Source organism: Mytilus trossulus, chromosome 6 (assembly GCF_036588685.1).
Source record: "Mytilus trossulus isolate FHL-02 chromosome 6, PNRI_Mtr1.1.1.hap1, whole genome shotgun sequence".
Lineage (NCBI taxonomy): Eukaryota > Metazoa > Mollusca > Bivalvia > Mytilida > Mytilidae > Mytilus > Mytilus trossulus.
Window position 1 is genome coordinate 48,904,337 of NC_086378.1, and position 266,735 is coordinate 49,171,071.

Consider the following 266,735-nt stretch of genomic DNA (forward strand, 5'->3'; position numbering starts at 1 on the left):
AGAGAACAGAAACAGACAGACAAGGGTAAAACCCTATTGAAGTAGAAATAATACCAAAAATTAAAATTTATTAAGTAAATGCTGTTAGATTTATAACGAAAAAACAATTCATAAAATTATACAATACATTTCAACAGGTTAATATTGTTACACAGTCAATATAGAAATAAATATTAAAATTATTAAACTTAAATAAATAACAATTGTTTATCAATCTGTCAATCCAATGCTTATTTTTTTAAACACAATTATTAAAATAGTTAACATTTTTAAATTACATAAATCATGATATTATCCACACAAAAATATAATTTTAAATGCCTTCAAGGAAATATTGCTCGCAATAATGCCAGCATAATTCATTATTGCACTGATCAGAAATTATAGATACTTTCATTTACCTTCCAATATACCTCCTAAACAATTTAAAAAAAAAACCACCAAATGGACTTATGTTTTTTTTAATACCATTACTCAACTCAATTATCTTGGCAAAACCACACATCTTTTTTTGTATACACTGTAGTTCCTATTTTTGACTAAATCTGAGTATGTTGACATGTCTATAAAATTGTAGTGTCAATTATGATCAATTATGTAGATATTGGTACACATTGTATCATCTTCTTTAACATGCAATAAAGCAATTATAAATTTGCCTGAAATTCAGAGCTTAACTAATTTTGATATTTGAGGGGGCAAATAATGAGCTTTATACATTCTGAGCCCTAGCATTTTGATTACTGACAAGCATATACAACAACATTTTCCTTATCTTTAAGGCACATGCATCTTATCTTTTAATTAATTACATAAGTAAATTCATATCACAATATTTGACTTATTATAATGAACATATTATTCTTTGAATTATAGTAAATGCGAATGTGTCCATAGTACAAGGATGCCCTACTCGCATTATCATTTTCTATGTTCAGTGGACCGTGAAATTAGGAAAAATACTTTAACCTGAAGTGGGACGAACGGACGAAGGGATGAATGTACGGACGAACAGACCCATAGACCAGAAAACATAATGCCCCTTTTCTATTGTAGGTGGGGTATAACAACACAAAATACTTCATAAAAAAAACAGTAAAAGCAAAAAAAAGGTGAGAAATCTTCTTCTGTTGTATCAATATATTTAAATGCGACCATACCAACTCTGAGATGTTACTTTATTGAATAAATAATGTTTTTACACATTTGTACACAAGTATCATTAGCATAATTAGGGATTTGCAATTTGCACAAAACCCCATATACTTTACAGAATTTACAAACAATAAGGGATCTTCTATATAAATAGTTAGTTAACATGTTATGAGGTTCTGTGTTATTAACACACAAAAAAGCAATGATAAGAAGACTCATAACAACTACTTTTCACAAGAAAGTAGGTGACACCATTGAATGTTTTTTTCTTTCCAAACAGTGAGAGATTTCTTTTTAATTTTGAATATAAATCTTGTATACAACCTAAACAGACATAACTATATAAGATAAAATATGCAATATATATATTTTGTTATGTAAAGTAAACTACAAAAATTCACTTACTAAAATGATTAATTCAGATTATGACAAATTCAAACTTGCTGAATGAATAAATAACTGTCAGATTAATGTCCAGTTGCAAATTATGTGCATATTCAGGGAGAAAATATATTCATTTGATAAGATTATTTATCCTGCTTTTGATTTAATTGACACGTGAGCCAGCTTTAAATAATTTAATTCAAACGGTAACTGAATCCACAGGAATACAATGTTTCTGCACCCAGACATTTTATTCTGTATCTGTGCTGAATAGCAATCCCTCTTTTACTTCTTCAAATGCATTTACACAAACAGAGAAACAGCAAATTCTATTTGAAAATCATTGAAAAAACAAAGGTATTTACAATGAGGAACTGGTTATTAAATTCTGCTTAAAAATAATAAAGAATGGCTATATTATATTTACAAAATACATGACAGAACAAAAGACTGATGAGCTTAGTAAAACGATAAGAATAACATTCCAACCTTAATTCTGATGCCAACATAAAAAAATGCTAAAGAAACATGATCACTGAGCAAAAAGTGTAATAATTATGTATTTAAATTGCAGTATGTAAACTTGGACCTAACTTTTTACCTGTACTTTTAAAGTAAAGCATTTCAAACTTGCTTTCTATTCATCTTTTTAAGGAGAACCAAGAGAAACATTTAATTTGTGAAAGGAGATTAATTATATACAGGTACTGCTAAAAAACTTCCAATTATCCTTCATACAGGTATTTAGTTTTAAATATTAATGCATTAATAAGAGAAGTCCATTCATTGTTAAATGTTAAAAGTATAGCTGAAATATTTAGCTAATGAAGTTAGGGATTTTTTTCTGAAATTTAGGGCAACATCAATTTCTCCCTGGAGCTTCTCTAGAGCAAAATGAGTAAATCTAGGGAGACATAGTCACACATTTCGACTAGTGTGGTGAGCCCTGAATTATTTTATAACTAATGACAATTTGATAACTCCACTGCATTTATATAAGTTAACTGCACTGTACTGGGAGAAAACTCTAGGCTATAAGAGCTCAAGTTTTAAATGGAATCCTTCAACATATAAAAATTGTATAATACATATGCTATCATAAATATAGATATAAAAAAAATAAGAAATTAGTATCACGTTTTCACTTTATCCTATATTGAAAAAACATATTAACCTTTTGATTTTGTCTTGTTTATCAACACCTTGATTGATTGGTTGCTGTTTAATACAACTTCTAACACTATTGTGCTAGTTCTTGATGGTTATTTTTAATAATCAGTTCAATAATCAATCAAAATAGTAAATAAACATCATATCATGTCATATCATCATTCCATTTTGTAATAATTACATAACATGTATGTTTCATAGGAATTTGTTTTTTTGACACATATATATTCGATTTCTCAAGAAAAATGCAACATTCATAAATACATGTGCTTCCCACAACAAAATCACAACAATGCATTGGAAAAAAACCAAAAAAACTTGACAATACTAGTTATTTAAAATTGTTAAAGAATTAAAGTGATTATAAGAATCATTTTTCAATTTCATTTTAGGATAATTCAAAAGCATTGATCATGTGCTAACTTTAGTGAGGCACTGCAAACAAAATGTGCTTCAATGCTTTTACAACCCAATAATCCAATAATATAATGAAAAAAAAGCTTTTAATACAATTCAAAAATAAAAATTGTTTTATGTGATTGCTAAGAAATTTAGAAACAAATTGCAAATCATAAGTTATTGGAATTTTTTAATGTCCAATTATGATTATTTTAAACTTGAGTTCTTCCCATTTATGCATTTACAGGGGTTGAACACTTATTTTCAAGAACTCTTTCAAATACATCCAATAAATAATGATTATATTATACATGTTCTATAATGCATATTGCAGAACATTGTTTTTACAGATTTTGTCATCTTTATTTGTAGTCAAATGGTCATCACAAACATTTGAGCTAAAAACTATATTTTTTAAAGACATAATATGTTGAGGCATATAGATATTGGTGTTGATTAGTGCTTCCATAGTAACTTACTTTTTTTTTAAACCAAATGATAGGTTTAACAAATGATCAAGAATATTTTGGCTAAACTTTTTAAAAGATCGGAATTTTCTTTTGCCATATATTTGCCATAATTCAACACACCATAAAAAATATAAAGACATTTCATTAACTATTGTAAATTAACTAATAATTGTTTTTAAATTATTAATAATTTAAATGATTATGTTTCCAAATTTTTTTATCTCAACAACGTTTCCTGTAATTACAAATAAGTAAGCTCAATAGTTTTGATCATTGCTCAACAATCCCAAAAAACAGTGCACCCACAAATCTGAATTTGAAGTATACTTACTATACTATGCATTAATAGATGATTCATGTTTTTTGTTATTGGAATTGAGATTAATAGTTCAAAATAAATTCCAATTTTTTTTCAACAGCTGTTAAAAATTCAAGTGTTAAGATTTTCCCTTTCATCAACCCTTTAAAACATATTGTAAGCTATTTATAAAATCCTGGAAAGATCGTCATTGTGAAGGTATAATAAAAGTTCACTTATTTCTATTTTTTAGCTATGAAAGAATAAAGCACGATCGGAAGAACAACTATAACAAACACTATCCCCCCACCCAATAGATAAATTGGAGGTTTCAAAATGTCCACTTTATTTTCACATAACTCGTTGAGGCCATCAATGGTAGCATCATGTTTTGACTTAATGAAGTCGTAATTTGCACAGATCTTGTTGAGTTTTTCCTCTGATATAACAGGCTTCATGCAAAAATGCAGTAGTATGGCCATAAAAAGCACCTGGATAGTGATCAGAAGCAATAAGCTTGCAAAGCCAAGTCCTGATGATGCTGGTGGTTGACCTCCTATTCCAGGGACTTGTCTAGGACCTGGTTGTCTTTGTGGTGGAACTGGCTTTGCCCCTTCTTTAGATTCACCTGGTATATCTGTTTGTGGAGAGAAATAACCTGGACGGGCTTCAGAGTTTGTAACTTCCAATGCATTACTGAAAACCTGTAATATAAAATTATTGTTATTGTATTCACATGACATGTACTCCTTATCATTATTATCTTTTTTATGATACCTGAATTATCAAAAGTATTAAAGTAATAAATAAAATAAGTAAAATGATGATCAGCATTTACTTTTCATCTATTAAATGAAACATACCTAGAAAATCCAATTGCATGAGTTTGTTATCTATTTATATTTCTGTATTCATGTTTATATTGCTGATATGACCCTTAGCAGTCAACTCGATAGCTTATCAGATGGCGTCAGACTAATATACACACAAAACAAAGATACATATTATCAAGCTTATGACTTTAAATTGTTTGTGTTATACTTTTTTATAATTTGGATATATATATACATTTAAGTGTGTTGTTTTAATTAATAAACATGATTTTGACATGCAACGTTCCTTTAAAAAATCATTATTTCCACAAAACAATATCAGTAAAACAAAGGGGATATCTGTGTTCCAATTGAGTAAATATTGCCTTGTAACTACTAAAGTGTTGCACAGTAAACCAAATTTTACTTGTTTACAGAAGGGGATGGTAAGGGGATGGTGGAAGGGTGGACTGATGTAGATTCTTCTTATATTTTTTATTCAATAAGAGTAAAATGCAAAAAAAAAGATTTAAAGATTTAAAAAAAAAAGTTAGCAGAAACAAATGTTATTTATGAATCATTTCAAAAACATACTTTTTTCTTCTAAAACTGGATTTATTCAACATTAAAATCAAACACTTCTTTGGTTTTAATACATTACTATTCCTAGACTAATCAGGCACCTAACCTTTGTCATCAGTTAAAGAACATTATAAGACCATCAATCTGTGCTATGAATCAAAATATATACTGTAATTCAGAAATTATTGCCATGTTTAAATTATTGTGAAAAATGCGACAGGATTATAAGCGCAATAACAATGAATAATTTTAACTCTTGTTTTGAAACTTTTATATGAATCAAACAGGATTTTTCTCAATATCGTAAAAATTCAAATTGCATTTTAGTCTTGAATGACAATATCACAATAAAAAATGCACGCAATAATGTTAGAATTTACAGTAAACCACTAACCTGTGTCATCAGTTTAAGAGCATGAACATCAATCTGGGGTACGACTGAAAACATATAATCCATTTTCTTATCGATATCTTCACAATAATTCTTCAACCTAGCGAAGCGATTTTTCGGTATTCCAAGATGTTTTCTGAATTCAGTCTCTCTCTTCTCCACTTTTGTATTGGTTCTTCCATTAAACTTGTCAGCTTTTGTCATAACACCAAATATTGGAATACCTAAACATACAATTTTATAAGGTGATTTTACTATTAATATCAGTAATACAATGTACTTTGATCATATGTGTATGTTTTGCAATATTAATGACCTCATTAATGTTTACTTAATATAATTTTCAATAAGATTTATATCAGGTACCTGTTCTCGTCTTCATGTTGAGTGAAATAAATTGTAGAGTAAGTCTTTCAACATTTTGTGAATCACTTAAATTAGGCGAGTGACATTTTTAGAAAAGACGTCTAGTTAACCACTTTAATGCACCCACCTAACACACGGCTGAATTTTTTACAAGTGATAGATGAATATCCGAAATTTCATTTTTTGCCTGGTCGTAAAAAAATCGTACGGTGCAATTTTTGTAAAAATTGATCTAAAATCGAGAAATCTTTTCAAAATTAAAAGTTACCACCTGTATTTCAACGTAAATTAATAGTTTTAAACTTCTCTTTTTTTATAAATGAAATGCATTGATTTTTAGCGCATTGCATATTTAAGTATTATCAAATAGTTTATAAAAAATAATATTGTGTTTTTTTGCATAAAAAAAATCATTTTTGTAACAATTTTGTCATTATTTCAACCAGATGCTCCGCAGGGCGTAGCTTTATACGACCGCAGAGGTTGAACCCTGAACGGTTAGGGCAAGTATGGACACAACATTCAAGCTGGATTCAGCTCTAAATTTGGATTGTGATTAAATAGTTGACACAGCATAGGTTTCTGACACAGAATGAATGTGTTCTAATGAACTTAAAATTTTTGTTTTCTCTTAGAGCAATTCACTATGCTGTTGAATATTAATCCTATGAAAACGGGACCAAAAGTTAAGAATCTACATACACAGTTAGAATCGGCATATCAAAGAACCCCAATTATTCAATTTTGATGAAATAAACATGATAAAACAAAGTTGAATTTTGGACCCTTTGGGCCCCTTATTCCTAACCTGTTGGGACCAAAACTCCCAAAATCAATACCAACCTTCCTTTTATGGTCATAAACCTTGTGTTTAAATATTATAGATTTCTATTTACTCATACTAACGAATTATGGTGCGAAAACCAAGAAAAATGCTTATTTGGGTCCCTTTTTGGCCCCTAATTCCTAAACTGTTCGAACCTAAACTCCCAAAATCAATACCAACCTTCCTTTTGTGGTCATAAACATTGTGTTTAAATTTCATTGATTTCTATTTACTTTAACTAAAGTTATTGTGCGAAAACCAAGAATAATGCTTATTTGGACTCTTTTTTGGCCCTTTATTCCTAAACTGTTGAAACCAAAACTCCCAAAATCAATCCCAACCTTTCTTTTGTGGTCATAAACCTTGTGTCAGAATTTCATAGATTTCTATTAACATAAACTAAAGTTATAGTGCGAAAACCAAGAAAATGCTTATTTGGGCCCTTTTTGGCCCCTAATTCCTAAAATATTGGGACCAAAACTCCCAAAATCAATACCAACCTTCCTTTTGTGGTCATAAACCTTGTGTTAAAATTTCATAGATTTCTATTCACTTTTACTAAAGTTAGAGTGCGAAAACTAAAAGTATTCGGACGACGACGACGACAACGACAACGACAACGACGACGCAGACGACGACGCCAACGTGATAGCAATATACGACGAAATTTTTTTCAAATTTTGCGGTCGTATAAAAACCGACCACTTCTTTTCTATTTCTTTCAGTGGTTTTTTTCTTATTTGATCTTATTTTAAAGCTGAATCATATCTAATAATTATTCTTAGTTCATAACTAATTTGATACATATTGTTTTAGCTGTATTTTTCTGTATTTTTTGCATTTTTACGCACTCATCAATATTCCACCGCAATTACGGAATTCATTTTGTCCGTTTTCATTTCTTCACCTGTATATTATAATCATTTATTCGTGAAGAAGGAGCATGTCAATTTGACAAAACTCACGATACCAATTGAAATATAAATTTCTTAAATTGATTGAATAAAGGATGTAAAATTAATGAATTTATTACATTAAAAAAAATAGTGTTTTATAGAGGTATTTGATAAGTATTAGTTAAATATACCTCAGTTATTGTGACACAGTAATAGAAAAATAATTAACGGGAACAACTCTAGTATTTTTCCGGACAATGTCAAACTTGACGTGTATTCCTGTTAAACTAACCCCTCCTGCTGCTAAAAAGGCAGACTGTCCATTGACTGGCAACGATGTATCGTTTGTCAAGTATTTACGACAGAGCGGCTATGTTTTCCAGCTGCAAAGGGAAAAACAACTTTCTTTCTGCCGTAAATAAAAGGAAGGACACCGTTTATAGGAGACTTGTTGATGAATACAAAACGGTCGAGGAAGCACCACTTGATGGAATAAAATATCATAAAAGCTGTTATAAAGCATTTACAAGTAAACAAAATTTGACCACATTTGCAGACAAAAATTCAACAGGACAATCTACATCTTCCTGTACAAAAATACCCTAAGGCTTGTGCAAAGATGATACTCAGTCTACCATATTGACACGATCTAGATTGCCTGAGATAGATCGGATGGTTTGCATATTTTGTAAATACAAATCGTTTAGGCAAGATAAAAAAATTACGCAAGATATCATCGGCCGAAAGAATCCAATGCATTATGCGTACTGCAAAAATATATCCGACAGTGAAATGGTTTTGAAAATAAAATCAGAGATGTTTGCTCTAAATGCTTTATACCACTCAGCTTGCATCACAAAATATTTGTTGAGAAATCCAATTAAATTTGAAATTGAAGAACCTTTAAAGTCAGAGCATGAAAGTGCCTTTGTTGAATTTGAATAGAAGCTTCTATGGGCCCATTCAACGCTCTAATATAAAGACGTTTTCAGATATGAACAAAAAAACAAAGTTAAAATGCAGATCAGGTGAGACAGTTCAAGGTAACATCAACCCAGAGCTCATAGTACTAGCACTGACGAAATGCAGAGATGATGTTACCGTTGAAAAATTGCTCTCTTTCCCTATTGGACCCATACCCACTTCTCTTTTTCATGTCGATGGAACGATGCGAAAATGTGTTAAATCTGATCTTGCACATGAGCTTGAACGCGAAATATGTCCATCTTTTAATCTTCCAGCATTTGACCCATCACTCACGGTTGTGATTAGGGATGGCATGGCTATTCGTTAGATGTGAAAATGTTTTCTAGTTTTGGTGATTTGCTTGATTTCTATTTGAAGCAGCTGTCAACTCTCTTTCAGTCGGCATCAACAATTGTAGATGTGTTTGATAGGTATGACATACCAGACTCTATCAAATCGACTGAAAGGGAACGTCGGTCTCAAGCAGCTGGTGGACACAGGGTCTATCATGTAAATGAAGGAAGCAGTATCCCCGACTGGAAAAAAATTCTGGCAAACAAAAGAAATAAACAAGCTTTGGTCTGCTTCATCAGGGAATTTATTTCAAAATCTTATTGTGCAAGTTAAACACACTGCCTGTCGGACAAACATTATTTCTGGCAGGCACTTTCCCAAATCCAGAAATCGTAAAAAAATAACTAACGATCAAATAACTGACTGTACCAGCTTATTTAGCACACAAGAGGAAGCCGACACAAGACTAGTTTTACATGCCCTTCATGCTGACGAACACTTTAAGATGTGTAATGTAAGAGGGAGAACGATTGTTAAATGTTCTGACACTGATGTTTTAGTTCTCGCTGTGCATTACTTCCCTCGGATGCTTAACACGGATATTTTTTTTTTTTTATTTGTTTTTCAGTAGTCAGGCTTTTACAATCCCTTTACATCACCACCTGACCATGGTGTTAAGAGGTTTGATATATATATATACAACAAAAAATTGACTACATTTTTTTCTTCTAATGTGAATATATATTATTTAAATATTAACATTATAATAAAAAGTGGAAAAGAGACAATCACGCACACATACACACACTCTCGCACTTAACACGGATATGGCTATACATGGGTGCTGTCACTAGTGGTAAGGATGGTAGGCGATACATCCCAGTGCATGAGCTGTGTAGTTCCCTTACAAACATTACCCGTGAAATACTACCAGCAGCTCATGCTCTTACTGGTTGTGACACCACATCAAGTCTTTTTGGCATTGGGAAAAAGTCTGTGTTTAAGCTTTTAAAGTCGTCATCTGCCGAACTGGCGGGTCTATCACAGCTAGGTAACTCAGATATTGATACCTCCATCTGTGTTGCCAGAAAACTTGTATCTAAGTTGTATGATACAAAAGGCAAATATAAGTCAAGTCACCATGATTTGAACAAGTTACGTGTTAGACTTGCAACTAGCAAATAAAATTGAGAATGGAAATGGGGAATGTGTCAAAGAGACAACAACCCGACCAAATAAAAAATCAACAGCAGAAGGTCACCAACAGGTCTTCAATGTAGCGAGAAATTACCGCACCCGGAGGTGTCCTTCAGCTGGCACCTAAACAAATATATACTAGTTCAGTGATAATGAACACCATACCAATTTTCAAATTGTACACAAGAAAATGCGGCGGGTTTAAACATGTTTGTGAGATCTCAACCCTCCCCCTATACCTCTAACCAATGTAGAAAAGTAAAAGCATATCAATACGCACATTAAAATTCAGTTCAAGAGAAGTTCGAGTCTGATGTCAAAAGATGTAACCAAAGAAAATAAACAAAATGACAATAATATATAAATAACAACAGACTACTAGCAGTTAACTGACATGCCAGCTCCAGACTTCAATTAAACTGACTGAAAGATTATGATTTCATCATATATATGAATATCAGGCACAAGACTGCTCTCTTGTTCGCCTTCCACCAAGCGAATCTTCATTTAAACAACATGTTCTAAGAGCCAGCATTCAAACAAAGATATGGATGACATCACATCAGGCAAAGCCGCCAATAGGTTCACCCTATGAATACGGTTGGAAAAAAAGTTGCAATGGTCCAACCCCAGTTCTATTCACTGGACTTATGTCATCAGACTTTCTTTAGGATTTAATTTGTTCTTGCAAAGGAAAAAAAAATTGCAGTAGAGAATGTGTTTGTGTTGAACAAAACCTTTGTTGTTTAGAACTATGTCCTTGCCAGGGAAGCGATCTCTGTTGTAATATATTGACAAGCCAACAGAGCCCTGACGATGACGAAGAAGAGGAAGTTCTTAAGATTTGATTTAAATTCTAAAAAATGAGTTTTAATGTAAATAAATCGCGAGATGAAATGTCGCATTTTGTAATTATTTTTTTTACATTGTGTTCCAAGAGATGGACATGAACACTTTTAAGATTAAAACACAACTTTGGTGTACCCTAAAATTATTTTACAAATAGAAAAATATAAACAGAAATTAAAAAAATATCCTGCCAGACGGTCTCCGACCTTGACGTGGTTGGTAGGCTTTACACAAACAGGAGGCCCTCTTTATAGTTGAAGCGACAAAAACGTCTACTTTTGACACCATTGTATTTAGATAATTATCTCACTTTTACACTTGTATCTTTGAACAAACATCATTATTGCGCACGCTAGAACAAACATTGCAACATAAAATAGTATTTTTAATGCCAAATTCATTCGTATTTGTTCATATCTTGCCAAAAGAATCGTATTCTGATATCAGAGTAGAAACGTCAAAATGACGTCAATAACCGTTCTTGCATACAGCGTATGTCATGTATGTAATTTTTAATCGGACAAACAACATTATTATGTTGTATGAAGTAAAATAAAATATATTTTGTAACCCTGCTGATTCAAATTAATTCATAAATCTAAAATGATGTGATTTTCGATAATTTTCGCGTCTGACCTTTGACCCGGATTTAAAAAAATGTGCACCATATTTCACTTTTATGACCGGGTGAAATGCATTCTACACATTTTCCCCTTTCCAAAGATATATAATTTAGCCGTGTGTTAGATAGGTGCATTAAAAATATTTTTTAGGTCTGAATGTCACTCGCCTAAATCATTTAGCTTATTTTACCACTTTGTACTTTGTTTTTGGCATTTAAATTAGACATGTTAGATATAACTAGCTATAGAGATTTTTAAACAAATTTTTCATGATACATTTGCTAAATTACTAAATGTAAATTATCTTATATTTTTGTCAAAATTGTTGTTTTCTAAATAATGGTAATTATAGGCTTATTCATAAATCACATTTTTTTTAATGATTTGAATATAGGGGAGAGAATTTTTTTCTTAATCATTGTTCAACTAAGGGTATATACTTTGACAAAGGGGGATAATATTTGCTTAACTATTGTTTTACTTGGAATTAATAATTGGACTTGGTGAGATAATTTTTCCTAAAATTTGATAATTTAATTCGCCCTTTCTGAATCCAAACAACTATGGGTAATCCCATTGTCCGTACACTAAAATGAAAATAACATTAGGTCATAGGATGGATTTCCATTGTTTAGAAGGTTTTAACCAGAACCACAAAATGTTTTGGTGTATGCTTTTTATATTAATTTTTCGATAGATATTCTAGAATTAATGACATAATTAGATTATTTAGAAGATAACTGTATTGTATTTTAAACTCGGACGGCATCAATTGGGGATTTGATGGTCGCAAATTAAGTTTACTAGCGACCCGTTAGCGTAGACAGTAAACGGGTATTAAATTGCGACCATCAAATCCCCAATTGATGCCGTCGGAGCTTAAAAGACAATATTGTTATCTCCATTCTAATGAAACTGTCAGAAAACAACGTTAAAACATGTATTTAAAATCTGTCATATGCCGTCTGCGATTGCACGTTAGTCCCATAGCATTAATTGTCAATTGATGCCATGTAAATAAGTGACGCTATCCAATCAAAATGAACATTACAAACGTTGTTGCATTAGAATGCCAGTTTACATAATTAGCAAATAAATTATAAATGGTCTATTAAATGGTATAAAATTCCTTAAACTATATATTCATGATATTGTTTAGTCCTATAGGTAATTATTTTGAGGGTTTATCATTCATAAGATAACTACCCACGATACATCAAATAGAATTTTGTGTTTCAAATTTGTAATGTTTTACAGAGCGATTACTCAAGTATCGCTCTGTAAATCCATTGAGTACTTGATTATTAAATCTTCACCAAGTTGACATCACTAATATAAAAAATATAAAGTTTAATATTGCCTGTCAAAAACTAGGTCAATTTATCTTTGCCCTATACAAAAATCTGTCATATCATTATCAATTACTGTATTTTAGACTTTCATGATCTTTTGGACAACTCAATGCAAGCAAATCTTTATATCCTGACATCAGAATAATTTCCTGAGACCAGAACCCGATGAATCCTGATCACAAGATTATAAAAGGATTCTTAACAATGATATTTATGGTCTGGATGTCTCTGGATATCCCTGGAATATCCTTATTCCAATACCATTCCATGTTTTTTTCCTATCTCACGATAAGGATATCTCAATATTGCTCTGGTATTTTCTCAAGATTATCCTGTGATATCCGGAAATCATTTTCGCAATGCTGAGTGACTAAATCATCCCTTGTGTCATACAGCTTTCAAGATTAATGTTGCAAGTTGAACAAACTTGCATATTTCAATAAAATATTTGACTTATAAATAAACATCATAATTGTAGCTACATACCTCTTACACCATGAGCAATCTCAGTCACACATGCCATTAACTGGGTTGGAAGGGGAGTATCAGGGTCTCCAGAACACACAAATATAATTCGATCTACCACTAAATATTCCTCTCGCTGACCATATTTCTCTTTTAAACCATATAAGCCATAGTCTTTGTAGTGTTGTAAAACATTTGATAATTTTTCACCTTCCTCCATTTTTCCAAAGAAGACAATTTTCAATATCTCTTTGGTAAACTCATCATTCTGGTCTTCAAAGCCTTTCATATCAATAAATGTTGGCATTAAGACATCATCTAAATCATCATCCTCCTCGTTTTCTCCCTTCCTGACGTAGTATTTCTTTTTTTTATAACTGAAAAAAAAATCAACCTTATTACATTAACAGCTGTCAACTTATTTTTATTTTTTTATTTTATAATCTTGACTTATCAAAAAAAAGAAAATAAGAAAATTTACTGAGAAAGCTAACAATTATTACCCATTCCTCAAAACACTAGTTTATATGTAATTTTTATCTTTTAAATAGCAAGAAATACTATCTTGAGAGTTTTTCAGTCAAAAACAAAATAGGACAAGGATGATGTCACTGTTTGCATATATATAACTTTATAAAGGGACATAATTCATGAACAGTAAACATGATGCTACCCAAATTTAAACTTGATTTGCGTTTTGTGGTAATAAGCATACTGTATAAGTTTCATAACATTTGGTTTAAGATATATAATTAAGTAGGAGAATGGAAACATCATATTCAGCAATTTTTCAAATTCTAAGGGGGTATAACACTAGTCTAAGAACAGAATAAAATGCTTAGCAGGGGGTAGCTTGATATGACCACAGAAGTCTAACTCTGAACACTTGGGGCAACTATGGACACAAGATTCATTAAGCTTGATACAGCTCTGAATTTAAATTGTGATTAAATATTTGGCACAGCATAGGTTTCTGACACAGAATGAATGTGGTCTAATGGAATTTAAGAAATATTAAATTTACATATTATGGTCCAATATCCCAAATCTAAATAAATGGTTATAATAGATTTAGCATATCAAAGAACCCCATATGTTCAATTTTTGTTGAAATCAAACAAAGGTTATTTTTGGAGCCTAATCTAGACCAACTTGAAAACTGGGTCCATAATTAAAAATCTAATGCATGTTTAGATTCAGCATATCGAACCCCTAGAATTCATTTTTTGTTAAATTCAAACTAAATTAAATTTTGAACCCTTCATTGTGCCCTTTGGACCTAAATGTAGATCAATTTGAAACAGGACCCTAAATTAAAAATTTAAATACAAAGTTAGCTTCAGCATATCAAAGAACTCCAATAATTTAAATTTTTGATATATCAAAGAACTCCAATAATTCAATTTGATGACCCATAACCCCCAAAATCAATCCCAATCTTCCTTTAGTAGTTATAAACCCTTTGGACCTAAATGTAGATCAATTTGAAACAGGACCCTAAATTAAAAATCTAAATACAAAGTTAGATTCAGCATATCAAAGAACTCCAATAATTTAAATTTTTAAAATATATCAAAGAACTCCAATAATTCAATTTGATGACCCATAACCCCCAAAATCAATCCCAATCTTCCTTTAGTAGTTATAAACCTTGTATTAAAATTTTATTGATTTATATACATGTTTTTGTATACTTATACTTAAGTTATCATTGGAAACCATCTGTCTTTGGATGACACTGACGAAGGAAGACGACGACGCTACCAGGATACCAATATACATCCAATATTTTTTTAAATTTTTGCAGTCGTATAAAAATTATCAACACCGAAATTCATACTTGACCTTTGTTTTGTGTTAATAAGAATAACATATAAAATTCATAACATTGGGTTGAGGCAAACTTAAGTTAGAGAATGGAAAATTTTCAAGGGCTATAACTCTAGAAAGGTAAAAGTGAAACCACCAAAATTCAAAAATGATCTGTGTTTTGTAGTATATGTAATTAGAATTGTGTATAAGATTTAAAACATTTAGTTGAGGCAGACTTAGGTTTAAGAAGGAAAACCAATAGACCACTCTCAAGTTCATCCGTCACCGGCAAAAACTCATCAATTATGCACGCCTTTATGACGTCATTTACCAGATAGAGGGGGTCGCCTGTATCCCTGCACTATTTATGTTCATCAAGCGTCTTAGTGATTGTCATTGTGCAGGATAAACTAGAAATAATAGTTGCTCTGTAGGTACTTACTGACAATTCCCTAATGACAGCAGTTTTGACTGTCAATTTTGAGAATTCAATTTGCCGAATAATTTATACAATATAGAATTATAGTTTTCCAACCACTCGCTCAACATTTGAAGGGAAGTGACGACGCCCCTAAACACACAAAGGACGTTTACTAAAACCAGAGTTTTTGACAAAAGTGCATAGAACTTGAAAGTTGTCTATTTTGGGTGTATTGATATAGGGTTGCACTAACAGACAAACATACAGAAAGACATCCATGGAGTAAACTTTGCCCCCTCCATTAACATGATTAAATATTTACCATGTTTACTTTCATTTGCACTTAGAAACTGCTTTGTGAAGGACTATATAATACCTGATCAATTCTTGTGAAACCTGTTTACCCAATCCACCAAAGCTTCCACTCTCAGCTATTTCTTTCCATTTTTCATCATTAAAGCTGGCATATATAGTATTAAGAAGAGAAGATTTTCCACATCCATGTGAACCAATGATTGCAATATTCAATGGTCTTTTTCCACTCGATATGGTACCGACCTCTTTTTGACAAATCTTAATCAGCTTCTGTTTGTTATCCCAGCCTTTTCTCTTTGTAGAATCTATCCCTAGGAGGCTACCTATATCTATATCACTGTCTGAATCTTCTGTCTTCCCTCTTGAACCCTCATAGGTATCTTCACTGAGTGATGCCATCTAGAAATATATATATACATATTATAGACAAATCAGATATACAAATGAGTAGATGTGGTATGATTGCCAATGAAACAACTGTCCACCAGAATTAAAATGAAGTGCTAATAAACAATTATAGACACTGTACATCCTTCAACAATGAGAACAACCCATACCTTAGTCAGTTATAAAATGCCCTGGAAAAACTATCAGTCCAATTTATAACAAAACAATGTATAAAAACAAATGTGACAGACATATTAAAAACTGTACTACAGACTCTAGACTATAGTTACACATAGTCCAGGCACATATAGAAGTTGGTGGAGTTATACATGTTTGGGAGTCAGTGGCGGATCCAGAACTTTTCCAAAAGAAGGGTCCGCTCCAGTCATGCTTCAGTGATTCCCTAAATAATCAACCAAACCCCCCCCCCCCCCCCCCCCTGGATCCCCCTATGGGAGTGCTCAACAAACCCCAACCTGAATCAGTGGCTCAAACAACACATTAGAACAAACTGTAAAATTCAGTTGCAAATGCTCCAACTCAATTGATATAGGCAGACAGATACAAAGCCCTGAGAACTCACAGTTACTGAAGTTAGTTTTATTAGGGTCTAAGACTGACATGGGATGGCGGATTTTTAGTAAGCGTGACATGTGAAAGTCAAATTATGGTGCCTGGAAAATGGAAAATGAAGTCTAGTGGGAAGCAGGAAATTAGAAAAAAATGAGAATTGCTTAGGCCATAAAAAAGAATAGGTTTGTTTGCCCAAATGCTACCTACCCAGAAAAAGCCTGCCTACTCAAATTCTTTTATTGTCCTGATTTGAAGAAGTTTTTCTTAATCAGATAGGCATGAAGACTAATAATCACACGATACTTCAATTTCTCTTTTTGAAAGAAAAAAAAAAGCCTAATACCTACCTACCCACTGTCTCAACCTTTGAGTAGGGTTTGGGCAAACCAAAATTATTTTAATTGCGGCCTTACTTACATAGTGCAAGTACATGTGGGATACAGGAAAACTGACAAAACAATAAGTCGGATCCAGGATCAGAAACCCCCCCCCCCTTATACTAAAGTTATGGTGTGAAAACCAAGAAAAATGCTTATTTGGATCCCTTTTTGGCCCTTTATTTCTAAACTGTTAAGACCAAAACTCCCAAAATCAATACCAACCTTCCTTTTGTGGTCATAAACCTTGTGTTTAAATTTCATAGATTTCTATTTCCTTAAACTAAAGTTATGGTGCAAAAAAACAAGAAAAATGCTTATTTGGGCCCTTTTTGGCCCTCAATTCCAAAATGTTAGGGTAAAAACTCTCAAAATCAATACCTACCTTCCTTTTGTGGTTATAAACCTTGTGTTAAAATTTCATAGATTTCTCTTTACTTATACTAAAGCTATGGTGTGAAAACCAAGAAAAATGCTTATTTAGATCCCTTTTTGGCCCCTAATTTCTAAACTGTTAGGACCAAAACTCCCAAAATCAATACCAACCTTCCTTTTGTGGTCATATATAAAACCTTGTGTTTAAATTTCATAGATTTCTATTTCCTTATACTAAAGTTTTTGTGCGAAAACCAAGAAAAATGCTTATTTGGTCCCTTTTTGGCCCCTAATTCCTAAAATGTTAGGGTAAAAACTCCCCAAATCAATACCAACCTTCCTTTTGTGGTTATAAACCTTTTGTTAAAATTTCATAGATTTCTATTCACTTTTACTAAAGTTAGAGTGCGCAAACTAAAAGTATTCGGACGAAGACGACAGCAATATACGACGAAAAAAATTTAAAATTTTGCGGTCGTATAAAAACTGTTAAATTTCCTTAAAACCAGATTTATTTGCTAATTGAAAATTAAGCGGAATAAAATAATTTAAGACAGCAGCGAAGATAATTCTGTTTAATTGGTTATTACTAACCGACTTAAATAAAAGAGTGAGCTATTATTACTGTAAATGTAAAATGTCTCTAGTCTGGTCAAAGGGTCAGTCAGTGTCCTACTTAATTAAACGATAAATTGTTGAAATTAGATAACTTGTTTTCACGTGCAGAGAAATTTCTTTTATGACCCATGCATGACCAGATATCATCTTTCTTATTGGTCAATGGCATTGCGGGTCAGCACAAGTTCACATGTAAGTGCATTGTGGTCACTTCCTTTTATCATCAGCATTTGATGTGTTAACTTGTGATTCTTATCAAACAATTTGTTCAAAATTTAAAATATAGTTTCAGATAATCAAAGTACTATTTGTCTGTACTAAAATATATAAAGGATTCTATATTTAAATGTCTGGATGTAAGAAGAAATATGAATTCTGAATCATACTTACATTGTAACTGAGATTCTATTGTAATTTAATTGCTGTGATCCTGGTCGGAATAAGATTTACAGCTTTAATCATTTTTACCAGTAAGAGATAATTTAAAAGTAATATCTTGGTATACGAAAATAGGAACTTTTAATATATTTGCTAAATGTGGAAACGTTTAACATAATAAAGTGATATGTGTTTGATATATGTTTTTAGAGTGGATTTCAGATCCACTCTTTCAGCCAAAGAGTGGATTTGTGGCAGGTTTTTCTCCCCACCTTTGCTATTCTTTGTCATTTATTCAATTGACATGATATTAGTTAATGTAATTTTGTAGTAATTATGTATTATTATTTCATATTAAATATGAACTTTTATGTCAAATGTTTTATTTGCAAAAGGTATTTTTTGCATTTTATGATTTTGAATAAATGACCTTTTTTCGTCAGTTTAGTTTTTATATCATATAGCAAATCAAGCTCAGACTCTGGCTTGTGTATACGTAGTATGTTTATGGTATCTAGCTGTCTGTCTTAAAAATAATTCTGGGGCAGCAACCCAACAACAGGTTGTCTGTTTTGTCTGCAAATTCATGGAAGATTGATTTTAAATAGTTTAAACCCGTCAGATTTGCTCTATAGTGCTTTGGTTTCAGAGATATGAGCCAAAATTTACATTTCTCCCTCATGTACTATTTTTTGCCATGGCGGCCATCTTTGGTTGGCAGGGTCACCGCACATATTTTTCAAACTAGATACCTCAATGATGATTATGGCCAAGTATGTTTAAATTTGGATCAGTAGTTTTAGAGAAGGTTTTTGTAAAAGATTAGAAAAAAATACAGAAAATTGATAAAAAATGACTATAAAGGGCAATAACTCTTTACTTTGCTGAACATTATTGCTGTTTACAGTTTATCTCAATCTATAATAATATTCAAGATAATAGCCAAAAAACTGTATAATTTCCTTAAAATTGAAAATTCAGGGGCAGCAACCCAACAATCGGTTGTCTGATTTGTCTGAAAATTTCAGGGCAGATAGATCTTTACCTGACTAATAATTATATCCATTGTCAGATTTGCTCTTTATGCTTTGGTTTCAGAGTTATCAGCCAAAATCTACATTTTACACCTATGTTCTATTTTTAGCCATGGCGGCCATCTTGGATGGTTAGTTTGTCACGCCACACATTTTTTCAGCTAGATACCCCAATGATGAAAATATAGTATATATCAATACACATAATTAACAGCGCCTGGTGATGTTTTATAGCCTATTGCTTTGATTACGATGATTGTGGCCAAGTTTGGTTTAATTTGGCCAAGTAGTAATTCAGTGGAGAAGATTTTTGTAAAAGCTAACCACGATGGACAACGTCAACGAGAGAAGTTAGACAACGCCCGACACAAAGTGATGAGAAAAGCTCACTTGGCCCTTTGGTTTAGGTGAGCTAAAAATTGATTATGATAGATAGATCTTTACCTGTTGTCTGATTTGTCTGAAAATTTATGCTTTGGTTTCATGCAGAGTTATATAAGCCAAAATCTACATTTTACCCCCTCTGTTCTATTTTTAGCCATTGCAGCCATCTTGGTTGGTTGGCCGGGTCACATCACATGATTTTTTAAATAGATACCCTAATGATGATTGTGGCAAAGTTTGGATAAATTTAGCCCAGTAGTTTCAGAGGAGAAGATTTTTGTAAAAGCTAATTACGACAGACGACCACGGATGACGGTGAGGAGGGACGACGAAGGAAACCGGACACAAAGTGATAAGAAAAGCTCACATGGCCCTTTGGGCCAGGTGTGCTAAAAATAGAACATATGGGTAAAATGCAGTTTTTGGCTCATAACTTAAAAACCAAAGCATTTAGAGCATATATATCTGATTGCAGGAAAATTGTTTATTAGGTCAAGTTCTATCTGCCCTGAAATTTTCAGATGAATCCAACAATTTGTTGTTAGGTTGCTGCCCCTGAATTGGTAATTTTAAGGAAATTTTCCTTTTTTTGGTTATTATCTTGAATAATATGAGGCAGGCATTACCTGTAAGTGGGGACGAAATCTGTATGAATATTTTTTTTGTAACTTTAATATTTGTTAAAAAAAAGAAACGGAAATACCGTATAGTTCCGATATTGGGTCGAACTATTGTTAGGGATTTTAGTTGTGACGTTATTTGAATTATGATGCCATATGCAATGTAAACAAAGAAACGCTATCGTCAAGTAGTGTTTTTTCATATCAAGGAATTATTAAAAATGAAAAATGAAATTGGTATTGCGTTCCTTCCTATATTATACTAGACTGATAAATATATGTTTTACTCAAAGTTTCATACAAACGAGACCGGAAAAAGGAGGTACATTGTATATTTCGGCACAGATGCGGGAATTCAAAACATGACATCAAAAAATTGAACGATTTTGAGTTCATTAGTCATGTTAGTACAATGTTGTTGTTTTTTTTTTTTTTTTTTATTGATTTTTCTACTGTTATTGGGGACTTCGTCCCCATATTATTATAGATAGAGATAGACTGTTAACAGCAATAATGTTCAGCAAAGTAAGATAAAATGATCAGTTGACCTGATTAGGAGTTATTGCCCTTTATATTAAATTTTTAACCATTTCTCGTAAATTAGTAATCTTTTAGAAAAATCTTCTCCTCTGAAACTACTGGGTCAAATTAAACCAAGCTTGGCCATAATCATCCTTGGGGTATCTAGTTAAAAAAAATGTGTCCGGCAACTTGTGCAACCAACCAAGATGGCCGCCATGGCTAAAAATTGAACGTATGGGTAAAATGCATTTATTGCTTATAACTCAAAAACTAAAGCATTTAGAGCAAATCTAAAAGGAGGTGAAATCGTTAATCCAGTCAAGATCTATCTGTTCTGGAAATTTCAAATGAATCGGAACACAGGTTGTTAGGTTGCTGGCCTTTAATTGGTAATTTTAAGGAAATTTGGTCATTTTTTGTTATTATCTTGAATATTATTATAGATAGAGATAAACTGTGAACAGCACTAATGTACTGCAAAGTAAGACCTAAAAATAAGTCATCATGACCAAAATGGTCAATTGACCCCCTAAGGAGTTTTATGCTCTTTATAGTCAAAATTTGTAAATTTTCACTTAAACCTTATTTTCCAATGAAACTACTCGGCCACGTTCATTATAGATAGAGATGATTGTAAGCAGCAAGAATGTTTAGTAAAGTAAGACACATCACCCTCATCAAAACACAATTTTGTCATGAATCCATCTGTGTCCTTTTTTTAATATTCACATAGACCAAGGTGAGCGACACAGGCTCTTTAGAGCCTCTAGTTTAAACTAGATACCCCAATGATGCAGTCTGCATGGTTAGCCACCAGTCCGATGCCCCAGACTAGTAAAATTTTATTCAGACTAGTAAGTTTTTGTAAACTTTGTTTGGACTAATAAGAAAAATGTCAGAATATTGGTCTTCGGACTAGTAGTTGAAAAAGTTTTTGGTGCAGACTGATGATGATTATGGCCAAGTTTGGTTAAATTTGGCCCCTTAGTTTGTAGTTTCAGAGGAGAAGATTTTTTTTAAAGTTTACATACAACAAAAGACGGACAACAGACGTTTTAGGTCAGATGAACTTAAAGGGGATATTGCAGAGCAATTGATTGTTTAGTCTTCACATTACTGCATCACATGATGTGAAGCATACAAAGACTGGTTTCACCCAAAATGTGTATACCTATAGAACATGAATTTCATTGTGTAGATCATTGTAAATTAAGAGATGGCCTTAATTGTAAATAAAATTAAAAATATAATTTATAAAAAAATGTATGCAACGCATGTTTTACATGTTTTAGTCAATCATCATTTAACATTGTAGCATTACAGTGTTTACAAGTTTTCAAGTAGTATTTCAATACATATAACTAGTCTCAACATATTTTGAAGTGCATTAATGTAACAATAAACATGATAAAACACTGTAAGAATGAACCACAGTGTAGATACTATTCTGTACGCTTTCCGGAAGTCGCGATTTTCGAAGCGATAACTTTTTGGATCACATTTAAATTTGTCGGATATACTATATTAAACGGTAAGATGTTCATCTGTACATTGCTTAATGATTAATTCAGCTGACATCGATACTCACAAATGGTTTATAATTAAATTTAGCACATTCATTATTCGTATATTTGCCTTAATTAAGAGATTTTCAAGTGCATCACTAAGGAAAATCAGTTGGTGAACCTAAAAACAATCTTTTTGCACTCTTACTGTACAAATTAACGTAAAATCCAGACTTAGTTTACTAGATAAAGTGTATTTTAAGTGGTGGTAAAAGTTTCAGCCAGATCTTTGAAGCCAGAAATAAGAAAATTACACTTGTTTGAATTTCTAACTGTACGATCAGTCTCGCTTGTATATTTTGAAACTGTATGATCAGTCGTTATTTCACTGTATTCTAGTAGTGATTCAAAGTTATTTACGATACATTAGAAGATGGCATTTTTCTAAATAACACAAATATATTTTAATAAATACACATCCTGTAAACTTTTCAAACATGTTTTAGCTTGATAGGGTGTACTCGACTTACTACATTAAGTATAAGGATGTTTGCATGTGGCTGAAATAAGAAGAAGGTTTGTTTGTTTATTGAAGTTTCAGAAATGTCCTCCGTTATACTTAAAATTGTACAAACACACAGATTTAATTGTTACTATATAAAAATGCATGAATTTACAAACATTCGAGGCCGTACTGTAGCCTATAATTGATCACAGTTCCTTCACTTTGTTTTGGATGTAGATCTGTCTCTTTCACACTCAATTGTACACCCCTTTGTAAAGCGATGGTTTATAGTGATAATGAAGTCCGTCTTTCCGTTCGTCCGTTGGACCGGTACAACATGCCAGTTTCGCCGGTTTTGCAAGCGCATCTCCTCACAAACCACTTAATATACATTGGGGTTTCCAGACATTTTTAAATGGAGAGGGGGTTAAATCCAGGAGAAAAGAGGATTCCAAATATATGTTCCCATACAAATGCATTGAAAGTTAAAAAAAAAAAAAAAAAAAGAGTTTCAAACCGCCGGATCCCAATTTTCTTGAATCCGTCACAGGTATAACTATTAATCATTTTTTTCTCGGATTCCGTATCATAAATATAAAAAAAAAAAAAAAAAAGATGCGGTATGATTGCCAATGAGACAACCGTTCACAAGAGATCAAAATGACACAGATATTAACAAATATAGGTCACCGTATGGCCTTCAACAATAAGCAAAGCCAATACCACAGAGTCGGCTATAAAAAGCCCCGAAATTACAATGTAAAACAATTCAAATGAGAAAATTCACGGCCTTATTTATATTAAAAAAGGAATGTATTTCTTATTTTATTAAAAATATTTTATGGGGTCTCTTTATATAAGATACTCTTTATATAAGATACGGACTTAAACATTGCATTATATGGGGGCACCCATCAGAAATTTCAAACCGTGACCTCCAAAACCAATTGTTAAACTTTTCTAAAATTGCTCCATTTGTAATCTATTAATGTACTATGGACCTTCTATTTCGAATATTTTGTAAAAATATTTTTGATGTTTCTCTATCGTAAATACGGACTTTGTCATAACCTTATATTGGGCGTACCTATTTTATATCCACAACTTCCTTCAGACACTTGTCATAACTTAATGAATCTTTTTTTTCAGATTCCTTATCATTTAATTCAATTGTGTACCTCTTATTTTGTTTTTTTCGAAAAATCATCAGTTTTTTATTTCCATGATATGGACTTTTCCATTACCTTATTGGGTGGTACCCGCTTACTATACGCAACTTTCAAAAACTACCATATACTAGTATTAATAAAACTTTCTCATATTCGTTATTAAATGATGTCCCTGTGCACCTATAATTTAGTTTTTCTGGTGGTTTATTTTTTTCCAAAACATGGACTATAGAAGTGGCGGGGTATAATTTCGTTAATTCTTTCCTCAATACCTAAAGTTTTTTAACAAAGCTTTCTCTATTTATTTTTTGTCATTTTAAAAGAGACAGGCTTGATGTATGTAATCACCAATTGATCAACGGTAGACGGTGTAAATAGTCTTTAAAAATGTAAAAGTTAAACAGATAACTGCATTGCTTTTTAGGCATTTGATTTTAAGTAAGACTGACGGAACAAAAATTCATTTGCCGTCTACAAAAATCATCAGAAATATATTTGTATTGTCTGATGAAAGAAATTACACGTTATATATAGTTCCATGGACACAATCATAATATCACATAGACACGTATAAACCTTCAAATTGCCGTTGTTTTTCAGTCAAGGTCGTTAAAAACTTCCATTTGTTGTTGTTTTTTTCTTCAAAATCACGACTGGTCATACAGACAAAAAATCTGAAATCGCTACTAGAATACAGTCAGTTTTAGACTGATCGTACAGTAATTTATTTTGGGATCCTCAAGGAAAGCATATTTTTTTATTTGAAATACGAACATTCTACTTAAATACGGTAGGAATATTGAAACAGTATATATTTTACTGTAAACTGATGCAAATATTCGCAATAAAAGATTATTTGCTTTGTACTACGAGAGCAAAATTGTCAATCGATTTCACTTTTTTCTATGAAGTTGGTGTGATGCACGCGAATATTTTATATTCTACTGCATGTTTTTGTTACAGTTACTCATATTTATGATGTTATACATACATTTAAGATGTGCAAAGCACTGTATAGATATAGGAGTAAAAAAATGATGAGAAAAAGCACCAAAACAAAACCGTTCTGTTAGCCAGTTTGAAATCCTCGCTTCGAAAATCGCGACTTCCGGATAGCGTACAGAATAGTATCTACACTGTGTGAACGGTAGACCCAAATATCATGAATATATTATTGTTACTTTCGTTATTCATTGGTTCCTAACCCAAGTTGAAAACCCATCTTTCTGGCAATTAGTGTTCTATAATGTAAAGATAACTATTTAATTATTGTTACATTTCAACTTAATTGTAGCCAGTGCCTTATGAGAATTACTTCCAAATGACTCTGGTAAATTCTGGTATCTACTTTCGTTTTCACAAAAATACAGGCAAATATATAATGTATCTGATTGGAATGTAAAGATGAGACTACATATATGTCGCCTACAAAATATAACTCGAATTTCTTCTTATGACCCCGCTTAGTCAGTTTTATAAAGATTACTTCTATCAGCTGTTTGTGCAAATTTCCTTAAACTTTAAAACTTTTTCAAATCGGCAGTTCGAAGATCTCATAAAATGAAGACACGGTATGTATCTTAAGTTTTTTACCATAAAAACTTATTTTTACAGCAAGATATACTCTGTTTATGAAAATGACTTCCAGACACAGAAACGATTCGGGTGGTATGTACTTTCGTTTTCAACAAAAATACAGGGAGATTTTGATTGGACAGGACATATCGTATAGCCTCGGCCCAAGTCTATTCGTACTTTTGTTTCGCCCTAAAGCTAATAACTCGCCTTAAACTGCGACGACTAAAATAAATTGGCAGAGGCTATTTGACCGGCACCGGCAAAATAGTAAATGATATTTGACCGGCATCGTCTAAAAAGCAAATTTGCTATTTGACCGGCACCTGCTAAATAGCAAATTTGCACTTATTAATAAAACTGTGCATTGATGTGACTCAGTAGAGAATAAAAAAGCTCAATAATAATTTAAAATCATTTTATCACAATATCAAGTATTAAAAATACCAGAGACATATATATATATATATGTGTGTATATATGTCTCTGAAAATACAGTACAATAACAAATAAAAGATTTTCATAAAAAAAATAATTTATAACTTTATAATATTAATTAAAAGCATGAAAACACATTTGTAAATACATTTATTTATTAAATATATTTTTTCTAAAATATTTATAACAAAATGTTGATTTTCAAATTTAAATCTGTGTAAAATCTATGGTTTAAATATTCTGCCAGTGATAAAAATAGTTTTATGCAAAACTACATTATAAAACAGATATGAAAGACAATATTAATAGTTGTTTGCTATGAATTTCAAATGGATGCAATTGTTACAAAACCAATTTTTTGCCTTTGGATATTGTTTAGTCTAGCACAAGATAATGTTGCCACTCAAAACAGGAACTACACATTACACTGGCTTCCTTTGAATCTACATCTTGTGTGCTTATGTTGCACATGTAGTAGTCCAGTCATTCTACCTAAAAAATAGCTCAACCTTAAACAAATTGCAACAGAAAGAAATTTGTTCTCATTTTAAAGGTTAATATGGCCTCTATCACATATCAAAAGTCTTGCAAAATCTGACGTGCGGAAAAACGATATTTTTGGGGTAAAATACAGGTTTTTAGAGAAAAATCGCTGAAAACTGGAAATAGACCAGAACAAGTTTATTTTGCAGTAAAATCATTCAAAACAGTGTGTGATTCAGTTGACAATGATACAAAAAGAAATTAGTTATAGAAAGAAAGGACATATTTATGTCAAAAACGTTATTTGGAGGTAAAAATAGAGGAGTTTTTACGGAAAAATCCAGGAAAACTGGAAATATGCTTTAAATAATTAATTTGGCAGTACATCAATGAAACTTTTTGTGTTTTGGATTTGTATTGTTCCTTTTTAATTGAGTTATAAATATAAAAGGCATTATATGATAAACTATAAAATTGTGGTCCATAATTTGAGTTCAAAATGCAAATTTCATTGAACATTACAAATTTTTCATCGAAAATAACAATTTTTTTCAATGAAAACTACAATTCACTGGAATGCTTAAATTAAGTACTAGTCAATAAAAAATAATGCTGCTATTTGTTATCTGTTAATTAAATTGCCTGCCTATAACAAAAATTTTAAATAGTGAAGAGATGACATAAAATTATAACACATGTCAAAATTAGATGTTCATAAAAAAAAATCATGAAAAAATGTTAAATTATAACTTTTAATTCTAGTTGCAAAAAAAAACAAACATTTGCAATATTTTTTAACAGCCAGTTATTCTAACTTTATAGATATATTGAAAAGAAGTTGGAGAGAAAAAAACAATATCAGCCACACATTCATGAGACAATGTCCATACTATAGTTCATATTAAAAGTGACATGTCTAGTTCTTTAACCTGTTTATATAACACTTTCTTTGTTGTTTAAAATCTTAGTCAAAGCCATTTCCCATACGCAACAAAAGAAATTCTAAACATCATCCAAATCACTTTGTGTTACTATGCTGGAATTTGAACAGTTAATGCCACGACACTCGCCGCAACTAGCAGAACAGTCGATTCCGTGTTTTCGACACGAACATCTTCTTGAATCACAGTTCTGTTTGCAGTTACATCGTATTACTTTCAGCAGTTTTTGGGGAGCCGGTGGTAATAAACATCTAACAGGCATAAGTTTATTCTCTGATGTATACCAACCCCATTGGTTAGGATCTAAATCATGTCCTTCTCCAATCCAAATTTGTGTCTGATAGAAAGTTCTCATGCTATGTAGTTTAGCTGCATCCGATGTTGGCGGCAGAGTGTGAACTTGAACAAAAACGTTCCCTACAACGACCTTTGACGCAAATTTCCTGTATCGAAGTAAATCTAAGCCTTCTACTGACTGAACACCGCCGTACAAATCAACTAAAACCTCTTCTCCAGCTTTGACAACCTGATCTTTACTTGATTTCTGAAGGAAAAGCTGTGATTGATCTTGTAAGTATGCAGATGATTTAACTTTTTTGAATAGTGCTCCTTTTCCTAACCCAAACACTCGTGATGTCGTGTCGCAACCACTAAATGCATGTATAAACGGCAACAACCGACATATAGTTTCACCCAAATGTTTCTTTGTCTTTTTGATACCCCATATTTGGATCTTTTGAATACTTTGCTTCGGTTCTGACTTGAAATAAACGTTTTTGTTGTGCATCATGGCATGATAGCAAAGTAAAACAAGCAAATCTGTGTCTTCACCTATAACTACAACATGTTGTACTTCCGAAATTGAGACTGCTGTCTGAACGATATTCAAGTCGGCATCGTCAAAGGCATGGACTACTGCATAATTACTTGCCTCAAATTTTGCACTTAGCAGGTTGATAAATCGTTGTTTGTTCTCTTCATTTGACAAGAATGCATCCTTTTTTGTTTTACAGGGCATTTCAGCCGAGAAATTTATTTTGGGAGTAATATCTTTGACAGTAGGTACATCTGGATAACCATCAAATATAAGAGTTGCTTCAGAGTAGTGGCTCTTAACGTAATCAATATATGCTTGACAAATACTATTGAATGAGTTTCCCTTTGTCCAAGGTATGCGATGTATGAGAGACCCACCATCTAACACATGGTGAACATTTATGCCAGTTTCCAAACATCCGCATCCATCAAAGTCCCAAATTGAGTCTGCTAGAATCGATTTATTTGCCTGTCTTGGTAAGCCATTATTGTCAAATAACGAAGATGGAACACTACAGAGTTCATATTTGAATATTTCTGATATGTCTTCAAATAGTCCATTAGCTATGGTGGTGCATCTTTGAAACAGAAGCTGTGGGTCGACTTGTATTAATTCCCCGTCTACTTTGATACTAGTTTTGCTATTTAAAGTTATTACTAGATTTTTTTTCTTGAAAGTATAGTCAATGACATTTTGCCCAACGAGAGATTCTATTATCGCTGTCCCCACATCTTTTGAGTTGTCTACATTAACAGAGCTATCAGCTGTTACTCCAGTTTCAATATTTCGCAGTGAACTGTCTCCAGTGAATGGACTGCGTTCTTTCATAAATGTTAGAATTGACATAATGTCTTCTCTGTCTCGTTTTTGACGTGCAATTGATTCTTCCTTGTGCTGATCACTTGTGTAGTAACCTACTCCTGTGAGCTCTTGAATAGCTTTATTCATGTCTGCACAAGCGGGCATGGACAAAAGCCACTGTGATCTCTGACTTTCACCCATTCCACGGCCACGTGTCAGTCCTTCTGCTGTTTTTACACTCCTCATGAGCACTTGCTCAATCATTAGATCTGATGACAATCCTGCCCAATATCTGTCGCTACGTCTCATAACATGATGGCCATCTTTGAAAGCAGCAAAAACTTCCGGATGATCTATTTCAAGTTGTTGCATCATCATTAGATACACATACGCAGATTTAGTATACAAGTTGTGACCAGAGGCAGCCAAATAAGGCAGCATATCTTTAACACTTTTTAAATGCAATTCCCAATCGCCAGTCCGTTCTGCTTTGATAAACTGTCTAAGGATCTGCATCATTTCTGTATACTGAAGCCATAATTTAGATGTTCGATTTTTCTTCATTTCTTCAAGTGGTCTGTGAATTGTTTCTTTTATGCTCTGAAGTACAGCACTATCTCATGCAGAAGATATGGACAGTGTTCCTTCCAACAATTCTGTATATACGTCGGCTGCCTTAGATAAGATGTCGTCAACACTAACATTTATGTTTCCTTCTTCATTTTCGTCTGCTGGGAAATCAAAGTTGAAAATTTGAGATACAAGAAGGCTGTGTATGGCAGTGTCAACTAGCATATTGGCACGAGCTACAGCTTTACCACTTAGCATGTGCGTAACTGCATTTGATGCGAACTCCTCATAATGTGACCAATGCAACCTAAGAAACTCATTTCTGTATGAAATGCTCCTAAACGCAATACTACAGACTTCAACTGACTATTTGGATGTTCATTTTGAATTATTGTCAAGGCTTTCCAATACAAGGGCTGATCGAATGTCAATACTGGTGTTCTGTTGTAACGATGTGCTTGATTTGAAACAAAGTTGAGTATATGCATGACATATCGCTTGAATTCATATCTATCATAGGTAGAAATACAACTGTTGACTTGCCTGTGTATTCTCCCTTATGTATCATCTGCATTATACCTGACCAACCTGGTGTTGGATTCGTTAAGGGCCATACCACCAGTGACAGTAAATCCAGACATGCAGTCTTGTCCATTCCCATTAATTCCCGAAGCTCTGAAAAATTTAGCTTTGTCATAAAGTCGTTTTGAGGTTTGTAATACTGAATATTAACCTTTGCTATTGAGTTGATATCATCAGATTAAACAGATATTCTAGGTATAGGGGCTGTTCGCTTAGTGCCTGGTGTAATGCCGGCTATGATTCCCATTCCATGAAATGTGTTATTGCCATCGAGTGTTCTCACATTAAGGTCTACGTTGTCAGCTACAAATTGAATAAAACTATTACATATTTCGCCAGGGATGTCAACTCCTTGTGTTAAAGCGGCACTTGATTCAAATTTTTGAATTTCTTGATAAGATGAGCAAAATCCTAAACTGTTCAAAGTAGAAACCAGAAAACGTGATGCAAAGTTGTGATGAAGTTGGATGCCAAGACCAATTTGCAAAGAAGCAATAAGCACACGGGGTTTTGATGCCTGAACTATTGCCTGTCCAATAGAAGCAATTTTCATTTTGGAGTCCTTTTCAGCAAACATTGTTTCTAGTAGATAGCTTAAGCTCTCGGGTACATATTGCAAATTTGATTTCAGTGATGATACATCTGATGCCAATGGATAATTTTCCTTGTCCCCTTTCAAAGATCTGATGTCACTTTTGATTAGTTTTGCAGCAGCATCTATTATGGCTTTTTTTTCATCGTCTGGATTTTGATATGTTGGTCTGTGGTAAAACTCTTGCAAAACACAGGATGCTGTATCTCTCAACGTAGCAACGCTAATTTTCCCACAAATATCTGTTATGATAACATTTTCTCCAAAATGGTTTCTCAGTTTTTTCTTCATATAAACTGAGCTGTATGCCTGTTCTCCACATAACTCGTTCATTTTATTAACCAGCTCTGCAATAGTTATCTGTTCATCCTCGTGCTGTTTGAGATAATCTACAATTTTTAGGAATTGTTCACCATAAGCTGCTGGTCTTCCCTGGTAGTTATTTTCCTTTCCTTTGCTGTCTGGTGAAAATGCTTTTGGAATCTTCTTACTGGTTCTGAAGTTAGCACTGCAGGTTTGATGGTATAATGCATCTGCAGCATGAAGATCGCCAACACATTCTAATCTTCCCCGTACTGCAACTGCCCACTCATCGTCTCTGTCATTGCATACTTGTTCAATCCTCTTCTGGAAATCATCCGTTCGGACAGGAAAAACATCGTTTCCTTTTAATTTGCTTTTTAGCTGTGAGTTTTTCTCACAGAATAAGCAATGATCTTTATGACTGAAATTTGATTTTGATCGTAGAGTCGGTATATTAGATTCCTGTAGTATATTTTGCTGCCTTTTTGTTTTTGTGATTTCTGTTGGGTTTGTATATGATTTTCTACATTCCTGGTGGACAAACTGTCCTGCAGAAGCTAGTATCTGACCCTCTCTTTCTCTACTCGCTTTATTTATTCCTGTAAATATGTGTATTTCATATAAAAAAAAGTTATGATTAGTTCCTTGAAAAAAGACCGAAAATAACATGTAAAAAACCTGCGTTGTGACGTCACTAGGGAATGTTTACTTTTGCTGGAAGGTCTGGTGTTAATAGTGAATAATTCTGCATTCTCGCAATTTCCTGGAACTTAACCATGTTAACATGACCTCATAAAAATTATATAATAATTTGAAGAAGAAAAATAATTAGAGAAAAACACTCACACCACATCTATTCTTAGACTAATGTGTGTTGCGTTAAGCTAGATTGGATACTAAGAAGCAGCGTCTGTGCAACTTACATGCTATTCTCAAAATGAGAAAATATATAAATAAATACAATTACATTTCTCTTTGTTTTAGTCTTTTTTTTTCACCTTTTCATTCTTAAATATAACTAGAGCACACCCGTGATATCGCGGGTCCGTGACGTACAGATAAGGTAGGTAACAGGTGAATATACTATTGGTATCGGTATCGGACTCTACCCGGAACTTCGTAATTATTGGCAATATTTATAGTTACGTGGAAAACAAATGGACCTGGAGTGATGTAATTTTTAATCTACACCTTTGTACTATATTAGTTGTATATAAAGTTGAATTCTTTGATTCGTCGATTTTACGTGATGACGGCTGACAAATTGGACCTCGTCTTTTTAGTATTATAGATTCTAAAAATTAAGGAACATTTCCTTCTTATACTGAAAAAAAATGTGTCTGATGAAATTTTTATTTTTTCACGGTTTTTGTTTAAAAGACCAAGCCAGATAATCGCTTATTATATCATTGTATTTCTCAAGTCTTCTCATGGTACTGTAAGACCATTCAGCGATTGCATCGGCAACACAATCACAATGCTGGTTCCGTAAATGAAAGAGTATACTAGTTTCCGGAATGTAGTATAGCTACAAAGTGACTATTATCATATTTGTATTTCAATTTTAAATTTATCTTATTACTTCACTTCTATTCCTAATAGATTCATCATATTTGTATTTCAATTTTAAATTTATCTTATTACTTCACTTCTATTCATAATATATTCATCATATTTTTATTTTTGTCAAATTTTCGATGTGTATATTATGAGTGGCCGTTCATGTCATTTGCGCGATTATATACGCGTATTTAATTTTCAACGCGTATATATACGCGTATATTGTGGTTTTCAACGCGTATATTGTGGTTTTCAACGCGTATATTATCGTTTTATACGCGTATATTGTTAAAATAAACACGTTTATACTTTATTCCAATTTATTTATCATATACGCGTTAATATACGCGTTATTTGCATAAATATACGCGTTAATATACGCGTTAATATACGCGTTATTTGTGTTAATATACGCGTATGAAATCATTATATACGCGTTAATAAACATTCGTTTGTCTTATTGTTTTAACCAATGAAAGCTGCGTTCTTAAACTGGTTTGCATGTGACAATTGTATAACGGTCCGAGTAACACTTATCAAATCAAAGTTTTAAAAAGTTTTGAAATTTTAGATTTTTGGAATTTTGATCCAAGTTTTAAAATATCACAATTTCAAATTGTGTTAAAGTTTTGAAATTTTGAAATTTTAACCAAATTATTAAAATATCAAAATTCTTAATATCGTTTATAAATTTGATAGTTTAGAAATTTGATCAAACTTCTAAAATACTAAATCTAACGCGCAATTTTAATTATTTCACTTTTTGAAAGTTTGATTTTTCAAATGTTTGCTTAAAATATCAAAATAGAAAAGGGGCAATAAGAGGGATACCTGTAAAAAGCGAAAGGAAATAAAAGCGGAACGATAAGAAACAATATGAATTAAAAACATACTGATACTTAAAAGTTTATGTATGAAATAAAACGGACAGTTGTAAGCGGTGAAAAAATAATGACAAAATTAATATTTCTTCAAAGAAGATACCAGACGTACGGCTCTGATATTGACCATTTTACCTGCTGGTTTTTCTAGCACCCATATTTTTGGAGAAACAGGAGTAACAGTAAAAACTGAACAACTTGCAGTAGTTCATATAGTATGGTTATGTTGAGCATGTATATATACATTTTCTACTAAACTCTTAAGCAATAAAAAAGCCCAATACACGATGTATTACTTCTTTTGATTTCATTTTTTTTTCTGTTTTGCTTTACGACTTCTTACTTTCTGCAATCATGTTGGCTAAAGAATATGTCATTTCATGTACAGAATGAACGATCATCTTAAACGTTTTTATCTATTCTTTGTAAGTTGTTTGCCCTAAATATTCAGCTTTAAGCGTTCCGTAAGAAGGTTGGTCAAGAAAAGCGCTTCGTGATACTGAATGCACGGTGTCCTAATTAAGGTTGTGCTAGTCCACAACGTGGGAGGTTTTTAATATAATCTTATTTACGCTGAAATTACGACGGTACTAAGATCCAATATCACAAAATTGGAGCCAAGATATTGTTACAAGGTATCTACAACAACTCATCATAGATTGATACCAGGTTATAAATTTTGCCGCTTTTTGCGCCAGACTCGCGTTTCGTCTACAAAAGACTTATCATTGACACTCGAACCAAATTAAGTTAAAAAGGCAAATAAAGTCAAATGAAATTGAAAAGGCCAAATAAAGTAAACTTTTAAATCCAACGTATAGCTCTGGTTTTGTAAAAGTTGAAACCTTTCATATCATATATAAATGTATACCATAAACATTATTTTCACGAGCATTTATATTTATGTAATAGTTACCGCTGTACTACATTTAGCACCCAACTTTCATTCATGTTTATGTAATATTTGCCGCTGTACTACATTAAGCACCCATCTATCCAGTTGTAGGTGTTGGCATTTTGAAAGTTGAAAATTGTTTTCAAAAGTTTATATCAGCGATAAATAGTAATCTTCTGGGAAACCAATATTTAGATAGTCACTATTTTTTTACTTGATACTACCACTAGGGGCTTCGATAATGGTACATTAAAATTATTATGATCCTCAATTTGATGATATAATATTCTGTGCCAGCAGAGGACAAAAGAAAAATTCTCCATGCCTTCAATGTTAGATATGAACCAGATAAGTTGATTAATAGCGATGAAAAACTTTAAAAAAAGTTAGCGCTTCGACAAAACAACCTCACCCCACTTTTAAATTTAAATGGTTGCTCCCTTAAAGACAACGTTTGGACTGGTTATCACACACGTAGCTCCATTATAGGTTCTAAATCAACCACTGTTTTATAATAGTAAACAAAAGCAATATATTTTTTTGTATTAAAGGATATTGTTGTCCCGTATTTGAATTTTGTTATGTGGGTATTTTTAAGTTATCGTACGACAATCGACTTTGAGCAAACTAAAAGTTCACATGTACACCCAGTCATAATGGAGTGTGCAAAGAGAAGCCGCACTGTCAGCTGCATGATGATTTTTTTTCCATTTTTGGCCGTACACCAATGTTGCTCTCGAAAAACCAGTCCAATGTAAAACGCTGAATTTTAAGTAAAGAATTCACCTACGGAACGCTGAAACTGAAATTTGAAATTCAAGAAAAATAAGAACGAAACAATTAAAGAGGTTTTTGACCAAAGTGAAGTTAAAACATATCTACTAGTAGTTTAATTGAGGTATCGAGCTGGCGTATGACAGTAACTGCTAGACTTATATATAGAAGTCCTTTGTTAGTTTATTATCATTGTCATATTGATTAGTTTCTTTTGTTTCCTATTCTGACACATTAAAGTGCGTTTTACTGTTCGTATTACTGTGTGTTTTTCATTCTTTATTGGCTAGAGGTATAGGGGGAGGGTTGTGATCTCACGAAACATATTAAACCCCGCTGCATTTGTGCGCCTGTCCCAATCCAGGAGCCTCTGTCCTTCTAAGTCTTGTATGATTTTGATTTTAGTTCATTGTTATATTTCGGAGTTTAGTATTAGGTCTATAATCACTGAACCAGTACACTTTTTGTCTAGGGGCCAGCTGAAACACGCATAGCACAACTTTCATTGCGACGCTATATATTAAGTATTCCTTCCGTATCATTTCTGGGAACTGAAATAAATCTTAAAAGGCAATATATGTTCATCAGGCAATCGATAAACATGAAGGAAAACGTTTTAAGTTGTATATGCGACCGAAGCGCTTTTTCTGGATCTACCTTCATCAGGAACGTCAAAAAGGCGAATAATGCTATTTGGTTAACTGCATGCGAGTTGGTCATTTTTCACTGGTACTTCTAAATGTTGGGCACTGGGAACACAAGATAGCTTTGAATTATTTATCTCAAACACTAACCTTATACATGTATAAGAGATTTAAATCAACGTAGTTGATTCCGGATTAAATAGGTTTAATTATATTTTTTTTGATAGATGCACAACCTTAAAATTTCAGGATACTGTTATCCCATGTGATGTCTAATATGTTTCATAAAAAAAAACCGACTTCTTCTTTTCATTATTTATTTTGTTATTAAGAATGTTTTGATATATTTCATGCTATTTATTTATAACTAAGAATAGTTCTTATCAGAGCCGTGTTTACATCAGTGTTTACAGGTACCCCTCTTGTCGCCCCTTTATATTTTTGATATTTTAAGCAAACATTTAAAAAATCAAACTTTCAAAAAGTGAAATTATCAAAATTGCACGTTATGTTTAGTATTTTAAAAGTTTGATCAAGTTTCTTAACTATCAAATTTATAAACGATATTTAGAATTTTGATATTTTAATAATTTGGTTAAAATTTCAAAATTTCAAAACTTTAACACAATTTGAAATTTTGATATTTTAAAACTTGGATCAAAATTCCAAAAATCTAAAATTTTAAAACTTTTTAAAACTTTGATTTGATAAGTGTTACACGGACCGTTATACAATTGTCACATGCAAACCAGTTTAAGAACGCAGCTTTCATTGGTTAAAACAATAAGACAAACGAATGTTTATTAACGCGTATATAATGATTTCATACGCGTATATTAACACAAATAACGCGTATATTAACGCGTATATTTATGCAAATAACGCGTATATTAACGCGTATATGATAAATAAATTGGAATAAAGTATAAACGTGTTTATTTTAACAATATACGCGTATAAAACGATAATATACGCGTTGAAAACCACAATATACGCGTTGAAAACCACAATATACGCGTTAAAAACCACAATATACGCGTATATATACGCGTTGAAAATTATATACGCGTATATAATCGCGCAAATGACATGAACGGCCACTCATACTATATATACACAGTTTTTTTGTTTTTTTTAATTTTAGATAAGAAGTTTAAGTGTTTATATGATCAACAGTAACAAAAGTTTTTGAATAGAACATTTTGATATTTTTAAATTGTCATTCTTAAATTTTAATTGCAGTTAGATATAATTTAATCAGAGCCGGCTAAATAGCAAATTTGCTATTTTGCCGGTGCCGGTCAAATAGCCACTGGCAAATAAATTTTACTTACCAGCAATCGTCCGCCACATTTAATTTTGATTTTTATAATATATTTTATAAGAACTTTTTTGTATATGGGCGTTTTTCAATAACAACGGACTTTCTTGTCCTAGCCTCTTTAAAAAACTGTGTTTGATCAGGCTTTGCAAGTAATTTTTTGTGCAGTCAGTACATTGAATTAAATTGAACATTTTAAAGCAAATACATAGTATATGTGTAGAGGGATTGGTATGTTTAGAGCCAACACATTTTAATAAACAGCTTTTAACATAGGATTTTTAATTTCAGAAGGTGTGTCCCTGACAAAATGTCCACTACGAAACGAAGTCATTAAAATTTGCTAATAAACAGTTTTATAAAGTCAATGTAATTTTGGTTTGCAAGAGATATAAACATTAGGGTCTTTCAAAAGAAGTGATGCTTTTATAACGGCAATTAAATTGTTGGTAAGAAAAATTGAGCACATTAAATGGACCAGAGTGATACCGTTTTTTTAAATGTCCACTACGAAACGGGTCAAATCTCCTTCAGTAGTCTGGTTTTAAAATTATGAAAAAAAATATCAGTGTACAGCTTAATACATGCTTTGATGAATACAATCAGTCTTGTTACTATAGCAATTACGGGATTGTGGGGAAAAAATAAAACATGTGAATACGTCCCCTACGAAACAAGTATGGAAGAAAAACGTTTCGTAGTGGACACTACCACTACCATGCAGTCTTTTCCCCCCTCTTTTTTCAATTATATTTGTGCAAAACAAATAACAAGGGTTAGTTTCATGTAATTTTTATTGTGTTTTTATTAACATAGAATAGGGTTGATGTCAACTACAAAACTTTTTTTTCCACTACGAAACGGTTTTGTCAACTACGAAACGCATCAAAATGTCCACTACGTAACACGAGTTGTACCTTCATATGTGAAGTACTGTCAATCTGTATCGATAAAAAATTATAGTTCTCCAATTCAATTTCAAGTAAACAAACTGGAAAGTCTATAGGAAACATTTCAAATTGCAAAAATATGTGTGTTTAGAAGCATTTTCGGAGGAACAAAAGCCCCCTACGAAACAGACACAGATTGTGAAAATAATATCATTTAAAAGAGTATTTAAGATTGCACTTTTTGTTTACAAACAGGTCTTTAATAGAGGTATTTAAAATAACTCTTTTCTAGCATTGAACATTGTAGGCCGTACACATATATATAGTACGTCGGGTGACACTGAAACTCATAAATCGAAAATAAATTGACAACACCTAGGAATGTGAGATATAAAAGAAAAAAATAATGATAAACCCGCCCGACAAACTGGAGATGATCTCAGATGCTCCGGAAAGATATAACCCAACTGGCGGATTAGATCAAGAAATTTTCATAAGTGGGGCCCACTGACTGCCAAAGAGGGGCCCACTTCAGTCACGCTTCAGTGATTCCCTATATAAGCAACCAAATTTTTCCCCAAAAGAGGGGGCCGGGCCCCCTGCCCCCCTAAATACGCCTCTGTTAAAGCAGATCTTGTTTTCATATGTTTTGCTCAACCAACTACGGTGATGACGTTTGTAAAAAAAATACGAATGGACGGACAAATTTGACAACGTCACCTCTCGGAACACATACATGTTTTAAAAAGCTCAAGCCTGGGATCCTGGCTACTGATTAGCTCCGCTACATGTTAGCCTGGGATCCTGGCTACTGATAAGTTCCGCTACATGTTAGCCTGGGATCCTGGCTACTGATTAGCTCCGCTACATGCACTTATGGACGCAGTATGATTGGGCCAGGTTTTCCAGGCTAAAAAAAGCTCTTGTTCATTAGAGAACACTATTTACATAACGGTAGGCGAAGTTAAAAGATGATGGTGATCTCTTTTCTATGTATGAAGAGAGCCTCATACGAATAAAGGAACAAGTTAAAAATTATATTTTATTTGGTCTCTGGTTGAGAGATGTCTCATCATGCTCATTGGCAATCATACTACATTCTGTTTCTTTTTTTTTTAATTTTAATAATGTAGAATTTGTATAGTGACTTACTGTACAAAACCTTGCCAATAAATTTATAAAATAATAACAAATTATTAATCCATTCATTCAAAAAGTCAAGATTTTATCGTTCGTAATTTATAACATAAAAAAAGATGAGACAAATCTTCTCCTCTGAAACTACTGGGTCAAATTAAACCAAACATAACATTTGTGTTTTTTGACCCGGCCAACCAGCCAAGATGGCCGCCATGGCTTAAAATAGAACATAGGGGTAAAATGCAGTTTTAGGCTTATGACTCAAAAACCAAAGCATTTAGAGCAAATCTGACTATGGTTAAATTGTTTATCAGGCCAAGATCTATCTGCTCTGAAAAGTTTAGATGAATCAGACAACCCATTGTTGGGTTCCTGCCCCTGAATTGGTAATTTTAAGGAAATTTTACTGTTTTTGGTTATTATCTTGAATATTATTATAGATGGAGATAAACTGTAAACAGCAATAATGTTCAGAAAAGTATGATTTACAAATAAGTCAACATGACCAAAATGGTCAGTTGACCTCTTTGGGAGTTATTGCCCTTTATAGTCAATTTTTAACCTTTTTTCGTTAATCTCCATGATCTTTTACAAAAATCTTCTCCTCTGAAACTACCGGGCCAAATTAATCCAAACTTGGCCACAATCATCATGAATGTATCTAGTTTAAAAAATGTGTTTTTTGACCCGGCTAACCAACCAAGATGGCCGCAACGGCTAAAAATAGAACAAAGGGGTTAAATGCAGTTTTTGGTTATTACTCAAAAACCAAAGCATTTAGAGCAAATCTGACAATGGGTAAAATTGTTTATCTGGTCAAGATCTATCTGTCCTGTAATTTTAAGATGAATGGGACAACCCGTTGTTGGGTTGCTGCCCCTGAATTGGTAATTTTAAGGAAATTTTGCTATTTTTGGATATAATCTTGAATATTATTATGGATAGAGATAAACTGTAAACAGTAAAAATGTTCAGCAAAGTAAGATTTACAAATAAGTCAACATGACCAAAATGGTCAGTTGACCCCTTTAGGAGTTATTGCCCTTTATAGTCAATTTTTAACCATTTTTCGTAAATCTTAGTCAACTTTTACAAAAATCTTCTCCTCTGAAACTACTGGGCCAAATTTTACCAAACATAGCCAGAATCATTATTAGGCTATCTAGTTTAAAAATAATGTTTCTAGACAGGGCAAACCAACCAAGATGGCCGCTACGGCTAAAAATAGAATATAGGGGTAAAATGCAGTTTTTGGCTTATAACTCAAAAACCAAAGCATTTAGAGCAAATCTGACAAGGGATAAAATTGTCTATCTGCCCTGATATGTTAAGATGAATCGGACAACTCGTTGTTAGGTTGCTGCCCCTAAATTGGTAATTTTAAGGAAATTTTGCTGTTTTGGGTTATTATCTTGAATATTATTATAGATAGAGATAAACTGTAAACAGCAATAATGTACAGCAATTTAAGACTCAAAAATAAGTCAAAATGACCAAAATGGTCAATTGAACCCCTAAGAAGTTATTTAAGAAATAATTCATGGGGGCTTGAATATATCGTGATTTTACCACGGGTTGGCCCTTTATGACAAATATTTTACACTGAGCGATAGCGAGGGGTAAAATATCGGCATAAAGGGACAACCCGTGGTAAAATCTAGATATATTCAAGCCCCCATGAATTATTTCGATTCTAATAGGACAAATACGGCAATTTTTTTGGATCGAAGCGCTCTAGGTGATGGCATTATTTGCCGTTCCAATATATAAACGCACTATTAAATTGACGTAAAATAACGGTGCAAACTGAATAAATGATGATACTTAAACTATTTATAATAACATATTTAGATAATTTTAGATGAATCTAATTATTATTGTACTCATATGTCTCATATATATACAAAAACGGCTAATATAACTCATTTTAGCATCATTTATTAACGTTTCCTTGTTGTGATGATTTTCCGTTTCACAAGCGTGTATTTTCCCGTAAATTGCTTATATTCTGACGTCATTGTTCTATGACGTCGAGTCGCTCATTCATTAAAAAACATATGACGTGGGGGTACAATGGGAACAGCCCATGAAATATATTCATATTTTACCACGGGTGTGTACTCAAAGCGTTTGAAGGACGTCATGTTAGAATGTCCTTTATAATCATTTTTAGCTTACCTCGCCCAAAGGGCCAAGTGAGCTTTTCTCATCACTTGGCGTCCGTCGTCCGTCGTCGTTAACTTTTACAAAAATCTTCTCCTCTGAAACTACTGGGTCAAGTTAAACCAAACTTTGCCACAATCATCATTGGGGTATCTAGTTTAAAAAATGTGTGGCGTGACCCCGCCATCCAACCAAGATGGCCGCCATGGCTAAAAATGGAACATACGGGTTAAATGCAGTTTTTGGCTTATAACTCAAAAACCAAAGCATTTAGAGCAAATCTGTCATGGAATGAATTTGTTAATCAGGTCAAAATCTATCTGCCTTGACATTTTCAGATGAGTCGGACAACCTGTTGTTAGGTTGCTGCCCCTGAATTGTTAATTTTAGGGAAATTTTGCTGTTTTTGGTTATTATCTTGAGTATTATTATAGATAGAGATAAACTTTAAACAGCAATAATGTTCAGAAAAGTAAGATTTACAAATAAGTCAACATGACCAAAATGGTCAGTTGACCGTTTTAGGAGTAATTGCCCTTTATAGTCAATTTTTAGCCATTTTTCGTAAATCTTAGGAATCTTTTACAAAAATCTTCTCCTCTGAAACTATTGGGCCAATTGTCCACAATCATCATTGGGGTATCTAGTTTAAGAAATGTGTGGCGTGACCCCGCCAACCAACCAAGATGGCCGCCATGACCAAAAATAGAACATAGGGGTAAAATGCAGTTTTTGGCTTATAACGCAAAAACCAAAGCATTTAGAGCAAATCTGACATTTGGTAAAATTGTTAATCAGGTCAAGATCTATCTGGCCTGAAATTTTCAGGTGAATCTGAAATCCCGTTGTTGGGTTGCTGACCCTGAATTGGTAATTTTAAGGAAATTTTGCTGTTTTTGGTTATTATCTTGAATATCATTATAGATGGAGATAAACTGTAAACAGTAATAATGTTCAGCAAAGTAAGATTTACAAATAAGTCAACATGACCAAAATGGTCAGTTGTCTCCTTAGGAGTAATTGCCCTTTATAGTCAATTTTTTGCCATTTTTCGTAAACCTTAGGAATCTTTTACAAAAATCTTCTCCTCTGAAACTACTGGGCCAAATTAAACCAAACTTGGCCACAATCAACATTGGGGTATCTAGTTTAAAAAAATGTGTGGCGTGACCCGGTCAATCGCCAAAAATGGCCGCCATGGCTAAAGCAAGAACAGAGGGGTAAAATGTAGTTTTTGGCTTGTTACTCAAAAACCAAAGCAATAAGAGCTAATCTGACATGGGTAAAATTGTTTATCAGGTCAAAATCTATCTGCCCAGAAATTTTCAAATTAATAGGACAGCCCGTTGTTGGGTTGCTGCCCTTGAATTGGTATTTTTTGGGAAATTTTGCTGTTTTTGGTTATTATCTTGAATATTATTATAGATAGAGATAAACTGTAAACAGCAATAATGTTCAGCAAAGTAAGATTTACAAATAAGTCAACATGACCAAAATGGTCAGTTGATCCCTATAGGAGTTATTGACCTTTATAGTCAATTTATAACAATTTTCATAAAATTTGTAAATTTAAACTAACATTTTCCACTGAAACTACTGGGCCAAGTTCATTGTAGATAAAAAAAAATGTAAGCAGCCATAATGTTCAGTAAAGAAAGATGTACAAACACATCACCATCACCAAAACACAATTTTGTGATGAATCCATCTTTGTCCTTGGTTTAATATTCACATAGACCAAGGTGAGCGACACAGGCTCTTTGGAGCCTCTAGTTAACAATTTTCATAAAATTTATAAATTTTTACTAACATTTTCCACTGAAACTACACGGACAAGTTCATTATAGATAGAGATAATTGTAAGCAGCAAGAATGTTCAGTAAAGTAAGATGTACAAACACATCACAATCACCTAAACACAATTTTGTCATGAACTGTCTGATTCCTTTGTTTAATTCACATATACCAAGGTGAGCGACACAGGCTCTTAAGAGCCTCTTGTTTAGAATTTCTGTGAAAAAAACTAAGTTTAAGGCTAATCTAGCCTTTATTTTAATATTAAGTGAGCAGTTTTCGTGCACTATACAACTGACATACTGTAGAACAATGGCTCAGACACAGATGTCTCTAAACCAAGAGCAAACATTCACACAACAAGTTACTTCTTATAATTGAGGTAAAATTAAAGTAAAACGTATGAAACCGGGGGAAATTTGATGAAATTTTGGAACATGTTGTCACTAAGTCACAGAAAGAAGACAAAACAAGCTCTTTTCAATACCTTGTTTGAAAGAAATCTGTTTATTATAGTTTTTCCTGTAATAACTGCAAAACATAAAACCAATTAAATCATTTTTTTCGAATCATATAGAAAAACGGAACATTAGGTTGATTGCTGTCATAAGAAAAGAAAAACACATATGTTAGGTATAAGAAATTGCGTGGATTAGGGACTGTGATCCAGTGGCAAATATTTCATGTATATTAGAGCAGGATCATCTTATTGCTATAAAAATTGATATATAAAAAGCAAATAAGTGTTGTATTATTAATTTGCTGCCTACAACCTAATAATAAAGAAAGACAACATAAAATATAAGTAAGAATTCTTTGTTTTGAACTTACATGTTAATTTATGAATAGGTTATAACCAAGCAAAAATGAAAAAAAAATATTTGTGGCTTTTTCTTGCCTTTTAATCATTAAAACACTAGTTCTAGCTCATTGTGTTTATTTAACAAATATATTTCAAAATCATTAGTGATTATTAGGGAGCTACCATTTGATTTTTAGGGGGGGGGGGGGGGGGGGGGGGGGCTAGGATGAAATTAAAAAAAATAAGCAGGACAGGAGTTTTGAGTAAACAAAAAAGGTAGGATGAGACACTTGCCAAAAAAAAAAGTCAGGACGACAATTTAGGTTAAAAAAAGTCAGGATAAACTAAAAAAAAAAGGCAGGACCGAACAGAGTGAAAAATAAAAAGGCAGGACAGAGATTACAGCTAAAAAAAATTGTAGGACAACATTTTTCATCCTAGCCCCCCATAAAAATAAAATGGTAGCTCCCTTAGTATAAATTATATTAAGAAAAACACATTTCTAATAGTTAGTTGAACTAAATTGTAATCAGGGATTTTACAAAATCCCCAGGTTTATTTTCAGTGATTTTGTAAAATCCCTTACAATTTCAGGGATTTTACAAAACCAATGAAACTTAAAGTGATTTTACCAAAGCGCTGATTAGTCCAGTGATTTTACAAAATCCTTGGTATTATAAATTCCCTGTAACATATATACACATGATACAATTACAAAAACTTCAATGGATAACTAAAACTGAGAAAGTCTAAAACTAATTTCATTCCTTAAATTAAAGATAAATATGTATTGTAATTAAATAAAAAGGAAACCTACAATATTAAGTTTAATAATGGAATCGAAGAGCCCAGTAGGTGAAAACGGATAACAAGTCGGTCCTCCTTTCAACGTACATGCACGAACACCCCAAAATTGTAGGAACATTCTTATGTAAATTATGTAATTGAAAATTAATTTAAAACAGAAAACAAAGAAATATCATGAATATGTCTTTAAACGTTATTTATAAAAAAAAAATTAATTCATTGAATACACATTCGCACACAATCTACACCAGTATTTTGTTTACATAAAGATTAACCTAAGTAATTGATAAAATACTTGTAAATCGTGAAGTATTACCTCGATACACATTGTATCAGTTATGAACTCAAAGTACAACATTTTTACTTAAATTATAATGTAGTTGTGTAACGTGCACGTGAAGCAGTATGAAAATCAATCGGTTTTCTTCGACCAAGCAGACGATATGGCTTTATGTCGCAGGTCCATCTTTAGGAGTGATCGCACTAATCACGTTAGGTTTAATAACTTGGAAATTACGTAAAAAAATCAAGAACTGCTGTAAGGTAAGTGGATTAAAAAATATGACGATTATAAACTTTTTTTAGATGTTTCTTTTTAGAAAAATGAATTATGGTACTCAGGGTAGTAACGAATGATATACTTATAAAGAAATAATTCAATATAAGATATTCAGTATTAAATTCAATCTCTAGCTGCACTTGCTCCTCGTTGCTTTAATATACGCGACAAATAAACAACGAGGACCGAGTGCGGAGATTTAATTTTGATTAGATTGGCAATAATTTAAAGTTATTAGAATAAAGAAGAAGTTATGATAAAAGTACCCCCCCCCCCCAAAAAAAAAATAAAAAATAAATAAATAAAAATAATAAAATAAATAATAAAATAAACAAATAAATAATAAAATAAACAAATAAATAATGACGTAAATTAAGTTGTTCAAGTTGATACTGAACTATGATGAACGAGAGACATAATATATTTTATCAATTGTTCATATTTTGACAAACATAGATAACATTTATCTTGTAAATATGCCGATTGATGACCGACATCTTTTTTAAAGGTGTAATTACACCTCAATTTATTCGGTTTCCTTTGTCAATTTTAAATTATCATAACGACGGATTCATATTAAATTGAGATTGGAAATGGGGAATGTGTCAAAGAGCCAACAACCCGACCAAAAAACAGATAACAGCCGAAGTCCGCGCCGATGGGTCTTCAATACAGCGAGAAAAATACTGCATGAGGAGATGTGGTTCAGCTAGCCTTTATATACAAATGTGATCCCTAGTTCAGTGATAATGGACGTCATACTAAAATGCACAGTGAAAACCTCCAAGCATTCAAACTGTAGGAAGAGTTATCTTGAAACAATTCTCATTGTCATTTGTCGAATATTTACTGCATGAGACTAAGAGGAGCTGCATGAGACTAAGTTCAACTATCTCTCAAAAGAGCAAATATTGATAAAAATCAAAACCCTGACGAAATGTAAAGTTTTATACTATTATGAACAAGAATGTGTCCAAAGTAAACGGATGCCCCACTGGCACTATCATTTTCCATGTTCCATAGACCGTGAAATTGGGGTCAAAAGTCTAATTTGGCTTTAAAATTGGAAATATCATATCATAAGCATCAAGTGTACTAAGTTTCAAGTTGATTTGACTTCAGCTTCATCAAAAACTACCTTGACCAAAAACTTTAACCTGAAAATCCCACTTTCATTTTATATGTTCAGTTGACCGTGAATTTGGGGTCAAAAGTCTAATTTGGCTTAAAAATTAGAAAGATCATATCATAAGCAACAGGTGTAATAAGTTTCAAGTTGATTGGATTTCATCTTCATCAAAAACTACCTTGACCAAAAACTTTAACCTGCGGACGAACGAACGAACGGAGCCACAGACCAGAAAACATAATGCCCCTCTTCTATCGTAGGTTGGACATAAAAATATGTATTGTTAATCACAGTCTGCACTGAAGATTGGTAATGAACATTCTCTGTTTTTTTCCAATTATTAGACTGGTGTAAGACAAGGGGACAGTTTAAGTCCTTAGACTACTTTGTTTAATTGTTATATAAATGATTTACATTCGATTTTTGATGTATCTTGTAACCCTCCAGTTCTTGATACATGTACATACTTCATGTATCCAAACTCTCAGCTATTTAGATGATTTAGTGTTACTGTCTGAGACACATTAGGGCTTCAAAATGCGTTAGACAAATTAATTAAATATTGATTAAATGGCAGTTAAGTGTAAATACTAACAAGACTAAAATTCTAGTTTTTCAGAATATTTATAAACAATCCCCATGCAACCTTCTTGATCAATAATAGATTTTTGATTTAAGTTAAGGACTTTAAATTTCTAGGGAATATCATTAACTACAGTGGAATTTTTTTCGAAAACTACTGAAAAGCTGTCTAATTAATACATATATTAGCTGAGGTATAATTTTTGCTTTTATCAACTTATCTAGTATATTTAATGACTCTACCGTTCAAAACTTTATACCTCCCTATTTAAATAATATAGAACCACCTATAATCCCATACACATACAAAAAAACTAGCAAAAGTTTAATTTTTAATTATACGTCGTTTACATCAGACGTGAATATAGATAGTAACACTCCCTTAACTTGAAACTGTCGTCGAAGTTTAGATATGTTCCCTATGGCCATGTTATTACAGGTCAGAGAGGTTGAAATTTTTTTGAAAAAAGGAACAAAATATCGTCCTCCATCTAAAATAGATTGGAAAGAGTGTCGTCAAGTCACCAAAGATGCTCTTTCCTCGTTTTGTAAAAAATGGTGTAAACGGGAAAAATCTGATAAAAAATCTCTTCATTCTTATTTAAATAAATGTATGAATGTGGTAGATAAGAGAATATCACATTTTTAAAATAATTTAGAAGTAAATAATAGAGTACATAATACACCTATTTCTAGAATAAGAAATTAACTTCAAATACTTTCAAAGCGGTTTGTGTTTGTACCGGCCGACAAAGCAGACCAGTGGCGGATCCAGAGGGGGGGGGGGTTCCGGGGGTGCGCACCCCCCTTTATTTTTGCCGATCAATGCATTTGTATCGGGACATATGTTTTGCACCCCCCCCTTTTTGCCCTGGGTTAGCACCCCCCCTTTCGAAAATTCCTGCATCCGCCCCTGCAGACAACAATGTGGTGGTGGTATGCCGTAAATACAACACGGACGTTCTTAAGAATGAAATTTCAATTTCATCTACATTCAAGTCCATTCGTTCCACAGAGAGTCATAAAGTAAACAAGCATATCACAACCACATCATTGCTTAAGGCTTCTTCTGAACATTTGAAGGTCCCTACTACATGTATGTATTGGCTACCTAAACTACACAAACAAACATTTAAATATCGTTTCATTTCGGCCTCTAGTAAGTGTTCTACAACTAATCTTTCAGTGCTCTTAACTAGTTCATTAACTACTATTAAAGAGATTATCATAAACTATTGTAATAAAATATATGAACATAGTGGTATAAACCATTTTTGGAATGTAAAAAAAATATTTGGATGTGTTAGATAAATTACGTGCTTTTGATGGTCCTTTTGATTCTGTTTTAAAATAGTTTTACACTAATACACTTCCCCACTATCTTATTAAACAAAAGTTTTCCTATTTAATTAAATGGTCGTTTGGTAAAGCTGAATGCAGATAATTATATTTGCTGCAACTCATTTAAAGCCTTCTTCTTTAATGAAAAAGGCAAATATGCTAGGTACACTTACTGGCGGTGTGATGAGATGATTGAAGCTGTTAATTTTCTGCTTTATAATATTTATGTACGTTTCGGCAACAAAGTTTATCGACAGGTTGTAGGTATCTCCATGGGCACTAAGTGTGCCCCTTTAATATCAGACTTGTTTTTGTACTTTTACGAATCACAGTTTATGACTTAAATCAGTAAAGACCCGCCGAAATTGTATTTAATTGACAAGTCCAACAACACTTACCGTTATCTTGATGATATAAAATTCGTTAAATAATCAAGAATTTTCTCAAAATACTGCTGAATTTACCCCAAGGAACTTACTTTAAATAAATCAAATTTATTCGGTAATATCTGTCCTTTCCTGGATTTAGATATTTCGGTTTTAAACGGAAAACTCCACACTAAAATTTACGAAAAAAGAGAATTTTTTTCGGTCCCTATTGTTAATTTTCCATTTTTAGATGTTGATGTTGCTTTGGCACCATCTTAAGGTGTGTTTTTTTTACAACTTGTTCGCTATGCCCGTGTCGGTTGTGTCGTTTTTGATTTTAACGAACGCAATCTATGTATTACTGGTAAATTATTAAACCAGGGATATCGTTACCATAAATTACTTAAAACCTTTATCAAATTTGTCCATAGATATAAAGATTGGGTTTTGAAGTTTGGTTGAACCTGTAGAAAACTTATTTCAAACGGGATAGCACATCTTCATTTTTACGGAAATGTTGTTAACCGTGCCCGAAAATTTAGAAATGATCCATGCAAACTTGTCGCTCCTTTAAATAAACTATTATAAAAGGTTACCTATTCAACACTGTAATAAGATTTCTGAATATTGTTTTCATTGGTATAAAAATTGATTTTGTTATCAGTAAATTAAAGCTAACTAAATATTATTAGTATGTTATATACATATACATATTCATGAATCTTCAGTCTGTCGATACCTGTAACTTGTCATTGCACAATGTCATATTTTTCTCTGGCTGTTTATGACGTCTTTACTCTAACTCCATTGAATGTTGGATGTGCACGGATTGAATTGATAGTTTAGTCTAAGAGGCATGCTTTTTTAATTAGTTGTGAATGGCTTTGAACTAGCTGTTAGATAACTGCGAGTACTCTCAGATCTGTTCATTGTGTCTTTTTGTGTCGGGATGTATAAGTACCCGGCCACGTCCACTTGTATTTTTGTCCATCTGATGAGTTTAGCCTTTTTCAACTGATTTTTATAGTTGGTTGTACTGTTATACATGTACCACTGTCCCAGGTTAGGGGGAGGGTTGGGATCCCGCTAACATGTTTAACCCCACCACACTATTTATGTATGTGCCTGTCCCAAGTCAGGAGCCTATAATTCAGTGGTTGTCGTTTGTTTATGTGTTACATATTTGTCTTTCGTTCATTTTTTTACATAAATAAGGCTGTTAGTTTTCTCGTTTGAATTGTTTTACATTGTCTTATCGGGGCTTTTTATTGCTGACTATGCAGTATGGGCTTTGTTCATTGTTGAAGGCCGTACGGTGACATATAGTTGTTAATGTCTGTGTCATTTTGGTCTTTTGTGGATAGTTGTCTCATTGGCAATGATACCACATCTTCTTTTTTTTTATAAATAAGGCATTAAACTATTACTTTTATTAAGAAAATATATGTCAAATTTTAATTTTATTCCAACTAATTTGTCATGTAAATTATTTGAAACTCTTATAAGACCTATTTTGACATACAACTCTGGAATTTGGAATATAGATAATTTTCGGTCAGCTTTTATGGCATCTAACAGAGCTGTTGTAAATAATATTTTTTAGCATACTCTTGCATTAGCAGTAACATATCCTTTTGAGAAGGTTTATTCTAAATTTTATATAAAAGTATTAGGACAGGAAAACACAGCCACTAACATAGGTGCTAGATCAGAATTAGGTAGATTTACTTTGGACTCTATATAAACATGATAAAAACTCAAACACTCATGCATGTAGTTTTTATAGAATACACTGTAATGATATTAATCCTCTGGTTAAAGAATCTCTACAAACAAACATAAATTGACATTCGGCAGGAATTCATTCTTAATTGGTACTCATTTGCAGATAAATTGTTTAAAGATATGAAAATAAACACAGAAAATTACTCTAATATTAATATACCTTTTAAACAATTAAAAAACGTGTAAAATGTAATATAGAAAAGTGTGTGTCAGAGGAATATGAAAAAAAACTACTTTTAATTAAATACACTTTCAAAAATGGATTCCTCATCCAGACTTTGTCATTATGGGAAATTAAAAAAATAATTGTCAGACTAAGAAATATTTAAAATATATTTTTTTTATACATGGACAGGTACTCTCAAAAAAACACAGAAACATTCCAAGAGCACAAATATTATGAAAAAAATGTGGAGTCCCAGATGACGAATTTCATTTCTTTTTGCATTTTAACATTAAAGTCATAAGAAACCTCAAATTAAAAAAAAATATGCATATGTTTTTGTAACTAAATGGATAGTTTTCATTATACAACTTATGTACATATACTTTTTTTCTAAGAAAAATTATTTAATTTGTCCACATTTAGAAAAAAAGTTTACTTATTTTCAATTGCTTGCTTCCAATATTTACCGTATGCATAGTGACCTTAGCGTGACCCTCCTCGTAAAAATCCGGTGGTCGCAATACGCATGGATCAGTCATTTAAATAAACAATTATCTGATTGTACATGTTAAACACATGCTCGATACCCATGCATTTTGTGCTTGTTTACTATAAGATGACAATGGGTACACTTCGGCTTCAACACACGGAATTTAATGAGCAGCCATATTTGTTAAATCATAACAGGCCGAAGTGAATATCAGTTTTTCAAAAGTCAATAACACCACACATTTAATACCTCAGCAAAAGACAGTAATTGTATAGTATCGACCTCATACAACATGTACAAAGGCTATACTAATTGTAAAATATAACTCGCTGAGCTTTCTGATTTTTTTTATTACCGAAATTAATATAACAATCAATACGTCAGATTTTATGTTTGACAAAGTTTAACGTTTTTAGGGGTCACCAAAAGAAGAATCGACCGAAATATCATCTACACGTTCTGTTGTTGTTGAAGTTAATGATGTAAGTACTTTTCAACTTATTACGATACACAAGTCTGATTTTGTATTGTTCATAATGATAATATTGTTTACATAAATTAAATTATAAGAAATAACAACTGTATTATTTTATAAATCTCTCTAACTAAATAGTAGCCGTGTCAATGCTTATTTTTTTCTACATAGAATACTAACACTTATCAACAAAAACACGACCAAACCTGGTGTGATTTTAGCTATTCTGGTATGATAAGCTGATTCTGTTTCACATGTGACAACTCGTATTGCTTATGAAGAAAGAAATTTGGTGGTACGTCTAATTACGTGATGTCACATTTGAGAAATAGAGGACGGAATTGCATTGCCGACAATTGGTACGAATATGTGGCATTACATTAGGTTCAACACACTCATTGTTTAATCTATAAAATTTAGAAAGGATGTAATAAAATAATGTTTACCTTGTTCTTTAAAATTTCAATTTCGTCACCTTTGCCATATCTATTGGGATTAAAATTTCAGGAACCCAATTTTCGGCTCTCCCTTGACACCATTCGCAAGTATGGTCTTGAGGAAACGATGATAGTCCGTCGGACGGGGACGATAAATGGCTGGCCCGTGTTAAGAGAGAGCCACATCTCTTGCACGTTAAAGACACCCTTGTAGATTTCGAAAAAGAGTAGGCTAATGCCGCTACAAGGCAGCACTCGCACCCGCAAAGTGGAAAGGGATTAATATAAGTTGCAAAACTTGTTTCCCAATCCACTATAAATAAATATGTTTAAATTAAAAATTACGGACCCATACGCATACATTTGGAATCATAGCAAAACTTTTTCATTATTGTTGTTACAAGAAATAAACTGAAAATATCTGTCTTTTGCTCTCTACCCAATTTACAACTGTTACGTATTATGATGTGGACTGGCCATAGTTGTTGAATCTTATGCAGTTTGATTGGATTAAGGTAGGTTCATGGAATACCGCCGTCTTGGATTGTAGTATTGGTTATATTCTTTGCCCAAATCTGTAAAATTGGAGACAGATTTGCAGTTGATTAATGAGACTGCTTATTCATGCAAAGAAAACTGATTGATTTATTTTATTAAAAGAAATGTTTAAAATAAATACCAAAATTTTTTTGCAAAGCAATTTTTCAACTTAGCAATTTAAGGGAAGATAACTATTGTAGTAAAAATGAGACTGAACTGAAAGAGAATTTTAAATTTTTACTTGTAGCAAAAAATAAAAAAAAGTTCGGCGACAACATATTTTTTTCTTTTACTTTTCTTAAAACATGCTTTAAAACCCACCATTTCGAATATTATTTAAATATTCTATCTCATAGATTTTTTTATGCACTAAAATTTGCCTTTTCATGAACAATCTAACAAAGGAGTAGGTCCGGTAAGGACTCATTTTGGCCTCAAATTTCAGTTTCATCTGACGAAAGATTTTGACCACTTTTTAAACACTTTTAAAAAGTGTCTATTACACTTGATTTAATGAGTAAATGTGAAAGATTTTAACTGATTCAGTCATTTAAGACGATCCGATTCAAGCTCAAATATGCAAAATTTCTCAAATATGCCAAAAAACGTCACTATTCAGATGGTTTTTGTCAAAGATGAAAGTGGCCGCATCCGTGTTCATCCACAACCTTTATATATGTTATGTATTATCATAAAATACAACTTATATTTCAATATTAAGGATGAACACGAATGCGGCCACCTTCGTTTTACACGGAAACCGTCTAAAATTTAACTAAAATAATAGAATTTTGAAGATTTCAGTAATTTAGCATGACTTAATGGTGATACAACCCGATATATGTCAATTGTATTGTCAAACACAGCCCATTTTTATGTAGCAGAAGCATTCAGCTGTCCAATAAATAACTTAAAGTTTACATTTTAACAATTTTGTAAAACTGTAATATTTTGGGGCCAAAAAGGGGTCTTACCGGACCTACTCCTTTGGTCAATTTTGAACAAATCGTAACAGTTGCTTAAAAAATATCACGTTCAATCATAATTTTTAAAGAATCGAAGCTTGAAAAATAGCATGGTAACCCATATTTTTTTATTATATTTTTGAAAAAGAATAATAAAAGTTCATTCTTGCAAAGAACGAGGAAAATATATCTGAGGAAATATATATCTACCTTCACGTAATATTAGTTTACCTTCGAACTGCTTATTTTTTTCATACACGTATATTAATTAAATCAGAATTATTGGCCATGACATATTGTCAGTTTTTTATTCAACTTATGACTTTGACTATCCTTTTGGTACTCTTGGGGCATACTAATAATAAATGCAAAATATATATATATATATATTGTTTTTTGTTTGTTGAATTCATGTAGTAACTGATTATCATTAGCTAGATCATCTAGTCGTTGGTGTTAACAAGTTCTTTCAAGGCAAATGATGGATGTGTTTTTGTTTAAGGACTATCAAAGTTCTAAACATGTATTCCAGTTTACAGCTAGTAGTCTGTTGTTATTTATGTATTATTGTCATTTTGTTTATTTTCTTTTGTTACATCTTCAGACATCGGACTCGGACTTGAACTGAATTTTAATGTGCGTATTGTTATGCATTTACTTTTCTACTTTGGCTAGAGGTATAGGGGGAGGGTTGAGATCTTATAAGTTCATGTTTATGATTTGTGTCATTATTGTTTCATTATTGTAACAATTATAAAAAAATCAATGTAATAAATTGCTTTGCTCTTCATGGGCCCTTTAATTGGAATAAAAATATCGTATCTTATAATATCTTATGTTTAACCCCGGCGCAACTTTGTTTGCTCTATGGTCGGGTTGTTGTCGCTTTGACACATTCCCCATTTCCTTTCTCAATTTTTCCGATTTCTAAAATTGGGCCTCTGATACACAGATTGATAGCTAAATGGTAAGTGGCAAATATTTCATGTCAGATATAAAGAACTTAGAGATAGTGTCTTAATAACAAAAAAATAGCTTTGTCTTGTGTTTTATGTTTGAAAAACGTTTTCAGGATTTATCAAATATAGAGGAATCGAATGAAAACTCATCATATCATTCTGTAATAGTTAACGTTGAAGTTCAAGAAGTGAGTACTATATCGTTATCTTATAATCATAGCAAGAAGTTGCGTTAAGTATGTGCATGAGTCAGTAGCCTGTAATACAGTGGTTGTCGCTTTTTATGCGTTACATATTTGTTTTTCGTTCATTTTTTGTACATAAATAAGGCCGTTGTTTTTCTCGTTTGTATTGTTTTACATTGTCATTTCGGGCCTTCTATAGCTGACCATGAGGTATGTGCTTTGCTCATTGGTGAAGGCCGTATAGTGACCTATAGTTGTAAATTTCTGTGTCATTTTGGTCTCTTGTCTCAAAGGCAATCATACCACATGTTCTCTTTTTATAATTAATATATTATACTTTGCTATATTGGTCATAGAGAGAACTGAACAAAAGCTTAATTAGAATTGTTTTTGCAGTTGACGTACACGAAACAACTACATGTAGTCTGAGAACAAAACCTTCACAATTAACTACAAAGGACTAGGTCCGGTAACAGCCGCTTTAGGTCTCAAATTGCAGGTTCATTCGATTTATGCCTCAAATTTCAGGTTCATCAGATGAAAGATTTTGGTCACTTTTTATTTAACACATAAGTGTCTATTTCAGTCGATTCAATTATTTTTTCGTGTGAAAGATTTCAACTGATTTAGTCTTTTCAGAAGCTCATATTCAAGCTGAAATATAAAAAAATCTATCAAACATGCCATAATAAGTTACTTTTCTTTTTTTTGGTTCAAAAATGAAAGTGGCCGTCCGTGTTCACACTTAAGCTTTATATATATATTATGTATTATCATCAAATACAACTTAAATATCAAGAGTGAACACAAATGTCGACACTTCCATTTAAGACGGAAACCGTCTAAAATTATGAAGATTTCAGTAATTTAGCATGTCTTTAGGATGCTAGTATCCGATATGTATATATGTGCATTGCATCAATTGTCAAAAACAGTTCATTTTTGTGTAGCAGAAGTATTCTACTTTCCAATAAATAGTTAAAATTTTACATTTTAACAATTTTGCAAAAGTGTTTATTTTCTGGCCAAACAGGGTCTTACTGAACCTTATCCTTTATTGTTTGTCTGATTCAAAACTTTAAAAAAAACTTTTCGGAAGAATGTAATAAGTCAAAATAAGTGTCAATTTTGTATCCGATAGATATAGGAAGATGTGGTGTGAGTGCCAATGAGACAACTCTCCATCCAAATAACAATTTAAAAATTAAACCATTATAGGTTAAAGTACGGCCTTCAACACGGAGCCTTGGCTCACACCGAACAACAAGCTATAAAGGGCCCCAAAATTACTAGTGTAAAACCATTCAAACGGGAAAACGATGTCTGTTATCTTCCTGGGCTTATAGTAACATCCCCTTAAATATTGAACACTTCAAGTCTACAATTTAATAAAAAAAAATATCAAATGTTGTAGTTTTCATTTAATTTTTCACGTGTTGTACCGAATATTTAGCATGCAAAATTTTGAGATTTAGCCCACTCTCTTCGCACTAGAGACTAAGTTTGAACTAGAGCATAAAAACATTTTGATAAAGATATCGTTGTGTATTCGTGTCTTTAATTTTTGATGGTATGCTTAACTATGCGGTATGGGGTTTGCTCACTGTTGAAGGCCGTACGGTGACCTATAGTTGCTAATTTCTGTGTCATTTTGGTCTCTTGTGGACAGTTGTCTCATTAGCAATCATACCACATCTTCTTTTTTATATTTGTCTACATAACATTTTTAGCTCACCTGGCCCGCAGGGTTACTATGAAAGGCCATTCATGTCAAAAACCCGATAAAGTAACGCGTTAACATTTAACGCGATAAAATCACATTTAACGCGATAAATGTAGTTTAAACGCGTTAAAATTATTTTTAACGCGTTAATTGATAATTTAACGCGTTAGGCAATTCACTACAAAAAAAGACAGAAAAACTTTCTACTTTCGCCTTAACTAAGTTTTAAGACGTCAGGTTTTACTCGAAACCTAATAAATTAAATGGCCGATAGTGTCATATCTTCGTCAATTAGCGGCGATAATGTTGAGATTAGCAGAACACTACGTAAAAGCTTCTTTCACGTGTTATATGCAATTTTTACGCGTTAAAAGCAACTTAAACGCGTTAAAGGCAACTTTAACGCGCTAAAAGCAACGTTAACGCGTTAAATGCAAGTTTAACGCGTTAAATGCAACTTTAATGCGTTGAATGCAAGTTTAACGCGTTAAATGCAACTTTAACGCGTAAAAAGCAACTTTAACGCGTAAAAAGCAACTTTAACGCGTAAAAAGCAACTTTAACGCGTAAAATGCAGTTTTAACGCGTTAAATGCATCTTTAACGCGTTTAATGCAACTTTAACGCGTTGCATGCAACTAACGCGTTAAATGCAACTTTAACGCGTTAAATGTAACTGAAACGCGTTAAAACAACTTTCACTCGTTGAATGCAACTTCAACGCGTCAAAAGCAACTTTAACGCGTTAAAAGCAACTTTTAACGCGTTAAAAGCAACTTTAACGCGTTAAATGCAACTTTAACGCGTTGAATGCAACTTTAACGCGTTAAATGCAACTTTATCGCGTTAAATGTAATTTTAACGCGTTAAATGCAACTTTAACGCTTTTAAAAAATGTTATTTTAACACGTTAAAAACAACTTTAGATTTACATTTGTCAACCTGTCTTTTAAATTACGCTTCGTCTTGATTAAATTTTGTTTATATATCAAGTTTTTCAGATACTTTACTTTTTGCATCATGTGATGTCTGTATCTAACATTATGGTTTACCATAAACTGGTAGTTTGACGTATACTTACTTAAGTCTCTACAGGAGAATTTTGTAAAAGAAATTTTAAAACAAGAGGCCTTTAATAGCGTACATCGAGCATCTAGTAAACCATGCCCAATAATGTAACGAATATGTGCCAAAAGAAAGAAGATGACCATTTGAAATCCATTGGGGAAGGAGGATGTTATTCTTTGTTTTAACTACTTACTAAGTCGGGGTTTTTTTTCTTCGCCGCGCAATCATTCATTTTCTACATTTTGACCTCTAAATACTGCGTTGTTTTGTAATATGGCATGTACGGAGAACAGATTATTTATCCCCCCTCTCTAAAATGGGCGCTATTGTCAATGCCCTACCTGTAAAGCTGAAAGACACTGTCTCTCTGTCCGTCCGAATTTTGTTCAAGGTTATGATTTTCTTTCTGATATTGTTTGACTCCAACCCCATTGTTTTATTTTCTATTAACATTGAGTCATAGATCACATTTATTCGGTCAGTGTTTCATCATTAGATTTTTTAATACTAGTATGTCATTTGATTGAGTAAAACCATTTCAGTTGATATTTCAAAGTGTGTCTTTCTATGTTGTGATTTTACATTATTGTTTCAAGTTGGATAGGTGTTAGTGCCTATCTATACGTTTAAATCCATTGCATTTGTTTGCACCTGTCCGGGTACCTGGTACCGTATCAAAATGTCGTTTTTTGATGTGCTTCATAAGTGTTTCCATTTGTTTTTATAGATTATACCGTTGGCTTTCCTGTTTTTACACTAGTCTTTTTTAAGGCCCTTTGTACCATGCTGTTCAGTGTGATCCAAGACTATACAAACTTTGCGCACGATGTTCCTACGTTACACCACCACGACGTCAAAGAGAGTTTTCTGAAACGTTTGACGTACATTTATTCAATTTGCAAGTTTCATTTGCTTTTTTTATGTAGTTGGTTGATTCTAAATCTGTCTCTATTTACCATGAATTTATTTACCCCAAGTTGTTGAAATCGATTAAATAATTGTTACCCTTAATTCACTTTTAAAATGTTGTATTGTCGTAAGTAATGAACTTGAAGGAAGGAAAAATGGGACAGAAGTATACGGTTTTCTATAAATGAATTACGACAAAATTTTAATCGCAGGCTGCTAAAATTACATGGATGCATAACATCTGTCATTGTAAATTTTTCATATCTTGATTCAACCCTAATACAAATATATCCGACAATCTGCAAGTAAATAAAAACATATTTACCCTTGATTAATTTGAATTGAATTGTATTAAAAATTTACTTGACACATAATCATTGAATGAAATTATTATAACCCGATCTTGAAAATTATTTTCCCAGTCATTTGAAGTTTTGAATTTTCTTGCTTTTAAAATGTACTAATCTTCTCCTGAATCGTCCGTATAATACGGGGATGCATTAATTCAATGAAACTGTTTTTGTCGCCGTTTCCGGTAAGTCACAACATGCACCGTGGGTTGTTTTTTTTGACAACCAGCAACTTTTTTTTTAAATTTCACCACGCGATTTGTTTTAAGTATTGGGAATATACAATGGAACAAATTTTGCACATGTAAGTAACGTCGAAAAAAAAAAAGCGTTTGTTTGGATTTTTCGACGTTTTTCGACGTTTGGACAAAATGGCGACCGTTTTGTAATGTTTCGTAGCATTTTACTTATTTAAGACCCAAAAATGCAGTTAACAAAAAAGAATCTCGACTTTATGTACTTTTCGTGTATCTAACTTTTGTTTTGGTAAATTATAAATTAATTATTGAAATATCTGGTAAAAAAAACGCATTTATTACGTGGACAAATGAAATATCAACTTGGACAAAATGGCGCTACCGCTTGAAAAACGACTGTGTAGAGATGGTTTTATAGAATCTACAATTTTTAAACTCACGAACAATGAGGCAAATGTTTGTTCTTTCGGTAGATGTTATAATTTTCTCACATCTTTTAGGCATTTTTAGCTATGTCTACTTATAAAACTACCTTTCAGCCGTTAAGTCAACAAAAAACGTCTTTGGACATATTTCTTATTCCAGCTTAATATGCAGCCACCGAATCAAACGAAGTTCCACAAAATAACGGCTTTAATTTAATCGAGAACTGACACACTTCGTTGCTTTCGCCAAGTTTCGGGAAGATAAGAGAATTAGAAATAGGATCACTATACATAAGAGATAAAACAGTTGTTTAAAAATGTAACGTTGGACATCCGTTTTTTTTTCACAAAGTTTTGTTGTATTAATCCTCAAATATACTAGATATTACTAAGCATATGACCAAGAACTATAAGAAAGTAAAGGAAAACATGTTTAGACGAGTTGTATATACATTATGTACACAGCCATGTATCACCATCATTGATGGCGATCCGATGGATACATCTGTTGTGGGGTTGTCACTGACTCAGACGTACTTATGAATATAATTATTTTCTGTGACTGTATCTTACATTAATTTGTAGGATCCTTTACTATAGATAATTTAGCTGATCTGTAACAATAACATCTTCATGCCTTATATATCATGTACTGTAGTACGCCGCTAGATTAAAACTGACGTGGAAAGGTAACATATGGCCACCGAAAGCTCTTTTTTTGAGAGCCCAGGTGGTCGTGTGGTCTAGCGGGACGGCTGCAGTGCAGGCGATTTGGTGTCACGATATCACAGTAGCATGGGTTCGAATCCCGGCGAGGGAAGAACCCAAAATTTGCGAAAGCAAATTTACAGATCTAACATTGTTGGGTTGATGTTTAGACGAGTTGTATATACATTATGTACACAGCCATGTATCACCATCATTGATGGCGATCCGATGGATACATCTGTTGTAGGGTTGTCACTGACTCAGACGTTCGTATGTATATATATGGCAGTCAGCAGGGTTAAAGAACATCAGTTGTTCGACCTGTTAGTCAAATGCGTTTTGTTTAAATATACTTTTTCACTCTTTTGGTCTTTTGGAAAATGTTGTTTGTGCTGTTTTTAGACCCTTATACAACGAAATTTGTTTGACATGCACACGTATAAAAATTGCGGTTTTTATCCAACGCAGTCATAGGTTTGAACGTAGTTTTCAATTTAGACTCGTATGTTGTATAGTTATATATATATATATATATATATAACTATACAACTCGTCTAAACATCAACCCAACAATGTTAGATCTGTAAATTTGCTTTCGCAAATTTTTGGTTCTTCCCTCGCCGTGATTCGAACCCATGCTACTGTGATATCGTGACACCAAATCGCCTGCACTGCAGCCGTCCCGCTAGACCACACGACCACCTGGGCTCTCAAAAAAGATCTAACATTGTTGATGTTTAGACGAGTTGTATATACATTATGTACACAGCCATGTATCACCATCATTGATGGCGATCCGATGGACACATCTGTTGTAGGGTTGTCACTGACTCAGACGTACTTATATATATAACTATATATATATACTGAATTAGTTTTTATAATGGTCAGTGTTTGTTAAAATTTTATTTTGTTTTGCGGAGGAAATTTCGAAGATTCTGTTTTAAATCATAGGGGTTGTAGGAACAGCGTGCATGCCGTTACAGTGAAGGCTGTAATTCATTCCCGAGTGTGTTAAAATGTTGTCGTCATCATTGGTGTCATCTTCTTGTGTTTGTGGTGGTATGTTTTCATTTGCAGCACTTGTTTTGGGTAGTATGTTGTTCAAGATACCTGTTACAAATAGGACATTAGAACTTGTATGGTTTTTAGTGAACAAACCGAGTTTCCTATTTTGAAATCTGGTTTGTTAAGGAGAATGGTTTAATCGTGAGAGGAAGACGAAATGTAATATCTTCATTATCCTCCTCGTCTGAAATGTCCTGGGGTTGAAGTCATAAAACTTTGCTCAGTGCTCGGAGCACAAAAATCGTGCTCGTAACATGAAATCCAGCATTTTCATTTGTTGATTTACGAGTACGAGTACAAAAACTGACTCGCAAGGCCAGACCTCACGGTCATTAAACTTTTGAGCATGATTTTTGTTCTCAGACTCGAAAACCAAATGGCTGGATTTCATGTTTCGAGCATGATTTTTGTGCTTGGAGCACTGAGCAAAGTTTTATGCCTTCACAACACGCTACTCCAAAAAATTTGAACAGATCACAGTATTCGTTAGCAAAATTATTCCATTACTCCAACCAACGATGTTTTAACGCGTTAAATTAAGTTTTAACGCGTTAAATGATGTTTAAACGCGTTAAATGATGTTTTAACGCGTTAAAATAATGTATCGTAGCAACGTTTTTGTGTTGAATTTAACACGTTAATGTGATTTTAATGACACATGTGGCCAGTGCGACGGATATTTTATCGCGATAAACGTCAATTTTCACCTACGGGATAAATCCTAAACTTGATAATTGCAAAGTTTAACGCGTTAAATATATTGCTTTCTTATCGCGTTAAAGTCTTGTTTTAACGCGTTAAAACTGTATTTATCGCGTTAAATGTGATTTTATCGCGTTACTTTATCGGGTTTTTGACATGATCGGCCTCTCATAGGTTACTGTCAAGATGAAGAACTGAATTAAATCACTGTGTTTTTGATAATTTGTATCTTGTTTATTTTTGAATTTTTCGAAAAACGAAGGATTTTCGTATTCCAGGCGTGGATTACCTTCTAAAGCCGTATTTGGCACAACATTTTGGAAACTTGGATCCTCAATGGTCTTTAACTTTGTCTTAAAGTTTGTTTGGCTTTTAGTAATTCGATATGGGCGTCACTGATGAGTCTTATGTAGACGAAACGCGCGTCTGGCGTACTAAATTATAATCCTGGTACCTTTGATAACTATTATATGTATTGTGTAAGATTTTGTCATATGCACATTAAGTAGAGAGTCTTTCGCAATTATCTTGATTTTTTGGACAACGGTTGTTTTGCAAGAAGGACCTGCTTACCCTTCTGGAGCACCTTTAGTCTCACCAGTTTTTTAGGACTCCGTGTTTCTAATTTGATTTTAGGTTTCAATGTTGAATGGTTGCTGTTTGTCCTTGTGTGTCTAATTTGTTCTCTGGTTTGTCTTTTGTCCCTTGATCACGATTCTTTTTATTCTACGATAGTAGAAGGGCATTATGTTTTCTGGTCTGTGGCTCCGTTCGTTCGCCCGTCTGTGCGTCCGTCCGTCCGTTGAGGTTAAAGTTTTTGGTCAGTGTAGTTTTTGATGAAGCTGAAGTCCAATCAACTTGAAACTTAGTACACTTGTTGCTTATGATATGATCTTTCTAATTTTAAGGCCAAATTAGACTTTTGACTCCAATTTCATGGTCCACTGAACATAGAAAATGAAAGTAGGAGTTACAGGTTAAAGTTTTTGGTCAATGTAGTTTTTGATGAAGCTGAAGTCCAATCAACTTGAAACTTAGTACATATGTTTCCTATAGTTTGATCTTTCTAATTTTAATGCCAAATTAGATTATTACCCAATTTCATGGTCCATGGAACATGGAAAAGGATAGTGCAAGTGGGGCATCCGTGTACTTTGGACACATTCTTGTTTAAAAATACAATGCAGTTTCTACATAAATTCTACACCATTCATTCCTACAGGTTTTTTTTTCTAAATTATTGTAAAAAAACAATGGAAAGAGTAAATCGACGGTCTCACTAAAACCGCCAACCGGTGAAGTATAGATAAGTGAACTAATAGACCACTTTCGAGTTCATCCGTCACCGGAGAAAACTCGTCAATTATACGCGCATTTGTGACGTCATTTACCAGATAGAGGGGCTCGCCTGTATCCCTGTACTATAAACGTTCATCAAGCGTCTAAGTGGTCGTCATCGAGCAGTGTTAACTAGAAATAATATTTATTCCGTAGGTAACTAATCACAATTCCCTACTGACAGCAGTGCAGATTGTAAATTGTGAGAGTTTGATTTGCCGAAATATTCGTGCAATATAACTTTATAGTTTTTCAACCACTCGCTCAACATTGAAACGGAAGTCATGACGCACCTAAACCAAAGTTTTTGACGGAAATGCATCAAACTCGAAAGTTGTCTATTGGTTTTATGTTCGGGGTTTGTGTTACGGAAGGCACTCAAATAAAGGCGCAGTGCAGAAAGGGGTATGAAGCCAAAGAAGTTTTACGAAGTCCCAAACATAACCAATCCCAACTTTTAATGAACAATTCCGGAGTCCCGATAAAGGTTATATCCTTACATTAATAAAAAAAAAAAAGACACATCTCTGATTTCAACTGACATTAAGCTTGAAATATTTGCAACTGTACGTAAAGAAAATAAACAATCAATCAACTGATTTTGAACTTGACTTGTGGTGTTTTTATTAAAAAAAAACGAGTGAAATAATTACATATATCAGTCGATTACCTGCAAACATAAGGATATGGCATTGTGCAAACAATAATATTACTATTTCCAATTGTTTTGAATGCTATGAGGTTTATATCTACATCATCTGGAATCAAAACTTGCAACAATTAATCAAAAGAAAAACTGTTAGCTTCTTCGACCTTGAAAATGTTTCCAAAATGATGCGTTTAAACTTAAAGAACTAGCAACATCATCTGGAGATTTTCCGAATTAGCTGGCGATTGTTGCTGGCTATAGCATTCTTCAGATTATCCATCAGTTTCAGTTTATTCAGTCTGTGTCAGATTGGCGCATGAACGAATAACAACTCCCAACATTATCCGCAACAGCATCTTAAACAATTCCGATTAATTAACCATAATTTGCTAATCAATAAACTAATTACGATACTGCGGTTACGTACATTGACGTGCTCAGTACCTTAATGTTGAAAGACGTGTTTTTTCTTTATTTCTTTAAAAAAACATGCAGAGGTATATATGTAAAACATTTATTGTATGGAAGTTTGCATACTATTCTAGCATATTATTTTTCAAATTTTGATTTTGTTTGGTACGGTTTTCCGTACCGACAGTACACATTGATACGGTCGGAACCGTACCAACCGTACTGTGTGCTACGCCAGTGCAATAGACATACTCGCATACAACAGTGAAATTGAACTTACTAGATTCGTTCTTTTGATACACTGGTTTTTGTAATATATAAAGACATACGTGTTCATCGAATGTTAAATTCTATATTTTAATGCAATTTAGTCAAATGTAGTCAATACATGTTACATGTAATGGTTGTCAAAAGTCTGGTAAAATAATGATATGTATGGAAAAACTATTTCTTTAAATGTAATTAGTATAATGAGGAAATTGTTGAAAAAAGGGGCATACATTTTACAACAGTGGTGCTAGAGCCAAACATTTTTAGGACAAATATCAGGGAACCAACCAAGTTATCAACTTCATTTTGACTTAACTCCAAAAATTAAGGTGACAACTTTTGCACTCAGCGGAATTGCAAACTTGTCCCGGAGACTGTTATATACTTATTACACACAGTTTTTAATACGTCGAGTTTTGAGATAATTGGTCCATACATATATATTATATTATAAGTGTGCCCAGATTTGACACACGTATATATTTACAAAAAGATTAATTCGGTAATGTATGAAATATAAATTTACAATCTGAGTTCAAATATTGATATCAAGTGTGAATACAAAGTACAATATTGCATTTACAAATATTATGTAAATGTGATCTGCTATGCAATTAAATTTAAGGAAACTGTATTATACTTGTTATGAGTTTATTCTGAAACTATTATATTGTATTTATACTAGTATAATAATCCCGGGTTTGCTGTTTACACTATTATGCGTTGTTGATTGTATTTTGTGCGTGGTTGATTGCATTTTGACAGTCTTTAACTTTTCCAATAGTGGAGTATACCAAACAACCAAACACGTATATAGGGTAGGAATATATATTATATGTTATATACAATTAAATAGCATGTTTTTATTTCTCAAACATGTCACGACACTAGAGCAGTAATAAATGTTCATTAAGCGGAAAGTTATTTATCAAAACGTGTAGACTGAAGTTAATGTCACAATTCCAATTTACTGCTTCACTATCGTTCGGTCAAAATAAACAACATGCAACATGTCTTTTTGTATAGGTTGAGAGTTGCAAGTATCGTGTATATTCCTTTACGATGTGCTGCCTTTGTTTGGTAAACAATTCCATGATAAAATCGCGATGAATGATAACCTAATATTCTTTGCACAAACGCAAATAATACATGTTTACATACGAATCGCTATTACAATTTAACTCTCCCATAAATTAACATGTATTCAAGAGGTTTTTTGTAACCTATGCACAAACACAAAATCCCAATTTTGCTGCATTATAATTGAAACTGAAAAAAACTGCAGAACCAATAATCTTATCCTATAATGCACATCCTTATAATTAATGCAGCAGCGCTTTGGAAAATGTAAAAAATTATAGTAATTGAAATTTTTGCGAAATTCATTAAAAGTTCATGTACATGTAACACCAACGTCCGTAAAACGACCAAAAATTCTCAAACTGAATGTTATGTGATACAACTACGCTTAAAATTGGGATACTATTGCATTAACATGGAATCTGGACAAATGTTTGAGGTAGATGTTGATTTTTTTGGACTCTACTGAATTATTCTTGCATGTATGGATTTTAACTCACTCCATAGTAACGAAATGTCAATTGTTGATATGACGGTAAATAGTAACTGTAGCAAACAAAAACAAGAGGCTCTCAAGAGCCTAAATCGCTCAACTGTAATATATTGCTAAATTCTTTTATCAATGATTATTTTTTGTTTTTTTAATATATAGTATATTAATGAGTAGCTTAATTATGCCATTTAAATTTTCTTTGTATATTTAATATTTTCCTTTAAAAACACGAACAAAAATACATGTTACCCCTATGTTCAATTATAGCCATAGTGGCTTCTATAATATTCAAGATAATAACCAAGACTGCAAAATTTTCTTTAAATAAAGCATTTGACAGTCTTTAACTTTTCCAATAGTGGAGTATACCAAACAACCAAACATGTATATAGGGTAGGTAGGAATATATATTATATGTTTCTGTATATACAATTAAATAGCATGTTTTTATTTCTCAAACATGTCACGACACTAGAGCAGTAATAAATGTTCATTAAGCGGAAAGTTATTTATCAAAACGTGTAGACTGAAGTTAATGTCACAATTCCAATTTACTGCTTCACAATCGTTCGGTCAAAATAAACACCATGCAACATGTCTTTTTGTATAGGTTGAGAGTTGCAAGTATCGTGTATATTCCTTTACGATGTACTGCCTTTGTTTGGTAAACAACACCATGATAAAAATCGCGATGAATGATAACCTATTCTTTGCACAAACGCAAATAATTACATTAGATGTATGTTTCATTATAATACTCTATTGTGATTGGCTGAATGCACATCACATGTTATTCCGTAGGCAATTGCATCACCCAATAAAACTTTTCATTCCCGATAACACGTGGTCCCACAATAAAGTGCACAGGTGAATAAAATACAAAAATTAAAAAAAATAGTATTTTATAATGATCATAGCTAAAAAATGTAATTATAAGTATTGAATGCTTCTTTTTGTAACTTTATAGGGTTGTAAAAGTGTTGACCGTGCGCACATTTTTAGTATGAACTTCATACAAAATGTACTTCGGTCAACACTTTTACACCCCAAATAAATTTACAAAAAGAAGCATTCAATTCTTAAATAATAAATGTTTACATACGAATCGCTGTTACAATTTAACTCTCCTATAAATTAACATGTATTTTAAGAGTTTTTTTGTAACCTATGTACAAACACAAAATCCCAATTTTGCTGCATTAAAATTGAAACTGAAAAAAACTGCAGAACCAATAATCTTATCCTATAATGCACATCATTCTAATTAGACTGCAAAATTTTCTTTAAATTTAGTGGCAGCAACCCAAAAATGGGTTGTTCGGTTCATCTGAATATTATAGGACTGATAGATCTGATAGATTTTGACCTATTGAACATATTAGCTTCATGTTAGATTTGTTCTAAATGCTATAGTTTTTGAGATATAAGCCAACATTTGCATTTGACCCCTACGTTACATTTTTAGCCATGGCGGTCAGTTTAGTTGATGGATCAAAATTTTTGATACAATATATCAACTAAATACCTAAGGAACATTCAGTTGAAGTTACAATGTATTTGGCCTTGTAGTTGCAGAGGAGAAGATGCTCGAAATAGCTTACGATGACAAACGCTTAATGATGGCATAAACTCACATTTGATTTTGATTTTTTTTTGTGATTTTAACGCCACTTTTAAGTTCTGCTTTTGGTCTAGTTCGTGACGGTCAGTTGTTGTTGGTTGAGGAAGCCGGAGTGCCCGACGAAAACCACCGACCTTCGATAAGGTTGGAATTGAGTGCACCTGCACGAGCGGGTTTCGAACTCACAACCTCAATGTTGACTAGTGATTACAATAGTTACTACTTAGACCACTCGGCTACCGAGGCCCGTATAAGCGCATATAAAAAGAATTTTTTCAGTTGAGACTTATTAGAATGATTAACATTTTTCTAGATTTAATCGAATAATTAGTTAACGCAAGTTATATTTTTATGGATTTTCTTTTAACGTTATATGGCAAAGGTATAATAGAACAGCCAGACTTACGGCAAATTTATCTTCCGATGATATTGCATATTTTGAATTATCGTATTTGTATTATTAGAATAAAAAAATAGCCATATATTTGTTATCTTCCGGCCAGGTGAGCTTTTCTCATCACTTGGTGTCCGTCGTCCGTCGTCGTTAACTTTTACAAAAATCCTCTTCTCTGAAACTACTGGGCCAAAATTATCAAAACTTAGCCACAATCATCATTGGGTTATCTTGTTTGAAAAATGTGTCCGTTGACCAGGCCAACCAACCAAGATGGCCGCCATGGCTAAAATAGAATATAGGGGTAAAATGCAGTTTTTGTCTTATAATTCAAAAACCAAAGCATTTAGAGCAAATCTGACATGGTGTAGAATTATCTGCCCAATGATTCGGGCAACCCGTTGTTAGGTTGCTGCCCCTGAATTGGTAATTTTGAGGGAAATTTTGCTGTTATTGGTTAATCATCTTGAACCTTATTATAGATAGAGATAAACTGTAAAACAGCAATAATGTTCAGCAAAGTAAGATTTACAAATAAGTTAACATGACCAAAATGGTCAGTTGACCCCCATAGGAATTATTGCCCTTTATAGTAAATGTTAAACCATTTTTCGTAAATCTTAGTAATCTTTTACACAAATCTTCTCCTCTGAAAAATACTGTGCCACTTTAAACCAAACTTTGCCGCAATCATCATTGGGGTATCGAGTTTAAAAAATATATCCGGTGATCCGGCCAACCAATCAAGATGGCCGCTATAACTAAAAATAGAACATGAGGTAAAATGCATTTTTTGGCTTATAACTCAAAAACCAAAGCATTTAGAGCAAATCTGAAGGGAAATCAATTGTTAAAAAGGTCAAGATCTATCTGCCTTGGAATTTTCAGATGAATCGGATAATTGGTTGTTAGGTTTCTGACCCTGAATTGGTAATTTTAAGGAAACTTTGCCGTTTTTTGTTATTATCTTGAATATTATTATAGATAGAGATAAAGTGTAAACAGCAATAATGTACAGCAAAGTAAGACCTAAAATAAAGTCTACATGACCAAAATGGTCAATTGACCCCCTAAGGAGTCATTGCGTTTCATAGTCAAATTTTTACGATTTTCATAAAATTTGTAAATTTTCACTAACATTTTCCACTGAAACTACTGGGCCAAGTTCATTGTAGATAGAGATAATGTAAGCAGCAAGAATGTTCTGTAAAGTAAGATGTAAAAACACATCACCATCACAAAAACACAATTTTGTCATGAATCCATCTGTGTCCTTTGTTTAATATTCACATTGACCAAGGTGAGCGACACATGCTCTTTAGAGCCTCTAGTCTAAATTTTCTGTGCAATTTTTATCAAATATATGGCTTGCACGGACTATTTTGTATTTCAGTTAAAAAATTATGAAGCAATAGAAATATAAAATATGAATACGAAATATTAAAATGAGAAGCAGGAGCCCGATTACAAATATTTCAAACACATTAAACAGTAAAATAACACAAATATTGAATTCTAAACGGAAATTCCGTAAGAAAATGGTAAAAAAAACAAACATGAGAAGAATGGACACGCATTGTCATATTAGTACAGACATTTTCGTATTTAGAAGATGTTGGATTAAACCTGATTTTATAGCTAGATTAACCTCTCACTTGTACATTCTACTGATGTGTTTGAGCTTTTTTAAGGTCCTGATATCTTCCGATGAAATTGTTAAGAAAACATACGAGGTTTTTATGACATACCCCTGATTCATCAACTTTTTGACGTTGTAAAATGTCTGAGTAGTTACTGCGAGCCATCGAAGACCGAATGTATATCCCATATACAGGTGAAGTGGGTATATTTCTATTAAGGTGGCGGAAATTAATAATTTCAAAAAAAGATGGTCCTGGATTATTGTACAGATATAACCGCTTTTGTCAAATTCGAGGAATGAGTCTAAAAATGAGGCAAAGGGAGCCGTGTCTGTTGTTTCTTTAATTTCTATTACTAATTAATTCAGTGTGAATCTCGAAATAACTGTGTAATATATTGAATATATAAAAAAGAAGGTGGGGTATGATTGCCAATGAGTCAACTGTCCACAAGAGATTAAAAAATGACACAAAAATTAACAGGTCACCGTACAATATGCCTGTTTCATACTGAACTGTGTGTTAATAACAGGTTGATAGAAAATTACATCATTGGGTAATAAATTTCCTGTTTTAGAAATTCAATTTCAATTTTATAAGCAATTTTTAACTGAAATGGCAAAAGTTTGTAAAAATTGCATACGCTCTGAACTGTTATCATGGAAATTTGAATGCCAAAATCAGTTTTATGGAAGTTCTTAAAAGTCCTGTTTCCAGTGTCTGTATGATTTCTTAGCTTTTCTGAATATAGAATTTATTACACAAATAAAGTGTCGTGTTATCCTGATTAATGACACAAGTTCCAATAGATATGAGATTCTCTGGTAATATGTTCTTATTAGTTCTGTATGTACATTACATTTGTAATATATAAGATGTTATCAAACAAAGCAATTTACATGATATATGGTGTTAAAAAACGTTATGAAAGTCTAAATGCCATCTGATGACCATGTTTTGGTAGATGATTATTGAAATTACAATTAAATTTTGCATTAAGGGCATACGATACAGTTACAGGGGAGGTAACTGTGACATATCGGGAAAAGATGCATTTTTCGACTGATTTTTATCATTCAAACTGATTTAATTTGAAAACAAGTTCATGGATCCCTATTATTCAAAACAGCAATTTGTTTCATTTTGCAGGGAGATTATGTGACCCAAATTTCATAAAACTGTAAATAGAGTTTTTTTTTAAATTTTGATAACCATGCAGCAAAAAATTACGTATTTTCCTCAATTCATGAACATTTGATAAATATGAGTTATTTCTGAATAAAAAATGCATAATTTTTAGGATATTTATAAAATACAGAAATTACCGATTATTTAACAAAAAGCAATTTGTGATTATCTATTATAACAAAAAAGTTATGTCTTTCTTTCGAAAAAGAAATTACGGCCACAAATCTGAATTTTGAGCAAATATACAAAATTTCGACCTCATTTTACTCAAAAAGTAGCACATGAAGGTATATTTTTTATTTCATATTTGATTTAATCAGGTAAAAAATAGCCTATATGCAAATTTTCACGAACTTGTAAATACAGGATCAAAACTGTATCGTATGCCCTTAAATGGACATAGAATGAACGGAACACGTACTCTGAATGGACAATAACAGGAAAGGGCATTAACAAAATTTGATACGGAACAAATATTATATATTTGCAAGTGATATTTACATTCTGGCTAATCGCAATTCTTACATTTAACATTAAAATAATATTGAATTAGAAGAAGAATAATTATAGGGACTTGGTTTGAAAAGAAAAATGCATGTAATGAATTCATCAGTACAGAAAGGGCGATTTCAGTATAATACCAAAGTCATATACCAATATTACTATCCGACTGACCTTACAATAACGGAATTATTTTCCTGTATATTAAATGTCAACATAACAAGAACATTATTTGTAGATAAAATATGTAAACGCATGCTTTATACTCGAATACTTAATATGTCCGAGTAACAAGAAAAATATTTTTATTCTTATAGGACATACGGAATAAAGGACCTCAACCAAAAGTAAGTATTATGCATCGATGAAAACCCATTTTAAATAGTAATTGTGTAAACATAATTGTGAGAAAATATTTGAAATCTACCAAACTCAAAGAAATTTCCTTTGAGAAAATACATATTAAAACATATTTTTCGTTTTTTGTCAATCAAAAAGTTAATGCTTCACCTATGATCACCTATGACATAATATATGTCAGACACTTCTATAATGTTCCATCTGTAAATAAAAAAGTTCCAAATATATCGAATACAAAACAAAATTTTAATAATTTGAAAGATGTAATTCGAATCTGAATTAGAAAAGAAGAGTGTGTGTACGCGATTAGCGAATTTGATTCGCTTTCGATACGAATTTAATTACAAAAGTACGTGTGAAAATTTGATAAATATGAGTTATTTCAGAATACAAATTGTATAATTTGTAATGATATTTATAAAATAAAGAAATTACCGATTATTTAACAAAAAACAATTTGTGTTTATCTTTTAAAACAAAAAAGTTATGTCTTTCTTTCGAAAAAGAAAATGTGGACACAAATCTGAATTTTGAGCAAATATACAAAATTTCGACCTCATTTTACTAAAAAAGGAGCACATGAAGGTATATTTTTGATTACATATTTGATTTAATCAGGTAAAAATAGCCTATATGCAAATTTTCATCAACTTGTAAATACAGGTTCAAAACTGTATCGTTTGCTCTTAAGTTTTACCAATTAAGTATGAGCGTATCCACAGGTGAGATCGGAAAAGAATCATGATCATAGTAGATCCTTAAAATGACAGTTATTTGTTCATGCAAGTTAATAGTGCAGTGTTCAATAAATATTCTAACGACGCAAGGTCAAACAATTGTTATGATTGTAAAGAGCAATTTACAATTGTTATGTTCATAAAAACATGTCAATATATGAAAGATCATGTATGAGTCTGTTTGTAGTGAACACAAATTAGAGATAAGCCGGAACATAGACATACTGTTTATGAGAGGTAATTACCTATATATTGATATAAATCAAAAGCATATTTTTTTTGGGGAAAACAGGTTTTTCCAACGACCCCTTTTTCTATTAATTTCAATGTTCTTTTATCCCGGGTCTATACCTTGAATTATAGTATAGAAGAGGGAGAATTGATTTAAAGACATGCGCCGAATAACTTGACACGCTTAATAAAATTGAGAAGGAAATGGGGAATGTATCAAAGGGACAACAACCCGACAAAAGAGCAGACAACAGCCGAAGTCCATCAATGGGTCTTCCATGCAGCGAGAAACTTCCACAGCCGAAGGCGTGTTTCAGTTGGGCCTACACAAAAATATACTAGTGATTATGGACGTCATACTAAACTCCGAAATATACACAAGAAACTAAAATTTAAAAAGTCTAGCAGGGTACATTGAAATTCTGACCACAAAAAAATATTCCTTCCTTCCAAAAAAGTAACTGCCTTAATCGTATCAAGTTTTCTCATTGACAATCAAACCACATATTCTTTGGATGGCCCCGCAACAAAGTTGTCGGTGCCATATAGTTTTACCCTTGTCCGTAATTCTGTCCGCATTCCACAACAAACAATTATACTGACTTTTTCTGACCGTCTTCATATCTTGGGCTGGTTTTTGGTATATGAGCTAACATTAATGAGTAACAGATCAAGTTAAAGTTTCGTTCCGCTCTACTAATTTTGTCCAAAATAACGGGCTTTGGACTTTGATAAGATGTTGAAAATCAGTTATACGGACTTTTTTCTTAACTCCTTCATATATTGTACTGATTTTCCGGTATTTAAGTTAACCATGATGAGTTATAGATCAAGTTTATGTTTAGTTTCGCTCCGCTGATATTTGCAGTAATTAAGGGTTTACAACTTTGAAAATTGTTGAAAATCACTTTTTTCTAAAACGCCTTCAGATTTTAATCTGATTTTTATGCCCCACCTACGATAGTAGAGGGGCATTGTGTTTTCTGGTCCTTGCGTCCGTTCGTTCCACTACAAGTAAAAGTTTTTGGTCAAGGTAGTTTTTGATGAAGTTGCAGTCCAATCAACCTCAAACTTAGTACACATGATATGATCTATCTAATTTAATGCCAAATTAATGTTTTGACCCCAATTTTACGGCCCACTGAACAAAGAAAAAGATTGTGCGAAGCTCAGGTTAAAGTTTTGGTAAAAGTTTTTGGTCAAGGTAGTTTATGATGAAGTTGAAATCCAACCAACATGAAACCTACTACACATGTTCCCTATGATTTGATCTTTCTAATTTTAATGCCAAATCAATGCCCCAATTTTACGCTCCTCTGAACATTTAAAATGATAGTGCGAATGGGGCATCCGTGTAAAATAGACACATTCTTGTTTATATGTGAGACGACCATGATGTTTGTGTTGTTGAGATTTTTCAACTTTTTTAAGACGGTGCAAATCGTGTTGATTCGGCTCATCTGAATTAGTATGGCGTTCATTATCACTGAACTAGTATATATTTGTTTAGGGGCCAGCTGAAGGACGCCTCGGGGGGGGGGGATTTTTTTCGCTACATTGAAGACCTGTTGGTGACCTTCTGCTGTTTTTTTTTTCTACGGTCGGGTTGTTGTCTCGTTGACACATTCGTTGACACATTCCCCATTTCCATTCTCAATTTTATACTATATATATTTATGACAGAAAAATACGAAATTTACGAATATTTTATTCTCATATACATTATGTTACAGACAAATTGTTTAACAATTATAATACAATAACAGTGCATCCGTAATTGTTAAAGATGTGGTTCTATTAGCAATAAAACAGATATCCACCAGAAACAAAATGACATGCATGCTATAAAATAAACGTCAACCTTGTACAGTATTCAACGACGAAAAATCCCCGTTCTTCATGAATAACAAAACCGACGGCATGTCATTGATTTGTCATTTATGTACATCACAATTAAAAAAGCAAATATAATACACAACAAACGACAACATTTAATTGAAATCCCGGGTTATAATTTTGCTACAGCCATACATCCTACATAGTTTGAGAAAATCTTGCATATTCGTGGATATTTAATTTCGTGGTTTTGACAAATTCTGCATACATTCCTGTAGGAAAATTGCAATTCGTTGAACTTTTGAATTCATGTTTCGATTATACCCACGAAATCCACGAAAATTAGTATCCAACGAATATAAATGAATTCACAGTATATAGCAGAATTTAAACCGATCTACTCTATACCCATTCATTGCAGGACCTACGTATCCTTACAATCTAATTGAACCTGCACAAGTAGGATATATAGGGACCATTAGTTCTGGTATGATAAAGATTCAGAGGACCGTCCCATGTTGTTGGTTGATCTATTTTGCGGGATAATTATAAATGACAAATATGTATCACACTTTCCCCCCCCCCCTTAAACTCAAACAAACAAAAAGATAGTGAGTAAATAAAAGTTTACCGAAATTATTGCATGCAAATATGCAAGTGATGTAGAAGTTAGTAGGCACTTTTCAAACTCTAAAAGAAAACTGTAACCCTTTAAACAAATACCTTATTGGCCTCTCCAATGTCCCACTTTTTTCTTTACCCCCGTGCAATTTATCTGGAGAGTAATGCTTTGAATGGATGATACTACAAATTAAAATAACCATTCAATTTTCAACATAATAAGTTTTATAAAGGCCAATCTATTACTTGTAGATAATTGTTTTCAAGTGTAACATAAAAATTCATGAATTGATAAGACCAAGTTTGTCGGATCTATAAACATAAAACAGAAGACCTCAAACATGCAAACAGATGTTCTAAATGTGATTTTAGTTTTTTGTTCTTATTATTTTCAAATGGTGTTATATGTCAATAAGCGTATTGTATATTTTAGATGCTAGAAAACCTTGGAAACACATGTTACATGAACGCTATACTCCAGGTAATTCTAATGATTTACCCTAGGTAACAAGCAGTGCTGGCAGAAACAAACACTACAATAATTATGTATAAATGACGTGAATGATGTAAAGCAATACGAAAATAACTGCCACGCATCTTAATCCAACTAGAACTGTGGTGAGATGATCGAAGGGGTATTTTTTCTTCGTGGCGATAGCCATGTTCTTTTATGAGACAATGTATGTATTTTTTTTATTGGCACTTATTGTGTCCCTTTCATTACAGACCATTTATTAGAAAATTCTTTAAACACTTACCGTTCTGTATAAATCATATATAATGAGAAAAAAAATTCCTTTTCAAGATTTGGATAATACCGTTGGACAAGGGAAATCTCTGTAAAACAAATTACGACAAAAAAACACTCTTTGAGTTCTCTATTTTCGATTTTCGTATTCAGCGGCAAAGTTCCTTGGTCCCTTCTGACAGCGACTTTTGTCTGAGAGTTTATCAATTTTGCACTTGAAGTGCTGAGGATATTTTTCGGTACACACGTTCATTTTTATCTCACCGGGCCCGAAGGGCCAAGTGAGCTTTTCTCATCACTTGGCGTCCGTCGTCCGGCGTTAACCTTTACAAAAATCTTCTCCTCTGAAACTACTGGGCCAAATTTAACCAAACTTGGCCACAATCATCATTGATGTATCTAGTTCAAAATTTTTGTTTTTTGACCCGGCCAACCAACCGAGATGGCCGCCATGGCTACACATAGAACATAGGGGTAAAATGCAGTTTTTGGCTTATTACTCAAAAACCAAAGCATTTAGAGCAAATCTGACATGGGATAACATTGTTTATCAGGTCAAGATCTATCTGCCCTGAAATTTGAAGATGAATCAGACAACCCCTTGTTGGGTTGCCGCCCCTAAATTGGTAATTTTAAGGAAATTTTACTGTTTTTGGTTATTGTCTTGAATATTATTATAGATGGAGATAAACTGTAAACAGCAATAATGCTCAGCAAAGTAAGATTCACAAATAAGTCAACATGACTAAAATGGTCAGTTGACCCCTTTAGAAGTTATTGCCCTTTATAGTCAATTTTTAACCATTTTTCGTAAATCTCCATGATCTTTTACAAAAATCTTCTCCTCTGAAACTACTGAGCCAAATTATTCCAAACTTAGCCACAATCATCATTGATGTATTTAGTTTAAAATTTGTGTTTTTTTTTACCCGGCCAACCAAACAAGATGGCCGCCACGGCTAAAAATAGAACATGAAGGTTAAATGCAGTTTTTGGTTATTACTCAAAAACAAAAGCATTTAGAGCAAATCTGACAAGGGATAAAATTGTTTATCTGGTCAAGATCTATCTGCCCTGAAATTTGAAGATGAATGGGACAACCTGTTGTTGGGTTGCTGCCCCTGAATTGGTAATTTTATGGAAATTTTGCTGTTTTGGGATATTATCTTGAATATTATTATGGATAGAGATAAACTGTAAACAGCAAGAATGTTCAGCAAAGTACGATTTACAAATAAGTCAACAGGACGAAAATGGTCAGTTGACCCCTTTAGGAGTTATTGCCAATTGTAGTCAATTTTTATCCATTTTTCGTAAATCTTAGTTAACTTTTACAAAAATCTTCTCCTCTGAATCTACTGGGCTAAATTTACCAAACATAGCCAGAATCATTATTAGGCTATCTAGTTTAAAAAGTGTGTTTTCTGAGCGGGCAAACCAACCAAGATGGCCGCTACGGCTAAAAATAGAACAAAGGGTTAAAATGCAGTTTTTGGCTTATAACTCAATAACCAAAGCATTTAGAGCAAATCTGACAGGGATAAAATTGTTTATGTGGTCAAGATCTATCTGCTCTGCAATTTGAAGATGAATGGGACAACCCGTTGTTGGGTTGCTACCCTTGAATTGGTAAATTTAAGGAAATTTTGCTGTTTTTGGATATTATCTTGAATATTATTATGGATAGAGATAAACTGTAAACAGCAAGAATGTTCAGCAAAGTAAGATTTACAAATAAGTTAACAGGGCCAAAATGGTCAGTTGACCCCTTTAGGAGTTATTGCCAATTATAATCAATTTTTATCCATTTTTCTTAAATCTTAGTTAACTTTAACAAAAATCTTCTCCTCTGAATCTACTACGCTAAATTTTACCAAACATAGCCAGAATCATTATTAGGCTATTTAGTTTAAAAATTGTGTTTTCTGAGCGGGCAAACCAACCAAGATGGCCGCTACGGCTAAAAATAGAACATAGGGGTAAAATGCAGTTTTTGGCTTATAACTAAAAAAACTAAGCATATAGAGCAAATCTGACAAGGAGTAAAATTGTTTATCTGGTCAAGATCTATCTGCCCTGAAATTTAAAGATGAATGGGACAACCCGTTGTTGGGTTGCTGCCCCTGAATTGGTAATTTTAAGGAAATTTTGCTGTTTTTGGATATTATCTTGAATATTATTATGGATAGAGATAAACTGTAAACAACAAGAATGTTCAGCAAAGTAAGATTTACAAATAAGTCAACAGGACCAAAATGGTCAGTTGACTCCTTTAGGAGTTATTGCCAATTATAGTCAATTTTTATCCATTTTTCGTAAATCTTAGTTAACTTTTACAAAAATCTTCTCCTCTGAAACTACTGGGCTAAATTTTACCAAACATAGCCAGAATCATTATAAGCCTATCTAGTTTAAAAAGTGTGTTTTGTGAGCGGGCAAACTAACCAAGATGGCCGCTACGGCTAAAAATAGAACATAGGGGTAAAATGCAGTTTTTGGCTTATAACTCAAAAACCAAAGCATTTAGAGCAAATCTGACAAGGAGTAAAATTGTTTATCTGGTCAAAATCTATCTGCTCTGAAATTTTCAGATGAATCGGACAACTCATTGTTAGGTTGCTGCCCCTAAATTGGTAATTTTAAGGAAATTTTGCTGTTTTGGGTTATTATCTTGAATATTATTATAGATAGAGATAAACTGTAAACAGCAATAATGTACAGCAATTATAGACTAAAAAATAAGTCAAAATGACCAAATTGGTCAATTGACCCCCTAAGAAGTTATTGTCCATTATAATCAATTTTTAACAATTTTCATAAAATTGGTAAATTTTTACTAACATTTTCCCCTGAAACTTCACGATAATAGTAAGCAGCAAGAATGTTCAGTAAAGTAAGATGTACAAACACATCACAATCACCTTAACACAAGTTTGTCATGAACTGTCTTCTTTCTTTGTTTAAGTCACATATACCAAGGTGAGCGACACAGGCTCTTTAGAGCCTCTAGTTTATTAAATGAATTAAAACATTACTAAATATAAAATGTTTAAAAGTTATAAACACTTTTGATTCTACATCTTGTCGTTATTTGTGTTGCACAACGACAATGATCTTCTCAGATGGTTAAAGTGGTCTGTTCATTCGATCAAATCTGTACTACATTTTTTATAAAACAATTTTGTACTTATGTGGCTCTGTACTTATACCTCCCGTCACTGTGTTATTGTGCTATGGTCAAATTGTGTATTCCTGTCTTAAATATTGCTAATATGTTTGTCTATATATTTACAAGAAGATGTAGTATGAGTGCCAATGAGACAACTCTCCATACCAGTCAATTTTCGTAAAAGAGAAACCATTATAGGTCAACGAACGGTCTATATATCTTTTTGTGCTTCTTTGTTTCCTATTTGTATGTTTTGATTGGGACTAATATTATAAATTAATGTTGACTGCTCTATCCCTTATTTTCACATGTTTATACCTACTATGTATGTTTGTTTTAATTTGGTAACACGTCGTTTGCAATTAATTTTGATTAGGGACTTTGCTTTTTAAAATTTCCGCGGAGTTAAGTGATTTTGTGATTTTACTTTTGATTGATATTTTGGTCTGTTAACATAAGGTTTGTCTATTAGTTGAAACTGACCCAAAACTACCGTTAAGTCACTTCCATTTTTGTTTGTTATGTTTCAATTCGATGTGTTATACAGTTTAATATTAATTAGATATCTAGAGCATGACAAATACAGTAACAAGAAGAAAAAATGAACACGATAACACGAAAACGCTTGAGAGATTTTGTTCTAAAGATTTTTTAACACTTTTGTAGACTTTAGCTTGGTGCCCTTACCTGGAAAATGAGCTTGAAAAGTTAGAATTGAACGTAAGTTTTTTTTATTGTTCAACAGTCAACAATATACATGAACATTTGCAGTTTTGTAAGGGCTGATACGTTTAGTCCTTATTTTATGTAATTTGAAATTCAATGCTCATGATCTTAATTAAAAAAAAAAAAAATGTTCAAAACTGGTGTCATATGAAGAGGAATGCTGTTGAGCGAAAATTTAATAGCTATGGCGAGTCCAGAACTTTTGGCAAGTGGTAACCACTAACTGCTGATAGGGAACCCGCTTCAGTCATGCTCTAGTGATTCTCCATATAATCAACCATTTCCCCAACAAAATGGAGGGCTCTGTACCCGGTAAAATCCTATTAATACGCCTCTGAATAGTACAGAATAATTGCTTAAATATAGATTGATGTAGTGGCTGGTTTTATTTGGCATCTGTACATCATGCTCTCTTAGCTTTAAAGTTGATTGGGATGACCGTTTCCGGTGAGGATTAAAATTCTAAAAGCGCTTTTAAATTGATTAAATAATGGAGCTTTTCTTTATAGACGAATTGAGAGATTTTGTCAAACTTTGTATCATAAAAAATGGCCAAAAGAGGTACACCGAATGTTTTTCTTTGGAATTTAAATACGCTGCTAAAGGATATGATATTTTCGAACATGTTGTTCCTCAATTGCATCATAACCCAATACGTATAAGCAATACGACGGCTTCCACATGTAGAACAAGACCAACTTTTCCAGCAGAAGGAATAAGATCATTACGTTAATTAATGGACTGTTGTTTACCTTTCCTTTGCAATGGATTTGTCGATTTCTCTTTGACCTATGCGTCATTATTCTTTTGGGTATTTTTGTTCTGCAATTAAAAATGAAACACATTTATTTTGTAAATATTGCTATTTTCTGTTGCTTATGTCGTTTACTTATTTTGTATATTTTCATTTAAATACCTTTTAATTTAGGAAAAATGTGAAATGACAAACAGTATTTTGCGGCTTTTGAAGTACACGCATTCTGAAGAACCAAAACAGTTCGATCCTAATGAAGTGCTTCATATTGCTAGGGAAAAGTAATTATAATTTGATTTGAAATCGTACAAATTATTGGTTCAAATGGAGTAAGTCTTTGAATATATGAGCTAGAAAAGAAATAATTCTGACGCAAAGTATTAATTTACCGAATGCACAGTTCGACTAAAAACACTTATGACATGGTTTATTTGCTGTACATTTGAGTAAACATATAACATCATGTAACATTGACAAGGGCCTTCCAAAAAAGTAAAATGACATTCACAAGGTCAAGCTGTTGCAAATGGCTTTAATATTTGAGCAATGCAAATGTAGTTAATTTGAAAATTTCGTCATGGTTTACAAATCCTCCAAAACTTGTTGATTTCTTCTATCCGCTTATTAAGCCTCTAGATACACTTATATGTATTATCACCTTGTACAAATCTAAACATAACTCATACATACACTTTATAATGAGCTTCTTTTGTAATTTTAATTTTGCGTTATAGTTTTTCCGAAAATAAGAAAGAATAATTACTGAAAGGCAGACGTAAACAAATCATAATGCGAAAAAAACCAGACAATGCGTTAACCAAAAGAAACGTCAAAAAGACCACTCATAGTCTACAAACAAGACAAACAGCACCAACCCAAATAAACACAGGAGTACACTAAGGTATAAAGATAACAAAAAGAGGAAATAGAATTGCTTTTTAACATGTTACTGTGCATAAATTTGTGAAGTTTGATAGAAATGTTGTATAATTGTTTTTTTTCAATTATAATGCAATATTTTATATCAATTTAGAAACAACAGATTTGAAGGGAATAACCAACAGGACTGTTTTGAGATGTACAATACAATTATTGAGACTATGACGAATGAAATTAGGGCGTTACAAGAGGTAAATTGTCATCAGGAATTGTCCTAACTGTAAAATACGAATTTATATGTTCTAACTTTGAGATAAATAAACTATGCGGTATGGGCTTTGCTCATTGTTGAAGGACGTACGGTGACCTATAGTTGTTAATGTCTGTGTCATTTTGGTATCTTTTGGACAGTTGTCTCTTTGGCAATCATACCACATCTTTATTTATATCATCTTAGATATTTGAAATTTTACCCCAGATGCGTGTTTTGTATAAAAAAGACTCCCAACTATGTATTGGCTTCCGAAGCTACACAAAACTCCTTACAAATATAGATTTATTTCGTCTTCAAGCCATTGTTCAACTACTAAATTGTCTATTCTTCTTACCAGCACACTTGGCACTATTAAAAACCTGATAATGAATTGTTCTAATAAGGCCTTCGAAAATAGTGGAATAAATTACTTTTGGAGTGTCAAGAACTCGTTGGAAGTACTTATATTGGTGATTTTGAATCTGTTCAAAGTTTTGATTTTTCTACCCTGTATATCACATTGCCTCACTTTCTCATTAGGAAAAAAGTCACACACCTAATTAAATGGGCATTCAAAAAATCAGAATGTGAATATATTTCATTTTTCAGTAGCAAAAAACAAAACAACTATGTTAATTGGACGTGCTTTGATACTATATATGCCCTTGAATTTTTACTAGGTAACATTTTTGTTCGCTTTGAGGTTTCCGTATATCGTCAGATTATCAGAATTCCAATGGGGACTAACTGTGCACCACTTATTGCGGACCTGTTTTTGTATTGTTATGAGTTACAATTTATGACAAAAAATAAGCAAAGACCCATCGAAACAACATCTGATAAAGAAATTTAATAATACTTTTAGATATTTGGATGATATTTTGGCTCTCAATAATGACGACTTCAGTATGTATATTAATGAAATTTATTCTTTTGAACTTACTTTAAATAAAGCTAATACTAAAAATGACCTCTGCCCTTTCCTTGATCTTGATATCTATATCACTAACGGAAAGCTGAATACTAAAATTTATGGTAAAAGGGATGATTTTTCATTTCCTATCGTTACTTATCCGTTTTTAGATGGTGACGTTCCCTTGTCACCATCTTACGGTGTTTATATATCTCAACTTGTACGATTCGCTCATGTATGTAACAATGTTATAGATTTTAACGAGAGAAATTTATGTATTACTGAAAAATTATAACACCAGGGTTTTCGATATCACAAACTAGTCAAAACATTTACTAAATTTTATCATAGGTATAAAGGCATCATTCGTAAACATAGCTCAACATGCAGGCTTCTTATACGTTCAGGTATTTCACATCCAATTTTTTTGGAAATATACTTTATAAAGCACAAAGGTGTCAGTATGCACCTCAGAAACGTACAAAACCTTTGAATAGACTTATTAAGAAGGGATATCATGACGATACTGTTGTCAAGTCATTAAAGATTGCATATTTTGGCGTTAATATTGAGTCACTGATAAGGTCTTTGCATCGGAACTAAACACATTTATTCTAAAAACAGTTGTTGGCATGACACGGGTTATGTTCTTCTCATATATGTTATGATAGTATGATACTAAACCCCTAACGGGAAGGATTGTGCCTGAGGTAATCTACATTGTATTCCTGAGGTGGAAAAGCCTTAGTGTTTAAAATTACTCAAAGTTTTGTTAACAGTTAATTTATAATTATGAACATAATTATCAATGATGACTCAAGTCAACACATAAGTGCGGACTACGTATATTATGATGGCTATTTTATAAACTAATATGGCCTGTATTGGCTGCATTTACTACAGAGAGCTACCATTTGATTTTTGAAGTGGAGGGGGCGGGGGGGGGGGGGGGGGGTGGGGTGTGGCTTTATCGCAGTCTTATCCTTTTTATTTTATTTTTCACTATTTATCTTTATACGGTCCTCCATTTTCCATAAATTGTCGTCCTGGGGCCGTATCGCCGCGATATAGCCTTGTTGTGCTAATGCGGAGTAAAGCAACCAACAACCAATCCAGGGGCTGTGCCAACACAGCTGTCCTAGTACTTTCTTAAGGTGGCCTTAGGACCTGCCTTAGTCCTGAGTCAGGTTAACCAAGGTGTCCTTAACTAAGATATGTCCTAAATTTGGTCCTAAAATTAGGATATATAAATAGGTGTCTTAGGATAGTCCTAAAAATTATGATGCTCTAAAACGAAATAAGAACAACATATATTGCATAAACTCAATAATAAAAAATACTCATAAAATTAAACTATTATACTGTTATTCGAATTAAATTAATTAAACAAAACATTTTTTTAATATTTTTTAAAGATTCAATTGTGTTGCTTTATTTTCAATTTGTAGACAAACTTTATCCAGTTTGAGTTTTCAAATAACAAGCATAATTAAAAGAACTTTGTGTGTGTCTTCTAGAACTTGATTGAGGCATATATATAAATACATTGAGATATTACGGAGTCATTTGGTGAAGTGCTTTACTAACTAAAATAACTCTTTATCTACAAATTTGTATGAAACGGTCACCAATAGTAACTCTCCAAAAAGTATATTTGACGATGACATAGTATTAAGCTCATTTAAAATAATTTTTGCGGCCCTTTGTGAAGCCTAGGCGTTAGTTTATTGCCTATGATTTAAGCTTGATGCCTAATTGCACTTATATTATTAAAATATACAACGAAAAAAAGCGTGTCTTTCTCTGAGTCATTAAATTTAAATAATTAATATTTATTTCTGAAAATTTGTTTCACAAATTAAGACTAAATTAAGTTCACATAAAAATGGTACAAACATTTTACATATGTTGTTAATCACGAAAAAAATTTAAACGAGTTAAACATTGCTTTTATAAACATTTGAGTAAGCCCGTAAGAAATCACAATGGAATCAAAACTAAATCGTTTGAAAGGGAAAAATATTTAGTCTGTTTTTGATCATATTGGATTTGAATAGTTCTGAAAATTATATCCTAATTTCCTTTTCGTCACAACTATCGATTGATTCCGGATTTTATACACACAACTTCCACTCAACAGCCATCTCTTTATCAAATAATATTTTGACTGAAAAGATTTCTATTGATATATATAAATTAATGAACAATTAGTTGGGCCGTGAATCGGTCTCTTCGTAATATAACAGGCTAAGGTTTAGTGGTGTAGAGTTCGTTTGCTAAATGCGCTACCCATAAACTACTTTGAGACTCTCTTTACTAGATGTCCTCAACTAAAAGACTAGTGTTTATTAAGATCATATGCATAAGGCGTAATCATAGAATAAAAATGAAAAACGAAACGTCTTTCGAACGTCAAAAAAATAAACAATTATTAATTTTGTTGGGAAAAGGTCGGTTGCATTTGTAGTTGGATTAACAAAGAAAAATCAATTCTTAATCTGAAAGTTTTCAATAATGTGTAATCATTTGAAAACACAGGAAATACTAATTATTCTCCGCTTATTTAATTACAGCCAGCGACACTGTTTCTTTAATGTATTTATAGTTGTAGTCGATTTTATTTGTACCAAGAATGAAATTGGAACTGTATTGCGTACGTTGTGTTGAACTGAATCTATTCAATTTTCCTTCGTACTTTGTGGTCATGACGTACTTTATCCACAGTGATAATTAGTTTGTCAACTCTGCGGTTTTGATTAAGAACTCCCTTAGTGACAATGGATGTTCCACTCTATGTTATCCAAAAGAGAAAAAAAAACATAACATGAATGTCATAGACATTTTGTAAATTAGAGCCCAGGAACAAAGTTTGACTGGAATTTTATCGATTCTCATTTTATAAAATCACCACTTCATATGAACTAATCCGCTTAACAATTTAAGGGAACACAATTTTTTTTCCAGAAAAAACAGAATAGTGGGATTGGTAAGTATTTTCAATATTTTTTTATGAAAGATTAATATGAATTGTTACATAATTTGATACAGAACGATATAATTTTGAGACAAAAAAAAGTATTAGGCCTCTTTATTCATTAAAGATAATTAAAAAAACCCACTTTTCTATTAAAATAGCAAACAACAGCATGTATGGACAAAACGAAAATCAATACGCCGAAAAGCTGTATAAATATTCACAATTTTTTTTCCAGGAACCTGACAATTGACATGATTGCGTCAACACAATCATACAAATGACCAAAGTGCTCCACTTTGGTCATCACTTATTGCTTAACTTCGTTCTGTTATTCATCTTAACATTGCTTCATTTTATATCAAACAATTCATCGAAAGACATTACCAACTTTAAAAAATACCACATCGATTTGAAAATCTTTAATTGAAAACTGGGTGTCAATGCAAAAGAGATGACATGCATTTTACCGATAGAAAGAACACACTATTTGCAAACAATATTATTTTTATGAACATTGAGTAAAGTAGGTTATTTATATTCTTATCCCTGAAGTTTTTCTTTTTTATGCCAATATATAAAATAGTAGATGTTGTTTGATCGAAACGAGACGAAAACCCATTAGAGTTCAAGTGGCGAAGTCGTTCTAAATTCAAGATCATCACACTGTCTTTAACATGACCATAACTATGCCATATATAGTACGCTATGAATGGTCAGTCATGACAAATATCGTTGTGAGTGTTTTATATAATTAGATACACCGCTTGAAGAGCAAATGAGAAAAACACACAAGCAGTCAACCAAGGGTGTTAGATTATTTTGCGGAACTCTAGTAACTGTATTTGACTACAGCTCTTGCAAACACGTGAGTCATTATTTGAATAAAATAAAGTAATACAGCATTATTTAAGGTTCATACTAAAAAACTAATCAATATTGTCATTATCGTAAAAATATTGATAATCAAAAGATAAGGTGCACAAAACATTTTGCCAAATGGCATCAGGGAATATACATAAATGTTTTTGTATAAAGTTACTTCAAATAAGCTAATACATTTATAATGCAATTATAGCAGTCATAACAAAACTTCGAAATCTATAAATAATCTATAACAATACGAATATATTCAAGTAGTGGGACAACAAAAAAATGTTCTGTTGTTTTCGTAAACCCGTCTAGAAACATAACTGTGTTATACTGAAATATAAATACTAGTACGCAGGCCAGGAATGGGTTAATCGTTATCAGCTGTTATCGATTATATTTTGCAGTGTAATCCTATGTAATCAGTAATCATTTTATTTCTGATAACAAGTAATTGTAATGTAGTCGATTACGTTGCAAAAACTGATGTAATCATGATTTCTTTTAGATTACTTTATGATTACATTCATATAATTATTTGCTGATTACAAATCTTGTATATATATGAAAAAAGTTATTGACAGACAAGATGAAAATAAGAAAATGTAAAGCTTAAATGAAAAATTATGTAACTAATATTCATAATGATTAGACCATGTTTCCGTTGATAAATTGTATCATCTATACAAGAAATTTGTAATACCAAGTCTTTGATTTTGTTTACAGTTTACTAAAGGAAATTGCCTCTCCAAAATTTCGTTGTGAGATTGAACTTTTATGATACAAGAATATGCCTTGAAAGCATTTTTTTGCTTGATTGTAAACTTCTGATATTAACTCCAATTTCATATAAGTTTATCCAATAGTTTTACATAACTACATGTACATTGAAATTCAAATGCAGAAAACATTTAGTTCCAATTTTACTTTGATGGACATACATATATGAGCCAACTTAATTCAAAATGGAACTTAAAATCAGATTTCATTTATTGACAAATTGAATAGATTTTGTTTTCCATAAATTCGTACATAATATGTGCTTACTTATTTCTATTTTTTATTAACTTTGACCCTTACGGCTCATGAGTATAAACAAGTACATGTACAGTGTATACATATGGCATAATATTACAAACTATATGCATAGTAAACAATAGGTGACGTCAGAAGTTTCCTCAATACAAAATATCTTTTATTACAATAAACTGTTTCATAATTTAAAGAGAAGTGTATATACTTTCCTAAGTTACAAAGCTGTTTTGTGTTTTCACCTGACAATAATCATATTAATTATTAATTATATTAAGAATTAAAAATTTTCAAACAAATAATGGCAATCATCCAATTTTAGCCTTATTGATATTGTTATTAAGACAAAAAAAAATTGATACCCAAGCTCACCTATTGTTTGTTAAAAAAATGGAAGTAGCGCACCTGTAAAAACATTAAATTTTGTTAATTATTTCCCAACAGAGAATAAAACTATACTCCATAAGGATTTTTTTCTTATTTGTTCAGATTTTTTTTAAAGTTCTATCTTTTACACAGAGAAGGGACACTTGTCTATAGATATTTTATAAAATCGCACATGTTACACTGTACTTGTCTATATATTCTTTTAAATAAGATGAATAGATTAAGGCTTTTTTTTAAATCACCTAAATTAGCTTTTTTGTGAGGATAAAAAGTCATAAAAATACTTTGATATTGCAATATGCAATTTAATCATAAGTAATCTAAAGTAATCATGATTACTTTAAAGAAAAGTAACCTTATGTAATGGATTACATATGAAATAAGATTTAATTGTTATGTAATCGATTACATTTTATAAGCATAGTAATTGTAATTTAAACGATTACATTTTAAAGTATTCGACCCCTTCCCTGACGCAGGCGTCTCTGATTAAAACAGGAACATGTAATAATTTAACATGTTTAATGTCTTGTGCAATATTTAAAGAGACTGTCACATTATATGTCCTTTATAAAATTTTGTAATAACTGCTGACAAGTCAATCTAACATTTGTTTGTTGCTAATTGTCTATCTCTTTTTCTTGCTCTTTGACACATTCCCCATGTCCACTCTCAACGTTAAGTGTTGTGTTGATCACACCTGTATAAATAAAAGAGAAAAGGAGGAGGAGGTGATTGGGTTGAGGTTAGGAGGGGCTGCGGAGCGCAAACAAACATGTAAAGCCCTGTCACTCACCTTGGTCTATGTGCTGCAGTACTAGTATTAAAGACACATGCATTACAATTACTTTGCGATTCTTCATTTACAAAAACAATTAAATTTTGTCTTGCATGTAATGCAATCATTACAAAGGGTTGTCTGATGCATTTGAAAATTGCAATACAAATAGATTTTGACCTGATGAACATGCTAACCCCTCTTTAGATTTGCTCTAAATGCTTTAGTCTCAGAGATCATATAAAAAAAATGAATTATTGACAGGGTCATCATATAACTTTTTTAACTGACTACCCTTAGAATGATTTAGGCCATGGTTTAATTTGACCCAGTAGTTTCAGAGTAGATTTTTGTAAAGTGATAAACAAATATGAATGATTTGGAGGAATTGACCTTTAAGGGCAATAACTCCTTATTCAGTTATTGATCTTTTGATAAATTTGGTCTTGCTAACTCTTTTGTATTGCTTAATTTGATGAACAATTTTGCTGTTTACAGTTTATATCTATCTATTATAATATTCAATATAATAACAAAAAACTACAAAATTTTCTTAAATTACCAATTATGTTGCAGCAACCCAACAAAGGATTGTCTGATACGTCTGACAATTTTAGAGCAGATATATCTTGAAAGGATGAAAAGTTTTACTCATTTCGGATTTGCGCAAAATACTTTATTTCAGAGCTATTATCCAAAAACTGTATTTTAACCCAAGTGCTATTTGTAGCAATGACGGCCGTATACTATACATTTCCTAAACACTAGATACCCTAAGGATGATTTAGGCCACGTTTGGTTTTAGTTGGTCCAGTAGTTGAAGAGGAGAAAATCTTTGTAAAATTTTACACACGACGAACGACGCACGCTAAATGACGAAAAAAGCTCACTTGACCCTGACAGTACAATGTAATATTACAATGGATTACACTAACAAATTGTCATTACCCTAGGCATGATGCTTTAAGATAAACATTATTCCTTTTCAGGTTCTTGTTTTATGTTTTTTTTGTGTTTTTTTTTGGTGTTGTTTATTCTTTAGTTTTCTATGTTGTGTCATGTGTACTATTGTTTGTATGTTTGTCTTTTTCATTTAACCCATGGCTTTGTCAGTTTATTTTTGATTTATGAGTTTGACTGTCCCTTTGATATTTTTCGACCCTCTTTTAGTTCCTTATTTATTTTCAAACGTAATTGCTTCCCTTGAACTACGAATAGATGATATATATTTGTAAAACACTTGAATTTGATCTTTATCTTAAAAACTGAACTCTATTTTTACAGATATAAGTGCAAAAATTTGTTTTACACTCAAACTCAATATATCTGGAGATTATTTGTTTACATAATTTTTGTAAATAAAACCAACGACTTTTTTATATTTGTTTTCATTCAAGAATGTTGAACTATGAACATTCATGCACTTTGTATAAGTATGTGCTGTACAGCTATAGTCTGATAATAATCCCCATTCATGCCGAATAAAGTCACCAAATTGATTCGATTGTAAGCGTTTTATTTTCAAATACAGTTTTTAACAGTACGATTATATGAAATGTTAGGGACACTAGCTACGAGATAGTAAACTAAACTTAGTCTATAACTTAACACCGTATAGTTTTGTCATTCGAAGACTTTACAATCAATTGCAAATTGGCAATTGTCGGTGAAAATAATATTCTCATTTTTTTAGACGAACCGATTTAGAACATCATCTATCTTATTGCTAAAGATCGTAAACTGATTTCGTGTCTCTTTGTCTATAAAGATTGGCTTATGTCGCCAATTCGTCAGCTTTTATAAATCGGAATCTTTCCATGAACATATTCTGAAGTTTCTATGAACATGTTGAAATATTAGATGGAAAATATCCCAGCCGGACATCAAATATCATAATGGCGTCTGTTTTATTATTCAAGTCACGTGATTTTCAGTTAAAAAAGACATATTTTTAAGCAAGTACAATAACGCCACGAAATCGACAGCATTATACAATTTTGTATATTTGTCATGATTTACCAAATATATCATTAGATACCGCAGGTGTCAAACTTTAGCAACGGCTTTAAGAATGAAAAAAGAAGTTTTTTATATCATTTTTAAGGGCGTTGTTAAATAGGGAAAGAAGAAAAACGTGCCGATAATTAAATGGCACATATAATGGGAACGTATTTTCCTTTAGAAAGATGATATTCCCTGATATTATTAGCATGAAATCCCAATTGTTCCCAAACTATCCAGGTAAATCAGCTTGTGTCAATTCAACAGGTCTGAAACTTGACAAGGGAGATAAACTCGTTTGAAAGGTCGTTGAAGGGACGGTTAATCACGAACGAGAGAAAATAAGCATTTCGCTCAATTTTCGTTAGTGAAACTGAATATGGTGTATATACATTCAATATATTATCGGTATGGGATAGCAAAGCGTGAAAGTGTGAAAAATGATTTGGAAATTGTAATTATCATTTGAGTGAGGGCATCTGATGTATCAGGACTAAAACAGTGAGATACAATATAACAGAATGTATGTCTACTTTGATGAATCACTGTTTTACAGTAATTGAAATATTCCAAAAAAAAAATCATATCTCATAATCATCTACAAACCAAGGAAATTGCCAATATTATTGCAGTCAGTTTAGAAAAAAGAATTACATATAAAAGATAGGGGTTTTGGACACGTTAATTATTTAATATTTTCTAAGCAGATCTACATGAAAATATATTTCATAAATATTATGGGCATTAAATGTACATTTTTGATTGATATATTCAATTCTAAAGTAAGCTCTAAGCTCAGTTATACCTGTGAACTTAATGTTTATTTCCATTCTTAATATGTTTATATGTGCAATAATGAAGTATGTCGGTGTGATATCAAATTAAAATTGAATTGCCACAACTTCTGGTCACTGGCATATGATATCATACTCTTGACAATGTTTATTTACTATCAATGTAATCTTTAAAAAGGCCTTATCAAAGAATAATTTATATGTGTATGTTGCATGTGTAAGTAGCTATTCTACAAGGGAAATTAATAGTTAATAAAAATATAGTCATGGCTCTAGAGACTGCGTTAAACAGTAAAATCTTTTCCTGAACAAATTAATGGCAGAATTGAATATTCACAACGTGTTACAACCTATTTATCTCTTTGTACTACAGATGCCAAAGATAAAAAGATCTACATGTTCCGTTGATCCATAACAGGTTATTCATAAGGACATGCATTGCCTTTACTAAGTTAGGAATATGAAAATTGTTTTCCATTTGTTTAATGTTTTGGACTTTTTATATTGTCATTTGTGATTAGGGACTTTCCAATTGGATTATTCTTGGAGATATTGTACTTTAAAAGTTGTGATAGTTAAGTTCCGGTATTGTTTTCAACAGTCAACTCTAGCCTAAAGACAAAAGTACTATAAAATATATGAAAATTATGCATTATGAAATCCATGTTTTGAAGCGTTTGAAAATTATCAAAACGGCCAAATCATCCTTGGTCAACTTTGCTGGAAGGAACTATAATTTAAGTGTATTTATAATTTGTAAATTTATAAGAAGACATGTTAGGAAATGTATGCTATAAATTTTCTCAGTACCGAGACACCGAGTATCTAACTCACGATATCATTGTACAAACTTAGTAGTTCTACTTTTATAATTATATAAAAAAAGAAGATGTGGTATGATTGCCAATGAGGCAACTACCCACAAAAGACCAAAAAAGACACAAACATTAACAACGAAAGGTCACCGTACGGCCTTCAACAATGAACAAAGCCCATACCGCATAGTCAGCTATAAAAGGCCCCGATAAGACAATGTAAAACAATTCAAACAAGAAAACTAACGGCCTTATTTATGTAAAAAAAAAAAGTAAAAAAAAAAAAAAAAAAAAAAAAATGAACGAAAAACAAATATGTTACACATAAACAAACGACAACCACTGAATTACAGGCTCCTGACTTGGGACAGGCACATACATAAATAATGTGGCGGGGTTAAACATGTTAGCGGGATCCTAACCTTTCCTAACCTGGGACAGTGGTATAACAGTACAACATAAGAACGAATATTTATTTTTAATATTTGGGTTTCCTGAATTGTTAACACTACTCCGTTTGATGCCAAATATAATTTGCTGTGCGGTGTGAGCCAAGGCTCAGTGTCAAACTTTATTTTTGAAGAAGTTGGAAATAGTATGGAAATACGTTTTGAAATTACATATCACCCAAAGAAAGGTAAACTTGCCTTGAAGGCCGTACGGTGACTTATAGTTATTAATGTCTGTGTCATTTTGGTCTTTTGTGGATAGTTGTCTCTTTGGCAATAATACCACATCTCCTTTTTTATATTGGTTAATGATAACTTTATGAATCCTTATTTTGTTTTAAATAGGTTACCAGCACTACCCAGGAATGTTCACATATTACCGTGCAAATAGAGGATATTATAGACAATAGTAAAGACATCACACAAGGTACATGACTTACAAGATATGAAGATACTATTCGTTTAAATAGGAATTGTATTTTGTTTAATTTGAATTGTTCTTGTTTATCATTTTGCAAAAGATTTTGACAGAAAACTTATGTTTTATCAAACGTTTACAAATTCACTGCCTGGCAATAAATTAAACAAACATATCATAAGATAAAGATTAAGATTAAGGACGGTTTTAGAATATGATCAGGAAAGGATCGTCAGGTAAGATAATGTTCTTTAAATTGGATTTAATGTTATGAGTTTAGAAACATGTATTATTAGAAAAATCATTATAACAGACATTGAAAAAGATAAATAAATTCAAAGTTCAAATTAATGCCAATAAAAGTAATATTCGAAGATCTAATAATATTGTTAAATTTATCTCTTTTTAAAATTTGTTTATGTTACGGATCAATAACTTTGTAATGTATCTAAATTTGTTTGCAAGGTAATTATACATGTATCACCATTAGACAAAATTAACAAAAAGCAAAGGCATGAATATCGACGACCAACATGCTAAAACTTATGATTTCATATATATGTGCTCAAAGATGGAAATAAAGAAAATTAGTTAATATCAAATTTAGTAACACATCTGAATCGTAAGCAAGGGATCGATAATATACGATATTTTCAATAGTGATCTGACTAGTACGCCTAGGTACGAAAGATATATTATAGCAAAAGTATCAAGTACATAGTCACTTTGAAATTGTTTCAAAACTTATCAGTTTTATTTCAGAAAAAATAAACCGAATAGCCTTAGAAACAATGGGAAAGATTGATACTAAAGCTACTAATCTTGAAAAAGCTATCGTCAATGGTCAGATGAAAACGAAACGAATTGACAAACAAACGATGCCATGTAGAAGATGTGAATTATCTGGTAAACATATCAAACTTCTGATGTATTCTTTACCTTTTTAAAGAGTTAACTCCCTAATGTGTAATGTTCCCCTTTTAATACATTTAAATAAAGGATAATCGGTCGGTTTACATCAGACATCAATATCAGTTGAAGAACTAACTGTTCAAGAAATATTTATCATTGGATCACGAAATACAAGACGGACTCCATCAATTCATTTATCATGCATCATTTTTTTTAAAAAGGATCTATAATACTAAAATAACGAAGTCCAGTTTGTCAGCCGTCATGGGGTAAAAACGACAAACCAACAAATTCAACGTTATATATAAAGCTAATATAGGACACTGGTGTAGATTACAAAATAATACACCACCCAATACCCTTTTGTTTTACACATAATTAATTGCCAATAATTAACAACCGATACCGATTTAGATACCAATAGTATATTCACCTGTTACCAACTACCTTATCTGTACGTTCCGCATATGACAGGCGCACCATCGAATTTTGCTATATACACGGGTTATAATCACAGGATTGACACTACTAAATTCAATCATTGTTCCCTATTGTAGTATTTTAATCAGTAAGACGTTCTAAGATAACAATACGAATACTGAAAATCTGAACTCAAAATAAGGCATACAGGTACAGTTTTCAATTTGTTAGCGGGCATGGCTTAAAACAGCGAATCAAAAAATTCAACTTCATTTATAACTAATATAGGACAATGCTGTTGATTAAAAAATACTCCATCTCAGGACCTTTTGTTTTCCAAAATTCCATTGGAATTACCAATAATTAAGTTCCAGGACGACGGGTTTCAACAGAAAGATTTGGAAGCAGAGAAAACTGTGTATCTTATAATCGGCATGAATTTATCAGATGACAATACCAATACTAAAATAAGGCTTACGCATAGTTATATACTTCAATTCAGTCACGGACCCGCGATATCACGGTTGTGTTCTAGTTCTATCAATAAATTTGGCTGTACCGTTAGAGTACGAATTTAAAGTGGAATAGCACATCCTGATAATGTTGTGTCCCGAGCCCGGAAATTTTGAAATAATTCCTTAAATAAATGAAAACAAAAACCGAAGACAACACACCGAAAAACTGAACTCAGAGGAAAATCTAATTGGAAAGTCCATAATCACATGGCAAAATCACCTCAAAAACAAATGGACAAGAACTGTCATATTCCTGACTTGGTACAGGCATTTGCAAATGTAGAAAACAGTGGATTAAAACTGGTTACATGGCGCTAAATATCTAACTTGTATGACAGTCGCATCATTTATTCAAATTTAAGAAGTAGTAGAAATTAGGCCACATACTAGTATGTTCAAAGGATTTTTTTTTAGATAATAGCATACTTGATGGACCAATTGTTTGGTGAAAGGGGAATAATTGATAAGGGACTTTTTGTTTTGAATTTTCCTTGGAGTTCAGTGATTTTACTGTTACCTCGGTGTATCTAGTTTATAATTGTATCCGAAGTTTTGATCCATTAACACATATTGATAAAGGTAGAACATAGGCCCTTAGGGGTCTTTTATTTCATCAACTATAGCAGTTAGATCAAAAGGCATTGGAGTTAACGTGGTGAACATGTCAAAATCTATCTAATCTATTTTCAAACCAATTGGACTACCCTTTGTACGGTAAATGTCCGAAATAAGAAATTTAAATATTTTCGTTATTTTATTTAATATTATAATAGATAGAGATAATGTATTATGTATATGGAAAATTTTTCAGGTAGAAGTTACAAATAAGTCAATTGATAAAAATGGTCAGGTGATTCCTTAAGGTGTTATATCGTTTAGAACGTTTATTTTTTGTACATATTTTCGTGCAAGTCTCTTAAAAAACCCGTCATATTTGATACTAATGGGCTAAATACTTCAATAATTTTAATTGAATGTTCCTAAAATATTGAAAACAACACGTTATTAATTTCTTGCGTCCGAAGCGCTTTTCTGGATTTACCTTCATCAGTATCTTGTTTATTGATTGTATTCGAGGATTTGATCTATCAAAAACATGGCAGATAAAAACTAAAGGGTCATATGAAAATTTTGGCTTTCATCTCGAAAACTTAGTAGTAATGGCAACACTCATTTAATGTGAAAGTGTTACAGAGATTAAGATCTACCCGTGAAGTAATTTTCAGAACAATAGGACAACTTATTTTCTAGTAACTGTCCAGAAAATTTCAAAGCATTTATTTATTGATTATCTAAAATATCATAAAAGTAACAGGAGAAAGTGTCAGTGACAAACATTTTCAGCATAGTAATTTCTACAAATAAGTCAAATGCCTGAACCTGAAAATAAAGCTGAGCGAAACCAGTCTTTGATTAGCCTCTTGTTGTATTATGACCTAGCTAGATGATCTTTAGGATAGTACATGCACTATCGTGATAAAAAAAATGTTATTTGCGTTAATTCAGATATTTATTTTTACTTGGAAAGATAACATAAACTTTAAAACAATGTATTCATTTAGGATTGGACGGAATTTGTTACCAAAAAATGATGATCTTGGAGCCCCCATCTATATTGGTACTGCATATCGACAGAAGAGAAGTATTCCTTTAATCAATATGCTTTCGTTAATCGAAATCGTTAGAAAATTTCCTCAAAGTCAAAACATTGACCTCATCGAAAAAAAAACTATCCGTTTTGGCCTTCAAAATTCAGGCATCTTTCGATCATGCAAAAATGTAGGTGTAATAAACATATTCACCAAAAACTAGGTGTCTTCTAAGATATCTTGTGTGTTTATAATAATGACGTGACTTATAAAACTGAGAATGGAAATGGGAACTATGTCTTTTCTGTTTATTTTGATATTAGATATTTTACGTATCAAAATAAAATAAAAACATTCAATTGAACATTTTATTTTGTAAAAATATGGGGATTTTATTTGATGCACATGTCAATGTAAACCTTTAAATTTTGCATATTTAAAAAAAAAATTATGCATGTGAAATTTGGTTGAAAAGCGATAGTTTGAATTGTACTTTGAAACCTTATATTTGACTTTTTTTTATCTGATGTTTATAACTTATATACAATAATATAATCTTCAATTTGTTACTCAGATTCCAAAGTTATAGTTTACAACTTCTGCCTCTGAAATGTTGTTCGTTCCGTCGAAGTTATGAAGATCAGATTTTGAAAATTATATATGTCATTTACCTCAAGTAGCCACCAATATTACATCATTTGTATAAAATACAACATCAAGCTCATAATTAACATCTCGTGAACAAATGATGAATCCGATATTGCAATATCAATCAATACGCATCAAGCATTTAACGATTAAGTGTAAAGAGGTCATTATAAGACAGAGCAATACATGAAACTATGCAATGCTAAGATACGGATATAGACAGATGTAAGAATCATGATTGTACATACACATAATATTTTAATCGTAATATTAATTAAATTTTAATTCATTATTAGCAAGATATATAGGACCAGTAAAACCTGTATCCAAATCTTTGATTATGTGGACACAAATGATTAAAAGTTCTACCTCCTTTGTGAACACAACTATCTTGGTTTTTTAAATTTTTGTTTCATTTGTGCAAGAACGTTATTAATTATAAAGTCTGTTTACTAATTCCTGTTATTGACCTTGTAATTAGAGACCCCTTTTTGTGATGTCTCCATTAAGAGTCAATGAATTAATTATTGGATGTGACGTTCGTAAACGACATTGTCTCGGTTATTAGATATAGGAAGATGTGGTGTGAGTGTCAATGAGACAACACTCCATCCCCATAACAATTTATAAAAGTAAACCATTATAGGTCAATGTACGGCCTTAAACACAGAGCCTTGTCTCATACCGAACACCAAGCTATAAAGCGCCCCAAAATTACTAGTGTTAAACCATTCAAACGGGAAAACCAACGTTATAATCTATATGAGAAACGAGAAACACGTATAAATTACAGTGCCGCATGTGGAGCAGGATCTGCTTACCCTTCCGGAGCACCTGAGATCACCCCTAGTTTTTGGCGGGGTTCGTGTTGTTTATTCTTTAGTTTTCTATGTTGTGTCATGTGTACTTTTGTTTTTCTGTTTGTCTTTTTCATTTTTAACCATGGCGTTGTCAGTTTGTTTTAGATTTACGAGTTTGACTGTCCCTTTGGTGTCTTTCGTCCCTCTTTTACATAAATAAACGACAACTACAAATGTTTAAGAAGAAAGAGATAATTAATGGCACAACCATGTGTTATGCAAATTTTTTTACAACCAAATGATCAATAAAAAAATAAGAAAGACGGGTGACACATGTCACTTTTCAGAGAACCTTGTGGGGATTGTCTGGCTAGGTATTCTATATGTTTTGTTTTTCATACCTCCGCTTAAAAAAGGAGGTATACTGTTTATTCTCTATCTGTGCATCCATCTGTCAGTCCGTCCGTCAGTCTGTCCGTCCCATGTATATTTTTCGTCACAGTTCTTTTCGGGAAGTAAAATAGATATAGGAAGATATGGTATGAGTGCCAAATGAGACAACTCTCAATCCAAATAACAATTTATAAAAGTAAACAATTATAGGTCAATGTAGGGCCATCAACACGGAGCCTTGGCTCACACCAAACAACAAGCTATAAAGGGTCCCAAAATTACTTAAGACATGTGCAAACAATTGCAGCGGGATTTCACGTTTTAATGGTACCAAACCTTCTCCCTTTTTCTGAAACAATAATATATTATCACAACATAGAAAAAACACGATAAAATATCAATTGGCAGACTTTATTCAATCAAAATATGTATATTAGCACACTATGAACGAATAAATTTGATCTGCGATATCTGAATGCAAATGCACAGTTGATAAAATATTAGGGACAAACATTCAAGGCCAAAAAGCAAACAAACAAGTCCAAACAAAGCCAATGGCAACACACCACTGCGAAATATTTAACCCTTCGAAAATAATCACTTTTGAAAAACACCAGTTTTAGTAATACAGGTAAATGAAAAATAAGTTTGTCGAATGCCCGGATTTCTGAAATTTGGTTTCAGTGTTTATATAAGACAGTTATACCATGTGATGCGTTTTCAAATTCATCACTCAACAACTTCCTGTTTACCGAACACTTGTATCATTTTACACATGCTGACCAAGTCGAAAATTTTCGTCGCATTTCTCTCAGGAACTACAATGCCAGGATTTCTAAAATTTTGTTTCAGGCTTTATTTAAATCAGCTATACCGTTTGATGCGTTTTCAGATTCATCAATCGACATCTTCCTGTTTACCGAACACTTAAATATTTTTTACACTTGTGTCATTTTAAACTATAAACATTATCCACTTGCAGCGGGGTATCGTCAGTGAGCAGTAGCTTGCAGTTACACTTGTTACTATTGTTTGTCTGTTTATATTTTTCTTTTTAGCCATGATATTGACAATATTGACCGAGGACGAAGTCCGAGGAAGATTTATTTCTTTAGGTCGATATATGATTCATTGACCTCATACAAAGGCTATAATTGTTATATTATTAAGTTCCTACCATATTTGTATAAAAATCGTCATTGTAATATATTCGATAATTTGATTTGTTGGAATTTTACAAATGTCATATTGTAACATATTTTCTTATTTTGTTTTATCCTTTTTTTAACATCTAAGGTATTTTAAGATTTTCTCCAACTTATTGATCATAAATATACATTTTTTTTTAATTTTAACAATATCATGAAATTCATTAATTTTGTAGAATGTTGTTTTTGTGTTCTGTTAAAATGGTTCCGTTTAAAATTGTTACACGATAATGACTTCTGTACCCATATTTTAACTATTTTTTAACGTGTCTGTTTAGTTCGCACATCATTGTAAATATAACGGAATTTGATGAGACTGTCAACAAAGTGAGAGGTTTAGAGCTATAACACCATATTTCATCCACTATTTTCTACATTTAAGATTGCCTGTACCAAGTCAGGAATCTGACAGTTATTGTCCATTCGTTTTTTTTTTTGTCATTTGATTTTGCCATGTGAATAGGGACTTTCCGATCTGATTTTTCTCTGGGTTCGGTATTTTTTTGATTATACCTTTTTCATTATTTGACGTCGAAAAGCATATCAGTTTTTAGATATAAATAAACATGCAATATGATTTGTGCTATGCACCGTTTTATATCTACCTTCGAAAATATAGGTTAACATGTGACTATCCCTAAACGAATCAAATTAGTTGAAATATACGAATTTTTATATATTTGATTTAGTACATTTATGATAATAATTGGTTTCTTTTAGTGCAAACCTTACATGCCTTACAAATAGTCAAAACTTTGAGTTAGTAAGGCGATGGTATATTACTAATTTTAAAATAATGTTTTACTATTTGTATAGGAAGAGACAAATGAATGTAGGAATAAAAATTGACGAAATCGAAGATATAGGGAGAAAAAAATATGACAGCAAGATTGTTTGAATGGTGTCTATTTATGTGAATTTTGTAGCATTTCGATTGACAACATTATGTCATTTACTACTTATTGAACATATTTTCCTTTTCTAACTAGTAAGTAATTTATCTGCATTGAATATTTCAATATCAATTCATGCAAGTTATGTTTTTATTTTCAGAATATTAATGGCAAATTTACCAAAAGCAATCACATTGTCACATATCCAGAAAGATTAAATGTCGAACCATTTTGCAGTATTTTATTAAAGGTAAAAATAAGATTTAGGTTGATGAATATTCATAATAGAAATACATTCATGCAAAATTTATCATAGAAATCAATTATGAGTTAACTACTTACACAGCTTTATATTTTTGAAATTACATGCATAAGGATTTGCCACCAAAGAAATATGGAAGGTAATCCGGGAAACCGTTCGGAATGTTGGGTTATTAATACTTGAACTTCGTAATTCATTTAGCTTTTTCAACTGAAATAATTGACGTCAACCATTGTAATCTTGATATCTATGATGATGTTATTATACATGTAATCATCCACCAGTACGATTAAATTTTGATACCAACTTTAAAAAAAGAAGATGTGGTATGATTGCCAAAATACAACTCTCCACAAGAGACAAAATAGTACAGAAATTAACACCTAAAAAATGTATGCATGTGTGAGATATATCTTAATATATTTACATAAGATTCCTAAGTGTTGACAAACATCAATAGTTATAGAAAAAAATGGTCGTAGTAAAGATATACAGGGTCGACTATATATAAACTTAATGCGTGTTTTCATGAAAAAAAAATCACACTTTTGTTGTCGATCGTGCGACAATAATGCCGCGAAGGCGAGACATATCAATCCTAGATTACAACGTCGGCGTCGTCAAACCTTCGTTTTAGTATGTAGTTAAAGTTATTTTAGACTTTGTCAAATCTCCATGGAATTATTAAATCTTTTAAATTTATTCAGACGCTTGTTGTGATAGTTTTTAATACCCTTTTAAAGACTTTATTTATCTTTCATTAGGATTATTTAACACTTGAGTAAAAAGTTTTTTTTTAAAGAAAAACAGACCAAATGACGCATATGTTAGCATTTAAATGTCATCGTTCAGTACAGCCTTTACATGTAGCAAATTGATGCGACACGGTTCAACCTTTTTGTGAGTTCACAAGCACTCCCTATAACATGGAACAAGGTTATAACATCACGTTAGAAGAACAAGTTATTAACATCAAATGGAAATGATTTCACTTATAAAACCGGCACGAAGCAAACACAATACTCGTACGGACAGATCCAAAATTACATCTAAGAAGACTCGGAGTTACTTAAAGCTAGTGCATGTCAATAACAAACAATATATATATATATTTTCCTTTTCGACTTCAGTTTCAATCAACGGTTTTGGTGAAAACCATAATAAACAGGCAACAAAAAGTATATTAAATCATTTTTAAGTCTTGTTCAATATCCATTATAATAATACTTAGTATCGTTAGGGTGTATGAACATACGTTTACATAACGGTTCCATTTTTATTTTGCTTTGTGTATAAATGTTTTGAATCTATTACTAATTCACACTTCTTTCTATGATAACTGAAGAAATAGGGCCTCATTATTTAACACATTATAAAATTAATCTTGGATAAATGATATTTATAATTAGTTGTTATTTGGCTTGAAGAAGCTGTCAGTGACCATGGTAAATTCTAGTAATTTCAGATCTTAACTTTTGTCCTTATGTGTTGTTTTTAGGAATGTCCTCATAACCTTCATACTGTCTATGATTTCGTTTGATGTTTTTTTCCTGCTCTGTATCGATCTGATGAGTTACATACTTTTTAAATTATTTTTTTAATTTTTTCTAACGTTGTGCTATAACATCACGGTCAGAGTAAGCGGTACGATATACCACCTGTTAAAGGCCGTATGCTGATCTATAATCGTCTATATTTTCTAATTATCACCACATCTTCATATGCTAAGGTTCAATTTCCGTTTAAGTTTAACGTTGCTCATAAAAATATAACAATGTTTTTCCAAGATGATGTTCAAAATGGTTCTTTTTGTTCGTTATTCATTTACAAGATTTAACATACAGGCAGGTAGCACCACAGTAATCTCGAGAAAATAATGTATTATCAGTCTTTGTAAAACACAATTTTGCTGTTTTCGAAAAGTCGGAATATAGCTTCGGGTAGACACCCTCTGGTAGAAAACTGTTTTGATGCTTTGTATTTCACATGTTAACTAATTTATTTTTAAGGAAACGGAAGCAGATCAAGAAGTTAGTTACAATCTGTTTGGAGTAGTTTCACATTCAGGAAGTCTTAATAGTGGGCATTATGTAGCTTATATTAAAACTGTCCAGAATACCGCAAATGATTGGTACAAGCAAATGCAGAATCATTGGACGTTTGATGCCCAAGAAAGCTATGAAGATAAGGTAGAGCGAAAGCTGGAGGAGCTAAAACAAATACAAAAATCTGTTCACGTCATCAGCACTGAAAATAGGAATAGCGATAAACGATATACGTATTCCTTTTCAACACCGGAAATGGAAATACGAGACGAAATAAAATGGTATTGCATCGACGATAATAAGGTCGAATGTTGTAAAACAAAAGAGGCTATAAATAACAAAAACGCATACTTACTTATGTATGCGAAGCAAAGACCAGAATTTTCTTAAACAAGCCTGAATTGACTCTTATGTATAATCAATCATAATGAAATTGTTGCTTTTGATTTTTTGTTGTTATTTTAAACGGTATACTAGCATTTCAAAAAATAAGTCTAAACAGTACATGTTGATGTAATTTTAAAGATTATTTTTTAAGCACTTAAAATATTTGACACCCATCTAATAGAGAAAATCAGAACTGCGAACGTAGATGTATTCGAATTTTTTATTAATCAAAAATTTGATTTTTCAACAAATCAATACAATTTCCCGCTGAAGCTTGATACGATCACAGAGATCGAATCGAAACCTGAACAGTTTTGGCAAGTATGGACATTACCGTTAAGTCTAATAAAATCTCTGAATTCGGACTATATATTTGAAAAGTGTAAAAAAAATTCTTACACATAATGCATGTGATCAAAGAACTGAAACATTTTTATTTGGACTTTTACTAATAGGGTCCTATATAAAAAATCTATATTAAGGGTTAGATTTAGCATATCCAAATAATCAGAGAATTCAATTTTGTTTATTAATTAATGGACATTTTAAAGTCAGTTTTTCAAATGAATTCACCTCATCTTACATCTAAATATATAAAACGATCTTAAAAAAATGATTTATAAAGAATAACAAACAAACCTTACGCGGTTCTACCAGATATTTCCCCTCTATAAGAATTAAAAAATAAAAAAAAATATTCCAAAATGCAGTAACCTTAACATTCTAAATCCTCGTTATGTGTTTTAATTGATTTTAGTCTCTGATGCATGATTTTGAATTTGTTTTTGGCATTTAACTGACTTTCAGAAAGTGTGAGTTCTTCAAATCGTACTTTCGTGTTTTATTGTATTTGCTGATACTATTTGTATTGTTGTTTTGTTTTCTAATGTTCACTTATTTAGGGTTATATTTCGTTTCTCTTATTAAGAAATATACCAGCTTTGATGAGAATTTGATATAATTAAATTCTCACTTCTGTTCCCAAACTATGCACAACTATAATATTTATATTATACAAACGCATTTCCGTTCTCTATTTATACTATATACCTTAATACAAAATTGTTTTCATTTACCTGTGTTCATTATTCTATTTGGCAGTATTTTGTTCAAGGTTATGGTTGATTTCTGAAATGATTTAACATTTCACTCCTTATTTGATTAATTTTGTATTTTCATTGTGTCATAGATCAAATTTATTCGTTCAGTGTATGTTCACTTGTGTTAATATGTCTTTCGGTTGAGTAAAGCTGTTTTAATTGATATTGTATAGTGTTTTTCTAGTGGATGTCAAGACGGTCCAACATTCAACATTCAACCTTTGTGTTTGTTTGTAGCATTCATTTTAAACAATCAACATTCGATTTCAACATTCGACATTCAAAAATATTGTTTCTGTTCAATTTGTGTACACTTACTTTTTCAACATTGGTTTCAAACATTCAACTTTCATATTCAATATTGAACATATGTTTTCAACATTCGAGTTTTCAACTTTAAACATTCGTTTTTTAACATTCAACATTCGTTTTTAACATTCAACATTCGTTTTTAACATTCGTCTTTAAGATTCTAGATTCGTTTTCAACATTCAACATTCGATTTTGAACTTTGAACATTCGTTTAAAACATAAGAATTTCAACTGTCAAAATTCAACATTCGTTTTCAACTTTCAATTTTCAATATTCAACAATTGTTTTCAGTATTCATCATTTTTTGTCATTTGTTTGCAATATTCATTTTATTTTCAATATTCATTTCGTTTTCAATATTCAACATTCATTATAAAATTCAACATTCAACATTCACTATAAAATTCAACATTCATTATAAAGTTCAACATTCGTTTTTAACATTCAACATTTGATTTTTAACTTTTATAAACTCGAAAGTTGAAAATCGAATGTTCAAAGTTGAAAATCGAATGTTCAAAGTTGAAAATCGAATGTTGTAAGTTGAAAATCGAATGTTGAACGTTAACAATCATATGTTGAAAGTTGAAAATCGAATGTTAGAAACGAATGGTGAATGTTGAAAATAAATGTTGAGTGTTAAAAGTTAAAAATCAAATGTTGAGCGTTGAAAGATACAAATCAAATGTTGAAAACAAATGTTAAAAATTGAAATTCAAATGTTTGAAACAATGTTGAATGTTGAAAACGAATGATGCATATAGAAAATCGAATAATGAATAATGAACACGAATGTTGAAGGTGGAAATTGGATTGATGAAAACGCATGTTGAATTTTGAAAACTTACTTTTGAATGTTAAAAATACGATGTTGAAAAAGAATGATAAAAGTTGAAAAACGAATGTTTGAAACGAATGATAAAAGTTGAAAAACGAATGTTTGAAACGAATGTCTAATGTTGAAAACGAATGTTGAGTTCTGAAAACGAATGTTGAAAACGAATATTGAAAACGAATGTTGAATACGAATGTTGAAAACGAATGTTGAAAACGAATGTTAAAAGTTGAAAATAAAATATTGGAAACGCATGTTGAATGTTGAAAAAGAACGTTACAAATTGAAAGACGAATGTTGAAAACGAATGTTAAATGTTGAAAACGAATGTTAAAAGTTGAAATTCGAATTATGAAAATGAATATTGAATGTTTATAACGAATGTTGAAAGTTGAAATTGGATTGATGAAAACGAATAATGAATTTTGAAAACAAATATTTTAAAGTTTAACTAGAATGTTGAAAAGGAATGTTAAAGGCTGAAAATCGAATGTTTAAAAAACGAATTTTGAGTTTTGAACTAGAATGTTGAAAACGAATGTTGAAAACGAATGTTGAAAACTAATGTTGAAAGTTGAAATATGATTGATGAAAACGAATAATGAATTTTAAAAACGAATGTTGAATGTTGAAAACGAATTTTTAAAAGTTTCAACTAGAATGATGAAAACCAATGTTAAAAGTTGAAAATCGAATGTTGAAAACTTATGTTGAAAACGAAAGTTGAATACGAAAGTTGAAAACGAATGTAGAATGTTGAAAATAGAATGTTAAAAACGAATATTGAATGTTAAAAAAAACCGTTGTATATTGAAAAACGAATGTTGTAAACAAATGTTGAATGTTGAAAACGAATGTTAAAAGTTGAAATTCGATTGATGAAAACGAATATTGGATGTATTTTTATGTTGAAAGTTGCAAAATCGAATGTTCAAAACACACGTTATATTTTGAAAACCATTGTTGAAAGTTATAAACGAATGTTGAAAACTGAAAATCGAATGTTGAAAACAAATGAATCGAATGTTGAAAACAAATGTTGAATGATAAAAACGAATGTTGAAAGTTGAAAATAGTGTGTTGAAAACAAATGTTGAATCTTGAAAACGAAAGTTGAATGTTTAACATTTAACTCATCATAGATACCAGGACTAAATTTAGTATATACGCCAGACGCGCGTTTATTCTACAAAAGACTCATCAGTGACGCTCAAATCCAAAAAAGTTGAAAAGGCCAAATAAAGTACGAAGTTGAAAACAAATGTTGAAAAAAAGTGAAAAATATATGAAATAGTTTTGTTTAGAATTTGATTGTTAAAACTGAATGATGTATGTTTAAAATGACTTTTAAAAGAAAAAGAAAAAAGGAGATTGAATGTGGAATGTTGAATGTTGCATATTGAACTATCTTGACATTTTCTTTCTATGTTGTGCCTTAACTATTTGTTTCAGGTAAAGGTGACGGTTGGAACATATTATAACGTATAAACCTGCTGCATATTTTGCACTTGTCTTAAGTCAGGAACCTGATGTTCAGTACTTGCCGTTTGTTGATGTGGTTCATAAGTGTTTCTCGTTTCTCGTTTTTATATAGATTAGAATGTTTTCCCCGTTTGAATGGGTTTACATTTGTAATTTTTGAAGACCTTTAGAGCTTGCACTCCAATTTTGGCCAAGGCTCCATGTTGAAGACCGTACTTGACCTATACTTGTTTACTTTTACAAAATATGACGTGGATGGAGAGTTGTCTCTATTAAATGATCTGATTTGATGATTCTATTTGTTGAAAAATCTTTCAACATTCGAGTTTTAACTTTCGAATAGTTGTCTCTATTATATGATTTTCTTGATAGAGGGTTGCTACTCACAAAGAAGCAATAGTTCCAAATGGTGATGTTGAAATCATCCCTTCATAAATGTTACGGACGCAATCACGAGTTGGTTGACCGTTATGAAATAACCGTCTCAGAAATGATATAGAATGTGTTCCTTAAGTCGTAACTACTATTCCCTTCCCTTTCATGTATGTGACCTATCGCAGTAGACTATTTATCGGTATTGTTAGCACATTAGCAACACGACGGGTGCCACATGTGGAGAGGGATGTGCTTACCCTTCCGGAACACTTGAGATCACCCCTCGTTTTTGGTGGGGTTCGTGTTGCTTATTCTTTAGTTTTCTATGTTGTGTCATGTGTACTATTGTTTGTCTGTTTGTTTTTTTTAACCATGGGTTTGACAGTTCATTTTCGATTTATAAGTTTGACTGTTCCTCTGGTACTTTTCATCCCTGGTGGATGTTATAGTTTTCAAAATATCGCATAATGAACAATTTATCTCTACATTGCGACATTTTTATCTATGAAAACATTTATCATTTAATTTTATAAATCAAATTTAATCACAAAATATAAAGATCGTTTTGATAAAAGTTATGTATCAGTTGCACAATTTATACATGAACATCATGGAGGCCCAGAAACACATATTATATGTACTAATGGTGTTTAACATTTGGGTTACGTGTTATATTTTCTTGTATTTGTCTTTGAAAATTGTCAACCCTTACTGTTTATCCAATTTTTGTCATACACTCTTGGCGTGTCACGGTGCCTATGCATCCCGTCATTGAGATTTCAAACTCTGGCCTATTTTTTATTTTTTTATTTTTTTTTATAGTGTTTTAAAATGTACTGCAATGTTGACTGTAGCACCTCCATTTAAGACATCTTTAGGTATTATTTCTAATGTTTTGTTCATACATTTTTACACATGGTATACCAAAAAATCATATCTCTGTATCTCTTAATTTCTCAACGGTTTTGGCCATAATAACCACAATTTTTCCTAAAAACCTACCTTCAGATGTATAAACATGATCAAACCTTGTGGTACAATTTCATAGTACTGCATACACTTTTAAACAAGTTATTATCCTATAATGTCTCGAAAAATGAGACAGTTATCCCCCAAATCTATCATCACCTTAATTTTGTGGTATGAAAACTTGTGATTAACTTTCTAAGAGATCTGTATACCTATACTCAAGTTAATTTCTGGTAGCCAAATATTTTCGGACAACGTCTTAACATTATATATTTGTATGACCACAAAAAGTGTGCGGTCGTATACAAAAATAGCATAACTGTTATTTGTTTTCTATTAAGGTGGTATGGGTGTCTTCCTCCATCTTGGATTGTAAAAATCATAGAACTAAAGATCCACATTTTCTATCAAATTAGCAAAATTTGATGCAAGAATGCAGATATTTAATGTGAATTTTCATTTAAAAGAACCAATTTATAAGAATGTAACTTATAAATATTATATTTGATGATTTTTAGTTGTTTTTAATTTTTTTTAAATTGTCATTTTAAGGGGAAGTAACTCTAAAACAGTGCATTTTCTGAAGGATTCTACATGGAATTTTCCTATTTTGTATTTTAGCTGGAAAAAACGTACAGTGACCCTGTATTTTCTTTTGATATTCTGGAAGCATTGTCTGAAAGCTATCCTTTCCTTAAGTATTTAACAATTCTATCATTTTGCTTGGTTTTTAATCACAAAAAGGTGTTTTTTCATGTATGTTCCATACAAAATGTATCATTTTGTCACGTCCTGTAGCTTGAGAAAATGCATGGTGACCTACCATTTTTATTATATTTTCCAACATATATCAATAGATACAACGTTTTGGCAAAGTTTGAACAAATTCTATCATTTTTATTTTAGACTCCCAAACCACCTTAAAACAATCTTTATAATTATCATATTAAAATCAAAGCCTCAACATAAATTAGATCGTTAGTTTTCTCGTTTGAATTGTACTAAATTTATCATTTCAAGATGGTTTTTTTTAGCTCACCTTTCCTAAAAGGAAATGTGAGCTTTTGCCATCACTTGGCGTCCGTCGTCGTCGTCGGTCCGTCGTCGTCGTCGTCGTCGTCGTAAACTATTTCATAGATCTTCTCCTCTGAAACTACTGAACCAATTACAACCAAACTTTAGCTGAATGATCCTTAGGGTATCTAGAATAAAGTTTTTGTTTTATTTTCCATTTTGTGAAAAAAAACATGGCCGCCATCGCTAAAAATAGAGCAAAATGCAGTTTCTGGCTTATATCTCAAAAACGAAAGCATTTAGAGCAAATCTGACATGGGGGTTAAAATGTTCATTAGGTCAAGATCTATCAGCCCTGAAATTTTCAGATGAATACCCATGGTTGGGTTGCTGCCACTTAATTGGTAATTTTAAGGAAATTTTGCAGTTTATGGTGATTATCTTGAATATTATTATAGATAAAGATAAACTGTAAACAGCAAAAATGATCAGCAAAGTAAGATCTACAAATAAATTAATATGATCAAAATTGTCAATTGACCCCTTAAGGGGTTATTGTCCTTTAATGACAAGTTTTCACAATTTGTTCATCATATTTGCTAACTTTAAAAAATCTTCTCCTCTAAAACTACTCAAATTCAACCAAACTTCAACTGAATGATCAGTAGGGTGTATAAAATAAAGTTTGTGTTTTATTTTCTATTTCGTCAAAAAGCATGGCCGTCATGGCTAAAAATAGAACACAGGATAAAATGCAGTTTTTTGGCTTATATCTCAAAAACTCAAACATTTAGAGCAAATAAGACAAGAAAGTTAAAGTATTTATTAGGTCAAGGTCTACCTGTCCTGAAATTTTCAGCCGAATTGGGTAACTGGTTTTTCAGGTATAATGCCCCTGAAATGATGACTTTAAAGAAATTTTGCAGTTTTTGGTTATTATCTTGAATATTATTATAGATATAGATAAACTGTTAAAAGCAAAAATGTTAAGCAAAGTAAGATCTACAAATAAGTCAATTTGACAAAAAATGTCAATTGACCCTTTAAGGAGTTATTGCCCTTTAAAAACTTTTTTTCACAATTTGTTCATCATGTTGACTTACTTTAAAAAATCTTCTCCTTTGAAACTGCTGTATCAATTTCAGCCAAACTTAGGCTAAATGAGTTTCAGAGTATCTAGTATAAATTTTATATTTTATTTCCTTGTATGTCAAGATACATAGCTCCTATGGCTTAAATAGAACATAGGAAAAAATTTTTTTTTTTGCTTTGAAGAAAATAGGACGACTCAAAGAACATTTAAATAAATTGAAAAGCCAAAAAAATCATTGATGAGAGATTTAACCAAAAAAAATAAGGTGAGCGATTCAGGCTCTTGAGAGCCTCTTGTTTTTATAGCTGAAGGTATTCACATTTTATTGTTGAATATATGTGGTATGTTCGCCAATGAGACAACTGTCAGCAAGAGAACAACATGACATAGAAATTAAAAAAACTATAGGTCACCGTACGGCCTTCAACAATGAGCAAAGCACATACCGCATAGTCAGCTATAAAATGTCCCGAAATGACAATGTAAAACAATTCAAACGAGAAAACTAACGGCCCTATTCATGTTATGCCGTATGGTGATCATTGGTAGCTAATTTATGTGTCATTTGGTCTCTGATGAATAGTTTTCTCATTGGCAATCATACCACATCTTCTTTTTATAATTAACAGGCTCTATCTTATGTGTTATGACCAAAGAACTAGTGGTTTTTTTTGTCTTTTTGCTACTTGGGCCTCATTAATTCTGCTGTTTATGTAAATATGGAATATTTACTACATTTTTGGGATAAAACCCCTTTTTAATTGTTAGTTTTATTAAGGTAATTTTCTATCTCAAGCTTGTATATTCTAAGTTGCGGTTATAACCATGAACATTCAAGTGTAACGGCTTACTTTTTGTTTTTTGACAGGACAACATCACCCAAACAACAATGTTTGAGTTTCAATGTCTAAAGAGAGCAAATAAAAGCAGTACTTAACAAACTAAATTACCAATGTACACTTTTTTGGATTTACTTTGCATACATGGCTTAGGTTAACTATTCATTTTGTAAAGTGTCATCGAGTCATCGTAGTATGGCTAATAGTTTTTCTGAGTCTTCTTGAAATATTTCATGTATGTCTAGACTTTATATTTGAGTTATATAAATGTGTACATGGTGAATTTCGACTTTTTTTTCCTAACAAAATAAAGGATGTTATTTTGTTATTTATGACTAGACATTTCCCTCTACGGTTAAAACTGTACCAATTATACTATGAAGTTTCATAAAAAAGTAAACCATATAATGGAAAGCTGCAATACATTTTCTTACAGGTCAAAATATAGGCTGAGTGGCATATTATCGACATTTTTATGTCCCAAACTTATACTAAAACTTTGACCTGCCACTTCTCTTCACTTAAGGTTTCCTCAGTTGTCAATTTGAACGTTAAGCATGTGGATATTTACCCGTGTTATCACCTAGCCACACGATATGAATCAAAGAGTAAATATCTGAAATTATTTAAACAATATCTATTTAAATCATATGTCTCCCCAAAATTACGAGGTTTGTGAAATAGTTGTATATATAAAGTGCAAATATAAACACTGCATGTTTATGAATTGTATAAAACGAAAATACTCGGAACCAAAATAAACATTCGTAATTCAAATAACACAAAAAAATGAAGAATACTATTTGGACCTTGAAAATTGATAATCAAAAGAAAATAAATTCACAGCGACAAAACACTTTTAAAAAAAACTACACTAAGCATCACAAATCTTTATCAACGGATAGATTGTGCCCAGACTGTGATGTCATCAATTTGAACAAATATGTAGTAATGTAGGACGCATATAATCAACACACTAAATATACAATGCTATTAAAACACAGGTAATAATGAGAACTCACGAACATCTATCCAGTCGATATTGATTGATATTGCACAAGGTCTTGTGTCTCTCAGACAATGAATGACATCAGTACACAAATTATGATGAATGAGTATAGTTTAATTGCACTATTCCAGCAGATTGGTGATCAAACAGTGAGTTTAATGATAAAAACATCAAATTTTGTATTTAGAACCTTTGGGTGTTGAAATATGAACCCAATTTACTATTCCAAAATTTTCGAAGATGACTTCTAAAAAAAAAATCAAAATCAATATATTTTATCCAACGCAATCATAGGTTTGAACATAGTTTTCAATTTAGACTTGTTTATGTTTTTCGTGTGGGATTGTATCATATTTTCCCTCTGGTTTATATGATCCGTTCATCCTATATTGACTCCTAAAATTGAGGGTAAATTATATATGGCCTTCCAAATACCGTTTCCTAATCGCAATTATTGAATATTTTGTATGTTTCGCATTTATGTCTTCACCCTTGTAACTACATATATATATATTTACAGATCTAATGTTAGATCTGTAAATTTGCTTTCGCAATTTTTTGGTTCTTCCCTCGCCGGGATTCGAACCCATGCTACCGAGATATCGTGACACCAAATCGTCTGCAATGAAGCCGTCCCGCTAGACCACATGACCACCTCTGCTTCACAAAAAATTAAGCTCTCGGTGGCCGTGTGTTACCTTTCCTTGTCAGTTTTAATCTAGCGGCGTACTACAGTACATGTTATATAAGGCATGGAGATGTTATTGTTACAGATCAGCTCAATTATCTATAGTAAAGGATCCTACAAATTAATGCAAGATACAGTCAGAGAAAATAATAATAATTATTTTGAAACAGGTAGCTCAACAAATAATGATGTAGGCTACAATATTATCTACCGTCATCAAAAACAATATTGATTATCATTTAGCCAAGTATTTAGATGCAATTTATTTCGAGGTTGTATCTGTTTTATTCTCCTTTTTTAACTGCATTCAACACAACTAAAACATTTCGCAATGTGTATGACATCTCTTCTAGATGATGGTTCTAGTAAAGAAGGTACATAAGGACAACACGTTTACGTTGATTCAATTATCTATGTGTCGATGTCAGCTAAGAAACACTCAGTATTGGATTATGTGGATCCTTTTGGTTGTATATTATGATCCGTTGACAAAATTGATAAAAACAGGAGTTCAACTACGGCCATTTCAATATTTCAGCATTTTTTTATACTTTAATTCTGTCTAATTGTTTCATAAGCAATATAAATCTAATGTTTTGAAATATTTGTATTTCTTTCAATTTTCTCATACTTATGAGTATATTACCAATGGTGAAAATATATCCTTGAATGATATGACATAGGTAAAGAAATTTACACAGATAGCTTGCAACAGATGACAATGAAAACATAAAGTATGTCTGGACATAATTCCATGCATGTTGAACCAAACCAAAAAACCCGAATGCTCTACCGCCTTTTCATAGCTGTCAATTTTGAAAATTGTGTCCAAAAAATAACAAATCTGATTCTACTATTCCACATTCTTTAAAACAATTCAGTAATATGTTGTTTCCCGAGGTATTCAACAACTATCACTGGTGATCTTTTGTGGTTGCCAAATCGGAAAGAAGGTGGAACTTGGTAAACGCATTTTAGTACCAAAAAAAACAGTTGTGGTTCGGATATTCATGTAGGTATTGTTAAGAACTGTACAAATGAATCTGATTGGTAAGAACAGTAATTAATCTAGGAGGCACATCAGTTCATGAACAGCAAACTCGCTATACTCGCAAACCGCTATGACAATATGTTTTTGCATGACATATATCAAATTACAGATAGGCGTTATTTATGAAAATTATTTGTTTACATTATGATTAAACACGTTACTATAGTTTATCATCAGTACTACATTACCTGCATTATGATTTTTATCATTGACAAACAAGACAAATTCAAAGTACAATATCTATATTGTCAAATCTATGTTACATGACAGTGTTGAATTTTATGTCGATCCCTGTCAAATGAATATGATTTGGGTTGATGTTTCAACTTTGCCGATCTCATACATCTTTATTTTCGTCTGCCTGTTAGGAATTATGTTATTATTATGCGCCCCTTCTGGCAAGAATACGGTAGGAATATTTTATATCATATATTTTCAAGTTTAACTGATTCCTGTTTTAAATAGAAAATACACAAAAAGAGAGCATAATTTGTCTTATCTTAACATTAAAAAAATGTTTATTATCTACCAAACTTAAATTCCCACGTTACAAAAATTCCATTGAAGGCTAAATAATATTCAAATAAAATAACTCGAGTTGATATGGATCATTATTCGACTTTCATTGTGAAGTTTTTTCTTTTGCATGGCGTTGAAATAAAAATATTTCCAGTAAATATATTCTTTGGCACATACGAGTATGACGTCGTATTATGTCACCGTTCGGTTTAAACTTCATCATCATTCATCGTATCAAACTTCGTGCTTATATTTTGTTTCTTCTGCTGTAGTTTTTTTTCTTCTTGAGAATAGATTCTGTTTTGTTAGATGTCGCTTAGATATTTGTTATACGATATCGAACAGTTCATACGTTTTTAAAATTGACACCACTTTTAAAAGTTATGTTCCACGAACACTTATTCTCATGTGATTGATTCTAATGTGATTGTTCTCCTTTGAAAACTCAAAGGAAAACAATAAAATTATTCTTTTCGGTACATCATCAGAATGTTGAGGTTAATGTCAAAGTCATGCTCTGAAAATATGGTCAGCTTTATTTTAAGCTTCTTCTCATAAACCGCATAATATATCGACAATATATATTTTAAAAATTGTAAGTTGAAACATGTGGTTGAAATGCTATGTTATCTCTTTCATTTTTCAATGTTTATGAAGTTGTATGGTGACATCATTCATGATCCATATACAGTAGTGACAACTTTTAGGTTTTTGCTTCATGACCTCATAATGTAGGTCAGGGATAAAGGTAAACTCTGCTATAAAATCATATTAATACAAGATGAAGCCATGATGTTTTCCACAATAATTTATTTACCAAATGTACCATAGCAGTAGGTGGCATAACTTTTACGAATTTTTGGTTCTAAATGCTCTACAACATCTAACTTTATTCGGCCCTTTTAACATTTTTTGTCATTTGATCGTCACTATAATAAGTCTTTTCTAGACGACAAACGCGGCTTGCGCAAATTTTAAATTTCAATCCTGGTATCTACGATGAGTTTAGTTTGTAGAAATATGACCTCTTGATGGTCAACCTAAGGTGAACTAATGTAAACAAGACTTATTTTCTTTATATGTACCCAGAACCATATTTATTTGGAGTCAATGTTAAGACTACCTGAAGTGAATTTTGTAAACACGAAGAATATATATATGTCATGTTACATGAACTGTGTTATAGCTCTAGATTTTACCGACAAGGGAAGGTAACACTAGTCCTAATAAAGTTGAAATACTTGTTTGGTGTTGGTGGCCGAGTAGTCTAGAGCGCTGGACACAGTGCAGATTGTGTAGTCCATCCCATAGCATGAGTGTGAATGCCGGCGAGAAAATAAAAAAACGTTTTTGGGAAAGTATGCAAATTTTAAATTATTGTGTTGATATTGAGAGTAGTTATATAAACTCATTGCATGAATAGTACTTTGCGTGATGATCTCGCACATTTCTTTAATTTCAAAGGTGACAACTTATTACATGTTTTAAAAAAACGGCATGGAAATACATTCTGAATCAAGTGCACTGACAGATCTAACCTGGTATATCATTCCAAATTTGTCAACGGTTTAGTTATTACAACAGAGGCTGCGTATTTAATAAACATCCAAAATAAATATCAGTTTGATAATAAGAAAAACTAAAATTCATTTTGACAACGTAAAATCGCTAAGTAATTGAAAGTAACTGATTACGTCCAAAAAAGAATAGAACACTTAACAATAAATTGGTAAAATGAAAGAAATGACAAAGTTATAGGAATAGTAACAGAGGAGACTAAGTATTAAAATGGTATCGCACCCAAATGAAAAGCACGGCTAGTATTTGGATTAAATTACAAATTACTACCCAGTCTCGTTTTGGTTATGTTGCATATTACTATAGGCATATAAGAAAAGATTGATGAGATTCACCTTACATGTACATCATAATAATGTGGATGAAGGATACTTGTTTTCGAGCGTCATTGATAAGTCTTTTGTAGACGAAAGGCTCCTCTGGTGGTATCTAAGAATTCCTCCTCCTACTATTAGAAAAAAAAACATGTTTGTAGGCATTAATGGATTTTATAGATTTTCTGTTCAACCATTGACAATTTTAAAAATCGATCCCTTTTTCTGCGTAATACAGAAAAAAAAATCCTATTGAAAATGACTTAATTAGCAAATAATTGATGCAAGCTATACTTTATTGTAGTTTTAAAATGGATAGGCATTATTTTCGTGATTATTTTTGCCCGAACGATAGTGAGGTAATTTCTATGTCCGATGTGTATAAATGTAGCTCGTTTTTATAGGCTCTAGATGAACCCGGGGTATATAAAAAAACGTCTCGTCCTTTTTCTAAAAAAGTTCATCGGAAGGTACCCAGACCTGATGATAAATATTCCGTATCAACTTCACAATAATTACATGACGGTCTTGATGTATAGATTCTGCGTGCTGATGTAACAAGGTGTTATATTGTTCTTTTACCTGTCTTTGTTCTATTTTTGTATTATCAATATTATTTTTACTGTTGGATTGTTTGATATGATATCCATCTAACGTGGCTCGGTATTTAAAGATCCCGTCAATGTGTTTATATTATCTTTCATTTTTGCTGGTGTGATTTGAATATGCGACTTTTTGTGTTTCTTTGGTTCTTATAACGTGAATCTGTACTTTATAATATCATGTCAGTAAGTAATTGTTCTATAATATGTCATTATGATATATTTTTATTATGATTTATAATATACGTTGAACCACAAACATCACAATTATTCATAGTGGAATGACCTATTCGTGAATTCTCATAAATTCTATAGAACTTTTGGAATACTTAATATCTCGGTATATTTCTTAAATTAATTCTAACATACTTTTTTTTTAATAAAATTGACCATGTATGTTAGCATTGCCTATTTGATATTTTAGAATTGTTTGTATAAATATATGTGACGTATAAAATTTTCTGACGTCAAACACGCAAAGCAGAGAATGTGTTCGTAGACAGTTTTGTGTTCTGATAAATTGTTACACGATGATGACTGCTGTACTCAAATTTTACTATTTTATTTATTATGTCTGGTTAGTTCACGCAATCATTGTAAATTTAAGGGAATTTGATGATACTGTCAACTTATTGAGAGGATTAGCGCTATAAAACAAGGTTTAATCCACCATTTTTCGACATTTGAAAATGCCTGTACCAAGTCAGGAATATGACAGTTCTTATCCATTCTTTTTTAGGTGTTATGTCATTTGATTTTGCCATGTGATAAAGGACTTTACGATTTGCTTTTTCTCTGAGTTCAAAATATTGGTGATTTTACTATTTTCCCCCATGAATATCTTTTTTTTTTGTTCGTTAACAAGCAAACCACTGGCAATGTGATTTTTCAAATTGAGGAGTTTTGAACAGCCAGCATCAACGGTTGCGTATCTAGGTCAAATATGTCAATTTCAAATTGCAACACATTACAGTCATAGTAAATAAACTAGTTACAATATGTGCATCATTTAAGAGTTTGGAAGTGTTTTAGATAATGAAATACATTAAATTCATAACAATGTGATAACATTTATTAATCTACAGCAGTAAAAATACGCATGTTTTAGAGAATGGGTGTATTTATAAAAAAAAAAGAAGCACGTCATGTTAGAATTGAATATAATTGTCAATAAAAACTTGATAACGATTGAATTACTGAAGGGCAATCCAGCAGTAACAAAATTATATCCGAAGCCACTGGGTAATACATTGCAGCTTAAAGTAAATTCGGCCATTCCATTCACAATACATAAAGGCTCAAAACTTAGTCTGTTATATATGCCATGACGCTGTTTCTATAATCCTTCTTCCAAAACTGCAACAATAAATGACAAGCAGCAGAAAATTTTCATAATGGGATAATGTGAGGGCGGGTAAATGTTATAGCTTTGGTCAAGCTCAGTGTAAGGTTTGAATCCAAATAACCAAACCACACGAGATAAATTGCACGGACTAACATTTCGCGGGCTTAACTAATTAGCATATGAAAGTGGCCAGTATAAAATGAATCGAACAAACCAATTTAAAACATACCAATTTATATAATTACAATAACTGAATTAAATTATTGAATTAAATTCTATTATTTTCAAAAAACTGATTATATTTTCTGAATCGTTTCACACATGACACAGAAAAGATATCCTGTGACAAGGGCATGAAAACACTTAGGAATTTAAGTACCTTTAACAAAACGAAATGAATATCATGTATATACAACGCAACATTCAGAAAAAAAAAAAAATTGAAAGGATCTTAGTGATTTTCGTGATTCAAACTAATACGTCGGAAATAATCTAACAACGCTAATGGCAAATAAGAAAAAAAATCAGTACACAAACGACCACCTAGAACACTAAAGACTGAACATTACTAGTTAAAAAGAAACTAGAAGTGCTAAATCACTACTAAAACATGTTTGGCGACTCATTATTACATTCCGCAACAATTTCAATACAAATAACAATAATTCTGTTATATTTTGTTCAAGAAGACCAATGGAGATGTCAAAGGTGATACACAGGAAAGCATTGAACTTGCCGTATTGGATAAGGAAAACACATCAAGCTGTACACTCCATGAAACGGTACGATTTATTTCACAGCTGTTTAGTTAAAAGTTTTATAATAAAATACTTTGTTTACATTAATCGAACATTTTATATAAGGTAATGTATTTCAAGTCAGTGTTAAATGCCTTGTACAGATTCATCAAATTATTGTATAAGTTTTAACTTTTCAGTGATTTAAATTCTTGATAAAATGACAACATCTGCTTATATTTGAGACTTGTCAAAACATATTTCAAAGCATGCAGTATGTGTAAGTGAATGACAGACCCTTTACTTATGATTAAGTATGAGCGTGAAATATTATTATGGAGAAGAAAGCGATACTCATTATCTTAAAAACTTAAACATTTTGAATGATTCAAAGAGGTCCATACTCAATTGATCTAATGGTTGGTTTTTAATCCATAATTCGTTTCAAAGTTTGTGCAATGTTCATAGTTCATGTATAACTTCCTATGGAATTTTTATATTTATTGACTAGTCATACTGACTTTCTTAATATAATTTCTGAAATTTTAATTATTTGTGCTTAAGGTAATATGAAAGAAAAAGTTGAATTATTTATATACTATGACATGTATGATGGTTAAGTGTCACTATAAAAAAGAGTTTGTGAACTTTCTCGTGAAACCAGATCCTTTTTATCATCAAAATCCAAATAAATTTTAAGCAACTGTATAATTGTCTTTCCGTAAACTATTCCGTCGATATTGTCCTGTATGCAGAAATAAGAGACCTGTTGTCACAAGCGTCAGAGAAAATAAATCGTGATTAAAAAATGAAAACTTGCACTGGAAGTTCATAGTAACTGATTCTTAAGGAACAAATCAAATACAACAAATCATTCAACAACTGTTATGGAAAAGCTATATATTAACAAATGGGAACGAATTAAAAATATAAAAAAAAACCATATATCACCGCTCTATAAAATCACTATTTGGCATGTTTGGCCACGTGCATTTTGCTTGTATTTCCTATCAAAATGCCTATGAAAGAGGATTTCTGCATAAAAGAACGCTTTCAAACCAAGAGTCTCAAATGGTGAAATTTACCGTATCTCTTCGCAAGTTTACAGACGTAATGGTTAGCCGTTATTGCATATTTGTTTTACAAATAATAGCGGATATAGTTCAAATGTTGTAAATGCAATCTTGTCCCCTTTCCCCCCTCTATGTGACATACCGAGTACGACTTTATACCTGGTTTGTGGTAACATGAGCAACACAATTGATACAACATGAGGAGCATGGTATGCGTACCCTTCTAATCACCTTCAGTTTTGTGTTATGTATACTAATGTTTGTCTGTTGTTTTCTTTTTTCTTTTATCTTTTTGGCAATGCCATTTGTGGATTCATTTTCGAGCTGATTTACGTCGGCCAAACACTCGAATATTTATTAGCTGGCGATCAACAAAAACTGATGAAACATGTTTTCGTTTTTAATACATTATAGATTCGTCATAAATGTGAAAATCGTGCATACACAACTTAGTTTATATAGGCTTAATAGTTTCGAAACTATTGAATAGTCATCACAGTACCAGGCTAATGACTTTATACGCCAGACGAGACACAAGATGACACAATAGTTCATAAAATGGTATGATTGTTTGTGTTTCGTCTTATCTAAAACAGCTAGGATGTAAAATAGATTTCCTATCCGGACCAAGTCCGAATGGGATAACAATTTTTCCATAGGGGTTATCTTACACTGACACACAAAGTCCGAATGGGAAAAATATTTTACATTGAAGCTGTTTAAGATTAGACGAGCTATATGAATGATGATTTCGGAATCATTTAGTTAGGAATTATATTTTTTGGTTTTATTTAATTCAAATTAAATAAATCATATTAGGAGTTAAAACTTGAAAATTGAACGCACAGCCAATCTGTAACTTAATTTATACATTCAAATGAAATGCAATTTGTAAGAAAATCAAAACATTATCTTAATTTTCTATATTTTCTGCCAATACAGCAATCTAAAAATTGGTAAGCGAATAAGCTAAGCATACACGCTATATGATTTTCTTCCTTTTGCATGTATTTAGCATTGTTTTGATATTTTTTGTTATTCTTTTTATTCTAATGATATAATTTTCACATACTATCAAAGATTATTTAATGTTAATGCACTGGTAGACCATTTGGGTTTTTGCTTTCCTTTTGAAATGTAACTTTTATTGTTAAGTCATCAGCTCTGTCATGTTAGTGGATGTATTGTTGAAACTCAGTTTTAGAAAATCTTAGTTTTGAACTGTAAATTTGTATAAAAAATATGACTATTGGTTAATCTTATAAGATGTCCTATTATCGTCAACCTGTATAATCGCAATAAATCTACCTTTAGTGCAAACGCAATCATACACAAAACGGCTGTTCCGCGTTACGACCAACTTATTTATACCTCTAATTGTCAACATTAAAACCCAAATTTATATAGTCCAAGATTTATATACAATAGGTTTATCTCCATTCTACAACAAAAAAAAACAACATATGCGTCCATTACAATTGATCTTTATGGCAAAAATTCATAAAACTAAAATGCCGCGAAATATTGTTATTGTCCTGGCATGGAAACGAAACAAGGTGACGTGAGAAGTAAGTTTCAGTAAACCAAAAATCGAATCTAAATATCGGGCGTTTAAAAGCTTCTTGTACGTCTCCGAACGAATAAAATTACATTGTAAGAAAATCTATAAGTGAAAAATGCGATTTAAAAAAGAATAATCATTGAATTATACAATATTACTAATATTATCAAAATTGGGTAAAACAGTATCGTATGTATAGAGCTTTAACGGTTAACAAAATAACCGAATTTGTTCCTATTAGAATCGAAATAAGTCATGGCAGCTGTATATTTGTTTTCGTTAACCTTGGCTTTGGCATTTATATTCGATTATTTTCCCCATGGTTAAATAAAATCAAATCTTACGGCTGCCATGAATTATTTTTGAAATGGTAACATGTTTAACTGTCATTTAACTCGTAGCAAAAACACATGTTCTGTGACACCATTTTTTTTCAGGCATATTATCAAACTTTTCTTCTCATATCTTATATAATAAGAAATTCTCATAGATTTCTTTTTATGCACAAAATGTGTTTCTTCGTGACCAATCTAAGCAAAAGGGCAATTTCGTACGACCCGTAGCTTGAAAAATGCACGATGACCAAGACTTTTTGTTATACTTTTGGAAAAAGCATAGACACATCTTTAGTTTGGCAAAGTAAAAACAAATCTATTTGAAAGAAATACCTATAATCGACCTTAATGTAAAGAAAACATGGTTACGAAAAAAAAACCCCAGGAAATTCCGATAAGTAACCAAGAGAAATGACGATACCCTCATCACTTTAAATTGTAGATATCATATTGGGAATAAATATTATGACAAACAATACATATCTCTCATTTTCATATTAGGGAGAAATAACGGAACAAATTAAACTATGAACTGAGATATCACGTTGATTTCATGGCACATGAAAATATTTCAGTAAATCCGAAATCCTGGACAAAAGCGCGCTAACGTATATTTAAATGACACTTTTTAAAGATTTTTTCAATGGAACTACATGTATCTTAGCATGCGTTTTATTGTTCATCTAATTTGCTTCCAAATATATGTTGTTGGTACACCGAATGTAATTTTTTTTAACTAGGACCATACTATATCTATCTTAAAATTAATCATTTATCTATATGCATTCTTAAACAGTGATCAACAGTGCTAGAGAATTTCATCAGTATTTGAGCTGTATCTAATTGAAAAAAATATATATTATATATATATATTAACGCAAATTTCTCCATTTTAACATTTTGGAGTATACATACGCAATCGTTTATGGATAGTTTTCACATTCATAAATTTTCAAAAACAAGAAAGCAATAAATGAGGTTGTTACATTTGATGTATGCCTTTTTGTGTATCTTTATTGAGTACCAGTACTTGTTTGTTGTATTGGTATTAAGATATTTATATTCTGTCAGTTTTGTTTATGATTCTCGTATTCTTGATTTTCATTCTGCTAAATTGCTTTCTCTGTAGACTTTTTGTGTAACTTGTGTGTTGTTTGTCTTCGGTTTTGCATATTTGATTTGTCTAAAGTATAAAGTTCAAAAGAACAAATTAAATGAAAATACTATAATTCACCTGATTTCGGAAACGCGACAGGAAAATACAATCAAAATAAAAATCACAACTCACGAACTGAATAATCATTCCAACAACGTTGCTGCGTTCGGGGAACTATCTTGTTTTCTATGAATTCAATGCTCTTTGTTTCATTTCAGATTATACAGAATGAGAATCAGAACAAGGTAATACATACAATAGGGAACATAATCGAAAGCAGGTTTTTATATCATATATCTTCTATAGTAAACTTGGTATCCCGTATCTAACCCTATTTAGAGGGGAAAAAAGAAGCTATAATTATGAATTGTTGAAATTACGTACAATATGTTCCGGACTTATCTTAACCTAATAGGTTTCAGCTATACATTGAAGATTTTATCATTTGATTGTAAGTGATACATAATTTGCCTACAACTCATTTTTAACGAAATACACTTTGTGAGGCCAAGGACTGCTGATTTATAAGTATTATCACATGATATACGACAAGTTTCCCATTGGTGACTTATGGCACTTGAATTATATCACAATTGTTTTAACAGGTTTAAGTTTGTTTTTATAGGGAGGCAAAAAGAAAAAAAGGAATAGAAAGAACGGATCGAGTGAAAAACAGGTATGAGATATGAAATATCTAAAAAATTTCGAATTCCGTTCCGTCTGTTCGTTAAAGTCATGCAAAACACTTGATATGAAACATCATCACGTGTTCATTGTTTTTGTCACATCAATTATTGTAAGAAGTGGATTTGCATTTGGTCACACCCGAAGTCATTTAAGTAAATGACAAACTACAAACAAAAAATAATCTCCAGCATTGTAGACGAAAATAGACAAAAAAAAATCTTTGTTGTTGATCTTGTGTGACTGCTCTGTAACTTTGTATTTATTTGGCTTTGAACTATTTTGATCTGAGCGTCACTGATGAGTCTTATGAAGACGAAACACGCGTATGGCGTGTAAAATTATAACCCTGATACTTTTGATAACTATTTACACCACTGAGTCGATGTCACTGCTGGTGAACGTTTCGTCCCCAGGGCATCACTAGCCCAGTAGTCAGCACTTCAGTGTTGACATGAATATCAATTATATCATGCATATTGGTCATTTTTATAAATTTTCTGTTTACAAAACTTTGAATTTTTCGAAAAACTAAGGATTTTCTTACCCCAGGAGTAGATTACTTTAGCCGTATTTGGCACAACTTTTTGGAATTGTGGATCCCCTATGCTCTTCAACTTTGTATCTATTTGGCTTTTTAACTATTTTGATCTGAGCGTCACTGATGAGTCTTATGTAGACGAAACGTGCGTCTTGCGTATCAAATTATAATCCCGGTACTTTTGATAACTATCATTTTTCACTTGGGTGAATTTATGATGCTTAGTACACTAATCGTTTAGATGAGCAGTGCACATGGCACTTGTATAGAGTTTTGTACAAGTACATATTCTTTTAAGTATGGGTGCATATGGCATTTACATCAATTTATGATGGTCCCGGTCAAATTTCGCTTTGATGAGCAATTCATATGGCACTTATATAGATTTGTTCTGCTTGAGTACATACTGTGATCAGGATTCGTGCATTCGTTGGTAGGCGGGGTCATTTTTGTTAAAAAGATACCTTTATGATGATTGTGGCCGAGCTTGGCTAAATGTTTTCTTAGTAGTTTCAGAGGAGAAGATTTATGTAAAAGATTAAAAAAAAATACCAAAAAATGCTAAAACTTGACTAAAAGGGCAATTTTGCTGACTTTTTTGTTGATCTAACTTTGCTGACGATTTAGTTGTATACAGTTATCTCTATCTTTAATAATATTCAAGATAATAACAAAATATACCTGTAAAATTTTCTTAAATTCGTCAATTCTAAGGTAGCAACCAATCAACCAGTCGTCTGATGCATTTAAAATTTCATGGCAGATAGATCTAAACCTGATGATGATTACCATCTAAGCGATATTTCCTCTAAATGCTTCAGATTAGTAAAAAAAAAAACATCTTCAATTGTTAGCCGTTGCGGCCATCTTGGTTGGTGGACAAGTTCATTGGGTACGTTTTGTAACTAGATACAATAAGGATGATTTAGGCCAGGCTTGGTGCAATTTGGCCTCGAAGTTTCACAGGTTATATATTTTTTAGGGTAAACATTTACTTTAAGGGGCAATTACTCCTAAAGGAGTCAATTGACGGTTTTGATCGTGTTAGCCTATCTAAATATCTAGCTTCGCTGAACAATTTTGTTGTTTGTAGTTTAGCTCTATCTGTTATAATATTCAAGATGTAATCAATATCTGCAAAATTTATTCAAAATTACCAATTTTGGGGCAGCAACCCAACAATTTGATATGTGCTGCGTCTGAAAATTTGAGGGCAGATATATCTTCATTTGGTAAACATTTTACCCTTGTAAGATTTCCTCTAAATGCTTTAGTTTTAGAGTTAAAAGCCGAAAACCGCATTTTATCCCCAGGTTTATTTTAAGCCATGGCGGCATTTTCGATTGATGGCCGGAGTAACCGGATACATTTTTAAAACTAGATACTAGGTCCCCAAAGAAGATTAAGAATAAGTTTAGTTTCATTTGGGCCAGTATTTTCAGATGAGAAGATTTTTGTAAAAGTTAACGGACGATGACGGACGACGACGACGGACGTCAAGTGATGAGAAAAGCTCACTTAGTCATTTTGGTCTATTCACAAGATATATTAGAATTAAACGCCACAACTGGAAGCCAATAAATTAAAAAAATAAACTTGAAAAGACTAAGATGACAGTATGGAAGCTGTAGGTGCACTGCTACACTTTAAAATGTACGACAATTTGTCCTTTGATATTTATACGAAAAAAACATCAGTGCTGCATATTATGTATGATGTGATGCAATCGATAATTAAACTCTGCGTTTACACATATACATACACAGCTCCTAAATCATATGTACTTTTTCAGAACTTAAGATCTGTAGTACTGGATATTTTTTTTAATATTTAGTACTGTTTCTTTACTTTAGGATTATTGTAATATTAAGGTACTTGTATTTTCAAGTACTTGATTTGTACTTACAATATTGGTACAAAAATATTTCCAACAATGATCACAGAATTCTTTTACATCATAACTTTATTAGATTTGAAAAAGACAAACTTCAAAATGCTGAAAATGTAACCGTGCAACCATAAATCTGTAATACTTAAATATCAAGTAAAAATCAAATACTGTAAAAAAAAAGGTACCTAAATATTTCAATAATTCTCAAGTAACAAACTAGTACTGATTATTAAAAGTAGATTTCCAGTACTACAGATTTTTGTTAAAAAATTGTACCTATGCGAAAGTAACTGTGAAAGCTCATGTGTGCGGTTATACAGACAGAATAAGTATATCAAACAATAACATTGTGTCGTTTACCTGTTTTTAATTTTGATTTACCTATAACATGTATAACTATTGCGTAAATTTTTTCAAAGTTGATGTTTTTCTGAAATTGTTTACCATTTCACATCAGTATGATACTTTTTCTTCATTATTCATGCCTAATTTTTATAATCTTTGTATTTGCATTGTATCATAGATCACATTTATTCGTTCAGTATGTGTTCATTTGTTACTATATATGTTTTTTGATTGAGTTAAGCCATTTCAATTGATATTTCATAGTGTGTCTTTTATACTGTGATGGTACACTATTGTTTCATATAAAGGTGAGCATTTTGTACCATTAACACGTTTAAGCCGCTGCATTTGCTTGCACCTGTCGTAAGTCAGGAATCCGATGTTCAGCAGTTGCCGTTCTGTGATGTGGTTCACAAGTGGTTTTCGTTTCCCGCTTTTTTTTTAATATAGATTAGACCGTTGGTTTTCCCGTTTGAATGGTTTTACACTAGTTATTATGCAGACCTTTATAACCTATTATTAGTGTTGAAATCCGAATATTGTTGCACCTCACGTATGTTGGATACCATCTTTCCAGCGAGTTCATTGTTTTCTGTTTTGTATTAGATTAATATAAAGATCCATTTTGTTACAACTTGCGATCATTTTTTTTTTGGACTCGTCAATGGCAGTCAGTAGGTTTTAAGAACATCATCTGTTCAACATGTTATACAAATGCATTTCGTTAAAAAAATCTTTTTTACCTTTTGTCTTTCGAAAATTGTTGTTCGTACTGTAATTATATATGTATACATTGTATATATGTTACAGTGACTTTGTATAATCAGGGATTATGTAGAATTACTGATTTTTCAGGGAATATGTAGAATCACTGAAATCATTAGTAATTATATATAATCCCTGAAAATGACCAGTGATTTGACATAATCACTGAACATTTTAATGATTATTCTACATATTCCCTAATATGATTTCAGGAATAATCAAAAACTTAAGGATCCTTTGTTTGTTAAAAAATAAATAATATAGACAAATTATCATTTTTTTTCTTTCATATTCCTTGCAAGATGAAATAATTTTGCTTTTAAACACAGAGGATAATCTTTAAGATATAACCAACACAGGGTTTCGAGATAAAGTTGAAGACTTCAAAATTAATAATAATAAACATCCCCTTTATAGCGATAACTTTACATGTATTGTTTGTTGCTGAAAAGCCAACGTCAAATGGATATTCATGTTCTATTTGTAAATCCACAGAGGTTGTTATTTGTGGCAAAGAAGTTGATGCTACATCTGTTTTGTGGGTTTTTTTTGTCAAATGAACAAGAAAATTCAAACTGAAAGAACTTAAATGTCATGATGATAAAACAGGTAGAACTGAAGGATTGATAAATAGAACAAAATTTTAGAGGAAGCTGGCATTTGGCGTAATATTCTCATAGCAATTCTGCAGGGAAAAAAGAAAAGGGAAACCCCCAAAAACATAATCATTAGCAATTGCTCGCAAAAAGTCTGAAAAAGAATATTGCCTGGCCACAAAACGCGGTATTTTGCTCGAACAGTTTCGAGGTTGCTTATTCTCTTTTTTTCGGGATACCTTGAGATGGTTTTAAAGAACACTTTATTTTTCTTAAAAATTTAGTCGAAAATATTTATTCGATATGTGAAGGAAAAGGTTTTTTTTCAAATGTGGATATTGTAATAGAAACAGATGTGAAGCATATTGTTTTAATATATTGTGTTTAACATTTTAATATATTGTGTTTAACATTTTAGTATATAGTGCCTAACATTTTTATTTTTTTTGTAAAATTTTGTGAAAAAATGCATATTTTCAACTTTTCTAAAATTGGGGGGGGGGGGGGGGGTTAGGTTTATTTTTTAAAGATATCATACATGTAGATTCTTGAAAAGATTATGTTTGGTCCGAGAACCTGATTATAAATAGAACAATTTTTTTTCAGAAATTTTATATATATAAGATCGATAATCTAAACTTGGGTTTGGCTTCAGAGGTTAGTTAAGGTACATTGCAGTTCTCTTGTCATGTTTTTGATTTTTTGACAGATTTTCGGAAACCTCAGGTTTTATGCATTTGAATGCCTCAAAAAAATGGCATTGACCCCCATTTAACTTTTTATAAATCTTTTACATGTATAATAATAAGCAATCTGTAAAAGTTTAATAAATTCAAATTATTTTTTAATAGTTTTGAGAATGTAAACTTGTCAATAAAATAGCTATGAACATTCAAGAGAAACTATTATCCCGCCAAAATTTCAATGGCTAATATCTCGAAATCAAACACATTGATCTGTATATTTTTTTACTCTTTTGATTCCTTTATTAACCCCCTATCAATATCCACTATATTTAAATTGAAAGATACAAAATAATGTCATACAATTGTGAAACTCCAAGTCAAATGGACAAATTTATCTTTCTGCTTTAAAATGAATTTTTGTCGAGCCTTCGACTTTAGTCGAAAAAGCGAGACTAAGCGATCCTGCATTCCGTTGTTGTCTGTGTAGTCGTCGGCGGCGTCTACAAATATTCACTCTGTGGTTAAAGTTTTTGAAATTTTAATAACTTTCTTAAACTATACTGGATTTCTGCCAAACTTTGACAGAAGCTTGTTTATGATCATAAGAGAGTATCCAGAAGTAATTTTTTTTTAAAATAAAATTCCATTTTTTCATATTTTACTTTTAAATGGCTTAGTTTTTTTTTCTGCGGAGAAACATAACATTCACTCTGTGGTTACAGTTTTTAGAATTTTAGTAACTTTCTGAAACTATCCTGGGTTTGTACCAAACTTGGACAGAAGCTTGTTTACGATCATAAGATAGTATCCAGAAGTAAATTTTGTTAAAACATAAATCCATTTTTTCCGTATTTTACTTTTAAATGGACTTAGATTTTCTTCCAGTTAACATTACATATAGTCTGCAGTTAAAGTTTTTAAAACATTTATTAGATTCATTAACTATCCTAGATTTTTACCAAACTTGGACAGAAGCTTCCTACAATCATAAGATAGTATCAAGAGGAATATTTTTATTGTTTTTTTTCCTCATTTTGGTTGAGCCTGCAATTTACAGCTAAAGTAGGCGAGAAAATTTTTTAAGGGTTCCGCGGAACCCTTAAAAATTTTTAATAAGGAAACATTTTTTAAATCTCAGAATATGATCAAGATTCTTTGATAGAAAGTCATTGTATTTTCATTTCGATATAATGAAGTATTTTTAAGATGCTTGGATAGCAATTTAAATAGAGAGAACATAATTTTATTAATAAAACATCTTCTTTCTATATGGATTTCTTGCCAACCTACTTTACACAAACAAGAGCTTACTTTGGTAGTATATTTATATTCGGTTATAGCTATATTAGCAGGGTTGATTTTTGTTTTTCCGTAGAACCGCAATTTACTCAATTTTCTTTGTAATATATATACTAGTAGTAACAATGATATCGTTTCTGGGGAGGGGGGCTGTATAGTTTGTTGTTCATGCAGTGTAAGCTAATGCTCCGTGTTGAAAACCGTACTTTGGCCTCTGATGGTTTACTTTTACGAATAGTGTCTTAGATCTAGACTTTTCTTATTGGCATTCATACCACATTTTCTTATATTATTCTGCTAATTATTTAAGTCAATGATATGATCGAATTATTCAAGGATTTTACTTTGCAATGACTTTGCAATAGTGATACATTTTAATATTAATATATATACAGCCTCCTCTATTAATAACAACTGTTTCCTTTGAATCTTAAATAAGAAATAAGATAAAACAAAGGTTTGCATCATTTCGCAAAGGTTTGCGTTGTAACGCAAACTTTGGAAGACAATCTAAACAAAATATGTGGTGCTAATACACTTCCGTAGATTTTAAGAAAGGTAGTGCATATATTAATTAAGAATCAGTGCCCAACCATTACATTAAGAATTGAAAAATCGTAATGTACAGCTGATAGAGTTGAGGATGAGTATCATTTTTCAATCGAATGTTCACTTCATAACAATTTGAGGGAGGGACTCTTTCAGCACATTTCTAGCACATCTCGATGTTAACACAAGAAAACTTGACTATTATGGGTGATACTGACGATTGTATTGTTAAAAAAAAGTTCTGTTGAATTATGTAGTACATGTCTTGATACTGACTGTTATTTGATAAATATAGTTGATTTTTTCTATTTTGTTTTGGCTCTGATTGTGACTGAGGCTTAACGTGCTATAAAGATAATTATATCGTATTGTTATAGTTATAAAGCCTTTATGTTATTCCAATTATTATACCGCCGCTTCAAAAAAGTGGGGTATACTGTTTTGCCTCTGTCTGTCTGTCTGTCCGTCCTTCCAACCGTCCAGTTCATCCCTCCGTCCCATGAATATTTTCGTTGAATATTTCATGAACTCCATTACAAGGATTTCTGAAAGGTTTATTGAAGTCGGCTATATTGTGTGATAAGTTTTCAGATTCATCACTAAACCACTTCCTGTTTACCGAACACTTCTCACATGACAGCCAAGTTAAAAAAAAATGACATATTTTTCTGGGGAACTACAATTAAATACAATGATTTCTGAAAATTGGTTTCGGGGTTTATATTAGTCAGCTTTACTGTGTGATGCTTTTTTCAGATTCAAAACTCAACAACGAAATATTTGGGTGAGGTATCATCAGTAGTTTGCACCATCACTGGTTGTTAATATGCTCTTTATAGACCCTTTAATTTGGAAAAATGAAATATTCTGTTCTTTTTTATTCTATATACAGATTTCGAATTGAGTATATAGAAAGTATTCGAACTACCTAAGCCTGATGTTATATATACGGAATTATTTCTTTAAAAACATGTTTTTATATCTAACGTAATAATACAGACAGACAATTTGTTTATCCTGTTACCCTTATGCTTAACTTGATAAGTGTTGAACTTATGGATTGTCGGAGCAATGGATTGTCGGACTATTGGGTTGTTGTACTAATTGGTTGTCAGACTAATTGGCTGTCGGGCCAATAGGTTTTTGGACTAATGGGTTGTCCGACCAAAGTGCTGTTGGACTAATGGGCTGTCGGACTAATGGACTGTCGGAATAATAGCATGCAACCTATATGGCCTGGTTAACTAAAGAAATTTCTAAAAGTTACCATTTGATTTTAGGAGAACCTTTCTGGAGCCCTCTTTTCGTCATACATACACTACTATATTTTTCGACTTTCGTGTAGATTTATTTTTATCTTTTCTGTTAATTTAAAAAAGAAGATGTGGTATAATTGTTAATGAGACGGTTACATGCCATTATTCTGAAAAGATTAAAAAAAATCTACATGAAAGACGAAAAATATAGTAGTGTATTTATGACGAAAAGAGGGCTCCAGAAAGGGTTCTCCTAAGATCAAATGGTAACTTTTAGAAATTTCTTAAGTTAATTGAATGTGTGGAATTTGTATTCAAATTATTACTGTTATTAATCTTGTATTTATGCAGACATTCTCGGCTTAGTGGTTCCATTCCAAATATCGGGATTAATGCAGTCTTTTGTAAAGGTTACAGAGACAGATACAGAAAATAAGGACGTATTTCATGTAAAGGTTAAAAAAACGTTGAGAATAGCAAAACATTTTTTTTGAAGATTCATCCTGAAAAAATTATACCTCTATTTACCGGTTTACTGTCTTAAAGGAGAGGAGGGGGATTTCAGAAGGATAAGAAGTGTGCTTCAGCTGAATCCCCCTCCCCAAAACACACACACACAAGATATTATGTTATCGGAATCTAGAACTTGTGAGATATATGTAGAACGACGAATAGTAAGGAATGATTCCATATTGATACAATTATATTGCTTGATAATTCTGATTTGATAGTTTTGCCGGTAATAGCATAATTATTTTACCGGGTTTAGCACAGTTCCAACTTAGCAGATGTATTCTATTTGTCTATCTCAGAGATCCTGAATTTCAATTGCGGGATAGTAGTACAACAAAGTAGTTATTAATGTTATGTTAATAGCTAGATATAGGAAGATGTGGTGTGAGTGCCAAAGAGACAACTCTCCATCCAAATAACATTTCAAAATTAAGTAAACCATTATAGGTCAATGTACAGCCTTCAACACGGAGCCTTGGCTAACACCGAACAACAAGATATAAAGGGCCCCAAAATTACTAGTGTAAAACCATTCAAAACATGTATATATTAAGAGGATTCCATTATACTGGACTTCCGATATTAGCTATCATCCATTGCCTATTATTATTTTAAAAATCACCACCAACTTAAAATGTGCTTAATTTGCCTGTCCGTCTTTATCCATCCGTCCATCACACTTTAGTTTCAGTTTAGAAATACTTTGACCAAATGATTCTATTATTGGTTTGCTAATATCATGTTATGGATCAATTTTGTGATTTATGCTGGTGGAATAACATCTCAGACGGATGGGTGCCATAAGAAATTAAGAATTTTCTTACATTTGTTAGGGCCATATATGTCTTGCCTTTCAATAAGCCAGGTTGACCCGGCTATTGCAATCCCATGAAGTTCATCATCTTTCAACCTTAAACCAGATGCTCCACAGGACACAGCTTTATACGACCGCATAGTTCGAACCCTGAACAGTTGGGGCAAGTATGGACACAACATTCAAGCTTAGTACAGCTCTGGATTTGGATTGCGATTACATAGTTGACAAAACATAGTTTTCTGACACAGAATGAATGTGGTCTAAGAACTTGAACGTAAAAACTTAAAAATTGAACATTTACCTATTATGGTACAATTTCCAAAATCTAAATACATGGTTAGATTCAGCATATCAAAGAACCCCCAAGAATTCATTTTTTGTTAAAATCAAACTAAGATTAATTTTGGACCTTTTGGACCTTAATGTAGACCAATTTGAAAACGGGACCAAAAATTAACCCTTACCATGCGGAATTGTTTTTAGAAAATGTCTAATTTTCGTTTATTTGCAAAAATATGCAAATTATATGCAAATGAGCTTAGCCCTGTTGCTGTAGCATATTGAATTCTTTAAATCTAATATAGGTGATCACGGGGTGGGGTGGTCGGGGTGAGAAGGCGGAATTTTTTTGGCGGAAATTTGCCCCAAAGAGGGTCATCAGGTGCAAAAAGCGTCAATTTTGCCGATTTTTCACCCCTTCTCTTGACCCAGAAGACCCAGGGTTGCTGGTTCAGGTATCTAGCTGTAGCCTGCGTGTAGAGTGGACCCTAGTGAACAAATTGACCCCAACAGTTGTTAGATCGGAGTGAATCTGATCTTGATTCATCAGTCTACAGAAGGTCATTTGGACCCAAAATACCGAATTTCACGATTTTTGCCGATTTATGACTTCGAATGGACCCAAAACCGGAAGTAGTTGTTTCCTATGCGTATTTCATTAATAATAATGATCAGTAGTTATATGGCCGTGGGTTTGCACTATCTTTGCCAGTTTTATGCCTCTGAACTTCTTGTGTGAGATACAGATGTGAAGCCTACCCCTCCAGAAAACCGAGTTTTAGCCAATTTCAATTTTCCAAGTCCGTATTTGTGCTCAAAATGCTACTTATACATGAGAAACGTGAACAAGGATAGCCTCAGGTTGACGGGACATACATAAATTTTAAAATAAGTATCATAAAGTGGACTTCTAAAAGTATGGAACGCCATTGGAGCCAAATAACGGTTATTAGGGTCCGCCCGTCAAAAGACGGTCACCGCATGGTAAGGGTTAAGAATCTACATTCACAGTGAAGATTCGATTATTCAATTTTTGATGAAATCGAACAAAGTTTAATTTTGACCATTTTGGTCCCTAATTACTAAATTGTTGGGACCAAACCTCCCGAAATCAATCCCAACCTTTCATTGTGTTCTTAAACATTGTGTTTGAATTTTACAGATTTCTATTTACTTATACTTAACTTAATGTGTGAAAACCAAGAAAAATGTCTTAATGGGCCCTTTTTTGGTCCCTAATTCCTAAACTATAGGACCAAAACTCTCAAAATCAATCCCAACCTTCTTTTTGTGGTAAATAAATGTGTGTTTAAATTTCATAGATTTCTATTAACTTACACTAAAGTTCAAGTGCGAAACCAATGTTTCTTCGGACCATGAAACGCAATTATTTTTTCAAGTATCTACTTGTATGCAACATTTAAATAAATCAACTTACCCCCTCCCCCTTTTTCCAAGCCCCCCCCCCCTCCAACCCTAATGTTTCATGACATATTACATTTATTGAACAATCTGAAGAAAAAATCCCAGACAAGACTGTGAGTGAAGCAAAGAATGAAGTCATATTCCAATTTGAACCCTTTATTTATATATTTTTTTCACATAAATTTCTATTTATGCAGTTTTTTAGTGGATGTTGCTATGGATAATATGTCTTTCCGTGGTAACAATTGAAGTCAACAACACTTAACGATTGTAGTTAAAAGTTTGTGTTCGCTTTTATGTATTTTTCTTATCGGTTATAAAAAATCCAGGACATTTAAGCTCTTAAACTGCAATATTCTGCAACTGAAAACTCCGTTTCCAAGGAAAAAATCGGTTGCTATGGTGATAAAACTAAAAAAATTCCCACACATTTTTCTATTAAATTTGGTAAAGTAGTATCCAAACTTCATTACTACAGTGCTAACTATTCTGTACACATTTGCACTTTTCTGAAAAACACCAGAGAAAATGTGGTAATTCAGCAAAAATCCCAATTTCAGAAAAGTTGAAAATATGCATTTTTTCACAAAATTTTACAAAAAAATTACAAATGTGTTTGACTTGCAATCTTCACTAAAATGAAGCTTAAACCAAGTTCTATCAATGTTACATATGAAAATTAATGAAAAATGCATTATTCTCTTCATAATCAGGCTCTGAAATGTGGTGATTTAGCTAATTTTTGAAAGATTTTACAACGCCTAACAACCAAAAAATTGTGTGTCCGTTACCATGGCAACCACTCATTTTTTCCCACTCAAAATTATTTTTTGTGCATTTTTCATTTACTGCTTCTACTAGGCCAATTATAGAAAAAATCTGAAACACTCCATGTATCACATGTATATGGCACACTGCCTGGTTCTTATAAAGAGCTGTACTTTAAAAAAAAAAATGGGGCTATCATTTTTATATATTTTTCTTAACATTTTACAATTTATGTTCATATTGATGTTTTATATGATTTTACAGAATAAAACAATTTGACTTTTATTCATTTTCTTTATAGATAAAACTATTTCATCATTTCAGTTATTATGTATGATCCCTGACGTTTTTTCTAGTGATTATACATAATCCCTGAAAATTTTAGTGATTATATACATTGTATATTCCCTAAACTAGTTAGTGATTCTACACAATCCCTGAAAATTTCAGGGATTCTACATAATCACTGATTATACAAATTCACTGTAACATATATATATACATAAGGTTTAAAAATAGTAACAATTAACGTTCCTCCGATCTTGGTGTGGTTTCAACTTTAAAAAAAAAAGCTGCAGTTGCTATTGGTTGTTTTCACGTGTGGCCATCTTACACGTGGTTCATTTTTAGCTGACAAATATTCCATTTATATCTGCAATCTTTAGCGTCTTCATGCAATTAAAAATTGTAACTGGTAATGCAATACAATAGATAGTGCTAACGTTAAGTTATGTATGATGTATAAATCGATCTATTTTAACATTTAAGAAAAAAAACCTAAGAATCAGGCTACATCACCGACATCACAGGCATATTATGCACAGTTTAGTTTATATGGTTTAATACAATCTATCCCTAAAAGGAAACTGTTAACTCGAAAGTTTATTTCTCTAAGCGAAACTTTGAGTAGGAGTCTGTCTCTGACGTGTTTAATAATTGTCAATTTGACATACTATACAACCTGCATTTTTTTATTTCTCTTGTAAAGATTGAACTGATTTACATTACTAATTTACGGCGAATACTGTTTTTATTTTTGTTTTTGATAGCTTACATTTTATCTTTTTTATATATCCCCAGACAGTTAATAATACAAACAATTCAAGAATTGTTTACCAAACGTATTATCATTATCATATTACCTGTATTGGTTTGAATGATATGAGAATAAGAAAACCTATAAAAAATACTACAATAATTGACAACATATGCCACGATTATCTGCATGCATTTGAACAACGATATATCCCTTTAATCTCAGTGACGTCATTCTAGATACAATAAGTAACTAAACGTGACTTTGAACCTTCCACCAGATTCTGGTTAGATATCATCGATTTTTTTTTAGTTGAGGGCATCGTAATGTAAACTTATTATTTTATTTATTTTATACAAATGTTGTCTTTGTTAGAGTTTATATCATTACATTTAAGTGACCTACTAAAGTTTCATTTCATTCAAACTTGTTAAGTATATTTCTTTTCCAATCGTATTGCTATTCGATATAAAACAAATAAAGGGTGCTAAAATATTTATGTAAAAAAACTCATCATAGATCCCAGGATCAAAATTTTATATTTACGCAAGACGCGCGTTTCGTCTAAAAAAGACTCATCAGTGACTCTCAATAACAAATTGTTTAAAAGGCCAAATAGAGTACAAAGTTGATGAGCATTGAGGACCTTAAATTCCTAAATGGTTTGCCAAATACAGCTAAGGTAATCTATTCCTGAGGTAGAAAAGCCTTAGTTTTTCAAAATTCAAAGTTTGGTTAACAGTTGATTTATAATTATGAACATATCAATGATAAATCAAGTCACACAGAAGTGATGATACCCTCAGGGAAATAAAACTCCACCAGCAGTTGCATCGACCAAGTGGTTGCAAATAAACTCATCTTAGATCCCAGGATCAAAATTTTATATCTTATTGATTTATTTTGACATTTAAGAATCAGCAATTTCGTAAACTTTTATACTTCTAATGAAAAACAAGTATTATTTTGACGTTTATTGTTTCCTCAAAGAGGGTTTTATTGACAATGATTTTTTTTTTACATAGTGATGTTAAAGGGATAACAATAAAAGAAAGATATATGGTAGTTTAAAACATCACTGTTGTCAAACCTTGAAAGGGGTCACATTGAACTTAAATTAATAGGCAACAATAATACCTTGCGACAGTATTTTTCGCATATATAGTTAATCATATAGGGCCTTCCAAATACCGTTTCAATCACTAACATCACTGAAGAGACATTTCTTGTCGAAATCCGGATCTGGTGTACAAAAATTATTGACACCTATGTCTGTGGCATTACACCACTGGGTCGATGCCACTGCTGGTGGACGTTTCGTCCCCGAGTGTATCACCAGCCCAGGAGTCAGCACTTCGGGGTTGACATGAATATCAATTATATGGTCATTTTTATAAATTTTCTGTTTACAAAACTTTGAACTTTTCGAAAAACTAAGGATTTTCTTACCCCAGGAGTAGATCACCTTAGCCGTATTTGGCACAACTTTTTGGAATTTTTGGTCCTCAATGCTCTTCAACTTTGTATATGTTTTGGCTTTTTCACTATTTTGATCTGAGCGTCACTGGTGAGTCTTATGTAGACGAAACGCGCGTCTGGCGTATGAAATTATAATCCTGGTACTTTTGATAACTATTTACACTACTGGGTCGATGCCACTGCTGGTGGACGTTTCGTCCCCGAGGGTATCACCAGCCCAGTAGTCAGCACTTCGGTGTTGACATGAATATCAATTATATGGTCATTTTTATAAATTTTCTGTTTACAAAACTTTGAACTTTTCGAAAAACTAAGGATTTTCTTACCCCAGGAGTAGATTACCTTAGCCTTATTTGGCACAACTTTTTGGAATTTTTGGTCCTCAATGCTCTTCAACTTTGTATATGTTTTGGCTTTTTCACTATTTTGATCTGAGCGTCACTGATGAGTCTTATGTAGACGAAACGCGCGTCCGGCGTATGAAAATATAATCCTGGTACTTTTGATAACTATTTACACCACTGGGTCGATGCCACTGCTGGTGGACGTTTCGTCCCCGAGGGTATCACCAGCCCAGTAGTCAGCACTTCGGTGTTGACATGAATATCAATTATATGGTCATTTTTATAAATTTTCTGTGTACAAAACTTTGAACTTTTCGAAAAACTAAGGATTTTCTTACCCCAGGAGTAGATTACCTTAGCCGTATTTGGCACAACTTTTTGGAATTTTTGGTCCTCAATGCTCTTCAACTTTGTATATGTTTTGGCTTTTTCACTATTTTGATCTGAGCGTCACTGATGATTCTTATGTAGACGAAACGCGCGTCTTTCGTATGAAATTATAATCCTGGTACTTTTGATAACTATTTACACCACTGGGTCGATGCCACTGCTGGTGGACGTTTCGTCCCCGAGGGTATCACCAGCCCAGTAGTCAGCACTTCGGTGTTGACATGAATATCAATTATATGGTCATTTTTATAAATTTTCTGTTTACAAAACTTTGAAATTTTCGAAAAACTAAGGATTTTCTTACCCCAGGAGTAGATTACATAAGCCGTATTTGGCACAACTTTTTGGAATTTTTGGTCCTCAATGCTCTTCAACTTTGTATACGTTTTGGCTTTTTCACTATTTTGATCTGAGCGTCACTGATGAGTCTTATGTAGAGGAAACGCGCGTCTGGCGTATGAAATTATAATCCTGGTACTTTTGATAACAAATTAAAAATTGCGGTTTTTATCCAACGTAAGAAAGGTTTGAACGTAGTTTTCAATTTAGACTTGTTTATATTTTTTCGTTTGGGCTTGTATCATATTTTCCCTCCGGTTTATTGATCCGTTCATCCTAAGACTCTTAAAATTCAAGAGTCTATCTAAAAATGAATTAATTATGTACATGATATGTGGCCTTCCAAATACCGTTTCGATCCCTAAAATCACTGAAGAGACATTTATTGTCGAAATCCGGATCTGGTGTACAAAAATTATTGACACCTTATGTTTGTGGCATTACATCTTGGCCACTGGTTAATTGTTTTCTGTTTAGTATTAAAGTTAATATATTAAGATCCATTTTGTTACATCTTGTGTTCAATTTAATTTGGCAATCGCCAATGGCAGTCAGCAGGGTTAAAGAACATTAGTTGTTCGACCTGTTAGTCAAATGCGTTTTGTTAAAATATACTTTTTCACTTTTTTGGTGTTTTTGAAAATGTTGTTTGTGCAGTATTTAGACCCTTCTACAACGAAATTTGTTTTACATGCACACGTATTAAAATTGCGTTTTTTATCCAACGCAATCATAGGTTTGAACGTAGTTTTTAATTTAGACTTGTTTATATATATATATAATATATATATATGTTTTTGTGCTAGTAAAGTGAACTACTCTCACTTTTATTTTTTCTTGATAGGATATTTTAAATGATTTTTTTTTCATATTGATATCACAGAAAAAGAGAAAGATTGATCAGGCTACATCATCGACATCACTGGACAAGCTTAATGACGAATCAAAGGTACGTTTTAGTAATTTGATATATTTTCTACAATTATTGTTAAAGCTGAAAAGTTTTTCACGGATATGTGCGGCTTATTTTCCCTAAAAATAACAATGTAACAGAATCCGGGCCATTTTTTTGATACTCAGTTTTTATGGAAAGGATTGTTGCATACTTTAAAAACTGCAGACTGTGTATGCCTGTCGTGACAAGGTGCATTTGCATATACAATACTAAATATTTTATATTAAAAATCAACCCGTCTTTGTTTTTTTAAAGAAATTAAAATGCAGCTACTCCGTCACACTTTGCTTTGTGCATATTTTAATCGTCACAAAGATTAGAGAAATTTGAAAACCTTTATAAAATTCAGATATGTATTTCTGTAACCACTATAAGTCTTATATTTCTTTTTTTTATTCCCAATGGTATATTCCCGCATTCTACAAATTCAAATGATTCATGAGGTTATAATGTGTACATACTATGTCAATAATAGGACATAATTATTAGTGAAATTTCTTCGAATTTGAAGTTCACATTCATTTTGATATTTTAGAGACAGAGAATGAGAGACAGGGCTACGTCATCTACGAACCTTTCAGATGATATACAGGTATGGTTAGTCAAGGTTAATAACAACACTACTTGTATTTGTTAACGATGTGTCCATGATTAACTTTGTAAAGGGAGTTTGAATCAAATAATAAAAAGTACGTTTGATTATGTGAAGAACTTAATGTATTTTTTCAGGAACATTTGTATCAAATCTTTGCTGTAGATGGTAGAGTCATAATCTTTTTTGCTTAAACATTATGAAAATATAAAAATATTATGGTCGTTAATATCGTTTGTGATAAAACTAACCGTAAATGTACTCACTTATTTGAATTGTAGGCTTGGCTTGTATGGTTATTATTTATTTTTTTAAATCGGACTTCATTGATGTTAAAATCATTTAACAAAATTGAATATATTATACATCATAAAACATCTAGCTCTAAATGACAGGCACCTGATTTCGGAATAATAAGATGATACAATGGTGTAATAAAAACCGATGCAAACATAACATCGATTCCTTTCCATTTATTGTATGTATTGTCCTTTTAAAACTATTTGTAGTAAACGATTTTCAAGTTCAATTTTGAATTATACATCTATTAATATGTGTTATATAATATAATAGGCATACGCTGTTAGAATTTAATCATGTCTTTCTATAACAACTCTAATAGGTCATATACACCTTTGAAAGTGTGGTTACAATATAATTTTCCATGTATTCTATACTATACAGTCCGTCAAAAGTTAAGCACCACCGAAATATAACTGGCAATATTTTTTCAACTTTTGCGAAAAAAATATTAATGTTTGGTGTAACCGTTAACATATACTAAGAAAATTCAATACGACCAAAAAGATTGAACTCATATTAAGCAGTCTAACAACCTTTTATCAAAGGTCATCTGCGCGTTTACACATACACTGTTTCTCCATTTGGTCGTGTTAGTGTCCGTACATTGGCCCGTGGACTTCATAGAGGCGACCGAAGAGCAAGTCATGGTGTATAAAGACTTGTACTTAATTACAGGCAGACACTCTACCGTCAGGTTTCAGTTGGGGAATAACTATCAATGCTTAAACTTAAAAAACTTGAAAAGATGACAAAACACTCATTGGTCAGATGGGAGTCGGTTTCTTTTACTACCAGTAGACGCCATAATACGAATTTCGCGGGAAAATAAAACGGTCTATGACCAAAACAATGTTTGTGCAAGGACTGCATTCAGTGCTGGTGGTGTTCCAGTACGGGGTTGCTTATTATACCAGTATAAGCTGGGTATGCATATTCTGCATGGTAACATAAACGGACAGACATACAGAATTTTGTGCATTTAAACATTGTAGTCCCTCATTTTAATAATCCCCCACTTGCTTTTAACATTGTCAATACCCTTGTACGTGGACGACAACGTTAGACCACACGGGGCAAGGTTTTTAACCGATTTCAAAGAGCATAAGCCATTTACACCATTTTTTGGCCTTCCATGTCTCCATACAGAAACCCTATGAAACATGTCGGAAATGCCATTGGCGGAAACCTTCACAATATTTTGTCGCTTCAATAGAGTCATTTGTTGTTTAATGCAACATATTTCCTCAATTAAGGTTTTGAATGCTTGTACCGAGAATAATACGTCGAGTTATGAAACTGTACCGGAAGAGAAGCTGTTACACATGCTAGTGACTCAAATATTGACATTAAATTTGCCGAACATACCAAAGATTAAGTGTAAATTTTTTTAATGATATTGGGTGATCAATTGTTTAAGATATAAAATAAAATCACAGTGAAACTTAATTTTGTTTCTGAATTGTGTAATTTACACTATTTCTATGAACAAAAAAACCTACATGCATAGAACCTTCATTAGTGACCAAAATTATGTTTGTGGTTTGTTTATGGTATACACTAGCAAAATTGCTATAATTTTGTTTTTTCTTTTTCGAGGAATAATTGAATTTTTTTAATTTGACAAAAATCGATGCAATAAAAAAGGTGGTGTTTAACTTTTGCCGGACTGTATATTAAAGGCAAAGACCTCATTTTGTTTGTCGCTTCTCTTTATTTTATGAAAAAAACAATCAACATGCCTCTGTTTCCTAAAGGTGCCATGTATAATTGCATTTTTTTTCTCGCTTTCACTTTGTGGAATATCATCTTTCCTGCAAGTTTATTGTTTTCTGATTGTATTTAATTAGTATAAACATCCATTTGGTTCATTTTGAGATGAATTTATGAGACAATCGTCAAGGGCAGTCAGCAGGTTTTAAGGACATCATATGTTCGACCTGTTAGTCAAATGCGTTTTGTTAAAATATACTTTTTTCATTTTTTTTTTTTTTTTAAATGTTGTTTGTGCTGTATTTAGACCCTTCTACCACGGAATTTGTTAAACATGTACAGTACACGTCTACAAATTGCGGTGTGTATCCAAACGCAATCATAGGTTTAAACGTTGTTTTCAATTTATACTTATTTATATTTTTTCGGTTGTGCTTGTGTTATATTTTCCCTTTGGTAAATATGATTCGTTTATCCTATTTCGACTTTTTTTTTTATAAGAAAGAGTTTATCATATTTTGCGGCAAATTATATGACCTTCTAAATACCGTGACGATCCCTAACATCACCGAAGAGACATTAATTGTCGAAATACTGATATTTTTGCACCTCATGTATGTCATATACCATCTTTCCAGCAAGTTCATTGTTTTGTGTTTAGTATAAAATTAAGAAAGAGTTCCATTTTATTACAAATCGTGATCATTTTTTTGTGGCAATTGTCAATGGTAGACAGCCTGGTTTAAGAACATCACTTGTTTGACATGTAAATTTAATCGTGGTAACTATGATGAGTTTATTAGTCATATGCCTTTTCTTAAAATATACTTTTTCACTTTATGGGTCTTTTGCAAACTGTTGTTTTTGCTGTAATTATATATAAAATTAAGAATGGAAATTGGGAACGTGTTAAAGAGACAACAACCAGACCATAAAACAAACAACAGCAGAAGGTGTCCAATAGGTCTTCAATGCGGCGAGAAATTCACGCACCCAGAGGCGTCCTTTAGCTGGCCCTTAAACAAATATATAATAAACTAGTTCAGGGATAATATACGTCATACTTCACACCAAATTATACACAAGAAACTAAAATAGAAAATAATACAAGACTAACAAAGGACAGAGGCTCCTGACTTGGGCCAAGCTCAAAAGTGCGGCGGGGTTAAACATGTTTATGAGATCTCAACTCTCCCTCTTTACCTCTAGCTGGTGTAGAAAAGTAAACGCAAAACAATACGCACAATGAAATTCATTTCCAGAGAAGTCCGAGTCCTGTGTCAAAAGATGTAACAAAAGAAAATAAACAAAATGACAACTATCCATAAATAACAACAGACTACTAACAGTTAACTGACATGCCAGCATGCATCAGACCTTAATTAAATTGATTGGAAGATCATGTCTTCATCATATGAATATCAGGCACAATCCCTCTCGTCAGATGTAAAGTATTATACGATCATAAAATATACGAGAAGAACATAACCCGTGGCATGCCAACAACTGCCTGTTAAATGTGTTTAGTTGCAAAGTATATATACAGAAGGTTTAAAAAAAGAAACAATAATCATTCCTTCGATTTTGGCGTGTATTTGTTTTAAATAAAAATAAAAGACTAGCTGCAGGTGTTATTGTTTGTTTTTACATATGACTACCTTTCACATGTTTCATTCCTAGCTGGCAAATATTTCATCTAAATCTGCAAACGTTAGCGTTTTCATGAAATTAAAAATTATATCTGGTATTGCAATAAAAATTATAGTGCTGCCGTTAAGTGTTTGTATGATGTATAAATTGAATCTATTTTAACATTTAAGAAAGGAAAAAAACCCGAAGAAACTGTAAAACCTGCAATATCTATTTCTCTTGTAAAGATTGAATTGATTTAAATTATTAATTTCATGTACGGCGAGTAATGTCTTTGTTTTTGATAGCTTGCATTTTGTCTATCTATCCACAGACATTTAATTATTCAACTAATCTAATTAATTTTCACCTAACGTATTTTCTTTTACTCTATTTTCGGGAACAAAACAATCTTTCTGAGATTCAGGAGCTATTGCTTGTATTGGTTTTAAAAATATGAAAATAAAAAAACCGACGAAGAATAATACAAGTAATTGACAACATTAAAGATGCTCGAGGGTATAAAAATTTCAGAAAAAAATTAAACCTCTTTTTTTCTTTACAAATTTTATTCATTACTTTATTAGTTGTTACCATATAATACAAAAATCATTAAAAAACCTAATTCGTTTTGGCGCTAGATGACTGTTGTACGTGTTTGGGTTTATAAATATTTTTGATTTGAGCGTCACTGATGAGTCTTATGTAGACGAAACGCGCGTCTGGCGTACTAAATTATAATCCTGGTACCTTTGATAACTATTTAAATGTATATATTATTGAAAAAGCTCCAAATTGTCTCCCTTTGGTGCAAAAATGCCATTTGTTGGCATTAAAATTGAACCATCTTTTTAAACTCATTGGTGACCTAAATTTTCTATTATAATTTTACATTTACATTTTAAATTTGAGCGATTTCTGTAATTTAGTTCTTTCTTTATTTTGAAATTATCTTTACTTCTCCTTTTAGCTCAATCAAAAAAGTACTTTTACAAAAAATGTAAGCTTCTTTCGTCGGCATATTGTGGGTGTGAATGTTTATTATATTTTTATTTTATTGTTCTGTTAAGTATAAGATAAAGTTTATTCATAGAAAAATATAGCAAAATCAAATATTTCCTTTTTTTATTTAGACCCGGGAGCCCCCGTTAAGAAAAATAAAATGAAGAAGCAGGCTACATCATCGACATCACTGATATATGATGCACAGAAAAGTTTAAATGGTTAAAACAATATATCCCCATAAAGTAGCTATTTACTCGAAAATCTATTTCACTAAGCTTTGAATAGGAGTCTGGCTCTGACGTCTGTAGTACATGTAATTGTCAAAGTTATATCATATTGAACTTAAATAGTTAGGCAACAATATTACACAAAGACTGTAAGCATTGCTGTGTGGTTTTTTCGCATATGTTTTTACTGCTAGTGAAGTGAATTAATTTGACTTTGATTTTTTCTTGATAGAATATTTTAGTTCAAGGGTTTTTTCATATTGATATTACAGAAGAAAAGGACGATTGAGCAGGCTACATCATCGACATCACTTGACAAGCTTAATGAAGAATTAAAGGTACGTGTCAGTAATGTAATACATTTTCGAAAAATGTTGTTAAAGCTGAAGTTTTTCACGCTTTACTGAGCGGCTAATTTTCCCTGAAAATAACAATGCAATACAATCCGGGCCAGTTGCTTGAGGCTCAGTTTTTATGGTAAGGATTCGTGCATACTTTAAGAACTGCAGACTATTTAAGCTTGCTGTGACAAGGTGCATTTATATATATTATTATTTTTAAAATCATTTTTTTTTGTTTTTTTTAAATAAGAAATTGAAATGCAACTACTACGTCACACTTTGCTTTGTGCATATTTTAATCGTCACAAAGATTAGAGAAATTTAAAAACTTTTACCAAATTCAGATATGTATTTTTGTAAGCACTATAAGTCTTATATTTCTTTATTTATACTCCCCATGGTATATCCCCGCTTTCTGCAAATTCAAATAATTCATAAGGTAATACTGTGTAAATTCTATGGCAATACTCTTTATTGACACTTTTACTGATTGGGGATTCCCATGGCTTGTGATGGTCGTATGACCAAGAACGCTTAACAAGTCATCGCACCAGGATAGCTCTTGAATTAGTTAATAACATACCATGGATGCTACCTAAATTTGTTTCTTCTTAATTGAGTTACTGGTAAGATATTATATCTTCGGACTTTTGAATCAATTCACATTACTCTTTTTCGACCATGTAAACACCTGAAACAATACATTAAATTTAAAGTACAAATTCTAACTTAAAGTCAAATCTTACATTTAAATTCGTGGACGGTCAATTTGTGAAGTTAATCGAAATGTTACTGATTATCTACATTTTAGTTTAATTTACTCCTCTTGGTCTTTACTGATTTTTTTTCGTATTCTTTGTATTGATGTCACCTTCATTTAAACATGTTTAAGTTGTTATAAACAGTATCATTGATATGTACTTTATTTCTATAGTTGATAATACTTACGTCAATCACTTCTTGAAAAGTTTTACAATCATTTCATTATTTCATTTTAGGAATAAGTAAGACAAAAATTAGAATAACCAGCGTATTGTGGTTCTTGCTCTTCGTTTTCCTTGCAACATGTTTATTGTTAATTAGCTAATAGCACAATCCGACAGATGCGTAGAACATTACTAATTATGAAATATCTTCGAATTTGAGTTTCGTATATTTTCTTTTTAATAGATGGAGACAATGCTAAATTTGATTAGACACTTTTTTATTTTTTTTATAGATTTATTCATTTTTGATGTTTCAGAAACAGAGAATGAGAGACCGGGCTACGTCATCTACGAACCTTTCAGATGATATACAGGTATGGTTAGTCAAGGTTAATAACAACACTACTTGTATGTGTTAACGCTGTGTCCGAGATTTGTTCTGTTTGCGAAACTTTGTAAAGGGTGTTTGAATCAAATAATTAAAAAGTACGTTTAATTATGCGAAGAACTAAATGTATTTTTTCAGAAACATCAAACCTTTACTGTAGATGGTAGAGTCATAATTTTTAGTTTAAAAAAAGTTATAAATATATAACAGTTGTAGTAAATATTATGGTCGTTAATGTATATGAAAAAAGTAACAGTAAATGTACTCACTTAATTGAATTTTAGGCTTGGCTTGGCTTGTATGATTATTTGAAAAAAAACGCGGGCATCAATTATGTTTAGACATTTAACAAACTTGAATATATCATACATCATTAACTGATTAAACGTATGGCCACTAAATGACAAGCGCTTGATTTCGGAATGATACCATAATGCGATGGTATAAAACAAAAACGGTGCAAAAAACAGAATAAAATTGAGAGTGGAAATGGGGAATGTGTCAAAGAGACAACAACCCGACCAAATGAAAAAACAACAGCAGAAGGTCACCAACAGGTCTTCAATGAAGCGAGAAATTCCCGCACCCGGAGGCGTCCTTCAGCTGGCCCCTAAGCATATATATACTAGTTAAGTGATAATGAACGCCATACTAATTTCCAAATTGTACACAAGAAACTAAAATTAAAATAATACAAGACTAACAAAGGCCAGAGGCTCCTGACTTGGGACAGGCGCAAAAATGCGGCGGGGTTAAACATGTTTGTAAGAACACCGATTCCTTTCCATTTGTTATACCTATTGTCCTTTTATAACTAATTGTAGTAAACAATTTTAAAGTTATATTTTGAATTGTATATAAGTTAATGTGTGTTAGGCAATATAATAGGTCTAGAGTGTAAGAATGGAACTTTGTCTATTTTTGACCACTCCACTAGGTCACATACACCTTTGAATGTGTGATTGCAATATAATTATACATTTATTCTATACTATTTAAAAAAGAAGACCGCGTTTTGCGTGTCGTTTCTCTTCATTTAAAAAAAATAAATAATCAGCATACGAGAAGAACATAACCCGTGGCATGCCAACAACTGCCTGTTAAATGAATGTGTTTAGTTGCAAAGTATATATACAGAAGGTTTAAAAAAAGAAACAATAATCATTCCTTCGATTTTGGCGTGTATTTGTTTTAAATAAAAATAAAAGACTAGCTGCAGGTGTTATTGTTTGTTTTTACATATGACTACCTTTCACATGTTTCATTCCTAGCTGGCAAATATTTCATCTAAATCTGCAAACGTTAGCGTTTTCATGAAATTAAAAATTATATCTGGTATTGCAATAAAAATTATAGTGCTGCCGTTAAGTGTTTGTATGATGTATAAATTGAATCTATTTTAACATTTAAGAAAGGAAAAAAACCCGAAGAAACTGTAAAACCTGCAATATCTATTTCTCTTGTAAAGATTGAATTGATTTAAATTATTAATTTCATGTACGGCGAGTAATGTCTTTGTTTTTGATAGCTTGCATTTTGTCTATCTATCCACAGACATTTAATTATTCAACTAATCTAATTAATTTTCACCTAACGTATTTTCTTTTACTCTATTTTCGGGAACAAAACAATCTTTCTGAGATTCAGGAGCTATTGCTTGTATTGGTTTTAAAAATATGAAAATAAAAAAACCGACGAAGAATAATACAAGTAATTGACAACATTAAAGATGCTCGAGGGTATAAAAATTTCAGAAAAAAATTAAACCTCTTTTTTTCTTTACAAATTTTATTCATTACTTTATTAGTTGTTACCATATAATACAAAAATCATTAAAAAACCTAATTCGTTTTGGCGCTAGATGACTGTTGTACGTGTTTGGGTTTATAAATATTTTTGATTTGAGCGTCACTGATGAGTCTTATGTAGACGAAACGCGCGTCTGGCGTACTAAATTATAATCCTGGTACCTTTGATAACTATTTAAATGTATATATTATTGAAAAAGCTCCAAATTGTCTCCCTTTGGTGCAAAAATGCCATTTGTTGGCATTAAAATTGAACCATCTTTTTAAACTCATTGGTGACCTAAATTTTCTATTATAATTTTACATTTACATTTTAAATTTGAGCGATTTCTGTAATTTAGTTCTTTCTTTATTTTGAAATTATCTTTACTTCTCCTTTTAGCTCAATCAAAAAAGTACTTTTACAAAAAATGTAAGCTTCTTTCGTCGGCATATTGTGGGTGTGAATGTTTATTATATTTTTATTTTATTGTTCTGTTAAGTATAAGATAAAGTTTATTCATAGAAAAATATAGCAAAATCCAATATTTCCTTTTTTTATTTAGACCCGGGAGCCCCCGTTAAGAAAAATAAAATGAAGAAGCAGACTACATCATCGACATCACTGATATATGATGCACAGAAAAGTTTAAATGGTTAAAACAATATATCCCCATAAAGTAGCTATTTACTCGAAAATCTATTTCACTAAGCTTTGAATAGGAGTCTGGCTCTGACGTCTGTAGTACATGTAATTGTCAAAGTTATATCATATTGAACTTAAATAGTTAGGCAACAATATTACACAAAGACTGTAAGCATTGCTGTGTGGTTTTTTCGCATATGTTTTTACTGCTAGTGAAGTGAATTAATTTGACTTTGATTTTTTCTTGATAGAATATTTTAGTTCAAGGGTTTTTTCATATTGATATTACAGAAGAAAAGGACGATTGAGCAGGCTACATCATCGACATCACTTGACAAGCTTAATGAAGAATTAAAGGTACGTGTCAGTAATGTAATACATTTTCGAAAAATGTTGTTAAAGCTGAAGTTTTTCACGCTTTACTGAGCGGCTAATTTTCCCTGAAAATAACAATGCAATACAATCCGGGCCAGTTGCTTGAGGCTCAGTTTTTATGGTAAGGATTCGTGCATACTTTAAGAACTGCAGACTATTTAAGCTTGCTGTGACAAGGTGCATTTATATATATTATTATTTTTAAAATCATTTTTTTTTGTTTTTTTTAAATAAGAAATTGAAATGCAACTACTACGTCACACTTTGCTTTGTGCATATTTTAATCGTCACAAAGATTAGAGAAATTTAAAAACTTTTACCAAATTCAGATATGTATTTTTGTAAGCACTATAAGTCTTATATTTCTTTATTTATACTCCCCATGGTATATCCCCGCTTTCTGCAAATTCAAATAATTCATAAGGTAATACTGTGTAAATTCTATGGCAATACTCTTTATTGACACTTTTACTGATTGGGGATTCACATGGCTTGTGATGGTCGTATGACCAAGAACGCTTAACAAGTCATCGCACCAGGATAGCTCTTGAATTAGTTAATAACATACCATGGATGCTACCTAAATTTGTTTCTTCTTAATTGAGTTACTGGTAAGATATTATATCTTCGGACTTTTGAATCAATTCACATTACTCTTTTTCGACCATGTAAACACCTGAAACAATACATTAAATTTAAAGTACAAATTCTAACTTAAAGTCAAATCTTACATTTAAATTCGTGGACGGTCAATTTGTGAAGTTAATCGAAATGTTACTGATTATCTACATTTTAGTTTAATTTACTCCTCTTGGTCTTTACTGATTTTTTTTCGTATTCTTTGTATTGATGTCACCTTCATTTAAACATGTTTAAGTTGTTATAAACAGTATCATTGATATGTACTTTATTTCTATAGTTGATAATACTTACGTCAATCACTTCTTGAAAAGTTTTACAATCATTTCATTATTTCATTTTAGGAATAAGTAAGACAAAAATTAGAATAACCAGCGTATTGTGGTTCTTGCTCTTCGTTTTCCTTGCAACATGTTTATTGTTAATTAGCTAATAGCACAATCCGACAGATGCGTAGAACATTACTAATTATGAAATATCTTCGAATTTGAGTTTCGTATATTTTCTTTTTAATAGATGGAGACAATGCTAAATTTGATTAGACACTTTTTTATTTTTTTTATAGATTTATTCATTTTTGATGTTTCAGAAACAGAGAATGAGAGACCGGGCTACGTCATCTACGAACCTTTCAGATGATATACAGGTATGGTTAGTCAAGGTTAATAACAACACTACTTGTATGTGTTAACGCTGTGTCCGAGATTTGTTCTGTTTGCGAAACTTTGTAAAGGGTGTTTGAATCAAATAATTAAAAAGTACGTTTAATTATGCGAAGAACTAAATGTATTTTTTCAGAAACATCAAACCTTTACTGTAGATGGTAGAGTCATAATTTTTAGTTTAAAAAAAGTTATAAATATATAACAGTTGTAGTAAATATTATGGTCGTTAATGTATATGAAAAAAGTAACAGTAAATGTACTCACTTAATTGAATTTTAGGCTTGGCTTGGCTTGTATGATTATTTGAAAAAAAAACGCGGGCATCAATTATGTTTAGACATTTAACAAACTTGAATATATCATACATCATTAACTGATTAAACGTATGGCCACTAAATGACAAGCGCTTGATTTCGGAATGATACCATAATGCGATGGTATAAAACAAAAACGGTGCAAAAAACAGAATAAAATTGAGAGTGGAAATGGGGAATGTGTCAAAGAGACAACAACCCGACCAAATGAAAAAACAACAGCAGAAGGTCACCAACAGGTCTTCAATGAAGCGAGAAATTCCCGCACCCGGAGGCGTCCTTCAGCTGGCCCCTAAGCATATATATACTAGTTAAGTGATAATGAACGCCATACTAATTTCCAAATTGTACACAAGAAACTAAAATTAAAATAATACAAGACTAACAAAGGCCAGAGGCTCCTGACTTGGGACAGGCGCAAAAATGCGGCGGGGTTAAACATGTTTGTAAGAACACCGATTCCTTTCCATTTGTTATACCTATTGTCCTTTTATAACTAATTGTAGTAAACAATTTTAAAGTTATATTTTGAATTGTATATAAGTTAATGTGTGTTAGGCAATATAATAGGTCTAGAGTGTAAGAATGGAACTTTGTCTATTTTTGACCACTCCACTAGGTCACATACACCTTTGAATGTGTGATTGCAATATAATTATACATTTATTCTATACTATTTAAAAAAGAAGACCGCGTTTTGCGTGTCGTTTCTCTTCATTTAAAAAAAATAAATAATCATCATGCCTCTGTATCATATAGGTACCATGCATAGTTTCATTTTTTTTTCTCAAGTTAAACCCTTGTTGGCAACCTCAGACAATTATCATTATATGAATGAATTTGTTTAATGCACAGTAGTTTGCACTTAAGATTAGAACACATCAGAACACTACGCAGAAATTGTTTAGGTCTTCAGCACAGTTTATTGAATCTAGATTACGCTCGGATTGTTACTGAAAAAAAGTGGTAGGTTTCGGAATGAAATAACTCCATAATAGGAAATACTCTATAACATTTTGCATGTATCATCAACGATGAAACCGTCAATTAGAGTATTTTAAAATGGGCCAGAATTTACAAAATAATGAAAATTTAAACCCAGATAAATTTTCAACATGAATTAATCAAAATAAGAGTCATTGATTAAAAAAGGCTGTTTTTTTAACTTACAAACAAAACTTAATGACGTAACAATGGTAGGTGCAAATGATGTGATTGCATTTTGTGAGGTTAAAACATATCAAACATCTCATAAAAAATTTTGTTGGTGCAAGGTTGATGCGATAGTTTATCTTAATTTTTTTCATAGCCAAGCAGAGCAATACATTGCTGAAATTTGCCTTAAAAATGAGACATATTTGTCTGACAAAGTTTAATTCATACTTTATTCTGCTTACATGAATTTCACTTTTCCCTTATGAATCAGCAACACGTATTTCAATTTTCCCCTAGTATACCTAGTTTTAGCATTTGAAAAACCTGAAAGTAATGAACAACATAGTATAAGGGAGTCAATAATAACTTTAAGAATATATTTTTTAAATAAGAAATTTTAGATAGTCATTCAATGTAACTAAATCTGATAATTTCTTATGCTTCTTCTAATTTCAATTGATTAATTGGTGTAAGCAATGGCACAATTTTCTTTTGTATAAGGATTGGATCCATGATTTATGAAAGAGAGGTGAAGTTGGGTGGGTTTGGCTGGGTGTATATATATAAATAATATGCTTAAATTTACCTAATTCGTGAAATACGTTTAAAAAAAAAATTTATACCAACTTAATTAGAACATGTAGAATTAGATAGGCCTTTGGTGTTTTAAATAAGTATAATGAGTACAAGTTTTATGACATTTAGTTGTGGGAAAGTAAAGTAAGTCATGAAAGTGAACGGAAACTGAAAAATTGCAGACTTTTCGACTTATAAGGGGCACTACTCCAAATCAGTGACAGTAACGGCACCTTAACTCAAAATTGATCTGTGCTTGGGATAAAAAAAAAAAAATTGTGTATAAGTTTCAGGACATTTGTTTGTGGCAAAGTAAAATTACAGAATTGTAACCGATTCGGGTCCATTCGTCAAAATTCATGTTCACTTCCATTTACCCTCATGGCTTTTACATGTCAACCCTGACGAATCTACATAAGTACTTAAATGTATATGTAGATACACTTATATAAAGAAAAACATCCTTTAATGCATTTTTCCATATTTCTTAATTTTAAATAATTATAATTGATAATAAAATAAAATTGTCTTTTTGTCACTAATTATCATAATCCCTTGGAGGGATTAAAAACTTAAAAGGACTCCACATCGCAACGGAGACAAAATTTGTTGATATAATATGATATATGGAATATGTAAGGTGTATAAAATTAAAATTGAGAATGGAAATGAGGAATGTGTCAAAAAGACAACAACCCTACCATAGAAAAAATAACATCAGAAGGTCACCAGCAGGTCTTCAATGTAGCGAGAAATTCCCGCACCCGGAGGCGTATGCATATAGTTTCATAAAAATAATGAATTACCAGCCATTTCACCATAAGGGCAATCAATGGTTCAATATTTTACACTACAGATGGACAATAGAAGAGCACTTCATTTCTACGTTCTCTTAAAGAATGATGCAGTTTTGTTTGTTAATATTTTTACATTGATTCTTATCCATTTTCTTTGGAGTTTGTTCCTTTTTACAATGTGCATCTTTATTCTTTTTTTTTGTTGCAAAATATTCGATGGAAAATCTTGACACATAAAAAACAAAATGATGTTGTCATGGACACATATTTTTTGCTAGGGAGACATACAATGATTTTGCCAAGAAATTTGGATTTCATTGTGTAATATTTTATAAGGATATACATGTACGTGTAAAAGTCGCTGCATATGAAAACAGTTTTGACTTGTAATTTAGATCGACTTAAACTGTATATTAAGCATTTTTTAAATGAGTTTATCTACATCATTATACTGGTTGTTAGGCAACAGAATATACGAGATCGACTCAACATGCCACCATTTTCTGAAGGTCTTTAGTATAGAGTTATAACATGACATGTTAAATGTAATTTGGGGTTGGGGTAAAAAATGGCCCTTAAGGTCCCTAGTTATTTTTTGATATTGTTTTACAAAATAATATTGGAATATAAAATATTCTATTTTTATTCAAAATAACATCTTGTAATTACCAAAGTCTATTAGGGTCACACCGAAAAAAATATGTATCTCGTAATTAAGAGAAAACTATCGCGAAATTAGGTGAAAAAAATATGTAATTACGAGATATTAGTTTTCTCGTCATAACGCGAAATTTTTCTCGTAATTACGTGATAATCTTCTCATAATAACGCGATAGTTTTTCTCGTAATTACGCAATAATTTTCTCGTTATCACGCGATAATTTTTTGTAATTACGCGGTAATTATCCCGTAATAACGCGATAGATTCTCATAGTTAGGAGATATTTTCTGTGACCCTAATAGGCTTTCGTATGTATGTTAGTAGGTGTGGGATTGCCTCGCTGTTTTGATGACCAATTAATGGCCTACGTTTCTTTGGTCGTGTTGTTGTTTTTTTGACAATTTTCCAATTTTCATTCTTAATTTTAGTATTTTACTAGAACACTGTAAATTCAATTAACTGTACTTCCGATGTCGGAAAATATTCCATTTAGCCTAAATTAAACTTTATAATTGACAAAAATTGCAGTTTTCACAAGCAAGTATTTCCATACAGCTTGGAGCCAAAATGCACATTTAAAACTTTTAAAATAAAGGTTTACTGTCAGACTTATAGGCGTTAATACATAAGTTTACATTCATATACGTTTATTCATTTAAAAAGTATATAAATTATTAATATGTTTTTCCTATATCAGGAAATTTATCCCATGCTATTTTCATATGTTTTAAGCTCCTTGAAACTGTTTTTGTTATTGACATATTTAAAAGTGGTATATTTGCTCATGTGCATATAAAATAGATTAACAGTTAATCAATAATTAAAAAAAAACCGGATGTTGACAATACACATTATGCATTATTTTTACTGTATAGGATAATTCGAGTTTCATTTTGCTCCAATATACGAAGACGAAATGTTATTCTCTCTAGTGTCACTTTTATTACTTATGATAACGTAATGAATATGAAGAATGTAAATGAGTGAGCATGCAACTTGGCTTATGAACAGTTGAAGTTTCGTCTTTTTGTTTGTTAAAATTTGCAGTAACTAGTAGAGCTTGGTGACAACAACAATCAAAACCAAGGAGTAAACACAGACTCACAAAACCAAAGGACATTTACATCAACAGTTATATATACATGTAATAAATAAAGAAAACAACACTAACTCCACTAAAAACCGAGAGTGAAATCAGGTTCTCCGGAAGAGTAAGCATTTCCTGCACCATATACGTCGCGAAAAAGGTCTAAATATGAAGCAGATGTATCTGTGTCGTTTGTATCTTTAATTTCAAGTTAACTTGAATATAATAAATATAAGTGATCACTTAATCTAGTATTATTAAGAGAAAGTACATCATGAATAAACCAAAATAAATGTGAAATTAAAAGACTGGGCTAATTTCTTTTCTCCTTTCTGTATACAAGCCCTTGGATACATTCTGCTTCAATGGATTACAAAAACAAATCTGCGAGTAGATGAGTGCAATTGGCACTCATTTTGATTCAAATAGTCTGTTGGAAGACCAAACCTCCAAAATTCAACAAATATGTTGCCAATCAAAATGTCCAAAATGGCAGTGATATCTTCTTCGGTGTATTTTTTGCTTGACTCTGAAGTATAGTATTTATAAATTCTCATGTAACATTAAACAATACACCGTTTGAAATAAAAAAAAAATCATTGTTTAAAAACCCACGGAAATATAATAAAAAATAAATAACAAAACGTTAGCTTCTTGTTTTCGCTAAATAATATCCATGCATGTACCAAGCTTTAGTGACGACGCTTGATTTATATTCAGAAAACTGTATATGCATATGATTGTGATAATTTTGACATTCATTTTTTTTTCGTACTAAAACAGAAGATATATTGTAGGCATCCAAAGAAACGGTAACTAAACCTAAAGTAAGTTGAAACCATGGTTCTATTTTTTCGAGATTAGATTGTGATTTCGTTATGAATATCGAAAACAATCAATGAATTTCTAGTTGAAACTTGTTAGCAATTTGACAGATGATTCTAACTTAGACAAGCAAGGTTCATTGAGTTCAGTTAATACTTTTTCAGATTTAAATCCATCGTAATGAGCCTTAAAATCCGAATTGTTCTTTTTTAAATATATAAATATCACTGTACAATTATAATCACAATCTCTTACATAAAATTATCAAGATGCAGGAAGATTTGGAAGGTCTATTAACTATTTACACATTAAATAAGAATGAATCAGTGGAATGAAAGCCATCAGATGCTTAACCATGTTAATATCTATCACAACATTTGGATAAGAAATAAATAAAAAATAAAAAAATTCTTCAAAGCGCTGTTTATCGATTTTGTTTTCTGTTTCCAGTAACAGTGTTTTGTATTGTAGGGATTGCGAAACCTTGGCAATACATGTTTCATGGACGCCATGCTTCAGGTAAATGCAGTGACTGGTTTTCAGTTCATATTAATTGTTTGTCATCAGATAATCAAGTAAAAACAGACTTATGAATGCACATGATGCAGTTTTCGGAACTTATATTTGACATACATATTTGTTTTAAACTAATCTAAAAGAATAATAGATACATGCAGTCTTGTAGGAAAATTATTTAATTTTCTTATAAAAATGAAAAAAAAACTGTTTCCACTATCATCTTACATTATCTTATATTTAATTGTTTACATAAAGTTTGATAATTACGGCGTTTTTGTAGAACCTAGCTTGGTGTCCTAAACTACAAATTGAACTTGCAGAAGCACAATTGAAAGTAAGTACATAATATGTAACTATACAATTTATTTACGAAAGAATGGACAGTTTAGGTAAGGTGGCATTTCAAACATGGTGAATACTTTTATTTATTTACTTGCTACACGAACATTTTTGTATACATTGCTACGGACATTATTAGTTACATAGTCATTTACTGACCGGGTACGGAATTTACCCTGGTCAGTAGGTTTGATACCTGGTGAGGCGAAGCCGAGTCAGGTATTAAACCTACTGACCAGGTTAAATTCCGTACCCGGTCAGTAAATGACTATGAAACGAATTTACCCCATCGATTCACATGTTTGAAACGACAAAAACCTAATGAGATCAAATGCCAAATGGTGCACAAATTTGAGACAACTTGCCAAGTAATGCACATGTTTGAGACAACAAAGAACTAGAATTAGACAACAAACAACAAATGATGCACATGTTTGTGACAACAAATGCCAAGCGATGGACATGTTTGAGACGACATTAAATGATGTACATGTATGATGTACGTATGAGACGACAAATGCATACTGATAGAAATCATACATGAATATAAATAGACATGTTTAAGACGACAAACAACAAATGATGCGCATGTTTTTGACAACAAATGCCAAGTGATGGATATGTTTGAGACGACAAACACCAAATGTTGCGTATGTAAGAATCGACTGGCTTTTTCGTTGTTAAATACTACAAATATAAGTGTAAACAAAAATTTAATTCAACAATAACAACACCATTGCATGAACAACTAATATCACAGTCTCAATAAATTTTGACAAATTGTGTCATTGAATGTTAAGAAAAGATCATCAATGTCATTTTGAAACATTAAAATAGAAGTTAATTGTTCGAATTGTACATCCTGAAAATGCGGGCAAGATTGGTTTATTTTGAACATTTGAGATATTTGCAATTGTCTCAGTTTGCAATGAACTTGATTGAAAGTCAGCAAAGAGATCAGAAATATTTAAACCCTGCAACTTTGAAATGGCGACTGAACGACAAGCTGAAGGTCCATCCCCACATTCTTCAATCCTAGGCACAATACTTGTACTTTCATTCACTGTTTCAGGTGGCGGCAAGGCAAGTAAAGTTGAATTTTCAGGTGCTGGCAATGCTAGAACAGGAAATTTTGGGTGGCTAGACTTTTTCCCATTGCATGGCCCATTGCAATTTTCTCTTCAGTGTCAGTTCTCTGATAAACAGTGAGGGACTGAACTGATTTATGTCCGGTCACTGCCATTATTTGAGATGTATTAAACATACTTTTTGTCAATATTGTTGCTCCAGTTGCACGAATGAAATGATGTGTGTAAATTTGTGAAAGTTTAGCCCCCTCACTCAACTTTGTCATGAATATTGCCAATGTTTTTTCTCCTAATCGTGAGTTACAATACCAAATTGTATCGTCATCATTGAGTGATTCCTTCGGCCTCTGCCATAAACTAGTGCATAAAGGATGAAGTTTGCTGATATATGTTTCATAAGATTTGACAGGACAATAGGGTGATCCAGGGAACTCGGGCATAACGCCCGAGGTTGATTCTCTGTCATTACCTCTATGATTTTTTGTGAGTTCATCTTCACACTTTGCCACATATTTAAGTCCAGTCTTTGGATCATTTGAAACTTTAAATGTAGATTTTGTCTTTCCATGCATATTTTCCTGTGATCTTCTACAAAAAGATAGCCTGATATCAAATTGCACTTTGTTCAGTAGAGCTCCTGGTGCGTCAGGGATCATTATAATAGATTCATATAATTTCATACGGTCTGTTTCATTGATGACTGGGTGGTGGTCAACACTGCCTTTACCTAACCCTTTTAATTCTGCAAGCGCTGCCTTAAAACACTCGTTAGCATCACAAAACTCAGGGTCCTTTATTATATCAATCTTTCGGCTGTAAGGAACCCCGTGTAGATGTCTGTTTAGAGCATGTCTGGTTTTTTCGAACGATGTAGCTTTGTAGTGTTCACCGTCTTGTTTACGTGCGTTCATGTAAAAGTGCCCCAACACTTTAGTTTTCCTGAGTTATATTCCTCAAACTGTTCGTCCTCGCCTGTTGCTTTTAAATATGCTTTAAGAAGTCTTGCTGCTTTTTGGTTACTTTTGATTGTTTCTTTAGAATTAATCAGCATTTTCTTTTTTTCAATGTCGTCTGCTGTCAGGGACGCAAACCGTTTCGTCGCCATTTTGAAATTTTCTGTTGAGAGCAAAGAACGATAACTCTATCGTTGACAGGGTATTGCTAAAACAGTGACCGGGTATACAAAATACATGGTCTTTGTCAGGGTATTGCTAAAACATAAACCGGGTATAAGTAATACATGGTATTCACGTGGTGCTAATTAAGGACAGGGATTGGTTGATTTCTTAAGAGGTGGGGTAAATATAAAATCTTATCTTAGTGAGAATTTTACCATCTTTAACTAGGATGGTTATTAGTCTGATCTTTATTATACAACATTTACCTAATATCTGGGATATTCATACAATTAAAGGGGTATGCCTTGGTGGGTTGACATAATTTATTTATTGATTGATTCACAATTTGTCGATATAAAGATATGTCATATTGTTTAATTGATGGTGTAAAGTCAAGTGGACAACGAGTTAACGAGTTGTTACGAAAGAATGCTCCCTCTCCTACATTGTACAAAAACAGAGGCGTACTTAAAACAGCGACAGTTTCGTTACTTATTTCACAGTACCGGGTCTCGACGAACAGTCAAAAAAAGAAGGAAATATGGTCTACTGCCACGTATCTATATTCCAGAGAAGCTTCATTATTTTACAAATATACAAATGTAAATAAATATTTTTTTTGGTGAAACCTTGGATCATGTCTATTGAATATTAACGTTGCAGTATAGTTATTAAATGTCATTACATGTTAATTTTAACATGCTATGACGTCAAAGCTATATTAAGGGTGGTCTTTCTGCCTTAAAAGAGGAACGAAAAATACCAGAAGAAAAGTCAACTCAAAGATTGAAAAAAAACCAACTTACAACATCATTACCAAAAATAAAACGAACATCTTTCGGAAGCCCTCTCGACCAATCATCTTAACGTTTCCATGATATGCAAATAATATACGAATTATTAATCCGTATTTCACTTATTTTATAATGACATACTTTAACGTATTCTTCTCATCGGTAAGTTCATGTTCTTTTTAAGAGACATGGTGTAATGTATAGCGCATTATCTATAACTTCAAAGTTTAAAATTGGTATCAATAATGCATTACAACTTACAAATGGTGTTACACCAATCATTTGTGAGGCCCTTTATAGCTTGCTAATAGCCGTGATCCCAGTCTCCGTATTGAAAGCCGTACTGGTATATTTTATATGAGTTCTGACATGGATGCACATTTACAACACGTTCTTAAGTCTATTTAACACTAGACCATATACAGTGATATCCGAGACATTGGGGATCCATTATCGAATTAAAAAGTCTACGCCTAGAATTTTATAATTGGTTTTGTATTTTGGTGAAGTCCAACTGAATAAAAGTAACGTGTGATTACATGTATTATCCGTGTTCATTTTTACTCATTAAGGTTCATCATAAGGAATTGAAAAATATGGCCGTGTTTACACCTCAAAAATTACTATGAGTACAGACAAACTGGTACATCCAGGAAAGTTTTAAGGCATGGCAGGAACTAGATATATAAAAGTTATATGAAGTCTACGTTTCAGAAAATTAAAAACTTACCTGCATTTCGATGTGCATTTTTTTCCAGTCTGCAGAAGATAGAAAAATAAACAAACACCTGAGTTTCATGTGATACGGTCCACGCAGTTACACAGTTTAAACCTGTTAAATCACCCATTGTTTACAGGTGTATATTGTCCATCTATTGTCCATTTAAATCAAAACTACTCACAACATTGATTATATGAGGGGAGCTTCTCAATCGTTTTCACTACTTAGTTAATTTTTGCACTTTCTGCAGGAACGAAAAAAAATGGATAGCAAAATCTAGAAAAGTTTATAATTTTCTGAAACATAAAATGTATTTAAAATTTATATATCTAGTTCCTGCCATCCCTTAAAACTGTTGCAGGTGTATAGGTTAGTCTGTACTCAGAATAAAATTTGGGGTGTAAATACGGCCATTTTAGCCAAAAGGTTATGATGAACCTTAAAACATCGTTTGGTTATGACCATGACAGTTTGAATCGGTATTTGATTTGACCAGTTACTTGTTTATTATAGGTAATAATAATCATGTGGAATGGTAGAATCTTTTAATGTACATTAATTCGCATATTATTCATATATAACATTAAATGCTGCGCGCAGTTCTTGAACTGAGCATGCTTAATACGTTAATTACACGGAGCAATATCGTTCTCCGATTTCTGAGAAAATTGCGCTTTTGGACAAAAGAATGTTTCAAAGACTAATTGAGGATGTTCGAAGATATATATGGAATAATAATGGTATATGTAAACTGAATGTTCAAAACACTTGTTTCTTGTAGAAATTTTGCAAAATGTCAAAAAGTTTATTGCGACTTTTGAATTACACTCATTCTGAAGACGGAAAGAATTCAGGATATAAACCCTCTGACATTTTGTCGGCAGCTAGACAGAGGTAATTTATGGGATATAAATACAATTAGTCTTAGACAGCAGCGGAGGTAAAGAAAAAAAACCTATTTATTCAGAACAGCGTTTTGTTTTGTCTTGTACGAGTTTGCCTCCGTGATAAACAGTTCGGAAGTACCTTGAAGAATATCATTCCGATACCTCTTACGAATTCAACGGCTAAATTTAAAAAAAAATCATTAAAGAAATTGTCTAACAGAAAACAACGGGATACGGTTGTGAATCTCACAGAGGTTTTTTTTTCAAATGTAGAAATGTAAATGCACATGCTTTTGTACGGGAAAATGTCACATATTGGAATTTTCAAGTTCATACTACTTTTTAGCTCACCTTGCCCAAAGGGTCAAGTGAGCTTTTCTCATCACTTGGCGTCCGTCGTCCGTCGTCGTCGTCAGCTTTTATAAAAATCTTCTCCTCTGAAACTACTAGGCCAAATTAAATCAAACTTGGCCACAATCATCATTGGAGTATCGACTTTAAAAATTTGTCCGATGACCCCGCAAACCAACCAATATGGCCCCATGGCTTAAAAAAGAACATAGGAGTAAATGCAGTTTTTGGCTTATAACTCAAAAACCAAAGCATTTAGAGAAAATCTGACAGTAGTAAAATTGTTTATCAGGTCAAGATCTATCTGCCCTGAAATTTTCAGATGAAACGGACAACCCGTTGTAGGGTTGCTGTCCCTAAATTGGTAATTTTAAGGCAATTTGACTGTTTTTGGTTATAATCTTGAATATTATTATAGATAGAGATAAACTGTAAACAGCAATAATGTTCAGCAAAGTAAGATTTACAAATTAGTCAAATGACCGAAATGGTTAGATGATCCCTTTAGGAGTCATTGCCCTTTATAGTCCATTTTTAACCATTTTACGTAAATCTTAGTAATCTTTTACAAAAAATCTTCTCCTCTGAAACTACTAGGCTAAATTAATCCAAACTTGGCCACAATCATCAGTGGAGTATATAGTTTTAAAAATGTGTCCGGTGACCCGGCCAACCAACCAAGATGGCCCCCATGGTTAAAAATAGAACATAGGAGTAAATGCAGTCTTTGGCTTATAACTCAAAAACCATAGCATTTAGAGAATATCTGACATGGGGTATAATTGTTAATAAGATCAAGGTCAAGATCCATCTGCACTGAAAATTGCATATGAATCTGACAACCCGTTGTTGGGTTGCTGCCCCTGAATTGGTAATTTTAAGGAAATTTTGCTGTTTTTGGTTATTATCTTGAATATTATTATAGATAGAGATAAACTGTACACAGCAATAATGTTCAGCAAAGTAAGATTTACAAATAGGTCAACATGACCGAAATAGTGAATTGACCCCTTAAGGAGAAATTGTCCTTCTTAGTAAGTTTTTAACAATTTTCATAAAATTGGTAAATTTTTACTAACATTTTCAACTGAAACTACTGGGCCAAGTTCATTATAGATAGAGATAATTGTGTATTTCAAGAATGTTCAGTAAAGTAAGATGAACATACACATCACCATCACCAAAACACAATTTTGTCATGAACCCATCTACTTCCTTTCTTAAATACTCACATATACTAAGGTGAGCGACACAGGCTCTTTAGAGCCTCTAGTTATACTACAAATTCACATTTAAAGCGAAAGCGTATAATACGAACCTGTAGAATTATTGCAGATGAGATAACTCTTAACAAATGACATAAAAGTTATAGCAACTATAGATTTCTTTATGTGATTCAACAGTGAGCAAAATCCATAGCGCACAGTGAGCAATAACAGGTCTCAAAATGTCAAGAAAACAAACATAAAATATACTGGTGTTAAACCTGATTACTGGCCCTAAACCTTTTCCTAACCTAATACAGAACTATAACAGTACATCATAAGAAAATCTATAACATTTAGTTGAAAAGGGCCTTGCTCATCAGAAAGGTAAAACAAAAACCGAAACCCCTCACATCAATCATTATTACATTTAAACATGTTTACGTAAAATGAAAACTGTTACATTTTAAAAAGCACTAAAACAATACACTATTTTTGTATCAATAATGTAATAGGTGTGGGAGGTTTATAAAAGACGTCAATCTAGCAGAGACATACAAAAAAACCCAACCACACACACACTAACTTAAGTATATGTAAAAAAAAAAAACTTTTTGATATCATCATTGTTTTAAATTTCAAAATATAGCTAATCCCGGATATTAAAATAAATGTCTTAATGGACCAAAATACACGCACTAACTCAAATATTTGTAAAAATACGACACTGTTTGAAATCATCTTTTTTTAAATTTCAAAATATAGTTAATCCCGGAGATAAAAACAAATGCCTCAATGAACCAAAACGACTAAGGCTCTAGTGATTTATAGACGAAACGACATATGAAAGAACGGGTTTATGGTCAAAATGTCTTCGAGGCAACAGAAACCAGAAAGACACAAAGTGTAGATCGAAAAGTACTCGCATTCTTTACAGCTATTGCAAATCCCAAAACAGCCTATTAAAATCATGTATCCTTAGACTTAATCATTGATCAATACATATTCAACATCCATTAGATTGAATTGTCATTAACTGAGACATGACCTTGTGTGAAAGCTAGTTTATGTTAAGCACTATTAGTTACATTATTTATAGTTTGCTTTTGTTTATTGATTATTCATCCTAATAGTCGATTTGACCTTTCATTTTACAAAAAGCAACGGGGTCGATGCTACTACTGTATGAAATGTTTTGTTCGAGAATGTTACCAGCCTATTTATCATTTCTTTAATTAAATATCATTGATATAGAGACAGCAGTCTTAGAAATAGCAAGCGACAAAGAAGTTAAACACTATAGAACCGTACTACCTTCAAAACTAAGCAACACCATATCACATAGTACAAATGTGTTATGTGTTTTTGTGAATTTACTTTTTATACCCCCGCTTTAAAAAAGGTGGGGTATACTGTTTTACCTCTGTCTGTCCTTCCATCAGTCAGTACGTCCGTCCGTCCCATGAATATTTTTCGCCGCATTTCTCAGGAACTACAATACAAGGATTTCTGAAATTTGGTTTCAGGGTTTATCTAAGTCAACTATACCGTGTGATGCGTTTTCAGATTGATCACTTGGCAACTTCCTGTTTACCGAACACTTGTATGATTTTACACATGATAGCCAAGTTGAAAATTTTCGTCACATTTTTCTCAGGAACTACAATACAGGGATTTCTGAAATTTGGTTTCAGGATTTATATAAGTCAGCTTTACCTTGTGATGCGTTTTCAGATTCATCACTCGACAACTTCCTGTTTACCGAACACTTGCATATATTTACACTATTAATAGTATTCACTTGCGGCGGGGGTATCATCAGTGAGCAGTAGCTCGCAGTTTCACTTGTTATTGATATCTTAAAATATCCAAAACTTGAATGTTTTTTACTGCATGTAGTTATAGTTATAATTGTATCAACGACACATTTTGGGAATTGTCAGATTGTAAATGCGTTTGTTTAGTTTGTTTAGAAATTTTGATTCCAGTGCCACTTGTGGATCGGTTTGACACTAAAAACGCATATGGTGTGTAAAATCATACGATTATAAGCATTGTTATGTCTGATTTGACTGACAAAGTAAACATACAATATGTAGTCGGTTTAAACCAGTTTTGCTCGTCACTAATACGCCTTTTTTCAGAATTTTTACAATTTTTCGTTGACTACTACCAAAAAACGCATTATTATGCTATTGTTTCAGAAACAGTATATTTAACGGATATCATCAACAGGACAGCTTTGAGATGTTCAATACACTTATAGATGGTATCAAGAACGAAATGCTACAATTAACCAAGGTAAAACATGAAAATAACACAAATAATCATAACTTTGTAATTATTAAAACAGAAAACACACACAGTCATATAGATACATAATAGTCTTAAAACGCGCAACACTTTTAATGTAAATCGGCAATATACGTAGAGCGTTGACAACTACAAAGGCGTACTAATAAGTTGCAATGTTTCTATCAAAAAGAGTTCATTTTTTATTTTCTTGTTGTGGTAACATCCCGTATATAGATGTTGAACTTATTCATTTTTGATTGTACGAAAATTAGACATGTTATGTTTTGTATGACCAAGTTTTATTATGTTAGTCCGACGAATATAGGAGCCATGTGCATGCATATATATATGATGAGGGCTTTGTCATTTTTGTCATGTTTATGCGCAAGTACAAAAACCTCTTAAAATGATTTTCATATATGAAGAGCGTTCAATGAGGGGAGAGATTGAGTGTTTTATAGTACGCATAGTTATGTCAGAACTGTCGAATTCCCTTTTTGAAGTTCTATAGCCCATATTTCTCCATACATTTTGACATATTATAACGACGTGTTAATATTTTTCGCATTTGTGTTTAGAGAGAAAGCAAAAACACAATCACATCGGATTGGCCGTTTATCTATCTTCGTTGAAGTGCTTGCAATTGAAATAGTCGGTTAATTTCGATGTGTGAATTTCAACAGAGAAGAAACAAAATGGGCCTGGGTTATAAGCTGCAAATGAATCTTTCTGTATGATGGATATTACCCGATTCTCATTGATATGCCTGGAATTTATATTTGATTGGAAACCCGTTGATTAAGATCTTTTGCCAACATATAGAAATCTATACCACTTCAGAAAAACCTATTTAATTTTTTTTTTTTTTGAAAATTTGTATGGTCTACCTCAAAAGATTTTACCTCTTTCACACTCTTGACAGCTTCTTCTCTGTACTTGTACAATCAGTTTCAAAGTCCGATTCTTCCAAATGATTTATTCCTCTTTTATTACTATACGTACAAACACATGTAACGTCGCATGAACTTTGATGACGTGAATATATTCCCCCAATCAAAACATCCGGTAAAACTGATGCGACCATTGCAGTGTTAATTTCCAATAGAGAAATTTAAAATGCTACGTGCACTAACCTAGACAATTTCGGAATGTACTAATGTACGTGAACTGTGTTGTAAGGTGATTCTCTTTATGAAAATAGCTTTCTGGAACAAGTATTTCAACAAATAAAAAAATAATCGCGATTTTTTGGTGGACAGCAAAGCTTGAGCCAGACTATAATGTATACAACACTATGTGTTTACGTTTAGAAAGAATTTTGCAGTTCGACCAGTTTCGCTTAATAGGAACTCCCTGCGCGTATGTATTTTCACTGCATCTGACATGCGTCATTATTATTCTTATCTAGTCTTAAACTAACTACAACTTATTAGCTTTACTTTAGTAATAGAATTTGTAAACTTTGAATCTTAACTACACAAAAAAAAACCGACATAATTATATTATTTTGTATTCAGAAACGTTAGCTTCAATTTATTCTTTATCATTTAACTGACCCCGATATCGATATTAATTTGTACAACAATAACATGAATAACCTTGAGAAGCTTTACAAACCGAGCCTCAGACTCAAAGTGATATGTTCCTCAGACAACAGACAATGACAAGATATCTCTTCACAAACGAATTTAAGATAATCGAAGCGGCTAGGTACATGAATGCAAGCCAAACCATAGGCCTCCTCGCAGACAGCATTTGCTATCCCCTTACCACACGAAAGCAGATCTCAATCAACTGACTATTACAATCATAGAAATGATAGACCTACTCGGAAAAGATTTTGGATAAGAATTTTGAAACCTTTGGCACCTAATGGGATAAATGAAACGGTGCACATCGAAATCGCGCAGTGCTTTTCTTTTGGGTTACGTTCGATATAAATACAGTCTCTAATGTTATTTCTTTATCAGTTTGTCAGAATTACATTTCTAATTTAAACCAGTTTAAACTACAGTGTTCTATTCATTTGTGAGGGATATATAAGTACGCAGTCACGATTAATTATTGGTCAATTTTCCTAAAAGTCATTATCAAGCGGCTATTCTGTTTTCGATGATTAAATACACAGCCTCTGTAACAATAAATATCATACAAGCATATATCAGTCATTGCTGTTTATTTGGAATATTTTTCACGCAATTGTGATTGTAGTATTTAAGCTGACGTCACCTTTGAAATTTTAGAATTGAACCGTATCAAACAATACTATTTTCATTTGAAGCATAACTTCAAGCTCAACTTTGTACTTATTTGGCTTTATATATAACTATTTTGAAATGAACATCACTGCAAAGTAGTATGTAAATGAAACGCGAGTCTCAATTAAATTATTATCCTTGTACCTTTGATATACTATAAAGCTATTTGCAACAATTATTTGCATTCTCTGTTCATTGCTGTTGTAAATAGCTTTATAGTATCAATTTCATTTTTTTTGCGTCTCTGTGTTCGGTTGTAAATGAGTTATTGTATACATTTCAAGATTGTAAAAGTCTAATCAGAAAAAGATTGATACGATTCGTTGAACATAAAAATCATACTAATGAAAGTTACTTTTGTTATTTCATGTATTTATAGAATTTATAGAAAATTACATTACAGGGTGTTGTTTTGTACGCTTTTTATGCGTTTATATAAAAAGTCAGCCAAACATTAAGCACCACCTATTTTTATTGCATCGAAAATAATTCATGTTAAAAAATCAATCGTTCCTCAAAGAAGAGAAAATATTCATGTACCAATGTTGCTGAAATATACCATGAACAAACAATCAACTTGAGTTTGGACAGTTATACAGGCTCTATGAATTTAAATTTTGCGTTCATATAAAATGATAAATAGTGCAAATTACTTAGGTTTATGTACCCTTCTGTAGCCATTTTTGTACAAACTTTTCAAACTTCAATTGTATCAAAACTACAGATATAATGAATAATAGAGATAGGTCATTTTGTACATATTCCAAGGAGAAACTTGATGCAAAGCATTATTTTTTACTGTTCCATTGTATTAAACCCGCGTTTTTTCCTATTCAGACTTTGTAAAGCGTCACCAGTGTCTGAGCAGAAAGTTGATGAGCCAAGGGTATGTCAAAGAACGTCTCATCCTTTTTCTAAAAAATTTCATCGGAAGGTACCAAGAACTTGTTGATAAATATTCCATATCAACTTCACAAATAATACAAGATTGTCTTGAAGTATAGATTTTGCATACTGACGTGGTTATCTTAAAGTCATAAGAAACCTAAAAAAAAAAATTAATGTATATGTTTTTTTATAACTCATTGGATAGTTTTCATTATAAAACTTATGTACATATACTTTTTTCTGAAGAAAATTCTTTAGTTTATTTATATTTAGATGAAGCTTACTTTATTTTAATTGCTTCCCTCCAGGAAGCAATTCCCCCGACATATTTTCCGGATGCAAAGTGACCTCGGGGTGACCAATCTCGTAAAAATCCGGTGTTCGCAATACGCATGGATGTCCTTAAATAAACTATTATCTGAATTTACATGTTAAACACGTGCTCAATTTCTATGCTTTTTTGTTGACAATTTGTCAATTGTTGACAAACAGGTGACAATCGCTAAACTTTGGCTTCAAAACACGAACTTTAATACCTGCCATATTTTCACAACAACACTGACTGATTGAACAAAAAAATTGACGATTATACGAAATTTACATGAACAAAAATAAAAAGATAAATTCGTGCACAGAAGACTTTAGTTTATGATTTTTGTATATATTGGTGGAATAATTGGAAGAACATTATTTTATACCGGTCACTCGTTTCTTATGACTTTAAGAAAGTGTTATAGTATTCTTTTATTCGTTTATTAATATTACTTTTACTAATAAGTCAGTTTTTTTAGATATTCATTTGACGTGACCCTGTGCTGATATAAAACATCATACTTTGAACGACAAAATTATTTCATTTATTTATATTACTTTTACTTATGGATCTTGTCATTCTTTGAATGACAAAACTATTTTTTTCAATAAATACTACTTTTTCTGTTAAGTCTGTTTTTTATGATATATATTTGACGTGACTCTGTACTTTTGTATCCCGTCATACTTTGAACCACACAATTATTTTATTTATTATTATTACTTTTACTGTTAAGTCTGTTTTTTCTGTTTACAAAATTTTGAATTTTTAAAAAAACTAAGTTTTTTTTTACTCCAGGAGTAGATAACCTTAGCCGTATTTGGCATAACTTTTTTTGAATTTTGGGTCTATTTTGATCTGAGCGTCACTGATGAGTCTTAGGTACACGAAACGCGCGTCTGGCATATAAAACTATAATCCTGGTACTTTTGATAACTATTTTGTTATATCTACTTTACGTGACTCTGCATTTATGTATGCCGTCATACTGTAAACGACAAATTATTTTATTTCGACCTTTGCGAATTTTAAACGCACAGTTTTACACCAGTACTGAAAAGCTTCCATCCTTTACGGGCAAAATTTACATGTATAAAAAATATCGTGTAAGATAAGCAAAATGAGGATGTTAAATTTGATGTATGCCTTGTTGTGCTACTTCGTTCCATTTGTTGTTTTTATAGTGATTAAGATGATTACACAATGTTGACTGTTGTACCCCTATTTTTAACATTTTGCTCTTTCAGTATGTTTGTTTTGTTCTCGCATCGTTGACAATGTAATGGAATAATATGCGACTGTCAAGCAAGTGAGAGGTTTAGCTAGCTATAAAACCAGGTTCAATCCACCATTTTTGCCTTTTGATTTTGGACTTTCCTTTTTGAATTTTCCTCGGAGTCCAGTATTTTTGTGTTTTTACTTTTTTCTTAGTGTACTTTAAAGGCAATTTAAAATTTCAAACATTAATATTCTTCGCAATAGTTAAACAAGTATAGTTTAGGTGCTGCTTAACTTTCGGCGGACTGTACATAAACACATAATATGAATATATCATTACAAACGAGAAACAAGTTTGAAATGGTCTTTTTCTCGAGTGTAATCATTTTAGCTCAACCACTATCATTTGAAATGTACTTGATATTCCCCGACTTTAGTTTGAACCTTATTGAACAGTCGTCTTAACGTGTACTCAACCTTTACTTATTACCATTTTAAATGTGTATGAAGAACACTTGATCAAGTCTTAATCATTCTCGACCTAGTTTTAACTAAACTCGACCCAGTCAACACTACCCTAGGCATATTTCTGTATCTATCTTTAGAATTTCAACAATGTATGAACTGTTTTTAACAAAAGCTATTTCCCTTTGACGGAAATTTGTTGGACAAGTTGAAATTTAAAATGTATTTAAAGTTTTATGAAAATTTAGATTAAATGAATTGATGCATAAGTTTTATAACTAACTTATGGTAAACTTATGTATATATTTTTTTCTCGAGAAAATTCTATCCTTTTTTAAATTGATTGCATAGTAAGACCAGTTGACTTACTTACATAATCCACTTCGTCCCAAGGGGGACATTGGGCGACTACAGTTTCTCTCCATTTCTTCCTGCCCATGGCTATTCGTTTTTTTTTTCAGGTCATCCCAATTTTACTCAGCTCGGTTGTGAGTCCCCTGCGCCAGGTGTTTTTGGCCTTCCCCTTTTTCGATGTCCTTGGAAGTTCCATTCTAGGGCTTGCTTGGTAATGTGTGTGTCTTTATTTTTTAGGGTATGCCCGATCCTCTTCCACTTTCTTGCTCTTATTGTCCGAGTTGTTGGCTGTTGTTTGGTTCTTCTCCATAACTCATTGTTTGATATTTTGTTTGGCCATCTGATGTTGAGGATGTTTCTCTAACATTTATTGACAAAAGTTTGGATAGATTTGATGGATGCATCTGTTTCTCTCCAAGGCCTCATTGATTTAGTTTTCTGTGCGTTGATGTATAAGCCTGTTTGTTTTGCTACTGTTTCAAGATGTAGTGCATCTTGAAAGCGATGAGATAGTGCACAAATGTCATCAGCAAATTCGAGATCTTCGAGACGTGTTGTGAGGGTCCATCCAATGCATTTTGGATCTTTGTAGGCTGATTTACCAGCCCAGTCTACTAATAATAGGAAAAGGAGATGAGAGAGAAGACAACCTTGACGAACCCCAGTTGTTACAGGGAATAATTCGGTCATAGTTCCACCATTTATACCTTAACAGAAAAATTGGTCGTAATGCAGTTTTTATGTCAATTTGATGATCTTTTGCGGGATTCCATAGTGTGCCAGAATGTCTCATGATCAATGCTATCAAAAGCTCTCTGGAAATCCACAATATTTAGGTATAGTGTCGTCTGCCATTCTATTGTCTGTTCAATAATAATTCTCAATGTTGCTATTTGGTCTACACATGATCTTTATTGTCTAAAGCCAGCTTGTTCATTTCTAAGTATCTTGTCGACTTCATTTTTCATTCTGCTAAGGATGGTGCTACAGAGCAGTTTACTAGATATGGACAATAAAATAATACCTTTTTTTTTGCAAAGCGACTTGTTACTTTTCTTAGGGATTTTTACCAAAAGTCCTTTACTCCAATCATCTGGTATTTCTTCTTCTTCCCAGATCTTATTTAGAAGTTTAACAGGTATTGGACAGATTTATCCTCCAAACTTGTATAGCTTCTAGTGGTATGTTATCAATTCCGCCTGTTTTTCCCTTCTTTTTTTTTAGACTTTTGATAGCTTTGTTTATTTCAGTTTTAGTTATTTTGCTGGTTTTGATGTTTAATGTTGGACCATTTTGTAATTCAGGTGGATCTGTAGGTGGGGGCCTTTTAAGAACCTGCTCGAAATGTTCTTTCCACCTTTCAAGTTGATCCCCCAGTTTAGTGAGGGTATTGTTGTCTTTATCTTTGATAGGTGTATTTGAAGTTGGTGGTTTACCGTTAATTGCTTTGTAATGTTGTATAGGGTTTTGGTGTCTCCCTTGCTACAGGCGGCTTTGGCTACTTTGGCTACTTTTTCTACAAAGTTTCTTTTATCTTGTTTGCAACTATTCTTCACCTCTTTATCTTTATTGCTGTACTGTTCTTGTGTCTGTTTTTTTCTGCTGTCTAGTTATAGCAGTTAGAACTTTTTCTTTCACTTGTCTTCTTTCGTTGACAATTTTCCAGGTATTTTCTGACATCCATTGCTTGTGGTTTTGTTGGAGATAGCCGACAGTTTCTTCACATGCTTGAACAATAGAATCTCGGGTCATTTCCCATGCTGTGTTGATGCTAGTTTCTTCATCATGTAGATTTTCAAGTACACTCAATTTGTTTTGCAGCAGAATGTGGTAGTCTTGAACAGTTTTAGGGTCTTTGGATAGATCAAAATTAAATTTCTTTCGTCTAGATTTTGCTTTTTTGTTGAAAGTATTTTTAGTTGTATCTTTGCAATGATTAGGTGGTGATATGATGCTATATCTGCTCCTCTCTTGTTTCGTACATCTTGTAGAGATGACCTCCATATTTGGGATATAGCAATATGGTCTATCTGATTTTCCGTCATTCCATTCGGCGAAACCCAAGTAACTTTTTATTACTAGACTGTTTACAGCACAAAAATCAGCAAAGATTACACCGTTCTCGTACATTTCACCGATTCCATTTGGTCCCATTTCTCTTTCTCACCCTGTCCTGTCCTTACCCACTTTTGCATTGAGGTCTCCTAGTACCATGAGGATGTCTCGTTTTGGCACAGATTTTACAATGGTTTGCAGAGAGTTGTAAAAGTCATCTTTCTCTTCTTCATCTGCATTTGTTGGTGAGTCAACCTGGATTATGGTTGTTTTCTGAAATTTTGTGTCAAACCTGGCAGTAATTATTCTAGAAGACACAGGATTCCATTCTTAGAGAGACTGCTTTGCGTTTTAATTACCAGAGTAGATGATGGTATGACCAGTGTTTAACGTTGTCATGCCAGAGGTATTCCATCTTACTTCACTGAGTCCTAAAATTTCAATACTGTATCTGTCCATTTCTTTGGCTGTCTGCAAGCTATTTCCATTTTGATACAGTGTCGTACATTCCAAGTCCCAATTTTAGTTGGATACTAAGGTGAGAACAACTTCATCTGCCTTCGCGTCATATATTGTCCTCGTGGTTTTGACGAGTAAGAGGGTTTTCTTCTGTAGTCGTTTCTGTAATGTAATATTTTTTACAAGTTAGGGGTGTTGGCCCTAAGCTATACCTTCTACGTGAAGGGTCGGGTTGTTCTGTAAGGGTTTTCTATCCCTTAGACGATTGCTGTTGCCAACGAGTTACATCTACCCGGATTTTCTGTTTGGATTGACTTCCATAGCCTTTGACTATTCCCAAGTCACCCACAAGGCAGTGTGGCATTTAACCCATAGCTGGGACAAGGTTGATGAGATCTAGGGCGTGTCCACACACCGGTGGGCCTGCACTCTGCATCTCTAAGGCCCTTGCTGCTCTGAGATCCCTTGCAAATTAGCCTGAGAAACTGGACCCCAGTATCCGTATATTTTTGTCTTTTTATGGGTAGTTGTCTCATTAGCAATCATACCACATCTTCTTTTTTATACATGTCTATAACAAAGGCTAAAAACCCCTGACTTGTATCAGACGTAAAAGTGTAAAACACATTTAATTTGATCCTACTCTGTCCTACACATCTAGCCAATGTAGAAAATAAAACACAACAGTATTAACAAAAGTCCAAGTTCAATCCCAGAAGAGGTAACAAAACAAATTAAGCAAAATGACAATGACATATGAATAACTAAATAGATTTTTAAAAATAGAGTAGGTAACACAAGAAATTTAAGCGCAGTCCTTTCCGTCAGGGATTTAGAATCATACCATCATAATAGCTTGATATTAAAATAACCAATATCATTCCAGCACCTGGTTTTGAAAAAAACAACATCCAATGTAAAAAGACCCTATAAATCATGGGATTAATGTGATAGCTGTAACTTCAGTAACGTTTATCCAAAGATACGGCGATGTTTCTGGTCAATATTTTATTTTCATTTATATAATTTCAGATCAGTACTGCGAGACTTTTTTTCTATCAAAAAAGCTGTGGCACGATATGCATTTTACTCTTCCACGTTCACTCTCAGTTTTTGTTATATTCATTTTTTTTGTATCAACTTGAAAAGTTTAGCCTTTTTTGAATGATTTTATATAGTATGTTTTACAAATACACTATTGTCCCATGTAACCCGCATACATATGTTACACCGCTATATTCTATATGTACCTGTGTAGAGTTAGGAGCAAACAATAAGTGGCGTTGCAAATATCCCCAATATTCGCCAAACAGGATGGTTTGATGTTTGACCACGGTTGTACCTTCAAAACAAAAAGTTAGGCAAAGATGGAAAACAAAATCTCAGCACAACTTTCGGCAATTTGTCAAACAATCTTACTAAATATTATTTACAAGTTATATGTTATAAAAAAACATGCTAAAATCCTACGTATATACTATACAGCTTTCCAAAAGACATTTACGTGAGTTGAAGCTGATGGAAACATCCAAGTATTGTTAAAACCTTACCCAACAGTTGTTTAACGTTATAATGTTGTATGAGAAGAGATACAGTGTCAATAATCCAACATTAATGTATAATATATATATATTTTTTTTAATATATTTTTAAAAATCGTGTTGATAAAAACCAAATATTATCAATAATAATCACTATTTCTAGTTGCAGTCGATTGTCTACAAACATGTGTTCGTCAGTTAAAATAAAAAAAAATATACCTTTTTTGGCAAATATAAAAAGTGATAATTGGCATGTTTTATTTTCAGGAAAACGATTCTGATGTATATGGTACGTATGCTAATGAATGTATATACTTTCGTACGCTGAATAATACAAAGTAGCACAATAAGACACTTGTCTATTTTATTATGGTAATGCTGCACTATTATAAACTGAAAAAGAAACGTGTTCCTTAGGAAAACCCTAGTATACACCTATACCATAATTTTGTACGTCTAATAACATACAAATGTACGTGTTTTGGTGGCGGTGGACGTGAACGACATCGCAGAACGTTGTTTATAGGAAACAGAGCGTCACTGATGAGTCTTTTCTAGACGAAACGCGCGTCTGGCGTATATACTAAATTTAGTCGTGGTATCTATGAGAAGTTTATTTACATGATGTACTTTATTTTCATTTTTACAATGCATCATTTTCATTGATGAATTCAAACCATCAGTGGATAAAATTTGTTAATTCACTAAACTAAAGTGTGTGTAGTAAAAAGATACATCAACAATAAAACAGAAGTTAATCTACCTTTAGGAAATTAGTGACTGTAATGGTGCATATGCTTATCCAAAAATGTATGAACAAAATAAATATCAGTTAGTTCATTTATCAAGCCTTTGTCTCGAAAAGTTCTCAATCCGATGACTTTGGTTGGTGTTTTGAATTGAGCAAACAAACTAAGACGACCTCTACCAATATCAAAATTATATGACCTAAGCGAGTGTACATGTATTATTATTTACAAAATAACTTAGTTATATATATGAGAAGATATGATATGTGCTAATTAGACAAATTTCATCCAGAGTAACAATTTACAAAAAGTAAACCATTACGATTAAAGGTCAAAGCAAGGATTCCAAGAGGAAACACATCTATAAAGGGCCTTACAGTTTACTCGTGTAAAACCACTACAACAGAAAAAAACAGCAGTCGAATGTATATAAAAACGAAAAACACTTATAAACTATAACATCCAACGACAACACCTCAAACAGTTACCTGTCGTTGAACAGGTGAACAATGCATCGGGTTTAAACGTTTTAACAGCCGCATAAACTTATTTCACGTTTACCCAAAGTAATAGTGTAGAATTACAACATAGACAGACACACTTTAAAGGGGCACTAGCTGTCAAATTCATGGTCACCAATTTGACTCAAATTCTCATAATTGATTAATAACAATGTAAAACATTTATCCAATCTATCAAACGTTTAAAATAAACAGTTTACAGAGCATGAGGTAGATGATATGTAGGTTCGTTTCGTGTGTATTTAAATCCAGATGCCATCTAATTAACTATCGATTTGACCTCAGATGACCATATAAGCGATGTAAACACAAATAAAGATATGAATAGGTTAAACCAGCACGTGCAATTGGATTTTTAAAGGTCTGTTTGATTTGAATTTAAAGATTAAAAATATAAGTTTCTCATTGTTTTTTAACCGTATAAGAATGATTTATGTGGATCGAATTAGTAATCAAATGATTTACCGTAGTTTCACTTTCATTGTTGACATTTCTTCTTCTTTAAATAACCAGTTCACGTACAATGAATGCGTTGTCAGTCTCTAGCTAGGGGTTAAATTGAAGTTCACATGAATACCGCTTAGAATGATGATGACGTATTCACTTACAAGTGAATCAGTCAAAAATTATGTATAATCGCTTATTTCAACAAAATTAAAGCAAATTGATTGCTAAAAGCAAATTATTATTTCATCATTCCAATTTAATTAATGATTAATCTAAAAAAAAATCATGCTTTATTTTTTTTATATATATCGTAGCTAGTGCTCCTTTAAAATATCAATTAAAATAGCTCAACGCAATCGATAGAAATATCAACAAAAACAAGTTAACATACAACACAGGTTAAACTAATAATATTGTAGTGAGAAGTACATATAACGATGGAGTACGGACAACAAAATAAAAATAAAATGTGTTGTTCATAGTACATGATCAGAAATGAAACTTTATCGTTATACTAAATACTTGTCAAAGGTGGTATATATTGATAAAAGTGAAACAAAATGGAACACAAAATAATAAAACATTTACTTTATCTTCTAAGTTAGATCGTGTATATAATTTATATAATTTGAAATTAAGTGTGACGTCCATTTTTAATGAACTTATACATTATTTGTCAAAGGGCCAGCTGAAGACTGACTTCGGGTGCTGGGTTTTCACGTTGTGTTGAAGACTCGTTTGTCGGATTTTTGTTTTTTGGAAAACCCCCTATTTCTTTTCGCATTGTTATTGAAAAACAAAAATGCATTACGAATTGTACCAATATGTCATATTAACATAAACGTACGATTCGAGGGCACACACATTTACTGAAAGTTAGTTAAAAACAAATAACAAAAAAAAATTAATAAAAAAAACATATAGAGAATAAACAAAACATCCCATGGAATTGGTGTTTTAGCGCTACGCAGGCTATGCATGCTGATCTATATAGTGTGAGAGGACTGAACATACAATTTATATTAGATGTATTTGTAAATATTTAAATTATTGTTATGACGTCAGTTTTTTCGTAAACATTGTAAACAAACCAACGCCTTTGCGTTATTTCTTTATCATACAAACTTTGTCACAGATTTTCACGTTTTTCAAAACGTAAGATAACATTCATTTCCACGAATAAGCGTTTGATCCTTGATATCTGTTGTATTGTCATGAAATAATGTTTGTCACAGATGTTCTTGAGCTGTAGTCGGCTTGATTGTCGGAAAACATTCACATTCGTCTGATAGCTTATTGCATTGCAAGATACATTTGATAACGTGTCGACAGGTATATTGTAGTGTAAATCATTTTATAAGATATTCTCATCGTTTGTTTCTATCCAAATAAACTGATAACGATGTGTTACTCCTCAACAGAAAACATTATTATTTTCTGTATCGAAAAATGGAATGAAAGATATATAAATATCAGATGACACTAGGAGTCATGCAAACAATGTCTGCATATCATTCTTGAAACCACTTATTTTGAAACTGTTCTGAGATGTTATCAATAAATCAAATGAAAAAAATCTAACTAAACATAACTAATGAAGCTAAATCTTTTGTTGGTGTAGGTAAATCAGATGAAGAGATTATAATGGGAACATGCAGTGGTGTAAGATTATTTTTTGGAACCTTCGTTACTGAGTTTAAGTTCAGTTCTTGCAAACATGTAAGTCAATTTGTAGTGATTACATATTACATACACGTTTTGTTTTATATATTATTTATACTTACTCATATAACTATTTGGTTACCTGGTTAACCAACATTTTTGTTTCAAGGTAAATCGTAAAATTTGGAAGTTCACAACCTGACAACAGCAAACGCACGAGTATATTAACCTGCTGAAACACGGAAAATTACTTTCACATTCCTGTCTTGGTTCGTACGCATCTTCAGAAAAAACGGCCTGTGTTTTTAAGATAATTAAGCTTAACATTGTTTTGACATTTTTTCTTTGTTTTGGTACATTGACAAAATAATATATGCAATCCAAGCTTTCGTTATGGGTTTAGGTGACAATGACCAGTATTGTGAATTAATGATATACTCCTTGCGTTCTTTTCGTTTATTATTGTATTATCACAATTCATAACGCGTTTAATGATGTTTTTGCAATTGTCGGAACAAGATAATTAGCTCGTAGCTTACAAGCTTTTGTTTGAACAGATAACTTTATAAAGTAGTTCATTGTGTTAATCCATTATTGACTTGTTTAATTGATAGATATTTTTCTGAGGAACACGATGGATATCACATATGGAGCAAGATATGCTTACCTCTTCCGAAGCAACTAAGACCGTCCTCATTTTTTTTATGGATTCGTGTTGCTCTGCAGTCTATTATGCTTTTTGTACTATTGTTTGTCTTTGTTTTGTCGCTATGGCGTTGGCAGTTTGTTTTTGATATATGCTTTTGGATTCCCTCCGTTATCGTTCGCCCTCTTTTTATCAAAAACAAGAAGATTACAAAAGCCAGATCATTTAAGCTAGCACATTCTGAGATATTGATGATACTCTTGCCATTGACAATTCAAACTGTTCTGAATGGGTTCAATTTATATAATTACCCCCCCCCCCTATTTTTAGCCGGGCTAGCAATTTAATAAACCATTTTTCAACTGATCGGTATTCAAGTGTCTAGACAGAAAGTTGATAAATCAGGAATGTGCCAAAAAAGGGCCGTCCTTTGATAAAAAAAACATTCATTGTTAAATCAATTTTGGTGACATTCTTTTGGTTCGGCTCGGTATTTACTTATCATGCAATTTGTGTAATAATTAAGATAAAAATACTATAATCAAGGACTTTCTGCGTTGGATTTCTTTGTATATCAGGATATATGCTACCTTACCTTTTATATAAAATTTCTACAGATATTGTGTTCGTTTTAAAAATACAAAATATTCTTTTTAACACTAACGTCAACAATTCATTTATATTGTCCAGTCTATTTCCAGTGAAACATAACTATGTAGTTGTTAGTTGATAGTTTGAGAATAGGTTGATTGGATAGCTTTATTTATAGCTGACTATGCAGTATGGGCTTTTCTCATTGTTGAAGGCCGTATTGTGACCTATAGTTGTTAATGTTAATGTCATTTTGGTCTTTTGTGGATAGTTGTCTCATTGGCAATCACACCACTGCTTCTTTTTTATATTAGGTTGAGTGTGTTTTCCAGAGGTTTTCAAGCATTACAGTTCCAATTGTACAGTCGGAACACAAGCACACAAAAGATAAAAACAATAAAAAATGTAAGATATTGCTTTCATAACTATTTGGATACATATTATGGTTTAACAAACTATTGTATAATTTACATCTTGCAAAATCCTTTTGTATTCGCCTTTATTACTTTAAAGAGTAAAACGATGCTAATGATCATGTGAATGAGTGATTGTTAAGCTATCAATCATGTGAATGAGTGATTGTTAAGCTATTAATCATGTCAATGGCAAAATTTTTTTTTTTTTAAATTAATATGACTATGTGTAATGAAACAAGACACCGGACTGTTGACTTAATAAACTTAATTGGGAACTATGTAATTGCAACTTATATTAATCCCTTCCAACATTCCGTGTGCTGCATATTAGTGACAGTAGCGTGCCGTTTTATGTGGAAGCGATATGGCTCTCTCTATACTGAGATCGGAATCGGGAAAATAAAATTTGCCATTTAAACAATCTAAAAATAACAACCACAGCCTTATGTCTTCCTTAATTGACGCAGTGAGCCTTTTATGGTGCCGATGATTTGATATTCCTGACATTGCATCATAAAAACGTCTGTTGAATGCCCTACCAGTAGGAATTACTCTTGAATAAAACTTTAAAGCACCTGTAAAAGACTGGAGAACACGTTATGTTGTTCTGTTTTTGCTTAACAAGTTTGAAATATATTTTTTTCAATTTCAGCAGTTTCTCTTGGGGAGTTTTTACTGACATTTCGATTGTATTAATTTCAAGCCCCAAAAAAGTAAGAACATGTGTTGAACCTACGGTCTTATTATGTGCCAAAGGAACTTCTTAGTGATCGCATAAACAAACAAATTCACTCATCAAGTTCAGGCAAGTTGAATCAACCCGCGGGTCTGCAAACAAAAAATTCATCTCAGTAATGTATAACACATTACGATCCCGTTTTGTCCTTTAAAATAAATTCTAGAAATGTTAAGAATTTTTCAAATGTTGCACAATACAGACTACAACCTTGAGGCAAACAGCGGTTTGAAGTAAAAGTTTGAAACCCAATAACTCGGAATCATCTGGATTTGCTGTTGAAAGGCTAAAAATGAGCTGATATATTTTTTTCCAATAAGGGCAAACTTTCGTTGGCTACCCACCATATCTTGTGCGTGGTCAAACGGCATATAAGTAACAGAACACAAGTCCTTATCAATATAATCATTTACACCTAAAACCGTGTGGTTATGATAATTGCTGCACAAGCCTCCAAGAACCATCATTTTTAGGACATAAGCCAATCGATGATAAATTTTAGATTAAAAAGTGGTATATTGTTAAATGGACCAGCTATTTTTCCCACATTTTTTTTTCAATAATTGTTTGACAACTTCAACTTCATTGCCGAAACAAAACTAGATTTCTACAATTAGTAGTCATCATACATCCGGTTTAATTTAGACGAAAACCTTCCGAAAATCTTAGATATTATTCTGAAGCATCTAGTTTATTACTTTAATTTTCCAAAAACTGACAAAGAACATAAAATTTAATTGAATGAACCGTGAAAAGCTGGTTATTGGAATATAACAGCTGCCCTTGGATTCGCACTCGAGCCAAATCGCAAGCTGTTATTGTGTTGTCCATCTGCGAATCTAGGACCACGCCTAAAATTATAAATTTGTCTGCGCACCTTAAAATCGTGTAGAGTTTAGCGAAGTGTGAATAACTGTACAACATAAACAACTATGTGAATAATGACAGTTAAGACTAGTACAGGAGCCATTGTTATAATCATAACATCCATACGTTTTAGTTACATGGTTTTGATTATTTTGTGTGTTATCATCATACATGAATGGTAACAAAAGCTCTAAATCGACTGTTCCCCAGTCTCAGCTGTATGTCACTCATGTATTTCAGAAGCCCTCTTGCCTCTCCCAAGAAGTTTCCAGACTAATCTGCATAACAAAATGTAAATAGCAAAGATACAATCTACATTAGATTGCTCAATAAAAGACAAAGCAACTAATATGTGAATGTACTGAACATTGAATTAAATTAAACATCATTATTCACTATATAGACATATAATAAACATAAACAAATGAAATAGATTGAATGTATTAAGGATTTCACCTCTGAGGAGCCAAAAGTTTCTAGAATTAAACTTTTTTTCTTAACCTGATTTTTGGGTTTATAAGACTGTAACAAAATAATTGGCGAAGAAAAAATCATATGGTGGTGCACTTCTTGTTTTGCTATGGCCCTTTGAAAATGCCCAATTTTGATGATTTTTCAATTTTTCATCGTTTTTTACCTATTTTTGGGCTGTTATCGTGAAAAAAATCACAGTTCCACAATTAAACTTTTTTTCATACTTTCTATTAAGATGAAGTGGACCAATCTGAATAAATTTTACTTAAAAAAACTATTGGTAGGTGTTAATATGAGAAAGTTTTATCATATTTGACGCTTTTTTGTATAAAATTTATCATGCTGTCAATTTTGTATTTTTGTGATTTTTCTCGGTTTTTAGAACAAAATGTATATTATGTCAATTTTTTTGTTATTAATGATTGAAAAAAACACATATCTAAGAAATTTGAAAAAAACAAAATTATATGGGATGTACATGATTCTTGTAAAATCATTTTTTGTATCTCTAAACCATTTTCTCAAATTTTTGACAAAAAATACTGACTTGATTGGTCGTAAAATTTGAAAACTGGATTACTCAAAAACTAATCATTGTAAATACACTATTTATTCACAGAGTATATATTTTTTAAAATTCATTGATATTTTCCACTTGTATAACATGTTTTGGAAATAATTCAAGAACAAGATTTCAACGAGACTGGATGACACTGAAAAGTCAGAAGAAAAACATCCTTAAAATAAAATATCAAGTAATCATGTGTATAAAACATTAACCAAAAAATCTGACCGTAAATCAATATAACTCCTTAAAATTGAAGATAGCGTTTGTAATATTTGTGATGAGAGTGAAGAGCAGTTAAGTATATGGAATGTAATTAAATAGACATGCGCGTCTGCTTTGACCTGCTAATGAACTATTGCTGGGGTTCATATATAGTTTCACAAAAATTTTCATGTATATTAATGTACATTTAAAAGCAATAGACTCATTACATGACATAATATTGGAATTTAAATGGATTATTGTAGTATAACGTTTTTTCAACCAAAATAAATTTGAGTACTACTGTAAACCAACATATTTTTAGGAGCAATTAAGTTTGCTACTTTTGCAAGTACAAAAATAACGCAAATATTAATCGTCGCGAATATGTAAAACTTGAATCATTCCTTATTTAACTACAAGCAGTACATACGAAAATCATGAAAATATATATCCGCGAAGGGTTATTGTCCCTTTAAATTTGACACACTCCTTATTTCCATTCTCAATTTTAAATAGGATAAAAAGCGAAATAAAGTATCCGCGAAAAAAAGTTGGTTTAAAGTACATGTTTATCGTTTTAAAAACGAAGTACCAATTGACCATCGTTGAAAAATGATCATCTTTCAAACTTTTTGCTTAATTATCTTCTATGATGGTAACCATGTTTATGATATCTGATACATATGTCATGTTGCATTTTAGTGAAAACGATAGATATATAAGCCAAAAACACATCGTTTTTTTCTGAAATATATCCTAGAACAAATTTATTTATGAATAAAAGCAGACAAAATTAATTTTGTATTCTGTTTTTATCTTTAGCAAAAAAACTACGATCATCTTTTGAAAGTTTGACTGGCGTAGAAAGAGGCATGAAAAATGGATTGATGAATACTTCGTCGTTTAAAGAGGAGGATTTCCCATGTACCCAATGTGAACCACCAAGTAATTTTATTTATAATAAGAAGGTGCAGACAATCAAACCCTAGTAACATATTGTCGAGTATATGCCAGGAATTTCCAAGAGTTAAAACTTATACCTAAATTCTATATTACCCCTTCAGTGATTTTGAGACTTTGACAGCTTACTATGTGTACTTGTACTAGCAACATTTCAAAGTTATGATTCAAGGGTAATGAAACATGAAGAGCATATCGGAAAACCACTACGTCAAAAAAACAAACCAAAAGGGCTATGCATAAAAGATATTTCCCACAAATAAACGTGGTTTTGGGAAATGGCCGTATTTACCAAGTTTGACCTATAATTTCTGAATATGACAAATAACTGCAACCACAATTCTTACTTGTTTTATTCATATCGATCACAACAAAAAATTAGAACGACATCTTTTACAAAAACCCCAATTATCTGCGACGTGAAGTTTTTTTTTTTGTTAGTGTTTTTTTTAAGGGAGGGAAGTCAAATTGTCGTATAATTTTTTATATTATTTTTAAATGTTGAAATCAAAACTGATTTTAATCATATCATATATGTTGTCATTCATGGATTTTTCCTGCATTAAATTGATACTTTGGTGTTATTAAGTTTATACGTCCGATCAGTAGGGTCCGATTTCTTCATTAGATTGCATTGGCATATTCGCTAATTGCATGTTTCTGTTTGTTTTTGATATATGATCTTATCATATACTTATACGAAATAACAAATGGGTTTAACGTATAACACCATTACATTTACGTCAATTTCATATTTTTCGAATTGGTGCTTAGCGGGGGATATACCACTTAGTAAATCTTTTGTTTAAATGCAATATATTTTTTTCAAGAAAGAGAGATGTTTATTCTATTCTTTATCTGAATTCAGGTAAACGGTTTTGCTCTGTGAATATTTCCATGTGCACTTTCTTTAAAAATGTTTCCCTTAACATTGAAAATGGTTTAAAAGAGCGAATAGCGATATTGAATCATGATCGAAAAAAAAACAAGTTGATACTATATTTAAAGGTTGAACCATCTGGACGAAAATCAACAATGAACAACAAGTATCCCATTTGCTTGAAACATTTTTAAAATTTTTCCTATATTGAATGGTTTTCAAAATATTCCCTAAGATTTAACAATATATATGCAGTCAAAAATACACATAAGACGCTTTTATGATTTAAATAACAGCATTTCATTCATCAACATATTTATTGCTGCCTCTTTGTGTTTAATTTCTGTCATATGTAGCATTCAAATTATTTGTTTAGTGGTTCAGATTATTACACGAATAAAATTGAGAATGGAAATGAGGAACATGTCAAAGAAACAACAACCCGACCATAAAACAGACACCAGAAGAAGGTCACAAACATGTCTTCAATGCAGCGAGATATCCCGTACCCGGAGTCTTTTAGCTGGCCACTTACCAAATATATATATACTAGTTTAGTGATAATAAATGCCATACTAAACTCAAAATTTTACTCAGAAACTAAAATTAAAAAAATTACAAGACTAGCACAGGCTAGAGGCTCCTGACTTGGGTCAGGCGCAAAAAAGCGGCGGGATTAAACATATATATAAGATGGCAACCCTCCCCAATACCTCTTGCCAATGTAAAAAATTAAATGCGTACAATACGCACATTAAAATGCAGTTTCAGAGAAGTCCGAGTCTGATGTCAGAAGATGTTACCGAAGCAAATGAACAAAATGAGAATCAAACATAAATAGCAACAGACTACCAGCAGTTAACTGCCTCCAGACTCTAATCAAACTGATTGAAAGATTATGTCTTCCTCATATGAATATCAGGCACAATCCTATCCGTTAGGGATTTGGTATCATACCATCATAACATATATGAGAAGAACATAACCCGTGTCATGCCAACAACTGGTTTTTAAATAAATGTGTTTAGTTCCGATGCAAAGACCCTATAAGTGCATTAATATTAACGCCAAAATATGCAATCTTTAATGACCTGATAACATGATCGTAACTTTATCCCTTCTTAAAACGTCTATTTAAAAGTTTTGTTAGCTTCTTAGGTGATTACTGACATTTTTGTGCTTTATAAAGAATATTTCCATACAAAATTTGAAGTGAAATACCAGAACGTATAAGAAGTCTGCATGTTGAGCTATTTTTACGAATGATGTCCGTAAATCGATGATAAAATTTAGTAAATGTTTTGATTAGTTTGTGATATCGAAAAACCTGGTGTAATAATTTTTCAGTAATAAATACATTTCCCTCGTTAAAGTCTCAAACATTGTTACATACACGAGCGAATCGTACAAGTTAAGATATATAAATACCGTAAGATGGTGACAAGGGAACGTCACCATCTACAAATATATAATTAACGATAGGAAATGAAAAATAATCTCTTTTACCATATATTTTACTATTCAGCTTCGCGTTAATGACATAGTCATATAAGTTATTAAAAGCACCAGTATCAAAATATTTATAGAGCCAAAAAAGTACAAAGTTGAAGAGCAATTAGGATTCAAAATTTCAAAAAGTTGTGCCAAATACGGCTAAGGTAATCTATGCCTTGGGTAAGAAACTCCTTTGTTGTTCGAACAGTTCTAAGTTTTGTAAACAGGAAATTTATAAAAATGACCACATTATTGATATTCATGTCATCACCGAAATGTTGACTACTGTGCTAAAGATATCAAGATCCAGGAAAGGGCAGTGTAAGTATTAACTTTTTAAAGTATGTTCAACAGGATTAATTTCTTCACAGACTGAAGTTGTTTTTATTGAGAGCCAAAATGTCATCCAAATATCTTAAAATATTAATAAATTTGTGTATCAGTATCGAAGGGTCTTTGCTGATTTTTGTCATAGATTGTAACTCATAGCAATAAGAGGTGCATATTTAGTCCCCTATTGAAAAAAGAACAAAAATGATCAAGTAAAAATTCAAGGGCAGATATAGCATTAAAGCATGTCCTATTGACATAGTGTTTCTGTTTATTGCTACTAAAAATCACCTAAAATAGTTTGAACATATATATTCACATTCTGACTTTTTAAATGCCCATTTGATTAGGTGTGTGAGGCAAACTGTCCTTACTATAACGACATTTGATTGTTGTACTATTCAATCAGAAGACAATCCCATAAATATCATCGACATGTGATATTAGTCTACATCAACCAATTTATTGATTAATATATTTACATTTTACCCTTTCAAATTTCTAATATTCCAATTTCCATAGTGGTACAGTAATCTTTGTTTAAATGTTGAGTTGAGGGTATAATAGCTATCCAGGTTATGTAGTTTTGTAGAAAAAAAAGAAAAAAACCCCCCCAAGTATTTAGAATGTTGGATTGAAAAGTTGTGGAAGAAGACATCTGCTCATAAAACCTTGTGGGACATATACATACACTATTTGTTTTGGTTTTATTTTAGATTCGTATGATAAAATGATTCAGTATATATAATAACATTTTGTTTCTGAAACCAATACCTTTAGCGCACACATTTATACTTTAACACAATATTTTAAAATATGTCTGTGGATAATCTCGGTACAAACTGGGGAACGTAAACGAAGAGAAAACATTACACAATTGTAATAAAGCATTCAAAATTTAAGACGCCTATTTGTTATTTAATATGCGAGCAAAGAATAAACCGTTATCTTGATAACTATTGTTACATACTTTTCTTATATATTCACATAGGTAAAAACACTAGTTTTAAAATTAAATGTGATGAATTAATAACGTCTCACAACTAAAATATTGTCAAAAAATACAAACGTGTATAATCTATTTTTTTATGTAAGGCGTTCGCTCATATTTATCACACAAAACTTTAAAGGAGATTACGTCTGTGCTGTTCTTTTTTACTCTAGAGGCAAATTAATGGCTCTTATACCGTTTCATTTGTTTGACACAAACACTTAGAGCACGTAGATGAGCAAAATACGCCTTTCAAATACTAGTATAAAGTAGGTCGATTGTACTACAAATATAATACCATGGTAATTGCAACAATTTTGTCCTTTTTTTCGATTATTATACTTATCACTGATGTTGTACTGTACATGACTAACATTAAATTTGTCAAATAAAGAGAACAAAGAAAGTGTTCACATAAGACTAACTTCCAGAGTCTCTCTTTATATTGTTCATCGCGATAAATCTTTTAATGTTAATGTTGTGTTAATGTAACTTGTTATTTATATTTGTTGTTCCAACTAGTACTTATTCGATTTCCTTTTCTCTTGAGTATCGTACTTTTGTTTTTTAAAAATATTAGTATACACATTAACTTAGGGCAATTGTACCGATGTCAAATTCAAAGGTACACCAATTGTAAAATCAAACGGTTCTTCTGACCTAAATAAGTTTTGACCATAATATATTACGACAACGTACCCAGTGTTAAGTTTCATAGTAAATGTTCTAAATTTTGACTTTATCTCTAAAATTAATCCAACTTTATGATAAAGGAATGATTGGTCTGCGCAAAGACATGTCATTTAGTGTTAATTAACCTGGACAGACGTACACTATTGGTTTGTCTTTAATAATTTTATTGACTGATTGTTCAATTGTCAGTTTTCATTTTGCAGCCGAAATATCCCTTTTGCTAATCTAGTGACGTTAAGTAATTGTATTGATATAAATGTGTGATGATCGTTTTTGTTGCTATTATACGAACTATATTAAAAAGGTTTTGCTTCTCAACATAATTGTACAAAATGGGTGATGAGGAAGAACGCATATTACACACACTGCATAAGTTTTCGAATCCATATCACAAACTGATAAACAGATGTGAAATTGCTGTCATAACAAAGTTTTAAACCACATTTTTGTTGGAAAATACTTGTTCAAAGTCATAAGAAAAACAATTTTATTGCTTTCGCCAAATTTCCTTATTTATTTTGGATTCGATATTTTTGTTAATAACTTTTATTAAAATTTTTATACCACAGTCACACAAGGCCACCATCGTACTACGATCTCTGAAAAAAATTGGCAAATTTCGACGATCGTATAGCGATCGTGTAGATCTCAGTAAGTTTATTGTACGGTCGTGGTGAGGTCTTCGTGATCATGATGAGCGTGGCAAACTTTGAGCTTGTTCAAAACATTCGCTGTGCGGTCGGGGCAAATCAGATTATAGTAGAAGTGTAGCGAGAGCTAAGTAAGGTCTTGGTGAGATCGCTAAGGTCGCTATGCAATCGGATTGAGAGCGTCACAGCCAAGTTACTACGTTCGCAATACGACTCCAATCTTATTGCGCTCTCACTATCTTCTACCACGATCGGATTTCGCCCCGACCGCGCCAAGGTCATTTTGAACATATTCAAAGTCTAGTGAGACTGCGGTATTATCTGTAAATATAAAATAAATATTGCATAAATCCAAGTTGCAGATTTAGCACAGCTGGTTATATCACATGTATCAGGATAGCTAGTAAAAAACTCATCATAGATACCAGGAAATTTTTTTGAATATACGCCAGACGCGCGTTTCGTCTTTAAAAACCTCATCAGTGACGCTCGATCCAAAAATGTTAACAAGGCCAAATAAAGTACGAAGTTGAAAAGCATTGAGGACCAACATTTCTAAAAGTTTGCCAAATACAGCTCAGGAAATGTATGTCTGAGGTCGAAAAGCCTTAGTTTTTGAAAAAAATCAAAATTACGTCACGCTCACCCTATCAACCCAGCAGTTTCCTATACTTGTACAGTTCATGATATAGCCAGTTTCGTTTTACCTTGCTATGTCTCTTCCTAATCGATTTGCGTGCTGTGCATATCGGTAAATAACTGTTGCCTTAAATAAGAGGACAAAGATATCGGAAAAAATTATTTTAGCTCAAAATAAGGTAAACAAGAGTGAAGGTTTGTTACAATGTATCAGCTTTGACGATAATGAAGAAATCTCACAAACCGTGGAAGACTAAAGATGTCTGGATCTGTAAAGGACTTTTTTTTGCGCGTTTACTGTTTTTTCTTCCACGTTTTGTTTTAATAGCTTTTCCTCAAGTTCCTAATTCTTATATTGGCATGATAAAATATAAAGTTAAAATATTTAGATATTTATGTTATTTGCATCTTCAGCTATTTATATCATTGACATTTGGAGAATAAAGTCTTACAAAAGGTATTGCTTATTTTGTAGTTTTATGAAAAGGCCACTCTTATTTTTTACTAGAACATCCGTTTCATTTTTCAACAGGAACTGGTGGGATATGTAAAAGAACAATGCTGATTCTGGAACCTCCTTCCATAATGGTGCTTCATATCGACAGATTTAGTGAAGTATGTCTTGTATAATAATGTGAAAGTATTTTTATTTGTGGGGTATCAATTTTTGTGGTTATCGTGGAGTACTTTATCCATGAATGTAAGTGTCCAACAAAATAAAACAACCATTGTTTAAATCAAAACATAGACACATCCCCGTTTGTAGGTTTGACTACTGATATGATCTAGAGAATATATTGAATAACGCATAATCTGAGAATACTTTAATAGCAGCCACAGAACTGCAACTGCATGCACGATTTAACCAATTTGATATCTAAAAATCTAAACTGTACAACTTTTGATCTTGTAATTCTAAATAAATTAATATTTTTGATCGATGAAATTCAGATTCCTGGTATTTTTTTAGTCAAATTTTCATTACTGATATGCTAGTATGATAAAGTGTTCATTTTATATCCCCATAGTTCTCGTACATATGGAAAATATTCATGTCATGCTTGGCTTGATCTTAATAGGAATTATCTGACAATTACGTTTGACAAGATACGTTTGTTTATGTTTCTATTATAGGTTAGACACTACTTGGTCTTGGCCGAGGGCTTAAAACTGCATTAAACATGACCATGTATTGTCTGACTAATTTAGAACATATTCACACTTTCGGGTGACCTTACAAAACTTTCCTTTCACATTGTAAATATTCAAATCTAAATAGAATTCACTTTTTATTATGACCTAAAAGTAAAACAAAGATAATCATCATTTCAATGGATGGAATGAAACAGCTATGTCAAGATAGTTTGTGAGAACCGAACGGATAATATTTTTTACTTCTGCTCCAGGTAAATTTTTATTCTTATGTACATGTATTTTGAGATTCTTTTATTTTAAAAAGCAACACAAAGTTATATAAATCCTCTTTTGAAATTTGAGATTTGTTTTGATTATGAATATAAAACTCTCCGTATAAATATTCAAATTCAGACTATTTGAATGCTTACTTTTTATTCATAAATGTACATGCAATGTGTGCACGTGTCGCCGAAAAAATACTTGCCTTATATATCATTTGAAGTCTAGCATTGTTTTGTTGAAAGAAAAAAAAATCCCTCAAATGTCAGTTATATAAATTTAAAAAAATATTAATTTACCTATATCCTTTCCTCAATTGTTTTTTTGTTTATTCTATATATGTGTACCGTTAGAAAATGTACGAATATTTGCAAAATTCAAAATTGTATTGTATATCATTCTGTTAACTGTTAATAATAAAACTGCTGAAAGAAAGAACTACGGACAACTAAAGATACATACTGTGGATTCTTTTTTTTTCTTCGGTATCAATTTTCGTAGATTGATATTTCTACATCAACAGCTTATAGGAAATGTGTAGTTTGTTGAATATTTAAACTCGTGGTTCACCTATGTATACGAAAACCACGAACAATGGTATCCAACAAATGAAAATGAATTCACAATACATAAAATATCTCATGAAGTCTTCATTCTTTCTAATTGTCAGATAATTTAACTGCTTCATATTTACACACAAAGTTTTACCTGTAAAATGTGTATGACTTTTGACTTTTCAAAATTCTGTTTGGTAAAAGAGAAGTAGGAACGAAATCGGTTAAACCATTGTAACAAATAAATATAAGATATTTGATTACTTACATCAATACATCAATTTATGTATTTTAGAACGGACACGGTGGAGTGGTGAAACGAAACAATCTTGTTACATATCCTGAAAGTTTTGACATTGTGCAATTTTGCAGTAAGGCAACGGAGGTAAATATTATATTAATGACTCGAATATCAAATATGGATTCCTGAACATTGTTATATTACGAAATACAGTATAAAATGGTCTCCTTAAAACTAATTCACTGTTTCTCTTTTATCATCAGCATTTATTCAAGAACAAACTGAAGGAAACGCAATCCCTTCATTGCACTGACTGTAAATTATAGACTCCTCATTTTGTTTTCACAAAACTGTGTAGCATTTATAATTCTCTCTAAGAAAGACACACTTCGCATATGTAGATTATCATCATATCCAGCATTATAATACACATAATTTCACACAGTGCGTCATTGATTATAAGACAATAAACATCACTGAGAGTTAACCAATTAAATTTCATCTTTCTTCTTCCTGTGTATAATGTGGCCTTCTAATTTAGATTCTGCAGAGGATATGAAAAAAAGAATTATAGAATAAATTTTGTTCATACTTTGAACGACAAAATCATTTAATTTCTACCTGTTTAACGTTTGCATGCAGATTAACTGATATACATCAAACGCGCAAGTTCAATGTTCACCTAACCATGTGTATGACAGGGTAAGGATGCGGTCCCAGTTCTTAAAATCGTTCAATCCTTGATTGATGAATTAAGGAAGCACAGTACAAAGATTATTGCACTCCCAATCAGACAGCTTTAAACTGATGTAATTCATTTCATCCTTTTATTTTATAAATGAGGTAACAAAAGAAACAAGAAAGACATATCTTTCTTGTTTGTGATAATTTCATTAAGACAAACTTATTACATAATCAATTGTTATGTAATTAGCTGCTATATTGTGATGGCTACACTTGAATATATTTAGCGTCTTTGTTCTTCATAGCATACCAAAATATTTGATAGATTCTTGTACAACACAGCGATAAAGATTAAAACATTACGTTGACTACTCTACCCCTATTTTTAAAAATTTCACCTATTATAGCTGTTTGTTTTGGTTCAAGCTTTGTTGTCAATATAATGGAATTTGATGCAACAGCAACAGGTGAGAGGTTTAGCTAGCTAAAACCAGATTTAATCATTTTCTACATGAGTAATGTCTGTACCAAGTCAGGAATACGACATTTGTTAAATATTCGTTTGATGTATTTGAGCTTTTAATTGTGCCATTTGGTTTGGGCCTTTCCGTTTTTGAAGTTTCCTTGCAGTTCAATTTCTAGAAGCCATGTAACCAAAAGCTCCAAAATATTCTATAGAAACACCAAATACAAATATAATGGTGCCTTGAAACGCACAATATCTATGAAACAGATTTTGTTTAATGCAATGAATAAATTTCCTATAGCCACAACTGTCAATTTCAAGGGAATTTATATTTTGACACTTTTTCGTATGTAAGCAGATGTGACGTACCATAAAAGTTACATAAGTCTTACATGCTGTCCATAAAAAAAGCTAAAAACTTAATATATATAGTTTGCTCAGTAAGAGCCAAATTAAAAGTATATTTTATAATATTTGTACTTCTTCTAGATCCATATAATAAATTTTAATAACTTTCATTCAAAACATGACGATTATTTCCCAAGTTTAAGAAGGGTGATTGATATATGTTTCAAAGATATACACAAAGTACTATGGTTTTTAGAATATCTTGTCTAAACATTTGAACGTACTGTCGGACAGTTTTGAGTCAAATAAATAAAATGTATATCAACTATATGGTCATTTTTATAAAATTCCTGTTTGAAATACTTTCAATTTCCGAAAAAGGATTTTCTTAACCCAGGAATAGTTTACAGTAGCCGAATTTGGCACAACCTTTTGAAATTCTGGATCCTCATTGCTCCTCAACTTTGTACTTTTTGGGGCATTTTAACTGCTTTGATCTGAGCGTCACTGATGAATCTTATGCAGACGAAACGTGCATCAAATTGGGGTCAGAAAATTTTTAAGGACCCCCTTTTTTAAAGTCAAATGGTCGTTTCCTAAATGTAAAAAAAAGTTGTCCAAAGATTTTGCATTCAATTCGCTACGTAATGAACATTTAAATGACATAGTTTCAAAGTTTGAACAATTCGTATGTACAGGTACCTAAACAAGGTGTATGGATGTAAACAAATTTAATGTGAAACAAGTGTTCATTACATCAAACTAATTATAAACATGTCTACTGTACTTGACGTTTGGTGTGAGCATGGCCTTAGTGTAACTCACACATAAAACTAAACACAATTGCGTTCCCATTGATAAAAAATCAAAGATTACATGAAGTTTAAATCTTCTTTTGTTTACACTCAGTCGATAGTTGATATACGCCTTGGGTTGTTTCAGTGTACATAAAACTAGGCATTTGAAACATTAACTTTTCTATGAATATTTAAAAAAGAAAAGAGTTTTGAATAAAATCGATATTTATAACAATTATTAAATTGAAAAATAGAATAGAGAATGGAAACGGGGAATTTGTCAAAGAGACAACAACCCGACCATAGAGAAGACAACTGCAGGAGGTCACCAACAGGTCTTCAATGCAGCGAGAAATTCCCGCACACAGAGGCGCCCTTCAGCTGGTCCCTAAACAAATATATATATAATAGTTCAATGATAATGAACCCCATACTAAACTCCAAATTGTACACAAGAAACTAAAATTAAAAATAATACAAGACTAGGAAAGGCCAGAGGCTCCTGTCTTGGACAGGTGCAAAAATGAGGCGGGGGTAATCATATTTATGAGATCTCAACCCTTCCCTATACCTCTAGCCAATACAGAAAGTAAACGCATAACAATACGCACATTCAAATTCAGTTCCAGAGCAGTCCGAGTCTGATGTCAGGAGATGTCACAAAGAAAATAAACAAAATGAAAGTAATTCATAAATAACATCAGACTGCTAGCAGTTAACTGACATGCAAGCTCCAGAATTTAATTAAACTGATTGAAATATTATGTCTCCATCATATGAATATCAGGCACACTCCTTTCCGTGAGGGGTTAAGTACCATACCATCATAACATATATGAGAAGAACATATCCCGTGTCATGCCAACAACTAGTTTTTTAATAAATGTGTTTAGTTCCGATGCAAGACCCTATAAGTGAATAAATATTGATGCCAAAATATGCAATCTTTAATGACCTGACAACAGTATCATACCGTATAGCGGGTTATTTTCGCGGGTGTAAAATTTCGCGATTTTCATTGAATAAGGTATACGAAAAATTTTGACGGTTATTATTTTGGCGGATTCACCATTTTTAACATTACCATTGCATGTACACTTTTAAATTGGCGGAATTTGTTTTGGCGATTTTGTTCTATCCGCGAACATAAGCGAAAATTTACACCCCGCGAAAATAACCCGCTATACGGTAACTATATCCCTTCTTATAAAGGTTTTGTTAGCGTCTGAGGTGAATACTGACATTGCTGTGCTTTTTAAAGAATATTTCCATAAAATATCGGATGTAAAATACCTGAACGTATAAGAAGTCTGCATGTTGAGCTATATTTACGAATGATACCGATGATAAAAATTATTAAATGTGTTGATTAGTTTCTGATATCGAAAACCCTGGTGTAATATTTTTTTCAGTAAAACATATTTCTCTAGTTAAAACATTGTTACATACACAAGTAAATCGTACAAGTTGAGATATATAAACACCGTAAGATGGTGACAATATGGTGAAAAATGGATAATTAACGATAGGAAATGAGAAATAATCTATTTTATCATAAATTTTATTATAAAGCTTTCCGTTAATGATATAGATATCAAGATCGAGGAACGGGCAGTGGTCATTATTAGTATTAGCTTTATTTAAAGTAAGTTCAACTGGATACATTTATTTAGTATACATACTGAAGTCGTCAATATTGAGAGCCAAAATAGCATTCAAATATCTAAAAGTATAATTAAATTAGTGTATCAGATGTTGTTCCGATGGGTCTTTGCTGATCTTTGTCATAAATTGTAACTCATAGCAATTCAAAACAATAAGGTTTTATTAAATAAAAAGAAGGGAAGCTTTTCATCAGCTATGATATAAATTTCTAGTTCATTTTTGTATATAGGTTCAAGATGATAATGACAATTATCAATTTAATCAAATGTATAATGTTCAAAACACTGGAAGTGAAATGAATTTTTCATTTGTTTACATTGTGTTGTACAAGTGTAACGGCAAGGAATATATGTAATTACTCAATGCTTATTTTCTACATGCTATTTATTATTTAATTCCCGTATTAAGCATCATTTCTTCTAACCGAATATAATAATAATAATTTTATATTAAAACGTCTGATATGCCTGCTATACATAGGAAAATACTTCAACTGTAATTGTTTATGTACGGAGACGTTGTCGTCTGCCATTTTTGAGAGAACCGAAACATGTGTTTTCATATCTGTAAGTACCATTCCACCTAAGAATCATGCAATATGAAGAAAAAGTGATTTACCCTATGTAACCAATATGCTTGATATTTGGTTATGTGACATAATTTGAGTAAAAAATAACATATTTTTAACCATAATTGTTAATGCCTACTATTTATGTCATTTATACCTTAATAAAAATTCAGATGGGAATGTTTTTCTCATTATATAAGTATTGGAAATATGATGGATGCTATAACATATATCTGCTGTGAACAGGCGAGTTGTATTAAACCATTTAGCATTTCAGAAAATATGGAATCTCCCTAACAACATATCAAAAAATTATATTTGTAGCATATAATCAGTAAATAGTTATTTTCATTTTAAATTAACCGCTTTTTCTTACTATTTCAAGATAGACAACTCTTGTTGAACTTCAAAACAAGTTAACAAAATAATTTCATATATTACTCTGCAGTTTTTATACAACTGCAATTAACAGTGTTAAGAAATTGATTATTTAGTAAAGATTCAGTGTTTATTACGTACAATTGGTTAGATAAATTATTTTTACTGACGATTTTTGTTCAGTGCATCGTGTCTTGTAAACAATGTATCACTTCCGGTTCTGCTGCACTACATGGGGCTGCTTCATTTGTTCATTTGTTCTAGGTCGGGCTATGCCCGGTTTGCCCTATCACGTGACCGGGTTAAATATGGTTGAAAATAAAACGAGTGGAACCGGCTGATTTAAAGATGGCGACAGAAGTTCAAATTTATACATTTTTGCTTTCTAAGCTAGGGAATATAAACGATGAACCTATTAACAATAAATATATATTTTTAACATGCAGTCTTTTTTTCTGATGCCTTATTCATCATAAAAACGTTTCTCCGAGATAATTTTAAAAATTTGAAAATAAAATATAGCATGGCAATTTAATATCGTCATAGTGGACCAATACAGTATCATGCAATATACGAGTCTGATTAACAAAAATCAATTTCATCTTTTAAATTCCGATAATTTATCTTGAATTGCACTTTCCGCCATACTTTTATGACCGGCTTATTGCTTGACGGTGAGTGAAGACCGGCGAGGGCGGCGTATGCCTATTTCCGCCGGCGGCTGATTTTACAGCAAATGAAGCGACTGTGCCTATACCGGAAGCGTCAACCGGGCTATGCCGGGCTAAGCCGCTGTGGCAAATGAAGTACTTCCCATGTGGAGGCAAATTTACGATGTTGTTTATCATACAATATGCAGCTGTCATCAAAGAAATTCTAGTTGTCTTCTTTACTAATGTTACTCTATAGACACAACCAAAGCTAAGTTTGCGTCACCGAGATGTAAAATTTCATTTCAAATTAGCTTTTGAGCCGAAAGTATCGCTCCGTACAAATTACCACAGAGGAAGTTATGAAATAACAACTGAGTCTGAAGAAAGCAGACTTGCTAATAGTGTTATCCCACAGAGAATGGATGTTTACTACTTATTTTTACTCAGAGTTTATACACCACACTCTTACAAACTTGGTAAAGAGTTTCATCAGGGTAATTAAAAGTTACAAATGGAAAATTGAAGTTTATATTTGGATGAAGACCAAAATACAGACATTTAGAGGCCTTTTCAGAGCCAAAGGAGGCTGAAGGAATACAAAATACTTCTCCCAGTTGAAAGTGGTAGGTTTAACAACATGATTACTTTTTTTTTCTTAAATGTGGAATAAAAGTACATTCATAAAACAGGATGTATTTTTTATTTTTTGGAAAGGGGGACAATGGGGAGGGGCAATGACTCAATTTTATTTAGTATATATGTTCGAGTGTTTACTGGGACGAAAATAAAATATTGTTTGTTTCCCCAATCCCGACCGACCCTGCAAAAAACAGTGCTACTCATAAAATGTTATTGTCAAAACTAATTCAAATATTATTTTATTCATTTCCAATTTCCTGGCTTGCTGGAATGTATGATATTATTCAAGCTTTTTGGAAAAATAAAATATTTCCCTACCTACCTCCATGTTCCAATACCTGGTTTGGCAGGGTCGACGTCGGGATTGGGAAAACAAACAAAATATTAATTTAGGCCCTGGGTTCCATATACATTGACAGGGTTCTCGTTACAGATTTTTGAAGGCGAGTCCAGATTCTCATCATTTTTGGTCATGATGAGTCCAACAGCAAGAAGAAAACATTTTATTGCAAAACAATGTAATATTTTAGTCTCCATGGCCTAACAGAGCAATGAAATGACTATAAATTCCGATCACTTTTAAACTTTTGCTATAAAATGATGATATTTGTGTTTAGCTGTGTTCAGTTCATACAAAATATTTCAATCTTAATGCATCTGTGGACTCATCAGTTTTAAAAATGGTGAGTCCAGACAGATTTTGATGAGTTCAGGACTCATGGACTCGTCTTAGTGAGAACCCTGCATTGCAACAGTGAAATGCTAGACATGAAGTCATGACAGTTAACCTGTTAAGTTAAATTATTTATTTTAATTTTATTAATATTAAATAAACCAAAATACTTGAATTGAAATATATCCAAATAGGAAGATCTGGAATAATAGTTGTTCGCCCAGATTTTCAATATTGTCCAAAATGTTTTCTAGTTTCTTTGTTTTTCATGTTTATTACATTGTATGTGAACAGAATGTGTTGAACGTTTGTTGAAAAAATACCCTAATATTTGTCATTGTTTGTAAAGCAGAAACCAATTTATTTTTTTCCTTTGATTTATTATGTCATTGATCAATAATTGATCCAACCCAAGCCATCAACTTTGAATTTGTTTTCATTATACAGTTTTCATAATTTAAAGAATAAAAATATCTTTTTTCAACTTCAATGCCCTCATGTCAATATTGTTTTTAGTAGGACGACCAGACTCTATGGGTGAGTTAACCCAGGGTGAACAGGTTATTAGGGTGAAAGGACCCATGAGCAATGAAAGCATTCCTTATTAATATACTGATAATTATATATAACAGGTAGACATGCTAAAGATGAATTGACAGTCTGTCACAGTCACATACTTTCTATGTTACTGTCATTAACACTATCATGAATGTACATCCTTTAACAATGAGTTAATCCATACTGTCATTGACTATAACGTACATGTAAATACATGTGCAAAATGTAGTAAGATCTAAATAACCCAGAAATAACAAATGTTAAGCATTCCAAACAGAAAACTATTAGACAGTCTGATTTATATCATTTTTTTTTATATAAAAACAAATGCTGGTACACATGTATGATATACATGTTGTATATATATATATACATGTACATGAGAGGCCTCACGGTACTGGAATTTCTTGTCATTGAAGACCTGTTCAGTGTTGGTGACCTTCTGCTGTTGTCTGCTCCATGGTCGGGTTGTTGTCTCTATGGCACATTCCCCATTTCCATTTTAAATTTTATGATATATATTATATATACAACATTTAGTTAGTACATGTACATAAACAAAGGACACCCACGTGCACTGAATTATACATTTGTATATGTATAACATACTTTTAAGGCTTTTTTAATTTGTGTGTTTTCTTGTTATCTTTTATGTAATATTTTTTTTGCCATTTACATTTTTACATGTACATGTAGTTGAAAAGGTAAACGGACATGCATAAGGTCACAAATTTGAGAGAACATAAAGTCGCAAATAATTTGTTGACTATAATTGTTTTAATAAATAAAAGAGAGATCATGAAATATTTTCTTTTTATACGATCGCAAAATTTTTTTTTTTTTGGGCGTATATTGGTTTCACGTTGGGGTCGTTGTCGTCTGAAGACAATTGGTTTTTGCACTCTAACTTTAGGAATTAGGGGCCAAAATAAGCATTTTTTTGGTTTTCGCACAATAATTTTAGTATAAGTAAACAGAAATCTATGAAATTTTAACATAGGTTTATGACAACAAAAGGAAGGTTTGGATTAATTTTTGGAGTTTTGGTCCAAACAAAATAGGGGCCAAAAGGAGCCAAAATTAAACTTTGTTTGATTTCATCAAAAAACGAAGTATTGGGGTTCTTTGATATGCCAAATCTAATCGTGTATTCAGATTCTTAATTTTTGGTCCTGTTTTCAAATTGGTCTACATTAAGGAAGGTTTAAAGGATCCAATATTAAACTTCGCTTGATTTTCAACAAAAATTGAATTCTTGGGGTTCTTTGAGATGCTGAATCTAAACCATAAACATAAACTTATATTTTATCATGGGCCCAGTTTTCAAGTTGGTCCGAATAGGGGTCCAAAATTGTTATATTAAGTATTGTGCAATAGCAAGAAATTTTCAATTGCCACAGTTTTGCGCAATAGCAGGAAATCTTCAATTGCACAATATTGTGTCAAAGATACAACGACCCGACCATAGACACATGATAGAACAGACAGAAAGAAGGTCAACAGTAGGTCTTCAATGCACACAGAGGTGCCCTTCAACTGGCCATAAACAAATATTTATACTAGTTCAGTGATAATGAATTTAAAGCCATACTAAACTCCTTAAATCTATATTTAGTTTTGTTTTGTTTAGCCTAATTTAAAATCTAATGTATATTTATTATCAATCTTTTTTTCAGGTACCTTCTACCAGTCATCTAGTGTCATTTAAAGTTACTAGAGCAGAAATTTAAACTATAAAGAAAGTGACACATTCATGTATACATGGTAATTAATTTTTTTTTAAGATATTATTTATCAGACACTTAAGTGGATAAAAAAACAAAAAGAGAGCTGTTAGTATATATATTGTAACTCCATATCATACATTGTATATGTACAAGGTGAATAAATTTGCTTGTAACTTAGGATAGAGTCTTATGAAATGGTGAAAATCACTGTATCCCGGTACACAGGTACACAGGGTTGTCAATAAATGAAAACATAAAGTTAGCAGAATTTAAAATACATGTACATGTACTAATACATACATGTATTACAACAACACTTAAAGAGTACTTTTGTTGTTGTTGAAAACTTGGATCAGATAAATATAGAAAAGTATATTTACTATTTATCAAATTTTTTCATAACTGCTGACTGTCTTCTTTCACTTCTTCCTCTCCCAAAGCAATTTAACAAAATTTAACGGTTTCAAGTTTTGACGTCACATGCTTGTTGAGTAAACAGGTGTTTATAAGTATGACATTTGATTTCTATGATTTTTATTCTTACAATTATTTTAAGGGAATACGATACAGTTTTGATCCTGTATTTACAAGTTCTTGAAAATGTGCATATAGGCTATTTTTTACCTGATTAAATCAAATATGTAATAAAAAATATACCTTTATGTGCTACTTTTTGAGTAAAATGAGGTCGAAATTTTGTATATTTGTTCAAAATTCAGATTTGTCGCTGTAATTTCTTTTTTGAAAGAAAGACATAACTTTTTTGTTATAAAAGATAAACACAAATTGTTTTTTGATAATAATCGGTATTTTCTGTAAATATCTTAAAAACATATGCAATTTTTTATTCAGAAATAACTCATATTTATCAAATGTTCATGAATTGAGGAAAAACGTCATTTTTTACTGCATGTTTATCAAAATTGAAAAAAAATCCTCTATTTACAGTTTTATAAAATTTGGGTCACATAATATCCCTGCAAAATGAAACAAAATGCTTTTTTGAAAAATAGGGGTCCATGAACTCGTTTTCAAATTAAATCAGTTTGAATGATAAAAATCAGTCGAAAATGCATCTTTTCCCGATATGTCACAGTTTGAAGTCGCGAAAATAACAAATTACATTAGCAATGTCATTACCTTCTCTGTAACTGTATCGTTTGCCCTTAAACATGATCATACATGTATCATTCATAATTTGCATGTATTATAATTTTTCACTTCTGTTTTATAGATTTTCTAGAGGAACTACATATTGAGTTACATAACAGGAATAGAGCTATCACAGTCACATATAATGTCTTGGAAGCAGCATTTTTATAAGATAAGACAGTGGACATACTACATTGAACACTTTTGGATAAATTATAGCTAGAAGTTTTGATCTGACATTAAGGACTTGGCCATACAATTTTTGCCCTTATCCTCCAAGCGGTTTGTTTAGAAAGGACTGAATTGGCTTGTGTGAGTCTGCATCTTTAAAGGAAAAAACTGGATTGACAATTTGTAAAAACAAAAAAATTATAGAATAATAAAGAAGAATAATGCTTACTGATTTTTGTATTGCCTGTGAAAATAGAGATCTATATATATATATACATGTATGAGAGACTTAAAAGATAAACTGATTACTATCTGGCTGCAGCAGTGTAAACTATTTCAAAAGCTTTATATTTAAGAGGGGAGAAACTATGGGTGCGTCAAACCTTTTATGCAGATATCTTATGCTAAGAAGTTTTCTACTGTGAGGTGTCCCTTTTCCTTGACTACAATTTTATGCTTCAACAAAAATATACATACCAGGTAGTTTGGTCTGCTCTTGACCTCATTTTCATGATTCATTGGTCAATGTTAAGTTTTGTGTTTTGGTATGTTTTTCAATTATCATAAGCAAAAAAAAAATATTTTAGAAAATACGGACTTGGAAAATTGAAATTGGCTAAATCTCGTTTTTTCTGGAGGGGTGGGCTTCACATCTGTATCTTACACAGGAAGTTCAGAGGCATAAAACTTGCAAAAATAGTGCAAACCCACGGCCATATAACTACTGATCGTTATCATTATTGAAATACACATAAGAAACAACTACTTCTGGTTTTGGGTCCATCTGAAGTAAAAAAAATCGGCAAAAATCGTGAAACTAAGTATTTTGGGTCCAAATGACCTTCTGTAGAATACTGAACCAAGTTCAGATTCAATCCCACCTAACAATATAGCACTTTGACAAGCATACTATAATTAAATATACATAAAAACATAAAATAGATCAATATATGTAAAAGGAACAATGGAAAAGGCCGTCTACAACAGAATTCAAGAAAATTAGAAAATTCACAAAAATCATGAAATGGGGGGATAAAAAATGATTTTTTACAAAAAATCTATAGGAGGCTACAAATGTTTATTTTTTATATGTTTTAGACAAGGGTCTATTGAACAATTTCTTCAAAACAGATTTTAAATATCAGTCTGTTCATGGGAGATAATTGATATTGAAAATCGATTATTTTAAATTTTTCTTCTGGATACAAAATTTGGTAATTTGGTTGCCATGGAAACATAATTTGAAGAACTGTTTCCCGCTCCTCATATACTTACTTATTAAGAACATGTCTTCAACTTCAACATTATATTGTTATATATTTCAAGTTACTTCGAAATTAGGGTGAAAGAGATCAAGAAAATATGCCAAATTTCAGGTTTCCAGGGCCAAATAACTAGGTACTTTATGAAAGCACGGTTACCATAGCAACCAAATAGCAAAACAGTGATATTTTTTCTTTTTTTTCACTTATTCCCTGAGAGGAAACAATAGAACCCCATAAGATCCAATTTTGCAACTACCAGTGAATCACCCTTTGCATGAATCTTAGCTGGAATGATACTTAAATACTAATTCGTCCCTTGGACAATTGATCTAATATTGTATACTTTGCCGGACACAGATATATTGTAAATATTTAGATGGTTGAATTGAACTATGTTGTATGTTATTTACTTATTATGTGCTTACGCAGATAGTCTGCTAAATCAATGCGCGCTGTGGTGACCGATTGTTTATTTCAAGCTTCTTTATCGATATTTTAGATGTTATAGGTTTGTTTTGATATTTTATGTATAGGGACAATGTTCGGCTCACTTAATATTTTTCATTATTTGAAACTTTCATAGTTCCGGCTTCCCGGAAAGGACAAGTTTCCATTGGATAAGTATGTCACGTGACAATTACAGTTTAGTATATAAACGCCCGAGCATTTTAAGATTTATGATTCAGTACACTTGAACGTAACTGTTTATTAATATAGTTTTACGATGTATAATGTTGCATACTTTTAACAGTTGGCAAATGAAAACTGTTACATTGAAAGGATAACTTTATTTTATTGAACTTACATACAAAAAGTACATGAATTTACACTGATGAAAACAATAGATGCTGGAGGACGCTCGTCCAAACATAAAAACTATGTGAGGAAAAAAATTGGCTCAGTAACGCTCGAATAGAAGGGATCGCTCAATACATACATATTAAACATTCCGAAGACCATACCTGGCAAGTATTTTAGGAGGTTTAATACAAATGTAGAGTTGCTACAGGAGCCACATACTGTATTTGAGTGTTATTAAAGTAAACTACCGAGTAAAGAACAGGATGCTCTCGGGTGGCTAATAGTATCTTTAACTACATCAAATCATCAAAATGGTTTCATAAAGGTGAGACTACTTAACTAAGAAAGGAGTGGGGTTGAGTCAGAAAAATTTTCACGCAAACATTTTTATTCAGTTTTTTTTTATGTTAGATATTAACTTATTTTTCTTCCATATTGAACACTATAATGTATGTTTAAACTCTGGATTCAGAATTTTTTTTCATCAGTATGACCAGAATTTATTTTTATTCATCAAATTCGGGATCAGAATATTTTTCAAGGAAAAATTCATTCACTCCCTTTTTTGGCAGTCAAATGGTCGTTCCATAATTGATAGAAAAGTTGTCCGAAAAATTTGAATTCGGTTCTACGTTATGAACATTTAAATGACATATTGTTTACAAGTTTCAACAAATCTTATACTCATATGCGGCTTAGCTTAGCGAAAGGTAGTGCGACGTAATCAGTCAAACAAACTTTATTAGATTAACCCTCTAAGGAACGATCGTTTCCATTGGTCAATTCAAACCTTCGACCTCACACCTGCGAAAATAGAACACACGTACTATAACGTTGAATGGACTGATCAATATTCACGTAGCTGGTCAAGGTCGTTTAAAGCTTCCATCGTCGTGTTCGCGTACATGATTGTGTTCTTGATTATCCAATCACAATTCTAGCTTTTATAAATGTGCATGTGAAATTCATTGGTTTTATATTTTCTGCAATTGATAACAACATTTTAAACTTAAAAATCTAAACAGTTTTCGCATTGAAATATTTCATTCAAATGTCTCCTCTAAATCAAGGGACGACATCAAAAGTTCAATGCAGGATAAAAAATAAATCTTAATTCACATATTGTTTTCATTGACTACACCCTCCCCCACCCCAATGCAAATTACTCGTCCTGACTGCCTTTTCTTTCACTGAATGGACTCGATGAAATCAAACACTTTGATATTTAGGTATTCGACGTAGAATAGTGATTTTTTTTCTGATTCCGTGTAATTGAGAGAAAATTCCCGAAATTGTTTGTAAATTCATCACATGTTACCAACCATGCTTTGTTAAGAAAAAACGGAGATGGCAAACCATGGCACAGGGGAATTAAAAGTAGTTTGTATATATAACTCCAACGAAATACTGTGTGATGTTTTGCTATTCTCGGCTGAAAAACGAACGTAAATTGTATATTCATAATTGTAAATATGAACATGTTAATTGAAACAATCAGTTTTAAAAAAAAGTCACGGTTTATTCATTAAATGTATTGATAAAAAGGTGAGTTTCTTCTTGCACATGCATTTAGTCATCCTTAATTTCTTGATATTTTGTATATCAGTTTATACATGTTTAGTTTTGTATTTTTATTTTAAATACGAATACATATACCACATATACTTTAGCGGATATTTCAACAATGTTATGCAGCTCTATTCTTACAGTATAAAATTGAAAGATAAATGTTCATCCATTTAAAATCGAAAACAGTACATTAATATTTAAAAAAAGAAGATGTGGTATGATTGCCAATAAGACAAATCTTCATAAGAGACCAAAATGACACAGACATTAACAACTATAGGTCACTGTACGGATTTCAATAATAAGCAAATCCCATACCGCATAGTCAACTATAAAAGGCCCCGAATTCGAACAAGAATTGTTCCTTATAAACTACGCTTTCTAACAAGTATTAATTTATTATTTAGTTCCACACATGCAAAAGAAATAACCTTCGCCGATGTAACATTTCAATTTATTATAACAACCTGCCTTCACTGAATTCATTCAGGTGCACCAATGATACGATTACAGTTATTTTGTTTCTATCTTTGGGGGACAATTTCGTTTATGGTACGCTTATAGCTACATTTTTGTACTGTGTGTATGTTTTATAGGATGAAAAAAATAAAAAGGGAATGTCAGTGCAACCCTCATTAATTATTGTAATGGATCAGTATTATGAGATACTTATTATAAGTGACTATGACATTGTCAGGATTATAACCTATCGGCAGTATGAAAGAAATTAATAGTGGTTCATACATTCATCCGTATAAAAGCGGCACATGTATTTTATTTTATCCTTATATTTCTCATCATGCCGGGTACAAGATAATCTAGATGCTGCATGCATAAAGAACTTAGAATATTACTTAAAACAAAATATCAGTATAATATTTCGACCCCACTATTTGAAGTTAACAAAACATCTATTTAATTCTTTTGACCAAAGGTTTGTAAACTATACGAAATCATTGTTTTTACGTTCGTAGTAAGCCTAACATAGTAAATTCCATTGTCGGTCACCTGTGTCAATTCACGTGCACACTGACTACATTGTTGTTGTATTTAAATCTTTCGGCCAATGAAATGAGATGTAACAAGTTGTTTGTTTATGATACGCCAGAATGTTATCAATGAACTATCAAATGCTAAAGTTGACTGCATTTTAGTATATACAGAATATTAAACAAGGTGCATAGGTGTGAACAAATTGTGAAACCAGTGTACATTATATTAAATTTTTGTAAACATGTTTACTGTACTGCGTTTGGTGTGAACGCGGCCTTAATTTGTGAACTGGTATGTAACGCTTATTCAAACAAAAGTAAATGTGCGTGCAAATTACTACATCGATTATCTTTTACATTTATTGCTAATATTGCTAACCTTTATTTGTATTTAAATGATTTAGTGGAAGACTTGTTGGTTAACTGCCACTTCACATTCACATACGGTGCCATTGTTTTCACTTGTACATGTAAAGTATTATACATGTTATAATTGAATGATTTTTAGTTACTTTTTGTTTTGATTTAGTTTCATACTGCGAGCACTCTCATATATGTACGTTATTTTATATGGCTTTACGAGACTTATTTCGTGTGCATCGTGCAATTAGATGGGTCAAGTTATGTCTTCCTGATTTTTACCATTTTTTTCTTACGTTATACTGTCACATAACTGTCCCAGGTCAAAGGTGGATTGAGTACTAGTAAATGATATTTATAGTTACATAGTGTGTTGATGACATTCGCTCCCCTATTGCATTTACTGACCCTGTATATATCGTATTAGGTCATTAGCAAACTATGACACTTATTCATCCTACCGACTATCTTTATTTGTTGAATTGTGACTAGAGTTGCCTCATTTGCAATCATACCACATCTTCTTATTTCTAATTAAAAGTGTGCAAGTGTTCCTTTTTAAGAACCTACTTCTATTGGTCTGCACAAACAAAACGTTATATTTTATTTTTTAAATCAAGAATCAATTAACCCTTTCAAAGACTTTTATAATATGAATGCATTAAACTATTTCATGTATTTCAAGGTTATTGGAGCAGATCGTCGACTTTTTTACAACCTTTTTGGAGTTGTCGCACATTCAGGCAGTCTTAATTCTGGACATTATGTAGCTTATATAAAGACAACACATCGTTCATCCGCCTTTTGGTATGACACAATGAACAGATTGTGGACAGATCCTGAAAAACGCAAAACGGAAGTGGTTTGTAAACTAGAGGAGGAAACTTCTCATTACAACAGCGAATACGAAAACAAGGGGTCGCCAATAAAAGAAGAAGAAAACCTAGATGATACTGATTGGTACTTCATCAGTGATGATTATGTAAAACCTTGTAAAACCACTGAAGCAATTGATAACCAAAATGCATATGTATTAATGTATGAAAGAGTATGAATCGAATCATTGAACCTGGAATATTTATCCTTTTACTTTTTGTTAATTGTAATCCGATTCAACGGTAGTTTTATATTTGTAATTTTTACAAACAATTTTCATAAGAATATATTATGCAAGAAACTTAATTAAAATTAAAAAATACATATATATTTATATATAACTTTACAATAAATATACACAAGAACCGTTTATCGGATTATAGCTCAAAAAGTAATGAACATTTATGTGTGTAATTTCTTTCGATTGATAAATTTTTAGAATTGATAACTTGGAATAGTTTTCCTTCCATGTTATATTATTTCAAACTGATTTACACAAATTTTGAGCTCAATAAATTGATTTTTTGTATATTAATTTATTTCCTTCCATTTATTCTTGTCAAATCCTCAAAATTTCAACACTTGACAAAAATATAGGTTTGTTGATAAAACAAATTTGAGATGTTTTTTTTCATTTATGAAAGAAATGTTATGATACATAAGCATTCTAGATACATGCACTATCCATATATAAGTTTATTATTTATTGACTACACGGAGGTTAAATAATCTATACGTTTAACTTAAATTTATGCTTTGTATTAGAGAGGGACATCAAAAGCTTCCTTTCCACTCAATAAGTTGTTGTCACTGCTTTAAAACAATCATTTCTTGTAACTTATTATTTAGTACTATTTTCGAAAAAGTTATCTATTATAGCAGAATATAAGGAGGAAAAATATCGAAAGGTTCCCCAAAACACTGATCGTGCTTGGTTTGTCTTGCTCTGTCTACTTATAATCATTGTGAAGTCCTATTTTAAGGCAGTTTTCACACAAAATAGTTGTTTGAGACTCAAACAACCAGAATATTTCATTTTTGAAATATTTAACCTAAAGCTCATATAAATATAACAATTTGAGCGCACAAGAACAAAAAGATTTCGGGTTGTTTAATCTTTAGTTTTCTTTGTTGTGTCATGTGTACTATTGTTTGTCTGTTCGTCTTTTTCATTTTTAGTCATGGCGTTGTCAGTTTATTTTAGATTGACGAGCTTGACTGTCCCTTTGGTATATTTCGTCCCTCTTTTAAAGAAACACCAAACTAAGAGATAAATTAATGGTGCCTTAATAACCAATTTATGTTTTACTGCAATGAAATGTAGGGTCAGGAACAACAGATACCAACTATGATTTGGTGGTATTACACCTGAAGACGTCTTTTGTTGTCAATAAACTGAATGTGACTTTTTCATTTTTAAAACAGAGGGTTAAAAATAAAAGTTCATTGTTCAAAAGCATTTGAAAAAAGTAGCAATTGATGGTCGGGTAATAACATCATCAATCATTATAACTGAAAAAAAATGTTTCTGGTCTGAAAGATGTACCATCCTTCATGCAAATGGTGAAGTTGAAATCTCCCTTTCTAAATTCTACAGTCACCATTACGGGTTGGTTGGCCGTTAAGGAAAAACCGTTTCACAGATGATTTCGGATATTTTCCTTAGTAAACTAGGAAGTCGATAGTATTCGATTCCTATGATACCCAAGGTTTGAGGAGCAAGTACTCTAGCATCATATAATTTTTGGTTTCTTGTTGTCACTCATTCTATATAACAGCTTATAGAAGCTGCCCTTCCATTTCTAAGTTGCGTACATGCGCTTCAATTAAGTTTGGAAAAAAAAGGATCCTATCGAAAATTGTGAACGATTTTTTTGAAGAGTAATACATTGCATTAGTTTGAGATAAATAAAATCCCTTCCTCATTTTAAATAAATTTGGATGTGACATGTCATCTGATATTCTAAAAGTTTTTATTTTTATCTATCAGCTCATAGACATAATTTTGTCATGTGACCTGGACCTCATTAACGTTCTTTCATGGATTACTCCTCAAATTTTTATTTAGAACTAAATTTAAAAAAAAATGACTGTAAATTGAGGCAACAGTAGTATACCGCTGTTCATAAATCGATAGAGAAAAAAATAAATCAGGGTTACAAACTAAAACTGAGCGAAACGTTTCAGATATAAGAGAACTACGACAAAATATAGACACAACACAAAAATGTAACACACACAGCAACGAACTATAATGTAAAAATAGCCATTTACCTGACTTGGTACAGGGCATTCAATGACAAATATATTTGGTTGAACCTAGTTTTGTCGCATGCAAAACCTCTCGCTTTAATGGCAGTGTTAATTATAACATTAAAATGACAACATTGCACGACAGGGTTACAATAAATACACAGATGTCCACACAAAAATATGCTCAGATGTAAAAAAAAAAACAAAAAAACTTTGAAAACCATAACAACTACAAAGTTGAAGATCGCCGAGGAGCAAAAGTTCCAAAAAGTTGTGAGGCCAGTGTTAGCCGCCAGGGACAAAAACATCATTATTATCAAGAATAGTACATAGTTTTGCAAACAGTAAATTTTATAAAATGACTATAGGATAAATATACACGATTCAACTGAAGTGGTGACTAGCTATAGAAAAAAACCGAATACATAACAAAATAACAGCTCTTATACACATAGTCAATGTAACGCCCAAAGTGATGTCTTATTTAAATTTCTAAAAGGATTCCTAAAATGAAGAAATAATTTGGATGAAATTCAAGATTAGTTTTGTATGAATTATCTAACTTAAGTAAATAAAGTGAAAATTATAAAAGTAATTGATATTTAATTGTAGTAGTGTTCGGCAATATGATTTGGTAACGATGTTGAACAGTTGCTGATGATAATTTATCAGGTATAATTTACAGTGTATAATATTAAATGGTCCCTGGTAGCGGGTTCCAACATTAGAACAAGAGCCCACACAAGATGCCCTTTATATTCTCAGTGCCCACAACCCACACCCCCATGGTATCCGTTGGCAATTATACGGCACTCTATTGGTTGGTTGCCGACGAGGTTATAGGTCAATTACCAATCCCAGCAAAACATATTAATGCCTTTGTCAATTAGTATATTGCTACCTGTACAGACTTTAAAAATAAATAAACTATACATTTATTTTGTAGTTATTTTCATCGAAGCCTGATTTGACCTTTCATATGTAAAATAATTACTATAGAAAGGTGCGTGTCTGTTAAAGCTGAGGTTATACGATTATAATGATGTGTGGTAATCAAATAGAAGTCTGCGATTTCCAGTGATGTAAACATAATTAAGCTGCACCTGGTGTTTCGGATATCATTTAGGTCTTTTTTTTACCAAGTCTGTAAATCCTCATCAGGTACCTTAGCCTTGTATCATTATAAATACTATGTAATTACAATTTGATTAGTTCTTGCTCTGATTATATAGATTAAACCAAGCTTGAATTGTCTTTCTACCAAACGAAAGACACGTAAAAAAACATACTAAGGGCGAAAGAATAGCGCTACGCAATTTGAAAAGTGATGAAACATTAGTAATAAAAAAGGCAGATAAAAACTCAAATTGTGTCATTTTAGACAGACTTGACTACATAACAGAAGTTACAAGACAACTAAATGGGACAACATCCCTAATGCGCCTCGAAATGAGGAACTAAAAAAACACGTGTAAAGAAAAAATCTCTATGTAGTGATATTAAACATGTTTCTATTTTGAAAAAATGACTGAACTTAACTATTTGTGGTGATGAGGAAAGTAGAGGAACATAGAATAAATGTGTAAAAACTATGGAGCTATTGAATGTGTTCAAAGTATTAAATTTTCAAAGAACTTATTGTGTTAAAAAGGGGATATTTTACCATAAGGAGCCGCATCACAAAAGGATGTTCGGGGTTTGCTAATTTACTGGAAAAGTAGTCCCACTTCGTACCCCGAAAATTTAACCACATATGTGAAAATGTCACAGCTTGAAAACGAGCTATCAAACATATCCAAGTTTACGATATGGACTGAGTTATAGGAAAAAAACGTTACCATTACCGCCTATGTAAAAACAATTTAAGATATTGAGCCAGTCACAAGACAACTAAATACTCAATATTACTACCAATTAGTAATATTTCTTATTTAATAAAATAATTGTATTTACTTTCTTGGCGTAATAAGAAGTAATTCGGTTCTAGACCTTCATATAATTATTTTGGCGCCTTTTTCTAATTATCGAGAAAACACCAAAGCGAGTTCTACAGTTATATTTAGACATTATTTATTACAATGCTTTTGTATGGAAGTTTATTTTTTTCTTATTCATATTATCTATATTTGTAGATTGTGTGATTCCAAAATTGTGTCGATAATTTGGGCTTTGAAATAATTTAATACAATTTGGACTAATAAATTGATTATGAATGAAACATTTAGTTGTAAAAAAGTTATTAAATATTCGAAGGAAACCAACAGAAGTCAATTGAGGAATACGATATACCAGATAAAAGATAACTCAAATTCGTTGAAATCCTTTGTAATATTTCAAACAACTCCAGATTACCTTCGTTGAACAAATGTGAACAAATTGTAAGACTAAGGCCGTGTTCACATTGACCTAAATTCGGTGTTGTGTTCGTGTAACTCACACGTAAACTAAACACAATTGCGTCCCCATTGATTAAACTCAATGTTTACATGTAGTTTAAATCATGTTTTACCTACACACAGTCGATAGTCAATGTAGGCCTTGCGTAGGTTAAGTGTACAAAAAACTAGGCATTTAGGACATTAGTTTTATCGTGTATATATTTAAGGAGGAAACTATTTAACATTGTTTGTTTCACCCTCACCTGCCCCTATATATAATGCTTACATTGATTTCGACTTGTCACCAAAATTTGTCCTGAAAAAAAAATCAATAGCTCACGCCCCCCTCCCCCTCCACAAAAAATGAAGTAAATAGTTGCTGCCTAATTCATTTGAAAACGTCTTCCCGAATCGACTTGACGTACACAGAAATATTCGCCACTGGTCTTTACTCAAAAACGATTCACGCATAAATGCATGACTAAAAAAAATGTGAGGTAAATGATATGTTTGTCTAGTATCTCAGTTCCGTTAAATAACACGTAAAATAAATAAAACAAAAACCTATTCCTTTACCAAATACTCCTTGGAGAAGAAATTTGAAATGAACAGAAAAGATAAAAATGTAGTGACCCTAATATCTCAATCCTTTTTTTTCGGCTGTAAGCACGCTTTTGCAGCTAACGTTTTCTAATGCGTTATTGAGACATCTCAAGTATATTCAAACTACTGCTAATTATAAAAATGGCTTTCACTTACTTAAAAAAAGGGGAGGGTTATTTTTTATTTATCTGAGTCAGATTTTTTTTCGCGCGTACGTTTTTATTCCTTTTTTTTCGATGCTGGTGATCAAATACTTTTTTTTTCAATATTTAACACTATAATGTATGGGGAAACTCTTGATTTAGAATAATTTTTTTTTATCATCTGTATGACCATTTTTTTTTTATCAAATTTGGGTTCGGAATATTTCCATTCCCATCCCCCAGCCCCTTTTGAAGTCAAATGGTTATTCCCTTACCGCTAGAAAAATTTTCAGAAAAAATTTGAATTCAGTTCTACGTAATGAACATTTAAATGACATAAAGTTTACAAGTGTGAACAAATCTTATGTACAGGTAGCTAAACAAGGTGTATAAGTGTGATCAAATGTAATGTGAAACCAGTGTACACTACACTAAACTAATTGTAAACATGTTTACTCTACACGGCGTTTGGTGTGAACACGGCCTAATAAATGATCATAATATAAAAAACAACAAATAGTAAGTTTGAATTTTTGGCAATCAATTTTTTGTCATGGATTTATTAGGACAGTTCAACTATGTATTAACCGGCCAACGAATTTGCATTCATCGACAATTTCTCATTAATGTCCAAGATGAAAACATTGAAGGGCAACCATCATATGTTTTCTCCAAATGGCGACTGGGCTACCAGACGCCAACTGTGATAAATTCAGCCCTTCAGTAAAACTATGTATTCAGTAAACATTCTGTCCAATCCATGACGCTTCTTTTGGCAATATCTGAAAACATACAACAAACAGCAGAAAAAAATATTCTATAGGGTGGGATAGGGCGGGTTTTTGTGTTCCTTCAGAGTTCAAATCACGCAATGAACAAATCACGAAAAGCATGCAATTTTATACCAAATTAAAGCGGGAAAACCGCTTATTAAAAACGTAGGTGAACAAAAGACGCTTAAGTCCTTCAAAATTAAAGAAAAGTTAACTCTAGTTTAGCAGACGATACTCTCAATTTATTAAATTGATTTAATGCTGAACGATTAAATCTTATTAAAACTGCTTTGGTGCATCTCTCAATTCGCATAAGTCTTTAGTTGTCTTTGAAGTAATCAGAAAAGTTTTTTGTTCGGATGAGCAAGCGAAGGAGAACATAAACTCATTTAACATGGCAGAACCGACAATCTAGGTCATTGAGTATGAAAATCATTATACGACCAAGGCATAATTGACAAAATATCATTTAATTTTTTAACAAATTGTCAAAAATTAAGAAATGCACGATTAGGGAGAATTTATTTTCTCACAAAAATTCACCGTCTTGAAACAGAGTCGTTTAAAAATGCAAAATGATGGATTAAATGAATTAAATAAATTTCAACCTGTAAGACCAATTATATCACAGTGTGGTTATGTGACTGAACTTATAGGTCATTACGTTGACTATTTTCTTATACCAATAGTTCAAATAGTTCAGTCTACATATATAAAAGATACTACATCGTTCATTAATATCATTGAATAATTAAAATCTATGCCAAACAGCCTTTTGGTGTCGCATGATATACCACAAATGTTTACTAATCTACCTCACGAAGCGTTATTGAGTACGGTTGAACCAGCCTATGACAGTTTTGACAAATCAAACTTCAAAGTCGATGAAATTATAGACTTTTTTTGTCTAGTAAATAATTATAACCCCTTATTAATGTTCACCTTGAAATCAAAAACGATAAAGTTCTTGGATGTTGATGTATTTAAAAGTCGAAGATTTACAACAAATGGCATTCTTGACCTCGAAATATATTTTAAAGAAACAAATTCTTATCTGTTTCTGCACAGATATAGCTATCACTCACAGCATGTATTCAGAGGATTTATCAAAGGTGAAGCAATACGGCAAATTAGAAAAACAAGTGACCATAACAAATTACTAAACAATCTAACTAATTTCACAAAATCTAATTATAGCAAATTATGGTCTTGTCCTGTTAATACTAACCAAGCAGAGGACAACACGTACACAGCGTCACACACCATTTGCAAACAAATATGTACAACAAGACTTTATTTTGTGTTTGTCCATTCAGCCATTATTTAAGATTTAAAAATATAAAAACACAACATCATGATGATGCTAAACACGGTAACAACACTGAAGTAAAAATAATTATTCGTCATGGCCTGTCCGTTATTCATCGGTCCTGTCCTTGGTCAGACCTCTGGTATCTAGGGCAGGTTCTCCCGGAGGTTGGTACCACCTTTCAAAATAACCTTTATATGGTTTAAGTCGTTTGACATGAATAATGTTTGTCTTAGACTTTGGTCCTTCTTGAATTTGATATAAAATGTCTGAAATTTATTTAATTCGGTAAATGGTCCCTCCCATTTGAACTGAAATTTTGGACTTCGACCTTGAGACTTTGAGTCCCTTAACATGACTCCGTCTCCCACTTTATATTGATAATTTTTTCTGGTGAGGTCATATTTGCGTTTCTGTCGAGCAGCGGCATGCAAATCTATCCCTGACTTCAGTATGAGCTTTGTCCATACGACTGGTTACGTGGTCTATACATTCTGGTCTCAATAATTTACTATCAGGGGAATGAACAACATAAATTAAATCAATGGGCATGTGAACTTCAGGATCAAACACCATGTTATTAAGGTTTTATTGGGAGTTGATCTGTAAGCCAGCATTAATAAAGGAATATATATATATATCCCATGGTTTTTGGAGACTACTTTGCTCAGCATATCTTCAATTGTACCATTAAACCTTTCAACCAGCCCAGAACTTTGTGTGTGAAAGGGGATATTCCTGGTTTTGTCGATATGTGAAAGTTTATACAATTGTAAACATAGATCTGAGGTGAACTGCGAACCTTAATCCGCATGAATTTGAGTGGGTACTCCATAACGGCATATAAACTCGGTCACCATTTTATCAGCCACAATAGAAGCATATATATTTGGTATTGGATATGCTTCGGCATAACGAATAAAATAGTCTGTAATGATCATCAAATATCGATTGCCATTGTCAGCTTGTGGAATAGTTATATCAATTGCAACTCTGTCCTTTGTCTCTTCCACAACATAGGTATTCATTGACGCCCTGGTACCCTTTGATGGTCCATTACGTTTTTGGCATTCAATGCACATTTGACAATACTTGTCTACAAAGGTTTGGTAGTCCATACAATACAATCTATGGCGCACTCGAGCACTAGTCCGTTTAAGACCCATGTGTCCAGCAAAAGGGTCATCATGTACTAATTTAAACACTTCGCGTCTAAAGACATGGGGTAAAATATACTGTAGACTTTGTGTTTTGGTAATGTTATTGACCCATTTACGATATAAAATTCCACCTACAACTACCAGTCTGTCCGATTGGCCTAACATGCCTTTTTGTAATACTAACATGACTAGAATAGACATGCATGGCTACATGATAAGATCATTGAAGATTGGTACCAACATGATTTATTTTATACAAGCATGACAAGTAGACAAAAAATTCAGATAAAAATAATTGAGAATAAAATGTATTTTGCTAAGGTGAGATATTTCCTGTCATTGCGGTTTAATACCAAGATTAACCTTCCATTGCTTAACAATTTTTATGATAGGGTCTTGCATTTGTGTCACCCCCTGTCAGCTCATTTCGTGATTTCTCTTGTACCCAATTGGTAGCAACTCGACTTGGTCTTGGTTATCAGCACTCGTAGGTCTTATGTCCATGAGTTCAAGACTATCAGAATTCTCGCCAGCCTGTGTTTGGTTTTCCTGTTGTTCGCAATGGGTACATGACATACTGCATGGCTTCCTTGATAAACCGTCAGCATTACCATGTTTATGTCCTGCTCTATATTTTATAGTTTAATTATAGGTGCCCAAAATCTCCAGGTGTAACATGTGTAATACCACCAAATCATAGTACATCACATCCGATTGCATACGAAAGTAGGCCTAAAAAATATTCCCTTGCATTTGACAGTTGTAGAAAATTAACCCTGTATTTCAATGCACTTAAATTTTTCTGAGTCGTAAATATGTATGTTGGATGTCTGAAAGCATCATTCTTTTTTAATTGATGGTCTTATAAAATATTTTGGAACGTTAAGGTTACATAGGTACCAAAGCAGGTAACCAGTAAAAAACAGTGTACAAATTGGGTTGTTTACTTCCGGTGTTGGTTACTTTCTTATATGCAATGAAATTTAGTGTGAACTTTTCACTGTCTCACTGGAAAGGATTTCTTTGGTTGAAATAAAGGTAAATACTGTACATTTTTTTTTAAAGTGCCAATTTAACAAAGACATGAAAGATTAATAGGGAAAAATCAATGGTGGTATTACACCTCCAACCACCTGGCTAATTGACCCTTTGGATTCTTAAAATTTGTAATCCATGTCAATGCGCCATGATCAGTTTTAATGAGTCTTATGTAGACGAAACGCGCGTCTGGCGTATAAAACTATAATCCTGGTACTTTTGATAACTATTAACACAGAAATGCACACCGTATAAATAATAGTGTAAATGATTATTGCATTTATAATGGCCAGTAGCTCCCATCTAGTCACACAATAAATCTGTTCAGGTTTACTAAAAGATTTAGTGTAATAGGCTACCACATGTCTTTCGCCATCATCACCAATTAGAGAAAAAAAAAACTGCTCCATTTCTAGTACCGCTGGCATCTGTATCCAGTATTAATTCCTTATCTAAAGTAGGATAAATCAGTATGGGGATAGTTATCAACACATTTTGAAAATTAAAAATGCTTCGGCACATTCGGAAGTACATTTAAAAAGAACATTTTACTGGGTCAACCTACAGTCCGTAACAGTGAAGTGATCGATTGGGTGTTTCATGTGTTTCTTTACCGTCAAAATTAGCTACGTTATCGACAAACTTAATTATTTAGTGACCGAACTATTGGTATTTTAACGTTAAAAAGATTGACAATGCTGACAAAATTTCATGTGTCGATAATCAAGTTTAATCCCGATAACATTGAAAATATTTCTAATAATATGAAACAAAATATGTCCATGCACCATTTCGATTGGGCGAAAAGTAGTCATTTCTTCAAAGTCAGAACAGACAAAAAAGATTTATGGAAGGACCTCTTGATAGTATTATTTCCTTTACAATTTTACCCAAAAGAAATATACTGGTAAACAATTCAAAAGGTGTTTGATAGGAATGAAGTCCTTTATTTGTTCGGACTACAATGTGTACCGTATGTGTGATGGATTTGAATTCAATCAATAACTTTGAAATGTTTTCTCATATGTATACACAAAAGGGAGGACTGGTATTTGTACTTTTGTTAGAATATGTCGTCGTCCGTTTCACATGCAAAAATTTTCTATTACAGTTTTTACAGGAAAATTTTGTTGCCATTTTTTTAATATGATAAAATATTGAGGCAGTAGATTTTTTAAGTCAAAATCAGGGTCAGAATATTGTTTTCTAAAAACTACCAGGCCCTTTCCTCCATGAAAATTAAATGGTCCGTGGCAAAAATAACAAATTCCCACAAGTTCAACTTCAAAAGACCAGATTCTATTCTTAAGTATCGGATAGTATACTAGGATAACATAGTAAATGTCCTGTATGGGACGATTCTGTACTCATACTTCACGCGTAGTTGGGTACAAGTGTCCTCGTAGTGAACGCACCCGACTACGTGTGCAGTAAAACGTGTACTCTTACGTGGGATACCGAGCAGTTTCTTTGTTATATCTGTACTTTATCAAATACATGTACATGTTAATATTCACTTAATTTTAAATAGATAAAAACATATTGCTGAAAGCCTGTTCAGGGTTTCTTTCTTGTGTATGATTATATAATTTTTCACATGCCTGAACTCATTGACGATAATGTTAGTTGCTCTATTAGAAAAAATGGATTTCTAGTTCGGTTTTGAAAAAGAAATTTCGCCTTTTCTTGAGCCTGTTTTGTACATTAAGTTTAACAGATATGATCCAATGGAAATTTTCACAAGGAACCTTTGGTAAATAGGAAAATGAAAAGATATTGGGTAATTTACAGAGAGACCACACTCCATCCATGAGAAAAACTGAGGGAATTTAAAAATCTAGAGGTCTCCACAAGGCTTTCAACAAGAGTGGAATCTCACTCCTTCTGAAAAGCTCTAAATCTCCCCAACGTGTACATACGTTTGGTCATCAAGAGATTCTGGTTTCTCTTTTTGTGTGTCATAAACATTCAATTCGGATTTGAATTTAATTTACCGAGACATTTCCGTACATTAAATCTAAGGACGGTTAGCACATTTTAAGGACGCAACAGATCGAAGTACAATTTTAAGTATTTCATAGATGTGCAATAATTCAGCTTCCTGTACATGTTCATGAAGTTCTAAATTTAGAATGTTGATTTCCTTAAAAAAATAATTTTGACCATGAAAAATCACATATCTCAGAAAAGCAGTCGTTTAATTGATTATAAGAAAGTTGCAGTATGTCATGTTAAATTTCTTTAATTTAAGAGCTTTCTTTTAGTTTCAAATGTAGCTCCATGTCTGAAGGTGAAATAAAAATGAATGTCTCAGAAAGGGGTGAATTAGTTTCCATAAATGACAGATGAATCGGGCCAAGCGTAGTAACTTAAAGTAAACCGACTACTGTAACATTGACGCACTCGTCGAACTGTTTAAAAGATTTGTATTTATGACCAAGAATATGTATACAACTTCATTTATAAATAAATCTGAATTTCATAGCGCGTCGTCACAATCATGAAAGTTATAAAAAAAATCTATAACCAGCAGATCTATACTTCTATAAAGAAAGTATTCTTGTACAAAAGGATATTTATTATAAAATGGTCCTAACTATAGAATAGATAGTTTACCACAGAAATCTTAAACGGAAGTTTCGACAATTTTAAACAGAAGAGATTTTAAAATATATATAACTTTTAAATAAACACTGAAATAATTATAATACCTCGAAGGTGTAAAGAATAAACTAACAATCTCAATCTTTAAAAGTGTCTTCATTGCACTAACCAACGAGTTCATGAAAATAAAAATTACAATCTTTCATTTGCGCCACAAGTTTATATTTCATTTGCGCCAAAAAATAAAAACTTCATTTGCGCCATTTTACAGGTAATTCAGGTAAGCAATAACGGAAGCGTAAAATATTCATAGCTCTTAAAAGTTTGTCTCTACAGTATTTCTCTGGATAATGGGGTGAGTTCAATACCAATGAGTTCAATGCCACAATCATTTCTGAAGCTGAGAGTCACTAAGTTTTATAATTATATATATAGTGTTTGTATGTTCGAGGTGTCGATGGAAATTTTCAGTTTAGACATACAACAGGAGAATAAAGTGTGTAATATTTTGATGACCACACTTTTAGTTTATTATCAGATCCTACGTTCTGAAAAATGGAGACTAAGTCGTTTATTGGTATCCCAAATAAATAAAACCTTGGAAAGCTAGTATAGCAACTGAAATGGACTGCAGTTCATGAAAAACGGACAATCTTTTTTATCAATATGTATGCTATTGGGATAAGGCATGTTCCAGACATGAATACATCAGGGCTGTCGCTTACAAGTTTGATGCCAGGGTAGACGTATAACTTTACAATAGTGTATCATGCTTAGAATAACTCCAGTATGAACTGTTTTCCTTCATGTTTTATATATGGTGTTATGATCACGTTTATTTATAACAGAACTGTGTTTCATTAAGGTTATAACATTACTTTTGTGGTTCAATGTCGACTGATTTGCGAAGAATATATTTAATTTTACAAAGAAAATCTTTTATTATCAAAAGTCTTTTTTTTAAATATATTTTTATACTATTTACCTGTATTTACCTGTTATATTGGCGCAAATGATTTTTTTTATTTTGGCGCAAATGAAATATTGTTTGTGGCGCAAATGAAAGATTTTTTTGGCGCAAATGAAATGCCAATTGGCGAAAAGCAAAGCAGCGAGTTCATGTTTACAGAAGAAACAGTGGAAGTGACTTCAATAAATTCATTATCATTGTAGTCATGCATATTTTTATATTAAATTGATAAAGATTTTATCGAGGTCGCGCCAACTGTTTCTACAGCTAAGATCAGTTACATTGAACATGATCTCGTCGATTCGTACGACGAAGCCATTGTTTTTGACAGAACACACATTCTAGATTATGTATTTTTGTTTCCGTCAGATCGAAAGTATTTAATCATTTCAACTCCTTTGTATTTCATAATATGTGTCATGAACAAATAAAGGCAACAGTAGTATATCGCTGTTCAAAACTCATAAATCCATGGACAAAAAACAAAATCGGGGTAACAAACCAAAGGCATGCCAAACCTCGCACTTTAATGGCAAAGTTATATATAACATTGAAATGACAACATAATATTACAGGACTACAATACAAATAAATAGGAGAACATATTAGACACAGAAGAACATGATTAATAGATAACAAAAAGCATCAGGTTTAAAATTCAATACGCCAAAAACGCGCCTTGCCCACACAAGACTCACCAGTGACGCCCAGATATAAAAGATCGAAAGTGAAAAAAGTGCAAAGTTGTTCAGCACTGAAGATCAAAAGTTGAAAAGGTTTCGCAAAATACGGCATTGTTTTTATGCCCGGGATACATTAACAAAGACATATGTTCGATTGAATAATGATTTCCTCGTAACAAATGAGATCCCGTATTTGATCCTTTATTGTTAAAATGAAAATGCCAATGACAGAGGTTGATTATAAAAAAAATGTTTTACTGTGTTAAAACTTCGACTTAAACAATAAACTTATACGTTGGACATGAAATATTTTGTCGATGAAGAAAATTTTATTATTTCACTTATGAAATAAGTTTGTCGATAACGTATCTTATTCTGACGGTAAAGAAACGCGAATTTGATCACTACTCTGTAACGGGCTGTATGTTATGAGCTATCAATTTTTTGGTTTCTAAAGTAGGAACAGGTAACCAAGAAACTTCGGACTTCTTTTATATTAGTAGGGATTGCCCATTCCTTTACTGCAGCAACTTTTGACAGGTCAAGGGAAATACCTTCACTATAGCTACTAACAACTTTGCCTTAAAAGGTAACTTGTTTCTGAAAAAGATAACACTTTTTTGGAGCTATTTTAAGGTCAGCAGTATATAGTCTATCAAAAACCGTTTTTAGTCTTGTAACATGCTTATCAAAAGATTTTCAAAACACAATGATATCGTCAGGGTAAACGATACTGATCTCCCAATGTAGTCCTACCAAAACATATTCCATCAGTCTCTAAAAAGTTGCCCATTACACAGCTGGCCAAAAGGCATTCTTTTGAACTCAAAAAGCCCCTGTGATGTAACGAAAGCAGTTTTCGGAGCATCTTGAGGGTCCATGGCAACTTGGTAATATTCGCTGACCAAATCAAACGTACTTAACAAAGAGTAACCTATTTAAGCATCCAGGGAATCTTCTATTCTGGACAGGGGGTAGGAAACCTTAACACTATTTAAATTTATGCTGCGAAAATCGCAACATACTCGAAAAGAGGAGTGTGCTTTCCTTACCTTTACTAGCGGACTGCTGTAAGTTGACCGACTTGGTCGTATGATATCATTATCCAACATTTTTTAAATTTCTACTTCAACCTCCTTCCTTTCGGCGATAGGTAATCGCCTAGGAGCATGCTTTACAGGACGGGCCCCATTGGTATCTATCTTATGCTGAACAATATCAGTAAGACCTACTAGGTTTGCTTTACCAGTTAACCCTCATTAGTGTTAATTTCACTACGAGGAGGTATGATGACCTTCCGATCGATTGTAATTCTGAATAACCTTGGTATTTGACTTTCTAATTCGCAATGGTCTGATTGTTTAACTTAAAGGTACATTTGGTAATGTCAATTACACATTTATTTTTCACCATAAATTCCTAGCCCAGAACAGCTGGTATTTCTATATCTGCAATAATCATCTCTAGCTGAATAATCTGGTCCCCTAATTTGATTGGAAGGGACAGGACACCTAATGGTACCACGTGACTGTCATTTGCCTTCGTAATTTACATCTATATGGCATTAAATGTACTTTTATTTTTTTTATATTGACATGTTTAAAACACTCATTGAGGAGCCAGTATCCTTTAAACAATTAACATTATGGTTATGAATAGACAAACTCATAAATAATCCTTCATTTTAAATATCTTGTTTAAGTTAAAATAATACGGGTCTACGATATTTTCGTTCCCTACGGCTTAAAATGGACCCTTACTTTCAGCTCCAATTAGTTTTTCGGGTCCTAAAGTGATTGCCTTTGTGAATAATTAAGATTTTGAACGTCATTTAAAACATTTTTCTGGTCAAAGAGCCTCTTTTTGCACTTTTTGGCAATATGGCCAGGTTTATGGCAGTAATGACAAAGGTTAGATTGGCCATCCTGTTCCTTGGTATATGAGGGTTTGTTACCTTTGGCCCCTTGGTCGGATATCTTAGAGAGGACCTCCTTCGGCTTAAATGATAGGCTTAATATTTTAGGGCAAGATGTAGGGCCTGGTCAATGTTATCAGTGCTAGTTTGGACAATAGCCCATTCAAGTTCTTGGTCATTAAGAGCATTTCGGCATGCTCTATATGCTAGGTTATCTTGAACATCTAGTTGGGCTGTTGGATTAGCCAGGCGTACAAGTCTCTTAACGTCTTGTGCTAATTCTGGTAAAAACTTGCATCTTCTCCTAATTATAGAATCAATTTGAGTCATATACATTTCAGACTGTTAAGGAGGTGTGAACTTTTTATTTAGAGTTTGCATCAGATCATTGTAACTTGGTGGGTCATAAGTATCTATATGTCCTACTGTGGCTTAAGGATGTACACCTCTGAGGAGCCAAAAATTTCTAGAATTAAACTTTTTTTCTTAACCTGATTTTTAGGTTTATAAGACTGTAACAAAACAATTGGTGAAGAAAAAATCATATGGTGGTGTGCTTCTTTTTTTGCTACGGCCCTTTGAAAATGCCCAATTTTGATGATTTTCTCACTTTTCATCGATTTTTACCTATTTTTGGGCTATTATCGTGAAAAAAATCACAGTTCCACAATTAAACTTTTTTTCATACTTTCCATAAAGATGAAGTGGACCAATCTGAATAAATTTAACTTACAAAAACTATAGGTAGGTTTTAATATAAGAAAGTTTTATCATATTTTGATGCTTTTTTGTGTAAAATTTACCATACTGCCAATTTTGTATTTTTATGATTTTTCTCATTTTAAAGAACAAAATGCATATTAATTCAACTTTTTTGTTATAAATGATTGAAAAAATACATATCTAAGAAATTTGAAAAGACCAAAATGAGATGGGATGTATATTATTCTTGTAAAATCATTTGTTGTATCCCTCACCCATTTTCTCAAAATTTTGACTAAAAATACTGACTTGAATGGTCGTAAAATTTGAAAACTGGATTATTCAAAAATCGTTCATGGTAAATACACAATTTTTTCACAGAGTTATGTTTGATTATAATATTTTTAAAATTCATTGATATTTTCCACTTCTATCATATGTTTTGGAAATAATTTAAGAACGAGATTTCAACGAGACTGAACGAGACTGAAAAGTCAGAAGAATACATCCTTAAGCAGCCCCTTGCATGTAAGAAATAAATTTCAATACTTTTATTTCATCAGACCAATTGTTAAGTTTTGAACTGTGTCGAAATGAACCCTATAATTAACCCAATCTAACTTGCCGTCATATGTGAATGGTTTGTTGTAGCCAATATTAACATTGAGCTATTTTGATGTGGTTTGTATGAGGCAGCTTGTTTGCTGACAGTGTGTTGTACTTGTTGTGGTATTGCATAAATAGGTACAAAGGCACTATTGTTAACTACACTATTAGGGTGTACTGCTGGACTATTTTAAGGACCACATCAGGTATTAGTTCTTGGTAATTTTTGCTGCGAGATCACAGTGTTGTTATCACTACCATCTGGTATTATTGTTAAAGAAGTTTGTCTGTTTGTTACACTTGGGCTATACATATTGGTCCTAACAGGTGATTTTGGAGAGCTTTCTTGCTCATTTTCTGTATTAAACTTTTTAGTTAGCATATTTTAAATATTATCGAGTAGGTCATTATTGCTTTGTCTCCTAATGTCTCCTAATTTCTTCTTCATTATTTTCAAGCTGTCTTTTTATATTTGTTCATTACTTTGTAGTATGTTATCAATATGGGTCATCTGGTATTCCATCTTATTGTCAAGACATCCAATATCTGTTTTAAGCATTAGTAGATCTAGAAGTACTCCTACTTTAAATTGCATCTTCTGACCCTTCACCCCGATTTATTTTCAGTTTTTAATTTATAATAATTTATTAAAATTTATTGAACTTGGTAAGTCTACTATGAACATAAAATGTACTTGGTGCTTAAATTAATCAAAAGGTTAAATGTACACAGTCTCTCTCTGAGCTATGGTATTAATTGTCGAAATCCCACTGCCGGACACCAAATGTTACGGTTCGGGTCTGTAAAACTCAAACTGTTGTAATGTTACGATATATAGTTTAAGTTAACCTTGGTAGTAGGTTACTTTACTGGTTTTCAACCATTGATAGCAGGTTTTGTAAAGGCACTGGTCTGTATATATAATAAAACACTTTAAAATAATAACAGAGTCAAAATCAACCTCTAATCAATTTAAAACACAGTTAATAGAAATATTTCACACAAATATAATAATCCCCAGAGATTAAAAACGATTCAGAGACCCCCGTGGAACGTCAAGCGTCTATCATAATGTTTCGGTTGTATATTCTGTAGTAGTAGTATCTATCATTAAATGGGGAAACCTACTCAATATAATCTGGTAACTATGTTTAAACAGTTGCTGATGGTAATTTCTCAGGTATAATTTACAGTAAATAATATTAAAAGGGTGCCTGGTAGCGGGTTGTAACATTAAAACCAGAGCCCACACAATATGCTCTTTATATCCTAAGTGTCCACAACCCATGGTATCCGTTGGAAATTATACGGCACTTCATTGGTTGGTTGCCTACGGGGTTATAGGTCGTGTGTCGTCTTCTTGTCCCACGGCAAGCCAATGCGCAATCAAAGTAAATAAATGGTGGCCTCCAGTAAATGTAGGAGAAATATAGAACAATATAGGAAAATGGGGCGATGGAAGCTTAGCATTAAGAAATGATATGACCAGTTACAATATATAACCCTTATATAAATATACGAGAAAGGTGATAAAGCGTGACAATGATAACCCAGGGAGAAATAAGGCTGGGAGTATGTCGGGACCCCCTTTCGGACAAACAGTGAGACGAACTCTATATCATATCATTCCCAATAAATATAACAATAAATACATACAATAAAAATATAATTCGGACACGATACCTGAACTAGAACATCTAATCTCAGTCATACAATTATCCAGACTTAAACGGCAGCGACCATGAACGAAGTAAAACATAGAAGGTGCAGTCTGAATAATAATAATAAAAAATAATCATGGCTTTACATAAACATACTTATCATCCTTAACCCTTACCCCAATTTTGTAACAGTAGTAATTAGATAATTAATTGTATTATCTAGCTTTGTAGGTGTTTCCTCTGATCGAACTGCAAACCAAATATAGAGTATAAATTCCATTGATCCAAAATTAAAATATACCAAATAAACTAGATGAGTAGTTATCCCAAACACAACACAAGAATACAACAGAAAAAAAAAGTTACGATTTACAACTACAAACGTTAAGGCATTTGACAAAATGTAATATTGTTTTTCTATATTCCAAATAACATAAAAATTTTGTGTTATCAAATATTTGACCTCTTAAGGAAGTTCGCTACTCAGTTTAAAAAACAAGCTTTTCATGACACTTTATATATTGATAGGGGATTAAAAAAAGGAACAAATAGAATATAGGTCAATGTGTTTGTTTTTGAGTTAAAGCAATTGAAATTTTACGGGAAATGTTTTCTCTTGATTTTGCATAGCTTTATCATTGAACAGTTGAACTCCGCAAAAGCTAATAAAAAATAACAACGATTTTATAAGAATTTAACAGATTATAATGATACATGTAAAAGATACATTTATAAATAGAAAAATGGGGGGCATTCAAATGGATAAACCAGAGGATTTCGAACATCTGACAAAAATTAAAAACAATGAAAAGCGAACTTCCTTAAAAGCGATTACGAAAAAACATTTGAGAATTTTGGGAGCATGTACATGTATACACTACTGATTTTTTTAATGTCATGAAAGAGGGGCGAAATATAATAGAGGGACAGTCAAACTAGAATATAAAACAACGACAACGCTATGGCTAAAAATGAAAACAACACATAGATAAATAATACATGTAATAGTACACAAAAACACTACACAGAAAACTTACAACTATGCAACACGACCCCTGCGCAAAGAACACATCCAATATTATATGTATAACGAATATTACATAACTGTCAACCAACTTGTGTTGGCGTCCTTAAAACGAGACTAAGTACACTTTACAAAAGTAAAAAATATTATGGAAGACTGATGGTGTACCATGATAACAGATTACTAAGAAGATCTAGTGTATAAAAGTTATGTTTTCCTTTATTATCAAAACTTTGATGTTTTGAAAAAAAGCCGATAAATCGAAAGGAACATTATACACTACAAGGAGGGTCGTCGGAATAGATAATTCTTTGAGTAATCAACTCTTATATCATTTTCAAAATAAAATGAGACAATTGCTAACCAGAGATAAAATTCATGGAAGAAAAGAATTAAAGATTACAGTACGAACTTTAACAACTGGCAACTCGTGTGGTATATAATGATATAAAGGAACTCAACATGACAATTCTAAAAAAGAAAAATTTAAACGAAAAAGCGAACAGCCTGAATAAAGTTCAAAATAAGAAAACATGTTAATATAATAAACAGCGACAAGTGCCAATGTCAGTATTTGTAAATTTGCATTAAACATTTGAAAGTCATTAGCTTCCAACTCCAACAATTAGTTACAAATTACTTTAATTATGGTTGGGTTGATGTTTAGACGAGTTATATATATACAAATATATATCACGTCAAAAATATTTGACATCTACACTGAATTATTTGTTTGTATTTGAAAAACAAGGACTTGATCATTTTGCGGTCTGTACTGGGGCAACTGTACATGCTCGGTCGTAACTGCTACATTTCAGTCCTTTATCACACATCGTAAGGCAAACAAAACAAAAGCTCTTTTTACAGCGATGGCATGGAGTTTCTTTGCACCTACCTATATGCTCAATTAAGGCCCCACAGCTTGGACACAATCGTAGCTTAGGAACATTAGGAATGCCTGACATGGGCATCACTTTGGTTCCGCAATTATTAAGCATTCGCTGCATTTCCTCTTTTGAGTCACATTTATGAGAACCAGTCCATTGCATTTTACATTTCCAGCAGAATTCATACGAACTGCCTCCTTTTGAGCATTTAAGACATACTGCCCTGTCGTTATTACTTTCAATGCGTTCGCAAAAGTATCCACATTTAGGGCATTCATCGTTGAGAGAATTTAAACCAATCTTTTTACCCCAAAAAATCTTCTCATCCAGTGACATTTGTGCTTTCTCGCAAGTATCTTGAAACTCCCATTCTTTGTTGCAGTTGAAGCAGGTCAATGTCTTTCTTCCTGTCTTTAACTGAAAGGCTACACTTTGGTACAAGTTATCGGCGACTATGAAAAAAAATAACAATCGCATTTATAAAAGTAATAAAAACAAACAATACATATATAGTTATATCAACACTTGCAATATTATAAACTTGATGCATATAATCAAGGTCAACAAAACCTCGATATTCAATTAAAGTGTAAATAAAATATGTGTAGCATACAAAAACTATTACTAAGAATTATGGACACATGACATTAGTATATTAATAAGGTCGTTCGTTGATATTTTTCTTTGTTGTAGCATAAATTTTCGTTCTGTAGGATAAAAAAAGAAACATACTTGCAACCATTATTCGAGCATCTGTAGTTTGTTTGTTTTGCAGTCTGAACATATTTTCCTTTCGAAAACATTAACTTTCCAGCGATATTCGCTCGACCTATCATTCATTTATAATTTGTTTTGACCAGAACATGCTTTAAATATTAACCAATGAAAAAAATTTAGACTGCAATCAATCATTTCATTTAATCATTTCTAGTGTAAACACGCTAGTTGCAATTTGAATCATAACAATATAAACATAAAAAAGAACTTGTTTTAAATGAAATTTAATTATTTAAGTCAGGAAAGTTTTTTTACCGTGTTAAGCAAGTGCAATACACAAAAATAAATTGATAAGAAATAAAATTTGGTAAATGTATAAGTGTTTGAATAGCAGGTGTGTACATTGTGTTGATGTTAGTTATATTATAGTAAGTTCAGTACACATAAAACTCTAATTTTATATTATTGACTTCTTACAGTCATATTCAAAGAAAATGATGATTTACGGTCTCTGGATTGTCTTCTTCCATCTTGGATTTTAAAACCAAAAATAGGTACCAATTATTTTAGATATTTCATAAGACATGTAAGATGTGCCTATTTTGAAAATAGAATGTAATTCATGTGTTACACTTTTCCAAAAGACATTGCTTGGAAATGTTGGATATTATTTTCTACGGGGATGTCAATAGAAGTGATCATTTAAATCAACTAATTGTTGTAGGAGTTCAATAAAGAACACATGTTTAACTGATATATTCATTTTGGACTGAAACAATCATTTTAATATCAATTTTTTCCTTAACATGTAAAAGGGAAATCATCTGACAGTCACGACCAGTTTTCAAAAGCGTCACTGATGCGCCTTAAGTAGAATAAATCACAAAAATACTGAACGCCGGGAAGGACTCAAACAACAAGTCCCTAATCAGATGGCAAAATCAAAAGCTCAAACACATTAAACGAATGGACAACAATTATATTCCTGACTTGGTACAGGCATGTTCTTATGAAGAAAATCGTGGATTAAACCTGGTTTTATAGCTAGCTCAACCTCTCATTTGTACGGTGAAAATACAAAAGAGCAATCCTGGTATCTATGATGAGTTTATTTACATCTGTAAAACACGTAACGATTTATTCAGTTTCAGAAGTAATGGATGATGAAAATTTCACAATACTTTTTGTTATAAAAATTCATTTACATGAACCAGTGTTCATCACTTAGGACAGGGTTTTAAAAGAAGGCCAGTACTTCCATATTTTATTAGAATATGCATGTTAAACTAGAAAAATAAGTATTTTCATCAGCTGTTGTGGAATGGTAAATAATAGGTTTAAAATATTACTCAGTGCATGTCCACAGGACAACAAGGCTCTAGGGTCTGTTTCTGCAGGAAATGTCATGTCAGGTTTCGATGTTCTCATTGATATAGGAACAGTGCGTGTTTTTGGATGTTGGATTACTTTGAGTACATCAGCAATATTGATGTTATCATGATCTTCGAGTACATAACCATTTTCATCTGATACTATATCAACCATTCCATTTGAAAGTAAACACTTTATCTCTATTAACCGTTTGATATTTTTTACTGAATAATCCTATAAAAAAAGATAAGATGACTTGTATTTCAGCAGGTAAAAGAGTCGATGTTTAAGCTTTTACCTATTATTTTTTTTATCAATTTGAAGAATTTATGGAAAAAGGTTAATCTCTAAGTTCAAGAAAAAGCATCTTTTGAACAAATTTGATTTAAAAAAACACTTTTCGTTTACTGATAAATGTATCATTTCAATGACAGCAACAATTGCAGGGGAAAACACAAATGATTTTGTGGAACCCTTTATAGGAACATTTCGCTATAAAACAACGCAGAAATATGAGACTAAACCAACGGACGAATCAAGTGTTAAAGATACCATTTTTTTGTTCAAAACCCGTTTTAATCAATTCTCTTTTCCAAAATTGACTGCCGCGATCCTCCATAATGGATGAATGCCCTTCAGCCCTATACATATACAAAACCTCTAATCCGTTTCTAAACTTTAGTATGATTTATTACTCGATGGATAGCTGCTCTCATCCGTGAAGATTTTAGTTAGTTAGGTGCTTGTTGATTGGTGTGAGCAAAGGGCTGTGTTAAGGAACTATTTCGGCCTATTAAAGTTAATTTTCACAAATTATGACTTGGATTGAGAGTTGTCTCAATGGCATTCAAACCACATTTCTTATATCTATTTGATAATATTCACTGTACAATATTTTTGAAACCAGAGGTTATCCTGAATATATTTGTCTGTATATGTTAACAGGCTTGTTATAAGTTATAAATAAGGCCGTTAGTTTTCTCGCTTGAATTGTTTTACATTGTCTTATCGGGGCCTTTTATAGCTGACTATATGCGGTACGGGCTTTGCTCATTGTTGAAGGCCGTACGGTGACCTATTATTGTTAATGTTTGTGTCATTTTGGTCTTTAGTGGATAGTTGTCTCATTGGCAATCATACTACATCTTCTTTTTTATATATTGATTTAATATAATACTGCGTTTATGCGTAACTAGAATCGAGTCGTATTAACTATCTAGAACTAGTTCAATTCGCATTCCAAACATTTTACGGCCGAACGTATATCTTAATACGAATTGATATGCGCGTTAATTTCTGTTTACTAGCCGAACATCGTTACTTCACATTATCAGCTTTATTGATTATTATTAATTTTTAATCGATCAAACCGAATTAGCTAATTGGCATCAACAAAAAACATCTGTATTGCTAATTGGACGATGCAAATTAACCAATTTAATTTCGATTCGAATTAGAAAAAAAAGGAACAGTGTGTGGACATTATTAACAAATGCTATTCAAATTTGATTCGAATTTAATTCGAATTAAATTTACATTTGAACGAGGCATTACTACTTTCAGACTTTTCTTTTGACAATACTATTGTTAAATGCAACACACATTTTACTGATTACTGCGACCTACATTTTACAAAATCTGATGATCGCTATTATTTTTAGAACAAAAAAACATTGGATACAATAGGTAAAATGATAACATTGCTGGTTATCGCGTTACATCATCATAGTGATTAAAAATCCAATCTTTACCTACTACACAGTATAGTATATAAATGAATTATTCATATTTTTATCTAAACTTTAGTGTAAGACGGGCGTTATTGCGAGGATATGATTGGTATTTTGTCATGTCGTGATGTTTTTTCTAGCTGACTCTACGGCTAGGGTTTCGTTAATTGCAAAACAAATGTTAAAAAAGGAAGGAGTCATTTTAAAAAGTCGGATACCTATATGTTTTGTTACAATCTTTGTATAAAGTTCTAGAACAAACTGGATTAGATTATCATATTCTCATTTGGTTGTAGATTTAATTTCGTTTCTTGCATGACGCTATACAGTCCACGGAGTGTGATATAAAAATGATTCGGGGGCTTATATTCTTCAATTGTTTTATCGAGTTCCATTGGTAATTTGTTTTGTCATTTTTGAATTTCAAAGGTTAAGAAGATTATCATTTCGTCCATGGCAACGGATGTATGGATTACATAAATGATATACAGAGAAGTCACATTTTTCATCTGACCTTCTTCTTTTTGTGAAATTGTAGTTTATTCATTAGCGTAATGATATATTGAAAAGCGTGATGTTAAAGTTTGTCGTCGGAAAATGACAAATGACGTAATTCTGGTATGTGCAACATACTAATTAAACGATTCGCGGCATTTTGAATTCAACACAATGAAAGTGTTGACCAAAGTGGAAATATATGTAACAATACGTGACCATTATATATCGCTTGGTATCAACTCTCGTTATATAATAAAGGAAGCATTTTTAAACTCGCCGAATGCTCTTGTTTTTATCATATTGATTTTAAGTAAATGATTTTATGAATAGACAGTATGTGTTCGATTTGGCTTGACATATAGGCACCGTTCAGGAGGTGATACGTTATAATCTTAAGACTTTCAATCGGAAGTTTTAAAAAAACCAACTCAATTGCAAACATTGTTAGCGTTTAATGCAGACGAATATTTAGATTTCCTAAAATAAATACTTGTTCATCGAATAACATTTAGGGAAAAACTGTTATATTTTTCTGTTTATTAAGAAATAACTTTAAAAATTTGGTGCACACTGAATAACGCACGTAGCGAGTTATTAAACAATGTGCACTACAGTTTTTATATTATTACGAATAGACAGAAAACAATAGTACAGTCATTTCTAATTAATTAAATTTAATTCTAAATTCCATTTGAAACCGTATAAAACCATGAAAAAACGTTGATGACGTCACTGTCACATGACTCAATTATGTCTTTGGACTGATAAAAAAATAACGTCAATCAATCATATGACGTGTTACATCCAAAAGTAAATTATTAACTTGTAAAGCGTTACTATTTGACATGAACTTGATTGAAATGTAAACAATAAGTCATCGATTCCATAGAACTGATCTTACATCATTAACAGTCATGAAATGAATATATAACCTAATGCATATTGATACTCACATTGTTTGCGTCAATATTGTAAATGGTTGGAGATGACACGAAACTGTACCGAACGGTTGGCATTGTATAACTTGTAAAATAAATATTTGAATGTATGAATGTGTATGTATGGATTTCAAACATATGGAAACAATCGTCTATTTTGTTGCAGTCGATGCTTTTTTGACGTTGTTGTTTTAAATTGATGTTGGTTTTTTTTGCTACTGTAGATATCTTTTATGCAAATTATATTTCTATAGTTCATCGCTATTATTATTTGTCATTGGATATCATTTCTATTTCAACTTCTACTTTCTGGTTCGTTCCGAAGCAGATTTACTTTCGCGGCTAAAATTCCATATGAATTATAGTAGTCTAACAAGTGTGCTGTTCCTTCTTTTAATAGTAGTTAAAATATAAGTTAAAAATAACACGTTAATGCAACACAATAGTTATTGCCAATTTCAATAATAAGCTTAACCAGATACACTGGATACTTTGAATCTTGAACTAATACTATAAATATTTGTATAAACTTTATATGTTTTTAAATAGTAAATAGCAGTGCTAACATTCCGACAAAATATACTTTTAAGTTATTTAAAGTAAAGTCCAAAGTAATTACCTGTCTGGACTGGAGTCTATAAAACTACTATACACATGCACACTATGTACAACTATTTGAACGTTGAACGGTATAACGATTTATCATCTAAGAACATGTGACATATTTTTGTTATCACGGGCTTTTATCAATTGTATAAACATACTCTTTTTTTTATCAGCATGAACATAGAAAAAGCTCATTAAAACGATAAAAATACATCTCCTCACTTGCCATGAACCATATATTTTATTTGAGACAGAAAACAAAGAAAAAAGCAAAACATAAGTAAATACTACAACATTTGTTTTACCATTGATGATATTAAAATCTACATCTGTTTTAAGAGTGAACATTCCCAACTATGATGGTTTACTTTTACAAATTGTGATTTGGCTTGAAACTTGTTTCATTTGCACTCATACCACATCTTCTTAAATCTAATTCGTGTTTACATTTTGTTGCATGCGCCAAATGTGTTCTTTCGTCATCCGTTTTCATAGACTGCTTTTTTGTTCTTTGCACATGCTGATTGCAATGTTTATCATCATCGGCGAATATCGCGCATCCGGAGGCGGTTTACAGCTGCCTTTTAACGTGAATGTGTAGTGTACAAGTTCAAGAAGATGGACGCATAAGTCGAGTCTGCAGCATACAAATAAAGCATATGTTTATAAACAAGCAAGAATAACAAAGGTGAGATGTGTCTGGTTTAGGACAGGCACGAACAAACAGAGGTGTTAAACAAGTTTTTGATGATCTTAGGCCTCTCTTGATATCTTAGATTATATGGAATTAACAAACATAAAAAAAACCTCACCAATTTCAAAAGTATTCCGGGTGTGATCGTAATGTGTTTTGTTTATTATACTCTGATTTTGTGTTTCAATACAAGTGCAATTTAACCTTTCTACGAAGTGATATTCAGTCTTTAAGATGTGAACATGACATAACATGATGTGCATTTTTCAGTGGTTTTTTTTTGTCAATAGAATCAGCAGCAGACTATTTTCAATAAAAAAAAAATGAAAAGCATATCAATATGTTTTAAAACAAGAATTATCTTTTAAAAAGATATCCGACGTATCTAAATTTGAGTATATATTTAAAACTATCATTTTGATAACCTTCAGAAGCACAATGATGCAGGACCTCTTTAATAAAATCCCGCGGAAATCTCACATGCGTAGCTGCGTTCTAAACGTCATGTACGTTTGTATAACAAAGTTTACATTCAAATTTTAAAATTGTCCCGAATAAACAGCTGTCATGGATGCAAAGAGCTATTGGCGAAACAATTATTTTAATAAAAGTATTAATCTTTGTGAGATCTAGTTCAAATATTTATAGTTTTTTACTTGCTTTCCATCATGATATAATTAACTAGACGTTTTTCCAAACACAACCAAATCACCCACCATGACAGCATTTTGTCAAATCACAGAAAGAATTTTCGAGCATGCGTATTCTGTTGCCATAATTCAGCGTCTTTAAGTCCAAAGGCACAAACCGAACCTATACCGACTACGTCGGATTAAAAAATCTCAACTGCATTCTATCAAATATCACATTTGAGAGAGAAGAAACGAGAAAAAGAAATAGCAATCAAATTACCAAAATCAAATTACAAAAATGAAACATTTTTAAAGGGACCATTTTTTGTGTTACCTTTGAATGATATCTATAATCTGCAAAACAGTCGACATTCCAAACTTGACATGGTGTTACTTAAGCGTGAACTGCTTTCATATGTATTAGGTTAGATATAACATCAATCTCATAATATTTCTTTGCATGTGATGTTTACAATGATTATATTGTTAACACTCCAATGCTCGAAATCTAATAAAAAAAAATGCACATGTGTATATTGAACTGTATCAAATTGTCATTAATTTAATTTATTTTACTAACTTAAAACACTTTCAAACTCTTTAATGAATCGACGCACATGCTTTTACTGACTACAATGTGTTACAATTCGTAAAATTGAGTTCGATACGACATGGTTCTTGATGGCTGTTCGAAACACCTTCCCTTGAAAAAACAAATCTACAAACGCTATAAACCTATACACATCGGGCATGGAAATTACCGTAGTTGTCTTGATCAAAATCGAAATAATTGATGCAAGCGATACTTTATCACTATCGCTCGGGCAAAATAAATCACGAATATAATGCTTGCAAATGTTAAAACTACAATCAAATCAACAGTAGACTGTCTACTAAATACAAACGTATGTCAAACTGAATTTTTTTTCGATGGTATTTTTAAAGTTGTAAACTTTAACCAGTACTTCGTTATCAAAAAACAATAAAAGAAAAACCATTATTATTCGAAGTCAATTGAGCGAAATACAGACGATCAATTGAATACGGTACGTTACATAGGACTTTCAAGCTGATTTAACATATCAAAAGATGAGTTGTTGGCTCAATCTCCGGCGCAGAGTTCATATCCGTTCCATACATGCTTTGCAATACTGCACTTAATATTGAGTGTAGTGTTACAAAGTATTGAACGGAACGGATATGTGAGCTCTGCGCCGGAGATTGTTGTTGGCTCTGATTTGTATTCTTTCTTAAGAATAATTTGGGCTTCCAAAGGGTACTACTTTTTCTGTTGAACATTTCGGTTATTTTCATGTAATAGTGAGGATAAATTCTTAAATATTGAGTGAGTTTGTACCGCTTTACATTAGTTAAATAAGAATTGTCTGAAACGCTGTCGTTATATATGTAAAAGTTAAAAATCTGGAGTCTGTTGTTCAACTTGTCTTTTGTGCTAGCTATAGCCAGTCATATAAATTTCTATATCATTCATTAAAAAATTATCATCTGATAAGTGTTGTGTTTGACTTGTCGTTCATTTTAACGATGTGTTAAAATGTTGTTACATTTTATACATCTCTTGAATAGCTTGAGAGCCAGTGAAAATGCGTCGGTCACGCGGAAAACGGGACAAAATCTAAAATGTTAGTGATGACGCGGGAATCAGCTTGTAAACAAAAACACCGCTTTCGTTTTAGACAGAAAGATCTCCGTTGACTTCCAAAAAATCGCGAGTTATACCCCTTGTCATTAAATAGCTGACACAAATGCATCCTTAAGCTTATCATTGGTTGAGATATGGAAAAACGATACCCAGAAACATTTGGGAACATGATTTAAAGATTTTCCCGTCACTCTTTGTCTTGTTTACATAATAAACGCATGAACCGAAGATACATTTTTTAATTCCTTTAACGTTTTGAGGAATTATCGCAATGCAAGATGAACCATAAGATGTTTAGTTTACCTATTCTTAACCAAAACAATTATGCGGACAATGAAGCGTGACGATGTTTTCTAGTTGTTAGATATATTTTATATAATATAGTGACAGCCGTTTGTAGGAACTATATACTAAATAAAATCAAGAATTGACCACAGACCATCAATTAAAACTCAGAATCTTGTTTTACTACAGTAAAGTCATTGCAAAAAAAAGAGTTTGATTAGGGAAACGTCAGCAGTTCATAATAAAAAATCGACACTGGCTATGCCCAACCTATGCAGATGCGTATATGAAGTAGCCCAGCTTGTTTTATTCAGGAGGTGGAGGTGCACCTCCTAGAAAATGTTAGAAACTTGGTTGGGTGTCAGTACTTGTAATTATCAGAAAGAAGTATGGTGGAGTACAATAGTTTTAGAAAACTTTATTCAGTAACATCATTAGATCTTGTTTATGTCTTATGTTTTATACCTTGGTTTGTAACATGTGGATCTCCAAACTTGACGCTTAAAGTGAGTCCTGTTAAATAAAGATCAAACCAGATGACCATAAAGAGAGACGAAAGATACCAAAGGGACAGTCAAACTCATAAATATAAAACAAACTGACAACGCCATGGCTAAAAATAAAAAAAAGACAAACAGACAAACAACAACACACACGAGAAAACACAGAAAACTAAAGAATAAACAACACTAACCCCACCTAAAACTAGGGGTGATCTCAGGTGCTCCGGAAGGGTAAGACGATCCTACATCCCATGTGGCACCCGTCCTGCTGCTTATGTGATAACAAATCCGATAAATAGTCTAATTCGGTAGGTCACATTCATGAAAGGGAAGGGGATTGTAGTAACGACGTGAGGAACATATCCGATATCATTTGTGAAACGGTTATTCCATAACGATCAACCAACTCGTGATGGCGTCCATAAGATTTACGAGGGGATGAGTTAAACTTCACCATTTGAAACTCTTGGTTTAATAGGTTCCTTGTGAGCAGCAACCCTTTATCAAGAAAATCCTGATAGGAAATGCAAGCACGGGAATATCGTATCAATTGGGAGATATATACCCCGTATGCAGGTGCTGCTGCAATGTTGCTACTTAGAAATGGAAAGTTCACAATTGGAAATCTGAAATCATCTCTTTTGTCGTAAATTTTTGTTTATAACCGACCCTCATTGTCAATTTCTAGATGTAGGTCAAGATATGAAGCCGACTTAACTGTATCTGCAGTATCCTTTATCTCTAGTTCGATGGGATAGATGCGTTCTAAATATTCTTCACAATAAATCATTGATCAACAAAGCTATGCGTTTGAGGTAATCAATGTTATGAACTTGAAGCCTCATACCTTTAAAAACTGGTTACGTTTAACATGTTTACATACATTTAACCATTAAATACATCTGAAATTGAAAAGATATAATAGAAAGTAAAGGGCAGCGAACTTTTTTCACGCTCCAGGTTGTGTAAAATAGTTAAATTTTGTATAGATTATGGAAAATACAATTGTTAAAGATAAAAAGAAAACTACACTATAAAAAAATATGATAAATTGTGAGAAGTTTACATGCTTTCAGATAAGAAACTGATCAAATGGGGTCACCGAACTTTTGTTTTGCTATCTTTACAAAAAGGTTAATTCACACATTATATTATAAAGTAATTTTATCTGAGTTATCTCCCAATAGTCATTAAAGTTGTATATTTAAGTTCTATATTTACATTTACAGACCTTCACATAAATTTCTTGCTACTCACAAAATTTGCACATTTTACTAAGGATTCAATAATAGTTATCCCACCAGGACGCGGTATGTCAGTGTAAGATCAACCCGATGACCGGAGGCCAGAGGGTGATCTAACAGTGACACACCAAGCCGAGTGGGATTATTATGTTACATCCCAGCTGTTTTAGATGAGACGAAAAACCATTTGCAATTCGTAAAATCTCATTTAGAACGCCACACAAACATTACAATATACTGGTCAAAAAGAAAGCTAAGTATGTTAGGAAGAATAACTGAAGTCAAGTCTCTAATACTGCTAAATATAACATATCTAACAAGCAATATGATATTACCAAAACATTTTATACCAAACATTAAAACTATGATATATAACTATATATGGAATAGGAAAAGAGATATTATTAAAAGAGATAATTTGTCGCAAAATTATACAGAAGAGGGATTAACAATTATAATATATAACGTATAAATACCTAGTATATTTCAACAATTCAACTAAAATTGATAAAACAATTATTGTTTGAAGAAAATGATGAGCAACATTGGAAGATAATTCCAAAATTATTTTTTGAATAAATTAGGAGATATTTTTTTAATATTCAAGATAAATATAGCCAATATAAAATATTATTGAAATAAATATTATTTGCAGTTAATAACGACCTGGAGAAAAGAAAAGACAAAAACTTAACAAAAGCCTACATTGTTTTGGGAAATAAGGAAACAAATAATATGGGGCATTCTGGTTATAGATGACTATAAGTTCAAGATGGAAATATATCCTCAGACATCATACTAAGTAAACTAAAAAATACGGAAAACTGGATAGCTGAGCTTACAAAAATGAGGAAAGCTATTCCAAAACAGTGGACCAATATCATCAAAAACTCGCCTTCTAAACATACACAAGTCAACATCTAAACATCATAGACAAAAAACCTATTTAAACCCTAAATAACCATGATATTTATAACTTCTTACTTGAAACAAAGGAAACGAAAACACCTATTGTCTTTTTGAAATGGAAATCATACTTTACACTAGAAAGTACTAATCTAGCATGATGACATTAAAATTTATTTTTACATTTTTAGATGATAATATATATAAAATACTTATATGGAAACTACTTCATCATATACTTCCCTGTAATCAGCTATTAAAACAATGGCATATAGTAGAAACAGATACCTGCTTACACTGTTAACGAATAGATAATTATGAACACTTCCTCCTCAAATGTTGATATTTTGAATTATTCTGGGAAAAAATACAACAAATTAAGAAATTAAATATTGGAAGACATGTGATCAACCTAAAAAGAATAGCTTTGGGATATAAAATACATGATAAAAAGTACTATGAACTCAATTTACTTTAAACTATTATTAGTTACACAATATATACAGTATACTATATGTCTGACAAAAAAATAAAAGTTATACAACCACTCAAAATATTAAGACAAGAGATCAGAACTGTTATTGAAATAAGAAACCTTTTAGGATATACAATTGACAGACTATTAAAGCAATTCAATGAACTGAATGTCTGACTCATTCACCTAAAACAGAGATTATACTGTAATTTTCTTCAAACATTGCACAGGTATAATTACCTGTTTATGTATATGTTACAGTAAATAGGTGAAATTAGGAATTACATGTAATCACTAAAATTTGGGGATTACATGTAATTCCTGATGCACTTAGTGATTACAAGTAATTCCTGAAACTGCCCAGTTATTACCAGTAATTACTAATTTTAAAACGAATTTTTACAGCTATTTACTAACCGTTGAAAGCGACATTTATTCTTCTATTCTTGTAATACTTTAAACAAATAATGCTGAAGGAGATCTTAACCGTTACGTAGTGGACATTGAAAAAAACAACGGTATCACTCCGGTCCATTTGATGTGCACTTGTTTGCCAACAATTCAACTGCCGTTATAAAACCATAACTTTATTTGTAAGACCCTTATGTTTAGATCTCTTGCAAACATTGGGTATGAATGATGAACAGGTCGTCTATGGACATGGCATTTTGGTTATTTTGAATCACACAGGAATCAATATATTATAAATCCATCTAAAAATAGTATGTTTCTTTGCTTAAAAATGTTAAATCGAATTCCATGTACTGACTGCACAAAAAATCACGTGTAAGGATCAAACCTATTTTTTTATAATGGCTAGGACAAGAAACCACGGTTTTATTAAAAAAAAAACGACAATAAATCGAGATATATAAGTAAATTGTCATAGATATCAACCTGTAAGTTTCTTCATTTATTTTAATTTCCCGTTAATGTCATCAATTAACATGACATTTGCATTTTAACACACAAAATACCATTGAAGTGCTGAAAGACACATTTATTATTTTTTAGTAAATAAATTACAATTATCAAACAAGAAAAATAACCAATTAGTAAATACATGTAATTACTAAATTGACTAGTAATTACAGGTATTTACTGAATTGTTTAGTAATTACATGTAATTCCTAATTTCATCTATTTACTGTAACATATATATGTTCCAGACCATATGAGTATTTAGACCGTACGCGTACGGTCCGGACCGTATACGTTTACTCGTACGGCCCGACCATACGCGCACGGTCGGACCGTATGAATATTCGCGTATGGTCCAGTATGAGCTCACCATACTTGTTATTGGATCATATGGGATAAATTTAAACAAACATTTATCACAATCTTAATGTTAAGTTTTATAAATTGTTATCATTACAATTAGATGGATAAATGTAACACTTGCTACCACAAGTAATGTAATATTTGTTAACATTTACATGTTTGCAATTCATCCATGTTCCTTTGCATATGCATTTTTTTTGGTAAAGTTTCTAATATTTTAAGCAATTGACCTCCCACATAATGTTTACTTCAGATATCGTCATTTTAATGATTCAATTAATGTATTACTGCAATTTAATGATTCAATTAATGTATTACTGATCGACATGCTAAACACAAGATATTAGCGCGAATTTTTTTAATAGTTAAAAAATAAAGTGTTTTTTCAATTACAATAGAACATTTCCATATTAATTTGAGAGTTAAAATTATGTTGATCTGTTACATGCATTTGTAACTTATAAACTAAAGCAACTTCTAAATGATATTTACCAGACCTTACCCGTACGGTCCGACCGTATGAGTATTTTGAAAAAGTACGAGTACGGTCCAGACCGTACGCGTACGGTTTAAATACTCATACGGTCTGGAACATATGCATGTTAATATTTGAAATCTTGAGATTATACTGTAATTTTTCTTCTAACACTGCACAGGTATAACTACCTGTTTATGTATGAATGCAAATTATAGTGTTTATCAATTGTGAGCTGAGATTTGACTATATTTTCGTGCAACAGTCAACAGTTGTTTTTACGATGTATTTGTTATGTTTTCATGGTTATTACTTATACTATGTATCATTCGTCTCTTTTTGTTGTTGTCCACTCATGTTTTTTTTAACAGTTTAACGTTATCCAAGACATAACAATCTATAATCTGAAATTAGAACACTCAGAAAATGAAAATTACCTTCAATTGATAAAATAGCATCCGATTTTACTGAAGTTATATTTTGAAAAATGCATTTTGCATTTCAATCGAATATTCACAACAGAAAAAGATAACGGCATATCAATAATCCTTTCAATGCAAATATTTTTGAAACATTTCCTTGAATAAAGCACCAATTAATATATATTCCATATAAGCACTACACGTGTTATCTACGTGTGTGTAAACAAAGATACTAGTAAAGAAAATCATTCAGGCGAAGACATGAATTATATCCGGATTAATGAAAATTTGTGTACTAACATAATTCACCATAAAAGATGTTCTATACTAATGTTAATGAGACCGGGATAAGGTACCGGTATTAATGTATATATTAACAAATGTAAATATGTTAATATAACTTACTAAACTAAGTTTTAATAAAAAAAAACAAAAAAAAAACATTAAGTAACAATATACTTAATATATTACTATATGATGTATACCCTTTATGATACCCAAACACGATGAATAGATATCAAACAATGTTAACTCGCCCCACTTGCCAATCAGCCCACACTATATCGCCACTTTATGAACAAATCGCCCCACACTATATCGCCACTTTATGAAAACATCGCCTCACAATATATCGCCACTTTATGAAAAAATCGCCCCACTCTTGTTTACCGACTCGCCCCACTTTTGAAAAAGTGTAAAATCAAATTGAACAATCAGTCTGAAAACTCACTTATTAACGAAAAAGGTTTAAACCCCACTGAATAAAGGTCTGACAACTTTTCCCATTTATAAAGAGATCTTGCTTCCTTTAAGTATGTCAAATTACAATTAACTCGTATCTAGTCATCCTGATGTTTTGATATGTGTCGTGGCTTGATATGCTAAAGGTCTTGAGTTCGAATCCCAGCATATACAATGGATAATTCTACGTGAATTTTGATAGATAGTCTAACCGTATAATTGATTATAACTTTTATAATGGATTTGACATTCCCGCCAAATGTTACAGAACAAAGGAAAGCATGCATAACACAGAATCTAAGGGTGATCTGGTAGGGGTGATCCGGCTCAGATCCTGTTAAGATCTGCTAAAAGGATATTTGAAAAAAAATACACTTATTATACTTTGAGGACTGAGCGAATCAGGTGAGTGTGTGAGTTAGTATGTTTTATTTTGTTATATTTTATTATGTTTATGGACGGTTCACTTTCTGGTAATAAGACCCGTCACGGCCTAGCTGAGAAATTGGAAAGGCAAATGCTCACATTAATCTGTACCGATACAGGCTCCAAATGCTTCCTTTATACGCCATACCTTATGGTGGTGATCCTGATAAAGGATCCTTATAAGGAGACAAGACTTCAAAATCAAAGAAGGAGAAAGACATCCGAGCAACCTGTACGCAGAGCTAATCACCCAAACATAGGTGCGTTCATTGGTCATTTTTACTGATAAGTAAACGCTAGATTAATATGTAATTCACAAGAAGTTGCATTCATGTTCCTTTTAACCTTTGTGGCTGTTGAAAGTGTTTCTCATTTCTGCACCGTTTATTTAAGCTTACTTATGATGTGTGGGGAGATAGATTGTTTTTAATCTGATTTTCATTTAAGAGATAAAAAAACAAAAAAAGATTGATTGCAAGTGCAAAAACAGTTTTATACAGCCACGATATAATGATTTACGGTAACTGATAATGCAAATTTGATTTTAAAAGATTCAAATTACAACAGAAGATGATAATTATCAATTAATATGTTCTATCTGCATATACGTAGTTCTAATAAAAGCATTCTAGTGCTAACGTCGTGTATTACATTATAACAAGTATTTGATATGACGATATTCGTGAATGTTATAAACGTAAATGCCACATTTATTCCTACATGTTTAAGTTATTGCCACCTAAAACTCTTGAAATAATAAAGACAGTGGCTCCATTATTGAAACCAATATCTACTATCCGCTTGTTCTTGTCATCAGAGTTATACCTATACTGCTTTCCATTGTAAGTAAATGTTAGATACTCTTTATCAATCTCTGTTTTCTCAGATATTCTCCTGAATAGCTGCTCTAAAGTGTCAGTCTGAAAAATATAGTAAATATGATTGATTATTTCACAACTTATTGTGCAATTTATAATTTGTTAAATAAAAAAAAAACAAGCAGAGTAACGTACAAGCACACCTGATTTTTAAGATTAACTAAATATACTATATATGATTATCTTATTGATGTCTAAACATTTGATTGTACATTTAATTGCTTAAATTGTATGTGACACAACTTGAATGCATTGCCTTGATACCAATATAAGTTTGAGTTTAAACTAAACGTTTATAAATAAGGCAATATCCCTGAAAACAATGTATTATGAGAAACATAACAAAATGTTTGATGATCATAATATAAAAAAGTGTTTTTAACATTATAATAAATTCTGGTTTAACAACGTTAAAACGTTACGCTCTACTCTACACTTCGTTATTACAAAGATAATGTATTTTTTGGTGAATGTCCGTTTTAATTCTATATAATTTTCAACTTTTATTACCATGATTACTGTGACGAGTACTTCTATTTTATTTCTAACATATACTTAAGAAACGATACAAAGCTATGTTTTTCCATATATTATGAAATTGGATACACTGTGTCATGGTAAAAATTTGTCCAGTTGTTCTAATCTTAATTTTAGAAAATAGTTTCACCCCTGTGTTCAATAACTCGGTATTTTCTAACTGTCCAATATGGTCATATTCTTTTAATCATATGCATTTGCTTTGTAAATGATTTTTTCGCATTGGATAATTTAGCAGTCTTTTTTTATTTATTGTTTATTTATGATAAATTGGAGATAAAACTTATGTATCGTTTCGTTTGTTGACTAGTATACATGTATATATTAAGTTGTCATTACTGAAACAAATTTTTACAAAAAAACAACAACATATGAACAAATGAGCTGGTTTAGTGATAACATATCAGAGTTGACCACGGTTAAGGTATTACAATCTAGATGGCGTAGTTTTAACGATTTAGCATGTTTACTTTTCGTGTTAACTGATTGTGTAAATTATTAAATAAACTTAGTATACATTTGTATATTTTTTTTTAAATTTTATTACAACTTCTTTTATATCAATATTTTACGTGTATGTGTTTAATTAAACCGTAACAATTAAAAACAATTCTAATTCAAAATATTAACTTTTATTAATTGCAAAAAATCAGTTCCAATAACTAAGAATAGCGGGTTTTCTATATTTTCTTTTCAAATATCGACTCACAAAAATATTTCCACTCTGATGGAAACGTCACAGAAATGAATTTAAACCTTTTCTAAATACTTGAACACAATCTGATCGTTTTAATTCATCTCTTACTTCAGTAAAGTTTTTGCCAGATCTTATTTAACTTAATATCCTCTCACAAATGTAAACTGAACGTCTTATAGAAATTACAGTCCCAGGAAAACTATTCATGTTGTACTATAACTCGTCAATACGTCAATCGAAAATGGACAGTTGGATAATTCGTTGTACCTTATCATGTGATATGTTAGGTCAATGTACCAAGGATACGATAACAGTCTGCGTTAACGCGCGTTTACTACAAACAGTAAACGTGAATTTACTTTTACAAAAGATAGAAGACGCACATGCTTTCCCGTTAACGCAGAGGTAAATGCAAAAGTAAATCCTCGTTCATACTTTACAAAATAAGAGGACGCACATATCAAAATAGTTATAAACCAAACAAATACAAAGATATGCAATCTTCTGATACTTAATCTCAGTTATTTGTTTTATAGTGGTTAAGTTTATAACACAATGTTTAAAGCTGTAAACCAATTTTTTACTTTTGTACCAATAATGTTTATTTTGCTCACACATTTTGTGTTAACATAACATATATAATTAAACTCTACGCGATTGTCATACACGTGAGAGGTTTCACTAGCAAAAAAAAATTGCATGAACCAAGTAAGGGATATGATAATTGTTTTTAATTTTGTAAGATATGTTTTAACTTTTTATTTTGCTTATGATAGGGTTTTTCGATTTAAAATTTGATTGGATTATGGTCTCCCCGTTTTGATTTTTCCTCAGAGTTCAGTATGTTTCTGATTTTACTTTTTCCCTTGTAGTCCTGGCCATTGTTTCACAACGAATCGTACGACATTCTTAGGTCGTACGTCGGTTGTACGTCAAATCGTAAGTTTTTGACCGTTTCATAAACAATCGTAAGTACAATTTTATCTAGTCCAAATAATTACGACGTCTGGCAAGGTTTTTTTAATTATTTTTATTGGACGCCTTCCTACGACGTCAAAACGCTGGAGCCATTTTTTACGTCTGGAGTTTGAGAGCAAATTTTGGGGAAAACTTTGACACCTAGTTTTGACAAGAAATTTTCACTGCCGGTTATAAATTTTTACGTAGTTACATGTACATTTTAAATTTTATAATTTCGATATTTTATAACTTAGTAGTAGTCAATAAATGTATGAAAAATAACAGAAACTCTTAATAGAATTGTTCCTTAATATTGAATATTGAATATAATATGAGTATTCAGATGATGTTAGTACACAAATTATTGTTTGAGAATAGAACTCATTTACTAGTGATTTATATAAAAAAAAAATCATAAATTTTAATGCTTATTTATTTCTCTTAAAGATTCACAGCATTTTCTTTTCAATGTAAGGGTTCAGAATTGGCATTCATCTTCCTTTCAAAGTTAACATTTTATTGAATATAAAATTTTGAAACGATTTTTTACCTTTTATTTTTCTTTGTAATTTATCACTTTTACTGTTAAGTCTAGCTTTGGTACAACCCATTTGATGGTGCTCTTTTATTTTGTACATTTCCTGACTAATGTGAGAAAAGTATTTTTCCTCAATAGTGAACAATCTGTTCTCGACAAATGATTGGTTGAAAGTTAATTGGGCCGTTAAATTTTCTTGTTTTCTTCTGAATTTTCTTATTGTGACATCATGTAAAATGGCGTCAAATCAACGATACACAACTTCCCTCAAATCATATTTTTTTATAGGGATTAGGGTTATAACATGGTTTTGACTGTTGTACCCTTATTTTTGACATTTGTACCTAGTATGTATGTATAGAACAAGAAGATGTGGTAGGATCACCAATGAGACAACTCTTCCCAAATGACCACATGACATAAATAGATGTTTGCTGTGTTCACACATCTGCACATCGTTGCTATAAAAAAACAGGTTTAATCAATCAGTTTTACCTAACAAATTGTCTGTTCCAAGTCCTGAATATGATAGTTGTCATCCATTCAAAAGATATGTTTGAGTCTTTCATTTTGCCATATGATTTGATTTGGGACTTTCCTCGGAAATACAGTCACAAAAATTCCTATATAATATAAAAAAAGAAGATGTGGTATGCCAATGAGACAACTATCCACAAAAGACCAAAATGACACAAACATTAACAACTATAGGTCACCGTACGGCCTTCAACAATGAGCAAAGCCCATACCGCATAGTCAGTTATAAAAGGCCCTAATAAGACAACGTAAAACAATTCAATCGAGAAAACTAACGGCCTTATTTATGTAAAAAATGAACGAAAAACAAATATGTAACACATAAACAAACGACAACCACTGAGTTACAGGCTCCTGACTTGGGACAGGCGCATACATAAATAATGTGGCGGGGTTAAACATGTTAGCAGGATCCCAACCCTCCCCCTAACCTGGGACAGTGGTATAACAGTACAACATAAGAACGAACTTCTAAACAAGTAACAACTTTACGACATATACATCTATCAGATCACCAGTAAAGATGAAACACGGCGATGAAAACACATCGGATATAAGTAATTACTCCTAATATCATTGAACATGAGGGATGTTAATAACTATTTCTGAGAATGTAACGTACGATTCTATACAATAAATATTTAGCTAATTTGCAATTAATTCCATCTAAATGCCTTATATATCAAGTTCAGTATTACAACCATAGATTCTACTGACGAGGAAATGTAATTCTTGGCCACCAAAAGCTAACTTACATTGTATTTGAGTAAATTCTAGATCTTCGAGTAGTCTAGAGAGCTGGGCAAGAGTGCATGTGGTGTATCCCAAAATCGTGAGTTTAAATCACCGCGAGGGAAAAACAAATATACTTTTTCGCAAATTTGCCAATTTAGCATGTATATGAATGTATTTATTGCATAGTAGTAACGTATACATATTTACAGAGAGTGAGATTTTAAGTGCATGCATCTGCTACGTACTCTCGAACCCGATAGACTGGATGAGACTGATTCCTTTAAAAACCTTGTTTTTGTAAATTATAAATATAACTAGGAGTACTGTATTTTTTTTTATCTATATGTGTATTGTTATAAGAATTACAAGCCAACGCGAGACTTATCAAACGGTTAAAAGATATGAATGCATGTTTGTTCTACATATTTCGTATCTCAAATCCGTGTACTTTTGAATGACAACAATTTTGCTATCAGGCAGTTCATGTGATATAGAAATAGTCACGAGGCCCTAGAGGTCAAACACATTTATTTACAATCTGAATTAATTTGATAGATACTGATATAAAATCATGCCACCTCTTCAATATTATCTATTATCTCATATCAATATATTTGCTGATACATGGAAAATTTAGGATGCAACTTTTACGTACTCTTGAACTAAATTCTCCTCACTAAATGTACATCATTTCTCTCTCTCTCTCTCTCTCTCTCTCTCTCTCAAAATTGAAAACGTTCTAACCTATATGAATAATTGCGTTGGATAACAAAGTGGATCTTTATATTAATTTGATACCAAAAAGAAAACATTTTCTTGTGGAAAAGGTGGTAAACAACAAACATGAGGTGCTAATCTGGATTTCGACAATTAATGTTTCTTCAGTGATGTTGGGGATCAAAGAGTAATTGTCAAGTAAAACAACATTTTGAAAAAGACTAAAATAAGTGAATAAGTATATATATATATATATTCTTTTTCACTTTTTTTGGTCTTTTGGAAAATGATGTTTGTGCTGTACTTAGACCCTTCTACAACGAAATTTGGTTTTACATGAACACGTATGTAGAAGAAACAATAACCATCGTCCATGGTACAAAACCAACAAAAACTGTCCTCTCACAAGACATCTTCGTTCAACGAAACATCCTTTTGATAATGTTACATTCCAAATTATAGAAGTCAACGCCGAGTGGGACACATCGGCGAGAAGGAGAAGAGAAAAAATTTGGAACTACCAACTCCACACTTTAGAACATGATGGTCTTAACGAAAAAGACTAGAAAAGATAAATAATAATTAAAACAAAGCATCGTCCTTTTTATCCCGTAATATTGGCCAATGGACATTGCTAATTACAACTAACAATTATGTATTTTCAAGGCAGCTAAATCCAAGTGCAACATATACATTGAGCTGCAATTTTTTTTAATTTTTAGGCAGCTTAATACAAGAGCAACATAGACATTGAGCTGCAACATTTTCTTATCATTGCATATACATCCGATTTCACCTGGATAGATGCACGGTTTATAAAGCTAGTTGGTCAGTCTAGCGAAATATTGCGTTTATTTTCATCATTTTGTAAATACTTTAAACATTCTTATATTTACATACTAAATAGTGTTTTAAAATAACATTGTTAGGCAATCTATAAATAAATGTTTTAGTGCACATAATATCAACCCAAAAGATCCAGTGACACGTCATAAAGTACAAGCCTTGTTATCTTTGTATATTAGTTTATAAATAACAAGCTATCACGAGACCCATCAAAAGGTTAAAAGATATTAATAAATCTTCCTTGTCCTAAATATTTCGCATTTTCAATCTATGAAATGTAGAACGACAGCAGTTTACAACTACGTTGTAATCAAAAGACACTAGAGTTCAAACAGTGTTTCAATGCTTAATGAATTTGTTCGAAATTGTTGTCTAATTATTGTGACCTTAATGTTTTGAATTAAATGCAATATAGATATATAAAAAAAAAGAACAAAAAATTGAGAAAAATGATGATGTCAACTTTAAATCGTGCACTTGTCATTATACATGTATGATGTGCAAACACCATTACATGATGTGACAATATTCTTATAGTATGTGCAAGTATCCTTATAAAATGTCCAGATATCTGAATACGATGTGTCAATATACTTATATGATTTGCATATATACGTATATGATAAACATATATACCTGTATGATGTACAAATGCTCTTATAGGATTCGCAAACATTCTTTCTATATATGATGTGCACACATTCATTTATGATGTCCAAACATCCTTATTTGATGTGCAAATGTACCTATATGATGTGCAAACGTACTCGAATGATGTGTAAATATATCTTTTTTTATTTGCATTTGCAAATATACTTATAGATTTGTATTTTTATTACCGTAAATCGGGTTGTAGTTTTATTTTGATTTATTTGGTGCCTCAAATGAAAGTGTCAAAATTAAACACACGGAGTTTAAACAATAATAAACATTGAAACGCCAATATCGCGTACCGTTACGTCAATTTCGTAATGTTAATTGTTAGGGAGAATATTTTATGTTATTATATCTTCCGTATATGTCGTACAATTCCATACATAGACAAATCTGCAAAAAATAAACCTGGTATAAATTCACAACTACACTATATCATTCTTACTTAATTGTCAGTTTTTTGAAATTTTGAAGAAAACACAACATAAATTTTAATTCACTATGTCATAAATATTGCTGATTAGACGCCGTTGTCGGTAATCCTTAATCTTCAACAAGAGGCATCAGGATTAAATTTCTATGTCCTGTAATCCATTTGAAGTTTTTTTTGTGGGGGAAGGCTCGGTGAACGAGTGGTCTTTGTAGTCGAACTACTTTATCATTAGCCTGTCAAAACTAAACTAAGGTTTTTGGTTCGAATCCTGCACTTTGAAGGTAAGCTCGACTCCATTTTTAATTGAATATAACTATTAGGTTTCCTACCAAAAAGTTGGTTCTCTCCATACCCTTCGGCTTCCTATATCAATTTAAACTAATCGCCATTAAACAGAATGATAGTGTTGAAAGTTGCATTCAACACCAATCAATCAACAAATAATCAATAAATCAATCCACCTTGAGGGTATAATTATGCAATTGTAGATATTTGTGTAGCTATAGTTATAAAATATTTTTTTAAACTGACTTTGAGTTCATTGGTGTCTTTACAACATGAGCAGAAATATAGAAAAAAAATACTCAGTCCAAATTAAGAAACGAAATTGACAAAATTAACTATCATTCCAACCCTTGGTTTATACAGGGTTTTGGCTTTTATCGATCTGTTGAAAAAAGATAACAGATACTTTATTGATATCCACATCATATACGATGTTTGCACATAATATAAGGGAAAAAGTTCTTAATTTAAGGGAAAATGTACATCATAAAAGGATATTTGCACATCATTTAATTATATGTGCACGTCGTATAAGTATATTTGATCATACATAAGGATCTTTGCATATTATATAAGTATATATGTATATCATAAAAGTATATTTGCACATCATTAAAGGATTTTTGCACATCATATAACAATATTTGCACATCATACAAGGGTATTTGCAAATCATATAAGCATATTTGCACATCATATGATTACAAGTACACATTATATAAAGGAACATGCACATACTTTAATGAATATGGGCATAACAAGACAGTTAGTTGTGTGGTTAGCATCATTCAATTTGAAATAAATGTCATGATTTTTTTTAATTGGAAGATACCTTTGTAATTGTTTCATTTGTTGTCAACCAAGGATGAAACAGCGTTGAGAAAGAAAATAGTGCAACAAAGAAGAAAAGAAAACCGTTAATGCAATGAGGAAGAAAACAAACAATTACTGAAATGCAGAATAAAACTGAATTGTTGTTTCAATATTAGAAATTCACCTTATAACTTGTCGATTTTTGTATATATTCATTACATGATTCAAGATGAAACCTAAACTCATTTCAAAACAAATGCGGTTTTTTAATTATTATTTTCAACATAAAATATTACTTTATTTTTTGTTTTTTGAAGGGCAGGTTTCAAGTGAGTAGGCTAAGGGAAAATATACAATTTTCGTAAAGAAGTTTTTTTTAAACGACACTCTTGTCATTCAAAGTGCATGTACGAAATCTAGAAATCAAGACAATTTAATTTAGTTTGAACATACCTATATGTCTACGTTTCACATTTAAACATCGTGATGTAGACATAATAAAAGACGAATTCTTGACAGTCATTATATGAACAGATTGATATTGGATCATAATTCCTAGGTGATTTGCATATCAGAGAATACGTTGATATGATTGGTCGAGAGAACTTCCGGTAGTTGATCTTGACATTGGTTATTTTTCGATAAACGACGTTGACCGACTATTTGTCGGAACCAATGTAAACAAGATGACGACCATGATAACACAGCCATTGCAGAATTATTTTTCACTGCATGTTAATCTTTTTAATCTTTTTAAAATAGAATTATACACACTAACATTAGTCTGAATGATAATGAGAGTTTTTGCAGTTTTCTTTTTATCAGATAGTAAATTTCATTGAGTTCATATTTTGCGTGAACCAACAAATATATTCATGCACCAGGCCTATTCAATGACATAAATATACATTGTACGTGTGATAAAGGTAACGAGTGTAGAAAAATAAAAACACTATCTCAATTTTTTAAAAATTAAAAGGAATATAAACACCTTTTTAAAGGAATTTATTGGTGTATAAACTGGACCCCAAGTCACTCACAAACATATCATAAAAGTTCTTCGGACTTTAATTTGTTTGTGAGTGAATTGGTCGAGTTTATACACCAATAAGTTCCTTTTAAAAGGCATTTAATCCTATATATGTATGTTTTCAGTTGCTTAACATCTGATAGTCATTAAATCTACGAAAAGATATTCAAAATCCGGGAAAATTGTATTTTGAACGGCTTCAACATCATTTCTCATGTTTCCGCCCCATACAGCTATTTTGTTGATCACAACTTTTACATATCTCTTCAGATTATTGTTCGATGTGTCTTAATCCAGAACATAACATATTATATATATACCTTTGGAACTGTCAGTGGCGTTGAACCCGTCCTTGATGTATATTGAATAAAAAGTCGATAATCTTTGTCAGACATTCTTATTTATTTTAACGTCTATTCAAACAATTAACAATTTTAGTTTTTACAAGCTCAAATGATCCAAATTGATAACGATTATAAACAAACATAAACGCGAAGATAACATTTGTTATAGTATTAATACTAACCAATAAGTTTATGGAAATATTATGTCAAACTTATATTTATTTCATAATATTTTTTATCTTAAACTGTTCATTTCAAATGCAATAGTAACTTAATTTAATACTTGTCATGTTTTTAGCGTTTTAAGAAAATATTCAACAACAAAAAATTGTATAGGTTTCGTACCTAAGCAGGAAACTTAATGGTCTTAAATATTGTGCAAATGTATTGATTTGAATCGTGTTACCTCATTTATATAATCGGTTATGAGCGTCACTGATGAGTCTTATGTAGACGAAACGCGCGTCTGGCGTATTAAATTATAATCCTGGTACCTTTGATAACTAATTATCCTGTATAATTTTCCTGATCAAATATTAAAACTTGAACTAGTTATCAAGTATCAAGTATCAAGCTTATAATTTAGATACGCCGTAAGCTTGTTTCGTCTACATCAGACTCATCAGTGACGCCAATAGTGCAAAAGCAAAACAAGTATAAGGGGAAACGATAGTATTACATTTTCCCAGCATTAGGTCGGCCTTTTGTGTAACCAAGACAGGCGAAAGATACTTAGGAGCGCTGTAATTGGATGTTAGGGTACAATATATTTTTGTTTTATTTATCTATGATTAACTGGAGTGTGTTAATTACAATATAAATTTTAAAACCGTATTTTCTAGTAAATTATTCGAAAATGCTTCCAAAATTTCATACATTTTGTGCAAAAAGACGGTGGGCATGGGTAACATAAAAAAAGCTCCGTTGGAAATTTGTCATGATACTATTTGGCTTCAATTTTTAGAATACAGTTATAAAGTACTAACACCACACATAAATGTTTTATCCAGGTTTTAATTATAAAAACAGGAAAATTTAGAAAATGTTAGTATAATCGCCTAAGCCAGAATTAACAATACCGTTTTCCCTATACTCATCTAGAATGAGAAATCAAAATCAATCAGATTTCAGTCATATAATACTATTTTGAAGCATTTGATAAGAACATTTGATTTTTATCTCAAAGAACAGAAACTTTCATCTGAGAACAGTACTGTGTTAAGAAAAGTGCTGAGTGATAATAAGTCAAATTGATCGGAACTGATATAAAATTTAATTCAAGGGTGTCAATAATAACTATTTTGTATGAACTGCACCAAACTATTGTTCTTTTGTACATGTTTTCACCTTTCGCAATTATTGATTCAATTGAAAAACCCAGAATTCAACTGAAATATTTGCCTTTTTTGCTGTGTAATTCCCTAAATGTATCAATTGGGTATTTCCCTTGCGAAGAAAATCCGTGTAAAACAACAAATTTAGATGAAAATGCCGAAACTAGGCAAGTGCGTCAACTTACCAGAAAAGGACAGGGAGCATTTATAGAAAAACGTAACAAGTTTTATCACGACTTAGAGGCCCTATGGGCAAACCTAGAATCTCAATTATTAGAAACGGCCAAGCCTCGTAACGACCTCCAGCAATTTACTAATGAACAGCACAAGATAAAACTGTACAAGCCTGTATTAATTACTGCAGGCTCACAGACGAGTATTTGACATTTGTGAAAAAGACAAAAAAAACAAAACAGCCTTCAAGACATAGATACGTGCAAATTCTCAACGGATATCCGAATGTCTAAAGTCGACCTTGCAATTGAAACTTTGCACGAGCGTCGCCTAACCTTGACGAAGACTAAATCAACAAAAATGATGACATCTAAGGCACTACAGACTACCTCGCACAGTGGCAGCTCAAACGTATCTGACATGTGAAGCTTGGCAAGGAGAAAGTATGTCAAGGCAAAGTACACTAGATCAAGATAACCTTTGTCGAGCAAGAAACTGTACTCTTAAAGGAGGCCGCTTTTCAGGAACAGACCCTACAGACAAAAAGAAATCAAGGCTGAAATATAACAAGAAGCCATCCGTGCAACCCAAGAGGCCACACGTAGAAAAGCAGAGGCGACACAAGAGGTCACACGTAGAAAAGCCGAAATGGAACTTGAGGCTTCTCACCTGAAAGCTCGAAAAGAACAGGAGGCCGTTCGCAGGAAAACTTAAATGGAACAGGAAGCCGCACGTGTGGTCCGAGAGTAAAAACAAACTTAAGGCCACTAGGAACATTCTCAAAGCAATAGGAGAAGCTGCAGCTGCAGAGGTTGAGGCTCGTAACCCGGAATACGACGGAAGCCAAGCAGTTAGCGATCTTTCTGACGAAAACGAAGACACGCTCCAGCGTGTGCAATATTTCGTCAATAAACTTCCTGTATCAACTGCTGAAAAGGAAGTCACAGTAACTCACAAGATAAGACAAAGTCCTGGTACGATTAAGCTTTGTCATGATGCACCAGCGTTCGTGTCATCCGTGGCACTGAACTTGCCGCCACAGATATCTGCTGTCTTGTCTTCCGATACTAAGTCACCGGAAATTACCTTAATCCCTAATCCCAGATCTGGAAATAGTAACTGGCATATACAGAAATCGAGCCTTTCAGATGAGATCCCTGCTTAACACCAAAAACAGGGTGTTAAAGAAACGTGGGAGTTAACTAGATTTCTTCTACGCAAAAACCTATTGTTCTCCGGGGTTACAAATTTTAATGACCAGGCGGAATCCTTCCATATATGGAAGTCTAGCTTTAAAAATGTTATAGACGAATTACAAGTTCTGGACTCGGAACAAATAGACTTACTGAATAAGTGGTTAGAATCAGAGTCTTGTAAACATGCCATGAGGACACCAAATGCCAACAACCCTACAAGTGGCCTACAGAGGTTATGGCAAAGATTGGATGAACGATATGGTGCTCCAGAAATGTTGGAAGCCTATCTCAGGAGTAAACTTGACAAATTCCCAACATTGACAAATAAGGACAACACGCGTCTATATGAACTGCCTGACTCCTATCAGAAATAAAATACCACAAGGAAAACCCAAAACTGGGATGTCTGCTAGCTTCTGTTGATTCACCGACCAGAAAACTACCATCTGGTCTTCATGAAAAGTGGATTTCAAGGGCGCCTAGATACCAAGTTAACCACGACGTTGCCTCCTTTTAAAGAGTTATCTGCATTTATCAGTGAAATCAGTAGAATTAAAAACGATCCTGGATTCAATTTTGGGTCAGGAGTCACACCAAGTACAAATGGTGCTGCGCCAAGGGTCACACCTCAGCTTGGAACGAAAATCAACGCTCCCAAGACAGCGATCAAACAACGATATGGAGAGACTGCACAGCAACAAAATCTGTGCATAATACACAATACCGAACATTCGCTGAATGAATGTCGTGGGTTCAGAGCTAAAACAATATAGGAACGCAAGGAACTGTTGAGGCAAAATAATCTTTGTTACAAATGCTTTGATTCGACTATGCACAGAAGTCGTGATTGCAACGCGAGTATCAGTTGCATTGAATGCGGAAGTAAACAACACACCACCGCATTACACACAAATTGAGTGTACCAACCCAAAGGTGCACCGCCTTCACCGCCTAGATCAGTCGACGGCGGGGAGGAACTTTAGTTAGCTGAAACCAAGCTAACATTTGTGTAAGTTGAACTAACATCTGTTAGTTCAACTTACACAAATATCTCCGAAGACAGCAATAGTAGTAAATCTTGTGCCAAGATACTCCCTGTGAATTTCTTTCACAAAAATGAACAGGACAAAGTAATTCGCATGTTTGCAATTATTGACGACCAACGCAACCGGTATCAGGTGGCTCCTGAATTCCTCAGCCTATTCAATGTACAGGCAAAGACAAAAGACTACCTCCGGTAAACGAGAAAATGGCTTTGTCGTGAAGTCTGTACACGAAGATACTACATTCAATCTGCATGAACTGATTGAATGCCATAACATTCCCAATAATCGGAACGAAATTGTTACACCTGATGATATATTGCAATATCGACACTTGCAAGAACTACAAATACATATTCTCCTGTTTGATGGGAAATGCAAAATCCTATTGCTCATTGGAAGAGACCTTATAGAGGCACACCATGTCCTTGATAAACGTCTTGGGCCACAAAAGGCACCATTTGCGCAAAATTTAAACCTTGGTTGGATTATCGTTGGAGAAATACGCTCCGATAATCTATCCCCGTTTACATTTGCAACCGAAACGAATTCAGCGACTTCAATCGGCAGATTTGCAGAAGCCGAAAAGTTTACTCCGGAAGCAACGCCACCAAAAGTGAATGCCGACAGAGAAAAGTACATCCGAAAACATTCAATTCCCACGGAAAGCCTCAATTCGACTTTGGATACACAAGGACAAGAATAAAGAAGAATAGACAATTTCAACTTAAGTCACAGAGAAAAGAAACATGGTACCGGATGGTCTACTGTATGCCGTAAACGTAAAGGAAAGCATCCGTCTCGCAAGACGTCCTTGTTGAATCACTTATCCGTGTCGAAAGGAGATTATTTAATCAGTACTACAGCCATGTATCTCCGCGATCTCGTCGGAAACACCGCCTTATCTAGAATAGAAGTTGTGAAATAACCAGCCGCCCCTTGGACTACTTCTAAGTGGAACTTTGGACTGTTGGTATATATTTAACATTTTATTTATTTCTATTGATAATGGAATAGTGATGTCAGATAGACCTCAAACGGGGAGTGTTCTGCAACTAATTCATCATTTGTTCTTCATTTGATCATCATTTTATGTTGTTAATGTTTCATTGCGTACACCTTGTTCCAGTTTTAGTACAGTGCAGGAATCCGTGTTACTTTCCCCTCTTTCCTGAGAGAAGGAAACTGATAAACAGGCCTTGTGCTTAACTGCAAGAAACATTCAGCGGACACGTTGTCCAAAGGAACAATTCGTGGCTAACCACAGCGTGAGTTACATTTAAATCATTACAAATCATCTCTTGACATCAGTGATGAATTGTTTTTATATATTCCCTATGTTATAAAGAAACTATGAACATTTCACCGTTCAAACTGCTCTTATCTGCGATTACACAGTTTAATTCAAGACAGAACCCGACGTGTACAAGAAAATTCGTGTATTCATTATTATAAAAAAAACATTAACCGCTTAATATATCTACGAACTGTTTATCCCTATCTTCAATGGACTTTAATTATCATTGAACACATTGTAAACTGTATTTATAATGGTATTTTCACTTTTTCACTTTTGGGATTGGTAGTCAAATAAAAGTCAGCTCCTGATAGTTTTATCCTTATTCAAACCCAGTCATCTTGGTTACAGTCACTGGTCCGGCAATGATGCTAATGGGGTTGTAAACCTAAAATTGCGGGTACATAGGGGAAATTTTGCAACAAAATAGAGCAACCAAAAAGGTATGGAGTGTAAATAACGGCTATCTTCAAATCCTCATTAGCCATTAAGTGGTTTTGGTCTAAATAAACTCCCAGGTTGAAATTTTGTATATCCGCCAGACTACAGAAGATACGTCAGTGACGCCCCAATATTTGTTTTTATATAAAGGTCAAATAAAGTTGAAAGTCACATTTCTTTACACAAATCTATAATTTTACCAATGTTTCGGCACAAGATGAATATTCTACAATAAATGACCATTCATCGATGTTGAGGCCAAAATGATTAAAATCCAACATTGTCCAAAGCCTATGATAAAAATGTTAACTAAGTGAGGTATTGTAGTTGTGCATCATATATTCACTTTATACATGTATTTACTACATGATAGTTCAATAGGATCTATATGGGAGAACTTTCTTACGTTATCATGAATGTAAGCACCTGCAAAACAACAATTACTTCGAAGCAAACAAGTTTATTTATCTACATTGGTTAGAGGTATAGGGGGAGGGTTGAGATCTCACAAACATGTTTAACCCCGCCGCATTTTTGCGCCTGTCCCAAGTCAGGAGCCTCTGGCCTTTGTTAGTCTTGTATTATTTTTATATTAGTTTCTTGTGTACAATTTGGAAATTAGTATGGCGTTCATTATCACTGAACTAGTATATATTTGTTTAGGGGCCAGCTGAAGGACGCCTCCGGGTGCGGGAATTTCTCGCTACATTGAAGACCTGTTGGTGACCTTCTGCTGTTGTTTTTTATTTGGTCGGGTTGTTGTCTCTTTGACACATTCCCCATTTTCATTCTCAATTTTATTACATTCATTTAAATACAACGAATATTAGCCCAAATGTGATTTTATATGTCTTGTAGATTTGACCTCAGTTGAATAAAAATAATAAGCATTTAAACATTTTCAACGTAAAACTTTAAATGATTCGACAACACTATTAATATAATCTCTCTACAATCAGTAAGATAAGACTATGAACAATTAATGTGAAACGTCCAAATGAAGAAAAAAATATTTAAACAGTTAAATTACAATATTAAAACACGGTTCTACCTATGAATAATCATCATGATAATAAACTCTAAAATTGCTGCGATTGCCGAGTAATTATTTGTGTACACCAGAAACGCGCGTTTCATCTTTAACAGACTTACAATTGACCCTCGAATCAGAAAATTTCAACAGGCAAAATAAAGTACGAATTTGGGAAGCATGTAAGGCTCAAATAAAACAAGATGTTGGCAAAAAAAAGCTATGTTGGTTTATTCCTGGAATAGACAAATCCTTAGTAATTCGAAAAAAAGCTTTTGTGACAGTTAATTTACATGATTTATGATTATTAACAAATTATTGATAATTTATATGAGCATAAGAGGCTTTGTCATAGAGAAATACGCACCAGTCATTGCATGGACCCAGTAGTTGTAAATGAAGTCACCTAGAGTGGTTATTAAACTTTTGTACAAACAGTTAAATAAGAAATGTAATTTCGTCTGATAATAGGAAAGAACAAAAATAATTTCAATTTGCAAAACCGCAGAAATATTGTGTTGATAAGATAAAAGTATTATAGGCTGGACAAATGCTTCGAATTCACTCCTGTACCGAGGGTATCACTAGCCCAGTATTCAACGGTGTGGACATGAATATCAAACATGTGGTCATTTTTATAAATTACCTGTTCACCAAACTTTGAATTTTTTGAAAAACTAAGGATTTTTATTTCCAGGCATAGATTACCTTAGCCGTATTTGGCACATTTTTTTTTTTTGAATTATGATTACTCAATGCTCTTCAAATTTGTACTTGTTTGGCTTCATAAATATTTTGATATGAGCGTCACTGATGAGTCTTATGTAGCCGTAACGGGCGTCTGACGTACTAAATTATAATCCTGGTACCTTTGATAACTATTAACACCACTTGGTCCATGCCATTGCTCGTGGACGTTACGTCCCCGAGGGTATCACCAGCAAATTAGTCAACACTTCGGTGTTGACATGAATATTAAAAATGTGGTCATTTTTATAAATTTCCTGTTCACCAAACTTTGAATTTTTGAAAAAAACTAAGAATTTCTTTTTCCAGGCATAGATTACCTTAGCCGTATTTGGCACAATTTTTGGGAATTTCTGATCCTCAATGCTCTTCAACTTTGTACTTGTTTGGCTTTATAAATATTTTGATTGGAGCGTCACTGACGAGTCTTATAATGTAGACGAAACGCGCGTCTGGCGTACTAAATTATAATCCTGGTACCTTTGATAACTATTTACACCACTGGGTCGATGCCACTGCTGGTGGACGTTACGTCCCCGAGGGTATCACCAGCCCAGTAGTTAATACTTCGGTGTTGACATGAATATTAAAAATGTGGTCATTTTTATAAATTTCCTGTTCACCAAACTTTGATTTTTTGAAAAACTAAGGATTTTCTTTTTCCAGGCATAGATTACCTTAGCCGTATTTCGATCATTTTATTTTTGAATTTTTGATCCTCAATGCTCTTCAACTTTGTACTTGCTTGGCTTTATAAATATTTTGATATGAGCGTCACTGATTAGTCTTATGTAGATGAAACGGGCGTCTGGCGTACTAAATTATACTCCTGGTACCTTTGATAACTATTTACACCACTTGGTCGATGCCACTGCTGGTGGACGTTGCGTCCCCGAGGGTATCACCAGCCCAGTAGTCAACACTTCGGTGTTGACATGAATATTAAAAATGTGGTCATTTTTATAAATTTCCTGTTCACCAAACTAAGAATTTTTGAAAAACTCAGGATGTTCTTTTTCTAGGCATATATTACCTTAGCCGTATTTGGCACATTTATTTTGGAATTTTGGACCCTCAATGCGTTTCAACTTTGTGCTTGTTTGGCTTTATAAATATTTTGATATGAGCGTCACTGGTGAGTCTTATGTAGACGAAACGCGCGTCTGGCGTACTACATTATACTCCTAGTACCTTTGATAACTATTTACACCACTGGGTCGATGCCACTGCTGGTGCACGTTACGTCCCCGAGGGTATCACCAGCCCAGTAGTTAATACTTCGGTGTTGACATGAATATAAAAAAAGGTGGTCATTTTTATAAATTTCCTGTTCACCAAACTTTGAATTTTTGAAAAACTAAGGATTTTCTTTTTCCAGGCATAGATTACCTTAGCCGTATTTCGATCATTTTATTTTTGAATTTTTGATCCTCAATGCTCTTCAACTTTGTACTTGTTTGGCTTTATAAATATTTTGATATGAGCGTCACTGATGAGTCTTATGAAGACGAAACGCGCGTCTGGCGTACTAAATTATACTCCTGGTACCTTTGATAACTATTAACACCACTTGGTCGATGCCAATGCTGGTGGACGTTGCGTCTCCGAGGATATCACCAGCCCAGTAGTCAACACTTCGGTGTTGACATGAATATTAAAAATGTGGTCATTTTTATAAATTTCCTGTTCACCAAACTATGAATTTTTGAAAAACTCAGGATGTTCTTTTTCTAGGCATAGATTACCTTAGCCGTATTTGGCACATTTCTTTTGGAATTTTGGACCCTCAATGCTCTTCAACTTTGTACTTGTTTGGCTTTATAAACATTTTGATATGAGCGTCACTGATGAGTCTTATGTAGACGAAACGCGCGTCTGGCGTACTACATTATACTCCTAGTACCTTTGATAACTATTTACACCACTGGGTCGATGCCACTGCTGGTGCACGTTACGTCCCCGAGGGTATCACCAGCCCAGTAGTTAATACTTTGGTGTTGACATGAATATTAAAAATGTGGTCATTTTTATAAATTTCCTGTTCACCAAACTTTGAATTTTTGAAAAACTAAGGATTTTCTTATTCCAGGCATAGATTACCTTAGCCGTATTTGGCACATTTTGTTTGAAATTTTGGATCCTCAATGCTCTTCAACTTTGTACTTGTTTGGCTTTATAAATATTTTGATATGAGCGTCACTGATGAGTCTTACGAAGACGAAACGCGCGTCTGGCGTACTAAATTATACTCCTGGTACCTTTGATAACTATGTACACCATTGGGTCGATGCCACTGCTGGTGGACGTTACGTCCCCGAGGGTATCACCAGCCCAGTAGTCAACACTTGGGTGTTGACACGAATATTAAAAATGTGGTCATTTTTATAAATTTCCTGCACTTTGAATTTTTGAAAAACTAAGGATTTTCATATTCCAGGCATAGATTACCTTAGCCGTATTTGGCACATTTTTTTTGCGGAATTTTGGATCCTCAATGCTCTTCAACTTCGTACTTGTTTGGCTTTATAAATATTTTGACATGAGCGTCACTGGTGAGTCTTATGTAGACGAAACGCGCGTCTGACGTACTAAATTATAATCCTGGTACCTTTTATAACTATTTATACACCCACCACTTGTCAGTCTTTTGTAGACGAATATAACGCGCTTCTGACATTTCAAACCAGTCTTTTATATATAAAGAGTTTTTTTTATTCTGTTTTGCACGGTTTTAATCCAAAGTAATAAAATAGGCAATGTTGGTGGGTTGCCAAGGAAACTTCGATTTATTAGAGGTCATATGGGTTAATTTAAGGGTAAATGTAATGCACCAAAAACAATTAAAACGAAAAACACAACAGCCTCATACATGTATGAAACTCAAGAAATACAAATCTATTGTCCAGAAACAAATGACAACTACCTTACATACTGTTTCGTGACTTTGGAAAAAGACTTGCAGAATATAACACAGTTAAAGATGTGTTGCCGCCCTCGATCCTTCTAACTTGTATTTCTGGTTTTTTTCTCACTGTTTCGATTTAAAAGTCTTCATATGTAATAAATTATCTAGGAACAACCAGGAATCATTTTTTTTTAAATAGAATGCATAATTGGTTTGTTATTTGCATTATTTGTGAAGGATCCTTTAAGCATCTGTTTTTAAGAATTTAATGTCGATTTAAACTAAATTTTCACCAATATTTGATCTGATTTGTAAATAAAGGGGCCGTTGTTTATATATTATATCTTACAATACATGATACATAATGCAGGTGATGTTTTGACTAAAAACTATGAAAAATAGTTGCGTCGACATTTTTCTTCTCTCCAAGTGTAAAAGTAAAAAAATATTAAGTGTGTATTATAATTTTGAAAAATTAGACAACTTAGCTAATCAAAAAAACACATTTTTCCTAGAAAAGTGAGTTCTTCCTTTACATTGCAAGGATAATGTCAATTAATTTTAAAGACATGCTTCAATAAATAGCCAAACTATTCTTCAACATGTTCAACTATAATTACAGACTAATTAATCCGTGTAAAGTATTGAATAAATTACAATTATTAGTTTGAATTTATTTATTACTAAATGCACGAGGCTAATGAGGTTGTATAACTTATATTGAGGGTACATAGGGGAAATTCTGAGAAACCAGAAAGTGTGTAGTGTAATCATCTGCGATCCTCCGATTATCATTAGCCACTGTTTTGGTGCGAAAGTAATATATCATTTTTTTTTTAAGTTTAAGATTCAATTGGTTCTGCACCAGATTAACATTACTACAATACATGACCTTTCATTAATGCGCGGCCCGGTATA

At 32.1% G+C, this 266,735-nt stretch overlaps 5 protein-coding genes across 6 annotated transcripts; 4 read left to right on the forward strand and 1 right to left on the reverse strand.

Moving 5' to 3' along the window:
- Positions 1-210: 210 nt before the first annotated feature.
- Positions 211-26,184, reverse strand: LOC134721463 (uncharacterized). The gene is made up of 5 exons (XM_063584509.1): positions 26,084-26,184; positions 16,105-16,442; positions 13,517-13,872; positions 5,665-5,885; positions 211-4,580 (listed from the first exon to the last, which is right to left on the reverse strand). Exons 1-5 carry the CDS (start codon positions 26,084-26,086, stop codon positions 4,119-4,121), a joined length of 1,380 nt encoding a protein of 459 aa, XP_063440579.1. The 5' UTR covers positions 26,087-26,184; the 3' UTR covers positions 211-4,118.
- Positions 26,185-45,642: 19,458 nt separating this feature from the next.
- LOC134722768 (ubiquitin carboxyl-terminal hydrolase 30-like) lies at positions 45,643-82,317 on the forward strand. Its single transcript, XM_063586395.1, has 7 exons — positions 45,643-45,806; positions 52,100-52,165; positions 72,296-72,325; positions 76,197-76,244; positions 80,347-80,400; positions 81,335-81,441; positions 82,194-82,317. The coding sequence occupies exons 1-7, from the start codon at positions 45,669-45,671 to the stop codon at positions 82,315-82,317; spliced, it is 567 nt and encodes a 188-aa protein (XP_063442465.1). The 5' UTR covers positions 45,643-45,668.
- A 4,625-nt stretch (positions 82,318-86,942) lies between these two features.
- On the forward strand, positions 86,943-103,854 carry LOC134723490 (ubiquitin carboxyl-terminal hydrolase 16-like). 2 transcript variants are annotated; one of them, XM_063587086.1, is made up of 6 exons: positions 86,943-87,047; positions 93,651-93,732; positions 94,486-94,629; positions 97,133-97,212; positions 101,262-101,351; positions 103,373-103,854. In XM_063587086.1, exons 1-6 carry the CDS (start codon positions 86,958-86,960, stop codon positions 103,796-103,798), a joined length of 912 nt encoding a protein of 303 aa, XP_063443156.1. In that variant the 5' UTR covers positions 86,943-86,957; the 3' UTR covers positions 103,799-103,854. The 2 variants fall into 2 exon arrangements, with proteins under 2 accessions (XP_063443156.1, XP_063443157.1); XM_063587087.1 differs by lacking the exon at positions 94,486-94,629.
- A 10,976-nt stretch (positions 103,855-114,830) lies between these two features.
- On the forward strand, positions 114,831-151,999 carry LOC134722769 (uncharacterized). The gene is made up of 10 exons (XM_063586396.1): positions 114,831-114,972; positions 119,608-119,703; positions 124,002-124,028; positions 124,409-124,459; positions 140,669-140,734; positions 141,276-141,332; positions 146,479-146,544; positions 147,791-147,847; positions 150,586-150,651; positions 151,898-151,999. Exons 1-10 carry the CDS (start codon positions 114,862-114,864, stop codon positions 151,997-151,999), a joined length of 699 nt encoding a protein of 232 aa, XP_063442466.1. The 5' UTR covers positions 114,831-114,861.
- A 5,866-nt stretch (positions 152,000-157,865) lies between these two features.
- Positions 157,866-209,519, forward strand: LOC134723491 (ubiquitin carboxyl-terminal hydrolase 16-like). The gene is made up of 11 exons (XM_063587089.1): positions 157,866-157,907; positions 158,188-158,241; positions 162,749-162,861; positions 166,615-166,711; positions 176,524-176,545; positions 179,595-179,692; positions 181,187-181,277; positions 184,960-185,082; positions 191,307-191,389; positions 193,040-193,129; positions 209,137-209,519. Exons 1-11 carry the CDS (start codon positions 157,890-157,892, stop codon positions 209,503-209,505), a joined length of 1,158 nt encoding a protein of 385 aa, XP_063443159.1. The 5' UTR covers positions 157,866-157,889; the 3' UTR covers positions 209,506-209,519.
- Positions 209,520-266,735: the final 57,216 nt, after the last annotated feature.

Bases quoted from the DNA above. Each gene is read 5' to 3' on its own strand.
- LOC134721463 (XM_063584509.1), bottom strand. The intron at 5,886-13,516 runs GTATGTAGCTAC...TTGTATGTTTAG, and splicing joins GATTGCTCATGGTGTAAGAG to GTATTCCAATATTTGGTGTT. The intron at 4,581-5,664 runs GTTAGTGGTTTA...TTTATATTACAG, and splicing joins CTCTTAAACTGATGACACAG to GTTTTCAGTAATGCATTGGA.
- LOC134722768 (XM_063586395.1), top strand. From the start codon at position 45,669: ATGAAAATCAATCGGTTTTCTTCGACCAAGCAGACGATATGGCTTTAT. The intron at 72,326-76,196 runs GTAAGTATTATG...TGTATATTTTAG, and splicing joins ATAAAGGACCTCAACCAAAA to ATGCTAGAAAACCTTGGAAA. The intron at 81,442-82,193 runs GTAATTATAATT...ATATCAATTTAG, and splicing joins CTTCATATTGCTAGGGAAAA to AAACAACAGATTTGAAGGGA.
- LOC134723490 (XM_063587086.1), top strand. From the start codon at position 86,958: ATGAGAAAAACACACAAGCAGTCAACCAAGGGTGTTAGATTATTTTGC. The intron at 87,048-93,650 runs GTGAGTCATTAT...TGTTTTAAATAG, and splicing joins ACTACAGCTCTTGCAAACAC to GTTACCAGCACTACCCAGGA. The intron at 101,352-103,372 runs GTAAAAATAAGA...TTTATTTTTAAG, and splicing joins TTTGCAGTATTTTATTAAAG to GAAACGGAAGCAGATCAAGA.
- LOC134722769 (XM_063586396.1), top strand. From the start codon at position 114,862: ATGAATATGATTTGGGTTGATGTTTCAACTTTGCCGATCTCATACATC. The intron at 119,704-124,001 runs GTACGATTTATT...GTTTCATTTCAG, and splicing joins GCTGTACACTCCATGAAACG to ATTATACAGAATGAGAATCA. The intron at 140,735-141,275 runs GTACGTTTTAGT...TTGATATTTTAG, and splicing joins AGCTTAATGACGAATCAAAG to AGACAGAGAATGAGAGACAG.
- LOC134723491 (XM_063587089.1), top strand. The intron at 158,242-162,748 runs GTAAGTACATAA...TGTTTCTTGTAG, and splicing joins TTGCAGAAGCACAATTGAAA to AAATTTTGCAAAATGTCAAA. The intron at 179,693-181,186 runs GTAAGTCAATTT...TTTTTATATTAG, and splicing joins AGTTCAGTTCTTGCAAACAT to GTTGAGTGTGTTTTCCAGAG.